Source organism: Puma concolor, chromosome F2 (assembly GCF_028749965.1).
Source record: "Puma concolor isolate L17-30 chromosome F2, mPumCon1.1.hap2, whole genome shotgun sequence".
Classification (NCBI taxonomy): Eukaryota; Metazoa; Chordata; class Mammalia; order Carnivora; family Felidae; genus Puma; species Puma concolor.
The window spans coordinates 67010234-67298591 of record NC_141684.1 but is presented as its reverse complement, the minus strand read 5'-3'; the positions used below and the strand labels follow the sequence as shown (position 1 = coordinate 67298591).

At 41.0% G+C, this 288358-nt stretch overlaps 3 protein-coding genes, 1 long non-coding RNA gene and 1 pseudogene across 6 annotated transcripts; 4 read left to right on the top strand and 1 right to left on the bottom strand.

The window, feature by feature from the left end:
* Window positions 1-50541: 50541 nt before the first annotated feature.
* On the bottom strand, window positions 50542-172461 carry LOC147572072 (uncharacterized). Of its 2 annotated transcripts, none has more exons than XR_015246646.1 (3): window positions 172359-172461; window positions 67157-67397; window positions 50542-51079 (listed from the first exon to the last, which is right to left on the bottom strand). It is a non-coding gene; the product is annotated as an uncharacterized LOC147572072 (long non-coding RNA). The 2 variants fall into 2 exon arrangements; XR_015246647.1 differs by having other exon boundaries at window positions 172365-172453.
* Window positions 109123-132955, top strand: LOC112859340 (ubiquitin-associated protein 1 pseudogene; annotated as a pseudogene).
* On the top strand, window positions 169285-170998 carry RRS1 (regulator of ribosome synthesis 1). The gene has a single exon (XM_025923041.2). The coding sequence runs from the start codon at window positions 169409-169411 to the stop codon at window positions 170504-170506; it is 1098 nt and encodes a 365-aa protein (XP_025778826.1). The 5' UTR covers window positions 169285-169408; the 3' UTR covers window positions 170507-170998.
* Window positions 172462-172551: 90 nt separating the features above from the next.
* ADHFE1 (alcohol dehydrogenase iron containing 1) lies at window positions 172552-204730 on the top strand. Of its 2 annotated transcripts, XM_086695906.1 has the most exons (14): window positions 172552-172652; window positions 179828-179865; window positions 182002-182048; window positions 182860-182913; window positions 183116-183270; window positions 183416-183612; window positions 185214-185291; window positions 186636-186741; window positions 188852-189004; window positions 190948-191046; window positions 192889-192967; window positions 193381-193477; window positions 196083-196240; window positions 203595-204730. In XM_086695906.1, exons 1-14 carry the CDS (start codon window positions 172594-172596, stop codon window positions 203676-203678), a joined length of 1404 nt encoding a protein of 467 aa, XP_086552032.1. In that variant the 5' UTR covers window positions 172552-172593; the 3' UTR covers window positions 203679-204730. The 2 variants fall into 2 exon arrangements, with proteins under 2 accessions (XP_086552032.1, XP_086552033.1); XM_086695907.1 differs by lacking the exon at window positions 182002-182048 and having other exon boundaries at window positions 172582-172652.
* A 27116-nt stretch (window positions 204731-231846) lies between these two features.
* On the top strand, window positions 231847-254965 carry VXN (vexin). Its single transcript, XM_025922751.2, has 6 exons — window positions 231847-232375; window positions 236552-236607; window positions 244581-244731; window positions 248668-248729; window positions 251731-251822; window positions 252534-254965. The coding sequence occupies exons 1-6, from the start codon at window positions 232309-232311 to the stop codon at window positions 252715-252717; spliced, it is 612 nt and encodes a 203-aa protein (XP_025778536.1). The 5' UTR covers window positions 231847-232308; the 3' UTR covers window positions 252718-254965.
* Window positions 254966-288358: the final 33393 nt, after the last annotated feature.

Sequence of the window (288358 nt, the reverse complement as noted above, 5' to 3'; positions counted from 1 at the left end):
ATCACAGACTGTAAATTCTGAAAAGTACCTGTAACTGACTCTAGCTCAACCCAGCCACAGGTCCATTAACAGTCTTGCTGGTACAGGGACCTCATACGAGATGCTCCTATCTGTATTTCCAGAGATCCAGAGAGGGCCCTCTATATGGCTGCACTTTTCTTACAGCCATAGTCTGCCAGTTTGCCAGAAGTTCTGAAGGTCCAAAGTCCCAGCAAGAGACACTCCCATCCATGCACCCAGAGATCCTGAAAGGATCCTATGCAGCTGCTATGTAAAACAGTACAGAGTTTCCTCAAAATTTTTCGATACAGCTACCATATGATCCTACTTCTGGGCACATATCCGAAGCAAATGATATCACTATCTCAAAGAGGAATCTGCATCCTCATACCATGTTCATTGCAGTATTATTTACAACAGCCAGGACATAGAAATGTGTGAATGGTGAATGGATAAAGAAAATATGATACACACACACACACACACACACACATATATAAGATATATATACAAAAATATGATATAATAAATGTTTTATTGTATATATTTATTATATAAGTAATAATAAAACATTTATTTCATATACATATACATATATATATATGTATATATATATAATGGCATACTATTCAGCCATAAAAGAGAAAGAAATCCTGCCATTTGTGACAACATGGATAGACCTTGAAATCATTATGCTAAGTGAAACAGGTCAGACAAAGACAAATGCTATATGATCTCACTTGTGTGTGGACTCTTTTTTTATAAAAGCCAAACTCAGGATCCAACATAGGAGAGAAGTAGGGGGACCCAAAGTTCCCTTGTCCCTCAAGGCCAAAGGACTTTTAACTCCAAGAATCCGGACTGCAAACTGACAGAAACACCTCCAAGGACCCACGGGGACAACCTGACGGGCCATAGGTGCATAAATGGGAACTGGGAAAGATAAAATGGGCCACATAGGTACGGATGGGAGGGATTCCCTTCTGCAGAGAGACAAAGGGAAGAGAAAGAGAGGCTGGGGAAGGGTAGGACTCTATCCAGACGAGAGAAAAACCACAGACTGGGAAGGAGAAAAATACAATCTCTAACTGCAGGGCTTTCTCCAGACTGGGGCCAGCTGCCCTGTTTGCGCACCTGGGAAGGAAGGGAGCCAGTCCCAGTCTCAGTTACTAGTTCGAGGCACAGTCCACAGTGGGAGAAAGCAATCCCCTCCCTGGAGTGCTATGGGAAGAAGGTATATAACCATTCAAAGGAAGAAGACTGCCTGCGCCCACCAGCCAGAGGCCGTATATCGGTGGCTCAGAGCGGCACTTCTCTGGAACTGGGGCGCACAGAGCGGGACCTTTTAAGACATGGGGGCTTAAGTCCCAGCCGAGCGCCAGGGAGGCGTGGGAGTCAGTGGAGTGAGACAAACCACACTTGTGGCACTGTGAGGCAGTTCAGGGAGGCTCTTCCCCAGAACCAGGCTGCACGGAGCAGGACCCTTTAAGATACTGAGGTTTAAATCTCAGCTGAGGAGGGAAGATGGCGGCGTAGGAGGACGCTGGGCTCACCCGCGTCCTGCTGATCACTTAGATTTCACCTACACCTGCCTAAATAACCCAGAAAACCGCCAGAGGATTAGCAGAACGGAGTCACCGGAGCCAAGCGCAGACGAGAGGCCCACGGAAGAGGGTAGGAAGGGCGGCGAGGCGGTGCGCGCTCCACGACTGGCGGGAGGGAGCCGGGGCGGAGGGGCGGCTCGCCGGCCAAGCAGAGCCCCCGAGTCTGGCTTGCAAAAAGCGGAGGGGCCTGACAGACTGTGTTCCGACAGCAAGCGCGACTTAGTGTCTGGGAGGTCCTAAGTTAACAGCTCTGCTCAGAAAGCGGGAAGGCTGGAAGACAAAGGGAGGGAGGGCTGCTGAGCCCCCTGACGACAGAGCTCAGTTTGGTGGGGAACAAAGGCGCTCGCCAGCGCCATCTCCCACACCCATCCCCCAGCCAAAATCCCAAAGAGAACCAGTTCCTGCCAGGGAACTTGCTCGCTCCACGCAAACACCCAACTCTGTGCTTCTGCGGAGCCAAACCTCCGGCAGCGTATCTGACTCCCTCCTGCTGCCACAGGGCCCCTCCTGAAGTGGATCACCTAAGGAGAAGCAAGCTAAGCCTGCCCCTCCTGCCCCTGTGCACCTTGCCTACCCACCCCAGCTAAGACGCCAGATCCCCAGCATCACAAGCCTGGCAGTGTGCAAGTAGCCCAGACAGGCCACCCCACCCCACCCCACAGTGAATCCCGCCCCTAGGAGAGGGGAAGAGAAGGCACACACCAGTCTGACTGTGGCCCCAGCGGTGGGCTGGGGGCAGACATCAGGTCTGACTGCGGCTCCGCCCACCAACTCCAGTTATACACCACAGCATGGGGGAAGTGCCCTGCAGGTCCTCACCACACCAGGGACTATCCAAAATGACCAAGCGGAAGAATTCCCCTCAGAAGAATCTCCAGGAAATAACAACAGCTAATGAGCTGATCAAAAAGGATTTAAATAATATAACAGAAAGTGAATTTAGAATAATAGTCATAAAATTAATCGCTGGGCTTGAAAACAGTATAGCTGACAGCAGAGAATCTCTTGCTACAGAGATCAAGGGACTAAGGAACAGTCACGAGGAGCTGAAAAACGCTTTAAACGAAATGCATAACAAAATGGAAACCACCACGGCTCGGATTGAAGAGGCAGAGGAGAGAATAGGTGAACTAGAAGATAAAGTTATGGAAAAAGAGGAAACTGAGAAAAAGAGAGATAAAAAAATCCAGGAGTATGAGGGGAAAATTAGAGAACTAAGTGATACACTAAAGAGAAATAATATACGCATAATTGGTATCCCAGAGGAGGAAGAGAGAGGGAAAGGTGCTGAAGGGGTACTTGAAGAAATAATAGCTGAGAACTTCCCTGAACTGGGGAAGGAAAAAGGCATTGAAATCCAAGAGGCACAGAGAACTCCCTTCAGACGTATTTTGAATCGATCTTCTGCACGACATATCATAGTGAAACTGGCAAAATACAAGGATAAAGAGAAAATTCTGAAAGCAGCAAGGGGTAAACGTGCCCTCACATATAAAGGGAGACCTATAAGACTCGTGACTGATCTCTCTTTTGAAACTTGGCAGGCCAGAAAGAATTGGCACGAGATTTTCAGTGTGCTAGACAGAAAAAATATGCAGCCGAGAATCCTTTATCCAGCAAGTCTGTCATTTAGAATAGAAGGAGAGATAAAGGTCTTCCCAAACAAACAAAAACTGAAGGAATTTGTCACCACTAAACCAGCCCTACAAGAGATCCTAAGGGGGACCCTGTGAGACAAAGTACCAGAGACATCACTACAAGCATAAAACATACAGACATCACAATGACTCTAAACCCATATCTTTCTATAATAACACTGAATGTAAATGGATTAAATGCGCCAACCAAAAGACATAGGGTATCTGAATGGATAGAAAAACAAGACCCATCTATTTGCTGTCTACAAGAGACTCATTTTAGACCTGAGGACACCTTTAGATTGAGAGTGAGGGGATGGAGAACTATCTATCATGCTACTGGAAGTCAAAAGAAAGCTGGAGTAGCCATACTTATATCAGACAAACTAGACTTTAAATTAAAGGCTGTAACAAGAGATGAAGAAGGGCATTATATAATAATCACAGGGTCTATCCATCAGGAAGAGCTAACAATTATAAATGTCTATGCACCGAACTCAGGAGCCCCCAAATACATAAAACAATTAATCACAAACATAAGCAACCTTATTGATAAGAATGTGGTAATTGCAGGGGACTTTAACACCCCACTTACAGAAATGGATAGATCATCTAGACACACGGTCAATAAAGAAACAAGGGCCCTGAATGAGACATTGGATCAGATGGACTTGACAGATATATTTAGAACTCTGCATCCCAAAGCAACAGAATATACTTTCTTCTCGAGTGCACATGGAACATTCTCCAAGATAGATCATATACTGGGTCACAAAACAGCCCTTCATAAGTTTACAAGAATTGAAATCATACCATGCATACTTTCAGACCACAATGCAATGAAGCTTGAAATCAACCACAGAAAAAAGTCTGGAAAACCTCCAAAAGCATGGAGGTTAAAGAACACCCTACTAATGAATGAGTGGGTCAACCAGGCAATTAGAGAAGAAATTAAAAAATATATGGAAACAAACGAAAATGAAAATACAACAATCCAAACGCTTTGGGACGCAGCGAAGGCAGTCCTGAGAGGAAAATACATTGCAATCCAGGCCTATCTCAAGAAACAAGAAAAATCCCAAATACAAAATCTAACAGCACACCTAAAGGAAATAGAAGCAGAACAGCAAAGGCAGCCTAAACCCAGCAGAAGAAGAGAAATAATAAAGATCAGAGCAGAAATAAACAATATAGAATCTAAAAAAAACTGTAGAGCAGATCAACGAAACCAAGAGTTGGTTTTTTGAAAAAATAAACAAAATTGACAAACCTCTAGCCAGACTTCTCAAAAAGAAAAGGGAGATGACCCAAATAGATAAAATCATGAATGAAAATGGAATTATTACAACCAATCCCTCAGAGATACAAACAATTATCAGGGAATACTATGAAAAATTATATGCCAACAAATTGGACAACCTGGAAGAAATGGACAAATTCCTGAACACCCACACTCTTCCAAAACTCAATCAGGAGGAAATAGAAAGCTGGAACAGACCCATAACCAGAGAAGAAATTGAATCGGTTATCAAAAATCTCCCAACAATGGGCGCCTGGGTGGCGCAGTCGGTTAAGCGTCCGACTTCAGCCAGGTAACGATCTCGCGGTCCGTGAGTTCGAGCCCCGCATCAGGCTCTGGGCTGATGGCTCAGAGCCTGGAGCCTGTTTCCGATTCTGTGTCTCCCTCTCTCTCTGCCCCTCCCCTGTTCATGCTCTGTCTCTCTCTGTCCCAAAAATGGATAAACATTGAAAAAAAAATTAAAAAAAAAAAAAAAATCTCCCAACAAATAAGAGTCCAGGACCAGATGGCTTCCCAGGGGAGTTCTACCAGACGTTTAAAGCAGAGATAATACCTATCCTTCTCAAGCTATTCCAAGAAATAGAAAGGGAAGGAAAACTTCCAGACTCATTCTATGAAGCCAGTATTACTTTGATTCCTAAACCAGACAGAGACCCAGTAAAAAAAGAGAACTACAGGCCAATATCCCTGATGAATATGGATGCAAAAATTCTCAATAAGATACTAGCAAATCGAATTCAACGGCATATAAAAAGAATTATTCACCATGATCAAGTGGGATTCATTCCTGGGATGCAGGGCTGGTTCAACATTCGCAAATCAATCAACGTGATACATCACATTAACAAAAAAAAAGAGAAAAACCATATGATCCTGTCAATCGATGCAGAAAAGGCCTTTGACAAAATCCAGCACCCTTTCTTAATAAAAACTCTTGAGAAAGTCGGGATAGAAGGAACATACTTAAACATCCTCAAAGCCATTTATGAAAAGCCCACAGCTAACATCATCCTCAATGGGGAAAAACTGAGAGCTTTTTCCCTGAGATCAGGAACACGACAGGGATGCCCACTCTCACCGCTGTTGTTTAACATAGTGCTGGAAGTTCTAGCATCAGCAATCAGACAACAACAGGAAATCAAAGGCATCAAAATTGGCAAAGATGAAGTCAAGCTTTCGCCTTTTGCAGATGACATGATATTATACATGGAAAATCCGATAGACTCCACCAAAAGTCTGCTAGAACTGATACATGAATTCAGCAAAGTTGCAGGATACAAAATCAATGTACAGAAATCAGTTGCATTCTTATACACTAACAATGAAGCAACAGAAAGACAAATAAAGAAACTGATCCCATTCACAATTGCACCAAGAAGCATAAAATACCTAGGAATAAAAATCTAACCAAAGATGTAAAGGATCTGTATGCTGAAAACTATAGAAAGCTTATGAAGGTAATTGAAGAAGATTTAAAGAAATGGAAAGACATTCCCTGCTCATGGATTGGAAGAATAAATATTGTCAAAATGTCAATACTACCCAAAGCTATCTACACATTCAATGCAATCCCAATCAAAATTGCACCAGCATTCTTCTCGAAACTAGAACAAGCAATCCTCAAATTCATATGGAACCACAAAAGGCCCCGAATAGCCAAAGTAATTTTGAAGAAGAAGACCAAAGCAGGAGGCATCACAATCCCAGACTTTAGCCTCTACTACAAAGCTGTCATCATCAAGACAGCATGGTATTGGCACAAAAACAGACACATAGACCAATGGAATAGAATAGAAACCCCAGAACTAGACCCACAAACGTATGGCCAACTCATCTTTGACAAAGCAGGAAAGAACATCCAATGGAAAAAAGACAGTCTCTTTAACAAATGGTGCTGGGAGAACTGGACAGCAACATGCAGAAGGTTGAAACTAGACCACTTTCTCACACCATTCACAAAAATAAACTCAAAATGGATAAAGGACCTGAATGTGAGACAGGAAACCATCAAAACCTTAGAGGAGAAAGCAGGAAAAGACCTCTGACCTCAGCCGTAGCAATCTCTTCCTCGACACATCCCCAAAGGCAAGGGAATTAAAAGCAAAAGTGAATTACTGGGACCTTATGAAGATAAAAAGCTTCTGCACAGCAAAGGAAACAACCAACAAAACTAAAAGGCAACCAACGGAATGGGAAAAGATATTTGCAAATGACATATCGGACAAAGGGCTAGTATCCAAAATCTATAAAGAGCTCACCAAACTCCACACCCGAAAAGCAAATAACCCAGTGAAGAAATGGGCAGAAAACATGAATAGACACTTCTCTAAAGAAGACATCCGGATGGCCAACAGGCACATGAAAAGATGTTCAGCGTCGCTCCTTATCAGGGAAATACAAATCAAAACCACACTCAGATATCACCTCACGCCAGTCAGAGTGGCCAAAATGAACAAATCAGGAGACTATAGATGCTGGAGAGGATGTGGAGAAACGGGAACCCTCTTGCACTGTTGGTGGGAATGCAAATTGGTGCAGCCGCTCTGGAAAGCAGTGTGGAGGTTCCTCAGAAAATTAAAAATAGACCTACCCTATGACCCAGCAATAGCACTGCTAGGAATTTATCCAAGGGACACAGGAGTACTGATGCATAGGGGCACTTGTACCCCAATGTTCATAGCAGCACTCTCAACAATAGCCAAATTATGGAAAGAGCCTAAATGTCCATCAACTGATGAATGGATAAAGAAATTGTGGTTTATATACACAATGGAATACTACGTGGCAATGAGAAAAAATGAAATATGGCCTTTTGTAGCAACGTGGATGGAACTGGAGAGTGTGATGCTAAGTGAAATAAGCCATACAGAGAAAGACAGATACCATATGGTTTCACTCTTATGTGGATCCTGAGAAACTTAACAGGAACCCATGGGGGAGGGGAAGAAAAAAAAAAAAAAAAAGAGGTTAGAGTGGGAGAGAGCCAAAGCATAAGAGACTGTTGAGAACTGAGAACAAACTAAGGGTTGATGGGGGGTGGGAGGGAGGAGAGGATGGGTGATGGGTATTGAGGAGGGCACCTTTTGGGATGAGCACTGGGTGTTGTATGGAAACCAATTTGAAAATAAATTTCATATATAAATAAAAAAATTTTAAAAATAAAAAAAATAAAGCATAAAAAAAACTAAAAAATAAAAAAATAAATCTCAGCTGAGCGCCAGGGAGGCATGAGAGTCAGTGGAGCGGGACAAACCGCCTCATCCTTGCCTGTGGCACTGCTAGGACAGCCTGAACAGAGTGGTTTGGGATACCCGGTCTGTGGAGGAGAGACTGGGGTGTCACCATTTTTCTCCGCATCACCAACAAGGTCGGACTTCAGGGAACGGTCAGCAGGTCCAAAGTGGAGGCGAGACCCACCTAAATGAAACCACGCCCCTCGGCGCATATCTACTGGAGCCTGATTGACGCTGACCTCCAGACCAGCACTGCCACCGGTTCCAAGGCACCCAGTGGTTTTGCATTTCTTATTTAATTCTCGGACAATTCTTATTATATGAATTTTTTTCCTTCCTTTTTCTCTTTCTTATTTCTTCCCTCTTCTAGTCTGCTTATTCTGGTTGTTGGTTTGTTTAAGCAGACATATTTAATCTATTCTCTTTATACAGGTTCTACACCTCCTTCTTTATTTTCCTCTACTCTCTCTCTCTCTCTCTCTCTCTCTCTCGATTAACCGTTAGAGGTTCTCTGGTCAATTTTCTTTTCTTTTCTTTTCCCCCAACCCTGTCATTTCTCTTCTTGTATGGGATAAGGCTTCTTCCATCAGCACCACCTGCACCCTATTGTTTACTTATAGCTGGTGTTTCTGGTTTCTTGTTTTTGGTTTGTTTGTATGTATGTTTGTTTGTGTGTTTTCCTTTCCAGGGCTACTTCAAGGAACAAATCAAAGCACACGTGGTGGAGGGTCCAAAATATCACTACCAGTAGGGCTCTAAAGCAACCAAAGTCACAACAACAGAGAAGCAAGTAACACATGCCAAAAAAACACCTCTTTAAGGGCCATGCCTTGTAGTGCTTGCAGGTGCAGGGCACATAACAAGCCTTTAAAACACATAAGAGACAGAAAACTAGCCAAAATGATGAAACAGAAGAATTCTCCTCAAAAGAAATTCCAGGAAAAAATGACAGCTAAAGAATTGATCAAAACACACAAACAATATAACTGAACAAGAATTTAAAATAATAGTCATAAGACTAATTGCCGAGCTTGAAAAAAGGCATAGAAGACAGCAGAGAATCTATTGCTGCAGAGATCAGGGAACTAAAAAATAGTCATGATGAATTAAAAAATGCTGTAAATGAGGTTCAAAATAAACTAGAGGTGGTGACAGTGAGGATTGAAGAGGCAGAGGGGAGAATAAGTGTAACAGAAGATTAAAAAAGATGAAACTGAGAAAAAGAGACCACCTTCTAGACCACGAAGGGAGAATGAGAGAACTAAGTGATTCAATGAAACATAGTATCTGTATCATAGGAGTTCCAGAAGAAGAAGAGAGAGAAAAAGGGGCAGAAGGTGTACTTGAACAAATCACAGCTGAGCACTTCCCCAATCTGGGGAAGGAAACAGACATTGAAATCCAAGAGGCATAGAGAACTCCCTTCAGATGTAACTTGAATAGATCTTCTGCACAACATATCATAGTGAAACTGGTAAAATACAAAGATAAAGAGAGAAATCTGAAAGCAGCTAGGGACAAATGGGCCTTAACCTACAAGGATAGACATAACAGGATCAGAAGACCTATCTACTGAAACTTGGCAGGCCAGAAGGGAGTGGCAGGAAATATTCAATGTGCTGCACAGGAAAAATATGCAGCCAAGGATCTTTTATCCAGCAAGGCTGTCATTCAGAATAGGAAGGGAGATAAAGGTTTTCTCAGACAAACAAAAACTGAAGCAGTTCATCACCACCAAACCAGCCCTACAAAAGATCCTAAGGGGGACTCTGTGAGTGAAATGTTGCAAAGACCACAAAGTAACAGAGACATCACTACAAGCATGAAACCTGCAGATAACACAATGACTCTAAATCTGTATCTTTCAAAAATAACACTGAATGTAAATGGATTAATGTTCCAATCAAAAGACCTAGGGTATCAGAATGGATTAAAAAAAAAAAAAAAAACAAGACCCATCTATTTGCTGTCTGCAAGAGACCCATTTTAGGCCTGAGGACACCTTCAGATTGAAAGTGAGGGGATGGAGAACCATCTATAATGTTACTGGAAGTCAAAAGAAAGCTGGAATAGCCATACTTATATCAGACAAACTAGATTTTAACCTAAAGGCAATAACAAGTGGGGTCTATAACTTGTGGGGTCTATCCATGAAGAAGAGCTAAGAATTGTAAATGTTCATGCACCCAATTCATAGCGCCCAAATATATAAAACAATGAATCACAAACATAAATAATCTTATTGGAAAGAAGGTGGTAATTACAGGGACTTCAATACTCCACTTACAACAGTGGATAGATCATCTAGGCAGAAAATCAATAAAAAAAAACAATGGCCCTGAATGATACACTGGACCATATGGACTCGACAGACATAGATCACATACTGGGTCACAAAACAGCCCTTCATAAGTATAAAAGAATTGAGATCATACCTTGCACACTTTCAGATCACAATACTATGAAACTTGAAATCAACCACAGGAAAAAGTTTGGAAAAACCTCCAAATGCATGGAGGTTAAAGAACATCTTACTAAAGAATGAATGAGTCAACCATGCAATTAAAAAAGAAATCTAAAAATATATGGAAACAAATGAAAATGAAAACATGACAGTTCAAACCCTTGGGATGCAGCAAGGGCTATTGTAAGAGGAAAATACATTGCAATCCAGGCTTATGTCAAGAAACAAGAAAAATACAAATGGCAAAATCTCCTAAGGGAACTAGAATCAGAACAGCAAAGACAGCCCAAACCAGCAAAAGAAGAGAAATAATAAATATCAGAGCAGAAATAAACAATATAGAATCTAAAAAAACAGTAGAGCCGATCAATGAAACCAAGAGCTGGTTTTTTGAAAAAATAAACAAAATTGTTAAACCTCTAGCTGGGCTTCTCAAAAAGAAAAGGGAGAGGACCCAAACAGATAAAATCACAAGTGAAAATGGAATTATTACAACCAATCCCTCAGAAATACAAGCAGTTATCAGGGAATACAATGAAAAATTATATGCCAACAACCTAGACAACATGGAAGAAATAGACAAATTCCGAGACACATACACACTACCAAAACTCAAACAAGAAGAAATAGAAAATTTGAACAGACCCATAACTAGTAGAGAAATTGAATCACTTATCAAAAATCTCCCAACAAATAAGAGTCCTGGGACAGATGGCTTCCCAGGGGAAGTCTACCAGACATTTAAAGCTGAGTTCATACCTATCCCTCTCAAACTGTTCCAAAAAATATAAAGGTAAGGAAAACTTCCAGACTCAGTCTATGAAACCAGCATTACCTTGATTCCCAAACCAGAGACCCAGCAAAAAAGGAGAACTACAGGCCAATATCCCTTATGAATATGGATGCAAAAATTCTCAACAAGCTACTAGCAAATCGAATTCAACAGCATGTAAAAAGAATTATTCACCATAATCAAGTGGGATTCATTCCTGGGCTGCAGGGTCGATTCAATGTTCGCAAATCAATCAATGTGATACATCACATTAATAAAAGAAAAGATAAGAACCATATGATCCTGTCAATCGATACAGAAAAAGCGTTTGACAAAATTCAGCAACGTGTCTTAATAAAAACCCTTGAGAAAGTCGGGATAGAAGGAACATACTTAGACATCATAAAAGCCATTTATAAAAAGCCCACAGCTAATATCATCCTCAGTAGGGAAAAACTGAGAGCTTTTTCCCTGAGATCAGGAATATGACAGGGATATCCACTCTCGCCACTGTTGTTCAACATAGTGTTGAAAGTGCTAGCATCAGCAATCAGACAACAAAAGGAAATCAAAGGCATCAAAATTGGCAAAGATCAAATCAAGCTTTCACTTTTTGCAGATGACATGATACTACACATGGAAAACCCGACAGACTCCACCAAAAGTCTGCTAGAACTGATACGTGAATTCAGCAAAGTCGCAGGATACAAAATTAATATACAGAATCAGTTGCTTTTTCATACACCAATAATGAAGCAACAGAAAGACACATAAAGAAACCGATCCCATTCACAATCTCAGCAAGGATCATAAAATACCTAGGAATAAACCTAACCAAAAATGCAAAAGAGCTGTATGCTGAAAACTATAGAAAGCTTATGAAGGAAATTGAAGAAGATACAAAGAAATGGAAAAACATTCCATGCTCATGGATTGAAAGAATATTGTTAAAATGTCAATACTACCCAAAGCAATCTACACATTCAATGCAATCCCAATCAAAACTGCACCAGCATTCTTCTCGAAGCTAGAACAAGCAATCCTAAAATTTGTATGGAACCACAAAAGACCCTGAATAGCCAAAGTAATATTGAAGGAGAAAACCAAAGCAGGAGACCTCACAATCCCAGACTTTAGCCTCTACTACAAAGCTGTAATCATCAAGACAGTATGGTATTGGCACAAAAACAGACACATAGACCAATGGAATAGAATAGAGACTCCAGAATTGGACCCACAGAAATATGGCCAACTAATCTTTGACAAAGCAGGAAAGAATATCCAGTGGAAAAAAGACAGTCTCTTCAACAAATGGTGCTGGGAGAACTGGATAGCAACATGCAGAAGAATGAAGCTAGACCACTTTATTACACCATTCACAAAAATAAACTCAAAATGGATGAAGGACCTGAATGCGAGGCAGGAAACCATCAAAACCCTAGAGGAGAAAGCAGGAAAAAACCTCTCTGACCTCAGCTGCAGCAATTTCTTACTTGACACATCTCCAAAGGCAAGGGAAACAAAAGCAAAAATGAACTGTTGGGACCTCGTTAAGATAAGAAGCTTCTGCACGGCAAAGGAAACAATCAACAAAACTAAAAGGCAACCAACGGAATGGGAAAAGATAGTTGCAAGTGACATAATGGGTAAAGGGTTAGTATCCAAAATCTATAAAGAACTCACCAAACTCCACACCCGAAAAACAAATAATCCAGTGAAGAAATGGGCAGAAGACATGAATAGACACTGCTCTAAAGAAGACAACCAGATGGCCAACAGACATATGAAAAGATGCTCAACATCACTCCCCATCAGGGAAGTACAAATCAAAACCACACTCAGATACTACCTCACACTGGTCAGAGTGGCTAAAAGGAACAACTCAGGAAACAACAGATGCTGGAGAAGATGTGGAGAAACGGGGACCCTCTTGCACTATTGGTGAGAAGGCAAACTGGTGCAGCTCTTCTGGAAAACAGTGTGGAGGTTCCTCAAAAAATTAAAAATAGATCTACCCTATGACCCAGCAATACTGGGTCCACTACTGTGGACCCTACCAATTCCACTACTAGGAATTTATCCAAAGGATACAGGTGTGCTGATTCATAGGGGCACATGTGGAATCTACCAATTCCACTACTAGGAATTTATCCAAAGGATACAGGTGTGCTGATTCATAGGGGCACATGTGCCCCAATGTTTATAGCAGTGCTTTCAACAATAGCCAAATTATGGAAGAAGCCTAAATGTCCATCAACTGACGAATGGATAAAGAAGATGTGGTTCATATATACAATAGAATACTACTTGGCAATGAGAAGGAATGAGATCATGCCATTTGCAGCAACGTGGATAGAACTGCTAGGTATTATGCTAAGTGAAATAAGTCATTCAGAGAAAGACAGATATCATGTTTTCACTCATATGTGGAACTTAAGAAACTAACAGAAGACCATGGGGGAAGGGAAAGAGAAGAAAATAGTTATAATCAGAGAGGGAGGGAGGGAGAGAGGCAAACCATAAGAGACTCTCAAACACAGAGAACAAACTGAGGGTAGATGGGGGGGAAGGGGGAAAGGGGCAATGGGTATTGAGTAGGGCACTTGTTGAGATGAGCACTGGGTGTTGTATGTAAGCCATGAACCACAGGAATCTACCCCCAAAACCAAGAGCACGCTGTACACACTGTATGTTAGACAATTTGACAATAAAATATATTAAAAATATATATAGAAACAAAAAAGCCAAACTCATAGAAACAGAGAGTAGAATGGTGGTTGCCAAGGACTGCAGTGTAGGAGAATTGGGGAGATGCAGTCAAAGGGTACAAACTTCCAGTTATGAGATGAATATGTTCTGGGGATCTAGCATTCAGCACAGTAACTGTAGTTAATAATATTGTATTATATACTTGAAAGTTGCTATGAAAATGTATCTTAGGGATACCTGGATGATTCAGTCAGTCAAGTGTCCAGCTTTGGGTCAGCACATGATCTCATCGTTCATGAGTTCGAGCCCTACATCAGGCTCTGCAATGACATTGTGGAGCCTCCATTGGATTCTCTCTCAAAAACAAACAATAAACGGAAACGGAAACGGAAACGGGAAGGGAAGGGAAGGGAAGGGAAGGGAAGGGAAGGGAAGGGAAGGGAAGGAAGAAAATGTATCTTAAATGTTCTCACCACATGAAAAATTTGTAATTATATGAGGTCATAGATGTGTTATTTAACCTTATTTGTGGTAATCATTTCACAATATACACATGTATCAAATCATCACATTTGTACATATTAAACTTATACAATGTTATATGTCAATCATATCTCAGTAAATCTAAGGGGAAAAAAACACACTCCAGTAAGTACTGTAAAACAAAAAGGCAAGAAAATAAAAAGGCAAATACTGGAAAGGAAGAAAACTATTTTAGTTCACAGAAGACATGATTGTGTAAATAGAGAATCCTAAGGAAACTACAAAAATTACTAGAATAAGTAAAGTTTGAAGGTCAAAATATAAAATTTATATTTTTATATAGCAGTCACAAATAATTAGAAAATAAAGCAAAAAAGTTATTTACAATAGCATCAGAAACATAAAATAATTAGGAATAAATTTAACAAAGGTTGGGTGAGACCTCATATTAGAACTATAAAATATTGCTGAGAGATATTAAAGAAGTCCTAAATCAATAGAAATAGATGCCATGTACATGGATTAGAAGACTTGATATTGTTAAAATATCAATTCTCCCCAAACTAGTCTATAGATTTAATGCAATCCCCATCAAAATCTGCACCAGCTTTTCTGTAAGATTCAATAACTTGATGCTATGAAAATATAAGTAATGTAGAGTGGTCAATCCAACACTGAAAAAGAAGAACTATGTTAGGGAATTCACACTAGTTGACTTTAATTTCTTATAAAGCTACAATAATCAAGACATGTGGTATTGGTTGCCTCTGGCTTGACTCCAAAGGGACATAAGGGAACTTTTGGGGGCAAAGTAAAAGTTCTATATCTTCACTGAGGTTATAATGTCACAGGCATACAATTTTTCAAGATAAATATTTGCATACTGGCCTGTCCATTCTCGGTACTTGAGATACATCAACAGACAAAAAAAGAAGCAGCATAAGCAGAGGAAATGAAGAAGGAGAAAGAAGAGGAAGAGAAAGATGACAAGAAGGAAAAATGCCTGTTTTCATGATAGGAGTCAGGAGAAAGAGACAGATAATGAGGAAAAAGTATAATAAAGAAATTATATGATATGTTACAAAATGACAGTATTGTGGGAAAGAGAAAAGTCCAGTAGGCTGAAGGAGCTGTGCTGGGAGGATGCAATTTTATACTGAGTGATAAGATCTCAGCAGAGCAAAGACTTGAAAGCATATTCCAACTTCTTAGAGGAAAGAGCGTTCCAGGCCCTCAGTACTAGGAAGTGCAGGGAGGCCAGTCTACCCACAGGGTAGCTTTCTTAGTGCAATTCCAATTGAACAGAACTTTCTCTAAAGATCTAGTGAAAACTCCCTGAGCTGTTCTACCTAAGCTCAGTGCAGAACCTGCTGTCTAATGGCGTATGTTAACCCAGGGAGCAGGGGAAAGAGGAGAGAGAATTGTGGCTTTTTTATACCGGTTATCTCATTCTGTGTATACTTCAATGTTGAGGCGGGAGGTAAACAATCTCATTGCTGAGCTCTGGTCAGTAATCTGGCAGGGAAAGACACTGGTGCACTCTCAAAAATTGTGTTTCTGAGAGGTTAAAAACAAAAAACAGAACAGAACAAAACAAACAAATAAAAACAGTGTTCACTTCCCAATGGCTCTCAGGTCGTAATCATCCCCTGCACTAGGGCAGAGAAAGTGCAACTTAGGACAAATAAGAATGCTCTAAGCCCTTGAGAGCCCTCCAGGAGTAGGCAGGTTGCTTCTGGAAAGAAAAGAGTAGGAAGGACCATAGCCAGGGTGTACAGTTTTGAAGGAAGTGGATATTTACTTATTTCCCAGAATATTAGCACTGTGAGGCCACACAAATGGGAATTCACTCTGGTGTTGTTTTCTAGAAGATAGTCTATTTTTCTTGCTGTGTCTGAAATGGGAACTAGTGTAATAATTACAAACATCAGTTGGTCTAGCCAGTTCAAGCAGCTTTCCTTAATAATATCTTTCTTTTTGTTTGTTTTTTAACCTCAGGTCTTCATAAAGGCAGCCAAGTATTAGTTGGAAAGAACTGAGCCAACACTATGATTCCTAAATAGGCATAAATGCCAAAAACAAAAGAAAGCACAAATTTTGGACACCGATCCTTCCTCTCATTGACACAGCCCAGCTTAAGAGAGACATACCTAGAAATAAGAGCAGTAAGCAGAGCTTGAGACCATTTGCTTAGAGGTACGAAGCAAGGAGGAGGAAATTTAGTTACTATTTTATAGCTCACTCCTGCTACTAATAACATAACTTAGTCTAGTTTCCTAATCTAGACTAGTTTAGATTTGAAACTAATTTGACTAGTTTCCTTAGTCAAATCCCTGTTTAACTGGCCTGTCCTGTCACTGTGGATTCAAGCCACGGCCAGAGCTTAATGAATTCACAGAAATAGAGATGCACCTACTTTGTGGCAATTAATTTCTAGTTCTACTGCTTTAACAAAACATTTGGTGTTTACTTAACAATGCTTATCAAATCAAAAATAATGTGACTTAATGAACATGAAATGTTATCTAATTTTCTTATCGGTAATAACGCTGGTTTCCAGTACCAAACACTTTGGAGCGAAACATTTAACCAGTATGTTTCCCACGTTTTCTCCCCATTGTATTCAATTTTAATTTGTGTGACAAGTTTCACCTCACAAAGTGCTTCCTCCTATTTGATTCTTCCTAAATATACATTGAAGTCTGTTTATTAGTTTTACATTTTTTTAATGTTTATTTATTTTTGAGAGAGAGAGAGCGAGCAGGGGAAGTACAGAGAGAGAGGGAGACACAGAATGCGAAGCAGGCTCCAGGCTCTGAGCTGTCAGCACAGAGCCTGACACGGGGCTCGAACTCACAAACCCTAAGATCATGGCCTGAGCCAAAGTCAGACACTTAACCAACTGAGTCACCCAGGCACCCCCATTGAAGTCTGTTTATATATTAATTTCTGTTAGAACCATAAACATCTCCTCCTTAATGTCTCCTTTCCAAAGGACCAAAAAGGCCTCTTGAGTGGCTATAAATGTCTCTTTATAAACACTTAATTAAAAACTGTGTCACAGCGTCAATCTGGTCTGCACTCTCGTGCCAAAAAGCAGTCTTTCAAGCTGTGCATTTTACTATTAACTTTCCAGTGTAGCTTTAGAATCTCAATCAATTCTTTAAGAAATGCAAATGTTCTTTTCCCTTTGGCTTAGCAGTAGCCACAGGGAAATGCATATGTGTAATTTCTTCCTGGTTATACATGTGCCATAAAGATAATCAAAGCTAGATGCCAAAGAAGATATTCCAGAGCATTTTTCCAACATGCTGTAGGAGGCTATTTAACTTTCAGCCTTCCCCTTGGCCCAGCCAGGTGGATAGTGAAAGTGCCTGCAGTAAAATGCTGCCTGTTCATAGGATTAATCCTAATGCGTTCTCACTTCTGCTGTTGAGCCTCTTGTCTACAGCACCTTCCCCCTTCAACCTACTCTCTTGCTAGGGTGTTCTAAGGTTTCTCCTGGCCTGCCTCGGACAGCCCTCTAGGTTCATCATCTGCATCCCCATAACACCCAACCCCAGTAACATATCTATGCTCTAATCACTAGCAATTCCCAAACACACTGTGGGGTGTTTGCTCCCAGGCCTTTGCACACATTCCCTCTGCCTGCAACTTCTTTGTAGCCCTGGTGCTCTCCCACCCATCCTTCCAAACTCAGTTCATCTCCTCAGCCATCTCCTCTGTGAAGTCTCTCACTTCTCTCCCCCATCCTGAGCAGAGGGGAGAATTGTCTGCTAGTTCTCACAGCACCATGGGACCCTTCTCTATCCTAATATTTATCACATAACAGTTACTTATTAATTTCATTACTGTCTCCCCAGTAGTCTGTGAGCTCCTTTAAAGTGAGGATGTTTTTCATTCTTATATTCCCAGCTGCTAGCACCATGGCTGGCAACTGGCAAGTAATCAAGAAGTCTTTATGGAATGAACAGAAGGGGATACAAATGTGGTAAGTATGGATTTTCCAGCTCTCCCACACACCTGGAAGGTTGTGAATCCCACACTATGGAAATGGATGACCTCTGCTCAAAGTAGGCCTAAACCCCTGACCAAGAAAAGAAACCTAGAAATGATACCATTTCTCGATGCCCTCTCACCAATCCTTATCTCTGCGCCTGATGGGATATGGGCATGAATCATGGAAGCATATATACCATGAAGGGATCTAGAATACACCACTATGGCATAAAAATTATTTTGAGCTGAAAGCATTTGAATTCCTGAAATGCTTTTTCTGGCTAAAAGCAGAACTACTAAAAAAGACTCAAAAGAACTCAGTTGTCATAAATCCTCTCCCCAGAAGCAGCCATGGAAGATTCACTCTCCCACCCAAACAGACATTGTCAAAAAACTGTATCTCCTATTTTCCCAAAAGCCCATTTATCTTTCCAAAAAGTCATTTGTTTTGCCTTAAATGCCCTTTGATCCCCACCCTTTCCCCTATTAAGAAGTCATTTGTTTTCCATAAGTGCGCTTCTTCCTCTTACTTTTCCCTATTAAGATGGTAAATAAGCCCCAAATTCTAATCACCACTTTGAGTCACATTGTTCTGTGAACTCCCATGCATATACTTACATGAGTAATCTGTCACTAATCTGTCTTGCCAGTTTAATTTTGAAGGTCTCCAAACACTGAACCTAAGAGGGTGGAGGCAAACTTTTTCCTCCCCTATACACACACTAATCTATAGGTGTGTATATTGTATTTATACACATATATAGTGTATGTGTATACATACAGGCATGTGTATATATATGTCTATATACACATAGTCACATGGACAACTGCTTGTGCCTACAGAGGGCTTCTATGAAAGATTCGACTTGAAGGAAGAGGTCTATAGCTAAAACAAACAAATAAAAACAAACAAAACACCAATCCATAAAATGAGGCCATTTGCTTTGATGAAATTCCATCTAGTTTTACAAAAATATGAATGGCCTAAAATCAGACCAGCAGGCTGGAAGGTGACCTATAGCTCCCAATGTAGTATAGGAGAAACAAACCCAAAATTAGAGACAAGAGACTAATATCTGAGCCCTGCTCTACTGGATGTGACTGTCTCCCCCGTAAGATTCCCAGGCTGCTTGAGAGCACTGACCCTTTCTGCTTTGTATATCATGGAATTCTCAGACTGGAACATAGTAGCTATTTGATGACTAGCTGTTGAACAAAGAAATGAACAAAGTCTCCTGTGTTTGTCTAAAGAATTCTGGATTCTCAACTTGCTACAGTAACTTTTCTAAGCTGCAGTACTTTAAAGATAATAACAACAATACATATACCAGAGAGTTGTTTTAAAGCTTAAGTAAGATAGTTCATGTAAAATACATTAACATAATCCCTAACACAAAAAAGTGTCCAGTAAGGATTTTTTAATAATTTTTTAAAGTTTATTTTGAGAGAGACAGTACACGAGTTGAGGGAGGGGCAGAGAAAGAGGGCGAGAGAATCCCAAGCAGGTTTCATGCTGTCATGAAATGCAGGGCTCAAACCCATGTACCACAAGATCATGACCTGAGCCAAAATCAAGAGTTGGACACTTAACTGAATGAGCCACCCAGGAGCCCCCATTTTTATAATTAATTTTACTGTTAGTACTCCCTGGGCAGGAAGTTTCTCATAGAAGTACTTTTTTTTCAAGCCCTTAGAGGCAAGGTAGATGAAAGCTGGTTATTCCAGGCAAATTCCTTAACTTCTCTGAGTCTATAGTCATGCCTTCCTTCCAGGGTTGTTGTGGGGATAAGTAAGGTAGCATAGATATTCATATAGGTGACTTTCAATAAAGATCAGCCAACTGTCAATCAACATGCTCTTATTGGTGATGACAATGTTAATGGCTGCGCTTGTGGTACACATTCTACGAGTCTACATAGATCATTCAGTCCTCATAAGGTAAGCTTTATTAGCCCTATTTTATGATGTAGAAACTGATACTTATAAAGGATAAGAAACCTGCTTGACATCACAAAGCTAATAAGCAGAGCAGTAGGATTAAAACTGACATGTACCTTGCCCCACAGCACACAATCTTTTCTGTTTCAGTCCTGCTACTTTTGCAAGCCCTGACCCACAAACACCTGCCTACCCTGTCTGCATTGTCCCCTGGAGGGACATGTATTGGAAAGAACTTTACCCTGCATGTCAGGGCTGAGACCCAGCACACCTCCACCCCTCATGAATCTGTCAGCCACTGAGACTGCCCATGGTAGGCAGGGGCAGGGCTGTCCTTCATGTGGCTTGTAATAGAAGCAAATTTGTCACCCACTCATAAGCAAGTGTAAAGAATTTCCCGTCTGCATTTTAAATTGGCCTCATTTTTGTACCATTTTATTTCTACCCTTTTTCTTTTTTCTCAACTTTTTCTGGTCTGTACTTTATGTATGTTTGTTAGAAATCTTAAAGCATGTTTGGAGTAAGGTAGGAGTATGATATATAAGCCAACAAACATATTCCACAGAGGATTCACTTGAATGCCCCAGGAAAATCTAGAGAGAACACTTCACAACAAAAGCACTGTAATAGGAAACAGAAGCCCTGTATCCTAGCCCAAGTCCCTGCTGAGTGCCAGGTGAGTTACACAGGAAAACTGCACACCTTCACAACAAAGTTACACCAAACTGCCTCACTGAGCCTCAAGAAGTTGTGAATGAGCTTGTGACTGTCCTGGACACAGGTCTCCAGGCAAACCAGAGACAGAGAAGAAACAGAGGTTTAGAAGCCTAACCTTATGGAGCACATAGGTGGCTCGGTTGGTTAAGCATCCAACTCTTGATTTCAGCTTAGCTCATAATCTCATGGAGTGAGATTTTGAGTTTGAGACCCACATCTGGCCCTGTCCTGACAGCATGGAGCCTGCTTGGGATTCTCTCTCTCTCTCTCTCTCTCTCTCTCTCTCTCTCTCTCTCTCCCTCCCTCCCTCTCTACCCCTCCCCACCTCTCATGTGTTCTTACTCTCTCTCTCTCCCATTACAAATAAACTTAAAAGAAGAAGAAGAAGAAGAAGAAGAAGAAGAAGAAGAAGCCGCCGCCACCGCCACCTAACTTTGTACAACAGTACAACTGGGGCAGGAAAATAGAACCAGTGACCACAGGTGGATACAGGCTTGAAAGAAGGTCCAGAGGCTTCTCAGAAGGCCAGTGCCTACCCAAGAGCCACCAGCACCTCCCAAGGCATAAGAGAGGTGCCCCATCCCAAGAAACAACAGGGAGCAAGATTTAGGCATTGTTTCAGAGACACAGAATCTACCTTAAATCTTGCTGCCTTTTCAAGGCAAGTGTCACCAGTGCATGGTGAAACCTAAATTTTATCAGAAACAAACCTAACTTCAGGTCTAGGCAGGTGCTGGTGACATTTTCATTGCACAAGGGAAGGTGGGTATTCTTAAAACATAAATTATATCATATATGTATCCCCTTAGCCTAAAACCCTACAGTGATTTCACTTAAAATATCATTTATCGGGGGCCAACATGGCAGAGAAGTTGGGGGATCCGTACTTGCCTCGTCTCTCAAACAAAGAGGTGCAGAAGCCAAAGGACTTTGAACACCAGAGCCTGGGAGGAAAAGAGACTGAATCTACCAGGAAGAAAATGGGGAAGCTGGAAAAAAGATGGGTGGGTAACTCCAAACTGGGGGAGATAAAAAAAAAAAAAGGCCGCACGGGCACGGAGAGGAGGGACCCCCTTCTGGGGAGAGACAAAGGGAAGAGAAAGAGCGGCTAGGGAAGTGTAGGACCATATCTGGACAGGAGAGAGACCTCGGACTGAGACTGAGAGGGATCCGATCTCTAACTGCGGGGCTTTCTTCCGACGGGGCCGGCTCCTTTTTCGCGCACCTGGGGAGGAGGGGAGCCAGGGGCCTGGGTGTAGTTGTGGGTCAGGGGCTCAGACCACAGTTGGAAAAAGCAGTTCCCTCCCTGGAGGGCTGCGTGAGAGTACAAAGCCTGCCTGCGTCCTCAGTGGCTGGGCCAAGGGCACAGTCTGCAGTAGGAAGAGGCAGCCGTCTCCCTGGAGTGCTGTGGGAAAACACAACCACCAACCCCAGGGGCTCACGCAAGGGTGGCAGCTCTCACTCCGCAGTAGGAGAAGGCGGTCCTCCCTGAAGGGCGGTGGCACAGACAAAGCCAGCCGGGACCACACATCGGCCACACTGAGAGGCGCTTCCCCAGTGCCAGAGCACACGGAGCGGGACTTTGAATCCTAGCCAAGCCTGGGGTCAGGGCACTTGGCGGAGCGAGAAGGACTGCCCTGTCTGCGCCCCTGACACAGGCAGGATGACTCAAACGGAGTCCACCGGGTCGGCTCCATGGAGAAGAGACTGGGGGGGGGGGGGGGGGGTCACCATTCCCCGCCCCTCCCCCCAGCGAAGGCGAGGCCTCAGGGATCACTCCCAGGGCCCACGGCGGAGGTGGGCCCAGATTACACCACACCATGCCCCTTCACACTGGGTAACTGCGCATCCACCAGAGCGGCACAGACCCTGCAGGCAGCTACTCCCGACAAACTCTGCAGCATGGCCTGGACTGACTCTGGATCAGTTCTGGATGTATAGATATATCCTCCCCCCGCCCCCACTTCTCCTCCTTATCTCTTCCCATCCCTAGGCTGGTTACTCTGGTTATTGGTCTGTCTAAACAGACATATTTAATCCATTGTCTTGATAGTGTTCTACACCTCCTTCTTTACCCTCCTTTCTCTCTCTCTAGAATAATCAAGCCATATAGTTTCTCTGTCTGGGTAACTTTATCTTCCTTTCGTTTTCCCTGCCCCCTTTCTTATTATCCTCTCTCTCTCTCTCTCGATTAAGCCTTTCAGTCTCTCGGCCTAATCGATGTTTATTTTTTCTCTCCCCCGCACCCTCATTTCCCTGTATGTGCTCTTCCATCAGCACCACCTCCACCCTCCTCTTTACTTGTAGTTGGTGTTTTGGGTTCTTTGTTTTTAGTCTTTAGTTTTTTGTTTTTGTCTATTGTTTATTGTGTTACTTGTTTGTGTGTTTGTGTGTTTTTGTCTCCTGTTTGTCTGTTTTCCTTTACAGGGCTACTCCAAGGAACAAATGAAAGCACACCTGTTGGAGGGTCCAAAATATCACTATGAGTAGGGTAATAAAAAAACCAAAGCCACAACAACAGAGAGCAAATAACAATCTCCTCCTGAAGGACCTCCTGAAGGTCCAGGCCCTGGAGGGTGTATGACCGTCCTTTAATAGAGCAGTGCTCCCAGGTGCAGAGCACGCAACAAGCTTTTAAAATGCATAAGGCACAGAAAACTAGCCAAAACGACAAAACGGAAGATTTCTCCTCAAAAGAAACTCCAGGAAGTAGCAACAGCTAACGAATGGATCAAAACCGATTTAAGCAATATGACAGAACAATAATTTAGAATAATAGTCATAAAATTAATTGCTGGGCTTGAGAAAAGCATAGACAACAGCAGAGAATCTATTGCTACAGAGATCAAGGGACTAAAAAATAGTCATGATGAATTAAAAAATGCTATAAATGAGGTGCAAAATAAAATGGAGGTGGCCACAGCATAGATTGAAGAGGCAGAGGGGAGAATAGCTGAATTAGAAGAAAAAATTTTGGAAAAAGAGGAAGCTGAGAAAAAGAGATATAAAGAAATCCAGGAGTACAAGGGGAAAATTAGAGAACTAAGCAATGCAATCAAATGGAACAATATCCGTATCATAGGAATTCCAGAAGAAGAGAGAGAAAGGGGCAGAAGGGTACTTGGACAAATCATAGCTGAGAACTTCCCTGATCTGGGGAAGGAAACAGGCATTGAAATCCAAGAGGCACAGAGAACTCCCTTCAGATGTAACTTGAATTGATCTTCTGTACGACATATGATAGTGAAACTGGCAAAATACAAGGATAAAGAGAGAATTCTGAAAGCAGCTAGGGATAAACAGCCCTTAACATACAAAGGTAGACACATAAGGGGTGTAGCAGACCTATCCACTGAAACTTGGCAGGCCAGAAAGGAATGGCAGGAAATCTTCAATGTGATGAATGGAAAAAATATGCAGCCAAGAATCCTTTACCCAGAAAGTCTGTCATTCAGAATAGAAGGAGAGATAAAGGTGTTTCCAAACAAACAAAAACTGAAGGAATTCATCACCACTAAACCAGCCCTACAAGAAATCCTAAGGGGGACTCTGTGAGTGAAATGTTGCAAGGACCACAAAGAACCAGAGACATCGCTACAAGCATGAAACCTACAGGCATCACAATGACTCTAAACCCATATCTTTTAATAATAACACTGAATGTAAAGGGACTAAATGCTCCAACCAAAAGACATAGGGTATCAGAATGGATAAAGAAACAAGACCTATCTATTTGCTGTCTACAAGAGACTCATTTTGGACCTGAGGACACCTTCAGATTGAAAGCGAGGGGATGGAGAACTATCCATCATGCTACTGGAAGTCAAAAGAAAGCTGGAGTAGTCATACTTATATCAGACAAACTAGACTTTGATTTTTTTTTTTTTAATGTTTATTTACTTTTGAGACAGAGAGAGAGAGAGAGAGCATGAACAGGGGAGGGTCAGAGAAAGAGGTAGACAACAGAATCTGAAACAGGCTCCAGGCTCTGAGTTGTCAGCCCAGAGCCCGACGTGGGGCTCGAACCCACAGACCGCGAGATCATGACCTGAGCCAAAGTCGGATGCTTAACCGACTGAGCCACCCAGGCGCCCCTAGACTTTGAATTAAAGGCTGTAACAAGAGATGAAGAAGGGCATTATATAATAATTACAGGGTCTATCCATCAGGAAGAGCTAACAATTATAAATGTCCATGCACCGATTTCAGAAGCCTCCAAATACATAAAACAATTAATCACAAACACAAGCAACCTTATTGATAAGAATGTGGTAACTGCAGGTAACTTTAATACTCAACTTACAGCAATGGACAGATCATCTAGACAGGGAATCAATAAAGAAACAAGGGCCCTGAATGATACATTGGATCAGATGGACTTGAGAGATACAGTTAGAACTTTTCATCCTAAAACAACAGAATATACTTTCTTCTCGAATGCACATGGAACATTCGCCAAGATAGATCACTTACTGGGTCACAAAACAGCCCTTCATAAGTATAAAAGAATTGAGATCATATCATGCACACTTTCAGATCACAATGCTACAATACTTGAAATCAACCACAGGAAAAAGTCTGGAAAACCTCCAAAAGCATGGAGGTTAAAGAATATCCTATTAAAGAATGAATGGGTCAACCAGGCAATTAGAGAAGAAATTAAAAAATATATGGAAACAAATGAAAATGAAAATACAACAATCCAAACCCTGTGGGATGCAGCAAAGGCAGTCCTGAGAAGAAAATACATTGCAATCCAGGCCTATCTCAAGAAACAAGAAAAATCCCAAAATACAAAATCTAATAGCACACCTAAAGGAACTAGAAGCAGAACAGCAAAGACAGCCCAAACCAGCAGAAGAGAAATAATAAGTATCAGAGCAGAAACAAACAATATAGAATCTAAAAAAACAGTAGAGCCGATCAATGAAACCAAGAGCTGGTTTTTTGAAAAAATAAACAAAATTGTTAAACCTTAGCCAGGCTTCTCAAAAAGAAAAGGGAGAGGACCCAAACAGATAAAATCACAAGTGAAAATGGAATTATTACAACCAATCCCTCAGAAATACAAGCAGTTATCAGGGAATACTATGAAAAATTATATGCCAACAAACTAGACAACATGGAAGAAATAGACAAATTCCTAGACACATACACACTACCAAAACTCAAACAAGAAGAAATAGAAAATTTGAACAGACCCATAACTAGTAGAGAAATTGAATCACTTATCAAAAATCTCCCAACAAATAAGAGTCCTGGGATAGACGGCTTCCCAGGGGAAGTCTACCAGACATTTAAAGCAGAGTTCATACCTATCCCTCTCATCTCCTATCCCTAAAAAGGGAAGGAATACTTCCAGACTAATTCTGTGAAGCCAGCATTACCTTGATCCCAAACCAGACAGAGACCCAGCAAAAAAGGAGAACTACAGGCCAATATCCCTTATGAATATGGATGCAAAAATTCTCAACAAGCTACTAGCAAAACAAATTCAACAGCATGTAAAAAGAATTATTCACCATAATCAAGTGGGATTCATTCCTGGGCTGCAGGGTCGATTCAATGTTCGCAAATCAATCAATGTGATACATCACATTAATAAAAGAAAAGATAAGAACCATATGATCCTGTCAATCGATACAGAAAAAGCATTTGACAAAATTCAGCATCCTTTCTTAATAAAAACCCTCGAGAAAGTCGGGATAGAAGGAACATACTTAAACATCCTCAAAGCCATTTATGAAAAGCCCACAGCTAATAGATAGCATCCTCAATAGGGAAAAACTGAAAGCTTTTCCCCTGAGATCAGGAACACAACAGGGATGTCCACTCTCACCGCTGTTGTTTAACATAGTGTTGAAAGTGCTAGCATCAGCAATCAGACAACAAAAGGAAATCAAAGGCATCAAAATTGGCAAAGATCAAATCAAGCTTTCACTTTTTGCAGATGACATGATACTACATATGGAAAACCCGACAGACTCCACCAAAAGTCTGCTAGAACTGATACGTGAATTCAGCAAAGTCGCAGGATACAAAATTAATATACAGAATCAGTTGCTTTTTCATACACCAATAATAAAGCAACAGAAAGACAAAGAAACTGATCCCATTCACAATCTCAGCAAGGATCATAAAATACCTAGGAATAAACCTAACCAAAAATGCAAAAGAGCTGTACGCTGAAAACTATAGAAAACTTATGAAGGAAATTGAAGAAGATACAAAGAAATGGAAAAACATTCCATGCTCATGGATTGGAAGACTAAATATTATTAAAATGTCAATACTACCCAAAGCAATCTACACATTCAATGCAATCCTAATCAAGACTGCACCAGCATTCTTCTCGAAGCTAGAACAAGCAATCCTAAAATTTGTATGGAACCACAAAAGACCCTGAATAGCCAAAGTAATATTGAAGGAGAAAACCAAAGCAGGAAGCCTCACAATCCCAGACTTTAGCCTCTACTACAAAGCTGTAATCATCAAGACAGTATGGTATTGGCACAAAAACAGACACGGACCAATGGAATAGAATAGAATCAAAACCCTAGAGGAGAAAGCAGGAAAAAACCTCTCTGACCTCAGCCGCAGCAATTTCTTACTTGACACATCTCCAAAGGCAAGGGAAACAAAAGCAAAAATGAACTGTTGGGACCTCGTTAAGATAAGAAGCTTCTGCACGGCAAAGGAAACAATCAACAAAACTAAAAGGCAACCAACGGAATGGGAAAAGATAGTTGCAAGTGACATATTGGGTAAAGGGTTAGTATCCAAAATCTATAAAGAACTCACCAAACTCCACACCCGAAAAACAAATAATCCAGTGAAGAAATGGGCAGAAGACATGAATAGACACTGCTCTAAAGAAGACAACCAGATGGCCAACAGACACATGAAAAGATGCTCAATATCACTCCCCATCAGGGAAGTACAAATCAAAACCACACTCAGATACCACCTCACAACGGTCAGAGTGGCTAAAATGAACAACTCAGGAAACAACAGATGCTGGAGAGGATGTGGAGAAATGGGGACCCTCTTACACTGTTGGTGGGAAGGCAAACTGGTGCAGCTGTTCTGGAAAACAGTGTGGAGGTTCCTCAAAAAATTAAAAATAGATCTACCCTATGACCCAGCAATAGCACTACTAGGAATTTACCCAAGGAATACAGGAGTGCTGATGCAGAGGGGCACTTGTACCCCAATGTTTACAGCAGCACTTTCAACAATAGCCAAATTATGGAAGAAGCCTAAATGTCCATCATCTGACAAATGGATAAAGAAGATGTGGTTCATATATACAATGGAGTACTACTTGGCAATGAGAAAGAATGAAATCTGGACATTTGCAGCAACATGGATGAAACTGGAGGGTATTATGCTAAGTGAAATAAGTTCAGGCAGAGAAAGACAGATACCATATGTTTTCACTCATATGTGGATCCTGAGAAACTTAACAGAAGACCAGGGGGGAGGGGAAGGGGGGAAAAAAAAGTTACAGGGAAGGAGGCAAACCATGAGAGACTCTTAAATACTGAGAACAAACTGAGGGTTGGTGGGGGATGGGGGAGAGGGGAAAGTGGGTAATGGGCATTGAGGGCACCTGTTGGAATGAGCACTGGGTGTTGTATGGAAACCAATTTGACAATAAATTATATAAAAAATAAATAAATAAGTGAATAAACCAGGGTGCCTAGGTGGCTTAAAAAAATATATCACTTACCATTTCACTTGAAATAAATTCCCCTGTTTACCAGACCTTACAAGGGTATGGCCCTTTTCTGTCTGAGTGACCTCCCAACCCTCTCCCTTCATCACTGTGCTTCAGCTACCAGAGCCCCCTCATGACCTAAAGGGCTGAGCTCACCCTGCTCTTCCTTAGCCTGAGATGTCCCCTATCTGAGTTCTTTGCAAGGCTGGCTATTAGATCTCAGCTAGGCCAGTATCTCCTCAGTAGTGTCACCCTTAACACCCCAAACCCCAAAGATACATTGTCCATCTCACCACCTGGTTTTATTTCTTTCATGGAAGCATTACCATCTGAACTTATTTTTTTCCTCATTGTTTTCTTGTTTATGTTGCTTCTTCCTGCCAGAATGTGAGCTCCATGAGAGGGGGACCTTGTCCCGTTACCTCATCAAGCTCTTACTGTGTCCCAGTATTGATCTCATACCGCACAACCACACCTTCATGCTATCCTCCCTACACTAGGAGGCCCCATGTCACAGAAGGGACTGGCCTGGCACCACAGTGCCTGTGGATGACATTTCAAGCCAGAACCTCCATATCATAAAGTGTTGCCTCTGTTAATATTTGTGGCAGAAAGGCAAAAGCAAGGAAGGCAGAATAGAGGAGTTGCCTGGATCTTCCCCTATCTGTACAGTTCCCCATGCTTCAAGCCACAAAGACTCTGCCTCCCATCTGTAAAACTCCAGGCCTTCTCTCATCTAGCCAAGCCTCAGTGAGGTAACAGAAGATTTTGGATTCCTGGGAGCCTGGACTATATGTCCTTTCTACTCATTGGAGTATTGTCTGGAGCACTGAGCATGAGGCACAGCATCCGACCTGAGCCAGCCCTCAATAAAATAAATACGTGTTGACTAAGTAAATAAGAGTGAGCACAGCGGAAGGTGAGGGTGAGGGCAATCAAGTTGCTTGAAGTCCCTTACGGCACAGTCCATCAAAGTGCCTTGGAGAGTACTACAGCAGGGCTCAAACTTAAACATGCACCTGAATCACTCTGGAGGACTTCTTAAAAATATTGATTTTCTGGATCTCAGCCTCCAAGATTCTGTACATCCAGGCTAGGGAGTTGATGTACAGCCAGGCTGGGGAATCACAGTATCCAATATTAAGGATTTCTTGATTATTGGAATGCATATGAGGATTTTCTCCTTTATTTGGTCAATGGCCCAGAATTTCTGGATAATGACAAAGCTGTGCCATTCTCCGTGCTGTACGGAACCTTGTGCCCTGTGGTCATCTGGTAGATGTTAGCTGATATTAACAGTAATAAAGCCTCTTTCCCTTAAACCTGCTGAGTATCTTCTACTGAGGAATCTAGTTCTGCCATCTCACTGTGAATGGTTGGCTTACAGGTCTTGAGCTGAATATGATATAATTCACCTAGTTATGAGGCAGGAAAATGAGTATAACCTTCCTGAATGTAGCCAGCAGCTGCTGGGAGAGAGGCCAGGCCCTCAGCTCAGGCTGGGAGAAAGTGAGTTCTTCAAAAAAAGCATATCAAGGGGCGCCTGGGCGGCGCAGTCGGTTAAGCGTCCGACTTCAGCCAGGTCACGATCTCGCGGTCCGTGAGTTCGAGCCCCGCGTCGGGCTCTGGGCTGATGGCTCGGAGCCTGGAGCCTGTTTCTGATCTGTGTCTCCCTCTCTCTCTGCCCCTCCCCCGTTCATGCTCTGTCTCTCTCTGTCCCAAAAATAAATAAACGTTGAAAAAAAAAATTTTTTTTTAAAAAAAGCATATCAAGCGCTGCAAGAGTCACTTGAAAAGGTGACAGAAAAATACCAACGGAAAACCTGTCTTAAGGTAATCTGAAAGTAAGTCTTAAAAGAGGGCCAGTTTGAGAAAATGTAAGGTATCAAATACCAAGCATTGACCTCCCAGCAGAGAGCCCAAAACAATACAGTGGTCCTTCTAGCAGGCAAGATATACCTAATACCACTGATAAGATTAAAAATGTACAGTTGTGAGGTAGTTTTCCTTTAGAGAGGTCAAAGTATTTTTCTATATTGTCTCACATCTGCCCTCCACAATCTGATTGGATGACTATGGCTGTGACTGAGGTAAGGAAACTGAGGCATAGGGAGACTAAGCAAAATGAAGCTGCCTGCACAATCCACCTGGTAAAAGTCAAACCCTACACGAGGGGGTCTCCAGATTTACAGCTCAGGATTCTGTCCACTGACATTAGCCCGTGTCTCAAAATTATAGTGATGAAGGATAGTATAGATCAGTAAGATCAGAAGAATGAGGTATCTGGATTAGGAGGTGTTAGGCTCAGACTGCCAGACTAGCTCAGATCTCTAAGATGCGTTCCCCAAAGACCGCCTTATGACCAAACACATCCACCTCTTAGCCCAGCCCTGGGTCAGCAAGACTGAGTGGCCAGATGAGGTCTGTCTGCTGTGAACCAGGGATCCCAGAGTGGGGCCCCCTCAGGTTGCAACACAGCCCCTCTGACCACAGCAAAGGGTGGGGAGAATCCTCTAGGCCACGCTCAGCCTTGTCTTCCTCTCCACACTTTTCACAGATGACTCTACACCAGGCAAGAGTCTGGACAGGGTCCCCTAAGGGACCACACATACCACACAACCACACAACCACAAGTGCGCTCTGCACAATTTTTTTTAAGTTTATTTATTTATTTTGAGAGAGAAAGAGAGAGTGAGCGAGCAAGCAGGGGAGGGGCAGAGAGACAGAGAAAGAGAGAATCCCAAGTAGGCTCTGCACTGCCAGTGAGGAGCCCGACACAGGGCTGGAACTCACCAACTGTGAGATCATGACCTGAGCTGAAATCAAGAGTCAGACATTTAACCGACTGAGCCATTCAGGTGCCTCCCGGATTTCTCTACTGAGATGTTTCACTGGCTCCTCAAACTTAGCAAGGCCTAGAACAGCACCAATCTTCCCCAGCAGGCAAGTACTCCTCTTCTGTCTTCCCTATTTCAGTGAAGACCAGCAGCATCCACCATGCTTGGTATTCCCTGACCCCTCCATTCTGCGCCACAGACGGCCAGTCACCATCTCCTCAGCAGCACCTCCTCCTGGTCCCTTTTCTCTTACCCACTGCCTTGATTCTGGATTTCATCGCTCCCTGCCAAGGTTGCCACAGCAACCTCCCTCCTTAAGCCCCACAGGCCACAATACATCTCTGCAATGCTGCCATGCTGGCTGTGACAGAGTTCCTTCATAGCTCCCCATCACTTTTGGAATTAACCCAAACTCCTTAGTATGGCATAGGCCAAGATCTTCATGATTTAAGCAATACACCCTCTTCTCCAGCCTTTTTATAGTAGGAAGTGGGAAACTAATTCAAGGAATCAGAGATTATCCAGGTGGAGAAGGCAGGGAAGGGCCCCTTCAGTCTTCTTACACCTCCACTCCTACCATGGCCTTACCCTGTTCCTATGCCCCAGTTGTACCAACAAGCAATATATCATGTCCCTATCTCCTTGCCTGGGCTGGGGCCTCCCTCCCCCTTTTTCTCCACCTGGATAACCCCAAGTCCAGGTATTAGTTTCCTGTTACTGCCATAACAACATACTGCAAATTGGTTGGCTTAGGACAGAAATTTATTATCTCAGGGTTCTGGAGACCAGAAGTCTGAAATCAAGGTGTCAGCAGGGCTGTATTCTCTCTGGAGGAGCTAGGGGAAGGAACAGTTCCAGGACTCTTTCCTAGCTTCTGGTAGCTCCTTGGCTTGTGGCGGCATAATTCAATCTTCCTGTGGCATTACCCCTGTGTGTATGTGTGTGTGTGTCTTTGTGTCTAAATCTTCCCCCTTTTATCAGGATACATACTGGATTAGGGCACATGCTAATGACCTCAATTTAACTTGATTACCTCATAAAGACCCTAACTCCAAATAAGGTCACATTCTAAGGTACTGGGGGTTAGGACTCCCACATATCTTCTGCAGAAGGGACACTATTCAACTCATACCAGTCCTTAAAGCCACAGCTTAGGCATCATTTCCTGGCTGAGCCGGGCTCAGTGCCCCTGCCCCTATGCTTCTCTAGTCCCTGTCATATCATACTGTAAAGTCTACTTGTCTGTGTCCTCCACCCTACCACGACTCTGAGAAAAGGAACCAAGAGCCTCCCCTCTGTAGTTCCAGGTCCTCCTCAGCCCATTGCTGGGTACATCATGGGCATCAAACGTTCGTTGACGACTGAACACAGATGGTGATGGATTGTGCAAGCTGTGCCGCTGGCCCCATTACCTTCCTTCACCACAGGAGTGCAAGGGAACACATGGTCAGCAGGCTTGAGTGACCTCTGTCCAGACTCCAGCCTCAAGGGCAACTAGGTGAGCTGGAAAATTCAGTCCATTTGTCTCATACCACCATGGTCCTGACAGCTGGAAACTTCAGCGAACACAGGGACCCATGGGGTGAAACTTCAGGATCTCCAAACCTTTGCCTTGAACACCATCTTTCAAGCTCTATTCATGAATGGTTGCCAAAAACAAAGAAAGATTTATTTTTCTGGTTGTTTTTCTTACTGACCTTTCTTTGAGCCTTGTGGACCCATTCTTCTAGACGAAGATCCTTCAGGTAGAACAGCAACTGTAGGCTCAGGACTACAATGTGCAGCTCACTTCCCCTCCAGCATATGGAGAAGTCATTGCTTCTTCACATCCATACCCCCTGTACACCAAAGGCTACCTGGAGCTGGCCTCAGTCCCTGCTGTGGCTAGAGCAGCCAAGAGCAGTGCTTGGTGCCAGCTCCTTTGCTTCTGTATGTTGCACTTGGCTTTCTCAAAGCAAGTTTTGAAATTAAAAACCACTATCTTCCACCTCGGTTACAGTAATAGTAGTGAAGATTCATTTGGAAGCATGGGTCACAGCTGTCCTTCAACAACTGCCATGCCTAAGACTGTGCCTGTGTTGACTCTCTCATCTCCAACTAAATGGACTGTGAAACAGGGCTGTTGCCTCTGTGCAGGGCTTCTCTCACCCAAGTGAGTCTAGTTAATGAACATTTGTTTAAATGCACTCTTTTGTTCCCAATGTGCTCTGGTGGGTTTGTGGCAACATAATTCCAATTTTTCTTATATACATCCTTTTGATGTGCTAAGATCCCCTATGGTGATGGCAAAGGATGTGATCAGGTGTAGAGGACCAATGCAACAAAGGTGGAAACACAGTCATTCAGGAAGAATCCTGCCACTTCCATGCTGCAGATTCTTTAATGTTCTCCAGAATAGGGATTCCCCATCCTTAGAGCCTTTGCTTCCCACCACTTGTTGTGATACTAATAATTGCTAGCTTTATATTGTGTATCATATCATTAATAATAATTGTGGTCATTTATTAAGTATCTGTTAAGTACCATTAAGCCTTCGCAACAGCCCTAAATGAAGCAATTAGGCAAGAAAATGAAATAAAATGCATCCAAATTGGAAAGACAGAACTAAAACTGTCTCTGTTTGCAGAATTCATGATATTATATATAGAAAACTCAAAGATCCACCAAAAAATTGTTAAAACTAATACACAAATTCAGTATCATTGCAGGATACAAAATTAACATAAAAATCAATTGCATTTCTATGTATCAACATGAAAATATCTGAAAGAAAAAGAAATAATCCCATTTACAACAGCATCAAAAACAATAAAATACTTAGGAATACATTTAACCAAGAAGGTAAAAGATCTGTTACACTGCAAACTTTAACGTACTGATGAAAGAAGCTGAAGAAGACACAAATAAATGGAAATATATCCAATGTCTGTGGATCAGAACTAATACTGTTAAAATGTCCATACTACCCAAAAACTATCTATAGATTCAATGCACTGTCTATCAAAATTCCAATGGCACTTTTCATAGATACAGAGAAAAAAATTCCAAATTTCATATGGATACACAAAAGACCCTGAATATTCCAAGCAATTTTGAGAAAGGAGAACAAAGTTGGAAGTATTTCACTTGTTGATTTTAAACTATATTACAGGAGGATCCTGGGAAGATGGCGGCGCAGGAGGACGCTGGGCTCACCGCGTGTCCTGCTGATCACTAAGATTCCACCTTCACCTGCCTAAATAACCCAGAAAACCGCCAGAAGACTAGTAGAACGGAGTCTCCGGAGCCAAGCACAGACGAGAGGCCCACGGAAGACGGTAGGAAGGGCGGAGAGGCGGTACGCGCTCCACGGACTGGCGGGAGGGAGCCGGGGCGAAGGGGCGGACCCAGGCCAAGCAGAGCCACCGAGTTTGGCTGGCAAAAGCGGAGGGGCCAGACGGAGTGTGTCCTGACAGCAAGTGGGACTTGACATCTGGAAGGTTATAAGCTAACAGCTCTGCTCTGAGAATGGGAAGGCTGGAGGACAATGGGAGGGAGAGTTGTTGAGACCCGGACAACAGACCTCATCTTGGCAGGGAACAAAGGCGCTCACCAGCGCCATCTCCCTCGCCCATCCCCCAGCCAAAATCCCAAAGGGAACCAGTTCCTGCCAGGGAACTTGCTTGCACCGCGCAAACACCCAAAGCTGTGCTTCTGTGGATCCATCCCTCCGGCGGGTCTGACTCCCTCCCAGTGCCACAGGGCCCCCTCCCGAAACGGATCTCCGAAGGAAAAGCGAGCTGAGCCTGTCCCTCCCGCCCCTATGCACCTTGCCGATCCACCCCAGCTAATATGCCAGATCGCCAGCACCACAAGCCTGGCAGTGTGCAAGTAGCCCAGACGGGCCACGCCACCCCACAGTGAATCCCGCCCCTAGGAGAGGGGAAGAGAAGGCACAAACCAGTCTGACTGTGGCCCTGGCGGTGGGCTGGGGGTAGACATCAGGGCTGACTGCAGCCCCGCCCACCAACGCAGTTATTCAAGACAGCACAGGGGAAGTGCCCCACAGTCCCACACCACTCCAGGGACTATCCAAAATGATAAAACGGAAGAATTCCCCTCAGAAAAACGTCCAGGAAATAACAATAGCTAATGAACTGATCAAAAATGATTTAAACAATCTAACAGAAAGTGAATTTAGAATAATAGTCATAAAATTAATCGCTGGGCTAGAAAACAGTATAAAGGACAGCAGAGAATCTCTTGCTACAGAGATCAAGGGATTAAGGAACAGCCAGGAGGAGCTAAAAAATGCTATCAATGAACTGCAAAATAAAATGGAGACAACTACAGCTTGGATTGAAGAGGCAGAGGAGAGAATAGGTGAACTAGAAGATAAAATTATGGAAAAAGAAGAAGCTGAGAAAAAGAGAGATAAAAAAAATCCAGGAGTATGAGGGGAAAATTAGAGAACTAAGTGATGCACTAAAGAGAAATAACATACGCATAATTGGTATCCCAGAGGAGGAAGAGAGAGGGAAAGGTGCTGAAGGGGTACTTGAAGAAATAATAGCTGAGAACTTCCCGGATCTGGGGAAGGAAAAAGGCATTGAAATCCAAGAGGCACAGAGAACTCCCTTCAGACGTAACTTGAATCGATCTTCTGCACAACATATCATAGTGAAACTGGCAAAATACAAGGAAAGAGAAAATTCTCAAAGCAGCTAGAGATAAACGTGCTCTAACATACAAAGGGAGACCTATAAGACTCGTGACGGATCTCTCTACTGAAAGGAATGGCAGGCCAGAAAGGAATGGCCAGAAAGGAATGGCAGGAGATCTTCAATGTGATGAACAGAAAAAAAATTATGCAGCTGAGAATCCTTTATCCAGCAAGTCTGTCATTTAAAATAGAAGGAGAGATAAAGGTCTTCCCAAACAAACAAAAACTGAAGGAATTCGTTACCACTAAACCAGCCCTACAAAAGATCCTAAGGGGGATCCTGTGAGACAAAGTACCAGAGACATCGCTACAAGCATGAAACCTACGGACATCACAATGACTCTAAACCCATATCTTTCCATAATAACACTGAATGAAAATAGACTAAATGTGCCAACCAAAAGACATAGGATATCAGAATGGATAAAAAAAAACAAGACCCATCTATTTGCTGTCTACAAGAGACTCATTTTAGACCTGAGGACACCTTCAGATTGAGAGTGAGGGGATGGAGAACTATTTATCATGCTGCTGGAAGTCAAAAGAAAGCTGGAGTAGCCATACTTATATCAGACAAACTAGACTTTAAATTAAAGGCTGTAACAAGAGATGAAGGAGGGCATTATATAATAATCACAGGGTCTATCCATCAGGAAGAGCTAACAATTATAAATGTCTATGCGCCAAATACAGGAGTCCCCAAATATATAAAACAATTACTCACAAACATAAGCAACCTTATTGATAAGAATGTGGTAATTGCAGGGGACTTTAACACTCCACTTACAGAAATGGATAGATCATCTAGACACACGGTCAATAAAGAAACAAGCTGAATGATACATTGGATCAGATGGACTTGACAGATATATTTAGAACTCTGCATCCCAAAGAAACAGAATATACTTTTTTCTTGAGTGCACATGGAACATTCTCCAAGATACATCACATACTGGGTCACAAAACAGCCCTTCATAAGTATACAAGAATTGAAATCATACCATGCATACTTTCAGACCACAATGCTATGAAGCTTGAAATCAACCACAGGAAAAAGTCTGGAAAACCTCCAAAAGCATGGAGGTTAAAGAACACCCTACTAAAGAATGAATGGGTCAACCAGGCAATTAGAGAAGAAATTAAAAAATATATGGAAACAAATGAAAATGAAAATACAACAATCCAAATGCTTTGGGATGCAGCGAAGGCAGTCCCAAGAGGAAAATACATTGCAATCCAGGCCTATCTCAAGAAACAAGAAAAATCCCAAATACAAAATCTAACAGCACACCTAAAGGAAATAGAAGCAGAACAGCAAAGACAGCCTAAATCCAGCAGAAGAAGAGAAATAATAAAGATCAGAGCAGAAATAAACAATATAGAATCTAAAAAAACTGTAGAGCAGATCAACGAAACCAAGCGTTGGTTTTTTGAAAAAATAAACAAAATTGATAAACCTTTAGCCAGGCTTCTCAAAAAGAAAAGGGAGATGACCCAAATAGATAAAATCATGAATGAAAATAGAATTATTACAACCAATCCCTCAGAGATACAAGCAATTATCAGGGAATACTATGAAAAATTATATGCCAACAAACTGGACAACCTGGAAGAAATGGACAAATTCCTAAACCCCACACGCTTCCAAAACTGAATCAGGAGGAAATAGAAAGCTTGAACAGACCCATAACCAGAGAAGAAATTGAATCAGTCATCAAAAACCTCCCAACAAATAAGAGTCCAGGACCAGATGGCTTCCCAGGGGAGTTCTACCAGACGTTTAAAGCAGAGATAATACCTATCCTTCTCAAGCTATTCCAAAAAATAGAAAGGGAAGGAAAACTTCCAGACTCATTCTATGAAGCCAGTATTACTTTGATTCCTAAACCAGACAGAGACCCAGTAAAAAAAGAGAACTATAGGCTAATATCCCTGATGAATATGGATGCAAAAATTCTCAATAAGATACTAGCAAATCGAATTCAACAGCATATAAAAAGAATTATTCACCATGATCAAGTGGGATTCATTCCTGGGATGCAGGGCTGGTTCAACATTTGCAAATCAATCAATGTGATACATCACATTAATAAAAGAAAAGATAAGAACGATATGATCCTGTCAATCGATGCAGAAAAGGCCTTTGACAAAATTCAGCAAACTTTCTTAATAAAAACCCTCGAGAAAGTCGGAATAGAAGGAACATACTTAAAGATCATAAAAGCCATTTATGAAAAGTCCACAGCTAACATCATCCTCAACGGGGAAAAACTGAGAGATCAGGAACACGACAGGGATGTCCACTCTCACCGTTGTTGTTTAACATAGTGTCGGAAGTTCTAGCATCAGCAATCAGACAACAAAAGGAAATCAAAGGCATCAAAATTGGCAAAGATGAAGTTAAGCTTTCAGTTTTTGAAGATGACATGATATTATACATGGAAAATCCGAAAGACTCCACCAGAAGTCTCCTAGAACTGATACATGAATTTAGCAAAGTTGCAGGATACAAAATCAATGTACAGAAATCAGTTGCATTCTTATACACTAATAATGAAGCAACAGAAAGACAAATGAAGAAACTGATCCCATTCACAATTGCACCAAGAAGCATAAAATACCTAGGAATAAATCTAACCAAAGATGTAAAAGATCTGTATGCTGAAAACTATAGAAAGCTTATGAAGGAAATTGAAGACGATATAAAGAAATGGAAAAACATTCCGTGCTCATGGATTGGAAGAATAAATATTGTCAAAATATCAATACTACCCAAAGCTATCTACACATTCAATGCAATCCCAATCAAAATCGCACCAGCATTCTTCTCGAAACTAGAACAAGCAATCCTAAAATTCATATGGAACCACAAAAGGCCCCGAATAGCCAAAGTAATTTTGAAGAAGAAGACCAAAGCAGGAGGCATCACAATCCCAGACTTTAGCCTCTACTACAAAGCTGTCATCATCAAGACAGCATGGTATTGGCACAAAAACAGACACATAGACCAATGGAATAGAAGAGAAACCCCAGAACTAGACCCACAAACGTATGGCCAACTCATCTTTGACAAAGCAGGAAAGAACATCCAATGGAAAAAAGACAGTCTCTTTAACAAATGGTGCTGGGAGAACTGGACAGTAACATGCAGAAGATTGAAACTAGACCACTTTCTCACACCATTCACAAAAAAAATGGATAAAGGACCTGAATGTGAGACAGGAAACCATCAAAACCCTAAAGGAGAAAGCAGGAAAAGACCTCTGACCTCAGCCGTAGCAATTTCTTACTTGACACATCCCCAAAGGCAAGGGAATTAAAAGCAAAAATGAACTACTGGGATCTTATGAAGATAAAAAGCTTCTGCACAGCAAAGGAAACAACCAACAAAACTAAAAGGCAACCAACGGAATGGGAAAAGATAATTGCAAATGACATATCAGTCAAAGGGCTAGTATCCAAAATCTATAAAGAGCTCACCAAACTCCACACCCGAAAAACAAATAACCCAGTGAAGAAATGGGCAGAAAACATGAATAGACACTTCTCTAAAGAAGACATCCGGATGGCCAACAGGCACATGAAAAGATGCTCAACGTCGCTCCTCATCAGGGAAATACAAATCAAAATCACACTCAGATATTGCCCCACGCCAGTCAGCGTGGCCAAAATGAACAAATCAGGAGACTATAGATGCTGGAGAGGATGTGGAGAAACGGGAACCCTCTTGCACTGTTGGTGGGAATGCAAATTCGTGCAGCCACTCTGGAAAACAGTGTGGAGGTTCCTCAGAAAATTAAAAATAGACCTACCCTATGACCCAGCAATAGCACTACTAGGAATTTACCCAAGGGATACAGGAGTACTGATGCATAGGGGCACTTGTACCCCAATGGTTACAGCAGCACTCTCAACAATAGCCAAATTATGGAAAGAGCCTAAATGTCCATCAACTGATGAATGGATAAAGAAATTGTGGTTTATATACACAATGGAGTACTACATGGCAATGAGAAAAAATGAAATATGGCCCTTTGTAGCAACGTGGATGGAACTGGAGAGTGTGATGCTAAGTGAAATAAGCCATACAGAGAAAGACAGATACCATATGGTTTCACTCTTATGTGGATCCTGAGAAACTTAACAGAAACCCATGGGGGAGGGGAAGGGAAAAAAAAAAAAAAAGAGGTTAGAGTAGAAGAGAGCCAAAGCATAAAAGACTCCTAAAAACTGAGAACAAACTGAGGGTTGATGGAAGTGGGAGGGGGGGAGGGTGGGTGATGGGTATTGAGGAGGGCACCTTTTGGGATGAGCACTGGGTGTTGTATAGAAACCAATTTGACAATAAACTTCATATATTGAAAAAAACTATATTACAAAGCTATAATAATCAAAACAGTATAGTACTAACATAAAAACAGACATAGATCAATACAACAGAATCAAGACCCTATGCATATAGGGTCAACTAATACTTCACAAAAGAGCCAAGAGTATTCAATGAGGAAAAAATAGTCATTTCAATAAATAGTACTAGCAAAATTGGATATTCACACGCAAAAACATGACACTAGACCTCTACCTTATACTGCTCACAAAAATTAACTTGAAATGGATCAAAGTCTTATATATGAGAAACTAAAACTCCTATAAGAAAACATAGGGAGAAAGCTCCTTGACATTGGTTGGTAACAATTTTTGGGATACAACACCAAAAGCACAAGCAACAAAAACAAAACTAAAATAAGTAGTACTATATCAAACTAAAAATCTTCAGTACAGCAAAAGAAACAATCAACAGAATGAAGAGGCAATCTATGGAATGGGAGAAAATATACGCAAATCATATACTAGATAAGGGGTTAATATCCAAAATATATGAAGAACTCATACAACGCAATAGCAAAATAATAATGATGATGATAATAGTAATAATCTGATTAAGAAATGGGCAGAATCTGAGTAGACATTTTTCCAAAAAAGACATACAAAGTGGCCAATAGTACATGGAAATGTACTCAACATCATTAATCATCAGAGAAATGCAAATAAAATCCCTTGGATTTTAGATGTTAAAAGAATCTTTTTTTTTTTTTTATTTTTTTTTTTAAATTTTTTTTTTTCAACGTTTTATTTATTTTTGGGACAGAGAGAGACAGAGCATGAACGGGGGAGGGGCAGAGAGAGAGGGAGACACAGAATCGGAAACAGGCTCCAGGCTCCGAGCCATCAGCCCAGAGCCTGACGCGGGGCTCGAACTCACGGACCGCGAGATCGTGACCTGGCTGAAGTCGGACGCTTAACCGACTGCGCCACCCAGGCGCCCCTAGATGTTAAAAGAATCTTAAAAATCATCTTGTCCAGCCATCATACTTTAGTTTATTTTATATTTAAAATTTATTATTTTTAATTTTATTTTTTATTTTTTAAGATTTACATCCCAATTAGTTAGCATATAGTGCAACAATGATTTCAGGAGTAGATTCCTTAATGCCCCTTACCCATTTAGCCCATCCCCCCCTCCCACAACCCCTCCAGTAACCCTCAGTTTGTTCTCCATATTTATGAGTCTCTTCTGTTTTGTCCCCCTCCCTGTTTTTATATTATTTTTGTTTCCCTTCCCTTATGTTCATCTGTTTTGTCTCTTAAAGTCCTTATATGAGTGAAGTCATATGATATTTGTCTTTCTCTGACTAATTTCACTTAGCCTAATACCCTCTAGTTCCATCCACATAGTTGCAAATAGCAAGATTTCATTCTGATTGCCAAGTAATACTCCATTGTGTGTGTGTGTCTGTGTGTGTGTGTGTGTGTGTGTGTGTGTGTGTGTGTGTGTGTGTGTACATACCACATCTTCTTTATCCATTCATCCATCCATGGACATTTGGGCTCTTTCCATACTTTGGCTATTGTTGATAGTGCTACTATAAACATGGGGGTGCATGTGTCCCTTCGAAACAGCACACCTGGATCCCTTAGATAAATACCTAGTACTGCAATTGCTGGGTCATAGGGTAGTTCTATTTTTAGTTTTTTGAGGAACCTCCATATTGTTTTCCAGTGTGGCTCCACCAGCTTGCATTCCCACCAACAATGCAAAAGAGATCCTCTTCTCTGCATCCTCACCAATATCTGTTGTTGCCTAAGTTGTTAATGTTAGACATTTTGACAGGTGTGAGGTGGTATCTCATTGTAGTTTTGATTTGTATTTCCCTGATGATGAGTGACGTTGAGCATTTTTTCATGTGTCGGTTGGCCATCTGAATGTCTTCTTTGGAGAAGCGTCTATTCGTGTTTTTTGCCCATTTCTTCACTGGATTATTTGTTTTTTGGGTGTTGAGTTTGATAAGTTCTTTATAGATTTTGGATACTAACTCTTTACCTGATATGTCATTTACAAATATCTTCTCCCATTCTGTCGGTTGCCTTTCAGTTTTGCTGTGCAGAAGATTTTTATTTTGATCAGGTCCCAATAGTTCATTTTTGCTTTTGTTTCCCTTGCTTCCAGAGGCGTGTTGAGTAAGAAGTTGCTGCAGCCAAGATCAAAGAGGTTTTTGCCTGCTTTCTCCTCGAGGATTTTGATGGCTTCCTGTCTTACATTGAGGTCTTTCATCCATTTTGAGTTTATTTTTGTGTTTGGTGTAAGAAAGTGGTCCAGGTTCATTCTGCATGTCGCTGTGCATGTCCTGCCACCACTTGCTGAAGAGACTGTCTTTATTCCATTGGATATTCTTTCCTGCTTTGTCAGAGATTAGTTGGCCATACGTTTGTGGGTCCATTTCTGGGTTCTCTATTCTGTTCCATTGATCTGAGTGTCTGTTCTTGTGCCAGGACCATACTGTCTTGATGATTACAGCTTTATAGTATAGTTTGAAGTCTGCGATTGTGATGCCTCCTGCTTTGGTTTTCTTTTTCAAGATCGCTTTGTCTATTCGGGGTCTTTTCTGGTTCCACACAAATTTTCAAGTTCTGTGAAGAAAGCTGGTGTTATTTTGATAGGGATTACATTGAATATGTAGATTTCTCCGGTTAGTATCGACATTTTAACAGTATTTTTTCTTCCTATCCAGGAGCATGGAATTTTTCCATTTTTTGTGTCTTCTTCAATTTCTTTCATAAGCTTTCTATAGTTTCAGTGTATAGATTTTTCACCTCTTTGGTTAGATTTATTCCTAGGTATTTTATGGTTTTTTTGTGCAACTGTAAATGGGATCGATTCCTTGATTTCTCTTTCTGTCGCTTCATTGTTGGTGTATACGAATACAACCGATTACTGTGCATTGATTTTTATATTCTGCAACTTTGCTGAATTCATGAATCAGTTCCAGCAGTTTGTTGGTGGAATCTTTAGGGTTTTCCATATAGAGTATCATGTCATCTGCGAAGAGTGAAAGTTTGACCTCCTCCTGGCTGATTTGGATGCCTTTTATTTCTTTGTGTTGTCTGATTGCTGAGGCTAGGACTTCCAATACTACGCTGAGTAACAGTGGTGAGAGTGGACATCCCTGTCTTGTTCCTGACCCTAGGGGGAAAGCTCTCAGTTTTTCCCCATTGAGGATGATATTAGCGTTGGGTCGTTCATACATGGCTTTTATGATATTGAGGTATGCTCCTTCTATCTCTACTTTCTTGAGGGTTTTTATCAAGAAAGGATGCTGTATTTTGTCAAATGCTTTCTCTGCATCTATTGAGAGGATCATATGGTTCTTGTCCTTTCTTTTACTGATCTGATCATCACATGGTACACTTTCAACTTACACAATATTGTATGTCAACTATATCTCAATACAACTGGAAAAGAAAAGCCCTCACAGCAACTCTCTGAACCTTTGTCCTCACTCTATTAGAAAAGAAACTGATGGCTTATTTGCCAAATGCACATATGGTCAGTAGGTGGCAGAGCCAGCAGGCCAGCCTGGATGTGTTCAATTCCTGGGCCCATATTCTTGCTAACTCACCTTTTACACCTTCAGGTCTTCAGAACACAGTCAAAAATAAAACTTTGAATGGAACAAAACTTAACTCTGTCCTCTTGGACTTCCAGCACAGAGCACATAAACTGATCTTACTGACATAACTGGAATCTCCCTCAATTGTCTCCTCCACCCCCTGCCACCCCCAGTTGTTGACGCACATGGTGGGATGAGGCAAGGAGACTGTGTGGAAGCAGAGAATGAAGCAGCTCCAAAGAGATGAAAATAACTTCCCTGTACCAAAGTAAACCTCCAGCATATTGGACCCTGTGGGGATACTTGCACTGCCGCAATGGAACAGCTGTCCCCACAGGCTCCTGTCCCCACACTTTTTACAGACTATGCAGAAATGACACAGGTTCCTATATGCCTCACAAGGAATGTAACCCAGCTCCCACCAGGCGAGTAAAGGCAAACTATGTCATGGGATCCTACAGAAGTCAATCCTCCCACCAAGGCAAGATGCCAGTCTGGACAGCAGTCCAGGGTTTGAGTCCCAAAGGTCTGCAGGAACTGGGTACATAAAGAGAGGAAGCTGAGACATGGCCTCAGCTGACCCCAGCGGACAGGACCAAACAGATATTTTTTTTAATTCACTTCTAATTCATGCATGTGGATAAAATAGTTATGGGCCCGGGAACATTTACCACACTGGAATCATAACACTTAATTAAAGCATTGTTGACCCTGCAGGAGAAGCTGGAGGCACTAAAGGAGGAGAAGAGCCTGCATCTCCTTTGCTTAAAGCCTTTCAATGGCTTACATTCTCTTTGGGTGGAAGTCCCAGCATCTTGGCCTGCACAATGTGGCTCCCACCCTAACCTCAAGCCACCCGTGCCCATGCTCCTGAGCTTCCATATATGTCCTAACACATCTTGCTCTCCTGTCTGCAAAGTAGCTGTGCCTGTACCCAGAACATTACCTCCATGCCCGCCTTACCAGCTGACAGCTGCTCGTCATTCACATCTCTACTTACCACCTCCTCCTGGAGACCTCTGAGCTCCCCCCATGTGCAGGTCAGACACTTCTAAGTTCTCTCCTAACACCTCTTCTCCCTACTGAAGCACTCATGCTGATGGAAATTGCTTGTTACCAGACAGAAAGCTCCCTGAGGGTAGGAGCCAGATCACTGTGTCATTACTGTGCATCAAGTGAGCAATATCATACTGAAAACACAAATTAATAAATGAATGTAGCAAATGAATTTAGGGATAAAGCTTGGTTTATTCTCTCTGCCTCTGAGAGGTCTCTTCCATCTGCTCTAAAAATGGATCCCTCTCATCTTGTTGGCAGGTCTGTCCAAGCAGGGAGTGCCAAGACAAGGATCCACTCAAATTCTTTGAGTTTTGACTGTCTCCCACTAAAAATATAATCCATAAACCCAGGCCAAGGTTCCATCCATCAGACACCAAAGGCCAAGCCTGACATCATCAATAACAGGGCTGATCGTGCCGTCAGCACCAGGAAGTGAAGAGTGATGCAGGCCCAGTAGCTCAGGGACACCAGCAGCTGCACCAGCTCTGATGGATTGCCTTGGATGCACAAAGAGCATGTCTAAGAAGCAAAGAGGTCTCCTGTTCAGCAAGATGAGAACTGCATGGATATGAAGCTTAACTTCTCACAGGTTGAGAGAAATTTGTAAACTGCTACTTTGTCATTTAGATGTATATGCATTTTTCATCTGGATTAAAGATACACTACATTTTCTTTACAAACAAAACCATGCTGCCAATTAACAACGACTGCTCAGGAAATGGAAACCCAATGTAGATTCCTTATAATACTAGAGCGGTAGAGTAAGCTGTCTCTTTATTAAGGTTAATCTAATTAGACTGGAGAATATTTTGGCATTTTTCCGCCTTTGGAGTTGTTTGACAATGTGCCAGTGAACCCAACTGTGGCAGCCACCCTTGCACAAACTCTACACGAGAGGACTCACACCCAACATCCTCCCCAACCTTGAAAAGTGGTCCAGAGAGGATACCCTTTAGGCTCTTCACCAAGTTCTCAACAGTCTCCCTTCCCCAGAAAACATCCTCTGCCAAGCTAGGCATTCAGGCATATTTGTACTCTGTGCCCTACCCTCCTGGCTACAGGTGACCTGTGTTGTGCCAAAGCTGGATATTTGGAATTGGGGCTAAGAGTGTCCAGTTTTAATCTGGGCTGGTCCCTTGAGCAGACAACGTCCAAGGGCCTTGAGGACAGCCATTTTCAGCCAATTTCTGAGGAGCAGAGCAAGCCAGTGTGTGGAAAAAAGAAGCTGGAAGCAGCTGTGTAAGTAACAGTGACAAGAGAGGGACCTGCTGGGTTCCCTCACCTAGACCCACACTGCTCCCTTTCTCTAACACTTTCCCTCCTGGTCTAGATTCCTGTCCATTGTAAATGAATTACTGGACACCTTCAGACTCCATGGAGATCTGCTTCTGCCTGACTGATCCTCCTTGACTTGAATGAAAGCTGGATCAGAAGAGCATCAATTTCTTTTTTTAAAATTTTTTTTTTCAAAATTTATTTTTTTTTGCGACAGAGGGAGACAGAGCATGAATGGGGGAGGGGCAGAGAAAGAGGGAGACACAGAATCAGAAACAGGCTCCAGGCTCTGAGCCATCAGCCCAGAGCCCGACGCGGGGCTCGAACTCACGGACCGCGAGATCGTGACCTGGCTGAAGTCGGACGCTTAACCGACTGCGCCACCCAGGCGCCCCAGAAGAGCATCAATTTCAGTACTATACCACATTTACCTCCCCAGATCACGAGTGCACAGACACATTGCTTCCCCAGCACTTGGATATGCTCAACACCTATTTACTGAATGGGTAATGATATCATCTTACTTGAAGGCCTCTCAGTGGAGGCTGCTCATTCACTTGCTTCCCACACACCATGAAGACAGGTGGACATTCTTCCTTTCCTACTTCCTACTGCTGCTTCCGACACCACTCCTCCTCCCTTATAAAAACACAAACCCAAACAAAAAGCCAGCAGCAGCTATTCCTCTCCAAGGTGTGTGACATCACAGTCATCCACCCATCTCAGCTGCATTTCTCAAATGAGTTCTCCCCATCTTACATTGGACCTTCATCGGCCCATGGTATAATTCCAATCATCAGTAATTCTTCCTCAGAGTTACACAGAACCCATTTTGGGGTAACATTTGGGAATGGCTTGGTGAGAAGTGATATCTGGTTCAGGGTGGCTACATGGCTGAGATTTCATATGCTAAGTAAAGAGGAGAATTGAGTCAATTCTGGTCAGTTTGGCTCATGAAAGCAGCTAAACTAGAATGTACCCTAGTAGAGTGCCTTAATTCCTCACTAAAATTGAACTGAGTGGACATTACAGCTTTTGGCACTTCTCTAAGACAATTTATTAGGCACCATGAATAATATCCCAGATTCTTTATATTCTATCAGCACCAAAACATAACATCATTCATTTATTCCCCACTGTACAGAGTCAGGATAAAGAAGATGCCTCAGGAATGACAACAGCTGTTGGTGGGGTGATCCAGTCTCCCTTTATAAGGCCCTCATAACCTGTATATGACTCAATTATCTCTGAGCAATTAAATCCTAATGGGAAGAAGTACTGCAAAGAAAACTGCAATTATACACATGTGTATAACTGAGCCTGCACCTCACTTCAACCCCCTTTTATTTCTTGGTCTCTGTGTAACATAAGAGCTGTGTATGTAGAAAGCAATAGAGTTTCCTCCCACACAGTCACAGAGCAGGTCAGTAGTGTGATTCCCTGCTTGAAGCAGAAGCTGTGGGAGGAAAAGCTGTATTCCCAACATGGCAGGTAAGATACAATTTCACATGTTTTCCAGGGCCCTACCATAACCTCAAGAAAGTAAGGAGTTGAAATTGTTTGGTACTTGAAAATCAGTCTCTTTGGTGTCCAACTACTGCCCACTTCTTTCTAAGCAAGGAGATCATGCAGATGGGTAAGAGAAGACATAGGAGGCCCTGACTGGTAAAAGTGACAATTTACATGGGGCCAAGCAATATCCTTGACCAAATCCAGATACCTCCAGGGAAGCTCCAATGATAGCTGGGTACACAGGTCTACAGAGTCACACCCATCAATCAGCATGTGGGCACATAGAACAGTAGTAATGACCCATTCTAAGATTCTGCCCAGGAGGGTCTGGCCTCTAGGTACTCAGAGCAGAGTAACATGCACCACACACACACACACACACACACACACACCCTGTTCTTGCCTCCTGAACCTGAAGCAGCTCCTGTGTGTGGTGCTATGGTACATAGGAAGAAGTCCTGGATAGTCACGGGTAGATGAGATGGCAGTGATGTTTCACATCCTCTTACTCATTGGTCTTGGTTGTTGCCTAAACCGTAAAGCTCAAAACTTATAATCAAATGACAAAATTATCTAAATCATGTGTATCTTACTTTCCATTTCAATGTATCATATTAATTATATGCCATTGTGTAGCTCTAAAGCATGAGATTGGCCCCCCAAATCTTTAAGGTTCCAATTGAGCATCTTAGGAAATATCAACCAAAACAGATAATATGCTGCATGAGATTCTTTTTCCAATTCAGATCCTCAACAAGACATTCAACCAAGCATGTAAGCATGTCTAAATTTGTCATTCATGGCCATGCTGCAAGCTGACTTCAGATGACTAATTACCGAGCCTTCCTTCATCGACCTTCTCCCGGGATGTCCCCCCACTTCCAAGCTACATCTCTTGGTGCTTCCGTGCCCACTATTCCTGCCAGTCATCTCACTCCATTCCTCCACACTGTGCCAAAGAGAGGTCCTGGCCCCCTCCCCTGACAAAACATCAATTATCACTAAATTACGATGTCTCTGACACCAACCAAACTAGATATTTCAGACCTAAATTTTTTCTAGGAAGCTTGAGGCAAATTTATCAGACAGTTGCCAAAGTTTATGCTTCACTTAGAGGCAGCAACACACAGTCTGATTGAACCATTCCAGAAAGATGGTCTGGTCATTCAAAAACCTGACTGTCAAGGGCTGAATTCAGGCAAGACTGGATTGGGGAAATGACATAGTTGATGGGAGAAAGGAGAAACCTATAGGAGCAGCAAGACTTCCCCCCTCATAGAAAAGAGAGGGGGACCAGAGAGAAGCTTACAGTAGGTATTTGGAAAGTTTAGAGTTCTATTTTAAAGCCTATGTCTTATTCAAAACCATTTGATGAATTAGGGTTTTTTAAAAATTTTTTTAATGTTTATTTATTATTGAGAGACAGAGAGAGGCAGAGCAGGAGCATGGGAGGGGCAGAGAGAGGGGAGACACAGAATCTGAAGCAGGCTCCAGGCTCTGAGGTGTCTGCACAGAGTCCGACCTGGGGCTCAAACTCACAAACCACGAGATCATGACCTGAGCTGAAGTGGGACACTTAATCAACTGAGCCACCCAGGTGCCCCTTGATGAATTAGTTTTTATATAAACTGATATCTTCTTAGCTTTAGATTAAAATAATGTGCACAGCAATATTCACTTTAGCACTGTTTGTAATGAAAAACTGGAAGTCTATATATGAGAGAACATAGTTAAAATAAGGTGACTTCACTCAATGGAATACTGACATAATTAAAACAAGGATTCTGAAAAGAATGTTATACTATGGAAAAGGCTTAAGATGAAATGCTAAGTCAAATGACAAAGGGAACCAAAGAATGCATAATATATGTTATGATTTCACATTTTAAAATATAGTCTGGCAGATAGTTCACCGCAACACATATGGTGGGTATGTTTAGGTAGTGGGAGTATACACTTCTTTCCTTTTTCTATATACCTGTGTTTTCCAAATCTAATGAACATGTAAAATTTTTAATGAACATATTTTATAATAGATACTTATTTTAAAATATAAGTAAGTGACCTCAGAGGATACACTATAAAAATTACATGGAATCAGAAAAAAGTAAGTAAGAAAATCACTATATGAAACTAAGCCGGTCATCCAATGAAAGATGAGGGAAAGCTGAAGTGACTTAGAAGCTACTAGGGCAAGTGCCCTCCGGAAAAAAAAGAAATCATGAGACTTTATGCTGTGGATATGACCCCACATTATTCCTTTCTCTTCTTTGCTTTATTACAGGGAAACAAAGGATCACACAACACTTATCTTCTGAGAACTAGAAGCAGACCATTGGAAGCCTGCCTTCACCTGGTCCATTTTTAATTTTTGACTCCTCTCCTACTTACAAGGGTTTTAGCACACTTTCTGCTCTGAAACTCTTGGGAACTACAGTCAGACCCCAGGCACCATACACATCCTTAAAGAGCTGCAATTCCAGAGAAGGTTTCCAATCCCTAAAAAAGACCACATTCCTGCATACTATCATCTCTCTGGGGACAAATTTCAACTTTATCTTATTCATTACTGCAACCCCAATGCCTAGCATAGTACATGGTACCAAAGGATGCTTCAAGCAATTTGTTGAATGGTTTTTAAATATTTTCTTATAATCAGGATTAGCCCTAGTAGAAACTGAAGTGAGTTTAAATTAGTAAAAATTATATTTTATCATATTTAGGCACCAGGCTTTTTAATTTATGACTATATGTTATTTGGACCAATAACTGTACTCTTTTAATTAGTTTTAAAATTGGCCAAATTAACATGTGGTGTCACCTTTAACACAGTTATTTACACACAAGAGAAAGAAGCCAAAGCCAGACACTACCAGCCACCTAGTGCAACTTATGTGGATCACAGACAAATTGCAAAGGAGGAAATCAACAGCCTCTGGAACATTACCCTGGCAAACCTGAACCCATGGAGTGATGGTGCTTGTTCCACGAGGAGTTGATCCTAACCACTGCCGGAAAGAGTACCTGTGGGACAGCCATTTGGTACCAGCGCTGGGAGGAAAACAGGAGCAGCCATGTTGAAACGTCACAACTGGTGACTGGACCAGGAGAACTGGTGTTGGCAAGAGTCTCCAATGATGCTGTGTCTGATGCACTTTGCAGGTGCCACCTATCAAAAATTGAAAGCCCAATTCAATCAAAGTTGGTTTTGTGCTACACTTCCTATAGTTAGTTTACAACGTGTCTCTGATTCTTATGCTACACAGACAAGAAAATTCAAAGATTACACTGGCTCCTTCATATGCGGTCAAGTTCTTCAGCTCTCAGTCATATTCTCTATGAAGGGCTCTGTGGATTCTTTAGAATGAATATAAAATAATAAAATAATAACAATAATAGTAATAATAATAATAGTTATAATGATAATAATGATAATAGTGCTTTAAATAAGTGAAGTTCTGGCAGGTTTCAAGTGCTTTCCCATTCAGTATCAGAACCTCTTATTAATTTTCACAGTCAGAATTAAGAAACAAACTTAGAAAAACCTTTAAGGAAATGGAATTAGAGTTTAGCAAAGAGCCACACAATAATATCTTTCAAATGTAGGAATGGCTTTCACACAGCGAGAAGCTACTTTTCATTTAACAAAGAACAAGGAGAGCCTGGTTTTAGTTGAAACCTGAGGAATTTAGGTTAGATAATATGTTAACTTTTGTTCTCTGGTATTCTTTCCCAGGAACTGTTTTTTAGGTAGGGTAGATACTCATCTTCCTGAGATGCTTTTAAATTTAACCTGAATGCAAAAGATGTAGCAGATGGTCTTTTAAAGACTCTCCATATTCAAGAAGCTGGACATTTAAGAGCTTCAAAAGGAAATTGTACTTTGTCATTTGATGGCCAATTCAATTCTAACAAACATTTCTGAAACACTTGACACATTATTTTCCTATAGGCAATGACCTAATAGCTTTCTCATCCATTTAAACCTACTGGTTGATTTCCTCTCCGAGTTACTGACTACTGTCTACTTTTCCTTCAACCGTTCTCACCTGTTTCCTCTGACCTTTTCATCCCATCCAAGTCCCTGTGAACTCACACTATGTTCTCTGCAATAAAGCAGGGACTTTCCTCTTAAACCATACAGTCCTCTAAGAAAAGGAGGATTATTAACCAAAAGGTCTTGTTCAAATTCCAACAGGGGAAACTGTATTTTGCCACCATATAATTACCCATCATTTATTTAGAAATACTATTTAATATCCCATTCAAAATAAAACCTGTTGCAGAGAAGGCTGCCTCAGAGGGGGCCTGTCTTTTCTAGCACAGAGGAGATGATGTTTCAGAGATGTATGACTAATACTCCTGGGGCAGGAGCCGAGTACATTGGGATCCTTTGGGAATAAAGGTACCTCCAAAGGATCAAAATGATTTTTATTTTATGCGTGAAGTAGACAATCCCATTAGACAGATTTTTTTCCCTCCAGCATTTTGCAGCATCTTCTGAGATTCAGACTCAAGCCAAGAACTGCTTGGTAATATTGTGTGGATGACGCATTACACGGAGATGACTCTGTGACATCATGCCGTCTTGTTCTCAGTAGAGCAACCTGATGTGCCTGCCCTGTACACCCCAGTTTTGTGAGTCACTGCATGATATATTGTCCAGGAAATGCAAAATGATGCTCTTCTAAAAAACTCACGATTAAAAAATTGAGGCTTCTGGCTAGGGAATGTAGAGTGAAAAAAGTTAACTCTCTGGAGGGGCAAGTTCTCATTTCTGTTTTTCTTTTCATTATTGTTTAAGATCCTATAAGGGATTGTAGTTTATAAATAAGTATTACAGGTGGTTATTTTCTTTGGTGTTTTATTGTTACAGAAATGAAGTTTATTTTCCACCAACCAGAACTTCCCACAATGAACAGCTATGCCACTCTTCATCCTAGGAAGCTTTACCATCAAAAATGAATACTGGAGCACCTGGGTGGCTCAGTCAGTTAAGTGTCTGACCCTTGGTTTCCACTCAGGTCATGATCTCATGGCTTTATGAGTTTGAGCCCTGCATCGGGATTCTCTCTCTCTGTCCCTCCCCTACTCGTGCTGTCTCTGTCTTTCTTAAAATAAATAAACTTAAAAAGAAAGACTTAATATCTATATGTGTATTCTGGATACTGAAGACAATTGACTAAATAAGCATACTCACGCCTGAAGAATTCTGCAATACAAAGCAATCCTTATACACACAAACTTACAGTGAATTTTAGCAATGATAAATTAAAAAGGATAATCTACTAAAGAGAAAATTAAAATTTGGCCTTATCCAAATACTTCCAATCTGAATCAAAAAATCATGTGCTGAACCGCAAACAGAGAGAATTAGAGGTTTAAAAATCTTTTCTCCTTCTGTCTCCACCCTGCAAATTTCAGTAAATAAAATAATTGGTGAACCAAAGATTCAGTGAACAAAAAATGCAGGGAAAAACAGAAACAGCAGAGATTAATCAAGCCAAGATGTTAACAAGGACAGAATCTCTTTCTGGCAAGGCTGACCTTTCCAATCCAGTACATTGTACTCGTCACTCCTGAAGCTTAAGACATCAGGGCAGCCAGACAAATAGCAAGAGCCCAGACCCCCAGGGTTCAAAAGCAATCAGGCAGAGAGCACACATTAAATACCTTCCCTTGCCTCAAAACCACCATTCATCTCCTGTTAGAAATGCACTGTTACTGAGAGGGCAGCATCATTTGGGGCTATGGATGCTACCGGTTTGATTTGGACCAATGTCTGGTTAAATCCCAAGGAAGGATTCAAGAGCCCATGAAGGTGTGGGTTCCATGGAGGAGGGATCACTCCAGGTAGTCACTTCACAGTTAAAGAAACCCCTGGAACTGCTATTGGATTTGGAGGTCAGGCAACCAGGCAGAACCCGAAGGACCCAAAGGACCCAGACGCTCTAATACATCCCCTAGGAATTTTAGTTCTCTCTGTGCCACAGCCCATTTATCTAAGCATGTCTTTTGAAGGAGTCTTTTTTTGGCAGATTTCAGGATTTTTCATATAGACAATTATGTCATCTACATATAGAGATATATCATTTCTTCATTTCCAATATGTATGCCTTTTATTTCCTTTTCTTGCTTTTTGCACTAGCTAGAATTTACAACACTATGCTAAATAAGAGTGGTGAGGGGCGCCTGGGTGGCGCAGTCGGTTAAGCGTCCGACTTCAGCCAGGTCACGATCTCACGGTCTGTGAGTTCGAGCCCCGCGTCGGGCTCTGGGCTGATGGCTCAGAGCCTGGAGCCTGTTTCCGACTCTGTGTCTCCCTCTCTCTCTGCCCCTCCCCCGTTCATGCTCTGTCTCTCTCTGTCCCAAAAATAAATAAGTGTTGAAAAATAAATAAATAAATAAATAAATAAATAAATAAGAGTGGTGAGAGCTCATATCCTTGCCTTTTTCCCACGTTTAGGGGGAAAGCATACAGTCTTTCACTATTAACTTTGATGTTGGCTTTAGGATTTTGTAGATTCATTTTATCAAGCTGAGGAATTCCCCACTAGTACTGTTTTTTCTGAGAGGGCTTTTGTTAATTTAAAAAAAATGTTGATTTGGGGGGCATCTGGGTGGCTCAGTCTGTTAAGCGTCTGAGTCTTGATTTGGGTTCAGGTCGTGGTCCCAGGATTGTGGGATCAAGCCCCACATCAGGCTCCATGCTGATCCTGCTTGGGATTCTCTCTCTCCCTCTGCCCCTCTCCCCTGCTTGCACACTCTAAAATTTAAAAACAAAAAAATTTTATGTTGAGTTTTTTTTTTATTTGCATCTACTGATATGATCATGCGATTTTTCTTCATTAGCTTGTTAATATAGTGGATTACATTATATGATTTTCAAATGTTAAACCAGTCTTGAATAACTAGAATAAGCCCCATTTGGTTGTGGTGCATAACTGTTTTTATGGAATGCCAAATTCTCCTTCCAACATTCTATTAAGACTTTTATGTCTATATTCATAGTGCAAATAGGTCCATAGTTTTCTTTTTCTTTTTTGCACAATCTTTGTCTGATTTTAGTATCAGGTATATTGGCTTCACAAAATAAATTGCAAGTGTTCCCTTCTCTTCTATTTTTGAAAAGATTTGTAGAATTGGCATTAATTCTTTAAACACTTGTTAGTATTCTCTAGTGAAAACTTCTGGATCTGGAGATTTATTTTAGGAGGTTATTAATTATGAATTAAAATTCCTGAATAGTTATAGGGACCTTCATATTGGGCCTTGTCTATTTCATATTGGGTGAGTTGTGGTAGTTTGTATTTTTCAAGGAATTGGTCTATTTCACCTAAATTGTCAAATGTATGTATGTAGACTTGTTATTAGTCCTTTATTATCCTTTTAATTTTTGCAGGACCTTTAGTAATATTTCTTGTTTCAGGGCACCTGGGTGGCTCAGTCAGTTAAGCATACCAACTCTTGATTTTGGCTCAGGTCATGATCTCACAATTCGTGAGATCGAGCCCCACATCTGGCTCTGCGCTGACAGCATGGAGCCTGCTTGGGATTCTCTCTTTCCCTCTCTCTGCCTCTCCCCTGCTCACTCTCTCCCTCTATCTATATCTCTCAAAATAAATAAATACAATAAGTAAAATGTAAAAACTTAAAAAAATATTTTTTGTTTCATTCCTGCTCTTGGTAATTTGCATCTTCTGTTTTTTCTTTATTAATCTTGCTGGACATTTGTCAATTTTAACTTTTTGTTCCATTAGTTTTCTCTTCTTTTGTTTTTAATCTCATTGATTTCTCTATTCTTATCTTTGTTATCCACTCCCTATGCTTGCTTTGGACTTATTTTGCTTTTTTTCTGGGTTCATGAGGTTGAGAACTTATATTGTTGATTTGAGACTTTTCCTCTTTTTTTTTCCTTAGAATCATTGTTAGTATTTTATTTTAATTTTGTTTGTTTTTCATTTTATTTAAATCCAAGTTAGTTAACATATAGTGTAATAATGGTTTCAGGAGCAGAATTTAGTGATTCATCCCTTACATATAGCACCCAGTGCTCATCCCAACAAGTGCCTTCCTTAATGCCTATCATCCATTTAGCCAACATCCCCCCATCCAACACCCCTCCAGCAACCCTTAGTTTGTTCTCTGTATTCAAGAATCTCTTAAGGTTTGCCTCCCTCTCTGTTTGTATCTTATTTTTCCTTCCCTTCCCCTATGTTCATCTCTTTTGTTTCTTAAATTCCACATGAGTGAAATCATTTGGTATCTTTCTCTGACTTATTTCCCTTAGCATAATACACTCTAGTTCCATCCATGTTGTTGCAAATGGCAAGATTTCATTCTTTTTTATCACCAAGTAATATTCCTTCGTGTGTGTGTGTATATATACATATATATGTATACATATATATATGAAGATGTGGTATGCATACATATATATGTATACTTATATACATATAGATACACACACACACACACACATCTTCTTCTTCTTTATCCTTTCATCAGTCAATGGACATTTGGGCTCTTTCCATAATTTGGCTATTGTTGACAGTGCTGCTATAAACATTGGGGTGCATTTGCCCCTTCAAATTAGCATTTTTGTGTCCTTTGGATAAATACCCAGTAGTACAATTGTTGGGTGATAAGGTAGCTCTATTTTTAATTTTTTGAGATGCTTTTCCTCTTTTCTAATGAAAGAAAGCATTAAGTACTATAAATTCCCCTTTAAGTATTGTTTTAGCTATGCCCCACAAATTTTTATTATGTTCTATCTTCATTTTCATCAATTCAATTTCTTTTTACTTCAATATAATCTTTGACCCATGGATTACTTAGAATTGCACTGCTTAATTTCCAAATGCTTGAAAATTTTGCTGTCATTCCTCTGCTAATGATTTCTAGATAATTCCATTGTGTGTACAGAGCACATACTTATGACTTCTATTCTCTTAAATTTGTTGAGGTTTGTTTTATGGCCTAAAATATGTTCTATTTTGGTATATGTTCCATGGACACTTGGAAAGAATGTATATACTGCAGTGGTTGGGCAAAGCTTTCTATAAATGTCAATTAGATTTTCTTGGATGATGATGTTGAATTCTTCTATATTCTTGCTAATTTTTCTATTTAGTTATTCTATCAACATTGATAGAGGAGTCCTGAAATCTCCAACTATAATTGTGGATTTGACAATTTCTCCTTATAGTTCTATCAATTTTTACATCACATATTTTACAGCTCTATTGTCATATAGTGCATACCCTTTTAGGATTACTATCTTTTCTTGGGAGACTGACCTTTTGTAATTATATAACGTTCCTTTCTGATCCATATTTTCTTTTCTTTCTACTTTGTGACATGAGTATAGCCACTCCTGATTTATTTTGGTTAATGTCTGCATAATACATCTTTTTAATTTCAATGTTTCTATTTTATTATATTTGAAATGAGTTTCTTACAGACATCATATAGTTGGGCTGTTTTTTAATATACTCTGTCAATCTCTGACTTATAGTTGGTATATTTAAACCATTGACATTTAATGTAATTATTGATATGTTGTGGCTTAAAGCTGCCATTATATCTTTTGTTTCTCTTTGTTCTTCTTTTTCCATTTGTTTTCTTGACTGTCTTAAACATTTTTTAGTGTTATAGAGTTTTTTAGTGGTTGCTCGAGGTATTACATTATATATAGATAATTTATACCTCTACTGATACCATGGGGGCAGGGAGGTGGTCTCCTTACCACTGAGGAGTGATGAAAGTCCTAACTCTCCACTAGGTCTCCTCTGACAGCACTCCAGCAAAGGGGTTTCCTTGTTAAAATGTGAAGAAGGTCAGAGTCTTTTCCAGTATGGGTTAAGGTAGGGCCACAGTTTTTCTGTGATGTTTGACTAGAGTAGAGCAATTATTATCTAAAACTTTTCTTCTTAAATAAATAATAAGAATTTTCTGTCTTCCTAAACTGTCCCTCTCCTAGTCTTCTGGCTACAGACAGCAAGCTTCTACTGGAGATTTCTTTGTCTGCATTTGGTGTTTCTAGGTTACTGGCTTATCAAGCTCCAAGTATGAGACTTACGAGACAAAAAGAAGACCCAGGGAATTTACCATTATGCTGTCCTTGAGTACTAAGGTTCCTAACCGTTCTGCCTTCTTCCTTCTACCTTTCATAATCTTCTTATGTGCATTTTCTATATACTGTCCAGGGTTTGTATTATATTTAACCAAAGAAATAGGGGAAAGTATGTCTATTCCATCTTCCCAGAAGTGCTAAGTGCTTCTTCCTTAGCTGTTTAATAAAGAACACTTAAAAGAACTGAAGGACTATTGGCATGGATGTTTTGAAAAGACAAAGCACCAGCTAGCCATTACACTGTCATATAAATATATTCATTATCAGATAAATATATTTATTGTTAGATAAACATACACTAGTTATCATAAAGTTTAAATTGAACCTTTATTTATTCTGATTATTATCAGAAAATTTGGTTTATCTTTTTTTTTTTTTTAATTTTTTTTTTCAACGTTTATTTATTTTTGGGACAGAGAGAGACAGAGCATGAACGGGGGAGGGGCAGAGAGAGAGGGAGACACAGAATCGGAAACAGGCTCCAGGCTCCGAGCCATCAGCCCAGAGCCTGACGCGGGGCTCGAACTCACGGATCGCGAGATCGTGACCTGGCTGAAGTCGGACGCTTAACCGACTGCGCCACCCAGGCGCCCCAATTTGGTTTATCTTTAAGACAAAAAGGAGTTTTCTTGTAATGTGAAATGATTCATTTTAATAATTCAAAAGATTGATCAATTGTAATCTTGATAATATAAATGTTCTTATATGAAAGTACTTTTGTATCAGCTTGTTAATAAATCCTTTAATTTGTGGCAGGTTATAGATAAAGTTTTCAGATTACCTTCTGATAAAAATACAAGCATCTAATAGCAGATAGCAAGAAAGCAACCTGTTTTCTAGCTGGATGAAGCCCCAGCCTCTGTCTTCCTCAATGCTCTAACCATACCTTGTATTTTTTTTCCAGTAACATATGAATTCTAGAGGCAAAATTCAGTTAATCTCTCAATCAGCCTCAAGTGACCAGAATCTTCTAAATTGTAGGAACACAATTATTGTATTCAAGTCTCAGGTACCAACCCCATATGTGAGGGGGAAGGCTTCTGATACCCCTTTCATGCAAGAGTGGGAGAGTGTCTCCAAAATTTTTTAATCAATCATTTCATGAAAATACCCATTAGCATCCCCCTACACATCACAGAGAATTCAACCATTGAGAAATAAAGGACAGGGGGAAGAAAGAAGTAGTGGACAAAGCATTTTACAGTTTTTCCAGAAGTGGAGCAGCTGGTAACTACCGTGTGTTATAGAGTCACTTCTTCAAGTCTCTTTGAGTTTCTGAAAGTCATATTAGGGTGGGATAAACACAGCATTCTTTACAAAGGCTGTTTTCAGGCTTTTTAAAAAACTTATATCCTGGTAGAAAATAGGGAAGGATTGTTAAAGCCCACTCATCTGCCTACCACGACCTAGTCCCCTCAAAATATGGTTCTCAAAATGTGGACCCCATACCAGACTTACTACATCAGAATCTCTAGAATTAAGGTCCAGGACTAGCATATTTAACAAACTTGTAGTAGCTTGCGAGATCTCTGCCTTCGTACTTTGTGGAACATAGTTTGAAAATCACTGTGCTATGGTTAGATTAATAGCATAACACAGAGAGAAAATCAGATCTCTATGGGGAATACTAGGTGGAAACAGAAGCACAAAAGTCTCCAGGCATAGTAAACAATTAAAGGGCAGCCACCACAGGCGGTCCTGGGATCCAGAGCATGAGTGTCCGTCTTTAGGATGCCAAAGACTAAGCCCAGGCCAGGGTGATTTCTATTGTGTCTGCTTCACTGAGTCATAAGGCGAATGGTAATACAGTATAGGAAAAGGTAGGGGAAATTCCCTTTTTTATGAAATAAACTTTCTTAAAAAGAGTAATTTATTGAAACATTTTATATCTTACTTAAACATCTTACTATGGAAACATGACATTTAAAGAGAAATCTAGGGGCGCCTGGGTGGCGCAGTCGGTTAAGCGTCCGACTTCAGCCAGGTCACGATCTCGCGGTCCGTGAGTTCGATCCCCGCGTCAGGCTCTGGGCTGATGGCTCGGAGCCTGGAGCCTGTTTCCGATTCTGTGTCTCCCTCTCTCTCTGCCCCTCCCCCGTTCGTGCTCTGTCTCTCTCTGTCCCAAAAATAAATAAACGTTGAAAAATAAATAAATAAATAAAGAGAAATCTATTAGTCAACAAATGCTAATTAATGAAAGGTGCACTTTCTAAAGTTGACACCAATAGTTTAATTGATCAGCATCATCAGCTAGCATCAATCACTGAGGGTACTTGGGTAGCATTCCAATCAGAGAACAGAAGGAAAGGTTTTGGAGGAAGTGTGCTGCACAAAGTCAAATATATGTACAGTAAACAAATACCTATGCTGTCAAAAAGCAAAACAAAACAGTATACCTATAGAGCCCTCATAAGTCAAACCACGGGAAGCAGGCAATGTTAATGTTAACACTGCTTTTACATGAACTGTTTATGCTTTTAACGTTTTCCAGCTTCTCATATTGCTTTTCCTATAGGTAGGGATTTCACAATTTTGTGTGTAAAAGCATAGCAATATTGACTATACTTTCAGTGTCCTAAAAAGAAGCCAGAATGTCCAAGAAGGAATAAATTTTAAAATATTTATTTCCAAAGAATATATAGTGGCATAGGGGAAAGTTCTTTATACAGTGTTAATTTTTTTTAAAAAGCAGAGGTACAGAACTATATTTCAGTATAATGATGAGTTTGATCCAATTTTGCAAACATATGTGTATATATTTTTTATTTATTTTTATTTTTTTATTTTTTGAAATTTATATCCAAGTTAGTTAGCATATAGTGCAATGGTAATTTCAGGAGTAGAATCCAATGATTCATTCTCTACATATAACACCCTGTGTTCATCCCAGCAAGTGCCGTCCTCAGTGCCCCTTGTCCATTTAGCCCATCCCCCCAACCCAAAACCCCTCCATCAACCCTCAGTTGCTCCCTCTCTCTCTAAAAAAACAGTCCCTTATGTTTTGCCCCTTCCCTATTTTTATATTATTTTTGCTTCCCTTCCCTTATGTTCATCTATTCTGTATGTTAAATTCCACATATGAGTGAAGTTATATGATACGTGTCTTTCTCTAACTGAAAAAAAGACTCATGGATGAAATAAATGTGCCAATACATTTATTTCAACTTTGGGTGTTAAGGGTATATTATTTTCTACTTTATATTTTTTTGTTTCAAAATTGTCTATAATAAATGTCTATTCATTCTATTAGAAAAAAAGGTTGTCTTTTTCTAAGTGACCAAGCTTCCATTCTCTTGAAATAATTCTACAATCTTGTCTACTTATTCATGTCCTTTTTAGCAATAAAACCATTCCCAACCACCACATATCCTTAAAGCACAAAGACATTGACCCCAAATTTGAACACAAATCACTGAAGCTCTAAAATTCTAAAATTCTAGATCTCTCCATATTCCATGTATTGGCACATTTATTTCATCCATAAAGAAGATATAGGGGGGCACCTGGGTGGCTCAGTCAGTTAAGCTTCCAACTTCGGCTCAGGTCATGATCTCACAGTTCATGAGTTTGGGCCCCACATGCGGCTCTGTGCTGACAAATCAGAGCCTGGAGCCTACTTCAGATTCTGTGTCTCCCTCTCTCTCTGTTCTGCCCCAGTTCACACTGTGTCTGTCTGTCTGTCTGTCTCTCTCTCTCAAAAATCAATAAAAACATTAAAACAAAAAAGAAGATATAGGATAATAAGTAATTTTACCAGATCCTGGTTTGTCTGCCATTTTACCATTCACATTCTGCTGTACTTACATTAGGCTTTATAAAGGATATGTCAAATACTAACAACTGAGACTTCACCTGTTGGAGAGGCATGGCTTGAGGATATAAATCATATATACCTCCTGTTCCTAATATAAGGAAGAAGATTGGCATATGTCATTGGAGACAACATAACAGACAGCTGCTTCTGTGATGCCACCTTTTGCATTAGTCAAAATATTGCTTAGGAAATACTTGTCAGGATAAGACAAGGTTATATATACCGTTACCCACAGGACTGAGGACAGTCACCAAACATATGTGTACAAGACAAAAAAAATTTGCTACATAAAATCTTCATTCTTGAGTTACTCCAGTGGCATATATAGCAAAGAGAGGGTTTGAGATTCAAGAGGGAAAATAGAAAAGGAATTCAAGGTCCAGAGTTGCTCTATAAGAGAGATTAGTGGGTATGAGTCTCATTGGTACAAGGAGAGGCACATTATGAAACTATAGTTGAACAATTATGGGTCCCAATTATCCCACTTATTACCTTTGTAACCACTGATGAATCACACAACATCTTTGCTCCTCATTTTCCTCATTTGTGAAAGAAGAATTAAAATATTCAAATGGATAAGATGATTAAGAGAATCACAGGAAGAAATATACGCAAATTATTTGGGTCGTAAGTGTTTGGGTTCCCTACACTTACTAAATGTCCATCAACTGACGAATGGATAAAGAAGTTGTGGTTTATATACACAATGGAAGACTACTTGGCAATGAGAAAGAATGAAATATGGTCTTTTGTAGCAACATGGATGGAACTGGAGTGTTATGCTAAATGAAATAAATCATACAGAGAAAGACAGATACCATATGTTTTCACTCTTATGTGGATCCTGAGAAACTTAACAGAAGACCATGGGGGAGGGGAAGGTAAAAAAAAAAAGTTAGAGAGGGAGAGAGCCAAACCATAAGAGACTCTTAAAAACTGAGAATAAACTGAGGGTTGATGGGGGGTGGGAGGTAGGGAAGGGTGGGTGATGGGCATTGAGGAGGGTGCCTGTTGGGATGAGCACTGGGTGGTGTATGGAAACCAATGTGACAATAAATTTAATATTAAAAATAAATAAATAAATGAAAACAATTTGAAAAATAAAAAATATTCAAATGGATAGATGATTAAGAGAATCACATGAAGAAATAACATGCAAATTATTTGGGTCATAAGTGTTTGGGTTCCCTAGCAAGTTCCCATTCATCTGTGGTCATCTGTGAGGAAGAAATTTAGGCATTTGATTGGTGTCAGGGATTGGGTTCCATGAGATAAAGGTCAGAGGTTGCTACCCAAGGCCACACAGTAGCCTCACAGCAAAAAGAGCAAAAGTCAAGCCTGAATCTTTTAACACTATTTTTTTCCCAACTATAGGTCACAACCTATTAGTGGGATGCACATCAATTTACTGTGCTGTGATTAGCAGTTTTTTAAGTGAAATGGAATCGACTACATTAGAGTTCATCTAATGTGATAAGGGTTAGTTTCATGAAACTCTTGGTTTGGTTTTATATATATGTATATGTTAATGTATGTATGTTGGATTGTGATGTGAAAATATATATAACTGAGGGTCAAGGTCAAACAACTTTGAAAAACACTTCTTTAAAAAAGCCAAGTTTCAAAATCTCAGCCCAAAGGTTCACATCACAGTGATTCAGCGTTTGAAGGAATCAGGATGGGAACTGATTAGGAACAGTATGTGGGCAGAATCTCTAGTGATTGCTGGAACAGGTTTGGGGTATCCATACTCCCTATATCTATGAATAGTATGTAGTGAGCCAGGCTGACTTATCACAGGCATAGAAGACCCTAAATACTAGAAAGGTCTGGTTCCCAGTATGCTGGGGGTTAGCAGTTTCCTTCATATTCTCCAGGGAAATCACTGATCCTCTCTACTAGGGTACCTTGGGTTTTGTTCACCTGCTCTGTGGAACTCCTCATCTGGGACTTGTTTTCTTACCTCCCTTCTGCCATACACACCTTTTAGGACTGAGCCTTGTTCTCATTCTTCCCCACCTCACCTCACTCAGAGTTCTGTAGACTCGACAGCACCTTGTTCTATTCCATGACCAGTCCCCACACTGCCCCTCCCCATTACATCTCATCATTCGGCCCAAAATGGAATTGATTTCCCACAACTCAACTCAGAATCAGAACAGATGAAATCTCTCTCCAACATGAAAACCTTTCAATATTTACCACATCTTTAAATTTGATTAGCTTATCTTGTGTGTCTTCACCTAATCACCAGAACAGACCATAGAGATGGAGCATGACCAGAAACCTCCTACCTGGAGCACCAGTCACAGATTACTGCTCCAACAGCAAACAGAAGTCTCTTTGTTTATAGTACCTTCCAGCTTATCTCTGCCCACAAGGATCTCATGCACAATTGTCAAGGGTCCCACTGAGGTTCTGATAGCCAATATCTACCAGTGTCCTATAGAAAATTATCTTGATGCCATTTCAGGCTACCAAAAATGCCAAAAATACTATGAGGAAGTCGTGGAATGGTTTGTTAAAAATCCATTTATAACACACAGAGAGAAAGAAGAGAAAAGTGATCAGGGTAATTTAACACATTTAGATAGGGTACAGATAGGGTAGAAGAGCCTCACTGCTTGAATTCTGGGTTAGCAATGTTCATTTGTCTTCTCTCTCTCTCTCTCTCCCTCTCTCTCCCTCTCTCTCCCTCTCTCTCCCTCTCTCTCCCTCTGTTAATAGAAAGGACTGCCCACATCCACATCCCCACCCCGGCCTAGAAAAGAAGAGATGAAGGGGAAAAGCTTCCCTCACAACTATGCTGGAGAGAGGAGGAGAAAGCCAACAATTAAGTAATTTCAACAGTCTGGAATTACTTTTATATTGCATGTTGTGTACATATCCTCCATTAATTTTCACAATCTTGAATTTCCTTATTTCCATCTGGTATTATTTATCTTATTTTATTCTAGATTCCTTCAGAATTCAGACACACTAAGGTGTTGAGAAACAACTTTCCTCAAGCTTAGTGGCCAGCTTTCATTCATTGTGTGAAAATTAACACACCAGAATCCCCGTTCCTCCCAGAATCACACCATTCCCATAATCTCAGTGGCCTTGGGCTTTTCCTTCTGGGCTTCCCTGCTAATGGGCCTGTTGGGCTGCCTAGGACTAGGCTTCTGGGTCTTCTGGCACCTTAGTGCCATTTACAGTGTTCTATCCCCACTCCTGCTGTCTTAAGATATGCCTTGGCTTCTTCCAGGACAGCCACTTGCTACTGCCAGCAATTTACCAGTAACTAGCAGCAATTAGCAGCAGCCTGAGTTAACATACTTTAGAAGCAACTCAGCAAACTCAGACGGAGAAATCTCAGAATTTTGGAGAATGGCTGACCTTTCCCCATCCTCCAGCTGCAGAGAGAAGCCTTACACCTATCTCCTCAGAATTCTAAAGAGACTGCTAATGTACACTAGATCTTGTAAACTCACAAGGAGCCATTCATTTTTTGGGTCTGCAACATATCTTTCCGGAGCCCCCTCCATGAAACATGGGCTTAGGCCATGCCAGATGGCAAGTGACTAGCTTCATGCTATCCTCAGTGATGAAGGTTCAGAATTCATTCACCTTGAGCTTCTTCCACCAATAAATGGCACCAAAGGATTTCACAGGGGCAATGTTCAGAGGTGGCTCATGAAAAAGAATCGTAATACCCTCATTATTCCATCCAAGACATAGATGGGCTGTGCCCACCATCCAGTACCCAGAAATCAAACTCTGCTGAAAAACAAGACATGGGCATTAGTGTGGAACTGCTCGTCATCTCCTGGAGAAAACCAATCAGCAATCTATCTACGTATTATTAAAAACAAACAATTATTCAGCCTCTCCTATATTCCAGACACAGTGCAGACACTGGTATTCAGACCAAAGAGTTCACAGGTTGGAAGGAGAGAGAATGAGAGATCTAAGTAGACAGTTACTACAGGAAGCACTGGGTTCTGGAGAAGCTTATAAGAGGACATCAGGAAAGGCTTCCTGAGAAGCTGATGCTCAAACCGAGCCTTAAAGAACAAACAGGAGTCAGCAGGGCAGAGACAGCAGAGGGCACATCATGTGCAGATGGTCTGAGATAATGAGAAAACCTGGGACACTTGGGGAGCTGTACTTTTAGTTCAGCCAGTAGGTCAGGGAATGAGATAGGCATGATGTGGCAAGAGGTGAGACTGCAGAAGAAGAGTCAATGGAGGCAAAAGTCTAGAGGTTCTTGGTGAATTCCAAGGTTCTCCCAATCACGATCTCTATTTTCTTAAAAAAGAGTCATGAAAGAATGGAATTCTAGGCATAGAAGAGAAGTGGGATATCAACTAAGGTCACCTATTTTATACACAAGTAAGCTAAGGCCCACAGTGGTCAAATGATAAGAGGCAGCACACTGAGATGATGGGATGATAGCAGTTCACATATGTATAACATCTTACAGTCCACCAAGCTCTTTTACTTATCACATATCAAAGATGGAGGGAAATGTGCACAAGTTAAAAGACCTAAGTTGGGGGCGCCTGGGTGGCTCAGTCGGTTAAGCGTCCGACTTCAGCTCAGGTCACGATCTCGCGGTCCGTGAGTTCGAGCCCCGCATTGGGCTCTGGGCTGATGGCTCAGAGCCTGGAGCCTGCTTCCGATTCTGTGTCTCCCTCTCTCTCGGCCCCTCCCCCGTTCATGCTCTGTCTCTCTCTGTCTCAAAAATAAATAAACGTTAAAAAAAAAATAAAAAAAAAAAGACCTAAGTTGTCAGCATGCCTCAATCACTGCCTGGGACAAGTGATCCTCAGTAAGTCCTTTTATGGCTCTGGATCTCATTTTCACATCTACTGGATGAAGAGGCTGGATCAGTAATGCTTTTTCCAGTTCTAACACCCCACGTTTCTAAAAGCCGGTACCACCACATCTTTACTGCCATATTAGAAAAAAATAACTTCTCCTACAAAGGCTTAGAGTTATAATTTTCTGAAGGTTTCAAGATGGATCTAACCCGTATTTCTAATAATAATCCATTTCCTGCTTAAATCAACTGGTCACAAATAATCTCACATCACCCTTATTAAAAATATCTCCAATTAAACCAAGAAACAAGTTGCCTCCATAAACTCTGGAAATCCATCTGAAACCAAAAGAGCCATTATTGCACTCCACACTGAAAGTGTTTCCTTGCAAACAAAGTGCCCAAAATTATAGCTTTCTTTCTTTTTTAGTTTAAATTTAGGCACTGAAAACCCACAGGGACATTCTATAATAAAGAAATGAATATGTCGCACCTTCTGCCTTTCTCATCATCTATTATTAAAGACATTTGCAGGAGAGCAGGCTCACATTGCTTACGAATCCATCCAGGCCTGCTGCTAATTCTCATTATGAGGTAAGGAGCACAATCTGAGAGGTCCTTCGTCTTTTGGAGAGTGGAACAATGTAGCTGTCAACGCAAAGATTGAAGACGCAGGTGGGCACGACTCAGCTGGAGCAAAAGGATGCAACAGTGACCATGTTTCATGCAATGACCTGAAAATCAAGAGAAGAGAAGAAAAACACAAATGTAATTTGCTAAGTTTCTCGGCAATGGTTTTAAAATTGGAGTTCTGTGCTTCAAGGCACTGTGCTCTAGTGTGGGATCAAACATGGAAAAGCTCAGCCTGTCCTCAAGGAGTTTACAAGGAACAGGAGATGAAAAATGAAAAGTAGAAGGCAGCAAGAGATGGTATCATGAGATCAGAAGGTGAGTTCAGAGAGGAGAGAAATCATATCCTGGCCGATCAGTGAGGCTGCAACCATCTGGGGCAGGGCAGGGCTGTGGCAGGAGGTAAGTGCCACATCTGCCCTCCAGGCTGTCTGAGCCACCCTCCCCTCCTCTCACCCTGCACTCGAACTTCACTTCACAATTTCCTCCATGGCATCATCTGGATTTCCTTCTTTCCTTCCTCTCCTTCTTTCACCTGTTCATTCTGTATCTCCTCCGCTAGAGTGCAAGTTCCATGAAAGCAGAATTTTGCCTCCTTCTCTTCAGTGCCTAGAATAGTGACTGGCATGTAACAGGTACTCAATAAATGGTGGGAAGGTAAGGCAGGCATCCAGGAAATAAGGGGGGGGGGGGGGAAGGTAAGATACAATCCACAACAATGAATCCATGTCCCTGCTCATCTTTACCTCACATCCTATTCACATTTTAAAGTTTGATGTAAATTACTTCCACTGAGAGATCTGCCCCTACTGCCTTTAGCGCACCCAAGTCTTAACTTGGCCCACAATTCTTTTACAGTCCTGTGTCTGGCCATTCCCCACCACACATCCCACCAAACTGCACAATTGTTTGTACACGCCATGTCTTCGCCCTGCTGTTCCCTGCACCTAGAATAGCATCCTTCTTGTACCTTTCTCTGCCAGATAAACTCCTACTCTTTCTTCAAAACACAATGTAGCAAGTTAGCAATATCTAACAAAATGTTAAATATACACTCCTTTTGATCCATCTACCCACTTCAGTAAATGTATGCTTGAGGTTTTCCTGCACAGGGCAAATGTTAGCTCTTCTAGAAAGTTCTTTCTGTACGCTGAGGCCAGGCCACAGGCTCGCCCATGTTTCAATAGCACAAAGAATACCCCTTTCATATATCGTTTATCCCACAAACGTGTAACTATTTGTTTACAAGGTGTTCTCCTCATAGCAAACCTGAGCAGCTCATGAAATTTACACTCATATGGGTAGACAGACAAAAATGTAAGAAAGCAAATAAATACATAAATAGTACTTTCAGATAAAAGCTGAAAAAAGGTGGATAATGTGACCTCCAAATAAGGAATAAGAATCTCCCTTTTTACTTATTGTGCACTTGTTGTGTATCAATGGTTGACACATGTTTAAATCTAAATTCTCTTCTAAATGTCTGTACTATGCACTTTGATATTCTATGGTATGTTGCAGTCACACAGGTCCTGTCTGCTCAAGTGTGCTATCAGATTACAGCAGGCAAAAGCCAAATCCTATACGTCTTTTGCCTACCCCATGTCACCTAGCATAGGTAGAACAGCAGGATTTCAGTTACTATCTGGTTGGTCATAGAAATAAATTAAAGCACAGGTGCTACTGACAAGATCCATGAATAAAGAGATCAAACCCACGAATCCAAAAATGGAAAATGCTCACTGTTAATTTCACTAGAGATCTGTGCCTGGCCCCTGACTAGCTCATTAATAAACAACAAAAAACACTGAGGCTGTGGATCAGTATAACTCTAATATGTAATCTGAATTTACTGTCTATAAAGTGAATTTGTGACGTATAAGAATCTTTATTTTGAAGGAGTACAGAAACCTACAGGAAGTGAATCATGCATAGTCTCTGATTTCTATACCCTCTATTTTCTGTTTTATGGCAGCCTCATAAGGGAATAACTGCTACCATTAGAAGAGGAAGGAAAAGGAAGAGAATCACACACATAATTAGCAAGAATGAACAGGCATGTCACAGATTGGGAAAAATTATCACAAAACATATATATATGGAGGGGCCCCTGGGTGCCTCAGTTGGTTGAGGGTCTGACTCTTGATATCAGCTCAGGACATAGCTCACAGTTTTTGAAATTGAGCCACATGTCAGGCTCCCACTGACATTCCTGCTGAGAGAATCCCTACTTGGGATTCTCTCTCTCTCTCTCTCTCTCTCTCTCTCTCTCTCTCTCTCTCTCTCTCTCCCCCTCCCTCCCTCCCTCCCTCCGCCCCTCTCCCCTGTTCATGCTCTCTCTCAAAATTAATAAACTTAAAAGGACATATATATGGAATATTATTGCACATGTACAAGATGGGAAAAATTTTTAAAAATCTGACATTAAGAAATGTTTTCAAGAATGTGGCCCATTGGAAAAAATAAAAGAATGTGGCTCACTGGGAACTCTCATCCATTGCTGGTAGAAGTGCAAATATATCCAGCTACAGTTGATTCTCATTATCGGGAGTAGTTATGTTCTATAAAGTTGCCACAAACACTGAATTAGCAAATGGTGAACCTACTGCTCCTGGGGGAAGGAAAGGAATAGTTCCCTGCAAGTCTCTAGTCACAATGTTTTTGTCAACCAATCAATACATAAACTTGTTTTATGTGTGTTTCTGTTCAAAGAAACCTTATTTAATATATATTGTTGATTCACCAACATTGAATTCATGGCTAATAGCACTATAACTAATGCCTAAAGGAAACATCTAAAACACATATTTTCTCTGTAAGGCATATTATAGCTTTCTTGTGCTTAGGAATACTAGACAGTACTTCAGCACTGCATACACTTGGGGGCCATTTTAAATGGTGAAATCAATGAAAAGCACAAAAATATGAAAAACTTGGCACTAACAGACATATAAAGGATACTTGTTTATAGTAAGAGGGCTGAAACAAGAAGGCACTGTCACCTTATTTAGCCTCAGCTGGGAGTGTGCACACTGGCAACTCAAAATATTTTACCACCCTGCACCTGTCTGTAATTCACCATGAAAACAGCATGAGTATAGACTTTGGATTTACAGATGAATTCTGTCAAGTAGGAGAAATCATAAATGCAGACTCTGCAAATAAGATAAACTGTACTTTGGAAAAGAGCATTTATAATAATTATTATAAACAATTTAATTATGAGCATGCACTGTAACCCAGCAATTCCCTCCTAGATGTAAACATTATAGAAATCGTGTAAAGGCACCTGGGTGGCTCAGTCAGTTGGGCATCTGAGTTTGATTCAGGTCATGATCTCATAGTTCGTGGGTTCGAGCCCCACATTGGGCTCTGTCTGTGCCGACAGCTCAGAAGCTGGAGCCTGCTTTGGATTCTGTGTCTCCCTCTCTCTCTGTCCCTCCCCTGCTCACTCTCTCTCTCCTCTTAAAGATAAATAAACATTAAATTTTTTTAATAGATTAAAATTAAAAAATAAAAGAAATCCTTGTAAGTGTTCAGCAGAAGATATATACAGATTTATTTGTAATACATCATTCATAATAGACACAAACTGAAAGCAACCTAAATACCCATCCTTAGTAGAATGGGTAAATATATTGTAGAACAGTTACATAACTGCAATACCATACAGCAATTTTTTTTAAACTACAATTGCATGCAACAATACAAATGACTGTCACTAGTGTAGAATGAAAGATAACATGCAAATGTAGTGTAGAATGAAAGAATACTCACTGCATGATCCCATTTTATAAAACACAGAGTTTTTAATACTTCATTTTTTGTTGAAGAATACAAACAGGTGTGTTTCTATAAAGAAAAGCCAAATGGGGCACCTGGGTGGCTTCAGTCGGTTAAGTGTCCACCTCTTCATTCGGCTCAGCTCATGATCTCATGGTTAGTGAGAAGGAGCCCCACACTGAGCTTTTCGCTGAGAGCATGGAGCCTCCTTGGGTTTCTTTCTCTCTCCCTCTCCCCATGTGTTTTCGCTTGCATGTGTGCACTCTCTTTCTCTCTCAAAATAAATTAAAAAAAAAAAACATTTTTGGGGGTGCCTGCGTGGTTCAGTCAGTTAAGTGTCTGACTTCAGCTCAGGTCATGATCTCACAGTTCTGAGTTGGAGCCTGGTGTCAGGCTCTGTGCTGACAGCTTGGAGCCTGGAGCCTGTGTCAGATTCTGTGTCTCTCTCTCTGCCCCTACCCCACTTACACGCACACACGGCGCTGTCTCTCAAAAATAAATAAACATTAAAAAAAATTCTCTCAAAAATAAATAAACATTAAAAATATTTAAAAAAATTTTTAATGTTTATTTATTTTTGAGAGAGAGAAAGAAAGTTAGGGGCAGGGAGGGGTAGAGAGAGACACACACACAGAATCCGAAGCAGGCTCCAGGCTCTGAGCTGTCAGTACAGAGCCTGACATGGGGCTTGAACTCATGAGCCACAAGATCATGACCTGAGCCAAAGGCAGACGCTTAACCGACTGAGCCACCCAGGCACCCCATAACATTAAAAAAATCTTTTAAACACATTTTTAAAAAGGCAAAACTACAATTATTTGAACTATGCACATAGGTTTATATACATTGTCCTGCATATATGGTATACTTTATAATAAAAAGAAAATTTTAATGTTTTTTAGAAGGGTCAGAATGCTCCCCAAGTAAGATCTCTATATGAAATGGGCAAAGGAAGGCAAGCAAGACCTATCTGCAAAGAGGCTTTTTAGCTTTTCCCAATGATTACCACTTTAATAAGAGCATATATCAATTCATTTGCTTTTTCTTAATATTATATTTGAGTTGGAGGGCTTTATTTATCTCACAATTAAATAAGCAAAAGCTGTAATGAATACAATGTATTTACACCCATCCATGAAATGGAAGTAACCAAATGAGATTATATTGGTCAATCCAGTAACTAATACTGAGTTTGTTGGTTTAAACTAGCAGATGGGAATCATGAAGTTAGACAAAACCATATCTGAGCCACAAAAGTTAATGCATAAAATTGTATCTGGGAGAAGTACCTAGAACCTTCTACATAGAAGTGTACTCGTGAGATCTCTAAGCACCTTGGAGAACAAATACAAAAAGTTGAATTGTCTACGCAACATCAAAGCCACAAAGTGTAAAACAAAATAATCGTCACAGTAACCAACTTTTCTATAGGATGTATAACTTCTTTTTTGATCATGACATTCAGCGGATTCACCTTTCATCTATTAATCCAGAGTCCATCACTTGCCCTACACAGATGAGTGACCTTGAATTAATCATGTAACTTCCCAGGTATCTAGTTTTCTCATCTTCAGTACATAGGGTGTGGGCCAGCAATCTCTAAATTGCTTTCCAGTACTAACACTGAAACTTGGAATGGAATGTTTTTATTTTGTTTTTTTTTTTTTAGGGTTTTTTTTAATGTTTATTTTTTAGAGAGAGAGCATGAGCAGGGGACTGGCAGAGATACAGGGAGACACAGAGCCAGAAGCAGGCTCCAGGCTCTGAGCTGTCAGCACACAGCCCGACACAGGGCTTGAACCCAGGAACTAAGAGATCATGATGTGAGCTGAAGTGGGATGCGTAACTGACTGAGCCACCCAGGCGCCCCTCGAGTGAAATGTTTTTAAAGGAGAATCCTTCACCTTAATGCTCAACCTGCGTTGACCTGCATTTAAATGATAAATGACCTGACAACCAAAGAAAATAATATAATCAAAAGGCAATCGGGGGCACCTGGGTGTCAGTGGGTTAAGCTTGTGACTCTTGATTTCAGATCAGGTCTTGATCTCAGGGTTGTCAGTTCAAGCCCTGCACTGGGCTCTGCACTAGGCATGAAGCCTACTTTAAAAAAAAAAAAAAAACAACAATCAGAATTGCAAAGGAATTATCATAATTTTAATCTCCCTTATGTAAATTGACCTAAAATACAGGTTGTTATCAATAAATCCCTCAGCATGTAAAACAAGAACTCAGACCTTAGGGAACAAAAAGCAGGACATGATTAAATTGAAAGAAAACCACACACTTGATAGTACAGTCACTCCACAAAGTTTCTGAAGGGCCCTTATCCAAGCTGTTTCTCACTGCCCCTTGTGACCTTCATAAAGTAATTCATTAGGCTTTGAGAAGTGCAGGTTGACATTTGTAATATGTGTTTCAGGTTATAATATGTTGCTAAATGTGAAAAAATAAAAGCAATGATCTTTAATTCAAATAGATCCATAAGCATATCCAATTGCCTGTTTTGCCTGCTATAACAGCTACAAGATTACGAGATTTTTCACCTTGTACATAAAGCATTAGTAGGTGAGGGGCGCCTGGGTGGCTCAGGTCATGATTTCACAGTTTGTGAGACTGAGCCCTGCGTAGGGATCTGTGCTGGGGGCTCTGTGCTGGCGGCTCAGAGTCTGGAGGCTGCTTCGGGTTTAGTGTCTCCCTGTCTCTCTGCCCCTCCCCGCCCCCTGTGTCTCTCAAAAATGAATAAACATTAAACAAAAAAAAAAGCATTAGTAGGTGATTAGGTCAGGAGCCTCGAACAGCCAAAATGGTTAACTCAATCACTTCCCCATTAGCACAGGTCTATGGGTCCTGGCCTTCAATTTTGCGTCTGGGTGAAGAGCTTATGCTTTTGAACTGCAATCTCTGTCCTCTGCTGCCAGTGCATCCAGCAAGTAAGAAAACTGATTTTTTTAAGGGCTTTTGTGGAGACTGATGTTAAATCTGCTGCAGTTTTAATAACAGTTAAAATTGAAGAGCAACTGATCTTATGAACATTTGGGACTTGTTGAAATCCTCTCTCTCCAAATTTGAAATTCTTCAGCACACTAAGCCCTACTCTGTCCCAGAAGTCAACTACCCTAGAAGAGTCCTGATGGGATTCTTTATTTCATTAAGAGGAAAAAAGATATTCCTAATCTTCCATTTCAAGAATGATGCTCGCTAACATCTGCTGAGTGCTCACAGCGCTAGGCACTGTTAAATGGTTTACATGCACTATTTCTTTTAAAACTTGTAACAAGTCCAAGTAGCTAATACTGTCATGATCCTCACTTTGTGGATAAGGACATGAAGGACTGAGAGATAAGTAATTTGCCCAGGATCACATAGGAAGTACTGGGTCTAGGAATGGAACCCTGGAATCCAGACACAGTGCTGCAATGCATTTCTTTTCAAAAACATCTCTATACATTGTTGTCACATTCTTCCTTCCAGTACTGTATCATAGTAAACACCATTTAGGTGACCTTCACAGCCCCGGTAACCCTCTTCTTCTGAGAACTGCCTACACACACACACACACACACACACACACACACACAGGCAGAATCTTGCCAACACGCACCTACTATGTTACTTCACCTTTTTTATCAGAGCTGATTGAATCATGAGTGGACACCTGACCTAGGTTGGGCCAGTCAGAATCTTTCTCTCAAGACTTCAAACTGAAAGCGCTAGTGTGGAAGCATTAGGAACTGTCAAGTTAATGGCCAAATTCTCTAGTGATCAAGTTGGTGAGGTTCCCAGAGCTGCCTGGCTTAGCCCCTTTCTGTGTCCTTATTCAGTTTTCCTAGAATTCCATGAAGTTTCCTCTCATGAATCTAGGTTGCACAAGAGTGGTAACTAAGACATAGTCATTTTCAACATCTACTATGTGACAGGCACATAGATAGAAACTTAGTGGGTGGAAATAATGAAGCAACAGAAAGAGAAATAAACTGATCCCATTTACAATTGCACCAAGAGCCATAAAATACCTAGGAATAAACCTAACCAAAGATGTAAAAGATCTGTATGCTGAAAACTATAGAAAGCTTATGAAGGAAATTGAAGAAGGAATATGAAGGAATTGAAGAAGAACACAAAGAAATAGAAAAATATTCCATGCTCTGGATTGGAAGACTAAATATTGTTAAAATGTCAGTACTACCCAAAGCAATCTAAAACATTCAATGCAATCCCAATCAAAATTTCACCAGCATTCTTCTCAAAGCTAGAACAAATTATCTTAAAGGTTGTATGGAACCATAAAAGACCCCAAATAACCAAAGTAATACTGAAGAAGAAAACCAAAGCGGGAGGCATCACAATCCCAGACTTAGCCTCTACTACAAAGCTGTAATAATCAAGATAGTATAGTATTGGCACAAAAATAGACACATAGATCAATGGAATAGAATAGGGAACCCGGGATTGGACCCACAAATGTATGGCCAACTACTCTTTGACAAAGCAGGACAAATGGAAAAAAGACAGTCTCTTTGGCAAATGGTGGAGAACTGGACAGCAACATGCAGAAGAATAAAATTGGACCACTTTCATACACAAAAATAAACTCAAAACAGATGAAAGACCTAAATGTGAGACAGGAAACCATCAAATCCCTAGGAGAGAAAACAACAACAACCTCTTTGACCTCAGCCGCAGCAACTTCTTACTCAACATTTGTCTGAAGGCAAGGGAAATAAAAGCAAAAATGAACTATTGGGACCTCATCAACATAAAAAGCATTGGCACAGCAAAGGAAACAATCAACAAAACTAAAAGTCAACCGACAGAACAGGAAAAGATATTTGCAAATGACATATCGGATAAAGGGTTAGTATCCAAAATCTATAAAGAACTCACCAAATTCCACACCCAAAAAACAAATAATCCAGTGAAGAAATGGGCAGAAGACATGAATAGACACTCTTCTAAAGAAGACTTCCAGATGACCAACAGACACATGAAATGATGCTCAACATTACTCATCATCAGGGAAACACAAACCAAAGCCACACTGAGATACCACATCACACCAGTCAGAGAGGCTAAAATGAACAAATCAGGAAACTATAGACGCTGGAGAGGATGTGGAGAAATGGGAACCCTCTTGCACCGTTGGTGGGAAGGCAAACTGGTGCAGCTGCTCTGGAAAACAGTGTGGAAGTTCCTCAAAAAATTAAAAATAGAACTACCCTACGACCCAGCAATAGCACTGCTAGGAATTTATCCAAGGGATACAGGAGTGCTGACACATAGAGGCACATGTACCCCAATGTTTATAGCAGTGCTTTTATGGAAAGAGCCTAAATGTCCATCAACTGATGAATGGATAAAGGACATGTGGTTTATATATACAATGAAATACTACTTGGCAATGAGAAAGAATAAAATCATTCCATTTGCAGCAACGTGGATGGAACTGGAGGGTATTATGCTAAGTGAAATACGTCAGTCAGAGAAAGACAGATACCATATGTTTTCACTCATATGTGGATCCTGAGAAACTTAACAGAAGACCATAGGGGAAGGGAAGGGGAAAAAAAATAGTTACAGAGAGGGAGGGAGCAAACCATAAGAGACTCTTAAATACAGAGAACAAACTGAGGATTAATGGGGGATGGAGAAGAGGGGAAAGTGCGTGATGGGCATTGAGGAGGGCACTTGTTGGGATGAGCACCAGGTGCTGTATATAAGCCAATTTGACAATGAATTATATTAAAAAAAAGAAAAAAGAAACTTAGTGAGTGAGTGAGACATTAAAACTAAGCACACAAATAAATATATAGTTACCAGTTGTAAAAGGTGCCGCAGCAAAAAAGTGTGGGTGCTCTTAAAGAGGGAATTACTTTTGTCATAAATGAGATAATATACGTAAAGCACTTAGCATAGGGCCTGGTTCCTAACGGGCTCTCAGTGTATGTATATTCTTTGGCCAAATTCTCTCTAAATAATAAATAATAGTTCTGGCACAACATCTTCCTGGTTGAGGCCCATATCCTGCCAAACTGTTCTAATTGAGTACTAATTTACTCCCTGTCTCTGGTTTTGGCTGCCAAATTATTATTCCCAAAATACCCTTTTATTATGCTGCCTATTTGTAACCCATGCCAAAGAATTTGGACTCTTTCCTGTAAGCCAGCTGTGAGGTCTCAGATGGGAGAAATGCAGGTAAGCAGTTTTCTTGGTTACCTGCCTCCCTCCCTTACTCCAAGGGAAAATAAAGGTGCTGCTACCATGGGGGTGAGAGGGCACATGAAGAATGAATGATAGGTAGGCCACTAAAGCACTCATAATTTCTATCAAATTAAATAAGCAGTCCAGCAATCCAATCTGCCCAGATAAATTTTGGCCAATGAGGGACAGAGGAGGAAAGGAGACAGTAGCTCTGAGGTAAACCCTTCATTCTTCAGCACTGGAAAGAGTGCTTTGATCACTCGGAGGAAACGTCTCTGGAGATGGTCAGTTCGATAAAAAAGTTCACCCATCTGTTCCATCTTCCTTGCCAGAGCTCCAGTGGATATCTGGGTGTTGGAGACATGGTCTTTGTGGAGCAGGGGGAGATTCAGTCCCCCAGGTGCTACTCTGCCATCTATTCTCTCTTCCTACTCCTCTCCCTTCTTCCCTTTCATCTTATTCCAATGCATGTTGTGACATTTAATGTGGCTACACAAGATAACAATCCAATGCACAGTATTATGCAAAAGGACCTAGCTGATTTACAATGGGAATTATAGCTGTAGGAAATAGGGTTTATTCTGGAAGGAATAATGAAAGCATAAAAACTTTATTTTATGAATCATACTACCCTATGTGGAAAGCAAAGTAAACCTTATGGAAAACTCATTATATTCATAAAACCAAATCCAATCTGCCCCTGAAGGAGAGTGAGTTTGATGGAATACATTGCTTTTTCCAGGGAAACACTACAATACCCATTAAATGGCAACTTTAAAATGACCTAGGACTTAGGAAAATTGCTTACAAACTAGCAATTAAATGTAAACTTCCTTGCCTGCCAGCTTTTTTCTCCCTCCAATTTTAAAATATAAGTTAAAAGAGACCCTTAGAGAAAGTTCAGCAGATAAGGCATAAGTAAAACAACATTTTCTACCTCCACAGTGCCAGCTGACCCAATCAATTTAATTTGTGCTGGGCACCTCTCAACCTGAGTCCAGGAACTTCTACTTTCCTGCTTATCATCACATGAATTCTGGCCAGGACAAAGGGTACTTGTCCATGGAATTATTGGGTTTGGATGCCAACTGTTGGGCCTGCCTGCCTCTCTCCTATCATTGATCCTCGCATTTCTCAGGAGGCCAAACGGAAAGGAGCTAATAAAATTCTCAGAGATGTTTTCTGGTTGATGATAATTTCAAAAGCCATTGTGCAAATTTTTCCCCCATCCTTGAAGTCCTGGGGGCATGAAAGATTAAAGTGGAAACTAACTTTTAGAAAGGATGAATGGTATTCAGAGCAGACTTCCTTCAGAATAAACTACATTTTTTAATCTGAGAGCAGGAACCATTTATTCAACATTTATTGGGCCAGGAACCTGACTTGGAGCTAAGTATTCAAAGGTCAATACCACAGGACTGCCCAGGTGGCTCAGTTGGTTAAGTGTCCGACTTCAGCTCAGGTCATGATCTCATGGTTCTTTGAGTTTGAGCCTCACATTGGACTCTATGCTGACAGCTCAGAGCCTGGAGCCTGCTTGGGATTCTGTGTCTCCCTCTCTCTGCCCCTCCCCTGCTTGCGTGCTTGCTCTCTCTCTCTCTCTCTCTCTTTCAAAAATAAATAAACATTTAAAAAATTACAAAGGTCAGTACTACATAGTATTTGTGCTTAGGGAACTCCTACTCCAGTAGAAAGACAACCATTTTAAGTATTTTCAGGAACAATGCAGGTTTATATAAGACTGAAAAATATATTTGCTATTTTGATGCCTAGTAGCCACCACCCTTCTGATATTAGCATCCAATTTTGCCTCCTCCACTGGAGCCAGTCTGGATGTAATAATTCAGTCATGGTATTATGTCCAAAACCAAACTAAGTCAACTGGACACCAATCTCACTGAAAATTATGTACAAGGTGCTATGGAACAACAAAAAAGGATTCATAACTCAGCCAGGAAAGATCAGGAAAGGCTTCCTGAAGTAAGTGATGCTAGATTGGAGTCATGATGGCCAATCAAGAGTTAGGGAAACAGGGTCAAAAATAATGCACAAAAGAAAAGATACATGGGGAGAAACAAGAACAGCACAATGGAGACAAACATGTATAATTTATTCCAAAAAAATGTTTGAAAATAATACTAATGTTCAGGCCTCACCCTACACCTACTAAATAAAAATCTTTGTAACTGAGACCAGGCACTCGTCTTTTCTAAAAGGCTCCCAGATTAATTGCAGCTAGAGAACCAGCACACCAAACCATAAAAGACAAATACTTGTACCTACACAGTGGACCTTGTATTCTGCTCCCAGACTTCACTTTCCACTTATTTTTCCACCTCTTGGCCCTCTTACATTTTTTTAAACCAACAATACTAAATTTCTTATAGATATTCAAACATGTCATGCCTCCCTGACTATTTACACAGGCTCCTCCTTCCTCCAGCCTCCAGGAGGCTGCCCTTCTCCTGGTTGGATATCCGGCAAGTTGTCATTCTTTATGGCCAGCTCAAAGCCTAACTTCCCTGGAAAGCCTTTCCTGACTCCACCGCAGATGGAGGAGCTTCTTCCTCTGTCTTTCCCCAACACCTATCCTTACCTCCACTGAAGTGACCATCTTACGGTCTTATAACACTTTTCACATCTCCCTCCACATTAGACTCAGAGCAAGGATCTTGTCTTACTTTTGTATCTCTAGCCTAGTACATATGATTGCTACCCAACAAATATATGTGAAAATACAGCAGAGAGGAAGGAATCCACCTACCTCCTTCTTCTGATGGCTACTGGTATACTAGACACCATTTCTTCCACTCAAGTAAAAAGGCTTAAGGTCTTTAGAACTCCTTTTCAGAGCAGTCATGCCAGAAGAACCTTTGTTTAAATACGGAAATAACCAGCAACTCCTATTTCATTTTGATATCTTTGTAGAAATTCAAAGTTGAGGAGGTAGAACAGACTGTCTTGGGCCAGGTAATCTTTTCAATGTTTTATATAGCCACCCGTTGGTCTTTGCCAATTTTGGAAAATACACAAGAATGAAGAAATCAACAGTCTGTCTCTTCACCTAGATCATAGGCCCCTTGAGGACAAAAGCCGTTGTTTATTCACTTTGAATTTGAATTCACAGATCATAACAGAGTGTCTGGTTTAGAAGAGAAACTCAATAAATGTGTAGAAATAAATCTGTCAATAGCCCCTGAGGTTGGGGTCCCAGCTGGATCACTCTGGAACAACAGATGAAGTCTGCGTCTGTGCATAAATCATCCCCTTGCATCATTTCTCCAGTCAAGACTTTAAGGATCCTGGGTTCTTATCCCAGCTCTGCCACTTACTGGCCACGTGACCATGGCTTCTTCACCTTGCTGACCCTCAGTTTCCTAGCTAGGTAGTTCTCACTCAAAGTCTTTTATGCAATTGCAATCAGATAGTGACTGGGCTGGAAACACCTTGAAGGCATCCTCATTCACAAATATGGCAATTAATGCTGGCATTTTAGTGGGATATAATCTGGGCTATCAGCTGGAATACCCTACACGGGGCCTTTGCATGTGACCTGGGCTTCCTCACAATGAAGTGGTCGGGTTTCAAGAACAAGTGACCCAAGAGAGCAAAGTAAGTACATGGCATTTTTATGATCTAGTTTTGGATGTCACATAGTATCATTTCTGCTGTACTCTATTGGTCAAGGCAAATCACAAAGGTCCACCCAATTTCAGGGAGAAGGGATACTACCACCCTGTGAGAACAGCATGTGGGATGGAAAATACTGGGTAGTTATCTTTGAAAATTGCCACCTCCCTAGGATGACTATGCATATAAAATGAAACAGTGATAGAAAGTACTTACTTAGCCCAGTGCCTGGCACATGGTAAGTGCTCAATAAACAACAGCTATAGGTATTTTTGTAGTAGTATTGAAGTGGTCCTTTCACTTTCCACCTGTGCCACAGGAACCACATAGAGTATCACCTGCAGGTGAGCTGTGTAATCACATGGCCACAGAAGGTCACATCACCAATAAGTGACAGAGCCAGGTTTTGAGCCCATCTATGTGGCTCCAGAGTCTGCCCTCTTAATCTCTACATCATCAAATCCCTCTTTTGGAATGGTTGTCTCAAAGATGAATCTAAGAACCTGAGGAAGGAAGGGAGCAGCCATCAGTGAAATGAATAGCCCATTAGGTTGGGAACACCCAGTACTAACTCCACACCTATGGACATTAGAGGGGTAAAGAACCTCAGGCAATTCAGATGGACCATTATCCAGGGCTCAGTTCCTAGAGAAGATGATCCTCTTGATCCCAGCATTGACTATGAACAGCATTTTGTTTTCCATCAAAACCATCCTGGGTCAGGAGAACCTGTTCATGTCACTCTTTCTGTACAAATGAAGCTACAGAAAGGCAATTCAGGCAACCAGCACACCAAGGAGGCAGGGGGAATCTGACCTAAGTGCACAAGGCTGAGGAGAGGTAGAGATGAGCTCTCCTCCCTGGGTGGGGGGGAGTGGTGGGGTTTAAGAGCATGGGCCCTGGAAGCAGCCACTGGGCTCCACTCCTTACCAGTTAGGTGACCTCCCTGAACAAGGGAGCAAGGGACAAGTTTCCTTGTTTATAAAATAGGGGAGTAACAATAAGAGAACCCTTGATAAAAGATTGGTGTGGGGGTTGAAGAAGCCAGGGCTTAAAGGGACACCTGGGTGGCTACATCGGTGAAGCATGTGACTCTTGATCTCAGCTCAGGTCTTGATCTCAGGGTCATGAGTTCAAGCCCCATGTTCACCTCCATGCCAGGTGTGAAACCTACTTAAAAAAAGGAAAAAAAAAAAAAGAGGGAGAGAGAGTGAGAAGATGCCAGGACTTGGAAAACAATGGCTGGGTGCCTGGCACCTAAAAAGTGTTCAAACAGCGTTAGTGATGGTGAGGATTCTAAGATTATGGAGTTCCCAGTGTTCCATCCACTATGCGGATGTGAAAGACTGGAGACCCCTCCCCACCCACAGGAGCCTGATAAGACCTGCTGCCCCACAACTTGCATTTCTCCTTCATAACCTACACTGCATTGTCATTTATTTTTCAGTTCCTGTCTTTCCTCCATAGTCTGTGGTGCCCAACAGAGCACAGAATTCTTTTCTCACCTTTAAATCCCCAGCACAGTGCTTGGTACCTAATAGGTACTCAATAAGTATTTATTGAGCTAATCAAGAAATAAATAGAATAAAAATTTAAATCCCTACTCAAAAAAAAACAAAATAAAATAAAAACAATTTTTTAAAAAAATCTCAGCCCTCTTGTCCAAATGGACAATATATTTTAAGATTTCAGTATGCTCTCCCTCCTCCTTATAGCTGTCATTATCTTCTCTACCTCTTAGGATTTCTTCTTTCCTTCAATAAATATTTATTGAGAACTTATTTTGTCTGGGTTCTGAGAAACAGCAATAAATTTTTAAAAAATAAAAATAAAAACTCTGCTTTCACTGAGCTATTTCTAGTATGGGAAACAGACACTAAAAGCAAAATAATAGATAAATACAATTTCAGACAGCAAGTGCTATGAAGGAAATAGGGTGTTATGATACAAAATTTCTGGGTTGAGCAAACCTACAGAACCAGCAAGAAGAATCTATCTGGAGCTATACTGGCATTAATGGCAAGGACTTTCCTTCCTCCTTGGGCCTAAGACAACCTTCTCTGAAGGAGACAGGATTCTGACACAAGTGGTCAACCCAGGAAGTGCTTTTTGTCTTTACTAGGAATCCTTGCAGCCTGGAGAAGCTTCTTCAACCCACTCAGGCAGCACCAGCAGGGATCTGTTAAAACTACAAGGACACCAATCAGACCAAAAATAGTACAACAAAGGCTCTGAAAATTAGATTTTCATTGAAATCACAGCCTACAAAAGTAGGCCAGGACTTTCATGCTAAACCTAAAAAGGGTGACTACCCACTAAAATAAAATACTAAATAAGATTCAAAGTCTCCTAATGTAATAACCAAGATATCCAGGATTCAAACCATCATACCAAGAAATAAGAAAATCACAACTTGAGAAAAGACAATCAACTGACACCAACACCTAGATGAATCAGATGTTGGAAATATCCGACAAGGATTTTAAAGCAGCCATCCTTAAATATGCCTCAATAAGAATTAAAAATGCTCTTTAAACAAATAAAAAAATTTTAAATCTCAGCAAAAAACTAGAAGTTAAAGGAAAGAACCAAATGGCAATTATAGAACTAATAAATACAATAACCAAACGTTTACAATCTGACTGGATAGATTCAGTAGCAAAGTGGAGATAACAGGACAGAATCAGTGAACTTAGACTAGATTAATAGAAATTACCCATATGAACAGAAAATAGACTAAAAATAAAGCGAAACAAAAACAAACAAAAAATAGTCTCAAGAACTTGGGGGTCAACAACAAAAGATCCAATATATGGAGTCCTAGGAGACAAAAAAGAGAATAGCTAAAAGAGTATTCCAAGGGGCACCTGGGTGGCTCAGTCGGTTAAGTGTCCGACTTCAGATCAGGTCATGATCTCATAGTTTGTGGGTTCAAGCCCCACGTCAGGCTCTGTGCTGACAGCTCAGAGCCTGGAGTGTGCTTCTGTTTTTGTGTCTCCCTCTCTCTCTTTGCTCCTCCCCAACTCATGCTCTGTCTCTCTCTCAAAAATAATAAACATTAAAAAAAAATTTTAAAAAAGGGTATTCCAAGAAATAATGGCTAAAAAATCCCAAATTTGGTAATTAAAGTAAATAAATAAAGCCACATAGTCAAAAAGGTGAGTGAATCCTAAATAAAATAAATGCAAACTGAAGCCAAATTTCTGAAAACTGAAAGCCAAAGAAAAACCAAAAGCAGAGGGAAATTATATTACTTATAGAGGACACCAACTTAAATGGCAGAATATCTCTCAGATTTCTCATCTAAAACCATGGAGGCAAGAAGGAAGGAGAACATACTTCAAGAGCTGAGAAAGAAAAAGAACTGTCAACCATGAATTTTATATCTGGAAAAACTATCCTTCAGGAATAAAAAGGGAAATAAAGACCTTCTCAGATGAAAGAAAACAACAACAACAAAAAATTGTTGCTGGAAGACCTACCCTTAAAGAACAGCTAAAGCAGGTTCTTCAAACAGAAAGGAAATGACAGAAGAAGGAAACTTGTGGCATCAGGAAGGAAGAAGAAACAACATAAAGAGCAGAAATATGGGCAAACAGAATAGATTACCCTTCTTACAAGTTTTCTAAGTTATATTTGGTAATTAAGACAAAAATGATAACACTATCTGATACTCAAGACGATGATATTTAAAAGGGGAAAAGGGAAAGGGACCTAAACAGAAGTGAGGGTTCGACACTTCACTGGGAACTGGTAAATGCTGATACCATTAGATGGTGGTAAGTCACATTTGCATACTGACACACTCAGTGCAACTACTATGAAAATTATATAAAATGATACACAAAAAAAATATACACTGACATGGTTATAATTTTAACAAATCACTGAGCCTGGTTCTAAAAAACACAATGTTTTATACCTAATAACTGATTGTTAATTTATGAAAAACACACTAATGGCAAAATGTGTGTATGTTTGATTCAGACCAGAAATTGTATTATAGTCTATTAAAAATATATAAATTACTAAATGGCCCACTTGATATTTTCCCCCGAGATGTGTTTAAGAGGATTTTCTTTATTTCATACATAACTTTATGATACCAATTTTTTTAGTAACATGGGTGAAATTAACATACACACAACAGACAAGAAAATATTTTCAGGAAAGTACATAAAATAAAATTCAAAAAAAAATCTTTGTCCCTTGATTGGAATAAAATTAACCACTGAGGTTAAGAAAATAAATTTATGCCTCAGGGAGCATTACTTTAGAGAGAAGGGTCAGGAAAAGTCTTTCCTTGAAAGCAATGTTTGAGAAGATCCTAAGATAAATGCATTCCAGGTAGGTGAGTAGCCCATGCAAAGATTCTGAGGCAAAAAGGAGCTTGGTTTGGTTCAAGTCTTCTACCAAGTCTAGATTATTTATGTGTGTACCTTTGTTCATCGTTTTTGTTCCTTAAAACACACATATTCTTTTTGTCATAAGAGTTTTACTAACACTTGCTATAATGAGGCATACCCAATCAATAACAAAATCAACAAAAATGAGAAAGTTACTAAGATACCAGTAAACTCACAGAGATCTCAAAGTAAAAGGGGCCTAGATTTGTCTTGTACCTCTTTTCTGCATCTCTTTGCAAATGACTCCATGAAGGTTCCCATCTTTCTACCTTATCCCTCCCCAAGACACAGGCAAACACACACACACACTCAATTCAACCTCCTGACTCACTTCTAAATCTTGGTGCTTTTAATATGGAAAATAAGTGTTAATTTGCCAACTTTTTAAGTAACGTTAGATTACCTGTTCTCAACCAGGAGAAATTTTGCTCCCCAATGGAACACTTGGCAATGCCTAGGCACACTTATATTGTCATGAGTGGGAGGTAGCCACTACTAGCATCTACCAGGTACAGGCTAAGGATGCTGCTACATATCCTATAATGGATAAGATAGCCCCCTACAGCAAAGAATTATCTAGTCTGACATCACCTGCCTTAGATTAATGACTATAATGTCCATCCTAAGGAAATTCTAAGGACTCTGTCTCCCACCCCACTGTCTTAATCCTGATTTCCACTTGAACAGTCTCCTTGATCTTTTCCTAGAACATCAAAAACACTATGGGTAGTAATTCCCAAAGGATGTTCCATGTGTTATATGACAAAATTGTTCTGTGGTGAAACACCTTTCATAAATGTTTGGCCCAACAGATATATAGGTTCCTTTTATACAGAACTTACCTAAGTAACAATTTAAATCCAGTATTAGTTTCCTAGGGCTACCATTACAAAGTATCAAACAGAAATGTACTGTCTCACAGTTCTGGAAACTACATTTTTCAAGGTCAGGTTTTGCCAAGGTTGGTTCTGAGGGCTGAGAGGGAAGGATCTGATCTGGGCTCCTCTACTTGGCTTACATACAGCTGTTTTCTCCCTGTATCTCCTTACATTGTATTCCCTCTATGTATGTCTATCTCTGTGCCCAAATTTCCCCTTTTTTTCCTAAATAACACCAGTCATTGGATGAGGGTCCACTCTAATAACCTATTTTTAATTAATTTATTAATTCATTAATTCATTTATTATTTACTTTAAAGTTATTTTATTTTTTTTAAAATTTTTTAATGTTTATTTTTGAGGGAGAGAGAGAGACAGAGACAGAGACCGAGTGTGAGTGGGGGAGGGGCAGAGAGAGAGGGAGACACAGAATCCGAAGTAGGTTCCAGGCTCTGAGCTGTCAGCACAGAGACTGATGTGGGGCTCAAACTCATGGACCGTGAGATCATGACCTGAGCTGAAGTCGGATACTTAACCAACCAAGCCACCCAGATGCCCTTAATAACCTCATTTTAATTTCATTACCTCTGTAAAGATCCTATCTCCAAATAAGATCACATTCTGAAGTAATGGGGATTAGGACTCCAACATATCTTTTTGAGGTGCATACAATTCAACCTAAAACACAAGGCTAGTTCAAACTCTGTTCTGGCCAATGGTTTTAGTTTTCTGGCCTAAAATCCTCTCACCAAAGCTATCAGTGAACAGTAAGAGGGACATATTTAATTTAAGGCCTTCTTATGCATGAGTTACTTCATACAGAAACTGTCAAAAGCTAGACAGTAGGAGGGAGAATAGAAGAGAGGCCACATGTTGAATAACTGGGAGCTAATTATGAACATTTGTGCTTTCCAAGGTAAATGAACTGAGCTATCACAAATATGTCAGCATTTGCCTTCAGACTTAGTGTGACAAGAATTTAGGCAAAGGGCAGTTGTTCTTCCCACTGTCAGAAATAATCTTGAAGTCTGTCAAGCCCCAGACACAAAGTTCACATCCGTGGAGAGCCCACCTGTGGTGGCCCCTTCAAACCTATTCTATCCCCTACACCTGCTGCCATTAAATGGCATTGCAAATTGTTGCAATTATGTGAATCCTGACCTGAGAGTCATCAGTACTCATCCACCCGCTTCACAGACATTGTACTCCCCTAGAGAACTGGCTGCATTCCATTACAAAGTTTGGGTCTTGGAACCTATTCAATGGCAGGTGTGGATAGCCAATAAATGAGCCACTGATGTTGGCCTGCTTTGGTGTTCGAGCAGGAGCTCAATGACCCAGGGAGAAGTCATTCCATATCAACTGTCACTGATAATCACATGATGCCAAATGTCTGTGTACTTTTACTACTATTTTTTACTTCACTTAAAAATTTACAATGTCCTTACTCTGTGCCAGGGACACGACAACCCTATGAGGTAGATACAATTTCTATTCCCATTTTATAGATGAGTAAATCAGAAGGCACTGAAGGCATAACTCACCCAAGGTCACAAAGCTAGTAAACAGAAGAACCCGCATTTGAACCTGGCTTCAGAATCCATATTTTAACTATTAGGCTCTGCTGTCTCTACATTGATTTTGTGAGCCAAGGTGGGAGGTTTCCAAAGTTAGATGACAGAATTTGTTCAAACATGAATACTGAGACAGCCCCTGAGTATTATTTCACTCTAAGCTCTAAATATATGGACATTGCTCAGAGCAACCTTGTAAAACAGGTACTATTTCTATTCCCATTTTACAGTCTGATAAGCTGAAAGACAAAAAAAGGTTTAAAAATTTGCCTAAAATTGGGGCGCCTGGGTGGCGCAGTCGGTTAAGCGTCCGACTTCAGCCAGGTCACAATCTCGTGGTCCGTGAGTTCGAGCCCCGCGTCAGGCTCTGGGCTGATGGCTCGGAGCCTGGAGCCTGTTTCCGATGCTGTATCTCCCTCTCTCTCTGCCCCTCCCCCGTTCATGCTCTGTCTCTCTCTGTCCCAAAAATAAATAAACGTTGAAAAAAAAAAAATTTTTTTTTAAAAAAAATTTGCCTAAAATCACTTATAATGTATCTCAAAAATAATGCCAAATGCTGGAGATATAACCTTGAATGACGTAACCATGGTTCCTGCCTTAACTGAACTTATACCACAGATAGGGACACAAACAAGGAAATAGGCAATTGCAACACACTGTGATAAGAGCCAAGGTAAAGTTGTGTGTGCTATGCAAGCACATAGAGGGAGTAATTAGCTTTCCCTTGGGATGCTGAAAAGATTTCCTGAGGACTGATATTTTGGCTTAACCTGAAGATCAAGTTAGACACGCACAGAGGTAGAAAAAAGGGGAAACTGTTCCAAGAGAGAGTAAACCGCACTTGTAAAATCAGGAAGCAAGACAAAGGGCACAGTTCATTCTAGGAGTTAAAAGAAATTTAGTATGGTTTGGTGTGGAGAATGCAAGGAAATAGAGTGGCAAGAAAAGAAGTGGGAAAATAACATTATGTCCTCATTCTTATGCCCTAAGAAAGAGAACCCACTGAGTTTTAGAAGGTAAAGTAGCATGATCAGGTCTACATTCAGAACACAAGGCCATAGAGCACGGATTGGTGGGAAGAAGACCAGAGTCTCAGAGTTCTCTCTCTCCACTCTAGGAATCACTGCAATAATCCCAGCTTAATATTATGTCAGAATTAAGCTTAGTGATTGTGTATATAGGGTGTGTGGTATAATAAAAAATATATTTAGTCTTTGTGTCCAGTTTCTGGCATAGAACCCTTGGAACCTCCTTAGTGACAGGAGTGTCTTTTTGTTATTCACACCAGATTTATGCTTATGAGTGATTTAGGCTAGGACCTATTTAGATAGTCTGAGGATGGGACTGGTCACCAGAAAGACCAAGTGATAAGAGGTTTGAAACTTTCAGCTCCACCCACCAATGCTGGGAAGGAGGAGCTGTAGATTATTCTTGAACAAGATTTGGTAAGCTTCTGGGTTAGTGAACATATGGAGGTGCTGGGGGGTGGCGCCCATAGGAACCCTGATTTGTTTATTATTTATGAGAGAGAGAGCACACACATGCAAGAGAGACAAACAGAGAAGGTGGGCGGAGGGGAGGACAGAGAGAATCCCAAGCAGGCTCTGTGCTGTAAGCTCTGCATTGGGCTCCATGCTTCAGGGCACAGCCTGCTTGGGATTCTGTCTCTGCCCCTCATCCTTTTAAAATAAAGTAAAATAAAATAAAAATAAAAATAAAATAAAAATAAAATAAAATAAAATAAAATAAAATAAAATAAATGTCAGATGCTTAACCAACTGAGCCACCCAGGCTCCACTAGGAACCCTAATTTATAGCCAATCAGCCAGAGGTACAGGTAGCAACCTAGACTTGAGGTTGGCATGTATGGAAAGTATGGAAAAATACTTTCCATGGCAAGTGTGGAAAATCTTGTGAAACAGAGTCCAAAATCTACTTCAGATAATAGTGTCAGAATTAAATTTGTAGGACACCCTGTCAGTATCATTGAGAATTAGAGAACTGCATGGTGTGAAACTCTCACACATCTAGTATCAGAAGTATTGAGAACAGAGGAGAAAAATAGTTTACCCTTACAGGGTGAAAGAGAGAGAAGTGTCCAACGTAACTCTAAGCCACTGATTTACACGATTAGATAAATGGTAGTGCCATTTGCTGGGTAGAGAACACCAGAGTAGAAACAAGTTGAGGGACAGCAGTAATAAGTTCCATTTTGGACATGTTTGGTTTTAAGAGAATGTAGGTCTTCCTAAACGCAAATGAATAAATAGATCTGAAGCTAGAAAGAAATCTGGACATGACATAGAGTATTCTATTCTATTCTATTCTAATTCTATTCTATTCTATTCTATTCTATTCTATTCTATTCTATTCTATTCTATTCTATTCTATTCTATTCTATTTTGAAAGAGACAGCAAGAGTACAAGCAGAGGAGGGACAGACAGAGAGAGAGGGAGAGAGAGAGAATCCCAGGCAGGCTCCATTCTGTCAGCACAGAGCCCGATGCAGAGCTCAAACTCACAAACTGTGACATCATGACCCATACTGAAACCAAAAATCAGATGCTTAACCAACTGAGCCAACGAGGCACCCCAAGATAGAGCTTTGTAAATTACCAGTAAATAGAATGGATACAGAAGCCAAAAGACTAAATGCATTGACTAGGAACAGTGAATCAAAGAAAACAGCAGAGGGTCTCATGTGACATCATCATTTAAGTGCTAGCCTAGAAGAGAAGCCTGCAGAAAAAGCTGAAATGATTCATTAAAGAGGTAAGAAGGAGCTAAGGCACATAGGCATCAGAGAACTCAAAGGAAACTAAAGACAGTCTTTTCACATGATTTTCTGCTGTAGATAAGTCAGTTAAGACAATGACTAGGAAGTATCCATCTGATTATGCCATACTGGAAAAGTAAAATACTTGTTTCTAAGGGTTGTTGAGGAAGACAAAAGAGAGCCATCTGAAGACAAATAAAAAACTCAACAAACAATCATTTCTTGTCCTTCACTATTGTAGGCCTGGCTGGTAGCTGGATGGATAAACCACTCAAGATCTTTGGGGGCCACTTGCAGCAAAAGAACAGCATCTTCAACTCTATTTGGGGGCATTCAGATAATAATACCTAATGCTGAGCTAATTTTCTATCTTCAGGTTCTTTTTTTGTCAGAGATTGCTGAAGAAACCACATTACAACCAGAGACAGAGTTTGATATAATTGTCAAGGAGAAAATCTGACTCAGGTATCCTTATCCTACCCGCTGCCAATGATCTAGTGTTCTACAATTTCCCATTCCATCTCCCAAGACACTATTATCCCTGAAAGCAATAGTTCCCATAGCTGTGTGTGCGGCAGCCATGGTTAAAAATGTTCCCTATGTTCTTCCCTCCAAATTAGACATGTCTTTCCTACTTTTTTCTTCTTTAGGGCCCCATAAGCATGAGATAAACTACCCAGAGGCATTGTAATGCAATGGAATAAAGTTACTGATTTTGGAATCAGAAAACCTAGACTGGATTCCCAGTTTTACCGTTTATCAGAACTGTGTGACATTTTGGTAAGTCATTTTGCCATTAATCTCTCTGGCCTCAGAATGCCTACTTCTCAAAGGTATACATATTTGGGAGGGAAAAAGAAAGTATGTAAAAACTCTTTTTTAAATGTAGTATAGAGTCATGTCAATTTTCCCAACTGTATCTCTTGAAGTTCTTGGAACTACAGTTTGTCTGGTATGGAGTCAGATTTACTTTAGTATCTGGTAAACTGATGGACTTTTTCCATGTAAGTTTCTGTGAGAATGTTATTTTTGAAACTCTGTAAAAAGAAACACCTCATCTCTGGGTGGGCTGAGTTCTCCTGTGTTTAATCAAAGAGGTGTGATGAGCCTCAGAGAAGGAATTTCCTGTTACTCCCTCTTTTAGCAGCCCTGTATAGAAACAGCAAACACCTAGCATTTTTTATGGTGCTTTACCATCTCCAAAGCGTTTTTGCACATAGGATTTGAAATTACCCCAGGATAGCTGGTCCAAACTGTGATATCAGAACAGACTGAAGGCAGAAGCAGATATAAAAAACTCAACTGTTTTCTATTAAGTCAAACATAAGGAATTGGCAAAAAAAAGTAAAACAAGGCGATTCTTCTCTCAAATTTTTTTTTTGTCTTGGGGCACCTGGGTGGCTCAGTTGGTTGAGCGTCCAACTTCAGCTCAGGTCATGATCTCACAGTCCATGGGTTCAAGCCCCACATTGGGCGCCGTGCTGACAGCTCAGAGCCTGGAGCCTGCTTCGGATTCTATGTGTCCCTCTCCCTCTACCCCTCCCCACTCATGCTCTCTGTCTCTAAAAATGAATAAACCTTAAAAAAAAATTTTTTTAATAAAAAAAATGTTTTTGTCTTGGACAACATAGCTAGTTTTCATAAAAATGTGTTAATTATATTAACCTAATGGTTTTTTTTTAATGAATTGATATATAATTGTTTTAATTTCTACTGTGGAAACTATCAATAGATCCAACACACATCAACCAAAACTGGGAGACTCAATCATTTTTAAGAGTGTAATGGGGTCCTGAAACAAAAATATTTGAAGACTGATAACCCTGGCATTATGCCCAGCGAAATGGAATTTTAAATATTTTTTTATTAAAAAAATTGCCATTTGGAAATTGCTAGTTGTTCTTTGGTTTCTGATGGTAGCCACAAGGAGTTGCCTTGAAGCCTTCACATTCCTTGGCCAAGTCACCAAAATGCCCTTGAATTACTAATAGACATTGTGCTGGCAACATGGTCCAAGCCCTCACCCTCACCGTCACCCCATTGAGAGACTAAGCTTAAACACTGCCCAAGATGAGGGGTAGTGAATTTGTGTAAGAAGCCTGAAGGCTTCAGGTGGGAGTCATTAGGAAGGAAATGAGAACCTTACCTCCTTCGCTTCCTGCTTCAAAGTTACCATAATTGTCACCTGTGTTGGGAGGCAGGTAAGCTCAACAATACTCCTCAAGATCGCCCTGAGGTCAGGGCTCAGGTAAAGGGATCTCACCAGGTATTGAAGGCAGCTAACCCCAACTAATCCTATTGATACAAGTACAGATGGAAAAGACCATTTCATTAAAGGAAATTATTGAGAACCTGGGCTGCCTGGGCATGGGGCACCCATGGGTGAGGGAAGAATTCCTTCCCCATCCTGTGCTAGTCAGTTCTGGCCAGTGCAGCAATGGCCATGGCAGCAAGCTCTGTATTTGGCAACTTCAATACTGCCACGCATTCTGTGGCAGAGCCCCTGAATAAGCAGAATGGATGCCCAGGACAGGGCAGTGACACCACCAGTGGGTAGGAGTAGCAGCAGGCTAGAACAGTACTCTTATAGTACTGACCACCCTCCTCCCTGCAAGGCAATACTAACTAAGACTGGGGTGCTTGGGTTGCTCAGTCAGTTAAACATCAGACTCTTGATTTCCTCTCAGGTCATGATCTCAGGGTCTTGAGATAGAGCCCCACTGCAGGCTCCGCACTGAGCATGGAGCCTGCTTAAGATTCTCTCTCTCTCTCTCTCTGCCCCTTCCCTGCTTGCACGCATATGCACACTCTCTCTGAATAAAATACATGTATATTAACTGAGGCTGACCCCCTGGATTAAATTCCTGGTGTTCATGGACTGATCACAGGAGGGCCCACTCCCAGCCTCACCTCACCCAGGATCTCTGGCTAAAAAGGCTGGTGGGGGTTCAAGGGTAGCAGTTGGGGAACCAGTACAGGGTGACATTTTTCGTATTCTAAACTGATGGCATTATACACCCCAGTTTCAATTTCATTCCTGTGGTAGGCATAATAATGACCTCCCAAAGATGTCCTAGTCCCTAGCACCTGTGAATGTGGTACCTTGCATAGCAAAGGTCACTTGCAGATGTGATTAAAGTTAAGGACCTTAAACTCAGGAAATTGTCCTGAGGCCCAGGCAGGCCCAATCTAATTGCACAAATCCTCAAAGCAGAGCATCATTCCTGCTATGGTCAGAGACGGATGGTACAACAGTTGCAGGGAGAGGCTATATGAGGAAGGCTCCACAGGCCATTGCTGGCTTTGAAGACAGAGGAAGGAGGCTACGTGCCAAGGACACTGAAAAAGGTATGGAAACAGATTTTGCCCCTAGGGCCTTCAGAACTGAATGTAGTTCTACCACCACCCTGATTTTAGCCTAGGGCAGGCCCATGTTGGAAATTGTAACCTCCAGAACTATAGATAATCAATTTATGTTGTTTAAGCTATCGAGTTTGTGAAAATTTATCACAGCAGCACTAGAAACAATTACTAATAAGTGCCTTGCTCAAAGAGAATTCCTAAACTCTCATAAGACACTAGCTTCAGAATTGTATGGCAAGAGCTGGAAGGGAACAGCTGAGCACAGAGTGAATGAACACTGCTAGAGAAGCTCACAAGGGAATCCCAAGCAGCAGGAGACCTGGACAGTCCTGTGGTAGGTCACTCCCAGGCCCAGCAGCAAGTGACCTTGATGACTACTTGAAAGACTGGGATTACTGAACTCTGTTGCATACCATCTCAGGATTTAATTTTTTTTTTTTAATTTTTTTTTTTTAACGTTTATTTATTTTTTTGGGACAGAGACAGAGCATGAACGGGGGAGGGGCAGAGAGAGAGGGAGACACAGAATCGGAAACAGGCTCCAGGCTCTGAGCCATCAGCCCAGAGCCCGACGCGGGGCTCGAACTCACGGACCGCGAGATCGTGACCTGGCTGAAGTCGGACGCTTAACCGACTGCGCCACCCAGGCGCCCCAGGATTTAATTTTTTTAATGTTTATTTATTTTTGAGAGAGACAGCAAAGGAGGGGCAGAGAGAGAGGGAGACAAAGGATCTGAAGCAAGTTCTGCGCTGACAGCAGACAGCCTAATGTGGGTGGGGCTCGAACTCACAAACCATGAGATCATGACCTGAGCTGAAGTCGGCTACACTGGATGCTTAGCCAACGAAGCCACCCAGGTGCCCCAAGGACTTAATTTTTATTTATTTATTTTTTTTTTTTTCAACGTTTATTTATTTTTGGGACGAGAGAGACAGAGCATGAACGGGGGAGGGGCAGAGAGAGAGGGAGACACAGAATCGGAAACAGGCTCCAGGCTCTGAGCCATCAGCCCAGGGCCTAACGTGGGGCTCGAACTCACGGACCGTGAGATCGTGACCTGACTGAAGTCGGACGCTTAACCGACTGCGCCACCCAGGCGCCCCCCAAGGACTTAATTTTTAAAGTTACCTGAGGAACTATCTCTAGTCCTTGCATGTCCTCAACTTATGATTCTCCTCCATTAAATGGCACAAGTTCTTTTTGTGACATTATGTGCATTTTATTTGCAAGTGGAGGCCTTGCTGTTGGCTTCCAAGAGTCCCAGAGAAGGTGTTCTCTCTTATTTCTGGGGTAGGGCTTGCTCAGAAGAGGTCAAGGCAGCACGGCATCACTGTTAAGAGCAATCTTTGGAATCAGATGGCTTTGGCGTGAAAATTCATTTACCACTTACCAGCTGTTTGACCTTGTGCACTTTCTTCATTAACCTCTCTATGTCTCAGTTCCCTTAACTGTAAACTGGGGAATAATTATAGTACTTCCTCTTGGAGCCCTCTGTAAAGATTTAATAAAATGATGCAAATAAAGTGCCTGACACGTAAGTGTTTTTATTATGATGTAGCCTGGGTGGGTCCTTCAAGAGACCCAAAGGATACATTTACTCTATTACAAACCAAACAAATGGTCCTTAAGGAAAGATTCATCCACACGACCACACCTCTCCCATCAGTGCAACTGACAGAAGTCACAACTACCAGCCAAATTAAAGTTGGACTATGTCTGTTCCAAAGAGCAGAAAAGTTACTCTAAACAATTCAAATGATAATATTTAATTAACCCTTTTGGGGACTGGCCACGCGCCAAGTGCTGTTCTAAGCGCAGGCATGCGCGTGCACACACACGCACACACACGCACATGCAGTCTTCAAAATAACCCTATACCATAGTACTATAGCTAATCCCATCTTACAATTTTCCCAAAGTTACACAGCTGAGAAATAGTGAGCCCAATCAGTCTGCTCTGAGGACCATGCCTTTAACCACTACATCATAACATAATGTCTTTGAATCAAGCCATAATATGAAATATAAACTGACAAATCCCATGTCAAAAGTACTGATCCTCCTCACAAAGAAATAAGCAAGTATTGATTGGTCACTAATGATCTAAAGGAGCCAATGTTACCAAAGAGTTAAAGGTTTCTTGGTAACTTTTTCAATACCAGGGTTTGGGACAGGCTTAACTGATCTTAACACTTCTGGTTAAACGTTGTGCAATGGTTAAGATTTGAGCAAAATTACTATTATTTTAGGAGAAACAAGAGAAGTACTTTTTGGCTGAGTTATTCTGTTTGGCTCTTGTTAAAGAACAAAAATTCAACTGAGTAAATTTGAAGATCTAATTGGCTCTATTCAATGATTCATGAATCCAACAGCATACTATCTAGAAAATGGAGAGATACACCAAGGAGTTGTATAAAATGGAAGATTTTTATGGGAAGGAGGATGGTATAAGGAAGTTATTAGTAAAAGAAAATAAAGGATTGTTCCAGGCAAGGTCACTTTCCCTTAGGGGGAAAAACAGGGGTCTTATTAGGTAGACGACCTCATCTTCCTTTGAAGGATGGAAAGGTTCATGCAACAGATTACTCATTGCTGCTGACCAGATCTATTTCTGCAGACTGAAACTGCAATTAGGTTAGGTATTAAGCCCTGGTTTGGTGACTTTGCCTAGCATAAGTGACTCCATTTTGAGCCTGTGGTTTTCTTTTTGCACACTGTGCAAAGGAGGTGGTTTGGGGCACCATGGAAAGGAAGTATTAATCCAGATGTAGCCTAGGACTTAACAATGTCCATTCAACCCTTTGTCTTTTGAGCTTCTCTCTAGGCATTCTGCTAACACTTTTTCCTTATTGGGTAAGTTGCTTTTCAAAGGTTGCCCCAGCTAAATTGTTGGCTGATCTCAACCTTAAACTATTATATTTTACCTTGTACATTCCCTAGGTAGATCTCAAGGGGCTACTGAAACACTTAATTACTTCTCATAGTCCCCTGTGAAGTCCCCTCTGAGACCAGAGAAGAGTCATTTAGGGTATAAATTAAAGAAAAAGCCCTAGTAATGGGGAAATTTGAGCCTCCTCCTGCCTAGGGCTGTAATTGCTGCTCCAGTGAACACTTGTTTGACTCTGCCTGGGATTTCCCTTCTCATGTTTCCTCAAGTCCATCTGCTTTTAGGGTATTTGGGTTGAGGCTATAAAATTAAAGTTCTTCATACTTAGTTTTCTTCCTTCTTCCCCGCTCCCCATTCCACCATCTCAACAGAAACAATTCCCAAAAATACTCTTTAAAAAACCTTAACCAGTGTTCTCACATGGCAAAACATATATTGCCAAGGCTTTCACCCCAGCTGAGGCAAGCATATCAGAGCCACTGATATAATTGAGAAGTGACTGGTCTTTTGCATATAAGCCAACCACCTATTTGTTGCCTGTATCACAGATAATATAATTAGAAGCCCAGGTAAGAAAATGTGAGATTATTTTTTAGATGTACATACTCACAGTTTTAAAGATAAAATAATGTGATAGCTATAATTTATGTTTAAATAAGTCTAATCATTTAGTATTTGTCTTCCCTGCTGGATTATAAACTTTACTAGGAAGGAGAATATGTCTACTTTATTCTCTACCGTATCCCTGGCCCATAATAGATGCTCAATAAACATTTCTTGACTGATTAAATGAGAAAATTAATATGAAAGAACCACACAAAGTGCAGCACAAAGAACAGTCTGATCACCCAGAGGCAGTCATCAGCGGACCCCTCTGTGAGTGTTGTTTTTGGGTGAAGGGTTGTCACCAAGAAAAACACTGCCTCCTTCAAAAATGTTGAATAGTATTAATCCTATAAAATCAACAACATTTCAATAGATATTTTAAATGCATTTACAAAACAAATTCCATAAAATGTTTTTCTCATTTTCCACGGATTTTTAGTGAAGAAGAAATTCTAGTACACGTTACAATAAAAGGCAGAGACCCTTTCTCTTCTGTAAAAGCACAGATACATTTTCCAATTCACTTTGCTGCAACCTCCCAAAGGAGACTCAAAGCTTGCCAAACTCAAATATTGTTAGAACTCAAACAATTCCAAAACTCAAAGGAAGGCAAGTTTTTAATCACCTCTGGGATGTTCACTTTCAATAAGATTTTTTAGGGCCAAGAAAGAACAAGCCCAAATATAGCTCTAAAATGTTGAGCTATCTACTTTTATAACTCCGCTGCTGATAGAATTGTTGCTTTGTCAAATCCTGCTGCAGTTTGACCCCTTTCACTGAGAACTTGGTGATTAATAATGCCCTTAATTGCTCTTGCTCCTGCCCTCACAGCTGGTAGGAGAAGTGATGTATATATCACAAAGAAACACTGAACCAAGTTTTAAGGACAGAAAGGAAGTGGGTGTGTAGAGCTGCTGGGCTCTGCCTCCTTCCTGCACTGTGGGAGGCCGGGGAACCTCACCCTCATTAAGGAGAAAGCCTCAGCCCAGGCACACTGAGCAGTCCCACTCCCCATCACAATTGCTGCTCCAGCTCATGACTGACAGGAAAGCCTTCCTAAATCCCCAGGCTTTAATTGGAGCTTTCCCCATCTGCCCCACAGATCTACAGGGTGCGAGTTAATGAACCAATGAACTGTGTTTCCTTCCTCAGGTCCTTTGCTGATAATTAGTTGATGAAAGAGCTCAGGGACTCAAAGTGTCAAAGAGAACCATGGCTTTTCCCCCTTGCAGTGAATCAAGTGCAAGTATTCAACAGGAATTAAGATTACAGGGACAGTGTCCTGACTCAGTGCCTATGATACAATCTAATCAGAAGAGGAAGCATTGGAGAGGGGAGAGAGTGATGACAATGGGCAGTGAATGTGACTTTGATTTAGAAACTTATTTTTATGTCATTTAAGATAACTCAGTAACTCTCCAAAAAGACAGACTGACTCTATATAATTAGGTTCCCCAGACTACTAAAATCCTTTTCTGATAACTTAATTCTTTTGCTTTTAATAAGGACTCTTTAGGAGAACTGGTATGGGTGGGGAGGGCAGAGAGGGACTAGCTAGCCTCAAACAACAGATTGCCTTGAATTTAAAAAGGTTCAGGATCTCAAATCTGAAAGAGTTCTTACCAAGAAAACACCTTAAGATGCACAGGGACTTACTGATTATAAAATGTACTGAAGGGGATCAGAATATGCCACCTCAAAATATGCCACTTTGGCGTAAGGATTATTTTGAGCTGAAGGTAACTGAGAAGCAGTAGACACAGGAGGAGTTCTCTGCACTCCTATTTGACTAAAAGCAGGGCATAAATTTCCCTTTCATAAAAGAAATTCATTTGTAAAGGTATCCCCCTACATATGCCAAGAAGAGAAAAACTTAAGATATAATTAATATGTGGCCATCCTTTTCTTATCTATCCATGTATTTAATAGACTGTTACTCCCCTGCTTAAAATACTCCAGTGGCTTCTCTTTCCACTTAGGATAAATCCAGACTCTTTACTTTAGCTGATAAAGCTCTGAACAATCCAGCTGCTACCAAAATCTCCAAACTTACCACCCACTTACTCTTTTTCAACAAAACTGGACTTCTTTCTGTTGCTTAAATACCTCAGGCTACAGTTGTCAAATTTAGCAAATAAAAATACAGGATGCCTAGTTAAATTTGAATTTCAGGTAAAAATGAATTATTTTTTGTATAAGTGTGACCCATACAATATTTGGGACATACTTATACTAAGATAGTATATACTCATTATTTATCTGAAATTCAAATTTAACTAGGCATCCTGTATTTTATCTGGCAAGGCTCATCCTTGTCCTAATGCCTTTGTACTCGCTGTTGTTCCCTTTCCTGGACTCCCTTACTACCAGATCATTGTCATATGACTGACCTTTCTTTGTCTTTCAAATAACAGAGTAAATACCACCTCCTCAGGAATCATTCTCTGGTCTCCTAATCTGCATGGCTCCCAACACACACATCTTTCCCTAACCCAGTCACTCTATCTCATTGACATTTTTTCCTTCTTGACACATAAACTTTAATAAAGTAGGCACCTTGTCCATCTTGTTCACTCTTACATGCCATTAGCTACAGTGTCTGGCATATAGTAGATGTTCAATAAAACACTTGCTGAATGAATGTCCTCTCAATACACTAGCCTAGATAACACCTGTACATTTGAAAAGACTGCAGGTAGTAAGGAGTGAAAGTCCTTCTACTTCAGAAAATGGGGGGGGGGGGGGGGGGGGGCATTAAAAGTAGCCATATAAACTGAACATATGCTACTTAAACTACAGTCCTAACCAAATTATTTTAAGTTATCAACTTTACCATCAGAAATTAAGAAAAAAAGGAAACAGTAATTCTAGTTTTTAGAAATGACCTAGGAACGCCTGGAGGGCTCAGTCAGCTTGTGATATCTCTCTCTCAAAAATAAATAAACATTAGGGGCGCCTGGGTGGCGCAGTCGGTTGAGCGTCCGACTTCAGCCAGGTCACCATCTCGCGGTCCGTGAGTTCGAGCCCTGCGTCAGGCTCTGGGCTGATGGCTCAGAGCCTGGAGCCTGTTTCCGATTCTGTGTCTCCCTCTCTCTCTCTGCCCCTCCCCCGTTCATGCTCTGTCTCTCTCTGTCCCAAAAATAAATAAAAAACGTTGAAAAAAAAATTTTTTTAATAAATAAATAAACATTAAAATAAAAACAATTACTTAAAAAATGAAATAAATCATTCAAATTATCCCCCCTTAAAAAAATTTTTTTAATGTTTATTATTTTTGAGAGAGAGTGCACAAGTGGGGAAGAGCAGGGACAGAGGGAGATACAGAATCTGAGCAGACTCCAGGCTCTGAGCTGTCAGCACAAGGCCCAGTGCGGGGTTCCAACCCACAAACTAAGAGATCATGACCTCAGCCAAAGTCAGACACTTAACCAACTGAGCCACCCAGGTGCCCCAAATTATCCCCTTTTTCAAAGAAAAGAAAATATAACAAAGCAAGCTTAGAATTTCAAGAAAAATGATCACTAATTAGACATTTAATATTGTTTATTCTAAGTAGCATATTAACTATAATTCAAATTTTTAACATAACAAACTTCTATTTTTGTATAGGCTTTATAGAACACTCAAATTAATATACCCTTATTTCCATGTTTAATAATAGAATTTATGTAATATTTTAAGTCTTACAAAGTATCTCACAACACATTTATGGATTCCTTAAAAGCATGGCTACCATGTTCTCATACTTCAAGCCCACATTACTTGGTCCCATGCTTTAAAGTTAAGTAGTAGTCTTTCATTCTTCTTCAAAACTGTTATAGCAGAGGCTAAAGTTGAGTTGCTCCCCTGGGCATCTCCCCTTGACAGCTGAGAGAGTAATACCTTTTTGGCACAAGGATGATTTCATCCAGGGATGTGGCAATAGTTCCATTTGTTTCCTCATCCTTAATCTTCAGTTCTCTCTCACTGATAATGCTAAACTTCTCCACTACAGTCTGTTAGAAGTGAGCCATGGAGCCGCTGAATTAATTGACTTTGCTCCAAGCATACCGGGCAGTCTAGCAGCGGACAGAAACATGTGACTCCAAAATGGATAATTCAGACCTCAGTCCAAAGTGAAAATGACTGGAAAAGACTACAATCCTGATTTATTCTCAGTCTTTTTTCATCTCCCTATAACACACTTAATACATTTTTATTCTCTTTGTGCCAAGTAGCACATCTACACAGCCGAGAGTACCAATTATTCCAATTTACATGAACTAAAGGACTGGAAGTTTCTTCCTAAAACCTTCAGACAATCATACAGATTACATCTCAGTTCTCAACTTATCCATTCACTACTTTTACATCTTCCTATTTTCACCTGCATAAAGCAAATCAAACTTTACCTTCTTTTTTTCATCTGGCTATCCCCCTCCATAACATGCAGGAGACATCAGTCCTGCCTCCAGTTGGAGAGGCAAAGAGACTCCTGGCAGTTATCCAGCTGAATCACACTTGCTTCAGGAGACCTGAAGACTCTTTCGCTCACTCATCCACTCATTCAATGTATATTTACTAAATGCCTGTGAGGCATTGTGCTAAGTACTGTTAGAAAATAAAGATGATTCAGATCCAGGGCTTATCCTGAAGGCGTTTAGGGTCTACAAGCAGAGATAAAACATGCATATAAATAAACATTATAATGCCAAGAAAGAATGTGAGGCAATCCATAGAGAAAGAAAGACTCCATAGGAGAGGTAAAGACAAAGAGCTGTTGGAAGGCTGACAGAATCTGACAAAGCTTCACAGAGAAGGTGACGTGTGCTGACATGTGCGGATAAGTAGGGTTTAGACCTCAGAGAAGGAGTGAAGGACATTTAAGATCAACCACGAGCCTGAGCAAATACAGCAGTGGGACAGAACACCAGAGCATACAGCATCTCCCAACAGTTCAGTACAGTGCAAAGAATCGTAGATTTGGACTCAAAACCATTGGGTCAAGCCCCAGCTTTGCTGGCTTTTAGTCCTGTCCTTTTAACCCTTCTATAAAGTGGAAAAGATAATTCTTTTTCAAACTTGCATGCCGTTGTGGAAATAAAATAGGATAATAAAGCAGTTAAAGTGCATGATTGTAAATAACTTGTATCCCCTTTTCTTAAGACTTTTCTCCCTGTTTGCTCTGCATTTCTCCCTACAGTTTTCCTCACCTTGCTTTCAATACCCCATCGGCACCCAATAGAAAAATAGTAACAAGAACCTCATTAAATAGTCCCTGCTTCATCCAAGGTTGAATGTAGGTACTACTGTTTCCCCTTTGAAGATGGCTTCAGACTGACACTCCTCCTAAAACTATCCACAGAATTTACCCCTTTGAGACACAGAATTCTTCCAAATTCCAGCATATTGGAGTTGGTATTTTTAGCTCTTCTCCCAGTGCCAGTTTACTGTGTTAGATATGCAGATGAAATGACCTAATCATTGGTCAAAATCAAAGACACCTATACATCCTTAAACTGTTTCCTCTAATCATCATGTCAGCATTTCCTTGAACCCTAGGTTATAAATTATAAGCAATTGTGTTTGCATGATGAAACCCCTTCTAATACAAGCTTATAATCATAAAAGAGGTTAAACATATAAACAATCATGCATATTACAATGTTATATTGTCGATCTTGATAATTTATAATTATCAATAGAGGAGTGTCTTCTCTTGGTCTTGGGTTAAAAAGCTGGGTATGGGAAAAAGGAAATCGCAGAGTAGCGGTTTATGCTTTTCATCTTTGTATTCTCAATGTCTGAAACAGTGTCTGGCATATGCTAGGTACTCAATAAATATTTACTGGACAAATGAATAAGTGAAAACTACATCTCTAATCCTGTCTTTAGTCCCAAATTCCATCACAAACTGCATGTTCCTGTTCCATTAGTACCTTAAATTCAACAGGTTACAAACCAAACTCATTATCTATCCCCTCAAAAAATATCTTCTTTTTATGATTTTCTATTTCTATTATTGGTCCCCCTATTCTTTGAATCACTCAAGTTCAAATCTGCATTGATTTCCTCATCTCATATTCAGTTATCAGTTATCAATTTGTATCAACAGTTTATTTAGGGTATTCCTCACATCAGTTCCCTCTTTTTTTCATTCATCTCCACTGTTGACCACCTAAGACCATGGACCAATTTACCTTCCGAAGACTCTGATTATTTTGTTCCCTGGAATGTAGGGGTAGGTCTCCTGTCAGATAAACTATCTAAACACTTTAACCTGGCATTCTAGATCCCCCATGATCAGATCCAGAATTACTTTTGCATCCCTAACTTGTGTAGGTCTATTACATATACCTTATGTCCCAATTCAACAGAATTACTACTCATCATTCTCTTCAGACCCTACTCCTTTTCTTAAACCTAGAAAATCTTTACGTCTAAGCTTGATGTCCATCTTGAACATTTCCTCATCTATATGACCTCCGTGACCTCCTTGACTACAGTAAGTATCCCCTCCATGAACTCCAGGCACCTAGTTCAAGCCTCTCTTACCACAGTTGGCTTTCATTTAAAGCGTATTTGTCTTCATCATCCTCATTAGCTCATAAATTCACCTACTTGCTCAATATAAGTATGCAATACCTACTACTATGTTCAAGGAACCAAGACAGACTGAAAAGTCAGCAATAAACAAGATAGTCATAGTCTCTGCCTTCATGAAGCTTCCTCTGCAGCAAGAGATACAAGAGTGTTCAAGAAACAGGAAAAAGCCAGAGTGGCTAAAGGGGGAAAGTAGATGAGGCAGACAGGGCCAGGGGCCTTGTAGGCCATCATAAGAAAGGGGATATTCTTTTAAATGTGAAGAAGCCATCAATGGGCTTTATGCAGAGGAAAGGGATAGTTGGATTTGGATTTGTCTCCAAAGGTTTTCACTGGCTACTGTGTAGAGAATGTATTACAGGAAGACCAGATAAGGAGGCTGTTCCCATATCTAGTCAAACAATGAGAGTGAAGATAGAGAAAAGTAGATGAATCTGGGGTACATTCTGGAGATAAAGTCCATAGGACCTGTCAAGGGATTACATGTAAGGAGAAAGAAAAAGAGGCATTAAGGATGACTCCTAGCTTTCTGACCTGAGCACCTGGGCATATTGCATTGACTGATATGGAAAATGTTTGAGGCAGAGCAGGTTTAGGAGGATGACTGGTAGATGAGAGAAGTTTGAACATATTTGAATATTGATGGAAATGATCCAGTGGAGAGGAAGTGATAGAAGATACAAGGCAAAAAAAGAATCAGTCTTCAGGGGCCCAAGGGTCACAAACTCTGGTGTTGGAGGGCTCAGTTTTATTAAGTAAATGAGAACTGAGACCATGGACGCTGGCTAATCAAGATGGAGGAAGACTAGGTTATACATGTGTGAATGAATGAATGAATCTGTTCAATGACTAAAATTCTCTATCCAAATATTTATATCTTTCAGAAGCAACATTAAAAGAAGAAATCCTAGAATACTTTTTGTCATTGTTCTCTATCCAGCCCCTCAAAAAAGAAATCTTCACTGGAAAAAGGAAGGTTACAAAGCAGTATTCATTGTGTAACCTCCTATATGCACATGTGTGTATACACACATATTTTATACATACTGATAATCAAGGGCTGTCATTAAAACATAATAGTATCTTTATAACTGGATTACAAGTATTTTTTCATTGTCTTTACTTTATAAAACTTCTACAATGAACATGTACTATTTTTGTATTAAGAAAAAAACTAATAAATTTATTAGATACATATCTTGGGCTCTCAGACATACCCAAAGTTCTGGATGATTCTTCAAAGGGAAGAAGAGACTAGCAGAGTCAGCAGCATAGTTTTATTCAAGACATTTGGTTTGCCTGTTTGCCTTGTCTCTCCTGCCACAAGGAGCATATACGTCTTTCCCAAGCCAGTCTCTATGGTCCCAACCACCATTCCCACCTGTGGGAGCTGCCACTTGCCTAAGAGAGTTCCTTTACCCATACAGAAAGTCCAGCCAAGGGACCCACCACAATTTCTCAGGCCACTATTTATAATCTTTTTTATTTTGTTCTTTTTTTCAATAAGTACTGAATTCATGTATTTTCAAATTCCAAAGTACAGACAGTATATAATGAAAACTCCTCAAACCCCTGTCCCCACACCCAGCCCCCTCCCCTGGGGGAAACAAATGTTAACAATTTCTTATGTAACCACCTAGAGATCAATTATGGATGGAGCAATAATTTTTAAAACTTAATACATAATGAAGAAAAATTTAGTTTAGAAAATACAAATAACCAAGAGCAACAAATAAGAAGACAATAGAATCATCCCTCTGACACTACTGACTTTTGGATGTATGTCATACCACATTTCCTTATTTTTTTTAATATAATTTATTGTCAAATTGGTTTCCATACAACACCCAGTGCTCATCCCAACAGGTGCCCTCCTCAATGCCCATCGCCCACTTTCCCCTCTCCTCCACCCCCTCATCAACCCTCAGTTTGTTCTCAGTATCCAAGAGTCTTTTATGGTTTGCCTCCCTCCCTCTCTGTAACTATTTTTTCCCCTTCCCCTCCCCCATGGTCTTCTGTTAAGTTTCTCAAGATCCACACATGAGTGAAAACATACGGTATCTGTCTTTCTCTGCCTGACTTATTTCACTTAGCATAATACCCTCCAGTTTCATCCATGTTGCTGCAAATGGCCAGATTTCATTCTTTCTCATTGCCAAGTAGTATTCCATTGTATATATAAACCACATCTTCTTTATCCATTCTTCAGTTGATGGACATTTAGGCTCTTTCCATAATTTGGTGATCATTGAAAGTCCTGCTATAAACATTGGGGTGCAAGTGCCCCTATGCATCAGCACTCCTGTATCCCTTGGGTAAATTCCTAGTAGTGCTATTGCTGGGTCATAGGGTAGTTCTATTTTTAATTTTTTGAGGAACTTCTACACTGTTTTCCAGAGTGGCTGCATCAGTTTGCCTTCCCACCAACAGTGCAAGAGGGTTCCCGTTTCTCCACATCCTCGCCAGCATCTATAGTCTCCTGTTCATTTTAGCCACTCTGACTGTCGTGAGGTGTGTCATACCAGATTTCTATGTGCTTACATTAATACTTATGTATACCTTAAATATTAGAATAAGATAAATAAAATGATAAAAATTTTAGTATCTATAAAAATCAATTATTTCTGCAAATACTCTTTCAAAATTTAGATCATACTATAAACTTTTTAAATAAATATATTGTGAACATATTTCCATAGTAATAGATACTTCCACATATTATCCCCCTTTTTCAGAGAGAGCACACAAACAAGGGAGAGAAGCAGGGGGCGGGGGGAGAGAGAGAGAGACAGAGAGAGAGAGAGAGAGACAGAGAGAGAGAGAGAGAGAGAGAGAGAGAATCTTAAGCAGGCTCTGCACTCAGTGCAGAGCCCAACATAGGGCTTGATCCCACATCCCTAGAATCACACCTAAGCTGAAATCAAAAGTTAGACACTCAACCGGACTGAGCCATCCAGGTGCCCCCCACATATTATCTTAATGGCCAAATAATATCCCATCATTTGAACACATTATTTATACAACCCCCTCTTGCAGGATATTTAGATTGGTTTAATTTTTTTTAATCTTGTGATGAATATTCATGAGTAGGTAGGTGAGTATGTACCTTTGTATGTATCACTGATGATATCTAGAGTGTAAATTCCTATGTAAGAACTGCTAGGTTACTTTAAGCCTTCCAGAAACAATACCTCCAACAGCTGCCCTTGAGAACCGGCACTGCAGCTCTGAAAAGCTGCTGATTCCTGATTAGCTGTGAAAGAAAGCCATTGTCATCTTTCTTTGTCACAATCTCCATACCCAGTACAGTGTTAAGAATATAATTAAAAACTCACTAAATATTTTTTGGATGAATGAATTCACTTTAAAATAGCCTAACATAGGGGCGCCTGGGTGGCGCAGTCGGTTAAGCGTCCGACTTCAGCCAGGTCACGATCTCGCGGTCCGTGAGTTCGAGCCCCGCGTCAGGCTCTGGGCTGATGGCTCAGAGCCTGGAGCCTGTTTCCGATTCTGTGTCTCCCTCTCTCTCTGCCCCTCCCCCATTCATGCTCTGTCTCTCTCTGTCCCAAAAATAAATAAAAAACATTGAAAAAAAAAATAAAATAAAATAGCCTAACATAAAGATGTGGAGAAAGGGGAACCCTCTTACAGTGTTGGTGGGAATGCAAACTGGTGCAGCCACTCAGTATGGAGGTTCCTCAAAAAGTTAAAAATAGAACTACCTGATGATCCAGCATTTGCACTACTAGGTATTTACCCAAATAATACAAAATACTGATTTGAAGGATTACACGCACCCCAATGTTCATGCAGCATTATCAACAATAGCCAAATTATGGAAAGAGCCCAAATGTCCATTGACTGGGGAATGGATAAAGAAGATGTGGTGTACATATATATATATATAATGGAATATTACTCAGCCATCAAAAAGAATGAAATCTTGCCATTTGCAATGACATAGATAGAGCCAGAGAGTATTATGCCAAGCAAAATAAGTTGATCAGAGAAAGACAGATACCATTTGATTTCACTCATATGTGGAATTCAAGAAACAAAACAAATGAACATGGGGGGAAATAAGAGAGGCAAACCAAGAAACAGACTCTTATCTATAGAGAACAAACTGATGGTTACTGGAGGGGAGGTAGGTGGGGGTCATGGGTTAAATAGGTGGTGGGGATTAAAGATTGTTGTGATGAGCACCAGGTGTTGTATGTAAGTGAAGAATCACTAAATTCTACACCTGAAACTAATACTACACTGTATGTTAACTAACTGGAATTTCGATAAAAACTTAAAAAAATAAAATAAAATTGCCTAACACCCACTGCCTGTACAAGCCTCTTCCTGAACCCTTCTTCATCCCTCACACAAGGATGAAGTCAAGCTTTTAAAAAGCTGTAAGCTGAAACACAGAGTAGTAGGAGTGCTTTCTTCACAAAATATTTTAGCTGAAAATGACTAAAACTTATTCATACATAATCCAGTTGCCACTAATTGAAGGCTTACTGTGTGCTCTGCTCTTCTATTCTATTTTATTCTATGAGATAGGTATTTTATTACCCTCAATTTATAGATAGTAGCTACTGATTTTTTTTAAAGTTCACATTAATGGAGTGCCTACTATGTTTCAGGCACTATTCCATGCATTACATACTCATTCATTCAACAAAATATTTTAGTATCTGTTATGTGCCAGGCACTTTGTAAGGCAAAATGAGGAGAAAAGAAGTACAGACAAAATCTCTGGCTTTATGGAACTTACACTGGAAAGGGGAGACAGTCGTGAAGATAAACAAGGAAGATAAACAAGGAAACTGTGACGTAAAATCATGAAAGGTACCTAAATGGAAAAATAAAGCAGGCAATTGGGATATGAAGTTCTCATTAAACCTCACAGCAACTATATCCAATAGAGACTTGTACTATATCCTTTTTTCCAAGAAAAAAGAAAAAAGAAAAAATTGAGAGGACTTCAACATGGTGGCTGCAGAACTGGCAATGGTGATGGCCTAGCCCAGGGTGGACAGAGTTGGAGGTGGTGGTGGTCATTCTCCCTAGGGACCACCAGGAGCTCAGTGGGGACTGAGCCTGGGAGGCCAGCCAGTGCCAGCACCTTTCAGCTTGTGGGATGGCAGCGGCGTTCAGGTTCTAAATGGCTTCTAAGAAGTTGGGCACAGATTTTCATGAGATTTTCAGTTACCTTGATGATGTCCCATTTAAGACAGGAGACAAATTCAAAACACCAGCTAAAGTTGGTCTACCTATTGGCTCCTCCTTGCCTGATTGTTTACACATTGTTGGAGAAGTACAGTATATGACTTCTCCTCGTAAAAGAAAACTATTGAATGGGCTGAAGATATTAAGAAAATCCAAGAAGCCCAGCAGGAAGCAGAGTATACAAGACTGAGGAAATAGTAGCTAAAGTGAATTCTAAGAGTGGCCCAGCGGGTGACAGCAAAACGAGCTTCTCCGAGACATACAGTACAGCCACACTGCCGTCTCCTATCTACCCCCTTCCTTGACAGCTTACAACACAGCATCCTCACCCTGCCTTGGGTCAGCAGCAATATCACGAAACAAAAAGTTGTCAGCCCACCTCACATAAAGACAGATTTCAATCCTGCTGACTTTAAGTGTGAAGAAGACCCTTTGGACAATCTGGAGTTTAAAACTACTGAGAAGGGAAGAGCTGAGAAACATTCTAGTAGGAACCACTGAACCCATTATGGCTCAGTTATTGGACAATAACTTGCCCAGAGGAGGCTCTGGGTCGGTGTTAGAGGATGAGGAAGTCCTGGCATCCCTGGAGCGGGCAACCCTAGATATCAAGCCTCTTCACACATCCAGTGGCTTTATAACCTTAACACAGTTGGGCAACTATGAGATGTCACTATCTTTCAAAGTATCCCTCCCCCCAATTCCTGCAGTAAGCAATATCAAATCCCTGTTCTTCCCCAAACTTGACTCTGATGATAGCAAACAGAAGACAGCCAAGCTGACAAGCACTTTCCATAACACATCCAATCTCCATAATGGCACCTTCTGGAATTCCCTAAAGCCTTGCACCCAAAGTAGTGCCAGTGAGTTCAGTTGGCATTATACTCTTAGGCTTTCAGCTTTCAACACAGACAGTGGCACAGAGGTGCCAACCCTGACTCCCTCAGACCTGATCTCCCGGATGCCTTCCCTCTCTGTCTTGTCTAGGTGCACAGAATGTACAAGGAGGAAGGAGCACACTTACCATTTTCTTTTGAGGGTGGAGGGTAAGGTATGGAGACTGTGCTTGCCTGTCTCTGAGCTGGGGAGAAAGTAGGAAAGATTTGGATATATGAAAGCCTCCAGAACTGCTCTGGCTCCTTCCATATTAAATGTATTTGTATTTTGAGAAGTGTCCTCGCCACCTCGGCCCTTCAGAGAGATTTCCTGGTCCTTCTGGGGTCTGTACATCCTGAACAGAAACCTGGTCCAGCTGTTAAAAGGAGTCAGGGAGAAGGGGTGGGAGGGCCAGACTCAGTGCTGCTTTAGGGCTAGATGTTTCCCTCCCCTGCACTGATGGACTGAGCTCTAACCTAAGTTTAGTGCTAGTGAAAGGTTCTCCCAGGATTTTTTTGTTTTTGTTTTTCTCTCCTTTTAACAAAGTCTCTTAGTGCTACACTGGTCCTGCAACGTCTCTGTGATGCAAAGAATGTCCTTTTGCCCATGGGGTATTGAGTTTGCCTCTCTGCCAGTCAGTTACTATGCTTCCACGCCTCAGTCTTTCTTTTGGCTTGGTTTGGACCACAATCCTCCGCTACTAAGATTTTGGAGCCCTCTGATTTAGGAAACAGTCATTGGTTTAAGAAATCATTGGCCCTTTCTCAGTACATTGAGTGGGGGAGAAACAGGCTGTGATTTCAGTAGTCCAGCACTAACTCCACCTCAGTTCTACTTTGAGAACAGCCTCTCCCTCCAGCTCCCTGCTCTAGGATGATGCAATAAGCAACATCAAGTCATAGAAATTAGTCTCCTTTTTTTTTTTTTTTTTTTTGGTATTATGTTGTACATCATTAAATATCTAAATACAAAGGAAAAAATCTAAATACAAAGGAAAGAGGTTGAGAGAGGTTAAGTAACTTGCACAAATTTTATGGAGCTAACATTGATAAACAGTGGATAACCACTGTTACCCACTGATATCTCTACCAGCACCCCAATCCTAGATTTGAAATGAGTAAATGGTGCTTTCTCAGGATCTTATGTATAGAGCTCTGAAAAGTAGCCTCAAAGCCCCAACACTTACCAACCTAGCTCAACTGCTCTGGAAATTCTATAGCTACACAATAGATGAAGGACAAAGCTGGTACTTGATTTTCCAGTTACAGACAAAAGAGAGACAACTTATAACTCATCCTAAAAATAACCCTGGGAGACAGATATTATCCCAATAGGGACACACCAAGGCTTTACAGATGAGCAAATATAAGTTAAGTTGCTTGTCCAGTGTCATATAACTAACAATGGTTGAGTCAGGATTCCATCCCACATCACTCTGGTTCCTAAACCCAAGGGAGACAATGGCCCAGAGCAGACTACAGCTTAGGACTTCATGATGCCTTCTCAGAGTCATGTCTTCTGAGAGCAGATGCATCAGAAGGGCCCAGGGCCAGCTGCCTGACTCCAGCAAAGGTCTTTGAGAGAAATCAGTAGGTGTATGTTGAAAAAAAGGTACATATGAAATCATTTCTGAAGAAAAAAATGAAAAGACCCTTCACAAGAAACCAGCCTCAAAGAAGCAAGTGTGAAGAGGTTGGCTGAAGGGAGAGGTGGTCTTAATAAGTCTCAAGTACTTTTCCACTCCCTGAACAATTTATTGGGCTCCCCACCCTCACCCGTGTGATTAATAGAGCCTCAAGAGCTGCTCAGTCTCCAGGCCATTTTGCTCTAGGAAGCTTTAATTTGAAAAATGAGACAAGTAGTTTCAGTGCTGTCATCAATAGGAAATTAGGAGATAAAAAGAAATCTATTTAAATGGCTTTTAAATATTCACAAGGAGAGCCACTGGGTCTTGGCCCTGCTCCTCTCCTCTGTGCCCCTTGCTCAGATACCCCACTGCATCAGAATAATGAACACAAACTATGCCACTGTCAGCAGATGCTGAAGACAGTTGCAGTGAATACAGCCAACATTGGCCTGAGCCCTCTAGTCCCTCAGTAACTTAAATCTTTGGGGATGAGATTAGATAAAGAATCTTTGAGCTTTTCTAGAGCAGGATGCAAGACAAGATGACTGGAAAGGTACAGGTACAGGGAAATGACAATCTGACTCAAAAGAAGTCTTTAACATTAGTTCTAAAGAACTGTTTTCCTTTCTTTTTGGCACCCAAGAAAATCAACCGAATTTGAGGCTCAAGCACAGTATTCTAGAGGTCCCTATTGTCTGCAATTTGTGGTCTTTTTTTCCTTTGGAGAAGCAGGGCAGGAAGTAGTTAAGGGCATGAGTTCCCATATCAAACTGGTTTCAAATACTGGCTCTACTGCTTACAAGCTATGTGATTTTGGGCATCATACTTAATTTCTCTGAGCCTCAGAGTTCCCTATGCCTCAAAATGAAGATTATAATAGCACCTACCTCAAAGGACTCTTTTAAGGATTAAATGAAATAATGTATACAAATTCCTTTGTACACAATGAAAATCAGCTGTAATTACTGAAAGAAAAAAAAGAAACTTTTAAGGGAATATAAATTGGTATAACCTCTTCAGATTCAATTTGCTGAATATATCAAAATTTAAAAGGTAGATTTCTGGGGCACCTGGCTGACTTAAATGATAGAACTTGCAACTCCTGATCTTGGGATTGTAAGTTTGAACCCCACGTTGGGCATAGAGCTTACTTTAAAAAAATGTGGATTCCCTTTGAACTAGTGATTCCATTTCTAAGACACTGGAACAAGTATACAGATGTATACACAAAGATGTTTGCAGATATACTATGTAACTGGAAAAACAGCAAAGTAAACATACATCCATAGAGGAATGGTCAAATGAGTTAGAATTCATCTGTACACAGGTACATATTATGCAGTAAGAAGAATAAGATATATATGTTTCAAAAAGGTAACAGATCCACGATATACTATTCTGTGAAAAAAAAAGGATGCAAGGAAGCATATACTGTATGAACCCACTTATATAAAATATTCAGACACATATTTATATTTGCATTTAAAAGACCATAATGATATAAACCAAACACTAGCAGTCAGTAGCTCTGGGGAGCAAGATGGGCTGGGGCCTGAAGAAAGCAGACTTTCACTCTTTATATAGTTCTCCATTAGTTGAATTTGACAAGCAAGTGATATTTTATATTTTTTGAAAGATTAGCAGGCCTCATACTTTTCAGCTTAGCCACTCACAGAATAATGAAGCAAATCAGATACAGACATACTAGCAAATGAAGCATTAAGCATATAATCATTGTGCTTCATTTCAGGCATTTCAACTGAATAAAATTCAATGTAATAAAAAATAGAATTATGAAAATTTTACTTTGGGATGCACAATACACATTTGATCTCAAACTGTTCGACTGAATATATACTTTGTTTTTGACTCATCAATGCAAACTTTGTTTTCTTTTCTTTTCTGATCCGTGAACTCCCTCACAAGCCGATATACCTGCCTGATAGGTATTTCTACCTGGATGTTCCAATGTGCTTAAAACTAACATGTCTAAAACCAAATCTGTCATCTTCCCCAAATATCCTATTTTTCCAAGGATATTCCCATTCTTCCTACCACCTGGGCTTGAAAGTCTAACTCTTATTAAGTAGTCAGTTCCTTGTCTTACTCCATCAGCAGATTGATGGTCAAGTACCTCTTGTTTTTCATCCATGATATCTCTGACATCACTTCCTTCTTTGCCATTCCCCAGGTAAGACCCTAAATGCAGGTCTCCCACCTCAGTGTCACCTTGTATCTTTATCACAACATTTATAACACTGTGCACATCTCCCTGCTGCACCCCCACCAACTGTAATCCCTAATAGGCCATAAACTCCTCAAAAGAAGGATTTGTTTTCTATTTACCTCAGCACCCAGCATCCTACCTAGGGTACACTGGGTGCTAGATTAATATCTTTTCAGTGAACAAATAGATGGAAAGAAGTAATTGGTCTTTATTTCTAGCAGATTCTCCTTTCCCCATCGCCTTATCCCCCACCCATTTTCTTCAGTAGTTCTCCCTAGTTGATAATTCAATAGCATCATCATCATTGGTAATTTGCCACTTCTCAGATGAGAGCATAATCCTTTCAAATTCAGTCATGAATGGAATTTAAAGGGCTTTATTTGATATATTCAGTGCTTTTCTTTTTTTTCATATTCAGTGCTTTTCAAAGAAAATTTGAAAAATTCAAAACTATAGGACCTAAAAAAACTCCAATAGGCCTTAAATTTCCATTTAGACTTTAACAAAACAGTAAAAATGAGAATTTATGAATCATTAGAGGGTTAAAGACCAAATCCTTTAATTATCAATCCTAACATATTATTTTATGAGGGGAATGCACAAGTATTAAGAACAGAATCATGTAATTTACAAATCATTTTTAAATAGCTCTCTATGATGTTCAGCTTATTAGGAATTGTTAATATTCTATTACTCAGAGGTCATTAGCACATTCTGCTAGCAGTATAGATCACATAACATCAAGTGACAAGGAGAGAACATGAAGTATCCCAATTATGATTTCTTTTAAAAAGGGCTGCTGTGACCTTCTCCCCAGAGTGTGAACTATATCTTACAAAGTCTGAAAAATGCTACAACCTTTCTCCATTAAATGGGACACCATTAGGGGAGGGGAAGATTACTTAAATAGAATAATAGCTAACATTTATTATGTGCCAGTCACAGTTCTAAGGGCTTTTCAATAATTCACTAAATCCTCACAAAAACTTTAAGAGAGAGGTAGTTATTATCCCTATTTAACAGATAAGGAAACTAAGTTCCCACTGAGGTTTTAAGTAACATGTCCAAGATTGTATACCTTTTAAAAAGGGAGATGTGTAGCAGACATGGAGCTGTGCCACCCAAACACCCCACCCCCCTTCCCTTCAAGGAAGGACTTCTCCCAGCTCCTGAGAGTGCTATCAGTGACAGCCTCAAGCTGTCAGCTCCTTCAGGATACTCCTCAGCTGCAGACAGTACCTCACTCAAAACCACACCCTTCCCAGGGCAGCCCAAGCCCGATGGCTGAGTACCACTGAGGTATAAAGGTCTGACCTTTTGGGATCTCTGAGGGACAGGTGTAATGGCTCATACACACTCAAGGACTCCCCAACGGGCCAGCGGGTACTGATGCTATGCTGGACCTACGCTATAGTTCCACTCCTCCCTCTACCCAATCCTGCTTCCTCCCTCTCCTGTCCACAAGAGTTGGTAGCAATAAATACTCTGCACACCAAACAGTATCCAGAGACCCCTCCACCCACAACACCAGGATTGGACCAAGTTGTCTGACTCCAAGCTCTTACTCTGGACTCTCTACTGTCTTCCCAGGAAGAACAACAGACAGAAAGAAAGCTGCAAATCACTCTATAGTCTCATCTTAGCTACTTACTTCTGCTTCCACTTACACCAAACATTTGTTAGAACTGTTAAGCATAGAAGCGCCTGGGTTTCCCAGTCAGTTAAGCGTCCAGCTCTTGAATTCAGCTCACAGTTCATGGGATCTCACAGTTCACGGGATCTCACAGTTCATGGGATCAAGCCCTGTTCTCACAGTTCATGGGATGATCTCACAGTTCATGGGATCGAGCCCTGTGTCAGGCTCCATGCTGAAGCATGGAGCCTGCTTGGGACTCTCTCTCTGCCCCTCCTCAGCTTGCACTCTCTCTCAAAATAAATAAATAAACTTTAAAAAAAAAAAAAAAAAGAAGAAAAACTGTTGTTAAGCATAAGTAACATTGTGCCATGCTTTTGCCCAAATTTAGGAAGGAGAAAAAAAATTTAAAACTTTGGCTAATATCTGTAGATACACTAGTGTAGTGTAGATACACTAACATTAGGCCCCAAAATATGGCTTTCTGTACTTTGAATACCCTGAGATATACCTATTCATTATTCATAATTCCATAACTAACTCACCAATCCATATGCTTTTCTCTCCTGTTCATCTTCCATCACTCACTGCTTAAGCGTGGGCTGAATGTAGGCATGCTGACAAATTTGAAGGTTTCCATTCACTCTAAATGGCTGACTGTACACTCAATGTCCTTATTCAAGTAACTCAGAACTTTTAACTTTTCTATGGGAAAATTACAGCACACAAAGGAAAGTAACAATGAATCAGTATCTCTCTTTCCTTCCCTCCATTTCTCCCTCTCACTTGTCCTTCTCCTTCTCTTGGCTTTCTTACAATGTATCAGTGGGGCAACTTAGAAACAAAAGCTAGTAAGAACAGTGCAGACCCAGAAGTTCTGAGAGAGTTTTCTCAGTACACAAGCTCCTAGGTGGCACACAAACACCACCTCCCCCAACTTCTAATGGAACTGTCAGTTCAGCACTGATACATGTTTAAAGTGTACCATATTTACATAGAAAAATAATAAATAAATAAATAAATAAATAAAGTGTAGCATATTGATGAGAATCTTAAAAAGAAACTTATTCTTCAATACACATGAATTTTTTTGGATTCCATATTTCTAATATTTATACTAATAATTCAAATAGGAAAATAAATGCTAGTGGTCCTGGTATCTATTCTTGATGGTTCACCAGGAGAGCACAAATAAGGCACTTATGATTTCTGTTTCCTCACTGACAAGGAGCCCACATGTGGCTTTGCTGTCAGGGAAGAATAATTCTACATCCAGAGAGGTTCTTTGATGAGAAACAGACCAATACTTCATGCCATGACCTCAAGGGTCAAGAATCAAATATTAGCACTACAGATAATATACCACAATACAGAATATGAATAACATATGGGTTCTGATTTTGTCAGAATATTATCATTGGTTTTTAGGAAATGTGCTGGTAAAGGAAAGGGGAATTAGATATTAGAGTACGGAATCATTCCTACATTAAGATGGTCAGTCATGCCAAAACCATGAGGTTAAAACCAACAAACGAAGTGAAAGCAATAATCTCTTCAAGTAGCAGATGACACAAGGACCATTTCCTGGCTCTTCCAAACTCATCATGAGTCTTCAGCTTTTTCTTCCTATGTTTCCTTACCAGGGGAGGGGAATGAAGCCCAGGCTGTGGGAGCAAATGTAAAAAGAACAAGAAGCAAAAAGCATCCCACTCCTGCTCCGTTTTTTTCCCTGGGGGATTCTCTAATTTTTCTAATCCTATCTCTCCTTTACTGCCTTTCCCAGGAACTTCCATTCCCTAGCAGGCTAGGGTTTTTTTTTCAGTATTTCATTGAATACCTCAGGAATTCACTACTAAGGGCAAACATTTTTGACCAATACTGGATTAATTCTCCCAGTCAGGCATCCAGGATCTCCTCTGGCCTCAGCTAGACTCACCATAGAGACCAAGCACTCAGTGCCAGAGCATGCTCCAGAGCATGCCTTCCAAGAAGTACGACACCACCCTCAGACCTTTCAGTAAAAAAAGAAGTCCCTCCACCTCTACAGACAGCTTGCACAGGAAACACCTTCTTTCCCTCAGCACCTTGTAAGGAGGGCAGGCCAGATCAGCACATCAAGCAGACCAGCCCAGTTTGCTTACAGTCACCTATTAGCCAGGGACAGTTTAAGCCCAAATCCTTACACGCCTTGTGTGTTCTTCTATCACACTTAATTTTAGTTGCACTCTGAAGGTAATTTTATCCATTAGTACCCATATACATTCACAAAACAGAAGTCTAAAACTAATTATGACTGGCTCAACAAAAGGGAATGACTCTGGCTCTGTTATAATGAGTAAAAAAGAAAATGCACTAAAATAAAAAAGATGGCCCACATGTATATTTCTAATTCTATCAGTAGAAAAAGGACTAAAGATGTCCAATGAATTTTACATTCCTGTCAGTAGTTTTTGAGCTTTGGGAAGGCAGGGGTAAATAATAATTACAAAGATATAGTAATAATAACAATAGCTAACATATATTAGGCACAAATTAGTCAGGCACTGTTTTGAACTCTTTATATGACATAGTTCATTTAATTCTCACAACAACCCTAAAAGGCAGGCACTATTATTATCCTTATTTTATAGATGAGAAACTAAAATTTTGAGTAATCAAATAAGTAGTATTCCACAGATACAGGATTCAAAATCAGGCTTTCTGATTCAAGTCTGTGCTCTCCTCTCTGCTACAGTGAGTGCATAACCTTGTGAAAGTCCCTCAACCTCCCAGGGCTTCCTTTTCCTCTGAAAAGTGAGGGAGTGGTAGACTTCCCATTAAACCTGGAGGACTGGCATTGATCTCTGCTCCTCCCAAAGCCCATAAAGTAATTCTTTAAAAAAAAAATAAAATAAAATGATATCCGATCAGAAAAAAAAAAAAAAAAAGAATGAGAGAAAACAACAGCAGATGAGAGATTTCAACATATTTTTGGAAGATGGAAATCAGGAGGAAAGCAACTGTCTAAAACTATGTTAAAGAGTGGATGCTGTTCCAACCTTAGAACCCACAGAAAGGGAATATGGCCAGAAATGAGCCATGTGCCTTGCATAGCCCCTGCAAAGTTCAGCACTTAAAAGTAAGAGTTGGGGGAAGAAGATGCCTGGGTGGCTCAGTCAGTTAAGTGTCTGACTTCAGCTCAGGTCTGATCTCACTGTGAGTTTGAGTCCTGCACCAGGCTGTATGCTAACAGTCTGGAGCCCACTTCAGATTTTGTGTCTCCCTCTCTCTCTGACCCTTCCCCACTCACACTCTGTGTGTGTCTCTCTCTCTCTCTCAAAAATAAATAAAGATTAGAAAAAAATATTTTTTAAGTTAAGAGTTGGAGGTATGGTTAAAAACAGGTATATACCTTAAAAACCTGTGCTAATTAGCTGATCTCTAGCTTCCTTCACTAACAGCCCTATCAGTGACAATCCTTCCCCCAAAGAAAACAGGAAGATTATTCTCCAGAGAAACAACCTGAGAAGCTCTAATCTTGGGTATACCTGCCACACTGGTATGACAGAAGAAACACCGTGAGAGGGAAGGAAAATAATGAAAGTCCCCTTCCCCCGCCCCACTCCCAGAATATCTTTAGACAGGTATACATACACACTCATGCATGCACAACACATGCACATACACACACAATCAAGAAAGGAAGATACTGTAGTATTCTGTGAGGGAACTGAAGGTCTCCTCCTGAAATACTTTAATATGCTGCCATTTGGAACTCACTCTTGAAATGAAACTCACCACTTGACAAGCCCCCAACAAGCACCCAGAGCATTTAATCATCATTTCATTGCTTCCCTTTTAAGTAAAAATGAGCAGCCAAAGATTTAAAACACTTAAGGAAAGAAAACTCAAAACAAACAAAAGGGAAAAGAAGACTGGAAAAAAAAACCACACAGCAATAGAGGAAAATGAAACAAACCTTAAAAATCTATATCTTCAAAGAATAAGAGAATCCATCATATTTATAAAGTAAAACTGGGCTGTGAAAAGGAAGCATCAGAAAATAAGAAAGCACCGCTAGAAATTAAAAATTATAACCAGGTGAAAATTTTAACTGAAGTGTTGAAGGAAGAAAATCACTAAGAAAATTAAAACTGGGGCCAAAAGAGAAGTCATTGGAAATAAAAAGTGAAAAAATAAAACTCAGAGGATCAGTTCAGAAACTCTGCAACCAATAGAAGTTCCCCAAAAAGAAAACAATGAGGAGGAGATTATCAAAGAAAGAATACAAGAAAAATTTCCAGAATTAGGCAGAAGTCTACCAGAGAGTACACAGCACAATGCATTTTTCAAAAAAATCCAATCTACAGCTCATCATCATGAAATTTCAGAATATCATGGGTAAAGTTCCTTATAAAATCATATTCAGGGGCGCCTGGGTGGCGCAGTCGGTTAAGCGTCCAACTTCAGCCAGGTCACGATCTCACGGTCCGTGAGTTCGAGCCCCGCGTCGGGCTCTGGGCTGATGGCTCAGAGCCTGGAGCCTGTTTCCGATTCTGTGTCTCCCTCTCTCTCTGCCCCTCCCCCGTTCATGCTCTGTCTCTCTCTGTCCCAAAAATAAATAAACGTTGAAAAAAAAAATTAAAAAAAAAAATCATATTCAAAGAATGGAATCATCAAAACTCATTAAAGTCTCAACAGCAACACTGTATTCTAGAAGGTAAAGTACCTTTAGAGTTCTGAAAGAAAACCAAATCTAACCTAAACTTATATACCCAGCCAAATTATTATACAAATGTAAGGGCAGAATAAAGACATTTTCAAAGAAGCACTCAAAAAATTACTTCTCATGCACCTCTTCTTGGGAAACAACTCAAGTAGGGTCTTCTGCAATTTAAGAGAGCTCCAAGAAAAATGAAGATACCATATCCAACACAAGAAAATGGCAAAGGAAGTCCCAGGCTGACTGTGGTAGATGAGGTCTAGAGAACATCAGTCCTAATCAGAGCAAGAGGACAAATGACTGTGGGAGAGGGACCTTGAGCAGGGATGAAACTAAAATATTGTTTAATATGCTAGAGATTTTGGAAAAACTACTGCTAAGCCAGATACATGGAGTATTGTAAAAAGGGAGAAGGCAGGAATAGACATAGATATATAGAAAACTAAGCAAATGAAAAACAAAAAAACTTAGGTAGTTATCAACTCCAGAGAGAAAAAGATACCATTGTTTAAGAAAGGAAATACAATTGAAGAACACTTCTTAGCTCAACACTTCTTAGCTCCTAATCTTATAATGTAAAACTGATTCTTTAATCAAAATCTATAATATAGGAGCTTAGGGGCACAAAAAAAAATGAGGTGATCATGATATAAGAGAGCTAAGTATTCAACAACTGAAACAAAAGATTAACATCTACACAGGGCAAATCAAGAAACAACATGATAAACATTGTTTAGATAGATGAAAGCAAAGAAAAAAACAGATATAACAAGGTGAAAGATTAAAATGGCTGTTTCTCAGAAGCAGACTAGGAGATTGAGAAGGGAAGAAAAAAGGAGTTTTGTTTTTTTGGGTTTTTTTAATGTTTATTTTTGAGAGAGAGAGAAAGAGCGGAGGAGGGACAGAGAGACAAGGGGACAGAGGATCTGAAGCTCTGCGCTGACAGCAAATGAGTCTGATGCATGGGCTCAAACTCACGAACCGTGAGATCATGGCCTGAGCTGAAGTCAGACACTCAACCGACAGTCACCCAGCCACCCCAAAAGAAAGGGTTTTTCTTAAAAAAATATGGTTTTTAGCACCATTTGATGTTTTAATTATGTATGGATTGCTTTAATAAAAAATTCTAACATTATTCAAATAAATATTATGATATCATCAGAATGGGTTTATTTTATGCTTTGTGGCTAAACACTGCAAAGATGAATTTCTTGCCCATGATACATGTTCTCTGCAGGTGTTAGGGTGGCTTTGTTCACTGTGGTCCCTCAGGAACCCAGACTGATGAGACAGTCATCCTCTTGAATGCTTCTGATTCTCAATCCAAAGGCAAAGAGAGACCCTTGAAGGTCTAGTACCACATATTAAACGTTCCCATTTTAAAGTGGCACAGATCATTTCTACTCATAGTTTACTCACCAGAATCACAAAAAGGCCAGAAATGGCAATCCCACCATGTAATCAGAAAGGAGGAAGAAATGAAAATATTTGATGAATTGTACGAATCTCAGTCATAGCTAGTGAAGGATAGGCAAAGTCAAGGGCTCCCAAGGTTGGCTACACATCTTGATTACCTGAGGAGTACAAATTCCCAGATCCCACCCCATATCTACAAAATAGTAATGTCCACAGTGGAGGCTGGGAATACATAACACCCCTTGCAGGCAGCCTGAAACCTATCCAAAACTGTGTACCTGAGATTCACACCACTAGAATAGCTACCAGGTTCCTTCCAAAGAAAGAATGCTACAACTTGTGTAGGACACAAATTTTGGTGGACCAAAGGTGGATCAAGTTCTTTTATGTATGTGAATTTTATTTTATTAATAAAATGTTTAATGTTTTAGTCCCTATTAAATCCCTCTAAAATATATTTTATGTCTTCACAAATTATATAGAGTAAACCTCTCCTTGTTGATTCTGATTGATCATTTAATCAGCAAAGAATTCCCACCTTCATTCCAGTCCTTTTTTGTCATTATGGTCCTGACTTCAGGAGGCTCAGGACCTAGTATGGCCTAGTATGGCCTAATGAACCATCTCCCTGGAAAGCACAGTCTGTGGCCATGGCCAGTCCCTTGTCTCTCCAATGCATGGCCCTGACTTCCAATCCCCACCCAAGTCTCATACTCTGAGCTCTGCTTGTCATAGAGAGAATTCTGGTGAAATATGCACTTGACAGAGTTTATCAAATATATATAATGACTTCTCCTGGGTGGAGAAAAAAAAGTGCTTGTAAATACTTAAAGCTGAATTAAACTATTTTGATTATACATTACTTAAATATATACAAATACAAAACTAGTTATAAGTATATTATATTCTATCTCCTGTACAACTATAAAAACAAAATAAATTCATGAAATAAAACAGAACAGCTAAGAGATTGGGCACTTAAAATCAGAATGTCTAAGTTCAAACTCTAATTCTACCTGTTATAAATTATATCTTTTGAGTGTTATTTAAATTCTTCAGGCTTTAGTCTCCTCAACTGTAAAATAGGAGCAATAATTCCTATTATATAGGTTGCTTCTGGATTAAATTAAATAATCCATGTAAAGTATTAATGATTAATGTTATTACAAAATCAATAACTTTTATTATGAAATCAGATAAAATGCAAATTGAATGAATATAATGTGACACATGATATTTTGCTGAAACCAAATAACCAACATGAATATGGTACTGAGCCATGACAGGCTGAGTCTCACATACCTATACTACTATCTGTATGATGACTCAGATTACCCATCATATTCTGACTACTGGGAAAACTGCATTTGCCCAGTCCACCAGGACGGCTATGACCTTTTCCTGAGGTGAAATGCATCATTTGTCCATTATCTTCCTCTATTCTATGCCCATCAGTTTATAACAAAGTATTACACAAAGGCGGGCTCTGAGATTACTTATTTGTTTTTGGCAAAAAGATGGTCAATGGCATTAGCCAGAAAATGTGTATTCCTATTTGTTAAATTATCAGCAAAATAAAAATATAATAAAGAACATACCACCGAAACTTACAGGGGCACCCTGACCCATTGTGGGAAGCCAAGAAAAAAACCAATGGTGCTAGATGTCAGAATTTAAATAAAATTAAAGTTAATATAAATGCAAATTCCTACACTTATGTCCAAAAGATAAACCACACAAGTATAACTAGGAAGACATACCCTGATAAGAGCACATATTTTAAGAACCAAGGAATTGTTTGTCAATAGCATGATATGTGTTTGCCAAAGAACTCATAAGATCTTGACTACAATATCAGAAGCAAAGTCTCCAAAATAAAGTGAGTTCTGCTCTGCTCCATGCAAGTGAGATCATACCGAAAGTCATGTATTTGGGACCAGATATGGCCCTTTAATAGGTTCATTGGTAAATCAGAACCGATCTATTGTGGTGACTAATAACATGGAATCCTAAGTTCAAAAGATAGGGATTAGAATGTCAGCTCCAGCACCTCAGGCATGTTGGTTCACCACTCTGGGCTTCAGTTTCCTTACTGGCTAAGTGCTGATACTAGTAATGTGTATCTCATGAGAGTGTTGTGAAAATTAAATCAGAAAATACCCAGTAATATTTACTGTAATCTAAAGGTAAAATGTTGAACACAATGCTTAGCCAAGGTGAGATTCCCAAAAAATAGTTTAAACACTTTTAAATGCAATGAAGGATATAAGACAGTGAATTTTCCTTGATTTCATTTCATATAAAAATTATTAATAAAACCAGGAAGATTTAGCTGGGAGAAGAGTCATCTTGAAAAGAACATGGGGTTGCTATGTTCAAACATTTGAAGGTTGTCACAAAGATGAAGGACCGAGGACCAATAACTCTAAGTTACAAGAGGATAAATGGTTTTAACTCAACATAGGTAGAATGCTCAATAAGCAGTTCAAAAGTTATGCTGTTGCCACGGAAAGTGGTGAATCTTTTAGTGGTGGGAAGTTCCATAACTACTCTGACACTCTTGTGAATCAGTGAAAATCCTCTAATGCCCCCTCCACTCTGTGGAGTCTCTCTCTGAATGTCTCACTGGTTAAGTTTACTTCAAGGCTGCAAAAATCTAAAGACCAAATTCCAGGATCATCGGAGCTTTCAACTTTTGCCCTATATTCCCTATGCCAACTGCCCTTCTCTCCTCTCATAAAACGGAAACAGCCAAAGATGTTTCTCATTTGGGGAAAGATTAAGAGGAAGCTATGAGCACAAAACAAGGTTATCACCTCCTTCAATGTCTAGCCCAAAGACAGCCCAATTTTCTTCCAGGGGAATCTCATTTCTTTTTACATAAGGCTTTAAAAAGTTCTGTCCCACTGGCAGCTAAATAACCCAAAGGGAGTCTTCTCATTTTTGCTGTTTGGGACATATTGTATTTTCATTTGTCCAGAGAATGAAGCAAGTTCAGCAGAGTGAAGTTTTATGGTATCCATTTTTAGTTTAATAAGAGAAAGAATTTTTTAACCATTATTGCTGTTTAGTAATGGGGTGGGGTGTCTTTGGGGATAGCAATGGCCCTGTCAGTGGAAGTATCAGAACTGAAGTTAGGTGGGTGTGGGCAGTTAAACTAGATTATTTTTAAAATCCCTGCCAACCACAAGAATCTATACTTCTATCTATACGATGGTATGGTAATTTCAAATGGAGTGAAGGAAGAAACATCACTTGAGTATATAAATAAATGAACCCAGGTTGAAATGATACACATGTGCACTTACTATAAACACTTTAATTTAGAAAGTAAAATGAAAACATCCATTTAAAATGGTTTTGTTGCTATTTTCTTCACCAAGGTATTGTATTTTGAAGATTATTTAAAAAATTTTTAATGTTTATATATTTTTAAGAGAGAGACAGAGCACGAGCAGGGATGGGCAAAGAGAGAGGGAGACACAGAATCTGAAGAAGGCTCCAGGCTCTGAGCTGTCAACCCAGAGCCCGATGCAGGACTTGAACTAATGAACTGTGGGACCATGACCTGAGCAGAAGTCAGACACTTAATAAATCCCAGACACCCTGGCACCCCTAAAGATTCTTTTTAAGTAATCTCTACACCCAACGTGGGGCTTGAATTCATGACCCTGACATCAAGAGTTGCATGCTCTTTTATGAAGATTTTATGAAATCTTTTAAAGATTTCATTTTTTTTAAGTAATAGAGCAGGATATTTTAATGATAAATGTTTACAGTATATTACAAAGAAACAAGTTTTCTAAGAATATATACATAAATAACAAACAAAAGACTGGGTCTATAAAAGCTTAAGTGAAATCCCAGAACAGCAATTATATAATGTCCTCTGAAAACATGTAACAAGGCTTGACTTTGTGTGAATCACTGCGTTATACACCTGAAAGTAATATAACACTGTATGTTAACTATACTGGAAGTTTAAATTTAAAAAAAGGGGGGGGGGCTTGATTTTGGTTCCTCCTTTCACCTTCAGACCATGAAAGAAATCACCCAGTAACATATGAAATTCAATGCAGTGAGCATAGGTGAACACAAAAATGCATGTAAGAAAGAAGCTACCACCAGATCATCTCAAAGCTATTCCTATAGTTAAAACTGCCTATCTGGGGCACCTAGGTGGCTCAGTTGGTTGAGCATCTGACTCTTGACTTTGGCTCAGGTCACAATCTCAGGTGCCACGGAGTCTGTGTTGAGCTCTGTACTGAGTATGGAGCCTGCTGCAGATGATCTCTCTTCCTCTCTCTCTTCCTCTCTCTCTGCCTCTCTCTCTCTCTCTCAAAAAAAAAAAAAAATAATAATAATGATTAATTCAATTAAAAAGTAAAAACTCTGCCTTTGTGACTCTCATGTAAGAAGCAATGGTGTCCCACTGAACAATTTCATCAGGTACTTTTGTAAAAATGAATACAGAGGCTTTTGACACACTTCCTTCATATTGCTAAGCAATATACCTCCCCCAGAGAATGTTCATTCTCTGCCTTTACAAAGAGCATGGTTGTATCAATACCTGGCATTTCCTCTTTAATAAACAGGGAACTCGTACATGAGCTGAGAAAACATCATTAAACACACTTCCTTTAGTCATTCAGTAATTTAGTTGCCATGGTAATCTTTAGTAAACTTGAAATGTACTTTGGAGGGGTCATTTCCAAAGCTTATTTTTAAAATTCTAGAACTTTTACAAGTTGTAGAGGATAAAGGAGCTGAAAATGCTTTTCTCTTCAATGCCTTACCGTGGACTCAATCGAATAGAGCACAGCTATTCACAATATGACATGCATTACACCTCTGACAATGATCACTTCATCATTTCCTACCTCAAGATCATTCTTATAGACTGTCCATATCTTCCCAACTGAGTGAAAGTATTAACTCAGTTCTCCGTGGCAGCAAAGGGAATTAAATCATGAAATAAGCACTTCCTATAATAGTCTCCAAAGCTTTTCACAATTGAGCAGTGTCATTTTTGGTCTTCCATCAATAATAGGGTGACAAAGTATACTCTGAAGCAGTTTAACAAAGGAACATCAGATAACTCAGGACTTGAACAGATCCAGGCTGCTACCCAAGGAAACACTGTCGGACAGGAGGCTCTGATGATTCACAGCTCTGACCCGCTCTGTTCATCAACCATGTCAGGGCTCAAAAGGTTTCAGGAAACACTGTCTGGAAGACTTTTTTTCTGGCTAATAGCTACATTTGACAACTGACCTTTAATCTTTACTTCACATTATCATCCTATCATTAGCCAAGGATAATACACGAGCATTTTTCAAATATGATTTGATGGACTGAAGGTGTTCTAAAGACTTTTCATCCAAAGAAAGACACTATTATTAGCTTTACCAGACTCTGACTCTACCCTGAATTTTTAAAAAGAACTTAATTAAGTAAAATTAATGGTTCCTCTAGAGTTGAATAAGCAGTCACACACTATTTGTTTCCTTCTTTTCTGTGGGGCTCTGTTGGTCACATTAGAATAGGATAACACTCATGAACTAAAGCAGTGAAGGCTGTGTGGTAGAAAGAGCACTGACCTGGAAAACAAGAGTCTGCTTTGACCTTAAGCAAACCATTTAATATCCCTCATTCTGTTGTCTCATCTATAATATCTGGAGACTGAACTGAATAGGAGAGCACGTGGCTCCTATCAGCATAGCTGGAACACAGAGGAAGAAGTAAAATATGAGGTTTGGCCCTGTAGGAAAGGGCCAGACCATAGCTTGTGGGTCTCCTCAAAGATTCTGATATTTACCTTCAGAGCAGTAGGATATAATCCACTGAAGATTTAAGCAAGGGGGTGATGTGATCAGAGATGTATTTTGGAAAGCTCACTGTGGAGACTGGACTAGAGATCAAATCAGAGACATGGAACCCAGTCAATAAACTACTTCAGTAGACTTGGGATGATCTGTTTATGTTCCTGCCACTGTGGCAGAGGCCACTTTACTACTACCCAAATAAATCTAGCCCTGCCTCAATGCTGAACTACTCTTTTAGACAGAGATCATAATCCTGCCTTCACAAGATTGTTAAAAAGCCAGCACAGCGCTTTATCAAACTGACAGCTGTCACGTTCTCCACTCTTCCCACCTTGGTCCCAGGATATGGTTATGGGATTTTGGAATACTTACTTGCCACCTGGGACCCTTCTAGAGACTCAAAACCTACCACCAAATCCTACTTCCATAGCTCACCCTTTATTTCCTGCTGATAGAGCTCCGCCCTCCTCCCAAAGTCAGGTAAGGCTTGCACACTGTTAGAATGTCCATCAGTTTGGTCTTGAAGCCAGAAGTCCTAAGTTCCAGTCCTCATTTTGATACTTCCTGGTTATGTGAGCTTGGGCAGTTTGCTTACTGCTTGCAGCCTTAGAGTCTTCATCCAAAAAGTAGGGTAATAACTATCTCACAGTGTGGTCAGGATGATCAAATGAGATGACCTATTAAAAGCACTTTGGAAATCATTCTGCATATCCTAGGCCTCCTTGCATTCTCCATTTCCAGTAATCATATGGCAGGCCCTAGACCTTCCAGCCCATTCCACCGTGGATGAGCCCTGGTATGACAGGCTCATTTCTGCTCTTGGGAGCTACAATAAATAAATCACCCCCTTCTTCAAATATATGAAACCATCGTATCATCATATCAGAAGACTGCCCTATCTGAAAACCCTCCTTTGGCCTCACTCCTATTTAGTGTCGGCTCTGAATTACCCCTTTTTTCCAATGTCACTTCCTCTCACTACTAGCTTCAGTTTCTATCAGATTACTCCCCTCCATTCTCTGCTACAATTTTCCAAGTAATGATACTAGTTCAGACTCTTCTAAGAGAATTGAGGGTAGGAAGGTAGGAGGAGACTAGGAAGTCCCATGAAAGTTCCTAGAATGTGTGTGCATGAGGAGGGTGGCTGCTGCTTAAACAAACCTCATTAGTTTCCCAGCTGCCTCTGTGTGTGTATCTTTCCATCAACAGTGATTATGCAAATGTGATATTTGTTTTAATGAGCATGTCAGGTGTGTTTTGCTGTAACATTATGTATGACTGACTGTGGTATTAAAATAACAACTTGATGACTACTGCACAAGAATATGTGAAACTGTGAAATAGAGGTCTGGCAAACTTCTCTCTTCTAACAGGAGCACAATCTCTGCTGGACAGTAGCAGCCTAGATCTTCTAAAAATCAATTCTCACAATGTGAAGAAAATTCATATATTCAGAATCCATACCTAGTCATCCATACTTACCAAACTCCTTTGGAGGCACAAGATTGGCCTGGGGCTCCAGCTGGCCAGTTGACTAATCTTAGGGAGGCAGTCTTCAGACCATAAGTGGCCTTTTTTTGTGAAGCTGTACAGGTTGAGGAAAGGACAGATTTTATTCTGGAAGATGCGAAATGGCAGAGTGGTTTTATAGACAGACCATAACTGAGTATGAATTCTGGGTTCCTACTCTTTCTTGCTGCATAATCTTAGCAGAGTGAGTCTTTGCAGATCTTAATTTTCTTATCTATAAAGTAAAGATACAGGATAATGCCTACTTCGTGGGGTACTATAAGAATGTAATGAGGTGAGGTGCTAGCTGCAAAGCACTTAGCATAGTATACAAGCCCTCAATAAGTTGTTCGTGTTAGTAGAGGCTAGGACTGCCAAAGCATTAATTTTCTGTTTACTAGTCTAGACTCTGTTCACTGTCTTAGATGTTGGTGAAAATACTCCACCCTAGATTTGTAATCCCATATGTTCCTCCCACCTCCAGCTGCAATTCACCCTATCCTGACAGCTTCTCTCCACCTGTATTAAAAAAAGTCAAACCTTCTTCTGAAGGATATATGTAAGTGACCAAAATAATGGGAACTACTGAAAAGAAAGAAAGGGAACTACTGATATCTCTTCTCAAGGACTCTGATAGTTGTCTGGCAGGATCAGGAGAGGAGCTTATTGGCAAGAAGGCTCTCCACTTCAACTCCTGCTTTCATTACACATAGTTGGGCAGGGAGAAAGGTGGCCTACTAGAGGAAGATCCCCCATCCTTCTTGGCACACAAACAGGGACAGTACCAAGAAAACCAATACACCAATACTGAGTAAGTTACAAAGACAACTTGATCAAAATCCATTTTCAGTTCCTTGATTTTACCTTATAGCTTCTAGTTATTGCTCTGGCCCTCCCTATAACAATACTTGTAGATATTTCTTCCAAATCATGTAAGGTTGGTAGTAAAGGACCAAACATCATGAGCTACCATTTGGTCATTTTATCTTTCTACTCCTGACTCTAAAAAAGTGTATGAATGGAAATTCTTAAGCAACAATAAGAACAAAAACAAAACTGATGGAATACCTGCATTCTTATGACAATGATAGCAAGTCTGAAGGTTTTAGGCATTTCCTGTTGTCATAAAGGCAAAAACAAATTTCATTATCTGAAAAGTCTGAACATCAACATGGACAACAACCCCTTATCCAATATACAGCTACAAATATTTTGCCCATTTGATAGGCTACCTTTTCATTTTTTTTTTTATGGTTTCCTTTGTTGTGCAAAAGCTTTTTAGTTTGATGTAGTCCTATTTGTTCATTTTTTTTCTTTTGTTACTTGTGCTTTCGGTATTATGGTCAAAAAATCATTGCAAAGACCAATGTCGAGGAGCTTCTTCCCTATGTTTTCTTCTAGGAGTTATGAAACAGGAAATTAAGGAAATATCTGCACTCCCATGTTTATTACAGCATTATTCACAATAGCCAAGACATGGAAACAACCTAAGTGTCCATCAACAGATGAATGGATAAAGAAGATGTGATATGTATACAAAACAGAACATTATTCAATCATGAAAAAGAGGGAGATCCTGACACTTGCAACAATATGGATAGACCTTTAAGGCATTATGCTAAGTGAGATAAGACATACAGAGAAAGACAAATAGTCCATGATACCACTTAGACCTGTAATCTAAAAAAGCTGAACTCATAAAAACAGAGACCACACGGGTGAGGGCTTGGTGGGGGGAGGGGAAGGGCAGGATTGGGGAGATACTGTTTAAGGATATGAACTTGCAACTAATAACCAAGTCGTGGAGATCTAATGCACAATATAGTGATTCTAGCCAACAACATTGTTGACTTTTTATAAACTTAAAGTTGCTAAAAGACTAGATCTTAATTGTTCTCACCACAAAAAGGAAATGATTATTATGTGACATGATGAAGGTGTTGATTAATGCTACAGTGGTAATAATACTGCAATATATAAATGTACCAATCAACATACTGTAATCTTAAATTTACACAATGTTATATGTCAATGATATCTCAATTTTTTTAAGCAAAAAAAATATTACAAGCAAGGACAACAAGTCTGATATTTAGGCTTATTCTCTTTCCAACATCATCCCAGTCTTTTTTAACTTTGGGGTGAGCACTGGTAGTACTCTATTATCTTCAAGTACCACTTGGATCCTGCACTGCCCCAGGTGCAGGTGTGGGTGTCAGAGGAGGATGCCCCAAGAGCTTCGAGCAGGGCCCGGATGTGAAAGCAGGGGCCAACATGGCAGAGAAGTTGGGGGATCCGTACTTGCCTCGTCTCTCAAACAAAGAGGTGCAGAAGCCAAAGGACTTTGAACACCAGAGCCTGGGAGGAAAAGAGACTGAATCTACCAGGAAGAAAATGGGGAAGCTGGAAAAAAGATGGGTGGGTAACTCCAAACTGGGGGAGATAAAAAAAAAAAAAAGGCCGCACGGGCACGGAGGGGAGGGACCCCCTTCTGGGGAGAGACAAAGGGAAGAGAAAGAGCGGCTAGGGAAGTGTAGGACCATATCTGGACAGGAGAGAGACCTCGGACTGAGACTGAGAGGGATCCGATCTCTAACTGCGGGGCTTTCTTCCGACGGGGCCGGCTCCTTTTTTCGCGCACCTGGGGAGGAGGGGAGCCAGGGGCCTGGGTGTAGTTGTGGGTCAGGGGCTCAGACCACAGTTGGAAAAAGCAGTTCCCTCCCTGGAGGGCTGCGTGAGAGTACAAAGCCTGCCTGCGTCCTCAGTGGCTGGGCCAAGGGCACAGTCTGCAGTAGGAAGAGGCAGCCGTCTCCCTGGAGTGCTGTGGGAAAACACAACCACCAACCCCAGGGGCTCACGCAAGGGTGGCAGCTCTCACTCCGCAGTAGGAGAAGGCGGTCCTCCCTGAAGGGCGGTGGCACAGACAAAGCCAGCCGGGACCACACATCGGCCACACTGAGAGGCGCTTCCCCAGTGCCAGAGCACACGGAGCGGGACTCTGAATCCTAGCCAAGCCTGGGGTCAGGGCACTTGGCGGAGCGAGAAGAACTGCCCTGTCTGCGCCCCTGGCACAGGCAGGATGACTCAAACGGAGTCCACCGGGTCGGCTCCATGGAGAAGAGACTGGGGGGGTCACCATTCCCCGCCCCTCCCCCCAGCGAAGGCGAGGCCTCAGGGATCACTCCCAGGGCCCACAGCGGAGGTGGGCCCAGATTACACCACACCATGCCCCTTCACACTGGGTAACTGCGCATCCACCAGAGCGGCACAGACCCTGCAGGCAGCTACTCCCGACAAACTCTGCAGCATGGCCTGGACTGACTCTGGATCAGTTCTGGATGTATAGATATATCCTCCCCCCGCCCCCACCTCTCCTCCTTATCTCTTCCCATCCCTAGGCTGGTTACTCTGGTTATTGGTCTGTCTAAACAGACATGTTTAATCCATTGTCTTGATAGTGTTCTACACCTCCTTCTTTACCCTCCTTTCTCTCTCTCTAGAATAATCAAGCCATATAGTTTCTCTGTCTGGGTAACTTTATCTTCCTTTCGTTTTCCCTGCCCCCTTTCTTATTATCCTCTCTCTCTCTCTCTCGATTAAGCCTTTCAGTCTCTCGGCCTAATCGATGTTTATTTTTTCTCTCCCCCGCACCCTCATTTCCCTGTATGTGCTCTTCCATCAGCACCACCTCCACCCTCCTCTTTACTTGTAGTTGGTGTTTTGGGTTCTTTGTTTTTAGTCTTTAGTTTTTTGTTTTTGTCTATTGTTTATTGTGTTACTTGTTTGTGTGTTTGCGTGTTTTTGTCTCCTGTTTGTCTGTTTTCCTTTACAGGGCTACTCCAAGGAACAAATGAAAGCACACCTGTTGGAGGGTCCAAAATATCACTATGAGCAGGGTAATAAAAAAACCAAAGCCACAACAACAGAGAGCAAATAACAATCTCCTCCTGAAGGACCTCCTGAAGGTCCAGGCCCTGGAGGGTGTATGACCGTCCTTTAATAGAGCAGTGCTCCCAGGTGCAGAGCACGCAACAAGCTTTTAAAATGCATAAGGCACAGAAAACTAGCCAAAACGACAAAACGGAAGATTTCTCCTCAAAAGAAACTCCAGGAAGTAGCAACAGCTAACGAATGGATCAAAACCGATTTAAGCAATATAACTGAACAATAATTTAGAATAATAGTCATAAAATTAATTGCTGGGCTTGAAAAAAGCATAGACAAGAGCAGAGAATCTATTGCTACAGAGATTGAGGGACCAAGAAATAGTCATGAGGAGCTAAAAAATGCTATAAATGAGGTGCAAAATAAAATGGAGACAGCCACAGCATAGATTGAAGAGGCAGAGGGGAGAATAGCTGAATTAGAAGAAAAAATTTTGGAAAAAGAGGAAGCTGAGAAAAAGAGAGATAAAAAAACCCAGGAGGCTGAGGGGAGAATTAGAGAACTAAGTGATTCAATCAAAGGGAACAATATCCGTAACATAGGAATTCCAGAAGAAGAAGAGAGAAAGAAAGGGGCTGAAGGTGTACTTGAACAAATCATAGCTGAGAACTTCCCTCATCTGGTGAAGGAAATAGGCATTGAAATCCAAGAGCACAGAGAACTCCCTTCAGACGTAACTTGAATCGATCTTCTGTACGACATATCATAGTGAAACTGGAAAAAAATACAAGGATAAAGAGAGAATTCTGAAAGCAGCTAGGGATAAACGGGCCTTAAAATACAAAGGCAGACACATAAGGATAGTAGCAGACCTGTCTACTGAAACTTGGCAGGCCAGAAAGGAATGGCAGGAAATCTTCAATATGATGAGTGGAAAAATATGCAGCCAAGAATCCTTTACCTAGCAAGTCTGTCATTCAGAATAGAAGGAGAAATAAAGGCGTTCCCAAACAAACAAAAACTGAAGGAATTCATCACCACTAAACCAGCCCTACAAGAGATCCTAAGGGGGACTCTGTGAGTGAAAAGTTGCAAGGACCACAAAGAACCAGAGACATCACTACAAGCATGAAACCTACAGACATCACAATGACACTAAACCCATATCTTTCAATAATAACACTGAATGTAAAGGGACTAAATGCTCCAACCAAAATACATACGGTATCAGAATGGATAAAAACACAAGACCCATCTATTTGCTGTCTACAAGAGACTCATTTTAGACCTGAGGACACCTTCGGATTGAAAGTGAGGGGATGGGGGCGCCTGGGTGGCGCAGTCGGTTAAGCGTCCGACTTCAGCCAGGTCACGATCTCGCGGTCCGTGAGTTCGAGCCCCGTGTCGGGCTCTGGGCTGATGGCTCAGAGCCTGGAGCCTGTTTCCGATTCTGTGTCTCCCTCTCTCCCTGCCCCTCCCCCGTTCATGCTCTGTCTCTCTCTGTCCCAAAAATAAATAAACGTTGAAAAAAAAAATTAAAAAAAAAAAAAAAAAAAAGAAAGTGAGGGGATGGAGAACTATCTATCATGCTACTGGAAGTCAAAAGAAAGCTGGAGTAGCCATACTTATATCAGACAAACTAGACTTTAAATTAAAGGCTGTAACAAGAGATGAAGAAGGGCATTATATAATAATCACAGGGTCTATCCATCAGGAAGAGCTAACAATTATAAATGTCTATGCACCAAACTCAGGAGCCCCCAAATACATAAAACAATTAATCACAAACATAAGCAACCTTATTGATAAGAATGTGGTAATTGCATGAGACTTTAATACTCGACTTACAGCAATGGACAAATCATCCAGGCAGAGAATCAATAAAGAAACAAGGGCCCTGAATGATACATTGGATCAGATGGACTTGACAGATATATTTAGAACTCTGCATCCCAAAGCAACAGAATATACTTTCTTCTCAAGTGCACATGGAACATTTTCCAAGATAGATCACATACTGGGTCACAAAACAGCCCTTCATAAGTATACAAGAATTGAGATCATACCATGCACTCTTGCAGATCACAATGCTATGAAACTTGAAATCAACCACAGGAAAAAGTCTGGAAAACCTCTAAAAGCATGGAGGTTAAAGAACATCCTACTAAAGAATGAATGGGGCAACCAGGCAATCAGAGAAGAAGTTAAAAGATATATGGAAACAAATGAAAATGAAAATACAACAATCCAAACCCTGTGGGATGCAGCAAAGGGTCCCCTCAAGACTAGAGGCAGTCTTGAAGGGAAAATACATTGCGATCCAGGCCTATCTCAAGAAACAAGAAAAATCCCAAATACAAAATCTAACAGCACACCTAAAGAAACTAGAATCAGAACAGCAAAGACACCCCAAACCCAGCAGAAGAAGAGAAATAATAAATATCAGAGCAGAAATAAACAATACAGAATCTAAAAAAACAGTAGAGCCAATCAATGAAACCAAGAGCTGTTTTTTTGAAAAAATAAACAAAATTGATAAACCTTTAGCCAGGCTTCTCAAAAAGAAAGGGAGAGGACCCAAATAGATAAAATCACAAACAAAAATGGAATTATTACAACCAACCCCTAAGAAATACAAGCAATTATCAGGGAATACTATGAAAAAATGATATGCCAACAAACTGGACAACCTGGAAGAAATGGACAAATTCCTACTCTCTTCAAGTTCTTCTGGAGAATTTCTACTCAATTCATTCTTATTAAATTGTCAAACTCTTTACATATTTACACAAAATTGTTTACCTTATGAATTAAGGTCCTCTATTTCCTGTACCATCAGCAGATTCTGAGGGTCTCAGAGCTTGATCAGCTAACGTTGGGTGTAAATTTAGTCTATACTCTTCTTAGATTTTATTATGAAATGAATTTGCACATTTCAAATAATGGAGGCTTCTTGGAAATATCTGAAATTTTAAAAATAGCTTGGCTTTAAGATCCACAAAAAATCCAAAAACTTAAAAATAATCAAAGGACTCAGCCTTCTCATTCATGAAAAATGTAACAAGAATTCCTAACGAGATAAACTTTAACTCATTATAACATAGGATTAAATATTTCCAAACCAGGTTGCTCAAAAGATCCAAAAGGCCTAAATAATTAATTGACAGCCAGGAATTGGGTATCATTTCCAAACCCCCAAAATGGGGTTGAGCTGGATGAGCAAAGAAATGACATATCAAGTTAGACATGGCTTGGTGAGGCCCTCCCAAGCAGACGGCACAGTAACACCTCATCCTTCATAGCAGAAATAGCAATTCATCGTCATATGCTATCTTTTTTATTTAAGAATAGCATTTAACAAGCCTATTTTGGAATCTGATTCATTATCATTTTTAGGAAATGTAAAGACCTTAAACCTCCATACTGTGAGTATAGCTAATTAAAGTTCACATCTTTCGCAGAAAGGTGGAACATCAGTTCTAATTTTATATACTAGTGTGATCAAGGGCATAAAGCATCAGTTGAAGGTCAGGACACCCAGGTTCTATTCCTGACCTGGTCACTACTCTTCTGGCTTTCTTAAATGCCTCACTTTTTTCCAACCATAATATATGGGCAGAGTTCATTAGAACTTGGCAGAGTTCATTAGAACAAATTATGTCATCAGTATTTGTTTAAAAATTATTGAGACCATACTGTGTATTAGACACCATCCTATTTGCTAGAAATACAACAGTGAACAAGAAAGGCATGATTCCTAATCTCACAGAGCTTACATTTGTTCCAAATGTTTACTGCTATCCAGTCACTGATATGATACCCTCAAGAATCACTGAGGACATGTGAAGTCAGTAAGTTAACCAGGTCAACAAATATTTGTTGAATATTTACAATGTACAAGTCATTTTTCTATGCAATGAGAAAAAAAAAATGTCCCTCGTTAGATTTTTGCTGCAAAAAGATAGAGGTCATATTTGTCATAGCACTCTGTGTCCCCAGAGTCTACCCCGATGCCTGGTACTCAGCAGGTACTCAATATATAACTGCTGAATGACCAAATGAGTACATTTGCGAGTGGAAAAAAATTATGGGCCCCGCTCTCAAGGGATTGGAATCTAATGGGTAACTTAAAGCATCTGTGTATCAACTACAATAAACCACAGTACGTTATAAAAAGACATAAAGGATACAAACGAATTAAAAGCAGGAACTCAAATCTAGTACAGCAATGTTCATAGCAACAATTTTCACAACAGCATAAAGGTGAAAACAACCCACATGTTCATCAACAGATGAACAGATAAACAAAACATGGAATATCAATACAATGGAATTAAAAAGAAGATAATTCTGACACATGCTACAACACAGATGAGCCTGGAAGCATTAGGCCAACTAAGATAAGCCAGACACAAAAGGACAAATACTGTACAATTCCAATTATATGAATACCCAGAATAGGAAACTTGATAGAGACAGGAAATGAAATAGAGTGGTAGTTACCAGGGGCTCAGCAGGTGGGGGTGGGGGGCTTGGGAGGGAGGGAGAGGATAAAGTTCTGGCAATGGATAGCAGTGATGGTTGCACAACAACGTGAATTTACTCAATGCCACTGACCTGTATGCTTAAGAACAGTTAAAATGGCAAACTTTGTTATATTTTACCACAGCAAAAAATGATGATAATTATAAAAAGACACGAAGGAGTTTCAGAGGCAGTGATAACATCTGCCTGGCCTAACCAAGGATGGGTTTCTTAGAGCTGGTATCATTTCAGGTTGCTCTTCCTCTTAATGCCTACATATCAGAGTCATCACTGTTACCAGTAAGAACCAAGCATTCATTTTCTCAAGGTTCATGAGTTTTATGTGACTTCTTATACAAGAAACTGGTGAGAGTAGTTGCTTCTGGGGAGAGACACTGAAAGTCTGGAGGGTTAAGGATATAATGATCTGGGGTAGGAAATGATGTACTTTTCACTGTACATTCATTCCTTTTTTTAAAAATACTAATATTAAATTTTAAAACAAAGGACTTCTGATACTCTTTACAAACATTCCCTAAATGTGATCCAAAAGATACACCAATTCTTGGGTTTCTATACTCCTTTATTCAAAGGACATAAAAACAGTCAATGTTGCATGTCAGTGGCATAAAGCCTATAACTACAAAAGCACCATTTCAATTTGAAATTCTCACCATCTGTTCAAGGGACATCAGTTTCGTAACTTTTAAATCTCCCTCCTTGTTAATCACCCTCAACACTCAAATACAAAGAACTAGTGATATATCAAGTTATGCATATCAAGTTATGCACACAGTACAATTCTAACTACCAACCCTTCCTACCAGATATGATTTAATCAAGGTCTTGGTTCCAGCTCTTGTATGTGCTGTATTTTAATCTTGAATTCTCTTCAAATAAATTGCAATTTACCCATTTATTACTATGGCAAAGATAGTTGTGGTGACGATGCTCTGGATTGAAAGACTAGTTTTCCTCTTGAACTGTTGGTGGGAATGCAAATTGGTGCAGCCACTCTGGAAAACAGTGTGGAGGTTCCTCAGAAAATTAAAAATAGACCTACCCTATGACCCAGCAATAGCACTGCTAGGAATTTACCCAAGGGATACAGGAGTAGTGATGCATAGGGGGCACTTGTACCCCAATGTTTACAGCAGCACTCTCAACAACAGCCAAATTATGGAAAGAGCCTAAATGTCCATCAACTGATGAACGGATAAAGAAATTGTGGTTTATATACACAATGGAGTACTACGTGGCAATGAGAAAGAATGAAATATGGCCCTTTGTAGCAACATGGATGGAAATGAAGAGTGTGATGCTAAGTGAAATAAGCCATACAGAGAAAGACAGATACCATATGGTTTCACTCTTATGTGGATCCTGAGAAACTTAACAGGAACCCATGGGGGAGGGGAAGAAAAAAAAAAAAAAAAAAGAGGTTAGAGTGGGAGAGAGCCAAAGCATAAGAGACTCTTAAAAATTGAGAACAAACTGAGGGTTGATAGGGGGTGGGGGGGGGAGGGTGGGTGATGGGTATTGAGGAGGGCACCTTTTGGGATGAGCACTGGGTGTTGTATGGAAACCAATTTGACAATAAATTTCATATATTGGAAAAAAAATTAAAAAAATAAATAAAAAGAAAAAAATTAAAAATAAAAAATAAAAAAATAAAAGACTAGTTTCCTTAGACTCCTTTGCAGCTAGGTGTGGCCAGGTGATCAAGTTCTAGCCCATAAGAACTATGTCATTTTCTGGAAGGTTCCTTTGGCCTTTCCTTTTGCCTCCTTCCAGGAAGTGATTTTGAGGACAGAGGCATGTGCTGAGGGTAGTGGAAGAGATGGGACACTCAGTCACTGGTGGAATCCTGAAGCTTCCACCCGGCACCTGGCTCCCTCATGTGGATTTCTTTTATGTGATAAAATAAACCACTGTGTGGTTAAGCCACTATTATTGGAGTTTCTATTATATGCTGTTTACATAGCTTTCTTTCTTTTTCCCCCACAAATGCTTTCTTGTTTGTGTTCACTTTTTTTTTTCCTGTAATTCTTATGCTTTCGTATACTGTAATTCACTCTCTGTTTTTTGGAAGTTTTCACTATCCTGCATACCACAGCTTTTGCGGTCCACTCTGTATTTTGCAGAGGGCGCTACTAGGTATTCTCCTCCATCTCTGACTGCTGTGGCTACTTTATCAGCCCCACTGTGCTGGTCTCCACACAAAATGCTGCACATTCTGCAGTTCTGCTATTGTGCAGTTAGTTCCCACTAGGAATGTAAGCTCCAAGAAGGCAGAACTGTCCTGTCTATTCACAGTGGTGCTCCTCGAACTCAGAGCAGCACTTGACTTTCAGTAACTATTCCATAAACATTTCATTGAGTTTCCTCAGCAAATATTTATTGAGTACCTTTCTAAGAACTGGGACACCTCAATGAACAAAATAGCTAAAAATTGCTTCCTTGTGGCTCTTACATTCCAGTGTGGGAGAAAGAAAAATAATCAATCAATCAATTAAAAAAAAAAAAAAAGCTAATCTAGAATTTTACCAGGGGACAGGTGCTTTGGAAAACCAGAGCAGGACAAAGGGGATTAGGGGACTCATGGTAGAAAAGATGGGCAGGAGGAAAAAGGGATCACAGTTTTAAATAAATAAAGGAGTAAGAGTTGGTCCTTGGAGAAGGCAACATTAAAGCAAAGACTTGAAGGAGGTGAGGAAGGGAGCCATTCAGATATCCCAGGGGAAGATCATTCCAGGCAACTAGTACAATGAGGGAACAGCTAGTACAAAGGCCTGTGGCTTCAAGAAATGATGTGGAACAGAGTGGACCTACAAGAAAGTAAGCAGGAAAGAGAGAGATGTAAGAAAAGATCAGAGAGATCTCAAACTTTGTAGGTCGGTCTCAGTTTTTTGGCTGTTACTCTGGGTGACACAGGAAGCCACTGCAGAGTTCATGATGTGGTTTTAATTTTAGAACACTCTGGCTGCTGGGTTGAGAACAGATTATAAAGGAATCAGAATGGAAGCAACAATAGTAAGGAGACTTGCAATAATTCAGATGAAAGATAGTTAAAAGCTTGAGCCAGGATGTAGCAAGAGGTAGGGATAAAATGATCATACTCTAGATATATTCTGAAGGTAGAAGCAAAAGGATTTGTCAGTCAACTGGATGTGGAGTATAAAAAAAAAGGGGGGGGTGCCTGAGTGGCTCAGTCAGTTAAGTGTCCAACTCTTGATTTCGGCTCAAGTCATAATCTCATGGTTTGTGAGACTGAGCCCCACGCTGGGCTCTGTGCTGGCTGTGTGCTTGGGATTCTCTCTTCCTCTCTCTCTGCACCTCCCTCACTTGCTCTCTCTCTCTCTCTCTCTCAAAATAAATAAAATTTAAAAAAATAATTCTTTGAATAATTCCAAGTATTTTGGCCTCAACAGTTGGAAGACTGATTTTGCCATTAAACAAAATTGGGAAAACTGCATGTGAACCAGGCCTGAAAGGAGGATTTTAGTGTGGCTGAGTGAGGTGGGAGAAGTCTGTTAGACATTTGGGTAGAGGTGTTCCAGCAGACAGCTAGATATATACACCTACAGTTCAAAGAAAAGTTCTCGATTAGGAGTATAAACTTCATCACGTATATATGAAAAATGGGCTCTGAACAATGATAAAACCTATTTTCCCTTCCTGAACGAATACTAACATTTTGCAACTACAAGAATGACTTCCAAAGAGTGTGAACAAGACCTTTAACCAAAAAAACAAATCGAAACCTCTATGCTGTTTCTCATTCTTTCATTTTATTTTTTTTTAATTTTTTTTTTCAACGTTTTTTATTTTTGGGACAGAGAGAGACAGAGCATGAACGGGGGAGGGGCAGAGAGAGAGGGAGACACAGAATCGGAAACAGGCTCCAGGCTCCGAGCCATCAGCCCAGAGCCTGACGCGGGGTTGGAACTCACGGACCGCGAGATCGTGACCTGGCTGAAGTCGGACGCTTAACCGACTGTGCCACCCAGGCGCCCCTCATTCTTTCATTTTAAAGCAATGTGTCTCAAAACGTGGTCTGCAGATCCCCTGAATCAGAATAAAACCAACCTTTGTAACAAACACTCTTAGTGATTCTCACACATATGCAAGTCTGAAAAACACCCACTTTGTGTATGTAACTCAAACACTGTGTGTGTGGCATAGTGTTATCTGGTAGTTTCCACTTTAATGGCAATAAGTGTAGGCTACACATGATGGAAAGAACCTAAAGACAGAGGCACCAGGAATCCCTGATATCCAATTCATTTTGTAATAGCCATAGACTGACTCATGTTGCATGGAATTTATCAATATCCAAGGAAATATATTCATGGGTAATATTCTGAATCATTTCCTGCAACCTTGATTGTTTGCCTTTAAGATCTCTCTTGAGAAAAGCAAAGAAGAGCATGCAAAAGCAAGGAAAGAAAGATATGAAAACAGTGATAAGTACAGACATAGAGAACAACGAGAAATAAGTGTTCAGTCCAGAAAGAAACCGAGACAAAAAAGAAAGCAGCCCGAATTCTAGGGCAAAGGATGGGTTTCTTGACTGGGAAAGATCCAATAAAATGAGAAACAGAGACAAAGAAAGAAACTCAGAGAAACCCTCCAGTTCTGAAACATCACTGGCAGCAAAACATAGATTCACAGAGGAATGCCAAGAGATGGGCAAAGAACAAGAGGGACCACACGAGGTGAGGAACAAGTCTGCAAGGCAAAATAATGAAGAAACTGTAATGTTGGCTAGAGATAGGTACCGGGCTAGGCAGACGGACAGGTTAATGCAAAGATGAGAAAGGTGATTGATAACTGTCCCAATAGAAAGACCTGTGGAGGCACAGAAAATGATAACTCCTGGAACACGCTGTGAAAGCATAAAGGAGTGTGTTAACAGTGGTTGGGAGGGTGTTTTTTAATGTACTTTCAAAATTCATTATTGGCTTAAGTAAAAAGTAAGTCTTTTTGTCTTGAATGTTTGAATTGATATGTATTTTGTTACCATTACCACATTCTAGGTTGCATTCAAGCAACTTAAAGAATGTGTTAAATCCAAAAAAAAAAAAAAAAAGAATGTGTTAAATCCCTATACAGTTACTTAATGAGGAAAATTGTCTCCACTGCAACCACTAAAAACTCCTCAAACAACTCTCCTAATAATGTTGGCTTTGTTGCAGGAGGTGTTAAGTTTTATAAATATTGTAGATTTAAAAAAATGTGGATTTGAATAATAGAGAATATTGCTATACTTTATGTTTTGAAATTTGTGTTAATGTATAAAATATGGATTATACATTGTCTAACTTTCTAGCTCATAGAAATTTGGCTTAAATGCAAATAAAAATAGTGATACATTTGTACATTTACAAAAAAAAAAAAAAGATCTCTCTTGAGGGGCACCTGGGTGGCTCTGTTGGTTAAGCATTCAACTTTGGCTCAGAACGTGATCTCCCTGTCTGAGTTCAAGCCCCACGTTGGGCTCTGTGCTGACAGCTCAGAGCCTGGATCCTGCTTTGCATTCTGTGTCTCCCTCTCTCTTTGCCCCTCCTCTGCTCGTGCGCTGTCTCTCTCTCTCTCTCAAAAATAAACAAACATCAAAAAAAAAAAAAAAGATCTCTCTTGCTCTAAGTTCTAACAACTTTGGTTCATATGAGCATTGTTTCAGGAAAGCTGCTGCTGTTTCTCACCATATCTGATTTTCTGGTGTCAACATTCAACAACTTGTATTCCCATGACAGTTTTTCAGTTCTTTGTAATCTTGATTTTTTTTTTTATTATTTTTTACTTGCTGATAAAGTTTAAGAGTACATGAGACTATATTATAGTCTCAGAAACTGGAAAGGTCCTTTCGAAGTGATTGGTTACTCAGGGAAAAAAACACACGATACACTTGGAAGGCCTACCCAGGTACCCTTTCACAGAAATGCTAGTTCTAGGAGATTGTGCTAACACACTTAAGAGGTTTCTTGAGTAATCATTTTCAGGCCCAGATTAACCTATAGTAACTAAGCAATATTTTCAAAATTTCTAGACCAAGAAAGCCATAAACCAAAGATCACTTCAAATAGATTGTAATAATGTGTGAGCTATGGGCTTCATTCAGGTCCATTGCTGAATGGCCCTGTGGTTACTAGAGTTACCATTCCTAACCTACATCAATTGTTCTCATAGGTTCAAGATCTTGGAGCTACATTTTCAATACACTGTATCAAAAAACAAAAATAAAAACAAAAAAACACTAAGTATGCTATGCTATGGAGAATCTGGTATCAGAGAATCTTTAGAAAGTTCTTAGGCCATTTTTATTTTTATTTTTTTTAATATGAAATTTATTGTCAAATTGGTTTCCATAAAACACCCAGTGCTCATCCCAACAGGTGCCCTCCTCAGTGCCCATCACCCACCCTCCCCTCCCTCCCTCCCTCCCTCCCTCCCTCCCTCCCACCCCCCCATCAACCCTCAGTTTATTCTCAGTTTTTTTTTTAATTTTTTTTTTTCCTCAACGTTTTTTTTGGGGGGGGGGGGGGACAGAGAGAGACAGAGCATGAACGGGGGAGGGGCAGAGAGAGAGGGAGACACGGGGGAGGGGCAGAGAGAGAGGAAGACACAGAATCGGAAACAGGCTCCAGGCTCTGAGCCATCAGCCCAGAGCCTGACGCGGGGCTCGAACTCCCGGACCGCGAGATCGTGACCTGGCTGAAGTCGGACGCTTAACCGACTGCGCCACCCAGGCGCCCCTATTCTCGGTTTTTAAGATTCTCTTATGGTTTGGCTCTCTCCCTAACTTTTTTTTTCCTTCCCCTCCCCCATGGTCTTCTGTTAAGTTTCTCAGGATCCACATAAACATATGGTATCTGTCTTTCTCTGTAGGACTTATTTCACGTAGCATAACACTCTCCAGTTCCATCCACGTTGCTACAAAAGGTCTTAGACCATTTTTAAATTATAAAACCCGTATTTGTGGTATCTCAAGGTTTTATTTTCTAAAATTCTGTGTATCTCTGATTTCAGTTCTACTGGACAAATAGTTTACATTTTAAATTACAGTTGTCACTTTCATTTATCTCAATTCTAAAATGATATCACATTAAATTTTTATAATTTCATTACAGAAAACATTAATAAGTTTGATAGGTTGCACCTAAATGCAGCAAGAGTATACAAAGACTGAAAGTCCAAAACAGAAATTAGAGTTCCTAAGAATGTATGACCATGTGGTATATGAGTCCCAGACTGCAGGCCCAGAGCATCTCCCAAATGGGCTCAGACTTGACCTTTGTACCCAAAGAGAACAGGACCCAGGAAGGGGGAGGGCAAATGTTGCAGAGTCAGAAAGTGCTGATGACTCTCTGGCAGCATCCTAAGCACCTGCTCTTGCCTGGGCCCTGATGCAGGTGAGAGGAGAGCACAGTGGAGGCCCCAGGCCAAAGACAATAGTTAGAGGACAAGGTTCCCTGGGGAAGTCATTCCTCTTCTCTGAACGTAACCAGAAGGGGCAGCAGCATCAAATAAGGAAACACTGACTTTTTCTACTTAAACTTACAAGCTTATCACTCTTAGCAGGCAGAAAGTTTATAAGTTATATCATTTTTTATTTTGCACTGGCTACTACTGAACAGATCAGAAAGGACTTCATAAATATTGAGATAGCCTTTCAAACTTCTATCCTCCACTTTATTTAGATGGTACTTCATTCAGATCTTGTTTCCTCCTGGTAGGTACTGGGTCTTATTTCCAAAATAGTGAGGTACATGACTTTCCTTCTTTCCACAAATGATAAGTAGGAAGCACGTGGCCATGAAGAGTACTGGGACCAGTAAGGGGGTATGTAAGGAACAGAGCAAATACATGCACCATGGTACATTACATTATTTGGGAGTTACTGCCACATTTTTTATATGCCTTCCCATAATGGCATTTTGTTTTTTCTGTTGGATTAACAATCCCTGCAATATAGGCATCTTATTATCTTTCTATGGCACTTGGTATTCTGTTGCATTGGACATTCACCAAGTATTTGTTGATTCATGACTGATGCAAACTAGAAAGTGTAAAAAATAAAGATATCCCACCTATCATGTGTCCATTTTCAAAGCTGCAAGTAGCATGGGATGCTATCATGAATGTTAAATGGAAAAGCTGCGGTGCGCAGTTTACATACACGGCTAATCTGGGAGCTGTAAACAGGAAGAAAAATAGAATGTAACAAAATGTTCTCAACACTTACTTGCTTACAAGAAATTGAAAAATTACGATTTAGAAGGTATCCATAGTGTCTGCTAAATCTATTGTTATTAAATATATTGTCAAGAAATAAATCCGTTCGTTGCATATTATAAGAAAACAGATTTATACAAGATTACAAGAGGAAGGAAAGAAAGGGGAAAGGCTATTTGGTAAAATATACTTTGTTAAAATGTCAGTTGCCATTTCCCCTTTATTTTTATAGCTGTTAAAAGACAACAGAGACAACAAAAACTAGTAGTCACTAAAAATTTCAGACTATATATATTTATACATACAATTACACAATATTGTCTTACTTAGCAATTCTTTTTACAACAGCTATGTGAAATAATTCACAGAACTACCTCAAAGGAATCTCCAACTGCTCTAGTAGAAACTCAGAAAATAATTTAATTTCTCCACAGGACCATTTCCAATAAGTCAATTATGATTAACTAGTTGAATGTGAACTCTAACCTAGCTAACAACATCCTGTGTTTACTGGAAATACTGATGCAATGCTTCAAGCAATGGGAGGCAAGATAGGTAGTTAGACACACACACAGACTCTCTCTCTCTCTCTCTCTTTCTCTGTCTCTTTCTCCAAAAGCCCATCAGAAGCAGAAACAAGACCTGAGATGCAGCAAGACCTTAAATCACCTCACTGCATCAACTCCCTAATGCCTACAGCTCCCAGAGAACAGAAACACTGTCTCTCTCACTCCTGTATCCCCAGTGCTGTCATGGCCCCTGGCACACAAGTTTTCAGTAAATGACCGAAATAATGTAGCACGTTTAACGTGAAAACCCCTTTACAATCTAGCTCCATCTAACCTTCGCAGCCTCACTTTCTTCTCTCCCCTCAAGTGTTTCAGCGTTCAAAATTGTTGTTTTCTCAAACACACAATGCGTTTCACATTTCTGGTCTTTAATGGAGCTACCCTGTTTAAAATATTTCTCACCCATTTCTATTGTCACCTCCTAATTCATGTGTGAAGTTCTTCTGACTGATACATATTAAGTGAATGCATGAACGAACAACCCTCACAAAATACCTTGCCTTTATTTCTGCATCTCACTGGCAGGAATATTCTATGAACACTGTTCCCCCAGTCTCCTTCCTGTCAAGATTCATATTCCACCACTTAATATTAACTAAAATGAGCTATGTGATCCTGAACAAGACTAAGTTTCCTTATGTTTTGTAAAAATGTGGTTGGAAAATAGATTCTGGGATAATTTCAGCCTGGGTGTATGTTTCTAACACTCTCATTGTTATCTCTCCCACTTTTGATAAACTATACCGTGTTCAGGAAACAGAAGGATAAATCAGTACTTACGAAACACTTTGTATCATAAAAAGAGAAGCAGAAAAAGAGACCAGAAAGGTAGGTTTGGGGTGGCCTATAAATACATCCAAGTGTCATGCTTCATTCAGTATCATTTAATAAGCAAAACAGCCAATGGGGGAAGAGGGTGTGTGTATGTGATTATGTGCTAAAGACAGAGGCAATCCTACCTTCAACTGAGATATTTAGCTCCCAAGGAAACTGAGCAGAGCAGCCAGTGTAGGACACATCTTGTTTATAACTCCAGGAGGACCCAGCTACTGCAGAGGAAATTGGCTTTTCTGACCAAGCATGGGGCAATGCTAGGATTGCCTAAGGAAGAACCAGAGCTGGAACCCACTGAATCTCCCCACCATTGAGAACCACACTGCTTAAAGAGACTTCAAATCCTGACCCACACTGGATTCAACTCCTCTCCCTCCACAGCTGATATGAGCAGAGTTTGTGGACCATACCTGAATAGGTGGCTCCTATGGAGGCAGATTTAATGGCAGAAGAAACCTAATAAGAATTTTAATAAAAACATAATGACAACTCTTCCGTACTGTTCTCCAGAGTGGCTGCACCAGTTTGCATTCCCACCAACAGTGTAAGAGAGTTCCCTTTTCTCCACACCCTCGCCAACAACTATTGTTTCCTGTATTGTTAATTTTAGCCATTCTGACTCATGTGAGGTGATATCTCATTGTAGTTTTGATTTGTATTTCCCTGATGATGAGTGATGTTGAGCATCTTTTCGTGTGTCTGTTGGCCATCTGGATGCCTTCTTTGGAAAAATGTCTGCCCATTTTTTAATTGGATTATTTGTTTTTTGGGTGTTGAGTTCTGTAAGTTCTTTATATAATTTGGATACTAACCCTTTATCAGATATGTCATTTGCAAATATCTTCTTCCATTCCATGTCTTTTAGTTTTGGTGACTGTTTCCTTCACTGTACAGAAGATTTTTATTTTGATGAAGACAACTCCTGAGTAGATTTATTTCAAGGAAAGAAACATGTCTGCGCAAGTTAAAAAATAAACATCACTTTTGAATTTAACACCTACAAAAATAATCCAAAAACTAGTACTACTGAAATACAAAGTAGTCATCATGCGTAGTAAGCCAGAAGATCTATGAGATCAAATGGAAAAAATATGACAAAAAGAAAAATACAAATAAAAGGAAATCATTCATGAAAACAAACATGGAAGACAGTTTCAAGAAGCCTGATATGCATTCCAGGGCTCCTGGGTGTCCTAGTTGGTTAAGCATCCGACTTCGGCTCAGGTCATGATCTCACAGCTCTTGAGTTCAAGCCTGTGCTGACAGCTCAGAGCCTGGAGCCTGCTTCACATTCTGTGTCTCCCTCTCTCTCTGCCCCTCCCCCACTCACACTCTCTTTCTCTCAAAAGTAAACATTAAAAAAAGTTTTTTAAGAAAATAAAGGCATTCCAGAAGGAAGAAAAGGAATAAAAGAGAAACTACAATCAAATAAAAAGGAAAAATGAGAGTTTTCCTGAGCTGAAAAAAAACTTGACTTTTCAAATAGCAGGAGCACACCAAGTACCAGACAGGATTAATGAAAAATGACACATGTAGGCACATTCTGGTGACATTTCCTAACTTTAAAGATTTTTTTAAAAATTTATATAAACTTTCAAAGAGAGATCAGGTTACTTAAAAAGGAAAGAGAATCAGAACTGCTATCACAATCTTCATTGATAGTACTAGAGTCCAGAAGAATAAAAAGAAAAGGAATACTGTTTAGAGACTTTTGAAAGAAGTGAATGTAATCCAAGAATTCTATGCCTGGCCAGAATATCATTTATATGGAAGTTGGAGAGAGTTCTCATTGGTGGGTCCCCTCTCCCTGGGGCCTCCCTCAACCTGCCTATGCCTGAGTGAGTAATAAACCTTTGAATTACTTGCTGTTGTGGCTCTGGTGGGGTATGTCTTGACATGAATCCCTTTAAATGAGGGAAGAGAGGGCCTAGCAGTGGGCAGTGCCAAACCATAAGAAGTTGAAGAAAGGCATTTTCAAACATAAAAGGATTCAGAATTTATACCACATAAGTATACTTTTTGAGGAAATCATTAATGACAGAATACCTCAATTTAAAGACAATTAAAACTAAATAATAAATTCATTGTAGGGATCTAAAGTAGAAGAAATAATGGGGTCCATGAACCTAGCAAAATATATAGTTATGTCAAAATACATGGTGGTATTATGTTTGTATAAGAAAGCACACTTCTCAAGAACAAGAATGAAACCAAAAGTCAAAGTGAACAATATCTTCAAAGTGCTGAAAGTAACTGTCAATTGAGACTTGCATATTCAACTAAACTATCTTTTACTAACTAGGGTAAACTAAAGACATTCTCAGATTAAAAAAATATAAGAGTTTGCCATTAGAAAAACTTAATGAAGGAATTTTCTAAAAATGTACTCAGGAAGAAAGAAAATGGACCCAAAAGAAGTTTTAAGAGACAAAAGTAAAAAAATGAGCAAAGATATTGGTAAACATCTAAACAAACTGATAAATTTAAACATATCATCTTTAACTACAATAATCTCTAACTTAGGAGTTAAAAAAAATAAAACTAAGGGATGCCTGGGTGGATCAATTGGTTGAGCGTCTTACTCTTGGTTACAGCTCAGGTCATGATCTCATAGTTCATGGGTTTGAGCTCCATGTTGGGCTCCATACTGGCAGTGCAGAGCCTGCTTGGGATCCTCTCTCCCTCCTCTCTCTTCCCCTCCCCCGCTCACATGTGTTCTCTCTCTGTCTCTCAAAATAAATAAACATATAAATAAATAAATCAAGCAAGCAAGGAAGCAAGCAAGCAAAAATACTGGCCAAGAATAATAAATAATTTGATGGAGAGTGATCAAAGTTCAGTACCTTCTACTATTCAGTCAGGAGTGTTAAGACATTGATTAACCTCACACTTCATTAAGTTACATATAAATGGAAAAAATCCAAATAAAACCTTGAAAAGAAAAACAATGCTTAACTTCTAAATAATTAGAGAAAAAATGGAAAAATAAAAACAAATACACTATCATTCAAAATGAGCAAGAAGGAGATAAGAAAGGAGAAAAATAGGACAAATTTTTAAAAGGCAGACTAAGACAAATGCAAATATATACTAAATTCCATTGAATGTTAATGGCTTAAACTTCCCAGTTAAAAGATGAAGACTTCAGGTGGATTTTAAAATTCCAGCTATATACTACTCACCAGAAACATACCTAAATCATAAAGACATAGAAAAACTGAATATAAAAGGAACAAAAAAATATATTCCAGGAAAATACAGAGCAATAAATGAAATTCAAAGTATCATAAATCAAAATGTTATAAGAAGCAGTGAAAGCATTACTTGAAGGGAAAGATACAGCTTTCAAATACTTACATATTAAAAAATAAAGTGTGAAAACTAAAGAACTTAAGTTGAACTATAGAAGTTTAAAAACAAGGGGTGCCTGGGTGGCTCAGTTGGTTACGTGTCCAACTCCTGGTTCCAGCTCTGGTCATGATCTCACAGTTTGTGGGTTTGAGCCCCATACTGGGCTCTGTGCTGGCAGCATGGAGCCTGCTTGAGATTCTCTCTCTCCCTCTCTCTCTCTGCCCTTCCTCCCCTCATGCTGTCTCTGTCTCTCTCAAAATTAAAAAAAAAAAAAATTAAATTAAAAAAAGAATAGCAAAATAAAATCTAAGTTGAATGAAGATTAATAAAATGGAAAATGAAGATACAGTGGAGAGTATCAATTAAGCTGAAAAGTAGATCTTTGTAAAAACTTATAAAATAGAAAATCCTCTAGTAAGATTGATCAAGAAAAAAAGAGAATAAATAAAATAATATTAGGAGTGAAATGATGGCTGTAACTTTAGACAAAGAGAAGAATTTTTTTAAAGGGACTATTATAAAAATTTTATGCCAATAAATTTGATATGTAAGAATATCCAAATTTCTAGAAATATATATCCTACTAAAACTGTTTTAAGAGGCATCTTGGTGGCTAAGTTCATAGGTGAATTCTACCAAACTTTCAAATAATCAGATGTTCCAATCTTACACAAACTCCACCAGAGATCGGAAAAAGAGGAATACTCCCCAATTTACCCAGTGAAGTTACTATATAATAGTCATATCCAAAGAAAACAAGGATATACAAAGAAGAAAAATTACAGGCCCACCTCACCCATGAACATAGATGTAGAAATGTAAACAAAATGTAAGCAAACCCAAACTAGCAATATAAAAAGACAGTATATCATGAGAAAGCTGGGTTTATCCCAGAATGCAAAATCTATCAAATATATATATATAATTAACCACATTAACAAATTAAAAGAGGAAAAACCATATGAAAGTTTTAATTAACACAGAAAAGTTTTGATACAATTCAACACTAACTCATCAAGAAAGGTACTGTAAACTAGGAGTAGAACTTCCTCACCCTGTACGGGGCATGATTATTTATGGTAAGACATTATGGAAGAATTCCTCTGAAAATCAGGAAGAAGACAAGCATAGCTACAATTATCGATCTACTAAACATTTTACTGAAGGTCCTAACAACAGCAATAAAATAAGAAACAATAAAAAGTTTAAGTTTGTAAAGGAAGAAACAAAAATAATCATTTTCACAGAAGATATTACTTTATACATAATAAATAAAAATAAATTATTAGAATTAATAAAGAATTTAGGAAGGTTGCTGGATATAAAATATTCAAAAATCAACTGTACTTCTACACAACAGCAACTTTCAAACATAGCTTATTAATATCATTTATAATAGAAACCAATAGATATGGTACCTAAAAACAGGTCTGAAAAAAGCTGAATAAGACATTTATGAAGAATTATTGACACATTAAAGAAAGCCTAAGTAAATGGAGAGATGTGTCATGTTACTACATAGAAAGATTCAAAAATGTTGAAATATCATGACTTCTTCCCAAAGTGATGCAGATATTACAATAAAAATTTCAACAATGCTTTTTTATAAAAACCAATTCTAAAATATATATCAGAGAGCAAAACCCAAAATTAGACAAGGCATTGCTAACAAGAACGAAATGGGATTTTTCCTAGTGGTTAGATTTTTTTTTTTTTTTGGAAGTTATACTAATTAAGATAGTATTGCTATTGACACAGGGAGAGACAAAATAAACAACAAAACAGTAGAAAACTAAGAAACACAACTCTGTATACATTATAATGATAAAGACAGAGATGGCACTGTTGGTTATAAGGGGAAAGAATGGACTTTTAATTAAATAGTGCTAGAACAACTGATTATAAGGAAACAATAAAATTGGATTCCTATTTCACACCAAACACAAAAATCACTTATAGACATATTCATGCATAAAAGGCAAAACTTTAAACATTTCAAAGAAAATATAGTACATCTATGACCTCAGAGTAGAGATTTATTATACCAGACACAAAAATCACTAATAAAGCATAAAGAATGATAAATATGACTATACAGTAATGAAGAATGGCCCATAAAGTTCACTATAAACAAAGTTAAAACAGGGGCGCCTGGGTGGCTCAGTTGGTTGAGCATCTGACTTCGGCTCAGGTCATGATCTCACTGTTTGCAGGTTCAAGCCCCGCATCGGGCTCTGTGCTGACAACTCAGAGCCTGGAGCCTGCTTCAGATTCTGTGTGTGTGTATGTGTGTGTGTGTGTGTGTGTGTGTGTGTGTGTGTGTGTCTGTGTGCCTCTTCCCCACTCATGCTGTGTCTCTCTCTGTCTCTCAAAAATAAATAAATGTTAAAAAGAATTAAAAAAAAAGAAAGTTAAAACATAATCCACAAGCTAGACTACACACACACACATACACATATACACACACCTAAACACACAGACACACATATACATTAATAGAAACTTCTTCCAAACAGGGAAAAGAAAAAAATCCATGGAAAAATAGTCAAAGGATACAGAAATACAGATAATAAATATATCATGAGATGTTAATTTCACTACTAATCAGAAAAATGCAAATTAAAAAGTAATACCATTTTTTATCACAATACTAGCAAAAAATAAAAATACTGCTGATATCCAAAGTTGCTGAGTTGATATTTGGCCCATCACATTTCATACTTCAAAATTCTTACAAATACCACACATTATGCCACTGCAAATTTCAAGTGGCAAACACCACACTTCCATTTCCAACAATACTATAGACTAGATAGCTTGAAATCTTCCTGCTACAAAACATTCAAAATGATTGGCTAAAATAGGAAAACATAATCTTAAATTCATAGTGGAAAGGATATGGAAAGGAAAAGATCATCTCAGGGGTCAAAAGCAAATAAAGAACTGGAACCAGAGTAGTTTAAAAAGCAGATGTGATAGCAGCCCTGGGAGGTGAAAATGATGTAGCACTCTTCTCCATAACCTACTAAGGATTTGGTTTTACCGCTCACGAGGAATAAAGTCTCGAGCAACATGAGGTGGGAAGTTAAAACCAAGATGCCCAAAGAAGCCAGGATTTATGAGGAACTTAGAAGAAAGAGTAAACTAGAAAACAAATCTAACTACTAGTACAAGTAAATTATAATAAAGAATCTTTTTTTTAACATTTATTCATTTATGAGAGACATATAGTGTCTCTATATGTGAGACCATGACCTGAGCCAAAGTCGGACGCTTAATCGACTGAGCCACCCAGGCACCCCTATAATAAAGAATCTTATCTGACCTGGCCTGGATCAGCTGTGGGGGAAAAAAAGTGTTACCTAGAACTTTGCTATGGACTCCTTCTCATGTAGGCTTGGGATTTGGATTTATACAACCCAAATGATTAGAAGCCCCCAAACCAAGTTATTAATATAAAAAGGGTTCCAGGCTGATAATGAAGCAAACTCAAAACTTCACTGGGAGGACATACCCTGCATCCAAACCACATAGGATGCCTACAGATAAAGAAAGCCCTGCTGAAAAACACACAATTCAAAACTAACAAACATGTGAAAAACCAATCAGCAGACACAACCAAAGAACTATTACACTGTCAACAACTTCAAATATTAGAACAGATAAAGGACTATAAAATAAATATCCTAAATTATTAAAGAAGCAAAAAACAAACTTGAAGTATGAAAAGAACAAGATACTATGTGAAAAGACTTGAAAACAAAACAATTAGGCTTTCTAACCAAAATCAAAAGTATAACGTGTTCATTAAAAGTCAACAGATAATTTTTAAAAGTTAGTTTAGATACAGCTGAAAGGAGAAGCAGTGAACTGAAAATAAATCTCAGGAATTACCCTAAAGGCAACACACAGAAACAAAGCAACAGACAATAAGAAAGAAGGATTAAAACTTGGAGGACAGAACAAGTTCCAATTTATTTATTTGTAGTTCCAGAAAGGAAAAACAGAAAATGGCAAATGTAATATTCAAAATTATAATGATTAGGAATATTTCACAGCTAATAAAAGACATGAGGGGCGCCTGGGTGGCGCAGTCGGTTAAGCGTCCGACTTCAGCCAGGTCACGATCTTGCGGTCCGTGAGTTCGAGCCCCACGTCGGGCTCTGGGCTGATGGCTCAAAACCTGAAGCCTGTTTCCGATTCTGTGTCTCCCTCTCTCTCTGCCCCTCCCCCGTTCATGCTCTGTCTCTCTCTGTCCCAAAAATAAATAAACGTTGAAAAAAAAAAAAATTAAAAAAAAAAAAATAAAAGACATGAACCCTTTGATTCAGGAAAAAAAAAATCCTAAATGTGATAAATAAATACAAAATCTGAAACTTAGAGACATCATGGGGAAACCGCAGAACCCAAAGACAATGAGAAGACCTTAAATGAAGCCATAGAGAAGAGGGAAGTTATGCAGGTTGGGTTCTCCAGAAGCAGACAGTGAGACAGAGTTTTGGGTACAAAGTGTTTATTAGAGATCAACTCCAGTGGCAGCAAGATTGAGCAGAGGAAAAAGACACACTGTGATGTGGCCTGACAAAGCTTCAGTCAACCCAGCAGAGATTCAGGATCTAGAATTAACCTTCAGAGTGCCCTACATTGGACTGAAATAGTTAGGCCTTTATATCTCTATCTTGTTTGGTCACAGAATGCAGGCTGACCCAGGGAGGATGTGAACTCAGGCAATGCAGCTCTCTTCTGCTAAAGAAGACCCTGAAAGAGCTGACAGGTAGATGCTGTGTGATGTCCCCACAGTTGGAGAGCATGTCTCTCCTTGAATGGGGATCTGGTACATCTCTGTATCTACCCTGGAAGTTATCTACATAGGAATGACAATTCAACAGACAGCATTTATTAACAACAACAACGACAAAAATGCAGAAAACAACCGGATAGTAACTTCAAAAAATGAGGAAAGTAACTGGCAACCTAAATTTTAAACCCAACCAATTCATCATTCAAGAGTAAAAATGAAATAAAGCTATGCCAAAAATAATTAATTAAAAATAAAAGTGCTCAACACTAACTGATCTTCTGAAAGAACTATTAAAAGATGTATATCAGAAAGAAAGAAAATGAACCCACAAGGGAGGGCTAAAATGTAAGAAGAACTAGTAAGCAAAGGAATATATAAACATATGGCTAAATTTAACTGTATGTGTTTTTAAGACGATTAATTTGGAAGGTATAAAAACAAGATGGAATTAAAGCTCAGGAAAATAGTAATGTGCAATGAAAAGGGAGCCATCAGAGTTAAACTATCCTAAGATTCATATATTTGATGTGAGGAATGTAAAGTTGTTTGACCTTAGCATAGTTAAGTCAATTACACTTTTAGCACTTAAAGGGTCACCATAAAGGAATAATAATAGAATGTTGAATATCCAAACCAGCAGGGTGTTAAAATTTAATAAAGAAAATTCCAATCCTTATCAAAATTCCAAAGGAATTTTTCACAGAAATAGAACTTCCCTAAAATTTGTATGGAACCACAAAAGTCCCCAAATAGCCAAAGCAATCTTAAGAAGAACAAAGCTGGAGGCATCACATTTCCTGATCTTGAACTATATTACAAAGCTATGATAATCAAAACAGCATGGTACTGGCATAAAAGCAGATATGTGAGACAGAATCAAGAGACCAGAAACAAACCCATGCATACATGGTCAATTAATTTTATGACAAAGGAGTCAAGAATATACAATGGGGAAAGGGTAGTCTCTTCAACAAATCGTGTTGGAAAACTAGGCAGTGCCACATGCAAAAGAATTAAACTGGACCACTTTTTTTTTGTTTTGTTTTAAAGTTTATCTTTGAGAGAGAGAGTGCGCATACAAGAGAGAGGGAGGGAGACAGAATCCCAAGCACTGTCAGTGCAGAGCCCTATGTAGGGCCCGAATTCACAAAGCGTGAGATCATGACCTAAGCCAAAAGCAAGAGTCAGACGTCTAGCCAACTGAGCCACCCACGCACCTCCACTGCCCCAACTTCCTTACATCATACACAAAAATAACTCAAAATGAATTAAAGACTTGAATGTAAGACCTGAAACCATTAAAATTCCTAGAAGAAAACATAAGCAATAAGCTCCCAGACATCAATCTTGGCAGTGACTTTTTGGATTTGACACCAAAAACAAAGGCGAAAAAAGCAAAAATCAACAAGTGGAACTACATACAACTAAAAAACCTCTACAGAGCAAAAGAAACCATCAATAAAATGAAAATGCAACCTACTGAGCAGGAGTAAATATCTGCAAATCATATATCTAATAAACAGTTAATATCCAAAACATATAAACAACGCATACCACACAACAGCAAAAAAAAACCAAACAAACCCACAACACACACACACACACAAAAAAAAAAAAAACCCACAACTATCCAATTTTAAAAATTGGCAGAAGATATAAATAGGCATTTTTCTAAAGAAGATATACAGATGGCCCAGAGGTACCTAAAAAAGTGCTCATAATCTCTAATCATCAGGGAAATGCAATCAAAACCACACTGAGATATCACTTCATGCCTGTCATAATGACTAGTATCAAAAAAGGCAAGAAATAGTAAGTGCAAGTGAGGACGTGGAGGAAAGGGAACCCTTGTGCACTATTGGCAGGAATGTAAATCGGTGCATCCACTATGGAAAACAGTATGGAAGTTCTCAAAATATTAAAAATAGAACTACCACATGACCCAGCAATTCCACTTTTGGGTGTTTGAAAACAAAAACACTAACTTGATAAGACCCATGCACTCCCATGTTCATTGCTTACAATTACTTACAATAGCCAAGACATGGAAACAACTTGAATGTCCATCAATGGATGAATGAATAAAGAACGTGTGATATATACATATAATGAAACATTATTCAGCCATTAAAAAGAAAGTAGTCTTTCATCTGTGACAATATGAGTAGAACTTGAGGGCATTATACTAAGTGAAATAAGTCAGACAAAGGAAGACAAACACCATATGATCTCAATTATGTGTGGAATCTAACAAACAAACAAAAACCCAAACTCATAAATACAAAGAAAACCTTGGTCGTTTCCAGAGATGGGAGGTGGAGAGTAGGCCAAAGGGGTGTGGGTGATGAAAAGGTATAAACTTCCAGTTATAAAATAAATAAGTCCTGGGAATGTATTGTACAGCATGGCAACTATAGTTAATTATATTGTGTTGTATATTTGAAAGTTTCTAAAAAAGTAAATATTAAAAGTTCTCATCACAAGAAAACAAACGAGGGGTGCCTGGGTGGCTCAGTCAGTTAAGCGTCCGACTTCGGCTCAGGTCATCCCCACATCAGGCTCTGTGCTGACATCTCGGAGCCTGGAGCCTGTTTCGGAATCTGTGTCTCCCTCTCTCTCTGCCCCTCATTCTCTCTCTCTCTCTCTCTCTCTCTCTCTCTCTCTCTCTCTCAAAAATAATAAACGTTAAAAAAATAAAAAAATAAAAAAAAAAACGTAACTATGTATGGTGACAGATACTAACTAGACTTACAGTAGTGATCATTTCACAATATATACAAATACATAATCATCATGTTGTACACCTGAAACTAACATAATATTATATATCAGTTATATCTAAACAAAAAGAAAGAAAGAGATCTCAATCAAGCTAATAAGATACAGAAGCAAAAAAAAAAAATAGATACAAAACATACCAGGTAAATAAAAAGTATATAATAAAACTGAAATAAATACATTAGTAATCACAATGTACTAATTAGTCTAAATGCATTGATTAAAAACTGTCAGATTTGATTTTAAAAAAAAAGCCACCAGGGGTACCTGGGTGGCTCAGTTGGTTGAGCATCAGACTCTTTTTTTTTAATGTTCATTTATTTTTGACAAAGAAAGAGAGACAGAGCATGAGCAGGGGAGGGGCAGAGAGAGACAGAGACACAGAACCAGAAGCAGGCTCCGAGCTGTCCTCACAGAGCCTGACATGGGGCTCAAACTCATGGACCATGAGATCATGACCTGAGTCGAAGTCGGATGCTTAACTGACTGAGCCACCCAGACACCCCAAGTGTCAGACTCTTAATCTCAGCTCAGGTCTTGATCTCAGGGTTGTGAGTTCAAGCCCTGCACTGGGCTCTGTGCATAAAAAAAAAAAAAAAAAAAAAGAGGATTTCAGTCATCAGTTTGGAGCTTCTGGGTGGTTCAGTTGGTTAAGCATCCCACTCTTGATTTTGGCTCAGGTCATGTTCATGAGATTGAGCCCCATGTCGAGCTCTGCGCTAATGATGCAGAGCCTGCTTGGGATTCTCTCTCTCTTTGCCCCTCCTGTGCTTGTGCTCTCTCTCTCTAAATAAATAAAATAAACATTAAAAAAAAAAAAGAAAATACCATTTTAGTTATGTCTACACTGGTCTAAAATCTTCCATGGCTCCTTAATTCTTGATCCTAAAAGTACTCCAAATTGGTACTGCCCTACACATTCATCCAAGCCTATTTCTTACCTGTCCCCAATACAAGTCATCTGTCCTAAGCAAACCAAACTGCTAATGGAATCTCTATCGTGTAGCATTTATATGCTTGGGTTGGGATTAGATTAAAAAGGTTCACATCCTGGTTTACCATTTATTAACCTCATGAACTTGGGTAAGCTACTTAACCCTTATGATCATCAGTCTTATTGATAAAACAAGACACTGTTAATATCTAACTCCTAGTCCTATTGTGAGAATTTATAAAGATAACCAGTGCCTGGTATATTGTACCTGCTCCATAAACACTGACACATGCTTTTATTCATATTGTTACCATCTACTAGAACACCCCTCTTCGTCCTCCCATCTATTCAAACCTTACTCAGGCTCAAAGGCCAACTCCAGTACCTCTTCTTTCAAAAAGCCTTCATCATTACTCTAAGGGAGACTTCATTTATCTCCCTCTTCTACAAAGTACAGTAGTTATTAACCATGTGGAGGAGGGGGAGAGAGTCAAAAATGCCTTAAAGAATCTAATGGGGGGGGGGGAATCTTCTATTCACAAAAAATGCACATACATACACACATACATTTGCATAAAACATCAGGGGATTCGTGTCCTTCGTAAGTTCACCAATGGAACCCCAATTAAGAATCTCTGTATTTGGGTGCCTGGCTGACTCAGTTGGAAGAGCATGCGACTCTTGATCTCAGGGTCATGAGTTCCAGCCTCATGTTGGGTGTTGAGATTACTAAAAAATAAAATAAAATAAACTTAAAAAGAATTTAAAAAGAATTTGTGTCTTCAAGTGTGTTTCACCATCACTCATTCTTTCTACCTGAGACCATCTTAACACAAGAACATGATGCTACATTGAGCTAGATGCAGCATAAAGAAGCTAGTGAAACTCAATTCATAGATAAGGAAACTGACAAAGAAGTGAAGTGACTTACAAAACTACACAAACGTATAGAGTAGCAGAGATGGAGCCAGAATCTGTCTCCTGATTATCCCTCTAGGTTTCTTTGCAAAAGTGGCTTGAATAATTTATACCCAACTCACAGAACTCTAAAACTGAGATATAATGTTAGCCCATTTTTCAGGTGGGTAATGACCCCTTAGATAATTTGTCCCCAGGTAATCAGGCCAGAAATTAGCAAGATTTATTCTCAGAATGATAGTTACTAAACATACCAGCAATATTATTGTATTTTATTCTACTTTCCCTTCCTGATATTGAAATTCTCTCATTAGCTTTATCTGAAGCAACACCAAACCAGGAAACACAAAACTGCCCCAATTTTATTATGTGAGGGCATTAACTTCGAAGCTTTTTAAAAAACTTTTCTACAAGTGCAACATTCAAAGATCTAGATACGGTCTAGATCTTGGACGCAGACAGACACAAATAAAGTCAATTCACAATCTTTCATTCTCAGACCTGACTTTATAAATACAAACATTTTATAAATATATCATCTATCTTCTTCCCTCTGAGACATTTTTCCAGAGCAACTAACAAATAGTAAAATGGATTATACCCTGCTCACTCTCTACCCTATGTTCCAAGTCTCAAAGAAGTTTAATAGTAAGGGAAAAAAGAAAAAGAAAACGTCATAAATAACCTACAGAACACAGTAATCAACCTCTACATTTTTAAAAATTGATTAGTACTCATGTAGTCAGTCTTCTTGTGCATTCAAGGAGTTGTTTCACTATGTGGAGTCATACAACCAGCCTAGGAAATGAGATCAATGACTCAGGAAGAGGAGGAGGTTTTTAAAATGAGGAATATTGGTCAAAAACTTTAATTAGCAACCAGAAAAGAAAGTACTTTATAGAAAAATAATAGTGGAGTGCCTAAAGAACACAAGTTTTTAACAAAAGAAAAATATCTTAGAGATGAATGGTGAAGCCCACCTAGCCAAAACCTTTCATTTTCCAGATGAATAAACTGAAGCCTGAAACCTAAACTGTATCACCTCTAAAATTCATACACTTTCCAGAGAAGGGAACCTGAGAACCCAGCATAAGAAGTCAGCTTGCCCAGAGGCTACTGGGTGGCTCAGTCGGTTAAGTGTCCAACTTCAGCTCAGGTCATGATCTGAGGTTCATGGGTTTGAGCCCCGTGTCAGGCTTTGTGCTGACAACTCAGAGCCTGGAGCCTGCTTCAGATTCCGTGTCTTCCTCTCTCTCTCACTCTCTCTCTCTGCCCCTTCCCCACTCATGCTCGCGCTCTCTCTCTCTCTCTCTCTCTCTCAAAAATAAATATTAAAAAGAAAAATTTTTTAAAGAAGTCAGCTTGCCCAGCTGAAAAGTCATGCTGTCTTGGATAATGAGGCAAGTATAATAAATACTGGAAAATTCCAGGAACATTATTTATACATTCTAAATAATAAGTCCTTCTTAAGCCTTGGAGGAAAGTACACACACCACAAGCAACAGGATCGTCTGCATTACAAGTGGCTCAGGGACCTAGATTAGACTGCAGTGCACTTCCGGATGCTGACAAGGATACAGTGTCACACCTAATTGTCCTTAAGGCTTTTTTCGTTTGCTTTCTTTAGCAAGTAAAAACACCTAGAAAAAGTGTAGGCTACAGAATTTACCCTATATGTGGCCATACTTTTAGTGTTTCTATCCATTGTTTTTATTTTTCATAAATGTATTCTAAAAATAATGGAGTTAACAAAGATTAGAAACAATTCTAGGTTAAGAGGGACCAAGAATTACTGTTTATTTGGCATAACAATAGCTTCACTATGTATTCTTTATATTGCTTATGTGGGAAATTTAGCAGAAAAATTTTATTGGCAGATTAATACATGTTTACACACGGCCGATGATTGCAAGGACAAATTGAAATCTGCATGGCAATGAAGTTGCTTTCCTCAGGAGAAAGAAATTCAGGACTCAGATGCCTAGAGTAAATCTACTCTAAACTTTTACAAAAATCATTCAGACTCTATTAAGGAAAACAGGGACGCCTGGGTGGTTCACTCAGTTAAGCGTCCGACTCTTAATATCAGCTCAGGTGATGATCTCACAGTTCATGAGTTCAAGCTCCGCACTGGTTTCTGCACCGACAGTGCGGAGCCTGCTTGGGATTCTCTCTCTCCTTCTCTCTCTGTTCCTCCCCTGCTTGTGCTCTCTCTCTCTCAAAACAAACTTCAAAAGAAAAAAAAGAAAAGAAAAACACAAAGAGATTCTTTGTTCTTTGCAATTTTACTTTCATAAGTTAAAATATAATAGAAAATGATTTTTTAAATAAATGGATCTAAATTTTCTGTTACTGGATTCTTTGAGTGCAAAGATCCTAAAGTTCTGGAACTTTAGTTTTCTTTTTATATCAATCTTTTATTCTTATATTGAACTTCTTACAAAGATAAAATATAAAGCCTAACACCAATCTCAGAAAACTGCATTTCTTGGAAAACTGCATTTGCCAATTTTTGAAAAACAGAAACCATTGTGTATTTTACAGACAGCAATCAACTTAAGTCAATTCTAAAATGCTACCATCATTTTTCTATCCTAAAATCCAAAGTTCTTTCTAGGCAAATGTACAATGTTTGGTAATTATTCTATCTGCTTCAGTACTAACTACACAAAATCTGAATGCTATGTCTTCTATGTTCATTTGTAAAACAAAACAATGGATTTTTATATAGGTTTCTGACTAAAACTGCACATGAATACGCAGATTTTGTCTATAATGAAGAAATTTTCAAAATTAATTTTTGCCTTCAAGTACTTCCAAATTAAAATTATAAATCAGTAAAAATGAACCATGTGGAAATAACATAAGCATTTCAAGGGCCCTTTTCTGCTATTTTATCAAATTACTAGCACATTGAACTTCCTAGACAAAAACAATCAAAATAACTATGTTCACAGCAGGATTAAAGATTGAATCATCCCTAGCAATTTCCGCTACCAAAAAGGGGCAACTGAGAAACATTTAGAAAGTAAATCTAAGTTAACACACCATCCAAAAAATGGAAAAAAAACGCTTACAAAAATGTTTTACTAAACAAAGTTATGTTTTGAGGAAACATAAAGGTATTACTTTCGTGCCTTCTTGCCCCTGACTGGGGAGAAAAAAAATCTCCTTCTAGGTTCACTTTTATTATTGAAATATTTCTTAGTAGTTGCTACGAAAATGTAATTGTTGATTTTCCTGTCCTGTGCCTCATTTTTGCCATTCTTGAGAAATGTTCTTAAGGCTCTAGAAAGGTAGCTAAGATAGAAAAATAAGAGTGAGGAATAAATATTTAGAAAACAAGCCTAAGGAGCACTATGATGCCATAGAGTAAAGAGCTATTCGGGGCCAGATCATGACCATCCAAGACCAAGAATAATCATTATTTTGATAGGTAGAAAGGGAGTTATGAGAAGCGTGATTTTGCCAGATGGGTGGAAGATAAATCTTCTGGACTGACCTGAAGAATGAAAGCAAGGAACTGGAAGGATGCTCCTAGAATAGCTCCCTGGGTATCGGTCAGAGTCCTGGCAGGAAACAGGTAGCAGTCAAGCCAGGTAATTTAACAAAGATCAACAAAGGGAATATTACAAAGATGTGGGCACGGTTTAAGGAAACTCACAAAGAGTAGTGCTACAACAGCAAGAGCCATACCAACCTCTAGGCCTCCAGCAACCAGGGTAGCAACTAGAGGATCTGAGAGAGGGTAGCTAAATGGAGAGCGCTGCCTGATTGGAGCTATGGCCTTTCAGAAGGAACCAACCAACCACAGCAATCTGCAGAGAGCTAGAGGCATAGATGCCCTCACCTTAACCTCTTTATACCCTGTGATCTTGGATCATTGCCTCCTGCTGGCCACATCTCACTGGAAGCCAGGGACAGAGAGCAGAGTGGAGAGAGGATCTGGAGAAGCAGATGGAAGAGACCCAGTCTAAGGGCAAGGTTGCAGTAGTGAGAATGAGAAGGATACAGTACAGAGTCAAAGTTAACAGAACTTTTAGACTGATTGGATTTGGAGCTGGGAAAAGAAAAGTCAAGGATAACATCATAGTTTCAAGCTTGAGTAACTAGCCTAGAATGATGATAACATCAACTGAGGTGCTTTTACTAACCACTGTATTCCCAATATCCAACACAGTACCTTGGCCATGAAAGGACTTCCATAAACTTTTATTGGGAGAAAAAAATGTGGATGGATGGATGATGGAAGAAACAAATTTTCAGGAAGATGATGTGTAATTTAGTCTTAGATGTATTGAGTTTAGAGTATTGTGAAAGAGCCCACCAAGTGGTTTGAGATTTGATTCTGGAACTCTGAAAAGGAAAGGAATAAAGATGTACCTCTAAGAACCAGCTGCACAAAAGTGGCAGCTGACACAATGAAAGTGGATGAAATGGCATAGAGAGCAAGTATAAAGAGAAAAGCAGAGTCTGATGACCAAACTTGGGATCTGTCTGTATTATGGGACAAAAGAAGGGAAACAAAGAGAAAAGGCAAAGGGGAAAAAACAACAAACGATGTACAGCCATTGGCTGTACTGCTAAAATATATTCCCATATATTTACACATCCTTGGTAGGCTTCCTTTTTCCTGACACTACCAAGTCTCACCTAACATAAAAATGATACGAATGGAGACCAGCACTTACCTACTTGCCTCACTAAGAAATTTTTAAGTCATTTTACTAATTTTGCTCATCTTGAATCTAACAGCCAACATTAATCCTTTTTTGAATTCAAAAAAGTCTATTTAATAGGTTTATTCATTTAAGCAATCATGTATCAAACACCTGTTATGTATCCAGAGTTATCATTGGCAAAGTAAATAATGGGAGACTCAAGTCATTATTATATGTCAACTAACTTCTATTTAAATTTTTAAAAAATTAGAATAAAAAACATTCATCATAAAACAATTAGAGGGGCGCCTGGGTGGCACAGTCGGTTAAGCGGCCGATTTCGGCTCAGGTCATGATCTCGCGGTCCGTGAGTTCGAGCCCCCCCATCGGGCTCTGTGCTGACAGCTCAGAGCCTGGAGCCTGTTTCAGATTCTGTGTCTCCCTCTCTCTCTAACCCTCCCCCGTTCATGCTCTGTCTCTCTCTGTCTCAAAAATAAATAAACGTTAAAAAAAATTTTTTTAATAAATAAATAAAAAATAAAACAATTAGAGTTCAATTAAGAGCTGACACATATGATTCAAACCAAATAGCATTTCATACAGTGAGAATTCATACCATTTAACACCTGTTGACATCTGCTTTTTTTTTTTCCCTAACTCAGAAGATTGACAGAAGAGCTAAAACCTACAAACATGTACTTCCTATTAAAAGCTCAATCATACCACACTGTAAATTTCTCTTAACCTTTTTTCTTCTCCACTGTTCCATATGGTCTCAGTAATCTTTGTATCTGTGTCTGGTATATGGCAATCATTCAAATGTTTGTTGAACGAATGAATGAATCAGAAGCTAAGCCAAGCCCAGAACAGCTTTACCACTGTTCGTAACATTCTCCTATGGCAAATCACAAAACCTTTTAAGGGTCAAGGCAGTTACCTACTACGGCCTTCGACCTAGCCTTAACCCCACAATATGAGTGCTATTAAAAACTTGGTGGTAAGTGTTAAGACAAAGGCAGAAAAACTCCTGAAAATCCTAAAATGCTTTTAGAAAAGAAGAGGGGTGCCTGAGTGGCTCAGTCAGTTAAGCATCTGACTCTTGATCTCAACTAGGTCTTGATCTCAGGGTCGTGAGTTCAAGCCCCACACTGGGCTACACATTGGGCATGAAGCCTACTTGAAGAAGAAGGAGAAGGAGAAGGAGAAGGAGAAGGAGAAGGAGAAGGAGAAGGAGGAGGAGGAGGAGGGGGGGAGGGGGAGGAGGAGGGGGGGAGGGGGAGGAGGAGGGGGGGAGGGGGAGGAGGAGGGGGGAGGGGGAGGAGGAGAAGAAGAAGAAGAAGAAGAAGAAGAAGAAGAAGAAGAAGAAGAAGAAAGAAGATTGTATCACATTGTCTGATGCATGAAATGTGCTCACTAAATGTTTGATGAGTGAATGAACAAAGGAGAGCTGAGGAAAGACAATGAGCTCCAGAAACCAAACTCAGGGGGCAGGTACAATAGATAGGGCTGTGTCTAATGTCCTCTCTAGCTGAGACTCAACCGACTCTGTTTCCTAAGGGCTATGATATCTATGGGTTAATTTTCCAGCATAACCCCCTCTACACTACTCCTAACTTAAAAACAAAAAACAAAAAAACAAAAAAAATAAAACCAGGCACCTGGTTGGCTCACTTGGTAGTGCATGTGACTCTTAATCTCAAGGTTGTAAATTCGAGCTCCACGTAGGGGATAGAGATTACTTTTTAAAAAAATAAATAAAGGGGGCACCTGGGTGGCTCAATTGGTTAAGTGTCCAACTTCGGCTCAAGTTATGATCTTGCGATTCGTGGGTTCAAGCCTTGTGTCAAGCTCTGTGTTGACAGTTCAGAGCCTGGAGCCTGCTTCGGATTCTGTGTCTCCCTCTCTCTCTGCCACTCTCCTGCTCATATTCTATCTGTCTCTCTCTCAAAAATAAACATTAAAATTTAAAAAAAAAAAAAAACCAAGCCAATAAACTGCAAAATCAGCAGTATGCCTCCCAAACTTGATGCACATACTCATAACCCAGAGATCTCCTTAAAAAGAAGGTTCTGAGGGCCTCCTGGGTGGCTCAGTCGGTTAAGTGTCTGACTTCGGCTCAGGTCATGATCTCATGGTTTGTGAGTTCCAGCCCCACATCGGGCTCTGTGCTGACAGCTCGGAGCCTGGAGCCTGCTTCAGATTCTGTGTCTCCCCCTCTCTCTCTCCCTCCCATGCTCATGCTCTGTCTCTCTGTCTCTCAATAATAAGTAAATGTTAAAAAAAAATTAAAAAAAAAATAAATTCATAAAAGAAGGTTCTGAAAGCAAGGGATGTTTTTCCATCCCCATATCTGATCCCTGCTAAAGGTTTAAAACCTAGAAGAAGCCATCAGATATAATCACTTGATTATCTCCCTCTGGTGAAACCTCTCATAAAAGAGACTTACACTATCCATTGTAGAAATCTAAGATACGTAAAACTTAGTGCATTCCAAGGTAAATGCTGCATAATGGGGGCCTTATCTCAAAAGGAGAACTGACATCTCAAAAATATAGGGTGCTCAAAACTTTTACTGTCTGTCCTCTTAGGCATTCTGAACTCAGAATTTCCTGATCTCAATGACAAGGAACATAAATTTTTTGGAGCAAAAAAAACACATCCAAATTATTGGTTAAGATTATCCTACATGTAATGTTGTCAGTTCGTTTTTTTTTTTTGTTTTTTTTGTTTTTTTTTTGTTTTTTCAAGATTTGCCTCAATTAAAGCTTGGAGCTACTTTGTTTTTCTCAAAAAAAAAAAAAAAGGTTCTGAATCATTACATCTCAGTTAAAGCCAGAAACCAATTCTAACAACTTCCTGGTGATGTTATGCTGCTGGTCAACAGACCACACTTTTTATGTATCAAGAGCCTGAAAGACATTGCAGAGAGTATGTATACAATCTTAAAGCTGGAGTTAAGATCCCTCTTGCTCCCACATTTCCTGTTGTATAACCACAGACTCATCTTACAGCTCTGAGCCTTCTTTTGCCATCGGTGAAATATGGTGATTAACTACTGCTAACATTTACTGAGTGCTTACTACGTACCAAGAATTAATGTTCCATATTTATCAATTTATAAATTGAATTGGACTTAGGTTAAACAACCTGTTCAAAGCAGGTACTGTAAAGCTAGATCTGATTCTAGGTAGTTTGAGTCAAGAACCTAGTGTATAATCTCTGTGTAAGGCTTTTTAGCTCCTAGAGCCATTACACAGATAAATAATTGGTATTCAGGGGCGCCTGGTGGTTCAGTCGGTTGAGTGTCCGACTTCCGCTCAGGTCATGATCTCACTATTCGTGATTTCGAGCTCCGCGTCGGGCTCTGTGCTGACAGCTCAGAGCATGGAGCCTGCTTCGGATTCTGTGTCTCCCTCTCTCTCTGCCCCTCCCCTGCTCATGCTCTGTCTCTCTCTCTCAATAATAAATAAACATTTTTTAAAAATTTTTAAATAAATAATAATTGGTATTCACCTAACATTTATTGAGCGCTCATATGTTCCAGACCAAGCTCCCTTGGAAGCATATTAACTCATTTTTTTTTTTTTTTTAAATTTTTTTTTTCAACGTTTATTTATTTTTGGGACAGAGAGAGACAGAGCATGAACGGGCGAGGGGCAGAGAGAGAGGGAGACACAGAATCGGAAACAGGCTCCAGGCTCTGAGCCATCAGCCCAGAGCCCGACGCGGGGCTCGAACTCACAGACCGTGAGATCGTGACCTGGTTGAAGTCGGACGCTTAACCGACTGCGCCACCCAGGCGCCCCGCATATTAACTCATTTAACCTTATAAAAACCCTAAGAGGTAGGTACTATTAGCACCCCATCTTACAGGTGTGGTTTTTTTTTTTTTAATGTTTATTTATTTTTGAGACAATGCGAGAGCCAGAGTGCAAGCAGCGGAGGGGCAGACAGAGGGGAGACACAGAATCTGAGGTGGGCTCCAGGCTCTGAGCTTGTCAGCCTACAGCCCGACCCGGGGCTCGAACTCACGAACCATGAGATCATGACCTGAGCCGAAGTCGGACGCTCAACCGACTGAGCCACTCAGGCGCCCCTTACAGGTTTTTAAATGGGCCCAAATACCCAAAGATCCCACAGCACAGCCAGGACTGGAACTCAGGCAGTCTCACGACTAGAGACTGGAACTCAGGCAGTCTCACGGCAGAGCTCAGTGCTCTTCTACCACAAGCCTGGAGAAGATGCGATTCCAGGGCTCTGGGCTACCAGACACCAGCTCGCCGACGTGGGCGCACCCTCGCGTCCACTTAGGGAGGTCTAATTGCCATCCCCTGCTCGCTTGCAAAGCAAATCAAATCTTCCACAATTAGCTTTATGTGTACCTGTGGGAAGTGTCTTTCTCGGCTCACACCCAGGACCCCCATGAACACGTCAGGGCTCTGGCAAAATATAATTTGTCTAATCCCAGAAAAAACTGAGAAGCTAAACATCCTGAGAACTGATTTACACTGAAATTGTTAACAGTCGCAGCGGGACCCCCTCAAACCGCGACCCCCCAAATTTGCACCGCCCCCTTAACGCCGCTGCATCCTGGGAGCCACAGTCCCAATTAGGCCTGGAATTTGTAGTTTGGACTCCTCGAGCCAACACCGCCTACCTCCGGGCCGCTGGTGAAGGCCCTCCGATAATCCCATCTGCTCTCCAATGCTGCTCTCTGCCGGCCTTTTCTCAGGTTGCCGGGACTGTAAGCCCGTTCCGGGTGCTCCGGAAGCGAAGCTTTCTCTTCCGGAACAAGCGTCTGGGCGACCGCACGTGGTTGCGTTGCCCGGGCTTCTGCCGGCGTTTGCAGAGAAGTATTTGGATTGTCTCCCCGAAACGAGTGAGCCCAGGCGGAGCCATGGAGGGCCAGAACGTGGAGGAGCTGCTGGCAAAGGCTGAGCGGGACGAGGCAGAGAAGCTGCAGCGCATCACAGTGCACAAGGAGCTGGAGCTGGAGTTCGACCTGGGTAACCTGCTGGCCTCGGACCGGAACCCCCCATCGGGGCTGCGGCGCGCGGGACCCTCGCCGGAGGCCGAGCTGCAGGCCCTGGCGCGGGACAACACGCAGCTGCTCATCAACCAGCTGTGGCAGCTGCCCACGGAGCGCGTAGAGGAAGCGCTGGTTGCGCGGCTGCCGGAGCCCACCACTCGCCTGCCGCGCGAGAAGCCGGTGCCCCGGCCACGGCCGCTTACACGCTGGCAGCAGTTCGCGCGCCTGAAGGGCATCCGTCCCAAGAAGAAGACCAATCTGGTGTGGGACGAGGTGAGTGGCCAGTGGCGACGCCGCTGGGGCTACCAGCGCGCTCGCGACGACACCAAGGAGTGGTTGATCGAGGTGCCCGGCGGTGCCGACCCCTTGGAGGACCAGTTCGCCAAGCGGATCCAGGCTAAGAAGGAACGGGTAGCCAAAAATGAGCTGAACCGTCTGCGTAACCTGGCCCGCGCGCACAAGATGCAGCTGCCCAGCACGGCGGGCATGCACCCTACGGGACACCAGAGTAAGGAGGAACTGGGCCGCGCCATGCAGGTGGCCAAGGTTTCCACTGCCTCTGTGGGGCGCTTCCAAGAGCGCTTACCCAAGGAGAAGGCGCCCCGGGGCTCCGGCAAAAAGAGGAAGTTTCAGCCCCTTTTCGGGGATTTTGCAGCCGAGAAAAAGAGCCAGTTGGAGCTGCTGCGTGTGATGAATAGCAAAAAGCCTCAGCTGGACGTGACGAGGGCCACCAATAAACAGATGAGGGAGGAGGACCAGGAGGAGGCGGCCAAGAGGAGGAAAATGAGCCAGAAGGGCAAGAGAAAGGGGGGCCGGCAGGGTGCTGGCGGCCAGAGGAAAGGTGGCCCGCCCAGCCAGGGAGGGAAGAGGAAAGGGGGCTTGGGAGGCAAGGTGAATTCCGGGCCGCCTCGCTTGGGTGGCAAGAGGAAAGGAGGACAACACCGAGGAGGAAAGAGAAGGAAGTAATTTTCATCCTCGGACCCGCCTGTAAACAAAGAACTATACTAAATGTTAAGTTCGGTGGGGGGGGGGGGGGGGGGGGGGGGTATCAAAGAAAGCGGCTTCTGCTGCCTTCGTTGAACTTGAGGTTGAAGGGATAGGCTGACCTCCCCCCAAGACAGATGTAAATGTTGGACTTTACAAATGAATGTTTTTCCCACAACCAAGAATTTGGCTGGAGATTAAAGGATGTATTTAAGGACATAAGAATCAGGGAAAGAATTTGGTGGAAACTGGGAACGAGTTCTATTTTTTAAAACACATCTTTTTTCTTTTTAACTTTGAATATGGTGAGAGGGAGAGGAGAGTTGGCCATATGTCAGACTTGTAATTGATGTCTGCATTATTTTTATGACAAGTGTATCAAAGCAGAGGGGGGAACAGAAAGATTACATTTTCAAAACTGGACTTACAAGTAACTGTTAACCAAGGTTATTTAATAAAAGTGTCTGTGTCTAATGTGGCTTTTGACTTTTTGAGTGTTGGTAGAAATCCTAAGTAAAACCAAGGGGATACCTGGTTCAGATTATTTTCATTTACTTTCTAAAAAACATAAAGCAGTTAATTTATGATGATTTCAGTGAGGCTTATTAGGAAAACTCATACTTCTTTTGGTATCATATAATATTGAAAGTGTAGTAAAACTGATACCTCTTTGTAAAAAGATTTTATTGCTTTTTTATACTGTGAAAACATTGCCTTGCTGTAAATTATAAATTTGGGCTTCACTAAATAATAGTACTAATCCTCATTAATCCAGAAAATACTTAAATCCTCTTCAACATACATGTCCCCAATTTTTCTTTTAACTTCAGTGGGGTCTGTTTTAAGAAGAGAGAAAGAAACCCACCAAATCTATAATTGGTACGCTGTTATCTTTGATTCATTTGTCAAACTGACCTGGTTTGATGAGGAGGTCAAATGTTGATAGCTATTATGGGTCTTTTTCCCTAATCTCAGTAACTTGTCTTTGTAAAAATGAGTATCTTCTTTAAAGGATTCATAGTAGATCTAGATTCCAGGAGGGCCTTTTTGCTGCTGTTACAGCCCTGTGAGCCACTCTTACTGTTTTTTGGTCTGTCAGTTGATAGGAAATTAAAGTTGGGAGTTCATTTTGTCTTTTTTTCCAGGGTTGCCTCATTTTTATAAGTTACCTTTAGAAATTGCTATGGAAAAAAAGCAAATTTCATATTCCAAATTTCATAATACGTAACAAAAATTTCAAAATTCATAATACATTAAATTTCAAATTTCATAATACGTTACTTAAAACACAGATGTCCAATTGTTACTATCTTAGGATACTTTGCCATCAATGATCAACTCTTCCACAGGGACGTGAAGCACTTGGCCCTGCTAAGCCACAGAGTACAGTGAAATCCTGGCAAGTTTGCAACTACTGATGAAATCATTTAATGGTACATTAACTTCACCAAAAGCCAAACTTTTCATAGAGCACTTAACATCTTTTAAGTTCTCAACCGTCCAGGGTGTGTTGTTGTTACTGTTTTGTTTGGGGATTTTTCTGGTTTTTTGTTTTTCGACTTGATTCAGCAGTCAGACACAGCACTGGCCCTGTAAGAGATAACCCTTGGTGGGCTTTTTGCAAGGTACTTATTTACTATTAAAACAGTTTAAATGCAGTGTCTTAATAATTTATTAGGAAAACACTTTAGGAAGGCAAAGTAGCATTTTAAAGGAATCCGTGGAAAAAGAATGCCCTTGTTTCTCTCCCTTACCCTACGTCCCCAACATGTGAAATAAAGGGTTTTAAGTAGAGAGACTTACGGAAGTACCCAAGATCCTACAGAGAAGTTACCTTTACCGCAATTTCAGAGGTGGATGGTGGGACTGCAGCTAAGGCAGCGGAGATTTTGACTCGTGGGAAAACGGTCCTGATCCGAAAAGGGCTAATGCTGTGACAGGAGACTTAGCTGAGGGGATAGGCAAGCTCGGCCGAGTGGGCGGGAACAGTAAGGCGGCGGCCAGGATTGGCCAGTGGAGGGGGTGGAGGGGTAGGAGGAGGGGCTGGCTACTGAGGAGACCCCACGGCCATGGCTGCAGCCACTCGTGCCCGGGTCGCGCACTTGTTGAGGCAACTGCAGCGAGCAGCGTGAGTGCGGGGCGGGAAGGCGGGGGGCCAGAGGATGCCTGCGTGCCCATGCCGGGGGCGAGCCACCCGGGCTCCACGTGTTCTTCCTCGGGTTACTTACAAGAACCTGGGGTAGGGTATACTGCTGCCTGCACCCGCTCCGCGTCAGAGCCGTGCGCCCGGTGGGACAGCATTGTCACAGGGTGCCAAGCAGCCATGCACAGCGCGGTGAGGCAGGTTGTACCCTGCTAGGGCTACGGTAAGGAAACAGGCTCGGAGAGGTCAGTGCCTGATCCCATGTCGTGGCAAACATTGGAGGTCTTGACACAGTGGACAAAAGACACATTCATGTGTCCAACCAACACATTTGTACTGGGTGTATGTTACATGCCAAAAACTATTCCAGGTGCTGGGGGTACAAAGGTGAAAGATTCTGGAGCAGTTTAAAGTCTAGCAGGTAATTGGATGAAGGAACAGGGTTTGTGAAATGGGCCTGTGGGGAACTCAGGGGACAGAGAACGTAGAAGAGAAAGATGGCTGTGTGAAATCACCAGGAGCTTCACTCCCTGGCATGTACAGGCAGTCAAGGTGTCAAATGTTATGACATGTCTGACTCCCCCTCCAGAAATTCCAGGTGTATAGTAGCCACCTGATAAATCCTTGTGGAATGTGCAAATGCAAAAGTCAGCCTGGGAAAAACATGTAAAATTTTGAGCCAATAGGTAGAGGTAAGGGGAAAGGAGAGGGATTAGAGAGGAATTTCAGACAAACTGCAAAGAGCAGCCCCTTTGGCAAGAGATGTACTTCCAGGAGCTAAAAGTAGTTAAAATCTGGACCTAGTTTCATAGAAGGAGATGAGAATGGAGAAGACCCACCCTGAATAAGAATATAGCATTTATCAGGCACTTACCATGTGCCAGGCACTGCCCTACAGGCTTTACATGTACTATTAATAGTAACTGTAATCCTTAGAACAACCCTATGCCAGACTGTATTATTATCCTCATATTACATATTAAAAAAATAAAAGCATGAAGAAAAAGAATTTGTCCAGTTTCACACAGCTGAGCAAATGGCACAGCCATCATTTGAACCCAGATATTCTAGCTTCACAAGTCCTTGTTTTTAGTCCTACGCTAAAGAATTTGAATTATGTCCTATAGATACCGAAAGCTATGGAAGCAATAGTTCTCATTGTGAACCACTAATACTTTGAGATGCCCCATGGGGGGGAAAAGATTCCATGGCCAAATAAATGGGAAACTGTTCTTTGCTGCATAGCGCTTTTGGAGAGTCAGGATAATTAGCACACGAAAGGCTCTGAGAAGTCCTACAGGATATAAAAAAATAGTTTAAACACTTTAAACTAGTGTATTTAAACTCTTTGTTCTAAATCTGTGTTATCATAAAAATCTTTCTAACAAGGAACACCATTCATATCCTTTGGAACCAGTGTCATGTAGAACATGTTTTTGGAATGGTTGTATGACAAAGGAGTGTGGCATGATTAAAATCATGTTCGAGCTTTCTGGTGGCAGTGTACAGTGGAGAGGAAAGACTAGAAGTAGTTGTAATGCTCCAGCTAAAAAGTGATAGCTTCAGGTACCAAAGAGAGGCCGTTGGTACAAGGAGTAGATATGAGAAATATTGAGGAGTCGGTTAAAATCAGCAGGATTTTGGATCTGATTAGTGAGATGGAAGGAGAAGTTGAAGTTTCTGGCTGGGGTGCAGGTACACATTAGGGCCATTTACCAAGATGGGAACTAGAAGAAGCCTAGCTTTAGGAGGGAAATGATAACTTCCCTTAGGATTTCAAACTGAACATCCCTCATAAGTCCAGACAAAGACCTGCAGCAGGTAATTGACTATATAGTTCTGGAGCTGAGGAGCAAGTAGGAACTCACCCATGTGTATAGAGGACTGTACAGAGGATGTGGAAGCAAAGTCCTTGGCAAACTGTAAACCTAGAGGGGTTGAGAATAGGTCCTAGGGAGCAGCATTGTTAAGGCAGAGTAGCAAAATGGGGCTTTTTTTTTTTTTTTTAATAGGGTAAGCATTTAAAATGTGGGAGATTTCAGATAAAAATTTTAGAAAACTAGGAATGGCATCTTTGGGCCCACATTTCATCTGGGGAAAGTCTGCTAAGTCTGAGGTGAAGTGGGGGCCACCTCCTTTGAACAGGGCAAGCCCTCCAGCTTCCTGAGAGGCCCTGGCATGCAGCCCACCACTTACTTCGCACAGCAGCTGCACAGCCAGCCAGCAGCCTCTCATTTACATTATCTGCCATCCTCCTTAGGCGCTTGGGGTTGCAAATGATTTGCACTTCGAATGAAGGAAAAGGAGCCAGCATTAAAGGACAGGAACATAGCCAGACATATAGGAGAAAGCCCAGGAGAGAAGGACTGTACCTCCACTGCTGATTTGCAGTGTTCTCATCCCTGGGGTACAGCAGGAAACAAAACAGCCTAATATCCCTGGTGCTTAAGTGCAGAGGTGGGGCAGGTGGAGTGAACAACAGACTAGTAAAGTTTACAGTATATTACATGTTACTTAAAGAGAAAGTAAAGGAGGATGGGTTAGAGGAAGGGATGCAATTTTAAAGAAGATGGTCAGAGAAGACCTCACTGTACTGGTTTCTTATTGCTGCTATAACAAATTACCGTGAACTTGGTAGCTTAAAACAACACACATTTATTCTGTTACAGTTCTTAAGTCCAAAATCAGTTTTACTGGGCCAGAATCAAGGTGTAAGAGGGCCACAGTCCCTTCAGCTACTCCAGAGGAGAATCCATTATCTTGTTCTTTCCAGCTTCTGGAGATGCACTTCTTGCAACCTTAGTAAATTATAGCTCCTTCCTCCATCTTAACAGCCAGCAATGTAACAACTTGCTTCAGTGGTCACATTGCCTTTATGTCAAATCTCCCTCTGCCTCCCTCTTAGGACGATGCTTCTGATTACACGTAGGGCCCACCCAGATAATCCAGGATAATCTTTCCATCTCAAAATCCTTAATATAATCACATCTGTAGGGTCCCTTTTGCTTTATAATGTTAACAGGTTTCAGGGATTAAGACCTGAATATCTTCCGGGTCTCAGCCAACCACACTCACTGAGAAGGTAACTGTTATGGAAAGATCAGTGGAAGGAAGGAGTGAGCCATGTGGCTCTCTGGGAAGGTACATGGAGGTTGAGAATACCTGACATGGTTTCAGAACATGATGACTGGAGAGGAGTGAGGGGGAGGTAAGGTCAGAGTTGTTGGGGGCCAGATAGAGAAAGCCAAGGAGGAGTACAAGGTTTTTTTGCCCTGATCAATCGGAAGGATGAAGTTACCATTAAACTCGGGTGGGGAAGAGGTTTTAAGGGAAGACCAGGAGCTGAGTCTTAGGCAGGTAAATATGAAATGCCTAATAGACATTCAGGTGGAAATGTCAAGTAGGCAGCTGAATCTGGAATTCAAGCAACATGTCTAAATCAGACAAAGGTGGAAACCGTCAGTATGGAAGGCATTCAAGACCATGAGACAAGGTGAGGTCACTCAGGGAGTGAGTGTGGGAAGAAAAGAGCATTCAGAGTCAATAGCATGAAAAGAAACTAGGCCAGGAGCAGCCTGGAAGCCAAGGGAAGAAAGTATTGTCAGGGAGAAGAGAGTGGACAGGAGGATACCACTGATAGGTTGGGTAAGATGAGGACTGAAATGAGAACTGAGTGATATATTAGTGGGGTGAAAGGCATTAGTGACCTGGTAAGCTTAGACAGTGGAGTCATGGAGCAAAGGCCAATTGGAAGAAGTCCCAGAGAGAATGGGAGAAGAGAAATTGGAGAGAGCATGTATAGTCAGCTAAAATCAAGAAGAGAGGTGGGGGCGACATCAGGAGAGGGAAGAGGGACAAGTGAAGGTTGTTGTGAGTATAAAACAGGAAAAATAATATTTTATGCTGATGAATAAGATCTATTGAGAGGGAAATTTTGATGATGCAGGAGAGAGATGATGCACTGCTATCCTTGAGTAAATGAGGGAGGCTGAGATTCCACAGGAGAGGAACTGACCTTTGCTGAAAGCTTGGCTAGTTTATCCTGGCCAGTGATACCAGGAGGAAGGCCAGAATAATCAGGCCAGAGCCAAAAGGTAGGTAGATGAGAGCCTTGCTCTAACTGTGGTTTCCTCTGCCTCTCAGGAGGAGGAGAGAAGCCCACCAGTGGTTTCAGACTATCCTAAGAAAGTGGGGGAACCCACAATGTATTCTATTCTCCTTACCCCATGTCAGGTTCTGTGTCTTGGTACACAGGAAAAGAGAGAAGAAGCTAAGAGGATTTTAAATGTCTACATTTATTTATTTCTTCATTTACTTGTGCCTTCAGTCAGTATTTCTTCAATCAGTATTACTTTGTGCCTGGTACAATGGTAGCCACTGCAAATAAAGTCATGATCAAGGGAGATCTTATCTTGCAACCACAAAATTTACAATGTAGAGGCAGATGGAAACAGGAGAATGGTGCCAAAAGTACATGTGATAACAGTTCTTCTGGGGAGGGAGGTGTGGTACAGACCACAGAGAGACAGTACCTACCTGGGGCCTCCAGCCCTAGGGAAGACTGACCAGGGGAAGTGACATTTGCACTGACACTAGAAAGGACACTAATTACCCAGAAGAAGAGGGGAAGATATGTTCCAGGAAGAGGAAATAGCAAGCACAAAGTTCAGTTCTGGAGGCAAGAAAGAGAACGTGTGGCCCATTCAAGGAAAAGAAGAAATTTTCTTTTTTTTTTTTTTTTTAATTTTTTTTCAACATTTATTTATTTTTGGGACAGAGAGAGACAGAGCATGAACGGGGGAGGGGCAGAGAGAGAGGGAGACACAGAATCGGAAACAGGCTCCAGGCTCTGAGCCATCAGCCCAGAGCCTGACGCGGGGCTCGAACTCACGGACCGCGAGATCGTGACCTGGCTGAAGTCGGACGCTTAACCGACTGCACCACCCAGGCGCCCCAGAAAAGAACAAATTTTCAAGGAGCTCCAGAGATGGAGCAAGATGAGAGGCCAGGATAGAGAGATTAGCTGGACCAGTGAGGATGCCCAGAGGGCCATGTCTGAAACAGGGCGGTGGGGAGTGGGGTTTGAGTGATGAGGAGAGGGGTCATCAAAGTACGTTTAAACAAGGGAGTGACATCACTGGAAATAAGCCCCTGACCACTGTGTGGCAAAGGTGGAGCCAAGAGAAGCCTGTTAGGAACTCTGTAGTTATCCAGATGAGAGATGACACTGAAACCAGAGATTGGCAGAGGACCCAAGAGAAGTGGATGGATTTGGGTAAAGAAATATTTGAGGCCTTGATGCATGGTTTGCCATAGAGGTGAGGTGTGAGCCCAGTATAGAACCCAACATTTAAGGAATGGGGAGGGTGGAAAAAGAGCTGCAGAAAGAATAATTAGTGGAAGCCCAAGTGAGTAGGGAGTCCTGAAAGCCGAGAAGAGCACTTTGCCCACCTGAGGAGAATGTGGTCCACGGTGTTCATTGCTAGGAGAGCAAGGTGCTGAGGGAGTCTAAGTGAGGGTACAGCAGAAGCTGGAACTTGTTGAGACAGCAGCCAGATTTCAGGGGGCCAAGCAATGTGTGGGAGGCAAGAAAATGGAGCCAACAGATGTATGCCAGAAGGGGAGACCCAGAGGGTGAGCAAGCCAGAGGGGACAAGAGGTTGAGACCTTTAAGCATGAAACTCTTAAATATGATGACAAAGATTGAGTGAGGAGGAAGACCAGGAAATACTGGACAAATGGAGGTCCCAAGAAGGGAAGAAGGGATGGGATTCAAACCATAAGTAAGAAGTAGAAATGATTAATCAAGGTAGCCTCAGAACCTTAAAAACAAAATAAAAAGAAGTGGGAAGGGTATAAGGAAGCATGTGTTCCCACGGTAGTGGGCATTGGAAAGTTTTGAGTCTGGCTGTTTTCTTCCCTTTGCCTCTGCTTCCTTGTCCTTGGAGGGGGTAAAGCAGGGAAAGTTCTCCAAAGTAAAACCCACCTTTGACGGTCAACAAAGTTGGCCTTGCCCACTTTGATTTCCCTGCAGCAGCCTGAGGATTGCTCACCCCACTGGGATGCTCCCGGGACTCTCCACCACACTGGACGTTTTCAGCCGTGTCCAGGAGGTGGCAGGCTTGACTCATGGTAGTGCTCGCACCACGTCCCACGTCAGCTTTGACTTAAGTCTGTCTCAGAGGTCTTGAACACTATTGAGCTCAGCACTTTTCCTTTCTTCCCCATCTTCCCCCTCAGATGTTTTTGCTCCAAATTTTAAGGGGGAACAAGGTAGTTGGGGGGGCATACATTCACGTATCTGTTGGGATCCCACTATGACAAGATCCTCTGGCAAGAAATAGAAACATTAAAAAAAAAAGAAAAAAACACCTTACGCGACACTCAAATGCATAAGCGAACAGGAGGAAGGGGGACTGTCCAGGAAATAGGAGGCAACCAGGATTGGGAAGGGACACGGAGCCAAGGGTAGAGAAGTGGACTGGGAACTGAGATAAGGTGAGGGATTCGGGGAGGAGAGGGTGATGGGCATGAGCACACTTCAGGCTGCTGGGGAGGGGGTGACACAGAGGGAACCAGCACGAGGCGCCCAGGGGCTGGCAGGTCGCTGGGGCTGGGAGGAGGAAGGATGGAAGCAGTAGGTGGTGACCTACTGGTGGCCTGCAGGCAAGTGAGGGCTTCTCATAGGGCGGGGTCCAGAGCCAGTTTCAAGAAAATTAAACACCTTGAAGACAATGGGGAAATACAAGTTCGAGTTCCCCCGGGGTAGGGGGAATGGGAGGGGAGGCACAGTGCGTAGTTAACCTACTCAACTAACTTGAGCAGTCAATTTGATCAAGCACCTAACCTAGTAAAAGAGCTGACACCTCACAGAGCACTGAGACCCCATCTCAAACTTAATTTATCTCCAGAGGGCTTATCTTAGCTCCCTGCAGACATTTATTAAGTACCACTTGAATACTTCTTGAAAGAAGGATCCCGCAACACCGGGAAAATCCTGAGTCAACTTTTTTGTCCATGATGATTTCTGGGTTTTCCTATGTAATGTTTGCCAATAGCTACTGTTTTGACAGCATCTTAAGACTAGAATGTAGTGGGGGGTTACATTAAAGCTTCTTCTCTTGCTTTTCTATTTTCACTTTTTTTTTTCTTTTCCCTAGATGCCAGTGCCCTACTCATTCTCATACTTACTCCCAAGGTAATAATATATTTTGTGTTTTTAAACTGGCCAAAATTTCCAATTTCACCCCCACACTCCACCCTTTGACACTCATATTACATTTAGGCAAAGGATAAATCAAGAAAATCAAGGGATATGAGAGGAAAATTGAAGTGGTTGCCTTTTCACTTGCAGTTGGTAATAATGTAGTTCTAATTATATGATGGTAGCTGAATGCATGCTACTGATTATATGTTTGGCTTAAGTATATATTTAATACTATTTATGCTGTTTTTCTATTTCAAACAGAATTCTTTGCCAAAGCTACAAATAAGATTTGTATAAGCTTTGTGCTTTGTAAAAGCACAGATAAGATTTTAATACTGTCTGAGTCAATCAAACAGAATTAAGATGAAATCTTTGGAAGGTTTTAATTTATCTCAAAAAAGAAAGAGGCTAAAGAACAAAGCAGTTCCTAGAAGGAAAAAACTTGAGTCTATCATTTTTTTAAAACTAACATTCTATTTCTTAATAATTAAAAATAATGACTTAAGTTTTCAGTTCCCACAAATGTCTTAATCCTTACCAACACCATTGTCCACAGAACAGCAGGAAGCTCATTGTAGCTTCAGCGTATCCTCAGAACGTCACATGAATTACTGACACAAAAACTGATTTCACCTCGTAGAAGAAAAGGTCAAATCTAAAGGGCACCGTAAGAATGGAAACGAGGAGGCCTGCCCATACGGGAAACTAAGCAGAACCCACAGAGAAGCCTGTTGGGGAATAGAACAGATAGAGTAACTAACTGAAGGCTTTTTCCTGCCACTGGTGTTGCTCACCATTTAGAATAAAATAAGCCAAGGGACCTCCCAGTCATTAAGGACCTTCTACTAGGTGAAAGCTTGCCCAGCCTTTTAGGTCCTAAGGGACATATGCAGAATTTTGTCTTCAAGCTGGTTTTTTCCAATTATTAGCTGATTTCAACAAAGAATTAGTAGTTTCCTATTTGGAAGAATAAAATTAATAATTTAAAGAAAGATAACCTCGCTGTTTTCTAAGATTTGATTTAGATCTTTTTCTAAACTTCAGTAGCAAGAGTAATAGGTTATTTCTTTAAAGTTGATGAGGATTGGGGCGCCTGGGTGGCGCAGTCGGTTGAGCGTCCGACTTCAGCCAGGTCACGATCTCGCGGTCCGTGAGCCCGAGCCCCGCGTCGGGCTCTGGGCTGATGGCTCAGAGCCTGGAGCCTGTTTCCCATTCTGTGTCTCCCTCTCTCTCTGCCCCTCCCCCGTTCATGCTCTGTCTCTCTCTGTCCCAAAAATAAATAAACGTTGAAAAAAAAAAAAAATTTAAAGTTGATGAGGATCAAAGAAATTTGAATTTTAATTAAGGATACCCTTGCTCTTGGGAAGCCAAAAGTAGACTGTCGTCTAGTGTAGTCTCTTTTCCTTAAAAACAAACAAAAAAAAAAAGGCAGTAAAAATTGTTGTGTAGACTTTTTTTCACTCTTATGCCTACCCAAGAGTGATAAAAATCAGTGGATTAAAACAAGGCTAAGACTCATTAAGTGGAGCCTTCTTGTTCTAACACAACAGGAAATCATTTCTGCCATAACCAAAACCTGATACATTACAAAGAAATATCAGTTTATAAAAATTTTTATTAAATTTCACAAAGAAAACTAAAATTTCCACATGGGTTACTTGAAAAAATGTAAATATCTTACTGTGATAATTTTTTCCATGGAAAAACTTTAAATTCAAACAACTGATCACAGCTGTTATAAGAAGTATAAGCAGGACTCTAATTAATGAATTTACTAATAGTTGTTCTCTAACAGTAACCCAACTCTAGCATCTAGATGGTTTTTCTTTTCTAGAGGGTTTTTACACCTTGTTTCAAAAGTATATTTTAACTTCAATGAAGAAAATATTTTTAATAACTTTATTGTCACACAATCAGCATCAAGTTAGCATTACAGTCTCTTAAAATGCAGGTTTTAATTCCAATTTGATATGAAACCTGAAACAATGAAACCTGAAAATATATTTTAGTTAAGGCTTTTTAAGGGAGATGCTTATGTTCACTGGCAAAATACCAATTTACTATCAAATAAAAACATTTTTGCTTTGTTTTTGAGGCTTACGCTGATGCTGTTTTCTACATTTCTAGCTCTTGGACTTGCACCTTCTGGGAAAACAACAGATTATGCCTTTGAGGTAGATATAATAAGTCCATTCTTTCCTTTAGGAATGACTTGAAAAAATACTCCAGTATTTTGCTAATGCATTATTGTCTCTTTTGAAATCTGCTATTAATTGATGTTCCCTAATCTCATTATTTGATCAGACCCTATTTAGAAAAGTACTTTGTTGGGGTAATGGAATATAAATCTTCTGATAACATGAGTAATGTCTAAAATACGGTCTTTTGTTCAGCCATCAAAATAGGACAAATTCCCAGGGCACCTGGGTGGCTCAGTCAGTTAAGCATCCAGCTCTTGATTTCGGCTCAGGTCATGATCTCTCACTTCCTGAGATCAAGCTCCATGTGGGGTTCTGCGCTGATAGTGTGGAGCCTGTTTGGAATTCTTTATCTCCTCCCTCTGCCCCTCCCCTGCTCGTGCTTGCCCTGTCTAAATAAATAAATAAACAAATAAACAAACGTGAAAAAATTAAAAGAAAAATAGGACAAATTCCCAGTTCTACAAACTCTCTAGCTTATATACATTGTATGTTATATCTTCTTTAGTTTTATAACAATCCCAAAAGAGAACCAAGTAATCTTTTGAAGCAAAAGCAAAGGAGCAATGAATTCTGATGAATTTTTATCACACTACAATTATATAATCACTTGTTTTTATCTCTGTCCCCTCCTAGTTCAGGAGCCATAAGTTAAAATGAAGGCCACCCTAAGAAATATACACTTTATTCTCTACACAATAAGGAACCATTCATTTCATTCATAGTTTTTAGAAATGAAATGGCCAATCCTCTAACACACCCTATACCTGAATCTTTTTTTTTTCAGATGGCCGTTTCAAATATTAGATATGGAGCAGGAGTTACAAAGGAAGTGGGAATGGCAAGTATTTAAGAATTCCTATAGTCTTCCACTATAAATGTTATATATCTTTTAAAACAAGCACAAATTGACAACAATTGAGTCCTCTGTTTTGAAAAATGTACAATGTTAAGTTTACCAGAGAGAGAGAGAGAGAGAGAGAGAGCCTATTACAGTTCTAGGGCAATCAAATCTAACTTATAAATTATTTTTGTTATTGTAGGACCTACAAAATATGGGTGCTAAAAATGTTTGTTTGATGACAGACAAGAACCTCTCCCAGCTCCCTCCTGTACAAATGGTTATGGATTCCCTAGTGAAGAATGGCATAAATTTTAAGATGTATGATAATGTGAGAGTGGAACCAACTGATAGAAGGTATATTTTATTGTTGTTATTTACTTTATGTAGAAGCCAACACACACCACTGTTGCTTAAAGTTTGCCCCAAGTCTTGTTTAATGGCACGGCAACTTATTTCTGAAAAAATATGACATAATGGCTTTTATTTTCCCTTCTCCAAGCTTCATGGAAGCTATTGAGTTTGCCAAAAAGGGAGTTTTTGATGCCTACGTTGCTGTCGGTGGTGGCTCCACCATGGACACCTGTAAAGCTGCTAATCTGTATGCATCTAGCCCTCACTCTGATTTCCTAGACTATGTCAATGCCCCCATTGGGATGGGAAAGCCTGTGTCTGTGCCTCTTAAGCCTCTGATTGCAGGTAAAAATTGTTTGTTTGTTTGTTTGTTTGTCTGGCTGTTTTATTTTGCAGTTGGCAAAAGGCCTTAGGAAAGATACAAGCCAGGGATTTTAGGGTATATGTTTCCAAAGCTTTCTGATTTCATCATTTCAGTGCACTACATTGTTTGGAGAACAGAACAGATATGAATTCATTTATGTTTACAATTCTGATCTTCATTATTGTACAGATAGAGACAATTTGGGTCAGTGTAGGAAAGTTTGCAGATTTATGCTAGGAAGTCACTGTATGGAGGAGGGGGGAAGGTTATCATTTCTATATTATTAGATCCCTCTATTGGCAGGTTTGTCTTTTAAACCCCTCTCTGCTTTGTCCCATTTTGCCAGCCACTGTGGAGTTTAAGGGGAACATTCGCTATTATTTTTCTGGTGTTGACTCAACCCTTTCTTCCACACAATGGCTCTTCAGCTGACCTGGGGCTTTGTCTCTGCCCTGGGACATGTGGCCAGCAAGGCTGCATCACTCTGGGCAACATCTGCTCTGTGGCTGTGCTGGGGACAGGCATGCATGCAAATCCAGATCAGAATAGCTTGTCTGTCCCACACAGACCTTAGGATCTTTTGGTCTTTTCTTTCCTCCCATTTTATGGGTGTTAGCATATTACTGTGTAAAGTCTTATAGTTAAAATGCACTAACTGGTAACTGGAAAATATCTGTCTCAAGTTTTGTCCTTTTTCTTCTCCCTCCTGTCTGCCCCTACTGCGAATGGGCCTTGTGATGGTATAGGAGTAAGTTGAAGGCAGATGAACTGCTTTGACATGAATGAGCAATCAGCAGGGAGCAACATAATTGATGTCTGCAAAATGGAACCCTCTAGTGAAACTGTGTCAGCATCACACAGAGGGGTGATTAGTAAAGTTTAGAAACTTGACAGAACTACAAAACCACGGAGCCCAGCAAAGGCAGAGCATTACTGTGCTTGCTGCCAAGAGGGAATAAAGATGTCTTTTAGAAAAGGCGAATATGAGTTTTCTAACCAGAGATGCTGAGCAGCTTGTGTTTGAATACCCGGCTGCAGCTGCTAAAGTTCTGTTGCTCGAGTTCTCAGAGTTCCTAGCTGTTTATACAGAAACAGACATCACACATACAGGTTAAATATACACACATGTTAATATAGACATGGACACTGTACATACATGTTAGGTGTAGGTACATGTTAGCACAGGCACTGATTTCATACATGTGTGTTAATACAGATATAAGTACCACACATACTCATTAAAGGGGGCAATTCACGTTAGCTATGCCTACATGTTATGCAGACATGGACACAATGCATGTTAAACATGTGTGTGTATTAATGCGGATGGTGCCATCACATCCACATGTTAAACATGCACGTTAATGCTGACAGGCATACTATTATGCATGCATGTAAATGCAGGCACCCTTATACATGTGAAGCATACATGCTTATTAATATAGATACAGACATCAGGTGAGCAACAGACACAGCAAAGCTTCCTTCTCTAACTTTGCTCCTTGCTTCCCAAGGCTGAATTAAGTATCTCCACTGACCTTTATTTAGAAGCATTATTTAAATTGATATTATTTTGTTTGAGTCCCAACCACCTCAGGAACTGGGAGTGAAACTACAGGAGTTGCCATCTTTGACTACGAACACTTGAAAGTAAAAACTGGTAAGAACTTTGCCTGTAACTTTTTTAAAAATTCTCTCTCTTACCTTTCAACCCCACCTCCTTTTCTTTAATCTTAATTTTTAAAAATCAAGGAGTTATAGAGTTAAGGGGAGGGTTATGTGTATACATATACATTTTATTTCTCTCTTATTTTTTATTTTTGAGAGAAAGAGAGCATGAGCAGGGAGGTACAGAGAGAGAGGGGGGCAGACGATCTGAAGTAGGCTTCATGCTGACAGCAGAAGCCTAATGCAGGGCTCAAACTCAGGAACCAGGAGATCATGACCTGAGCCGAAGTCAGACACTCAACCAGCTGAGCCACCCAGGTGCCCCTACACATTTTCTTTCTTTTTCAAAGTACATATAAACTATGAAACAGTCCAATAGACTTCTTTCTGAGAATTACCTACAAAATGATATTGAAATGCCATAATCTTGATTGGCCATTTTTCGGCCGAAGTTAGTAACTGTATGTCAGTGGTAAATGATTATTCCCTTTCTTGGACATCTTTTCTACACTTTAAATCAATTTCATTGAGATACATTTTTTAAATGCATCTTTTTTAAATTATGTATAAAATGCATACATATTAATTGTCAGTTTGATGAATTTTGACAAATAGATACACCCATGTAACCACTACCCCAATCAAAATAACAAAACATTCCCATCACTCCTGAAAGGTCCAGAGGTCCCAGGCCTTTGTAGCACAATAAATTGATATTCAACTGCACATTTACAGTAACTTCTCTTTTTAAAATTAAATTACATTATCCTTTGACATTATTAAAGATAATAGTAGCCAATACTTAAATTCTACCTTACAGTTTTTCTAAGACTTTTAGATACTATTTTCTAATGTGATCCTTACAACAGCTATGAAGGATAGAAGCCCTACATTGTCATGAGCTAATCTAACAAAGAATTCAGACTAAATGACTTGTCCAAAGATACATAGTAAGTTGCAGAATGATGACACAAACCGGTGGTGTGCTAGTAAACCAGCCCTTGGGAATTTAATCAGCAACTAAGCACTGATTTGTAGTACTGGCCAATTTCTTTGGTGTATAATACTCCCACCATAGCCAGTGGCATCATTCAACCCAGAGTTGGGAAGAGATGCACATACTCAACTCTTTCAAACCAGAAGGAGCTTCAGACCCACTGTAAAACCCAGGTTTCTGGCTCCAAATCTCTTTCCACTGGTCTTGCTGCCTCCCTTCATGAGAATGAATCTCATCTCATATTTTTAATTTTTTAAGAATAAATTGTTATCCTAAAGTAATCTAATTTTTTAAAATGGTGTCCATACCTAGAGCCTCTATTGAAAATCCCTGTCTTAGGCATTGCTTCCAGAGCCATCAAACCCACGCTGGGACTGATTGATCCTCTGCACACCCTGCACATGCCTGACCGGGTGGTCGCCAACAGTGGCTTCGATGTGCTTTGGTAGGTACTAGTGCCATCTGGACGGGCTTCTCCAGTTCCTGGGTCTATGGACAGTATGGATAGTGCTTTCTTGCCAAAAGCACTTGCTAAGCATTCATTGGTTAGTGTTCCACAACAACCCCAGCTTTGGTTCTCATTATTCCCTTCCCTACTTGAAAACATGGAACCTATAAAGGTTGGTGACCAGGTGAGCTCCTGGGTGCGCCATAAAGCTGCTGTTCAGGATTGACCATTCCAGCCACAGCTGCAGCCACAGGGACACAGTGAAAGGAGCAGTTGGAGCTGGCATGCAGCATCTCAGACCCACGAAGCCTGCCTCTATGGCTACACGAAGCAGGAAATGCCCAGGGCTGCCACACTGTGGAAGAGGACAGGAAAGGGAGCTAATATTTCCCAAGCTGGACTGTGCTCACCGTGTCAGCACTTTACACACCACCACTTCACCACAGCTCTGTGCTATACGAAAAAGAAACCTGGCTTTGAGATGTTTAGTAACTTCCCAGAGCCATACTGCAGGCTCTCTTGACCTCAGCTGCAATGTGCTGATGGATCCCTGAGCAGTGTTCCTTCCAGCAGCTTCACAGAGACGCACAGACACTTCACGTTCAGCATGTCCCGAGCTGCCTATTTCATCCACTTGCACATGCACATTTTTTTTCACATTCTAACATATCTAAACTCAGAACACATCTTAAAATCTGTGGCATGACAGTATGGTTTTCTTCCTCAGTGGTACTATTTTTTTTAATTGTATATCTTATAATGGATGGCATCTTAAATTTGATGAAATCTGATAACTATCTAAACCCCCCACCCCCACCCTCACAGCCTCTCCTCCCGAGTCCCTTAACTTAGCAGCAGTCCCTTAACTTCTTTCTCATGCCCACACACAGCTGGTATTTCCTACCACTTATTCCGCTTGAATCTCTCTCCTGTCTGCTCCCTCCTCTCGAGTCTCATTACTTCCGCCATGGTTCAGACCTGTCCAGCTCTTGCTTGGACAGTTGCAGTAGTCTCCTCATCAGTCTCCCTGCTTCCACCCTCTAGTCCTTCTATCTGTTCTCCATACTGGCCTTAGCAAGTTTTCAGAATGCAATATAACCATCACACATCTACATGCATGCACACACACATACACATACCTCTACCTGACAGGTCTTTCAGTGGCTTTCCACTTCTACTGCCTGAAGGCCACATTTGGCCCTGGAATGTCCCCAGTGCTCAGCCGTTTATCTGCTTGGAGAATTTATCTTCCAATTCCACTGGAGCATTCTTGCCTTGATGGAACCTTTGGTGACCTTCCCCATTCCTTTCCTGAAGTACCACTGACCACTCCATTCTTTACTCTTCCCCACTGGGTGGCCTAAACATTCTTTCTGAGACACCTCCATTTCACACGCCCATCTCCTTCACTGCACTGTGAGCTTGATGAAGACAGGACCATCTTACTTCTCCATCCCTGCCCCTTGGCACAGTGACTGTCACATCATAGGTATTCAGTTAATATCTCTCAAATAAAATTCACACAAGCAGGAGGTGGCAGAGTTAGGATTCACACCCAGGACTACCCAAGTCCATGGTCTGCTTTTCTCACTGTATTACATTGCCTGCCAAGAAAGTGGAGAGAAGGATTTACAGCTGACCCCAGGATCTGTGTTCTCACCACTGCAGCATACTCTTAATAGGAGGCTTGTGTAACTATGACCCTCCTTGAGTAATATGGTATTTGATCAAATACAAGAGATAAAATGGTAAATATATTTTAAAAGGAAATAATTTTTTAGATTCAGTGCTTTTCCTCATGACTCAAATATTTAAAAATTCAACATCATGAAGATTTATTTGCACCAGAAAAGAGTCATATGTAATCCAGTAATACACACTGGTCAAAAAACACTATAGTGCTATTAATGTAAACTTCACTGTGTCAACTTCTATAATAAGTAATGACTATTGTAGGCCAGAGTCTGATGGAATGCATTGTGATTATCACTACTACATAGCACATCTGTAGCGGAGTCAGTACTGAACAAGAGAGTTTGTAACCTGAATGGAGGGGAAAAATGAAGAAGATACTTTCAATCTGTGTATTTTCAATATTTCTTGTTAGCCATGCCCTGGAGTCCTACACTGCCCTTCCCTACCACATGCGGAGCCCCTGCCCTTCAAATCCCATCACCCGGCCAGCATACCAGGGCAGCAACCCAGTCAGTGACATTTGGGCTGTCCATGCACTACGGATCGTCGCTAAGTATCTGAAGAGGTATGTGGCCCAGAGGAGATGGAAACAAAACAGAAAGGGTGCTTGGTTGGGTCAGTAGAGCATGTGACTTTTGATCTCAGGGTTATAAGTGTGAACCCCATATTGGGTGCAGAGATTAGTTAAAAATAAAATCTTAGAAAAAAAGGACAAAAAACAGAACAGAAAACCACATTCCACCCTCACATAAAATGTAGCATGACAGATCCTGAAATATCCTGAGCAAGTCTGTTCATGAAAAGATCAGTTTAGTGGACATAGAGAAGCACCAGAGACCAGCAAGCTCCGGAAGGATGCAAAAGTCGGGGAGGGAGACACATGAGGATGGATGAAACCTGGATCCTTCAGTCTGAAAAGGCAAAGGCAAGGGGACAAAATATGAGGCCCTGATTTATGAAGGATGCATATAGAAGGATTATTCATCAAAGCCTCAAAACCAAAGCTAAGGTGAAGGGAGATGTCCTTTGAGAGTTGGTTACACCAAGAGCGGTAATGAGACTCGGAGAGGCAGATGTTGGCTGTGCCCATGCAGGCCCTGTCCAAAGGTACACTGAGTCAACCCATTAAGCAAACTCATATGAACTGAGTTTAAGAAATACATGTGTAGAGTTGTCTGTCCCAGGAGATATAAAAAGCCTCCTAAAAGATTTTGAAAGATTTATGAATGATGTATCCATGATTGGCTCCTAAGAAAGCAAAGATATACTTAGAGATGAAAGCTGATCCCTGAAACATTAGGAACTATGCAAAATCAGACTCACTTCTGTACTTATACATAATGGAGGGAAAGAACACAGCAGTTTGGACCTAGATGTGAACATGATGCTTCCTGTGGCCCCTGGTTAGAAGTTGTACTAGAGAGGGAGCTCAAACTGTATTTTGTAGTACAGCAGGGGGAAGGGACATAGAACCATTTCAGGAGACCATCAGAGAGCATGGCAGCATTTCACTGGGTAGATGCAGATCCAGATAATGGTCAGCCAGTGTGTGCGACAGGGACAGAAGGCTTGGCAGAGCATGGTGGAAGGTAAGGGGGTAAAATGGACAGAGGACAAGCTAAAGCCCCATCATCTGCTATTTCATCTTGTTATTCAAGGAATAAGAAACTAACCCGGTTTGGAAAGGGGCCACAGAAGCCTCACCATTCCAAATGAAAGGAGATAAAAGGCTATAGCACTCTACATAACAGAAACCCTTACTCCAGGCAAAATCAGAAAAAGCAAGCAACAGAGGGTTCATTTGGCAGTTTTCAGCTTCCTCCCTGGGGCAGGGTTTCTAAGCAAGTGTGTATGAGAAGGTTGAGCTCCATCTGCAAGGGGCCTTTGAGAATTTGCTTTTCCAAAGTGGCACTGGGGACATCTAGAGCGAGCAAAGCCTCGTCCTACAATAACATCCCACTTCTATAATGATAAATATTAAAATAACGTGTAGTTTCCACAGATACTAAGAGGCCTCCAGAGGGTTCTATTTGGGGTAGTGTCACAAAAAAAAAAAAAAGATGGCTGAGCAGGCTGTAATTAGCCTGCAGGTAGCCCGAGGCAGCAGGGACTCTGAGAAGCGGTCTGAGCCCTATGCATTCTGAGTATATGTTTACTTGAAGTCCATTCACAGCTGCAGTCAAGGTCATTGACAAATGAAGAAGAAGAATGACTCTCAGGGCACTTTTCTAGAGCAGCTCACAGCCCAAGGGTCAGTGCTTTCTTCCCCTGGCACTTTTATCACAGGAGCAGCCTGACAGAGTATTTATTATGCCTTTGCCCAAAACCATTGATGAGAAAATATGTTTCCCTTCAGTTTTCATTTAGAAGACAAGATGTCGTTTGAATAAGTTACCTAATTTTTCTTCCTACTGAGTAGCATTTCTTTTTTCCCCAGATCTTTCCCTAAGGCTGCCCTTTCTTTGTAGGAAATGCCAATGTTGATGTAGATATTTATATCATCCACAGGGCTGTCAGAAATCCTGATGATCTTGAAGCAAGGTCTAATATGCACTTGGCAAGTGCTTTTGCTGGCATTGGCTTTGGAAATGCTGGTGTTCATCTGTGGTGAGCAAATCTGAGACTATATTTATTCACCTAAGCTATTGCTTTTATTTTTAAAATGTTTATAATTTGGGACAGGTGTAAGATCTAAATATGCCATAGAAAGAAGAAATTTAACTTTAGGTACTGGAATGTTTTGTTAATTCAAATGTGATTTGTTGAGTCATAGATTTTTTTTAAGTTTTTCTTTTTAAGTATATTTTACCCCCAATGCGAGGCTCAAACTCATGACCCTGAGATCAAGAGTCACATGCTCTACTGACTGAGCCAGCCAGGTAGCCCCTAAATTTTTTTTTTTTTTTTTGGTAACAGCCTTATGGAAATACAATTCACACTTATGGAAATACAATTATGGAAATACAATTCACACTCAATGGAAATACAATTCACTATAAAATTCACCCATTTAAAATGTATAATTCAGGGACACCTGGATGGCTCAGTAGGTTAAGTGTCTGACTCTTGATTTTGGCTCAGGTCATGATCTCATGGTTCATGACATAGAGCCCTCCCCCACAGAGGCCACTTGGAATTCTCTCTCTCCCTCTCTCTCTGTCCCTCCCTCTCAAAATAAATAAATACACATTTTTTAAAAAGAATATTAAGTAACGAAAGCAATGTTTAAAACTGTATGCACATACGATCATAAATTAAAGATATGCATAAAAAGACCAGAAGATGTACTTTATAAGGGTTATCTTGAAGAAATAGGATTATGGATCATTCTAATTTTTACAAGGAATATATACAACTGTTAAAATAAATCGAGGAAAGTCATTCGGTATCATTAAAAAGTTACTTTTGGAAAATACATGAACTCTTTCACTTCAGGAAAAGACACTACGCAATATTTTTCCAAATACTGTGAAGCCTGAGAAAGGTAAAGTACATTCCTAAGTGCCCAGCAATTCAGAGAACCAACAGCTTCTGATCTGTCTCGTGAAGACTAATAGGCAAGGGATACCTTTTTTGATAAGTACTCATACAGTTCACCAAAATACTTCATCTTTCTATGAAATGTAAATCTTTTGGTGAATAACCCCAAAGTCGTCTAATAACCCACACAAAAAGACTTACAGACCATTTTACTATTATAAAGCATTTCACTTTCAATATTTTAATTATAAATACATTAACTTCTCACAATATATATATTCTGGGTCATCTAGTAAACTATAATACTGTCCTATTTGTTCGCTAAGAATTCAAGAGGATATAAAGAGGTTTTGTTTTTTTCTTTTTTCATTAAAACAAATTTAAAAAAACCCACAAATAAAAACCATGGTGCCTTTTCTTGATAACCTTTCAAACTGCAAAAATCATTTATGATCCAACTATGTTAGTATATAACATTTGAAAGGATATATCAATTATTGATGGGACAGATGACTGGCAGGTCAAGCTTGCATATCTAATGCAGCACATCTTGGCTCCTAAAACTCCCACCCACATCATGAGCTTGGGCAGGAACACGCTGCCAAGGCAGTGCAGAGCAAAATAGAAAACACATGCCCTGAAGCTTATTAAAGAAACTTCAAAGTAAATTCTTCAAGATCATCAAGTTAATAATGTGTTTGGGGATCAACTTCTGCATGAACACTTTTTAGTGGCATACAATTCCATGAGCATTTGAATTTGAACATTTCAGAGGTTTTGTTAATGAATACACAAAATGTCCAATGCATAATCATATATTGTTGTATCAAAGAAAACACAATGTATAACTTTGTGAGATAACTATATGGTCAACAGACTGTGAAGGCTCTCCCATAAAAGTATCTTTGTTTTGTTAACCTGAATTTCTGGTATCCATGTGTCAACATAAGGACTTTCTTTCTTTTCTAGCCATGGAATGTCCTACCCAATTTCAGGCTTAGTGAAGACATACAAAGCAAAAGATTATAATGTGGATCACCCACTGGTGGTAAAAACATAAACTCTTTAATTAAATTTCATATTCCTGGAGCGCCAGGGTGGCTCAGTTGGTTAAACGTCCCAACTTCAGCTCAGGTCATGATCTCACTGTTCGTGAGTTCTGGCCTTGTGCTGGGCTCTGTGCTGACAAGCTCAGAGCCTGGAGCCTGCTTTGGATTCTTTGTTTCCCTCTCTCTCTGTCCTTCCCTGGCTCATACTGTCTCTCTCTGTCTCTCAAAAAATGAATAAATGTTAAAATTTTTTTTAATTTCATATTCCTCGCAGTTGCCATAAATGTATTTGTTAAATATATTTGTCAATTCTTGATTGTTTGGAGTATAGGGTAAAGCAATTTAGTATCTAGAAAATGCATGTTGAAAACCAACGTTGCCCCACTGGTCACCACAGTTTGTTTCTCTGCAGCCTCATGGCCTTTCTGTGGTACTCACCTCCCCAGCAGTGTTCACTTTCACAGCACAGATGTCTCCTGAACGGCACCTGGAAACGGCAGAAATATTGGGTATGAACCATGACGCATAAATCTGTGACCCACATATGTGGAGCATATCATAGGGTTGCTTCTGAAGATAATCCAGAAAGGATAATAATACCTAGAAATTTGCTTTGAAATAGCTTAATAATAAAATGTGAGTAACCTACCTGAAGTCTGTCTAGCACTAAAATTCTGTAATTTTGCTTCTATTAACAATGAAATGGAACCAAATATTGCTTATGTTAAATTTGGAGCAATAATATTTCTATTGTTTTCATCCCCAAGAAAAGTGACTCTTTATATACTGTTAATGTTACAACTGGCTTTTGCTATGTTTAGTAGATAATAAAATGGATCTAAATTGGACGTAACAGCACATTCCCAATTATAAAGAATCTAAACAACCAGAAACTTTATAAAAAGATCCCAAAAGAAGAATCTGTTTTGCTGCTCTGTCGAATAAATAATATCTATAATAAGACACCCACAGTGCTTTTTGAATCTTATAAGAAATAAAATTATATTCAGGATAGCTTTAGTGTTAAGTAAAAATTTTTGGTATTTTTCTAAGATGAGAACTCTTTCAAGTAGACTTTGAGTGTTTGATTAACTTTGCAAGCATTTTATTCCCCTACTTGTGTTTAGGGTAGGAAGGGAAAAGCTAAAAAGAAAACTTCATTATGCTCTTCTAGCTCCAGCCGTTGGAGAGGTTATTTCCAAAAAGGTAGGCATGACCACAGATTCCTTCCACGTGTGCTGCTCCCTCCACTTCTCTTTCACACTCTGACGTTTGTGCTTTCACAGAGTTCCAGGTGTTGTGCTGGGAATGCTAATGAGAGAAGCCAGGCTAGAGAAGCTGTGCAGGGGCTTGATTTCCCAGCATGCGCTGCTGGAAATATGGCGTCGACCTTCCCCATGATCTTGTTTCTTTTCCCTTTCGGACTGGGGTTTATTTTTCAGCCATTTTGGGGACTCAGATGCCTAGACGCCTTGTAAATATGCAGTGTAAGTAGGAGGGAGCCCAAGTAGTCAGCTACACGTCTGGGAAATGGGAAAGTCTTAGAAAACCTAAAGGTAAATAAAATTCCAGGCAACCAACAACACTACTGTGAAAAGCAATTCTTCTGGTAGACAAAGCTCAGGGTGGAAGAACCTACCAATTCTTCCTCCTTGCATAGGAAGTTTTGTTTAATGTTATTCCATACTTAGCCATCAACTATTTTAATTCCTTGTGTCATCTTAGATTCTCTTAGCTTTATACCGATTTATTCTCTTTCCCACCCTCTCTTTTTTTCTAAAACACTTCACAGGAAAACCCAGAGGCTTTGATGGTGTGTTTTATGGCAGCAATCGCAGGAACATAAAAACCTCATAAACCTTGTATCGTGTGTCACCTTTCCACCTAATCCATATTTCAGCTGCCACTGTGTAATACAGACTGGTCTTGTCAGGCAAGGTTTACCTTCCATCCAGCTGCTCTCCCAACTAGCCTTCTATCTGGGTCTATTTATACTTTTTTCCGGATTACTAAAACAGTTCTTGCTGCCATTGAAGAAAAAGGTTAAAACTGATAGTGTGCTTCAGCATGGAGGTAAACTGTACATTCTAGTCTCCTGGTGAACAATACAGAGAAAGTGGACTTAGACTCAACATGAGGCATTTCGGATAATAAATAATGCTACATCTGTTTGGAGAGTGCTTCACTTCCTGGCAGTAAATGTGTTCAGCTAGAATGGAGGGTGGCTGGAGTGCTAAGGGTCTGGACCTCTCACTGCTACCCCTGCCTGAGGGCAGAACCCCTGGCTCATCCAGACTGATGTCTCTATGATTTCATGTATTAACTATGAATCGTGTCTACATTTTTTCCTTACAAATTTCCAACCCTTGGCAACCTTCTCCACTCTTCACCAACATTATTATTATCTACATACTAAACACTGTTTTCTCAGAGTCTTGTTCTTGGTTCTGCCTGACTAGTCCTGTAATATTTATTTAAAGTAACCTGCCCTGGCCCTTAAAATAAAAAGTTTCATAGCAATAGAGAGGAAGTATTTCCTCCCGTGGCCACACATAGTCCATTTTTGTCATTTTCTTCCTTTTGGGCAGTCAGTGTTGGAGCTTTTGCACTTCAATATATCCTTGCCTCAGAAGGTGTTTGCAGAGGGTTTGTCTTCTTTGCCTAAGATGTTGCTGGGAGAAAAGACGTTGAACACATATACCTCTAGATGTCAGCAAATTCCAAGCCTTGATAGTTACATAACCTGTGTTTTCTCCTACGAATGCTCCTGCCTCCTCATCCAAACACCAGCCTTCTTTTTTGGTCTCCTCCCTATGCCTCTTCTCTTGGCTCGGTTCCTCTTCTTCCCACAACACTAGGGGCAAGGAGCCCATTGGAAATGTGAGAGCCAGGTTAGCACACCCCAGACGACTTCCCTGCAAAGGATATTGGGGTCCTGCAGGCTGGCCTGGCCCATCTGTGTTCTGCAGGGTTGATGCTGGGCTGGCCTCCATGTGGAGGCACAGCGGTGCCCTTGTCCTCGGTGGTAGGGAGCCAGCAGTAGGTTATGTATTCAGCTATCGTGTGACTGAATGACACCCTCTCTCTCTACAGTCAGCACTTTGTGTCTTCTAGGAGCTGACACCCGCACTGCCAGGATCCCAGACGCTGGGCCTATTTTGGCAGACACGCTCCGGAAATTCTTATTCGATCTGGATGTTGATGATGGCCTAGCTGCCATTGGTTACTCCAAGGCTGATATCCCTGCGTTAGTGAAAGGAACGCTGCCCCAGGTAAGAGATGCAGTGCGTCCTCATGCCTTTCGGAGAAGCACAAAGCTGCTGGAAAAACATGGTCCACTTGGTGGGGGGGGGGGGGGGGGGGTCTTAGGGGAGAGGAAAACCCAGGTCTCCTCCATACCAGAGAACAGGTCTTCTCTTCTCCTATGGGAGGGGCCAGCCTCCCTTACCTATATATTCTTCCATAAACCTGTGGCTTTTTGGAGCTGTTATGATGTAACTGAAAGGATCTTTTATAAAAAATCAAGGCAAAAACATCCATATTTGTCTTGAAGTGTAGCAGAATTTCCCTTGTTACCATTTCTGCTCTTTTAAAAGTCCTATATAAAACTATGTGAAGCCATTCCAAAAGGGCCACTAATATTGTTTTATATTATAAACAGTTAAAATTCCTACTATTTTGTGAAAAATAGGCATGGCCTTTAAATGGATACCATTACAAAATCACTTTTTAACATATCTGGGAGAGTGTACGTTTTATATACATAACATCTGTATACACATCTGTGTCACTTTGGGTCTTATTTATCTAAATGTTGCTACACAGATTCCCGCTTACCACAAGTAGCAATGCTTTTCCCTCATCCCTCTGGTTAAACAAAGGCCTCACACTAGCTTCTTCCCCACTTGGCAACTGCTTAGAATGTTGAGGATCTCACCACTCACATAAGATGTTATTTGTATGGATTCGGTTAACGGACTCACATGTCCTCAGGAGGTAGGTAGGCGATTGCAATGAACAAAGTAATTTAAAGCAGTAGGGAGTGGCGGGGACTTTCGTGAACTGGAAAGCTCATAATCCATCTCATTGGGTGAGCATCTTTTCAGCTACAATTTATTATCTACAAGCAGAAATTCAGGTCCCAGTGTTCATAGAGCATCCAATTAAAAGTATATATGTATCAGCAATCTGGATGTTTGTATTGCATTCCCTGTATTACCCACTGTACAAACCAAACATGGCCCATGGGCCAGCAGTTTCCTTCATTTACACTCAAATCCAGTAGCCTCAGTTGTATCTGAAAATACAAATGAATGAGAAAAGGAAACATCTCAAAGTGTAACTGAGCTCCTAGGCTAACTCAGAAACACTTAGCTCTAACCAACAAGTCCAATGGACTAAATAGCCAAAGAATATGACCATCACAGTTATTTTATCCAAACTTACTAGACTGTAAGTTCCAGGAGCGCAAGGATGTGTTTTGCTCCTTCATCCTCTACTGCACCTAGCACAGGCTAGTAAACATGTCAAATGTTTGTAAACCTGCAGCCCTCTCTCCTCCTAAGTCTTCTGGGCAGGTGAGCTTAATGGCTGAATGGTAGTAATTTTTTCAGAAGTTTCCTTACACCTAATAGGAGTCAACTAATGACAAGAAGCCTTGAAAGCCTGTCCAGGGATACCAGAGACCAAGTGGTCACCACAGTTTTGACATGGTGCTTGGCTCTTATAGCATGGTTCCAGTGATAGTGTCCATTCTTCAAGACTGGGGGAGGAGGGGATTTCTGAAGAATTCTGTTTGTTCAGGAATGTGTGTTTGTCAACCTCCAGGGATGGTATCCATGCTTTTCAGATGAAACTGTGTGATATTCTTGGCCATTTGATTGCTAGTGGCAACGCATCTTCTTGCCATCAGCACACATTGGCAAGTGTTTACTGTTTAAATTCTACTGTGCTCAGTCTTTTACTTTCAGAAACTGTTCCAGATAGCAATCCAAACTAACATTTGAGACCATCCACTAAAATAGCAAGTTAATTAGGTATCATGTTAAATGCCTCAGTGTACATGTCACACTGGGAAATCACAGATAGCAAAACCTTAATTAGACAAAGCTAATTTCTCAGTTTCACAAAAGATGCAAGACAAATTGAATCCTTTGAATACAAGTCAAAAAGCAGGAGGCCAGGATTTCCTCAAGTTGTATTCATAAAGCAGCCCCAACACGTATCCTGCTTTTTTTTTTTTTAATCATGTTTCTATGATTGGGAGAAACATACATAGTTAATTTTAATAAAGTAGCACTAGTTCCATTTTGGACTCCATGTAATTGAGTCAATGTGTTCTATATATGGAGAGGACAGGAGAGATGCACGGAACTTAGAAGGCATCTTAGAAATCAGCTTGTCTGTTTTGCAGATGAAGAACTACTATGGGTTTTTTGTTTGGTATTTTTTGGCAGCAGTGAACATTTTACAGGAATGCTATAGCAACTTCAGAATTTTACACATGCACAAGCTAATCTTCACTTATTAGTACCTACAGGATTTAAGGTAGTGAGAGGGATATATTGGTTGCTGCAAAGAATATTGCCAGAAAGATTATTTATGTAGTCGACATTTGATAAAGCTTCTTTTATGTTCAGCAAGGAGGGATCAGTTTTCTCTGGAAGGAACAACCAGGCCAGTATTCTTGACCGAACACCACATCCCATACTGATGGCAGCAAACAGCAGCCCTGTGTGCAGAGGCTTCCAACCGCCATACCCAGGCTGCAAGGGGAGCAGGCAAGAATAAATTAATCTTCCAAGTGGGGTTTCTGAAACCTCTGGGAAAAAACATTTACATTTCAAATCCAAACATTTCATTTCTGAGGAGAGCTGTCTACCAAAATGAGCACTTCCACGCCCTGGCAGACAGGCCAGTCAAAATGTTGTTATTTTATGAATGTGCTAAAAGTAGTAGTCAGGATTTATTTCAGTGCCCATGTTAATCAGTTGTCCTTTGGTTTTAAGCATCTATAAATAATAGCGCTGAACACATCTTAATTCTGAGAGTTTGGCTTTTCTGTGGCATAGATGATACATGGGGGGATATATCACAAACATTACATCCTTGCCCCCATTTAACCAATCATGGAGCTTTAGAAATGTGAAGGAGAAACCCCGATCACTTGGCCTGAAATAATTCTGAGAATCCTGAACTATTTCGCCAAAGATGAACAGGATCATCTTAAGGGACTCTGAGATCACCAGATAAGATTCTCTCCTGTTATAAACAGAATACTGTGGCAATAATCGTCGGCCATAGCAAATGCTGAATTTCCGTTCTTGACCCTGCCGCTCACAGGTATGTAGGTCGCCATGAACAGGTCTCTGCCTTGCTCTGGATTCTCAAAATTCCTTAGAATCTCTGAAGATCTGCTGCAGTATAAACTCTTATTTGGTTTCACCCACATTCATCATATTGTCCCCCATCCTTCTCCCATCTGCCCTTCCATCCTTCCTTTTGTCTTTTTTAATGTTTATTTATTTTTGAGACAGAGAGCAAGGGAGGTGCACAGAGAGAGGGAGACACAGAATCAGAAGCAGGCTCCAGGCTCTGAGCAATCAGCACAGAGCCTGATGTGGGGCTCGAACCCACAGACCATGAGATCATGACCTGAGCCAAAGTCTGATGCTTAACCAATTGAGCCATCCAGGCGCCCCTTTCCTTCCTTTCTTTAATTATTTTTTTTAATCATGGTAAAATGTATCTAATATAAAATGTATTAATTTAACCATTTTTAAGTGCATAATTCAGTCCCAACGAGTACATTTAGTGTGGTGCAACCATCACTACTATCCATTTCCAGAAAATAGAAGCTCTGCTCTATTGCTTAATGGTAAACAATAATTCCCCTTCCCCAACCTCTGATGACCTCTATTCTACTTTCTGTCTGTACGGATTTGCCTGTTACAGGTACCTCGTTTCATAAGTGGAATCCTACAATATTTGTTCTTTGGTCTGTATAATGACTTCACTTAGCATAAATCCTTAATGTCAGAATTTCACTCCTTTTTATGGCTGAGTAATATTCCATTGCATGGATATACCACATATTGCTTTTCCATTTATGTTCAGATGGACATTTGGGTTGTTTCTGCCTTTAAGCTATTGTGAATAGTGCTACTATAAACATTGGTTGTATGAATATGTTTTAGTCCCTGCTTTCAATCTATTTGGCTATATACCTAGGAATAAAATTATAGATCATAGGGTACACCTTCTCTGTTTAACTTTTTGAGGAACTGCTAAACTGTTTTCCATAGAGGCTGTACCATTTTGCATTCCCACCAACAATAAGTGAAGTCAGCAATACACAAGGGTTCCAATTTCTCCACATCTTCACCAAGATTTGTTTTTTCCATTTTTTTATAGCTATCCTGATGAATGGGAAGTGGGAACTCATTGTGGTTTTGAATTGCATTTTGCTAATGACTGATTTCATGTGTTTATTGGCTATTTGCATATCTTCATTGAAGAAATATCTATTCAAGTCTTTTGCCTATTTTTGAGTTGGGTTGTTTAGGGTTTTCTGCTGTTGAGTTGTAGCAATTATTTATATATTCTAGATATTACTAGAATATCAGATGTATATCTTATATACATCTTATCAGATGTATAATCTGCAAATATTTTTCTCATTCTGTCTTTTCAACTCTCTTGAGAGTGTCTTTTGATGCATAAAAGTTTCAAATGTGGATGTAGTCCAATTTACCTATTTTTTTTTTATTGCCTGTGCTTTTGGTGTCATAGCCAAGAAAATATTGCCAAATCTAATGTCATGAAATTTTCCCCTATTTTCTTCTAAGAGTTTTAGTATTACATCTTACATGTAAGATGTAAGTCTTTACATTTAGATCTATTTTGAGTTAATTTTTTTAATGTTTATTTATTTATTTTGAGAGAGAGTTTGTATATGAATCCCAAGCAGGCTCCGCACTATCAGCACGGAGCCCAGTGCAGAGCTCAATTTCACAAACTGGGAGATCATGACCTGAGTCAAAATCATGAGTCAGATATCCAATCAACTGAGCCACCAAGGCACCCCTGAGTTAATTTTTTTAATACATCCTTCTTATTTTCATTCTTCCTTTTACCTTACCTTCCTTTTACTTACTGAGGTCCTGTTTTTACATGCATTGAACAGGATATGGTAAGGAGAAAAATAAAGTCTCCTCCCTACCTCGTAGACCTAACATTCTAGTGAGAGAAGACAGACAATGGGCATCTAATCAAATCTATAAATAAGGTATAAATGAAATCATTCCAGTTAATGATTAATGATATGAAGGAAAACCTGGGCAATGAGATAGTGATTTCACATGGGACAGTGTAGAGGGAACTCCAGCGAGGGTGGTCACAGAAGGTTTCTGACTAGAGGTGGAGGCAGCCACGTTGAGATCTAGGAGAAGCACTCCAGGCAGAGGGGAAAGGCCCTAAGACAGCATGAAGATGAGCATTTTTGTGGGACTGAGAGGGGATGGTGGGGCTAAGTGAGATGAACTGATGGGAGAAGAGTCAGAGCTGAGGTGAGCATCAGGGCCTGAACAGGGTGGCACTGGAGGCATAGTCTTGTAATTGCAGTGGGAAGTCATCAGAGAGGATGAAGCAAGCAATGATAGGAGCAATTTATACTGGGGGGGGTGGGGGGGTGGGGGGAATATCACCTGGCTGCTCTGCGGAGAATGACCTGTAGGGGGCGAGAGTAGAACAAAAGTGGAAACAGACTTGTGGAGGGGAGAGTGAGGATGACTTAGACTTGGGTTGTGGTGGAACAGGAGGTGAGAGGTGGTCAGATTTGGGATTTACTTTGGAGGGAGATTGGACAAATTTGCTGATGGAGTGAACCTGTAGAGAAAGGAAAGAAAATCAAGAGGACTCCTAGGCTTTTGCCTGAGTGACTGGGTATCACTTCTGAGATGAAGAAAATGGGAGGCAGGAGGCAGAGTTCTGTCTTGAATATGTGAATATTTGAAATGTCAACATCCCCCCTCCCACCACTGTCATTAATTCATCAGATAACTGTTGGGCACCTATGTGCATGTCACGCACTCTCATAGGCACTGGGCAAGAAGACTGAACACAGCTCTGCCCTCATAGAGCTGCCTCATCTACCAGCTATGCTCCCAAATAGGTGCTTAAAAGAAAATAAACTGAGAGACCCGTGAGAATGGAACCAAAAATATAGCATACATCTTAATTTTTTTTTTAATTTTTTATTTTAGAGAGATAGAGAGCACAGGGGAGAGGGGGAGAGGGAGAGAGAATCTCAAACAGGCTCCACCCTCAATGCAGAGCCTGGCATGGGTTCGATCCCATGACCTTGGGATCATGACCTGAGCCAAAATCAGGAGTTGGACACTCAATCCCTATACCTTAATTTCATTTAGGCCCAGAAATTTGGACACAGGGTGGTCATTATAGTATCTTTTAATCCTCTGTCCCATTGGGATTAAGAAGACACTGATGGGGGTATATATAGCAATAGGATGTGCTGGCTGTCTTTGCTAACTCCATTCAATAACATTGGAGAAATTAAGCAAGTCGCTGAATTCATTTGGGAAGGCAGAAAACCTTAGTTAATATTAAAAAGGAGTCACTTGGGGCGCCTCGGTGGCTCAGTCGGTTGAGCGTCCGACTTCGGCTCAGGTCACGATCGCGTGGTCCGTGAGTTCGAGCCCCGCGTCGGGCTCTGGGCTGATGGCTCAGAGTCTGGAGCCTGCTTCCGATTCTGTGTCTCCCTCTCTCTCTGCCCCTCCCCCGTTCATGCTCTGTCTCTCTCTGTCTCAAAAATAAATAAACGTTAAAAAGGAAAAAAAGGAGTCACTTGTTGCCTGTAGCCTGAGAGTTAAGTCCTAATGAAATCTTTTTTAAATATACGTTAAGTCCAAGTTGCAAAGTATACAGTCTTTGAAGTCAAGGACAACCCAGTTCTATTTTCCTTGGCAGCACATGCTATGCCTGGGACAGTGCTCTCTGCCCAGATGACCTACCTGGCATAGGCTGCTGACCAATGCAGTTTGGTCATTATAGGCGGTGTTCTACCCAAGGTTGATTTGGTTCTGTACTTTGGGCAGGCTATTGCCAGAACGTAAGCATAATGGCTTTTGAAGGCTTTGTGGGAGAGGTGTCATTCGATAAACTTCTGACTTGGGGATCAGTTAGAATAGGGCAAACAAGAAATAGGATTTTTTTAAGTTTATTTCTTTTGAGAGAAACAGAGACAGCGTGAGTGGGAGAGGGGTAGAGAGAGAAGGAGGAGGGAGAGAGGGAGGGAAGGAGGGAGGGGGGAGAGAGAGAGAGAGAGAGAGAGAGAGATTGAGAGAGAATCCCAAGCAGACTCCACACTGTCAGTGTGGAGCCTGATGCAGGGCTTGAACCATGAAACCGTGAGATCACGACCTGAGCCAAAACCAAGGATCAGATGCTTCGCTGACTAAGCCACCCAGGTGCCCCAAAATATGATTTCAAAGATATAACTATTATCAAGTCATTGTTTCTTATGGCCAAGTTAATTTACATAACCTAGTACCTTTTACAAACTGTCTTTTCAAAGCCCTGGGTAACTGCTTTTATTTACTGTTTCAGGAAAGGGTCACCAAGCTTGCACCACGGCCTCAATCAGAAGAGGACCTGTCTGCTCTGTTTGAAGCTTCAATGAAACTGTATTAATTTTCATTCTCACTGAAAGAATTACCACTGGCCATCACAGTCCTGACAACAGAAGCCAAGCTAGCCAGAACTTTGTCTTTTTATTTCCACACATGACATACCTGTTACCAATCTGAATGTGATAAGTTTATCCTGCAGAAGATTCCCTAATGCTCAAAGTCAAACTACTTCTGTAAACAGTGGAAGAATGCCCACTATGTTGGACCTTGGGCTAGACATCAGCATTCATGTTCCTGCCCCAAACCACACGGATTTCAACTGCTCTATTTATAAAATGGGCAAAAGCTCAGTATCTATCAAAAACATAAATGCACATATCCCGTGCCCAGTAATCCCTAGTCTAGAAATTGAGCCTATAGAAATATGAGCACAAGTGTGTTAAGGAAGATGGCAAGGATGTTTCTGGCAGCACTCTAATAAAAAATCTGAAAGAACCTAAATATTCATTAATAGTATACAGATAAATAAATCAGAGTATATTAAGTAATGGAATATTATAGCGCTATCAATAAGAATGAGATAAACATATTGGAAATATGCCCATGATATACTGCTAAGTTGGAAAAAAGCAGAACAATTAAATATTTGCATGGTCTGATTTTTACTTTTTAATTATACATAAGTTTTTGTCTATATATAGGAAGAAGAATGATACACATCAAAATAACAAAAGTTATCACTAGAGAAATAGAATTTGGGGTACAGAAAATTAAGAGAAAATATTCACCCTATATTTTATACTTCCCCTTTTTATTTTATAAACATCTGTATTGTTTGGATTTGTTATAAGCACATATTTTCTCATTTTAAAAGGACCAGAGAAAAGAGAGAAATATCATTTTATTGTTTTAGGTCAGATTCATCTTAATTTATGAAAATACTAGTAACTAATACTTAAAGATTAAAGCAGATCCAAAGAGGTAAAATATGAGAGACTGATCCTGTGGTAAATAAACAAATTGTTCTTTGGAGAAAAACACTAACACCCTACATGGTAATTCCCTCTTTGGAAAAATGTTTTTGGTGCTCAGAATAAATTAATTCAAAAGCAAGCAGTGTTGTAGTTAATAGACTTCAGCCTTGCCAGTAGAATCTAAGTAGCATGATCATTTGCCTCTCTGTCAATCCCAGCCTACAGAAACTTCTACGGCTCATTTCGCCTCACAAAGGTAACCACACTGATGTTTTTTGCCTGCTCAAGTCTTTGGCAGTCTGGATCTCAGTGCCCTTGTGGATATATTTGTGTTTTAAGCTGAATTAAAGTTTTAATCAAATAAGTAATGCTATATATAATTACATCAGGATTTTTTAAAATGGAAAAGAAGTGCATTACTGTGCCATTCAGCCTGACCAGGCCCACTTTATCTGTATAAAAGTCTTTATGTCCTTGAGATCTTTTAAATAACATTGAAATAATGTTTCTAGGGGCGCCTGGGTGGCACAGTCGGTTGAGCGTCCAACTTCAGCCAGGTCACGATCTCGCGGTCCGTGGGTTCGAGCCCCGCGTCGGGCTCTGGGCTGATGGCTCGGAGCCTGGAGCCTGTTTCCAATTCTGTGTCTCCCTCTCTCTCTCTGCCCCTCCCCTGTTCACGCTCTGTCTCTCTCTGTCCCAAAAATAAATAAACGTTGAAAAAAAAAATTAAAAAAAAAATAATAATGTTTCTAGAGTTTTCTCTAATTATAAACATAAAATACATTTGGTACCCAAACTGGTAAACACAAAAGAAAATATTTGTTAATATTGAACCATCCAAAAGATAGCCACTGTTAAAAATTTGGTAGATGTTTTTTATTATATATATTATATGTGTGCATATATTTTTGACTTAGAAATGGCATCATTAAGATATAGTTTTAATTCCTATAGGACATTCAAATTATTTATATCAAGTGCTCTAAAGGCAAGCATAGGACAGTGCCAACAGAATTTGTTATACCTTGCAGACCACATCTATCTAAAATTCCCTCCATTTCAAGAGTATCATGGATTCTGAAAGAAGAAGCTGTGTGAACGAGGCAGAATACAGCTAAATTCTCTGCCAATCTGAGATCCTTCAGGAAACTTTAGTAAAAGTTGTTAATGTCTCAAAATACATTTGGCAGAGAAAAAACATATATGTGTCTCCCCACCAACCCACCCCCCCCCCCCCAAAAAAAAAGTCCAGGTAAGTTCTAGAATTCTTACATTCTACAAAGTGATGTGGTATCATTAGAACAGCATTATGCTAGGGGTCAAAGGCCCTAGGTTCCACTCCAGTCCCTTGGTCTGTCTTGAGTTTTACTTTATTCAACCTAGGCCTCTTCCAGCTTGAATATGCTATGACTAGATTTTATGTATTACCTAATCCTTAATGTGAAATTTTGAGTTTGGGAAATTTAATGTAAAATAGTGTGAGACATAAAAATGAATTCTCTATCTCTTAAACGTTCGCTGCCTTTACTATCAGTAGCCAGATGTCTAAATGTGACTCACCAGAAGTGTTTGGTATTCACAGTGATGATCACTCTGTAGAGGAAGGATTTAAAGGTCAAGCATGAAGAAACAGATTGAGGAAGGCTTCATGTTTTTTATCTTTATACCCATCGTGCTGGTCCTTACACTTTGAGAATATGGAAAAGATGTGTTTCTTGACTTACTGGCTATTAAAAGAGTCTGAGATAAGAAAGTCAGCCCATTTCTGTAAACCAAACACTCTTATGTTTCTGAGACAACAATTAAGTGCATCTTTCTAATTCAAATCCTATTTTGTTATTGATTACCTTTAAAAGACCAAAAGTTGTTAGGGGTTATAGCTCTATTTATTTGGATTCATTTACTTGCTAAGGCAAGAAAAATTAAAAGAATATTATTCAAAAGTTTGTATAATATCACTTTCAGTCAACTATCATATATGGTGGAATTTTCACTTAAAATCTATGCGCTTCCCTATGCTACAGAATACTAATTTGTTTCAAGTACGTCATGTTTATCCTTTTTGTCAAGGGTCACAATAAACAGACTATTCGGTTTGCACTTGTATCCCTTCTCTGTGCACCAGGTCCATGCTGGGCTCAGCATTTTTGCATAGCTGTGGACACAGCTGTGGGGTGTTTTCCAGTGGTCAGTGAAGTAAGTCTGCTCTTGCAAAAGACAGACAAGTACAGTACCAAAATAGAGAGCAAAACTTGCTTTTCTGGCCTTTTAACCCTGAGAAAGATTAATGGCTGTTTGGATTAGAAACTGTACCCTAATGAGGGACTGTTGCCTCCAGGGAGTGGGTATAAGAAAGAGGACTGTTCACCTCCAGGTCAACATTGCACAGGCTGCCTTGTCTCTGATGACCAGCAACCCCAAGCCCAGACAGCTGCCCAGGCCCTCCATCAAACGCCTGACCCTCTGGGAGCTGTTGCAGAGGCCAGCCCACATCCCCGCCATCACTATCACAATGGCCTGCAGGAGGTAGTCTCCAGGGATGAGCCGCATTTTGAACGGGCAGAAATTGGTTCTTGAAGCCCTAGATTGAATTACTGGCAGCTGGGGGTGGGAGGGTCTAGTTTCTCTTGCTATTATTCCACTGTCTTTCCAACCACCGTAACAACTCGGAATAAATGCACACCCCCCACAAATCGCAATAACTGTTTGCAATTTCGTCCCCTGTGAAATCCCTCATGAAGCTCTGTGCGGAACAGTCAACATTAAAGTAACCACGTTTCATTCTTTCTGGCTTTAAATATTGGCTTTTTAATTTGGGTATTTTTAATTGGTTTTCCAATTTATAAAATTGGAAAACTGATTAAAATAATCATGAGCGCAAAAGAAAAAACTACCATCATGCCATTACCCAAACACAGCTGTTATCATTTGATGTATTCCTTTCCATCTTTTTCATTTGGGTAGTGTAATTTTCAGCTCTTTTCCCTTGAGGGATGACATTTTAAGTATTTTCTATGTTGCCACATAATCGTCACAATCACTATTTTTAAAAGTACACAATGTTTTGTTGAATAGAAATTTAATAATTTATCCTTATTATAGGGCATCAAGATTGCTTCCAAATTTTTACTCCTACCAATGACATAGCAATGAATAATGTATATTTGGCTTTTTTCATATTCTAAATTAACTTCTTAGGTTAGTTAATCCCCAAGTTGACTTTTTATATTAGAAAATGGGCATTTTGGGGCTCCTGGGTGGCTCAGTCGGTTGGGCATACAACTTTGACTCAGGTTATGATCTCACGGTTCGTGAGTTCAAGCCCCGCATCAGGCTCTGGGCTGACTGACTTGAAGCCTGGAGCCTGCTTCTCTCTCTCTTCCTCTCTCTCTCTCTCTCTCTCTGCCCCTCCCCTGCTAGCACTCTGTCTCTCTCTCTTAAAAATAAATAGACATTAAAAAAATTAGAATATGGGCATTTTTATGGCTTTTGATTCACACAGTCAAATTATTTATACTCCGCTGTTGTCTTAACTTTGTTTCCCCTCTTCTTCAATCTTCTCTTCAAAATAAGTAGTAGTGCAAACCAGAAAGAAATGAAACAGAGCTCACATGCGCGACCAGTACTGGGCTATTTGTGCAGACCTGCAAGAGTCACCTGTGTTTTTTTTTTTCCTTTCATGTCAGTATATCTTAAACAGTTCACATGAACAGATACAGATTTAAATTCCCAAATAAAATTATGAAACTTACTTTAGTGTTACATTATTGCTTTTTAAGTGAAACTGTAGACCACCAAGTCTGCTTTTGCTACTCACATTTTTTTTCCTTCTAGAACCCTCCATGGGCCCCAAAACCTACAGGTTTGTGTTAGTACATTCATGGTTCCCAGTTTTCCTGGCCAAGAAAAAAGACCCAAGGGAGGATATAAATATCCTTTTCTATAAGGCTGTTCTAGAACCATCCAGGTCTATGAGTGCAAGGACTGCTGCACTGGGAAGAGGCAACACCAACAACCATCTCCACCGAGATCCCTCCCAAGGGTCTAAGTTGCTTCTCTCATCAAAAACCTCTCTAATCTCTGCAATTACGCACATTGGTCCCAGTGGCTTTGGCAACATTTACTGGAGACCCATGTGATTGGTATACCAAGCACTACACATGAGAAAAGAATGTTTGTAAGGCAACATATAAATGGAAAGATGTCCAAAGAGTACTACCAGGCTGGAGTGGCCACCTGAGTAAGAACAGGCTAATTTCCTTTCATTTTTCACATCTCCTTTAACTATTATATACTCAAAACATAGCTTGATACCTTGACAAAACAGTTTTCCAAAGAAGGAAGGAGACCATGGATTTGGGGAGAGGAGGATGGGGGTTCTGCAGGTAGGGGTGATTTGGGGGTGCTAAGGAATGATTATAGGAACATGACATTTAGTAGTATTTTTAAGCCAAATTATTGTCACTTTATAAATACAAATATCAACTCTTATCAAATGCAGCAGCCAATTTACTAGGGCATCTACTACAGCTGGCAATAATAATCAACTAAAGACACTAACAGTTTATTTATTGAGTCAATGTAATGCACCCTCAACCTGTGGCAGGCCCTTTATCAAGCGTTTACCCACCATGAGAGAGGCACTGCTATGTTCTTTTTGCACAAATGAGGAAACTAAGACTTAAGTTATATAAACACACACACACACACACACACACACACCAACTGCCAACTTCACACAGCTAGTAAAGGGTAAGACTATCACTTGATCCCAAGGTCATCCTGACCCTCCATTCCCAGCCACCAAGTTCACTGCCTTCCAAGTGCCTTCTGTTGTCTAAGAGCTTCTTAAATTGTATTTAAATACTGTATACACTTGTGTACAACACAGTGCTTTGAACACAGTAGGGACCCCATAAGTACTTGTGAAATAAAGGATTCTATTTTATTAAAGGGGGAAGAAGGAAAAGGAAGAGAAAAAGAAGATTCTGCAAGCCTTTGACATGTCAGAGAGAAGTTGAGCTGCCCATGCTGGTGGCCACACAGAAGGGCATTAGAGGTAACAAAACCACCTTGGGGGTGAATCCCAGCCCTGCTTGTTACTGAGTAACCTTGGGTAAACACTTAGATTGTCTGAGCACAAACTTTACCTCATAGGGTTGTTATAAACAGCAATAGGAAGTAATATCTGCTACATGTCTAGAACAGTGGCTAGCCCATAGTCCCATTGTCCTGGCTCATAAATGTTAGTTCTCTTCCCTTTCCTGAATGCTAAGCTTGCAGGAAGACTTTTACCCCAGCAGCTGACTATCAGATCACTGCAGCGATGTCAGTTGGGTACTAAGGGCTTACAAACTTCCCTCAGAACAAGAATTACCTGGGACGCTAGTTTTAGGTCAGTCTTTTCCTCCTATCCCTCCAGAAATTCAAATCCTGCCAACCTGGGTTGGAACCAGGGCTCTGTGGTTGCGCTGATTTGGTAAAGGAAAGTTAAACTGCACTTGGGCCTGTTTGGCAGCCTCTTGGCATAGGTGGTGACAGAAACAGAGCAGTGGGGGTCTCAACCTTCAGCATACATCAAAAGCTTCTGGAAGCCTTGGTAAAACATGTGTTGCTGGGCTGGGTCCCCAGAGTCTCTGTTTCAATAGGTCTGGGTGGGGAGTGAGAATCTGCATTTCTAACTAGTTCCCAGGTAATGCTGTTGCTCCAGGAACCACACTTTGAGAGGATTGCAATTTTCTCACATTTCAAACTTAGCTGGCTCAGATTTCAGCTGGAATTAGTTCTACCCAGTGTGTGGCAAGACCATGAAACCCCGAGGAGAGTCAGGACAACGCCCAGAAACTTACCTCAGGACTTCACCAGACTGGGAACCCATGCCTGAGCGCTGTCCTATCTCTTCCCCACCATGACTGGCTTGCCACACAGCTTCTGCCTCTCGTTTCCACTTTATTTTCAAGGCTGAGACCTTTTGGGATGTGCCCATCAAAGCCCGAGCAGAAAGGAGACGCTTGCTTATGACTCTAGACTTGATGGTATTTGCTTCAACCATGATGAGACCATTAAAAAGTATATAAAATACCAGAACACTGAGTTTCATTTCAGTGTAATTATTTTAAAGAATGTAAAACTCCCAGCTACAAGGTTACCAGACTGATAAAACTTCTGTCTTATCTCTGTTTAAAAAAGAAAATAACGCACCTGGGTGGCTCAGTCGTTAAACATCTGACTTCAGTTCCAGGTCATGATCTTACAATTCGTGAGCTCGAGTCCCACATCAGGGGAGACCTGCTTCTCTCTCTCTTCCTCTCCCTCTCTCTGCTCCTCACTCACTTGTGCGAAAGAAAGAAAGAAAGAAAGAAAGAAAGAAAGAAAGAAAGAAAGAAAGAAAGGGAAATATCCTCCTTGTTATATTATTTTAAAAGTTATGTTGGGGGCACCTAGGTGGCTCAGTTAAGTGTCCAACTGGATTTCAGCTCAGCTCATGAATTCACAGTTCGTGAGTTTGAGCCCTGCATCTGACTCTGTGTTAATAGTGTGGAGCCTGCTTGGGATTCTCTTTTTCTCTCTCATTCCCTTTATGTCTCAAAATAAATAAATAAACTTAAAAAAAAAGTTATGTTGTTAACAGTTTCCATTTTAACAGGAAAGGAATGTTGAAAGAGTGAATACATACATAGTAGTGCATGTAATTATTGGTACAGTAGCTCCTTGGATACAAATTAGAATCAAAATGTGCTTCAAGGGCAAAAGTGTCAAAGTGGAGAAAAGAACGACTACTCACATCCAGTTAGAAAAAGACAACCCAGTGGTCCTGCTGCTCACTGAGAGGCACCACAGGGCTCCCGGTTCTGGCTCTTCTTGCTGACATCGAACACTAATTAATTACCACATGCCCCCATTAACCATAACAACCAGTTATTTTACCAGCAAAAGATGGTTTTATTTGGGAATAGCAGGGAATCAGGATCAAGGACAAGCATACTACTGCAAAAACAGAAGCAAGTAGGCAGAACAAAGGAGAAGAGGGAAGTTGGGAGGGCGATTATAAACAAAAAGCCCATTGGAGTAAACTGAAACGTATAGTGGATTTTCATTGGCTGAGTTGTGGCTGTCTCTCGTTGGCTGGGCATCTCTTCCTCCAGCTGGGACAGCAGTGTCCACTGCAAGATCTGCTTCTTCCTGTTGGGTCTGCAATTGACAAGTGGTGGGGCCTAAGAGCACCCCCTGCTGGCATCCAACTCTACCCTAAACAAGATATCCTTTTATTAATTTTCACACCCTTGATGAAAGGTTTCGGATGAGCTCGCCAGAAATGAGCACTGGCCAGGAGGGCTGTCATGCTCCTGAAACACCAAAATCTATAGATTTAATTTTTTTGACTTAAAATTGAGTACAAAAAGATATTCCCTAACTTTATGGAGGGAGAGAGACGGAGAGGCTCTCAAATTTTCATCGACTGCTCCCTATGACAAACAGGAGGGATATTATCTTTGCTAGCTTGGATTCTCAGCCTCCCTTGACTGAATTGTCTCCCCAGAATTCATATGTTAAAGCCCTAATTCCCTCAGCATGAGACTGTATTTGAAGGTAGGGCCCATAAAAAGGTATAAGGTTAAAAGGGGTCATATGTGTGGCCCTTAATCCAATCTGACTGGGTCCTTATAAGAATAGGAAATTTGGACACAAAAGAAACAGCAGAGATGCGTGCACACAGAAGACCATGTGAGGACACAGTGAAAAGGTGGGCCAAGAAGAGAGGCTTCAGGAGAAACCAGACCTATTGACACCTGATCTTGCACTCCCGCCTCCAGAACTGTGAGGAAATAAAATTCTGTTGTTTAAGCCACCCAGTCTGCAGATTTTGTTATGGTAACCCTAGTAACCTAGGGTTTGCTGGCAAATGACAGTCTTGAAGGATTTACATGAGAAAGGGCTAAGAGCCAGTGGCAGAAAAGAAAGTAATTAGTCAAGAGGCAGGAAAGAGAAGGAAAACCTTGATGTGTGGCAAACTGAGTGTAGAGAGTCTTGGGGGAGGTGAGCAGAGAGGGAGAGATTATGGGCAGCTAACAAGCAAGGCACTGGAAGGTAAAGAGGGGAAGGAGAGTGGTTTGGTCTTGTTTTTAAAGTTTGGCTCTGTGTTATGAATGGAACCCCTTTTGGAGTTTCTTGGGAGATGGCAGTAATGATATAGATTGTTTTAAAATTATTTCTGCATGTCAGACTTTTGCTGTGATACTTTTGCTAAATGCAACACCAAGCCAAGACTGATTCAAACTACAGGGAGTTAAGGTTATAATTACACACACACACACACACACACACACACACACACACACACACACAGTTCACAAAGGCTTCATGAAGGAGGTGACTCCTGTGTTGAACCTTGAAGGAAAGTCAGAATTAGATGAGAAGTAGGAAGTCACAGAGACATTCCAAGTAAAATGAACAGCAGGAATGACAGCACAGAGTAAAAATAGGGTGTGCAGAAAATTTTCAACAATTCAGTATTGCTGGAGTGTCACATGCAAGGCAAGAGGTGGTAAGCTGAGGCTGAAGAAGTAAACATGGCTCAAGTCTGGTGCCTTGTTGGAACTTGGAATGTATTCAGAAAGGTGGCAGAAGACCATCAGGGACTGGCTGGTATGCCACAGACAGATCTGTATTACAGATCGGTCACTTGGACAAGAAGTTAGATTAAGTAGTTACTGATAACAATTATAGAATAAAAAAAGATAATTATAAATAATCTAATATTTCTTTCATCTTTCTCTGTACCTTTTTTAAAATTCTTATTTGGAAATAATTGTAGATTCACATGCAACTGAAAGAAGTAAGATCCCATATACTGTCACCCAGTTTCTCCCAATGGTAACACCTTGCATAATTGTAGTATAATATCACAACCAGGAAATTGACCTTGATACACTCCTTGCACCTTACTCAATGTCACCAATTTTACATGAACTCATTTGTGTATGTGCTTAGTTCTATCAAGTGTTATGTGCAGATTCACGTGACTACCATTACAGGCCACATCTGGAACAGTTCCATCACAAGGATGCCCTGTGCCTCCCTTTTGGAGCCATAGCCACTTCTCTCCCTCTCCAATCCCTGGCAACTACTGATCTATTTCCTATTTCCATAATTTTGTATGTTTGAGTCATGAAACCTTTTGAGGTTGGCTTTTTTCCCACTAAGCATAATTCTCTGGAGATTCACCCAGGTTGCAGTGTCTACCAATAGTCCCTTCTTCTTTATTACTAAGTTGTATTCCGTGGTGTGGATGTGCCAGTTTGTTAACCATTCAGCCACTGAAGGACATTTTGATTGATTTCAACTTGGGGCTATTACAAATAAAGCTGCTATGAACAATTGTGCACAGGTTTCTGGATGAACACAAGTTTTCATTTCTCTGGGTTAAATGTCTAAGAGTGCCATATGGTAAGCACTTGTTTAGTTACATAAGAAACTGCCAAACTGTTTCAGGGGGCTGCACCATTTTACATTCCCACCAGAAACGTGTGAGTTTCCCCACATCCTACCAGCATTTGCTGTTACAACTATTTTTTGTTTTAGCCATTTGGGTAGGCATGCCGTGAGCTCTCCTTGCCGTTTTCATTTGCATTTCTCCAGTGGCTAATGATGTTGAACATCTTTTCAAGTGCTGATTTGCCATCTGTATATCCTCTTTGGTAAATGTCTGTTCATGTCTTTTGCCTATTTTCTAATTGGATTGTTTATTTTTTTACTGTTAAGTTTTGAAAATTCTTTATATATTCCAGATACAAGTCTTTGGTCAAATACGAGGTTTGCAAATATTTCCTCCCAGTCTATTGCTTGTCTTTTCATCTTCTTACAGGATGCTTTTTCACAGAGCAAAAAATTTTAATTTGATTAGGTCCAATGTATCATTTTTTCCTTTTATGCATCATGCTTTTGGTGTCATGTCTAAGAACTCTGACTAGCCACAGATCTAGATCTATGATTTTAGCCTAAGTTTTTCCTAAAAGTTGTGGTTTTATATTTAAGTCCATGATCCATTTTGAGTTAATTTTTGTATAAGGTATGAAACTTAGGTTGAGGTTTCCTTTTTTTTTTTAATGTTTATTTACTTTTGAGAGTGTGAGAGAGAGAGAGAGAGAAAGAGAGAGAGAGAGAGAACGAGCGGGGGAGGTACAGAGAGAGAGGGAGACACAGAATCTGAAGCAGGCTCCAGGCTCTGAGCTGTCAGCATAGAGCCCAATGCGGGGCTCGAACCCACAAACCAAACCATGAGATCATGACCTGAGATGAAGTCGGATGCTTTGACTGAGCCACCCAGGCGCCCCGAGGGTTTTCTTTTCATTCCTTATGCATGTTCACTTGCTCCAGCACCATATATTGAAAAGATGATCTTTCCTCCATTGGTTTTTTTTTTTTTTCTGCCTTTGTCAAAAATCAATTGGGCATATGTGTATGGATCTACTTCTGTGTTCTCTATCCTGTTCTATATGTCTATCTCTTCACCAATGCCATAGTTTTGATTACTATAGCTATAGAATAGACCTTAGTATTGGTTAAGAAGATTCCTATTTTATCCTTCCTTCTCAGAATTGCTATAGCTATTGTATAACATGTACCTTTCAATATAAATTTTACAGTAAGCTTGCCTATCCCAACAAAAAATCCTACTGTGCCTTTAATAGGAATTGCATGAAACCTATTGATAATTCAGGGAGACCTGACATCTTTAGTATATTCTTCCAATCCACAAACACAATGTGTTACTCCACTTATTTAGATCAGCATTTCATTTCATCAGCATTTGTAATTTTGAGGACATAGTCCCTAGGCATGTTTTGTTACTTTTATACCTAAGTATTTCATTTCCTTTACATCAATTATAAATGGTGTGTTTTAAAATTTCTGTTTCCACATGTTCATCATTGGTATATATATCTGTGATTGATTTTTGCACATTTATATTATATTCTGCAACACTGCTGAACTCACTAATTAATTCTACAAGTTTGGGGGTTTTATTTGTTTTTTTTTTGTTTTTTTTTTTTTGTTTTTTTTTTGTAGATTCCTTGAGATTTTCTACATAGGCAATCATGTCATCTGCAAATAGGGACAGTTTTATTTCTTCATTGTTAATAAGTATGTCTTTTTTATGCTTCTCTTGCTTGATTGCACTGGCTAGAACTTCCAGTTCTATGTTGAGTAAGAGTGAGAGCAGTGAGAGGAGTGAGAGCAGATATCCTTGCCTTGTTCCTGATCCCAGGGGAAAAGCATCCAGACTTTCACATTACTGTCAGGTTAGCTGTAGAGTTTTGTAGGTGCTCTTTACAAACTGAAAGAATCCGTCATCTTTTAAAAATAATATAATAACATAGTAGCTTTTATTATTCTCTGATGTTTATGCTTAGATAATTTATTGGAGCTGGTTATTTTTGTAATTAATAAAAAAAGAAATCTTTTCTATTCATTATAATCCTGTTAAGGTACCCATGCAGGTATTATAATTTCCATTTTCAAAGAAACCTTTTAAAGATTTCTTTTAAAGAGACTCCAGGGACCAGCAAAACTAAAAGGCAACCGACAAAATGGGAGAAGATATTTGCAAATGACATATCAGATAAAGGGTTAGTATCCAAAATCTATAAAGAGCTTATCAAATTCAACACCCAAAAAACAAATAATCCAGTGAAGAGATGGGCAAAAGACATGAATAGACACTTCTCCAAAGAAGACATCCAGATGGCCAATTGACACATGAAAAAATGCTCAACATCACTCATCATCAGGGAAATACAAATCAAAACCACAATGAGATACCACCTTACACCTGTCAGAATGGCTAACATTAACAACTCAGGCAACAACAGATGTTGGCAAGGATGCAGAGAAAGAGGATCTCTTTTGCATTGTTGGTGGGAATGCAAGCTGGTACAGCCACTCTGGAAAACAGTATGGAGGTTCCTCAAAAAACTAAAAATAGAACTACCCTATGACCCAGCAATTGCACTACTAGGCATTTATCCACGGGATACAGGTGTGTTGTTTCAAAGGGACACATGCACCCCCATGTTTATAGCAGCACTATCAACAATAGCCAAAGTATGGAAAGAGTTCAGATGTCCATCGATGGATGAATGGATAAAGAAGATATGGTGTATTACTCGGCAATCAAAAAGAAGGAAATCTTGCCATTTGCAATTACGTGGATGGAACTGGAGGGTATTATGCTAAGTGAAATTAGCCAGTCAGAGAAAGACAAAAAACATATGACTTCACTCATATGAGGACTTTAAGAGACAAAACAGATGAACGTAAGGGAAGGGAAACAAAAATAATATAAAAACAGGGAGGGGGGACAAAACAGAAGCCACTCATAAATATGGAGAACAAACTGAGGGTTACAGGAGGGGTTGTGGGAGGGGGGATGGGCTAAATGGGTAAGGGGCACTAAGGAATCTACTCCTGAAGTCATTGTTGCACTATATGCTAACTAATTTGGATGTAAATTTTAAAAAATAAAAAATGAAATTAAAAAAATAAAAAATGAAGAGACTGCAGGGGCACCTGGGTGCTTTGGTTGGTTAGGCAACCAACTCTTGATTTCGGCTCTGGTCATGATCTCACGGTTTGTGAGTTGGAGTCCCTTCTCTCATTGGGCTCCACACTGGCAGTGTAGAGTCTGCTTGGGATTCTCTCTCTTCCTCTCTTTCTCTCCCCCCCACACCCACCAAATAAATGAATAAACTTAAAAAAAAATAGGGACTCCAAGGGGTAAAATGTCTTGCCCCAACTTACATGCAAATTAGCAGATTTACACTAAGTCCTAGGGATCTAGTTCAATAATATTGACTATAAACCTAATATTGACAACATGGTTGAACCCTTATGTGCCAGGCACTGTAAGTGCTTTAGGGGTGTTATGTCATTTAATTGCTCAAAACAGCCTGATGAGGTAGATATTACTATTATCCCCATTTTACAGATGATAATATCAAGCCTCAGAGAGCTGTATAATTGACCAAGGTCATACCGCTAGCAAATGGTAGCAAGTAATTTGAACATAGACACAGATCTTGTTCTTAAAAAAAAATTTTTAATGTTTCTTTATTTTTGAAAAAAGAGAGAGAGAGAGAGCATAAACGGGAAAGGGGCAGAGAGAGAAGAAGACACAGAATCCAAAGCAGGCTCCAGGCTCTGAGCGGTCAGCACAGAGCCTGAGGCAGGGCTCTAACTCATGGACCACAAGACCATGACCTGAGTTGAAGTCGGACACTCAACCGACTAAGCCACCCAGGTGCCCCAACACAGATCTTGTTCTTAACAACCACTCAGTGCCAAATCCTGTGCCAGGTTCTGGGGATACAAAGATGGATAGGAGAGAGTCCCCTGCCCCTGAAGGAGCTAATAATCCAGCAGGAGAAACAGATCAGCATATTTGTAGCTTGGTTCCTGAAGAAGCAAGCCACAGCCCCAGTTAGTAAAATATCTCACAAGTGTTAGAGCAGCTCAATAATATTTATTGATTGGATGGCTAAATGAAAGAAAGGAAGGAAAGAAAGAAGGAAGTAGATAGGAGTGAGGGAAGGAGGAAGGAAGCCATATTCCTGGTTTCTTGGACAAATCTAACACTGTTTGACATATCTTATATAGAAGTTTTTAGTAGAAAGTACTTTCTACTTTCCAGAAGTAGAAAGAGTTCCTTAAGCCCAATCATATACCTACCTCAGCCAGCCTGGTCAGTTTGCACAATTGTGCTGGGTAACAGTGACTAAAAACTATCAAATATAAAGAAAGGGACAGCAATATTATGGAATATCAGAACAAAAAAAAAAAAGATGGCAGGAGCTGGTCATCCAGAAAGAAGAGTAAATCCTTCGCACACAGCTTCATGGAATAGAAGGGCTCAGCCACAACGGCTAAGGAACGGCTGAGCCCATGGTAGGCTTTCCTTTCCAAGTAACTTTGACCACAGGGTTTCCAAAACTGCCACCATCTCACAAGATCTCCAACACCAAGTTCACCTCTCCTTCTTCATAGAGACTCATCCACAGGTAAGGTTTCCTGCAGGGCAGAGACTCTAGGAGACACTGCGGAGAACTGTATTCTCACTACAGTGTCCTTTCTTCCTTCCCATTCCCTAATTTTCCCTCTCCTCCTACCCTCTCCCTGTTCTTACTCTGGGCTATGCTATGACCACTAGGAAATACTCATTCCCAAAGAGGAAAAAGAAATAGGAGTTAACATTAACTGAGTGTAGGTTGTACAAGTTCTACTCTAAGCACTTTACATATTTTTCAATGTTGTCATTTCAACAACTTTTCTATTACAACCAACTTATTATACCTTCCTCTTTACCCCAAACACATACACAACCCCCTTGGCTCAGGCCTACCACCTTTCACTTGGATTACAGCAATCACTTTCTTAATGGTTTCCCTGCCTCCATTTCTTAACCCCTGCAATCCATTTCCCACACTACCCCCAGGGTAGTTTTTATAAAACACAAATTGTCTGACCATGTCTTTCCTTTAATTAAAATCCTTCAGTGGCTTCTCATGTCCTTCAAGAGAGGGCACACACTCCATATCAAGCAGGCAAGGCTGCCCCTGCCTCCCTACCCAGACTCCTGTCTCCACATGGACAGACACTTCACTGCCGCATCACCCTCCTCCCTAGGGGTCTCCTCCAAATTCCCATGATATTCTCTGTGTGCCTCTACTTATCACTGTTTCTTGTTGTTCTTAAATACATCTTATTCTTTGTGCAATCATGTATTTCCTTGTCTATCTCCCCCTTTAATCTGTTAACAGAGGGTAAAAGACTTTGTCCTAATCATCTCTAGATCCTTATCACTTAGCATGACAGCAGTAAGTCATGGATAACTTGGCAGAAAACAATGGAAAGGAGAACATGAAACAATTAGCCTGATTTTTTTCCTACTCAGACAATCTGACCTTTCATTGGCCAAAGTCTTGAACTTTTCAAGTAAATAAATGCAAAGACTGCATGTCCCAGACCCTCAGCTACAATGAACAAGCAGTAGAACTGATATCTCTTGCAAAAAGAGATATCTTTTTATATCCTGATATAAAAACAACCTGGCAAAAAGCAAAAAGTATTCTAGGATGTCTTTTAAAGTCCTGGTCCATTGAGAATACTGGGAGGGTAGCCTGGGGGGGTCCACAGAATTTAGGAGCCCCCCTCTTACAGATCAATGCACAGAGAACCCCCTAGCTAGGCCAATGAGGGACAACTTTGTAAAGAACAGACAACTATTTACCCACACAAAAGAAAATCTTCCTACCATTAGTAACACCATTAACATCTTAGCAGCTTTTCCATTATGAATCTGACATTTTCTTTTTCTTCAAAGCCCAATTTGAGTGCTTTTGATTTTTTTAATGAAATAAAGCCATCAACACACAATAAAAGCTATGCACTATTAATAGTTAGAGGTCTCTAGAGTATATTTTATGTTACAGAAAAGATTGAATTTCTAGGCCTTCCCTTTTAAATCTCTTAAAACCTTCAGCTTTAGAATGAGAGACTCAAACTCTTCTCTAGGGTCTTAACTTTTATGGGGCTTATTACTTTTTTATCCCCTCTAAAACTCTAAATCCCTTCAACATAGCTTGGTTCCTTCCATGGCTGAATTGGCAGCAAGCTGATCTTTTTATTGGTGGGTAATGGATTTAGTTTGATTGCTGACACGGGAACAATGAGAGGATAAACAATTCCATTTGTGGCCATGAAATCCCCCATCTGTTGAGTGGTTCATGACTGAAGAGCGCTGGGCAGAGACAGATGAATGAGCCCGCCACGCCCGATGTTAATGACATCCGTCATACAAGCTGAACATGTGGCTTCATAAATCAAGAGCTAATAGCAACTCTGGTTGCTCATGTCATTAACTCGCCAGCCACTTAAATACCTAAGAATGTACCATAAAGTTGAGCATAGAGACCTGATTTGCAATTCTGATCTCACCAAAAAACCAGAGGTAGCAAGGGAAGGCAAAGTCGTTTTTCTAAGTTGAAAGAAAGAAAGAAAGAAAGAAAGAAAGAAAGAAAGAAAGAAAGAAAGAAAACTCTTTCAGATGCAGCATGCTTAAATATTTGCAGATGAGATATATGATACCTCAGATATATTGATATCTGGAATTGGTTTCCAAATACAATAAATGGGGGGAGTGGACAGAGATACAGATGAAAAAAAAAGATGGGCCATGAGTTGATCATTGTAAAAGCTTGGTGATGGGAATCTGGGAGTTCCTTATAATACATTCTTCACTTTTTCATATGCTTAAAATTATTCATGATGAAAAGTTTTGTTTTGTTTTGTTTTTAATTTAAGATATGGAGGGGGGATGCCTGGGTGGCTCTGTCAGTTAAGCATCCAACTTTAGCTCAGGTCATGATCTTGCAGTTCTGGAGTTCTGGCCCGCATCAGGCTCTGCACTGACACTGCAGAGCCTGCTTGGGATTCCCCTCTCTCTGCCTTTCTCCCACTCTCGTTTTCTCTCTTTCAAAATAAATAAATAAATAAAATTTAAAAATAAATAAATAAATAAATAAATAAATAAATAAATAATTGAGGATATGGGAGTTTCCATTATTTAGCATAAACACTTTTACCAAATTCTTTTTCTTTAATTATTTTTGAGAGAGAGAAAGACAGTGAGTGGGAGAGGGCAGAGAGAGAGGAAGACAGAATCCCAAGCAGGTTCCAGCACAGAGCCCAACTCCGGGCTCGAACTCATGAACCATGAGATCATGACCTGAGCCTAAAACAAGAGTCAGACGAAACCAAGAGTCAGACACTTACCCCACTGAGCCACCCAGGCACACCTTGCCAAATTCTCTCTTAAAGAAGAGAAAAAAAAAAAAAAAAAAAAAGCTATACTCACACAACAGCTCAAGCATTTAACATGGCAAGTAAGTCATCATCACCAAAGAGGAAAGCAACACATTTCAGAGGGAGGAGATCAGGCAACACCCGCTATGAGTTTTCAGGAATCCACATCACTTGAAGCTCAAGCTCTACTGCCAGGAGATTACTATGTTTGGGAAGTCTCAACAGTCTTCCCACCTCTCACCCTTTTTATTTTCCACTGCAGTGAGTTACCTATTGTCACCATCACTTCTGCATTTTGTGGCTTTTCATGCATGTTCAGTCTTTAATTTGGGGGCTTTTGTAAAGAAATGGAAAATGAAAGAACAAATGGAAAGGAAAGCAACAAAAGGAAAATGATACTGCCCTCTGCAAAGGACTGTTCAGTTCATTTCTGTTAGGTAAAGCCTCCTAATGTCACCCAGGGTACATTGTCTCAAGTTCAGCTGGATTCCCAGAGGAAGCTCTAGATATGTCTCTATCAACCCTGATATTGTTGGAAGTCTTGAAGAGGAGAAAGAAAGAAAAATCCGGGCCCCTATTAGCCTCCCAACTCCCAAATTATATACAAATAGAGTGTTGCTATACTGAGAACTTACTCTGTGCCCAACACTGCATTGGGCACTGGAGTTAACACAATGAATAGGGCACACAGCTTTTTGGGGACAGGCAGACAAAGAAACAATCCATCACTACTCAGTGTAGTGCTGCAATGGAGTCCAGACCCCTGACCTGCCTCAGGAATCTTCCAGTAAAAGTGATGCTGAAACTGAGAATGTCAAGTGCAAAGCCCAAGAGCCAGGGGAGATTTGGCAGGTCGAGAACCTGTGTTGTCTGATATGGTGACTACTAGTCACACATGGCTATTGAGCTCTTGAAGTGTGACCAGTCCAAGTTGAAACGTGCTGTAATATAGGTGTAAAATACGTACCAAATTTTGAAGACTTAGCATAAAAAAATAATATATGTCATTAGGATTATTATATTGATTATGTAATAAAAAGATAATATCTTGGATCTTTGAGGTTAAATAACATATATTATTGGGGTGCGTGGGTGGCTCAGTTGAGCGTCCAACTCTTGATTTCAGCTCAGGTCATGATCCCAGGGTCATGGGATAGAGCCCCTGCATTGGGCTCTATGCTGAGTGTGGAATCTGCTTAAGATTCTCTCTCTCTCTCTCTCTCTCTCTCTCTCTATAATTTTTTTAACCCATATATTGTTAAAGTTAGTTTCACTTATATCTTTGAACTGTTTAAGTGCGACTACTTTAATGTTTTAAATTACATATGTGGCTAGCATTATATTTCTATGGGACAGTGCTGTTCTAGTGGCTCAGTGTAAAATGGGGGAACATTATGGGTTGAGAGCCACCTTGAAGGAACTGAGAGACTGTACAGTCCTCTGGTATCAGAAAAGGGACAAGAGTCATTTAACATTTCCCTTAAATATCAAACTTCAGTTTCAAAACTTAGGTCCTGATCCATAGTGCATGCTGTGGTTGCCACCCAGATTCTCCTGGACCAACACACTCTTCCCCCAGCTGCTTAGTATTGGTTGCTGACAGCTCACAGCTGACTTTCCACCAGAGCTTGTCCTCCCCTGGGAAGAACTACATTGCCCAAGATCATGCCCTTCCCAAGGCGGCCTCCAACCAGTGCCAGTCAATAGATAGTCAATTAGGAGGCCTGACCAACTAACTTGAACCAGTTTGGGTAACTCTGAAGGCTGCCCAGGTTCAAAGTTCCTTCGTGGGGTTGGCCAAATTCCTTGTTGGGACCACATGGCCGCCCAGCAGCTACCTCTGGCTGACCCCACTTCCTTCACTTCGCCCCCAAGTGTTGATCCTGCAGTTCCTTGTCAGCAAACTTGCTACCTGCAAATTTCATCTCAGAGTCAGCTTCCTGGGAACTGGATCTACAACATGATCTGCCCTCCAAATCTCTTTCTTCTCTTGGTTCCATCTTTAACTTCTCTCTTTCTCTCATACCCACAGCCTATTGGTCAGAAATTCTATTGGCTTTACCTTAAACTATGTCCAGAATGTGACCAGTTCTCACCTCATCTCCCACCACTGCCCTGATCCAAGCCCCTATGGTATTGCAATGGCCTCCCAATGCCTCTCCCTGCTTCTGCCCTTGCTGCCCTTCAGTCTCTCTCAACAGAGTAACCAGAGTGAAGGTCTCAAGCCAGACCATGGCTCAGCTCGGCTCAAAGCTCACCTGTGACCTCTCGTTCCACTCAGTAAAAGCTAAATCCTTGTTATGGTCTGGCATGACTAGGACAATCCCAGTTTATACCTGATTGCCCAGAATAAGTTTAATAAAAATTGCTTTCTCCATCAAAAGTAGCCTAGTTTGGATTATAAACTACATAGTTAGCCTACCTATAAGGCCCTTTATGTAGCTGCCTGGTGGCCTCTTGGGCCTCATCTCCTGTCTCCTTGTCCACTCTACTCCAGTAAGTCCAGAACATTCTGCAAACAGGTAGACAAACCTCTGCCTCAGGATATTTGCACTTGCTGTTGCCTTGCCTAAGTGTTCTTCCTCAGTTATTTGCAGGCTAACTTCCTCGTGCCTCTCAGGCTATTCAAAATCATTTTTTGGGATGAGATCTTCCTTGGCCACCCCTTTTAAATTTTCAAATCAACCCTTTATTTCCTTCTTCCTTACTGTATTTTTTCTCCTTTTTTACCTTTTTATAATTTATACATTTACATTTTACTCATTTATTCTGGTGTCTCAGTCCATTCAGGCTGCTGTAATAAAATACTACAAATGGGTGGCTTATAAACAATAGAAATTTATTTCTCACAGTTCTGGAGTCTGGAAAGGCCAAGATCAATGCACCAGCTGGTTGTGTTCTGATGAACACTATTCCTGGTCCATAGCTGATGCTTTCTCACTGTCCTTATATGCTGGAAGGGGCTAAGGAGCTCTGTGGGGTTTCTTTTATAACACTAATCCCACACATGAGAGCTCCACCCTCATGACCTAAGCACCTCCCAAAGGTCCCACCTCCTTATACCATCACATCGGGCATTAGGATTTTAACATGAATTTTGGCGGCATAAACATTCAGACCATAGCAGCTGGTTATCATCTGTCTCTCTCAATAGGATGTAAGCTCCATGAGTTTACACTTCATCATCCTTAGGGCTTGATGCATTGTAGGTGTTCAATAAATAGCAGTTTGGAAGAATGAATGAATGAAATGTGGATGAACTTCAAAACGTTTATGCTAAATGAAAGAAGCCTGACACAAAGCTCACAAATTGTATGACTTCACTTATATGAAATATCAGAATATATAAATTTGCAGACACAAAATATAGATTAGTCGTTGCTAGAAGCTGGAGGAAGGGGGACTGGGGAATGACTATTTAATGGGTGCGGAGTTTCCTTTTGGGGTGATGAAATGTTTTGCAACTAGGTAGTGGTGATAGTAGGGATGATAGCACAACACTGTGAATATACCAATGTATGTATGCTTTAAATGTATGCTTTAAAATAGTGAATCCCAGGGGTGCCTGGGTGGCTCAGTTGGTTAAGCATCCGACTTCAGCTCAGGTCTTGATCTTGTGGTTAGTGAGTTCAAACCCCACATTGGGCTCATGCTGACAGCTCAGAGCCTGGAGCCTGCTTCAGATTCTGTGTCTCCCTCTCTTTCTGCCCCTCCCCTGCTTACTCACACACACACTCTCTCTCTCTCTCTCTCTCTCAAAAAATAAACATTAAAAAAAAACTTTTTTAAATAGTGAATTTTATGTTATGTGAATTTGACCTCAATAAAAAAAAAAAGCAAAAACTCAAATATGAATGAACAGTTGTGGAATGGTGAGGGAGGTCTGGACATCTCAGGATTTTGCTGTCTTCAGTACTGAATGGGGAGTGAAGAGAGGTGTTGTACCTTCCTCAGGCCACAGGAGGACAGCCTAAGAACCACGGTAAAGCTCATTTTCTTTTCAGGGCAGGGAGAACGTGCCCTGCAGCAAGTGTGGGACCTTCTCATTCATGCCATGTTTCAACAACCATATTAAATGCCTACCAAGTCGAGGGATGATCCACTCTGAATTGTACAGAGCCCTGTGACAGCACCCCAAAGAAGAAATCAAGCTGCAATAACAGGTCATGCAAAATCTCTGCATATCATTTTCAAATGATTTTCTTCCAAATAAATGTGATATGATAGATTTCTCATGATTCCTGAACTTTTTTTCTGGATGAAATTGTTGCAGTGTCTCAGAGCACAAGCTTTGGGGCAGGCTGCCTGGGTTTTGATCCTGGCTCAACATCTGAACAGCTAACAAACCTTAGATCAGTGGTGCTCAACCAGGGGTGAATTTGCCAGCTGCCCCTCCCCCCCCCCAGGGGACATTTGGTATAGTGTCTGGAGACAAGTTTAATTATTACAACTGAAGGAATGCTCTATTGGCAGCTAATGGGTAAAGGCCAGGGATGCTGCTAAAAATCCTGCAATGCACAGGACAGACAGTCCCCACAATAATTACCTGGCTCCAGATTTTGATAATGCCACTGTTGAGAAACCCTGTCTTAGAGCAATCAGTAAGCTATTTGGGGCGTTGGTTTTCTCATCTGCTAAATGGTGATACTAGCACTGGGCCTACTTACGGGTTTGTGGTAATAAGTAAAAAGTGAGCAAAAGGCTCAAGCATAGTGCTTGGCACATAATAAGTGCTATTTTTTTTTTAAAGTATTATTAGGCTAAGCCTATGTCTGATTATCTTGATTACTACAGAACCTAATAAGACTGGGTGAATTTGTCTTCTGCCCCTCCTCCAGCCTTAGCTGCAAGCTTCTAACACAGGAGCATCACTGATCACTAGGAGATGGAGTACGTTCATCACCAGGCCAGAAAACCCACTGCGATAGTTGTGCCTGATTTAGCAAATAAGACTATAGGATGCCCAGTTGCATTTGAATTTTAGTAAAAAACAAATAATTTTTTATGTAAGTATGCCCCATGCGATATATGGGGCATATGTCTTATGCTAGAAAACCATATACTTATACTATACTAGAAAAACTTTTTGTCATTTATCTTAAATTAAAATGGAACTGGGTAACCTGTATTTTATCTGATCACCCTACCCTCCAAGCACCTGCCCTCTGACAAAGAGAGTCTTTTACACACACAAAGAACGTCAATTTGCATAAGTTAAAGATTGAAACCATCTCTCTTTCCCTCAGAGGAACTGAAAGGTGAATGTTACACCCGCTAAAATTACAAATGTACCTCCAATTTTACAAAATGAGCCACTGAAGATTGAACACAGAGGCCCCTCAAGTCTGCACAGAATAGCACTGTGGGGTTGTAAGGAGTCATGACTGACCTGGATTAGGGACACTCTACTGAAAAGTGGTGGTAGGTCCGCCTTGCCAGATTGTGGTAGGACTAACGTATAAAGCGCAAGGTACATAATAGGTGTTCGACAGTGATATCTTCAACATGGTGTCGACACATAATGGGGTTCTTAAATGTGGAGTGAATGGATGAATGCTGTACAGCATGAGCCAGGGACCATAGGCCACCATTCATGTTGAGGGGCTATCACCCCTCTGCCAGCCACTAAATCCACATCCCCTGGGTGCCCTTAACGCCACATACTCCTAAGAACCACTCCAGATCTTTGGAATCAGAAAAAAATGGGAGTGCAGCCCAGGCTATATCAAGTGGCTTAGCAGGTCTGATAGGCAATCAGGGCTAAGAACCACGAGTCCAAAATTGGAGGATGGCTCTGTCAAGAGTGGTTCTCAAACTGGAGAGAAGATCAGAGGCCCTGGAGAGCTTTTTAAAACACAGATTGCTGCATTCTATCTGAGAGTTTCTGCTTTAGCAGGCAGGGTGGGCCTGAGAATTTGCATGCCCCCAGGTGATGCTGCTGCTGCTGCTGTCTGAAGACAATTTGAGAACAACCTCACTCCATCCAAGCCCCAGCTGCACATTATAATCATCAGGGGTGTTTTTAAATACCTACGCCTTGGCCCTGGAGAATCATATTTAAATGGTCTGGTGAGGGACCTGAGCCCCTCATAATTCTAGTGCCTCTGGGCCAGGGAATATGCGCTCTCTTAAGTGAGCTTTCTGCTCTAACTCCAAAGCGTGCCCTGGCACCAACAACAAGGGCTTCCCAGGGCCCCTTAGAAACTCAGTCTCTCGGGCCCCACCCCATCTTAGACCTGTGGAATCAGAATCTGCATTTTAACAAGGCATTAATTCCTATCACATTAAAGTCTGAGAAGCATTGCTTAGGATTCAACCTAAATGAAACTTCTTCTAACAGGACTCCTCCTAGTACCTTTGTGAAGGTAGATCTCCAGAACTTTGAGGTTGGAAAAACACAGAGCTAGCACCACTCAGCCCTTCCCATCAGCCAGATAGGTAGTCAAGCATGCAAAAAATAAAGTCTTCCAGTACACTCATTGCCTGCCCTTGGAGTAAGTGTTGAAGCAAAATTTTTAAATGAAAGTAAGTAGGCGTCCAAGTCCCAGGGGTGTAGAATCCTCATCAGTGACTTCCCAGAATCTGAGAGAAGCGGATTCCAGACCAGGACAGACTGCCTTACTTAGGCTTGGGGGCAGAGAATGCTACCAGTATTATAAGTGCAGTGTGCACTCGCGTTGCGTACAGATTATGGAGTTTATGTCCCAAAACGAGGTCTCAGCCATGCACCCCTTCATGGATTGGAAAGTACCTGGGCTAGGAGCCCCATAACTGTCTAGTATGATCAAGATTCTTAGCTCAGAGCCCAAAAGCCAAACTTGGTGAAAGTGTCAACTCATACAGAATTATTGGAAAGCAATGTGGAAAAATCCCTCAAAACTTCAAATGCCCATATGCTATGACCCACACTCCCACAACTAGATATGTATCCTACCAAAAAAAAAAAAATTAGAAGATATGTATAAAGATATATACATAAGAATGTTCTTTGCAGCATTGTTTCTAATTTTTTTAAATAAGCTATAACATTTATCAAGAAAGGAATGGCTAAATTCTTATAGAGCAGTAGTCTTCTGCACATTTATTTTAAAAATGGAAACTATAGGGGCACCTGGGTGGTTCAGTCGGTTAAGCATCCAACTTCAGCTAACGTCATGATCTCACAGTTCATGAGTTTGAGCCCCACGTTGGGCTCCTTGCCGACAACTCAGAGCTGGAGCCTGCTTTGGATTCTCTCTCTCTCTCTCTCTCTCTCTCTCTCTCTCTCTCTCTCTCAATCTCTGCCCCTCCCTTGTTCATGTTCTGTCTCTCTCTCTCAAAAATAAATAAGCATTTTAAAAAATTTAAAACAAGGGAACTATAGAGGAGCCTGGGTGGCTCAGCTGGTTAAGCGTCGACTTCAGCTCAGGTCATGATCTTGTGGCTCGTGGGTTCAAGCCCTGCGTCAGGCCCCGTGCTGACATCTCGAAGCCTGGAGCCTGCTTCAGATTCTGTGTTCTCTCTCTACCCCTCCCCCGCTTGTGCTCTGTCTCTCTCTGTCTCTCAAAAACAAATAAGTGTAAAAAATAAAAAATAAAAATAAATTAAAAAAACAAGGGAACTATAAATGTTCACACATGAACAGATGCATGCATGCATGTGTGTGTGTAGTACAACAAATCTGGAAATGCACCACCAATCTGTAAGCAATGATTGCTTTTAGGAAGTGAGGCTACAATAGGGGAAGTAGATTTCACTTTTTCTGTATACATGTCTATAATTTTTGAATGTGTTATAAAAAGCATGTATTATTTTTATTGTTTAAAAAACATTTGCAACAGGTAAAAATGATTTCTTCAGAATTGTTTTTCTCTAGGTGTGTTTCCTTACATTAGCTCATTTAGTTCTGTGTTTCAGGCTTATTCATTAGACTTAATACAACATACTCTAATTGACTAAATTTGGGCTTTTTTAGAAAAAAAAATAATCCAGCCTGGATTCCTTGAGATTAAATCCAGGTGACCCTGATTGGCTTCTGGGTACCCTAGAGGGTTCTTAATTTTAATTTAGTATCAGGTCTTTGAAACTACATTTGTGTCTTTTAGCCCCTGCCCTTTACTATTACCTCTTAATAAGCATGTGGTTAGCCAAAACTCCAAATTTCTTTTTAATAAAATAGTGCTAAACCAGGTCACCCCAATTCTGTATAATTTTTTAATATAAAGGTAAATGTTTACATTTAGTTTTATTAAATTCCGTGTATGTTTTATTACCTACAGTCTGTTAACAAAATTTCAGTCTGTTAACATAATTTTGGACCTTACTTTCAATTGCATTATATATTCCTCTAGATATCTGTTATTCAAAAATGTAATCAATGTGGAGATTATAAAATTTATAGACATGTCTTTTAGACAGTACTATTTTTAGCTTAAAGTGACCAAAACCTACTTAAACAAAAAGGACTTTTATCAGGTAGAGACCTAGGTATTTCATTGACCCCAAAGTAGGAATGACACTAGGCCAGAAAGAGAGAGAGAGAGAGAGACACGGCAGGAAATGGAAAACTATCAAATTGGAGCATTTTACTCTCCCTCCCTGATCTCTGTCTCTTCATGCTCTTTCTCAATCTCCCATACCCACCCCTTACTCTCTCAATGCTTTCCTTACCCTCAACCCCCCATCTCTCCCACTGGCTCTCACCCACCTGTGCAGGTAACAACAGACCCACCAAGTGTAGGTCAAGGTGAAAGTACTTGCTTCCTTCCCCCAGAAAAAACTCTTTACCCTGGATTTGCATTGAGGCCTCAGGCCCCTTCCAGACCATGGGCTCCATTTATTTCCACTGGCTTCCCCTCTATGTCATCCCCATTGACCCTGAGAACCACCTAGATATTGATAGTTTATACCTTCCCTCTAGCCCCAGGTTAAGGTCCAATTTCTGTTTCCAGGAAGTAGCAGTCTGGGTTAGGTGTCTACCTGGTCCAATCAAATGTGGTCAAGGGGACAAATTCTGATAGAATAAACATGGCTTCCCAGAGCCATCCTCTGTGGCTGGGTGCAATTTTGAAACAATTGTTATACTGACAACTAACTGATGAGTAAAAGCCCCAAATTTGTCTACTCTAGAAATAGCAGTGGACACCAAGTCCAAATCTAAGAGGGGCTCTGAACCCCCAGATTCAAACTAGGGGGCAAGGCTTTGGAGGTAAAGAATGGAATATAATTTAGTGATTAAGTACATTGACTTTGGAGTCAAATTAGTTATTACATCCTAATTCTGCCATGAACTAGGTATTTTAATCTTGGACAAATTACTCAATCTCTTCAGGCCTCAATTTCCTCACCTATAAAATGGCAAAAATAATAGCTAATCTCATTGGGTGACTGTAGATATTAAGTGAGATTAGGGGCGCCTGGGTGGCTCAGTCGGTTGAGTGACCGACTTCGGCTCAGGTCATGATCTCACAATTTGTGAGTTCGAACCCCATGTCAGCCTCTGTGCTGATGGCTTGGAGCCTGGATCCTGCTTCGGATTTTGTGTCCCCCTCTCTCTCTGCCCCTAACCCACTCGCATTCTGTCTCTGTCTCTCTCAAAAATAAATAAAACATTAAAAAATAATAAGTGAGATTATATATCATGCTTCCTAACTCCTAACAAGCATTTGATAAATATCAACTGTCATTATTTTTTTATTTTAAATTTTTTTTAACATTTATTTATTTTTGAGAGACAGAGAAAGACAGAGCATGAGCAGGGGAGGGGCAGAGAGAGAAGAAGAAGACAGAATCTGAAGCAGGCTGCAGGCTCTGAGCAAGCTGTCAGCACAGAGCCTGATTAGGGGCTCAATCCCACAAATTGTGAGATCACGACCTGAGCGAAGTTGGATGCTCAACTGACTGAGCCACCCAGGTGCCCCTCAACTGTCATTATTAATATCATTACATCATCATTACCAATATGAAGAAGTAAGTCTGTCACCGTGTAATGAAAGGCAGTGGGTTTGACATAATACACATACATCTCAGCCATACCTTGTTTGTGTGTGTGTGTGTGTGTGTGTGTGGAAAATATAAGACAAAATATAGGCTATATATATATTACTCTATATAAATATAGGATAATAAAATATATAGGATAAGATATATTAGCATATTTAGGATAACAAAAACATAATCTTCCTGTAAATCTAATCTTCCTGTAACACCTTGAGTGTCAGGGCACTGCTTGTCACCATGTCTCTGCAAGCACCTGCAAGGTTGTACATGGCTCTCTAGAACTGTCAGCCTTGTCACATACGGGCATGAGGCGAAAAGGCTCTGGAAAAATAGTCCTTTTGTTTAAAATAGAAACATAGAAGGAAGCCAAATTAACACACAAATTACTGAATATCCTGTTATTGGGAAGGGGGGGCAGGGGGGGAACCCCTTCATTTCTAAAATGAAGAGAGTAATTGCTGGTACCAAAATTCATGTTTCCTTTTGGGTGAAATTCTCCAGCCAAGCTTGGCGTTAACCAAGTCGGCAATTTCACTTCATCATTACTTCACAAAAGACTTCCAAAATCACTGCGGCAGACAGGCAAAATAAAAATGTTAAATACATCCTGGCTGGGAGGGGACTGAAGCCTCCACACTCAATCAAAGGTTCACAATAATAGGATTCATAAAAAAAAAAAAAAAAAAAAAAAAAAAGACAGATGGGATTAGAAAATGTTGCAGTGAAGACTCTGGAATGAGATGAGATCACAGCACCAGCCTGTCTTTTGTGGACCTGCACAATGATCCCCGAGCCAGACTGGATTAGGAAACCTCGCGACTAGGGGTTCAGAGAGAGGCTTCCGGTTCCCGGCACTTTGGGGGAGAGAAGGCTGAAACGATGCATCAGATTTACAGCTGCAGTGATGAAAATATAGAAGTTTTCACCACCGTGATCCCTTCCAAGGGTGAGTAAAATTGCCCTTGACTGTTTCCTTAGCGGCACCTTATGCCGGAGGGTAAGGATAATCACGTGCTGTTTTACTATGGTTTTCCTCGGGTCTCTCAGAGGGTTTGATGGGCTCTCTGTTTTGATGGTATTGTTGTTGTTTAAAATAAGGTACATGGATAGACATTAATCATTGAGAAACAATTGATCAAGGGGGTGGGGTGGGAATGAGGGCGGTTAAATACTCCCAGTTTCACTTAATTGAACACTGGCAACCCAATACGCCACCGAATGAAAGTAACAGCAAGCCATTGTTTTAGGAAAGAGAGATGAAAACAAAATTCCCAGGGCAGCCAGAGAGATTCTTTCATGTTCTCCAATGAGCAAGTGGATTTTGAAATGAGAACCAGCTGGCTCAAAAGTATGATTCTGGGCTATGCTGTGAAATGTGAGGGGAAATACTCCCAGCACTGGCCTAAAGTCTAACAAAGTGGTCAAATAGTGCCCTGACCCAGGGCTGGCCTCTAACACAGATCCCAGGGCCATGCTCCCAAACTTCACCTCAAGCTAGCACTGCCAAAAAGTGTGACTCTGTAAGCCCTTGTGCTCCAGGGTGAATGGTGTCAAGTCCCAGGAAGGGCTTTGTGTTCGAGCTCAGAGGACAGCAGGTGTCTGGTTACTGGACAGTTCCCCCGTCCATCCCCTCCAAAGCTCAGCCCTCTCTCCTGCTCCCTCTGTCCCTCCCTGCAGCCCCTGCCTTGCTGGGAGAGCCTGGGACTCTGGCTTAGCCCTGGTTTCATTGTCAGACTTGAATGAAGGGGGCTGGATGTTTGCTGGTGTTGTGACCCCCCTGTTCAAACAATTCTTTTCTTCTTCCCGTGTCAGCCACTGACAGGGCCACTGCTCAGGGGGGGAAGGGAGAGACTCAGCCTGGTCACAAAGAGACAGCCAGCAGAACATAAATAAAGCTTTTGACATCTATTGCCACATACAGAGAGAAAAAAGAGCTAGGAGTCTGCCCACGTGCAGGAGTTGGAACTCTAGAGACTCTGAAAAGTACCTGAAAGTCAAAAGCCTACCCTCTGACCTGGCAGTTGCACTGCTGGATACTTTTATCATGGACGTTCACAGTGACATTGATTCTAGGAGAGCAAAACTGAAAATAAATGTCCTTGAGGAGGAGAGGGGTTAAATGTGGTATCATCATACTATGGAATATTCCACAGTTGTCAACAGGGATGAACTAGATCTATGTGTATACACAGATCTCAAAAGCATAATGTTGAGTGAAAAAAAAAAAGCAGGCTGAAAAATTTTATATGTATGATAACAGTTACTACATCTGGAAATAAAAAACAACACTATACATTATTTATGGATATATATCCAGAGAAAGTATGAAAACATAGGCTGGAAAGATGCAGATAAAATTAGTGATCTTATTAGCCCTGGGGAGGGACGGAAGCAGAATTGGGGGAGAGTAGAAAGGGAATCTAAACTTGCCTAATTTTTTTATTTCTTTTACACGAAAAAACAAATTGGAAGCAAACATGAAAATGTTAAAATGTCAATTTTCTGTAATTTTTTCCCATTTAACAATTTTTAAAGGGAGAAAAAAATCAAAGCCCAACGGCCCTTTTTAATTAAAAACTTATTCAACAATTCAAGAGCAATGTCACACTTCACCTGAATAAATAATTTAAAATATGGCCTCTGATCCCATTTGCTTAGCATAGTGGTCAAGAGACAACTGCCACTTCCGCACTGTGTGACCCTGGTCAGGCTACTTCACCTCTCTGGGTCTGAGTTTCCATTTTTGTAAAAGGGAGAGCTAGAATTTATCTCCCAGGGTTATTATGGAGGGAAAACTGAAATACAGATAAAATATATAATGCATCTAAAACAGCATGTAGTAAGCACCATTAACTATATCACTTACAAAATGATTTCTATTTTCATTCCATATTTAGAGCAATGAATATTCAGTCAAAGATAAATGTTTAATCCTATATTCCTTTCTTGCCATTTTCATTCATGGCCATCTCCGGGTAATAAACCAAATATTCATTAGTATTCATGGACATGTCACTGCTCAGGAAGTTCTCTAGAAAAGGAGTATTTGCAGTTTTACATTGAACCATAAATGGAAGAAGTTCACCTCTTTTATTTGTTTTTATTTTTTGCCTCATCTTGCCTTCTCCAAAGCTATCAAGCAGAGGGCTTTCAGTGAGAGAAGACTGTGCTAGGTCTTCTTAAGTAACTGCTTATAAGAGAGATTGGTAACTCTTCATTATGTCCCCACATTCTTTAACAGCAGAAATAGAAGTTGGCTTAATTTTATCTAACAAGTGTTACAGTCCTCCCTGGTATGCCCTTTTCCAAATGCTATCGTTTAGCATGACTAAAATGACCAAAACAGTTTCTGAGCACAGCTTCAGCAGCATGGGCAGTGTGGCCAATGGTTAAAAGTATAGGGCCTTGTTCCACAATCAGCTGTGCGGCCCCTAACCTTCAGTATCCACACCAATAAAACGTAGTTAATAAAGAATACCTAGCTCACAGAGTTGCTAGAAGAGTGAATGAGATAAGGCAAATTAGCCATCAGCTGGTAAAGCTCAATGCGAGCTATTATTACATTTATGTTATTGTATTATATCCTCCTGTCCAGCACACACATACATACATATATTGGGTTCAGCTTAAAGGCATGGGATCAAGTCTATGACTGAGAATAAGTGTGGATTTTTACTTTCTGGAGAGAAAGAACCTTACTTGAAGGGAAAGATTTCATAGACAAAATTCACAGTAAATACCAAAGATAAAAGCTGTGGTTTTACCAAGAAGTTATACCAGAAGTTATTTCCTGAGCAACACACTAAAATGGGTTTAATTCTAGGGTGAATAATACCACAGCATTCAAAATAATTCTTCTGAGGATAAACAGCAATGGGGAGGCATTCGTGAGGGGAGTCAGGGGACAGTAGGAAGAAATGGAGAAAACTCCAGAAAGAGAAATCCTGAAGGAATGCTAACTTAGAAGTTATCACCTATTATTTCTACCTGCCTTCAGTTTGCAGAGATAGAAGAAAGAAAATCGTAAAAACCACTAATTCCTGAGAACTTTCTCTTTGCTGGGCACTGGACCAAGGGCGTTATAAAAATTAGTTTATTTAATACCTGTCACAGCCCTCTGAGATGGTTGCTATTAATTACCCTGTCTTACAGATGAGGAGAGTAAGGTGTGGAAAGGATGGGTAATTTGCCCAAGCCACGTAACTGGCAAAGGGTCCTGTTCCAATTCATCCTCACGTGAAAGGAATCGGGAACCCTGGCTATAAACCAGCACACCGTACTCCAGGTTTCATGGCTGTAGGTGCTCTGCAGAAAATACCACCAGCCAGCACTCCTCTGATCACTTATCTGGTAGGTGACAAGAAGTCATCTCAGTTCTAGGCAGGGCAGTGACATGGAAGATTTCAGTTCCAAGTATATTATTTTAGCAGCAATGTGGAAAACATGTCTGAGTATCTCCATTTCAACAAAGTACACACCTTTTCCCACCAACTAACATGTTTTAATGGTTGATTTTTTAAGCTTTTTACTGTAGTGATAAAACATACATAATATAAAATTTACCATTTAGCCATTTATAAGTATACAGTTCTGTGGCACAAAGTACATTCACATTGTTGTGCAGCCATCACCACTATCCATTTCCAGAACTCTTCATCATCCCTGTTAAATAACAACCCACATTCCTTTCTTCCCCCAACCCCTTCGTAACCTCTATTCTACTTTCTGTCTCTGAATTTAACTACTCTAGGTATCTCACATAAATGGACTCATACAATATTTGTCCTTTTGTGTCTGGCTTATTTCACTTAGCTTAATGTTTTTAAGGTTCATCCATGTTACAGTATGTATCAGAATTTTACTTCTTTTTAAGGCTGAATAATATTCCACTGTATGTATATACCACATTCTGTTTACCCATTCATCTGTTAGTGGACATTTGGGCTGTTTCCACCTTTTGGCTATTGTGAGTAATGCTGCTATGAATTTTAGTAACACCTAAAATTGTAATCACACCCCATTCTCCCCACTTGCCCCTCCCCACTCTAGGTGCAAACCCTCTCTGAGGCTACATCAGCCTCACCAGTGTTCTCTAAAACTATCCCTTTCTCTCTCTTTGCAGTGTCCAGTCCAGCCAGAAGAAGAGTCAAAAGTTCTCAACACCTCTTGACCAAGAATGTAAGGACAACTTCAGTTTTCATACCTTTTGTTGGTTTTCAGTTCAAAAGCAGCATATAGCTTCTTCATTCCCTCTGCCCTGCTCTCAATAACCATGAAGTTTTTCTCTATCGCATACTGCTGTTCTGTATTTCCTGTCCTCCACTTCACCAAAATGATTGACAAATGTCAACTAGGCAGCAAACAGCCCAGTATTGGACTCCACCACCCCAATTCTGCCATTTTCCCCAGACACATAGAGTAAATCTTACTCTCTTAAAAAATTGTTGTTCTTATTTAAAGAGAGTCCAAGATGTGAGTATAGCATCCCTGACCTAAGTGTTCTTCTATTGTTGGCAATTGGCTATGTTCCATTGTTTCACTATTATAAATAGCAGTGCAATTAATTTGTAGTAAATATTATTCTTTTGGATTAATTCCTTGGTGAATTAACAAGTAAAAGGATAAGAATAGTTTCATTTATCCATCCATCCATCCCATATTTGCATTCCTACTATATGTAAGAGACACTGCTAGATGTGGAGAATAGTGATTTTTTTTAACAAATGGTTTCTGCTTTCAGTTTTGTCACATATTACCAGGAATTCTGAATGGCTGCCAGGCTTCCAGCAATGCTTTTCCATTTGCCTCCAACCTCACTAACATCAACTTTCATTTTTTTGTATTATCTTTTGCTATTCTAACAAGCATATACATTACCTTAAAATTAGTTTACATGTCATTAAAGCCAAATGGTACTGTAAATTTCTCATTTTACTTACAGATTTCTTTATACAAAAATTGTCAATACATCTTTGTACTTTCATTGAAAAGGTTGAACTGCTGATTGTTTCCCCTCAGTTATGCTGGAGTTTCTATTTCTATCACAATTTTTCATAGAACACCATTTTGATCTTCTAAGTATCTCAATTTTTTAAAGCCTCTTCTCCATTAAAAAGAATTTTGGGAGGGGCACCTGGGTGGCTCAGTTGGTTGAGTGTCCAACTTCGGCTCTGGTTATGATCTCACAGTTTGTGAGTTTGAGCCCCACATCGGGCTCACTGCTGTCAGTGCAGAGTCTGCTTCATATCCTCTGACCCCCTCTCTTTCTGCCCCTGCTCATGCTTTCTCTCTCAAAAATGAACATTAAAAAAAAAAAAGAATTTAAGTGTCCTGGGAATGAGACGGGGTTTTAGTCATTGTTTTTTTGTTTTGTTTTTTGTTTTTTTTTTTTTTTAACGTTTATTTATTTTTGGGACAGAGAGAGACAGAGCATGAATGGGGGAGGGGCAGAGAGAGAGAGGGACACACAGAATCGGAAACAGGCTCCAGGCTCCGAGCCATCAGCCCAGAGCCTGACGCGGGGCTTGAACTCACGGACCGCGAGATCGTGACCTGGCTGAAGTCGGACGCTTAACCGACTGCGCCACCCAGGCGCCCCTTAGTCATTGTTTTATAAACATTACTTTTTTAATTCCCAAATATGTGCCCATTATACAATTTCAAATAATATGAACATATAAAGTATAATATCAGAAAATTCTAAAAAGCTGTAGAACAGAACAGTTAGGTATACAGACTTGGAGTCAAACTGCCTGGGCTTAAATTCCAGTCCTATCCATTTCTAGCTAGGTAACCTTGAGCAAGTTGCCCACCATACTGAACTCAATTTGAATGCTAAAGAGCATTCAAATGGGAATAATAGGAGCACACATCTCAAGAACCATTGGAAGGAGCAAATGACTTAATACATGTAAAGTGCTTAGCCCAGAACCTGTGACACATTAAGCATTCAATTAATATTGGCACTTTCTTTTTAAACTTTTTTTTTAATGTTTATTTATTTATTTATTTAGAGAGAAAGGGCATGAGTGGGGAAGGGGCAGAGAGAGAGAGAGGGAGGGAGAGAATTCCAAGCAGTCTCCATGCTGCGAGCACAGAGCCCAACTCAGGGCTTGATCTCAAGAACCTCAAGATCATGACCTGAGCCGAAATCAAGTGTCAGACATTTAACCAACTGAGCTACCCAAGGACCCCAGAGTTGGCACTTTTTAAATGAAAATTTCCCATATACTAGCATATCATTATTGTGCTTCATTGCTCAATAACATACTGTTGTGCAATTTGCTTTTTTCACTAAACAATAAATCTTGAATATCTTTACATGCCAATTAATACATAAAGATTTACCTCTTCCTTATGAAGACTGCATACCATACCATTATATTAATGTACTATATAATTTTCTACCCAAATCAAATCTGAAGTCTTCTAGATTATTTAACCAAATTACCAACAAATGGTAATTTTTCTCTCTACTAAAACAATGCCACAAGCAATATCTTTGAACATATCTTTCATGCTCTTATGCAAATATTTTTGAGGATAAATTCATAGATATGAAAACGCTGGGTCATCACATCAATGCATTGTACTCCTTAAACTTACATAATGTTATATATCAATTATATCCAATTTTAAATAAGAAAATGCTAAAAGGATATGAACATTGAAGAAAATGTATAGTCATTGCCAAATTCTTAGCAACTGTTTTCAAGTACTCTTACCAGAATACCCAAGTCAATACTGTATGTCACAATGTTTTTAATCTTTGACAATCTGATAGGTGAAAATATCTTGTTTTAATTTGCATTTCTTTAATCATTAATATTCTTCACATTTTCAGGGATTTGAATATTTTTTCTCTATAGATTCCTAATTCATGTCTTCTGCCCATTTTTCTGTTGTACGTCTTTCTAAAATGACTTTTAAGAATATTTTATATATTAAGAAAGAAAAGGACTTTTAAAATTTTTTAGTTTTTTTTAATTTTATTTTTGAGAGAGAGAGACAGAGAGACAGAGCCCAAGTGGGGAAGGGGCAGAGAGGGAGACACAGATTCTGAAGCAGGCTCCTGGCTCTGAGCTGTCAGCACAGAGCCTGATGCAGGGCTCAAACTCACAAACCACGAGATCATAACCTGAGCCAAAGTCTGATGCTTAACCAACTGAGCCACCCAGGTGCTCCAAAAAGGGCTTTTAATGGATGGAAAATTTCTTTGTGGTAGGGCAAGAGATTCTTACCTTTTTCCTGGTCCTTGAAAACTTAAGCCCACAGTCTCAAAGAAAAATGCTCCTGACTTTCAAGGAGTAGTGAATGTTACCAAAAATGGAAAGGGAAATCGTTGTCTGCAGGTAATTTAGAATTTAAGAAAAGTTTCACAACACACTTTTCGCTCAAGGGGCATCTGGATTTGAAGGAGACACAAATCATTCAAGAATCAGAGCAGATCTCTTGGGAATTGGGAATCTTTGGTTCTCAACCAAGTTCTTGCTTTGAATTTCTAACCTTAAACAATGTCCCTGTCTGAATCACTCCTAATACCAATACCTACTGGCTTTATAATGATAGAACAGTATTTACAAAAGCTTTTAAAATGGAAACTAAATCATTATGCTTTCCAATAGTTAAGATTTAGAACCTAAATAAAGGAGACAACTCTCAGTAGTGATGATGAAGCCACACAGGCCTAAGATACACAAAAGAACCAAAACATGGGGCACAGTCTCCTGGAATATCCAATTGACTTCAACCGGGCACTGTAGAACCAGGCTCTCAGGTTTCTTGGGAGTGGAAATTTTTGAGAAAGACTGTTATGTTTATGGTTTACGACTTTCCCTCTCCAAAATATTTTTACTCAGAGAAAAAAATGACTCAAGTATATGAATACATATTAAAATTTGCTTTCGATTAAAAAAATAAAATCGGAAGCTAGGGTCTTGTTTTCAACTATGCAATCTTCTGGGTGAGACAACTTAATAAGACCCTCTGGCCTTTGATCTCTTCTCTAAATTTCTCACTTCCCCTAACAGCCTGACTCATCCTTTGCTTGCAAAACTTAGCCTAGCTGTACAGAACATTCAAATTAGAAAAGACAAGAAAGGTTTTAGTCTACCTAAGATGAGGAAAGTGAGTCCTAAAGAAAGAACTGTCGGATTTTTTGTTTCTTCATCCAACTGGCTCTTGGCTTCCCTTTGAGTTCCCAAGAAAAACAGTATTTTGCAACTGCTCAAACCTACCAATGTCTATGACTTTCTTTGTCCTGAAATTCTTATTTGTATCTATTCCCACTCCTTGGGCTACCATGTGGAGTCAGGTTCCTTCCTTTACAAATATCTCTCCTCTCTAAGCCATCCTTAGTGCCACAGCGTCACTAAGGTATGGTCAGTTAGGCCTCCCAGTACAATGGAGCCACTGCCACTGATTGCCAGTCCCAGGATAATGAGCAGCATAAGTACCACCACCAGGAAAGATGGAGAAATAAAATGTGTAAATGTCACATTCTTCCCAGATTTCAACCTTGCCGGGGAGAAATTGGTCTAGAAATCTACAGATTTTTCAAAATGCACTGAGCAATCAATTGTACTTGAAATTTCTTATCTGGATGTAGGCATTTCTACAGGTTTTACAAAAAGCACTCACTTAGAAGTCATGAAATCATGGCTCTCATCCTTGGCTCTGCCCCTTATAGCTCTGTGACTTTGAGGACACATGACCTCTCTTGGCCTCAGCCTCCCTATGTATAAAATTAGGGAGTTGGCTAGAACATTGCTATGGATCCCATCAGCCCTAAATCATGATGATTCTCCATCACTTAGGTCTCACCTATCTTTCCAACGCCCCACCAGCCCCCTAGACTTCAAACAGAAGTGTGAATCAAGGATGTCAGTAGATGGAATCCTGAGGCTTCGGTATTAGCCCATGCCTTCTGTTCTTCCAATCTCTGACCCAAGACCAGCAGGGGATCATCAGCATACTGCACTAGTACATTCCCCTACTTTCAGAAGGCAGTTTGCTAACTAGGAAAGGAAAATCCAGCATTTAACCTGGTCTCCCCCTTCCCTCTCCTCATTCCCCGGTCTTACCCCTGTACTCAGGGTGCTAAAGAACCTGCTCTCAGATCATTTTTTTTCTAAGACCAGCAGCAATAGCAAGTTCAAACTGTGCCCTACAGACCAGAAAATAACCCAGGCTTTCAGAAGGCCACAGCCATCCATTCAGCTGTCCATTCCCTGGTATGGGCCCAACGTACTCCTCTGGAGCCCTCTTAAGAGCTAAACACCTCTCTCTTTCCTTTCCTGCCATTGGCATCCTTTGGGGACTGTAGAAGATACCCAGAAGAGGCACTTGGCCCTAAGTCATGACCTGGGAAGTAACCAGCCTCATCCCCATCCCCAGGAAACCTCCTGCATCCAGCAGAGGGCTGAGCAGCTAATGCCTCTATCCTTCCCAGTTCTCTTCTTCCACCCCACAGTGCAGAGAAGGGACTGCGGAGGTGGTTTCTTGTTCCTGAAAGGGAACATTCCCCTTTCAGAGGAGGAAATGTTGGGTTTCCCCCATGGACTCCTCAGGCTCTCATTACCTGCCTTACTTTCTCCTTGTACAAAGTAGATCTGAAAACATACCAGTTTTCACTCCTCCTCACTTAGAAGAATGCTGACAGAATGAAAATAAAACCAGAAATACCACTGACAGCTGAGAGCCCTGTGTCAGTAATGAGGTTCAGGTCTCTCCTGTTCAACCTGGAGGTTCATGTTCCAGAGGAAGGCCTTTAGGCCAAAGATTACGTGTCCAGGGGAATGGAGCCCTGAACAACCATTAATCCAGAAATTTCCAGTATTCTGGGGCAACATCATGGCTAAGTACAGTGCCAAGGGTAAGGAAGGTAAGGGGAGAGCAGAGGGGACTGTTAGTACAGGGTGGTCAGTGCTGGACACCCACTGCTGTGCTTCACAGTCCCCAGTGAGCTGGTGCAAGGTGGATCCATGCTGCCCCCAGCTCAATGGAAACACCACCTTCTAATCATACTGCAATTTATAAATGTATCAAATCAACACATTGTATACCTTAGGTACAATGGGAGGAAAAAGGAATAAATATTTGAAGTTATCGGGGGGGGGGGGGGGGGAGGGGGGTGTGGAGGGACCACCTTCTGCAGTGCCCAGAGGAGAAAAAGGACTAATCCTACATGCTCCTCAATTATCAGCTTTCTCCAAAGGCACAGAATGAATGAGTCTGGGCCCTAAAATGGGTTTGAGAAGAGTTAATTTCCTAATTCAGATAAGACCAAATTTGGGATATATTAATTTTCTAAGCAAAGGACTATTTGTGGTAAACTGAAGCAAAGAGTGACAGCTTCTCCCATTTTACTCTTTGGGAGATATGAACTGCTCTCTGATTCTGTAGATAAATATGTGGCACAAAGAGACAGCGCAAGCCATGCTAATAGAATCTCTACAAATGACAGGCATTTACCATGCCCCAATACAGCAAGGACACACAAGAATATCGATCTCCTTTTCACATAACCAGAAGGTGTCAAAAGTCAGGTGTGAACTCCAGTCTGCATGACCCCAAATGGAGTTCCCTTCTTCATCACTGACAATCTGAGAGGAGAAAACAAACAAAAAACAAAACAAAGAACTTTGTTTTCAGTTGCATTTAATTATTATTCAACACCTTTTCATGTTTAGCATTTGTATTTCTATGGTCAATTGCCAGCTCATGTTTTTTGCCCCATTTTTTTGTTGTTTTCTTCCTCTTTATTGATTTGTAAGAGTTCTACATACATGGGATAATTCCTCCTCATATGTAACAAATGTTGTATTGAGCCATATTCAATTCTAGTGTTTGTTGTTTTGTTTTGAACATGTATCTTTATCTGTCTGGTATTTACTTTAGTATGAGAAGTGTGAACACAGATTCATTTCCTCCAGTGACCTGACATTTATTCTAACACTATTTATTAAAAATCCAATTTTTCTCCACTAAATTGAATTATAACCCTATTAAAATATTTATAAATTTAGTCTTATTTGCTTCAGCATCCTCCAAAAGCAGCACAGTTGTTCTGTATGGACAACTGAGGGGGATCTATCACAGGTCAGACTACGGGGCTGAGGTGGGTCCACCTAATTCACAGATGCCCCCAGTGCCAGGATCTGGCACAGAACATGGCCTCACAGGATATCTGCTGAAGGAGCAAGAGAATGAGTGTATGCTAACCTCAGAGAAGCCATGGTGTACTACTGGAGATAACTAACCAGCTTCAAAGAAGTGAAGAAATTCAGAATGAATGACCCCAATGTCCTAGATATGTATAATACTATGCAGGGTATGAGCCAAGAACTGCTAAGGTTCCCTTCATCACTCCTGGTATTAAGATAAAATACAGTATTATTTGTCTCAACTTTTTACATTTAAATTATTCCAGTGATTTAAGTATGTTTGTTATAACTTTTAAGGCCCATTTTGGTGGGTCCGGATGAAAGGGGTGTTTCTTTTTAATGTACTTCCCAAGATAACTATTCAGCAGGTGATCATTACTGAAAACACCTTAGCTCCTAGCATTCTGTCTGGCTTTCTGGAGTTTCCACTTAGTGAAGCACACACAGTGGAACTTCATCTCCCAGCTCCACCTGACACAGGCGTTCTGCAAGGAGGGGAAACGCGAGCGGGGGGGCTGTGCCTGCTCCGTCTTGCCAGCAGCTTCTTTCTTTTTAAAACCTCAGAATCAGTTGGGCTCCGAGTCCTCTCCCTAGCTCTTCCCTCTGCTAGAGCATTCAGAAAACTGTCCTCTGTGTGAACAAGGGTGTCTGCCTAGCTCAAAGACTGGAAGACCCTGATTTCCAGAACTGTTCTCATTTCAAATAGCCTGTTCTGTTACCAAACCAGGTGATGGCTCACGCTCCTGACTCTGTGAAGGGCTACTGGTGAGGAACCCCCAGAACCTTCATTTTCCTACACCATGGCACCATTTGGCATGCTGAAATTGAATAAAACAGTTGACTGTTGGAGGCCAGTTTACCCAAGTTCTCTCACTGCTGGTAGCATTCGCTGGAGTAAGGAATACTCCAGTAATTCACTGTTGGCACAAAGTGCATCTGAAGATCGGAGGAGAGGAACAAGCTGACTGTCCTTCCTCCTCCCGGCAGGTGGTGATCGAGTCAGACCTCTACACTCCGAGGCCCCTGGAGCTGCTGCCACATCGCAGCGACCGCCGCGACGGAGAGGGCCGCAGGTCGGGCAGGCTCCACGGTGCTCGGCAGCAGGGACCCCACCTTGCCAAGGCCCCAGCCAGACCCGGTATGTGCGTCCTGGATCGAGTCCCTAGAATCTCCCTGGGGGGCAACGACGCGCTTAGACCAGCAGCCACAGTGTCTGTGGCCTGGCTTGCATTTTGTCCAATAACCTCACGATCCTCCCTGGCGTCCTCCATCACGCCAGGTGAGCGCAGCACCTGTGGTGTGGGGCGTGCGCTTCCCCCGCCCCCGCTTCCCCCGCCCCCGCCGCCGGGGCTGGCTCTTTGTGTTCCTGCTCTGAATGCACCCGTTCTCGGGCCCCACCTACAGCTGCAACACAAAACACCTTCTACCTGAAAAACACTCCTGGCTGTGTGTAATGAGCAAATGCTTTCATCTACCATCTTGCTCCACAGGAAGTCCTGCTGGATTCAAGAGGAGATGAAAATCATTATGTTTTGGGGAGAGAAAACCAGTGTAGACGTGACTCATGAAGAAACAGAAGCTTACATTATTTTACAGGCTGTGTGTGTAAATTATACAATCCTTCATGAACTGCCATCTTAAGATCTCAGAATTGTAAATGTGAATGACTTAGGGCTATTTCAACAATCTCTAAAAAGAATTTAGGGACAAATTTGTTTTGGAAACCGAAAACATTGTTAAGTCTTAACCTTAAGCACTATTTTGAAAAATGGCTTCCACCCCAAGCGGTTAAACGGGATTCTGCATCTAGCCCACTGAAGTCTGTGATGGTATTTCACCTTCAATCGCTGGTTTAAGTTATTTATGTCCACAGCCTAAACTAATTCATAATTTAACTCCAAAAATACACAATAGAAAGTCTGGGATGTCCTTCTCAAGGCTTTTCAGTGTCAGCAATTTTATATAAGAACTGAAATAATACATCATGGAATATGTATCTTTATCCATCCATCTACTCTCTCCATAGATGCTGGACTGGATCTCTAAGATTTCTTTGATCACTAACACCCTGATCCTGTTTTTATTATCCTACATATAATAACACATAAATCAAGCCATATTCTCTAGCTAAGTGATTACATATACACATATGTAGAGTGAAAGCATTAGGAAAACCACAATCTGCCTTGCAAATTAAGAGGAGATAAATTTTTCTCTGTGTCTATATATAGGAGGGTGGGTGGGTGCATGTGTGTGTAGAAAGAGAAAAAGAGAATATCTTCGCTACAAAATCATAAAATGAATTTACAGCCATGCTTCTCGAATTTTAATGTGCAAAAGAATCACCTGGGAATCTTGTTTTCATGCAGATTTCAATTCAGTAGGACTTAGCAGGGCCCCAGATTTCTAAGAAGCTTCCCCATGATGTTGATGACGTTGGTCTGAAGACAATATATTGACTAGCAAGGATTCAGAGATGGTCTAATGGGTGGTTCTTGAAGTGGGGTCTCCAGAGCAGCAGAATCACCTGGGAACTTGCTGTAAATGCATATTTTAGATCCCACCTAAGACTTACTGAATCAAATTCTGGGCTACAACCCAATAATCTCTGATTTAACAAGCCTCCCAAGTGATTCTAAAGCACACTGAAGTTAGAGAACCACTGATCTGCAACCACCCCATGCCCATTTACAGAAAAGGAAACTGAAACCATAGAAACTGTTTGACTCAAAGTCACACTGCTTATTAGCAATAGAACTGAGAGTAAATCTTAGGTCTTCTAATTTCCTAGCTAATGCCTCTATAACCCCCCTCATTTCCACCCCTAGAGAACAATGTCTTCCCAACTGTCTAGTTTTAGGGGCCACTTTCCTTCCTTTTTAAGTAGCCTGTGGAAGCTTAACTGCCCAAGTCAGTCTTTTATTCTGAAAGAAAACAGTAAGTAATGAAATGGAGAGAATCTGCCCAACATGTGACAGTCAGCTCATGCAGGGAATGTGCTAGTCAGGTTTAAAAAAAAAAAAAAAAAGACCGAGCTGGGCATGGATTCAATTCCTTCAGCTCCCCCAATCTGATAGACTCCAGAGGGGGTTGGGGAAGACAGCAGGTTTCTGAGTCAAAGCCAGACCCAGTGCTTTCCACGGGAAAGGCTTGGTATTGGCCTTGGGCAAGGAGTCTCCCAACCTCCCATCAAAAGGATGTGTGTCTCCAGGAATCTCAGATCTGGGGGCATGCTTCTTTTCTGAGCTACAGGAGAAGGTTCCTGGATGACATAGACTTCTCACATGGGAGAAAGATTCTCTGAGGATCTCGGAAATTGCAGGAACTCTGAAGGAAGACGCCTTCACCATGAGGCCCTGAGCAGGTGAACCTCAAGTGCCTGGAATAGGGACACCCACCTCCTGGGCCCAAGAGAATTGGCTGTCTCTGGAATGTCTCTACCAGGATGTCCTCAGGCACCTGAGAATCAACTTGTTTAAATGGAATGCATCCTCCTCCTTCAAACCACTCTTCCTTCCTCAAGTAGGATGTTTTCCTTAACATCCCCTTTGTCCTCCCCATCCCTACTCCACCCCCTATGCCACATACTAAATACTGACAATGTCAATTCCTGGATGTCTCATCTCTCCCTCTTGGTACCTACCTCAGGTTACCTGGACTCAGACCCCTTCATCTCTGGTGCCTAGCACCCCACCGTGGCCCTCAGCCACCAGTCCCTCTCCCTATACAAGGCTACCAAAGGGGTCCTTCTAAAGCAGAAAAATCTGCCTCTGCCATCCTTCTGCTTCAGTGTCCTTCCCATCCCCACTGCCCTGCAGACCATGCCCAAGGCCCCCCAGAACCCCTCCTCTGCTGACCTCTCCAGGGCCACCTCCTGTGACACTCCTGTCCCTGCCTGTCCATACAAGCAGCAACCCTGAGCTGTGGGGTGATTCTGTGACTACTTCCTTATATTCAGTTTCCTGGTCCTTCCCTGACCCTGGATTGCCCTCCCTGTCTCTACCTGGCAAACACCTCCCAGAGTCCCTCAGTCAAGCTTCCCCAGCCCTGCAAGACCCCCAAAGCAGTCTGCCATTCCCTAGATCATCCTCACCCGGCTTCCTCTAATTGTTATCTCCAAAGCCTCCATTTCCTCATCTAGAAAGTGGGGACTATTATGATATCTACCTGACGGGGTTACATGGTAAGGATTAAATGAGACAATGTTTATGTGTTTTACACTCTGCACAGTGCCTGACACAGTAAATACTCAAAAATATGAGCTGCTGTTATGCCAGAGCACTGTACGTTATGATGTAATCTTGGGAGTCTTGTAACTTCATTTTATTGGCATTGAAATGTTTTCTTCCTTGGGTTGGGGAGTGTTTTATCTCTATCCGCTATAGTGTGAAGAATGGGGCTTGTTCTGGAATGTCTGCCCAAGGAGAGAATTATATTGAAAGGCAACTTCCCCCACCTGTTATTGGCTACCTCAGCTTAACAACTTGATTCTCAGAAGCTGCAGACGTCAGGGTAGAGATTATTCAGAAGTAGGTTGGGCCTCAGGAATAAAGGCCTAGCAAGAAGGTTCTCATGTGTCTTCCATAGCCAATGGCTCAGAACTCTGATAAACTCCAACCCTCCCACATTCTGAAGCAGTGCTTCCCAACACAGGCAGGACATCACTGCTCATTTCCACAGAGGGGTGTCCAGGATCAGCAGGCTGAATAGATCCCAGCTGTAAAGACTTAACCCCTGATAACCTCTTGTGATGTTGCACCCTAGGAGGGAAGGACAAGCTAAGGGCACATTCTCTGAGTACCTACTGCACACACAGTATCAAATGCTTCCACACATGTGATCTCATTAGACCTTAGTTTCAGCACCCCCTGGAAGAGTGCCAGGGGTGCAGATTACCCACTCAACAGTTGCCCCACTGCTTGACCCTACTGCCTGATTTTGCTGCTTGGTACGAAGGCTTTTAGAAATTCCCAGCTTGTGATCAGTTAGCTAATGAGATCATCGACACAGAACTAGGGGGGGAAGTAGAACACAGAGTTCCACTGACTAATGCCTCCTCTGTTCATCCTTGCAGTGGGGATTTCAGAACCCAAATCATCAAATCTGTGTGGGAATCGAGCATATGGAAAATCTTTGGTAAGTAAAATAAGCCTGGTTAGTTCTATCTGGTGTGTTTCAAACTTCTTGCCCTGCCCTTGGTTCCAGGCCTGAAGATGGTCAGAAGAGCTTCCCTGAGGGTTCTTTGCTCCCCAAGTCTATCATCTTATAGCACACCACTGGATGTTGCTCTCTTTCTTGCCAGAAATTCAGCTTTTAGGCAAACAGAAGATATTACCTAGTGGACATCTCAAACATGGTGGGGAAAGGCGTGGTTTCTGTGGTAGGCACATGCCAGGTGGAAATGCCTGACAGATTCCCAGGGGCAGCTGCAGGGGTAATGAGATGTAAGGGTCTTGAACATTGTGAAAATACAAAACACCAGCCATCTTAGGTCAGGACAACTCTGGAGGACGTCTGCTCCATGTGAGGTTTTCTGGAAGCAGACTCAGATGTGGGGTATGGGGTATGAGATGTACATTAGGGGTCAATATGTGTGATAGGAGAAGGGAAGTAGGATTGAGCAGAGTCAACTGCTAAACTACCATGCACACCTGATACCTGCTGGTAGGAGCTCCAGGGCAAGTGTTACCCATCCAGATTGTCCTGAGTTGGGCCCAACTGGCCAAGCCTTTGTTTCCTCCTTGCTTTGTTATGGTATGTGGGCTGCCCCATGGAGTGTGGGTCAGGGTCAGCAGGGAGGGCATCCCCTGGGGTGAGAGGCCCTCTGCATCCTAGGCCCACCCAAAGGAGCTGAGAGCCATTTGCTGCCTGCCCCCTAGCAGCTGGGCAGCTTGTCTTTCCCTGAAGGGAGATCAGGTGGTGCATGTCCAGATCTAGCACAGAAGACATCTACATTGTCTTCTGGGCATGAATGTGGGTACTCTGCGTTAGCACAGTAGGAGTGGAATTCTGGCTACAGGTGAGGTCAGCTCAGGCATCCTGGGCTATGTGAGCATCAGCTCTCCAGATTGATAGATCATTCCATGTGAGGACCAGAAAAGATCCTGGAGATTGTGTGGGCCAGCCCCCTCGTCCTTAAGGAACAAAGTGGGCAGTGAGCACTTCATTCCCAGTCTGAGGAGAAAAATCTAATCTAAATACCTCACTTAGGTCATCCCTGTTCTAGGAAAACCCTACAAAGGGTAGGGATGGGACAAGCTGTTTCATCAGGAGCCCCCTGCCCCCACCTAGTACCTAGGAGAAACTGAAGATGGCTGAGCTACTACCACAGAATGCAGACTGTCAGGCTGCAACAGTTCTAACAGCTGCCCACAGCTCAGCCCAGAAAAGACTAAGGTTAAGGGGTAGAGGATGGCTCACAGTCTTGGATTACCTGCCCCCAGACTCTGGGCTACAGTCAGACAGTACCCTTGGCAGAGAGGTAACTGCATTTGAGAGGCCAGAATGAGTTGAGACGGGATAGGGTAGTAATGGGGACACAGTTTCAAAGGAGGAGGGCAATACTAATGCAGAGAACAAGGAGGCAGGGCAGCATGACTGACCCTTTCCTCTGAGCCTGAGACAGTGCTGCTGGGGTCATGCAGCTCTTAGGAGGCCCCTTATCCCAGGGTGGGTGAAAGAGTGATTCAGAGCTTGCACTGCTAAATCTGATTCAATGCTGCCATGCACTGGAGGAGGACTAAGGACAGTGGAAGAGGAGGGATGTATGTATGTATGTTCCCAGGGCTGGGCTGTTGGCCTGATGGGGAGGAGAGCTCCTGAGAGGCCACAAGGTGGCACAGTAACTCTGCCCACACATTTGGCCAGCTCAGGAGAGAAAGGGACTGTGAAATCATGAGGTCCTTGACCTGGAATTTCCCAGCAATTCCAGGAATGTGGTGACCCTGAGCTTTCAATGGGGCTGGGGTGAAGGAACAAAGCATAGTGTATACCCATTGACTGAGCAAACTCTGGAGTTAGCCCTGGTTAGGCCCTCAGCTACTTTTCAATTCAATCCATGTTTCTTGAGCACTCACCACCTTCTTTAGGAGGGCTGCAGTGGGCCACCAAAGGGATTAAGTCCCAGACCCTGACACACACCATGCCACGTTTCTGGGGATGAGGAGACTAGACAAGCACATGACACAAGAAGAGAACGGTAGAAAGATAGAATTGGTAAAAAAAACAAAAAAAAAAACAAAAAAAAAACCAAAACAACAACAACAACAACAACAAAGACAGAATTGGTGAAATGCCAAAACATGTCACATAAGTACTCAGAGCTGCGAGGACACGGGACACAAGGGCAGAGAGAAACCATCTTGGGCCACCAGCCTGAGGAAAGACTTCCTGGAAAAAGTGGCCTTGAAGGACAGGCAGAGATGAGGCTCAATCCAGAGAGCAAGGAAAAGCTAACGGAAGATGCAGAGCTGTGCATGAGCATGAGGACAGACAGGACCAGCCCTTCTGGGACCAGAGCTGTCACAGTACCCACAGGCATCCCAGAAGCTGGAGCCATATAGATGAGGTGGAGCCCAGTTTTGAGGAGCCTGGAAGTGTGGGCTGCAGAGCTGGCCTAGGTCTGGCCTGCAGTGGGGAGGCCCTGCAAATCCAGCGGGGCTGGGATAAGTGGTGAGTCTGGTTGGAAGCAAGGAGGTCCCGGGTGACAGGATCTGAAGGCTGCAGCAGAGGAAATGGAGAGAATGGCACTGATGTAGGCAGTCTTTCAAAGCAAGAATCTGCAGGATTTGACAACAAAGTGGACACAGGCAATGGGAACATGAGGGGGGACAGGTTCTCAGGTAAGAACTCTCTCAAGTTCTCTGGGTCAGTGGTTCTCAAAGTGGGGTTCTGGGACTAGGAGCACCTAGGAACCTGCTACAAATGCAGATTCTCAGGCCCATATCAGACCTGCTGAATCAGAAACTGGGGTATGCCCAGCACTGTATTAACAAGCCCCACAGAGGAGATTTGATGCTTGGCAAAGGAGGACCATTGTCCTAGGTGGTGGATCAATTTAGTCAACTGGCTCCAGTCAGTGCCAGAGTTGGGACCATGGCCACAGCCTCACATTCCCTTCCCCTTCCACACAACCCAGATTCCTCCGGTGGCCCGGATCTCCGTGAAAGCCCCAGCCGCGCTAGAGGCGACAGCCACAGGCTCAGAGAACGGAGCTGTTCTGACAAGAGGGTAAGTGCTGTCTCCCCGCCTGCTGCCTGCAGGGCTCCCCACACAGTCCTGGTCCTGCCACAGAGCAGTAACAGGTGGCCTGGTTTACAGACTCTCAAGATGCTAAAACAAAATCCATGCCAGCTTTAAATTACCTTTTAATGAGGGCAATAATCCTGGGTCTCTGCAGTGTCTTCTCAACTGTTTCCCTAGGATTAAGCTGAAGTGTTTTTGATGGTTTCCACTTCATTAACACCACTCTGTAGACTTAGAGAAGTGTCATTTGGGAGGGTTTTTTGGTTAATTAGATAAATGTAATTACAGGTCATATTCAGAGCCTGCTGGTAGGCACACTGGTCTCAGAAATGCTTCATAAATAAGGTTAAGGGCTCCTGCCCAAAGGTAAAGAGGTACGTAAGAAAAGTTTCTAATCAAGTTTATAACCCCCACGATTTAACTGATCCAGAACCAGCAGCTAGAATAGCAGGAGGGGATAATCCCCCCACCAGGAACTCCCTCACTGCCTTCAGTGTTGCATTAAGATGGCAAGCATATATGCAAAACTCAAGTCAACATGTACATTTATGCCCCTGCCACTATCCTCCATACTGCACATAGCGGAAAAGTGAGTTAGGGAGTGATGAATGGGGTCTACTCCTTGAGGGAAAAAATTAAAAGTCTGGCTCTGTGAAATGACTGTCCTCCTTACCCACCCCTGGCTTTTCTCTTTAGATCCAGACATCTCAAGAAGATGACTGAAGAGTATCCAACCCTTCCCCAGGGGGCAGAAGCCTCCTTACCGCTGACAGGAAGTGCTTCCTGCGGTGTCCCTAGCATCCTCCGGAAAATGTGGACAAGGCACAAGAAGAAGTCTGAATATGTGGGAGCTACTAACAGCGCCTTTGAGGCTGACTAAAGGTGACCCTCCCTAGGTGCCCTGCGTTGGCCAAAGTTCACCGTACAAGGGAAGAAAACTTCCAGATGGGAACTGAGCCACATTCACCTCTGCTAGTAGCTGGTCCAAACACATCACCGCCCCTTACTAACCGATAGCCCCGGCTTAGGATACAGGCAAGGAACTTCCCTCGAAGGCAAAAGAAAAGTGTGCCTTCTTAGAATCGATAAAGCCATTGGTCTGAAAGTGGCTTTGGGAGGTCATGGAGTTTATATACCTATCTTTAAGCAAACCACACCACAATCAAACTTTCTCAACCCATTTTAAAGACCTCCAAGGAAGGAAGCAGGCAATTCCTCAGTCTTCCTTGTGAGTTGTTCTAATGTGTGTGATTTCTGGTATAAATATAAGAGCTTGATGTTTGAGGCACTTGTGAACACAGTGGTTCTTACTATTCCTCTTATCACATTTATTTCATCTTGACAAAGTACAATTTTTAATGACAAAGCACTATATATTTACTTCTACTTCTAATATCCATTTGACAGTATTGTCAAGATTGATATTGATCATTTGGCATGATTGCATGAATTCTCTATTCTTTTACATGCAGTTTTTCTATCGAAAAACATGATTAAAAATTAAATGTTGAATGCTAATGTTTTCTGAAGTGGCATAGTCTAGTGAAATTAATAATACCTTGCATTGGTATAATGATTTTAACTTTTAAAAGTGCTTTCCCATCCAATATCTCTTATCTTCACAAAATCCCTGTTAAAGAAAGCACAATTATTCCCAATCTACAGATGGGGAAGCCAAGGCCTTATGAACTTATGTGACTGGATATAGTTAGTGGTATTAGATACTAGGTCCTTAAGTCCACCAGACTCCTTGCTTTGCTTACTCTAGTAACTGAGGAAGGTTTTGAGGGACAGAAGTATGTCTCTGGGGGCAATGTTTGAAAGGAAAATTTTGATAAAGTTGGAAAAAGGGACTTAAATGAAACACATTATGTAGTAGGTTGAACTAGAAGAAATTGCCATTTCTATAGGTCAAAAATAAATTGATCATTTATTTCATATGGTTCAACCTAATATATAATATTGTGCTTTCCCTCTCTTAATGGAAATGTTATCAATCCCATCTTTAATATCAATAGACTTACAATGATAATGTGATAATGACAGCTCTCATTTGTTAAATGCCTACCATGCACGAGACATGACACTGAGCACTTTACATACATCCTCCCTATCTTTCTAACAACTCTAAGTTAGATGGCCTTATCTACCTACTGGATGACAGTTTAAAGCAGTTACATGATTAGTCTGAAGGTGCCTGACCCATATGGGTGTCAGGCATCAGTGCCTGTGCTTGTATCCCTTTACACAGAATAGTTCAGAACACAGAGAAGGATCATGGTTAGCAAACAATTTTCGTCTCAAATGCTAAACACAGATGATGGGCAGAGGCTGCCTAGAGTGCTGTGTGGGGAGGAGTCTAAGATGAAGGAGTGTGGTGGTCCATTAGAAATGCCTGCCTGTGGAGGGCATTAGTTGCACATGTCCTGAATATCTGTCATCTGTAGCGTCAACTCTACCCCCAAAAGGCTTGTTTTCTAATTCAGAAGCTTCAATTAATCCAACCCATTTAACAAAATCAGACACTCCATGATGAAATTTAAGTCCAAGACTGGGCTGGAAATTGTCAGGTCTTGGTACAATGAAGAATTTGGCTGCGTTACCAGTCTCAGACTCAATGGTTATTCATAGGCTACTGCTCTGTGGCCACATGTTGCCTTTTGCTGAGTTACCTGTTTCCATGTCTCCACGTCAACTGTAAGGAGGCATGGAGGAATAAAAGGCCTGGGCTTCTGGGCTTTCACCTTGCTGATCCCTGCCCTTCAGCCATTGTTTTAGACTCTCAGCACCCAATCCTCACGTTGGAACATGACTTGAATATTTGGGCATTGAGTTCTCTTTCAGTGAGGGCCTAGTCTCAATGGACTAATAGTCTTGCACAGTATAGATAATGGCGGGGGGAGGGGTGGTGATTTATGCTGGACCTATCAGAGTATCTATTCTACTATTTATTTTAACTTATTTAATTTATAGCTGATGTTCTCTATTTGTATGTGGCACCTGGAGATTTCTGTAGGATCTAACTTATAAGGAACTAACTTATTTTTAATTTAAATATTTCATGATTAAGTGTTTGCCTGGCATAAAACATCCTAACTGACCAGTTCAAATAAAAATAAAGTATGCTTTGTTTGTGACCTCAATAAACCACCACAAGAGTATGAAGCTCCCTCATAGACTGAGAAGCTTTCACCAAGGGAAAGAATTATGAATCTGGACCTCACTGCTCCTTTACCTAAATGAAAAGGATTGTGAGAAAGAATCCAGAATGTTCTTTCCATCCTAAGGCAGTGTCTGGTTTTGATATTACAGGCCCTGCCCAACGGTCAACACTAGGGCCATTTCTGACAGGGCTTGGCCTGGCATGACCCATCCTCTCTGGACTCACCCTCCTCCCTGATCTTGAGCCCTCAGTCCCACCACAAAGTCCAGGGGGGGCCAGTGGCCATCCCAGCCTGCTGGTCTCTCTCCCCCCTGAGGCGAGGGAAGGAGAGCCTTTCTCCTCTGTGCCCACCTCACGTTCAGCCTCACTGGAGACTGCCCCGTGACTCACGTTGCAGCCACTTGCAGGACGCTGAGGCCAGCTGCAGACTGCTGTCCAGGATGACGGAGCCCGGAGCCTTCCTGTGCCAGAGGCAACAGGGTTTCCAGGACATTTAGGGTAATAAAATCGCCTCTGTTAGGACCAAGTCCAGTCAAATATTTCAGTTCTTACTTGTGTGCTCTCTGGAAGTCCCCCCACCCCTCCCAATACTTGGGTTGCCTTCAGAGCAGGCAGATGGGCAGTGGGCAGGCAGAGCAGCAGCAGCCAGAGCCCAATTTTAAAAGGAATCATGTGATGTGTTGTCTCTGACTCTAAATTGGCAGAGACCTAGGGACAAGCAAGGAAAAACACATGAAGATAACTCGCCTAAGGATTCTAATTCTTAGGAATTGCATGTAGTTTTTAATATAAGAAATGTCAGCCTCTGTTGAGAGGCTGGTGGTGAATGTATTGCCAGAGTGCAGAGGAAGAAAAACTTCATTTTGCAGACAGGCCATGTGCCTAGAAACAAAGTTTTTTATTTTGGGGGTTTTTTGGTCACTTTGGACCTGGCACAAGACTCACACCTATTAATATCCTTTGTTGGGAGGGAGCATGTAGTTTGGGGAAAGGCCATGTGCTATCAAGGGAGTGGCAGCAGAAGAAACCTGACATGGGACTTGTTCACTGACAGGACCCGTGTCAACCTGGTTCCTAGCCCCTAGTCAGTATCTGTGGGGAAACCAAGTAGATAGACTCATAGCATTTCACATCATTAAGTCCTTCCCACACCCCTGGTGCTCCTAGAGACCTCATAAATCTCGAGTCCTGGGCAGAGCCACTGGAGCACAGGTTGTCATGAGGCTAAACTCTCCTCCCAGGGGGGCAAGCAGCCAGGCCTTTACCTGATACCCTAAGAAGCATATGTGCTTTTCCAGGAAGAATGGGGAGGGGAGGAGGAATCTGGACCCCATCTAGCCCCTGAAATAGCAGGGCTGGGGGGTGGTACCTAGAATTCTGGGCAAGTGCTGATCAGCATTTCAGACTCCATCCACAGAGGAGCAAATTGAGTTTCCTAATCTTTGACCACCTAGGCCCCAGCAATTCTTCAAAGAGAGGCCCTACTCCAACACGAACCAGGTTTTTGCTCGCATCACAATCCAAAGAGCTCAGGATTCTACACAGCTTAGCAATTGCAGGGAGTGGGGGAGGGGGTGGGGGTGGGCATCAGGAGTTAATCAGCAGCCCCTGATGAACAAGACACAGCTATTTCTAAAATCAAATGCCACAGCTAATGCTCCAAATGTGATCACATTCTCTGGGTGACAATCTTCCCATATAGGGCAAGAAGCAAAGCCAACAATGTCTCCCATGTCTGCCCACCTCCACCCCCCTTCATCTTCCCAGCCAGCATCAAAACACACACACACACACACACACACACACACACACACACACACCTTTTCTTTCTGTTGTTTCCCCACAATCTGCTCCTTGACATCTGGGGTTGGAGCCCGTGTGGTGCCCTCTGCCAGCCCAGGGCTCCCATCTCCTCTGTCTCACAAAGAGCCTCCCATCTTGGATACCCCATGCTCTAAACTTACCCAACTGCCAGAAACTCACCAGCTGTGAGAGCTTGAGAAGCTGTTGAACCTCATGGATATCGTTTCCTCAGTCTTTGAAAAGAAAATGTAGTATCTTCCTCCAAATATCCTAGAAAAGACTAAACAAGACAATTGGCATCAATATACAAAGGTGCCCCCAAGCATGGTGGTACAAGTGTGGAAATATCAGAGCGCTTCCCCACTAGCTGGCAATGGCCAATGCCCAGAGCTCCCCAAGGCGCCACACTTGCCCTGGTTGCCCAGCCCCCTCCTGGGATTCTTGCAGACCTTCCCCATGGATCAGCAGCTGAGGTGGTGCCTGGTGCTATGGAGGGGGTGACAAAGGCTTCAACACCCACTCCGTGCTCTAGCCGCCGTTTGTTCTCGCTAGTTGTCTGCTCAGGCTATGCCAGTCGCTAAAAACTTATACTTTCTCTTGGAGACTAATAACCTTAAAAATAAAACTTCTGGTTCTTTAACCAGCAAAAATGCGTTTATTAAGGAATAGCAGAGAACTACAAACTGGGACACGGAAGCTATGCGAACACCACAAGCAAGTTTAGGGAACAAAGGAAAGGACCGCTCTTTTATAGAAGGCGGCTGTTATAAACAGCAAGCCCATTGGAATAAACTGGGAGTTTGAAGTATAGTGGCTTCTCATTGGCTGAGTTATCACTGTCCCTCATTGGCTGGGCTGTTACCGAGGGGAGAAGAAAGCTTTCCTTCTTCCTGCTGTTGTAGTGAAGTGGTATCCACAAGCAAAATCCACCTTTTCCTATTGAATTTGCAATTGAAGAGAAGTGGAAGGGTGTGAGAGCCTCCCCTCCTGAACCTCCTGACTCCATTTTAGTGACGCTTTCTTTAATTCATTTTCACAAGACCGTGGGTTTGAATATGCTTTTCTTGTAAGTTGAGGCATAAACTACATAACTGTAAGGTAAGCTAAGGCCTGGAGCAATAGCCCTTTAAACTGTAGTCAATCATTTATGCCTTAGGAGAGTGAAGGAAGGGAGAAGAGGTTTTCTTAGGAACCTGGAGGTAAGGTGAAAGGAACGGGTAAAGTGCTGAGGAAGGAGTGAGCATCTAGAAAGGGCCCCTCATGGGGGAGCAAATTCAGGCTACTTCCTCTACGTTGTCTATAGTCCTGCTTATCCCCCACCAGCATTTTAAATACCTTGGATCCAAAGTGCAGTGCTCCCCAGAAGCAAACTTCCTCCATCAAGAAGAAAAGAAATGGCCACCACAGGTGGTCCTGCAGTGTCTCATTTGCCAGTGCCCTATATCCTGGACACACCTGGACAGGTAGAGTGGTAGGGATGAACACCAGACTCAAGACAGGAAGCCTGGTTCTTAAGACTCAACTCCACACTGACTTGCAGTGTGCCTGTGTGCATGGGTGTCTTGATCAAGCTGCCTGAGTTTCTTTGAGCCTCCATTGTTGCTCATCTGTGAAACATAGATTAAATTACCTGCCCGGTGGACCTCACAGGCTGATGAAAGACCAGAAGAGAGTTGGTGCATAAAAAGGCTTTATAAATTGTGAATTGCTCTTCTAACATATGGTGTTATGCTAATCCACTCCATTCAGAAAGAAACAGAGCTGGGAGTGAGAAGTGACTCAGGAAGCTCAAGACAGGAATGAGGGCTGAAGAGCTAGTCAGCAACCTAAAATAGAATCATGTTCAGAGCCTGGGGCCAGACTGCGGGACCAGGCCCACCAGCAGCTGGCAGCCAGGAGCTCCAGGCTGGCAGGGGCCCAGGCTACCTGCTCCCTCGACATGGCCTGTGGGGCCAGTGCTTGCAGCCCGGTGGCTGTGCCTTGGCCAGGTCAGTGCAGGCCAACGGCCATCGGCTCACAGGCAGGAAGTGAAGGGCAGTGACAACTCGGGTGACTTCACTGTGAATTCAAACGGCTTTCCCTCTCTAGATGTCCCCTTGCTGCCAAATGCTGCCCTGGCCTCTTGCCCATATTCCCTACCAGCGAAATTAGCCTGCAAATGAAACCTACAAAGTACATTGGCCCAAGGGACCACAGGCCCTGCCCACATGCTCCCGCTCCAGGAAGGAAGCTGGCCCCTGCCCATCCTGCCCCAACCATGTTCCAGCCCTTTTGTTCCAAGGCAGGTAACAGACACCTGTACCCACAGGACTAAAGACTGAAGACCTACTGAGGGATTGGGGTCTGGAGGCAAGCTGGCCTGCTTGGATGTAACTAGGCAGGGATTTGATGTTTCACAAACAAACACTGCTCCAAGGCATTCCTGCTGCTGGCTCAGGCCAAGGAAAGCAAGGTAATAACTCAAGGAACAGTGACCTCATCAGGAAAGCAGGCTCCCCAGTGTCTCACACACACCCCACATCCCCAAACAACCCAGGAGACTGTTTGTCATGAAAAGTCCCAGAGAGGCCTACCCTGTAGAATGAGCAGGTGGCCAGTCTGGAAGCAGGCTGGGAGCAGGGAGGGAGCTTTCTTTTCCTACTGTCTGGAGAAACCACCATTCCAGGGCAGAGGGGTAGGGACTGGAGGCTGGAGCAGGGGGGTCATTTTCCACCTCAGGGTCCTCCCTCTTGCCACAACATAAAGAAACCAAAACAAAGCCAAAGCTATCTGTCATCTGGGTTCTCTAGGGCCCTGGCCAGGCTCTGAGCCATCATCATGCTGCCTTGGGCAAGCTTGGGGAGCGGGTGCTGTTGAGTTCATTCAGCCTGGCCCTGTCTCACTTCCCCCATCTGTTGCTACTTTGTTCTTCCTCAGGATGTGGCAAGAGGTGGAGATTAGGGGAAGAAGTAGGAAGTGGGCAAGAGAAGGAATGCCTGGATGCTCTGGCTGTTTACTCTCTATTCCTCCAGCGGGAGGAGAGGAAGGGCAGAAAGCCATCCTGGCTTCAGAAACTGGAGAAACTCACTTGCAGTTGCCCAGGGCTGTGTGCCAGGGTCTACCTGAAGCCACAGGCTAAACCTACATATCTCCCTAAGCCCTCCAGCGGGGCGTGGTGGACTTCATTACATTAAGATAAATACAGGTGTATTAGTCAGAGCAAACACTTATTGGGTGTTTACCATGTTCCAGGCACTGGGCTAAGTGCTTAAAGTACCTCAGCTCCTGCAGTGCTGCAAACAATGCTATAATATAGTTCTTTCCTTTACTCCCTCCCTTTACAGAGGCTTAGAGAGTTCCCACAGCTGTGGGTGGCAGGCCTGGATATAAACCCAGGCAGCCTGACTCCAGAGCCCACTACATGCACATGTCCAGTCTGTTCAGTGCTCTAAAGGGCCTTTCTAGGGGCGAGTGCCATGTGCCCTGGCTCAGGAGCCTGACACACAAGCACCTGTCAGCTTGCCTTGACGGGGCACCTGCTCAGTGGAGGCAAAATTCACTCAAATATTTCAGTTAAAGCCTGAGGTCTCTTTGAGTGTGTTGTATCAAACAACAATATAAATTATATATGTTATATAAAACATCTAATCTATATAATTTATTTTTTAGATGTAAAGTAAAATATAAATCATGTATATATATATGTATATGTATATATTCATTCTTCCTCTTGCTCTTCCCTTCCTAAATAACTCAGTCCTAATGTAGTTTGGCCCCTTAGAGCAAGCTAGGTATCCATGCAGCGTGAAGGGGCAGAGCCACAGTGACCCAGTGAGAAGGCAGGCTGGATCCTTTCGAGGTAAAAGACACTACTGGGTCAGTTGGAGAAACTCGAGTGGGGTTTGCAGATGGCAGTCATGTATCCATGTGAGTTTCCTGATTGGATGAGTCTTTTGGGTTTTATACGGTAATGTCTTTGTGGGGGGGGGGGGGATGATGCCAGAGACTTACTCTTTTTTTTTTTTTTTTTTAATTTTTTTTTTAACGTTTATTCATTTTTTTGGGACAGAGAGAGACAGAGCATGAACGGGGGAGGGGCAGAGAGAGAGGGAGACAGAATCAGAAACAGGCTCCAGGCTCTGAGCCATCAGCCCAGAGCCCGACGCGGGGCTCGAACTCACGGACCGCGAGATCGTGACCTGGCTGAAGTCGGACGCTTAACCGACTGCGCCACCCAGGCGCCCCGAGACTTACTCTTTTAAAATGTTCTTCTTTACTGTTTTTACCTTTTCGTTTACTTTTTTTCTTCCTTCAGCTAAGACAGCCAAAGAGATGATTTGTTGTACGTGGGTTACATTCAGCCACAAATGAAAATAGAATTAGTCCTGAGAGTCACAGGTTCAAGGTAAAGGACCAAAATGGACTCTTTTAGTATGAGGAAGGTGGATCTCTCAAAGGTGGATGGATGTTCTAGATGCATTGAATCAAGTTCTAGAAAGTGGGCATGCAGTCCAACAATCTGTCCCTCTGGCTTTCCTTATTTCTGCTGGCTTCCATGGGTGCACAAGCTAGCAATTTACTTAGACTTCTGCCCCATCTTTCTTCTTTTTCACTTCAGTCTGCACATTTGCTTCTTCCTCCATTTGGCTCTCATGGCACAGAGGTGTCCAAGAAGATGGTGCTAAGGCCAAGAGAACCCTTTTTCATTTATTTTTAAAACAAACTAGTAATGTATGCATATACTCTCACTGTGAAAGAAACATCAAGCAATACAGAAGTTATTCATTAAAAAATAAAAGTACCATTCCCTCCCTTTCAATTATCAGTGACTTTGTCAGAAGCTACCACTATTATCAAGGTGATATCTTCATAAAATATAAATATATAAGGGAGAGAAAGAATCTTCAAGTCCTAATCACAAGAAAAAAATGGAAACTATGTGAAGTGATGGATGTTAACTAAGCTTATCGTAGTGATCATCTTGCAATGTATGCATATATCAAATCACTGTGTTGTACACCTTAAATTGATACCATGTTATATGTCAATTATATCTCAATAAAACTGAAAAAAGTAAAATAGCCAAGTAAAAATAATAAAAAAATTTTTAATTCTCACTACACACACAAAAAAAAATACTGTTGTGAAACTTTCGTTACATTGGTTGTTAAAGTCAAAAAAGGTTAATAAAATATAGTTTGCTTTTGAAAAAAAATATATAGCCAGTTGACTTTTACATGTTTCAGAGGAAAGCAGTTATTTGCACTGTAATGTAATGTGGTATGTGTGTAATGTGTGTAATGCAATGTAATGTTGGGATTGTTTCAGCATATCTTAAAAATTAACAAGAAAACACACACAAACCAAACATAAGCCTTGAAAGAAAATTTGCTCTTAGGTTGGAGACCCCCAGGGTGTATCTCCATGGTCTTCTGCCATTAGAAGCACTAAAGTAAGGGTATTTGGGGAGTCTGGCCACACCCAAGCCAAGCTATCTAGAAATACCAGGTGCTCTGAGTGTCCCCAGGGAGTGGAGGTTTCCTTCCTGGTGGATCTATGCTCCCTGGGACACTTCACGCCCTCCAGCCTCCACTTGGGAGTTCCAGCAGAAAAGATGACCTAAACAGCAATGCCTCCAGGTTCTCTACTGCCCAGACTTGCACCCCTGCCTCCACCCACCACTCCCGCAGCAAAAATGCCTGCAAGGTCTCATCACACTTTATTGATTGCAACAATCACCCTAAAGAAGTGGTCATTGTACTCTGGGTTTCCTCTCCAAAGGCAGGAACTTTTCTGGAATTAGTTAATATTGATGGAGAAATGTCTTGGGAGGGAGGGAGGTATGAGAAAGTGCCAGGTCTAATGATGATGTCCCCAGCCTGGGACTGTCCAGGCTCCTAGAATGGTGTCCCTATCCAGTTTCTACACCATGAAGATCATGCCTACCTGCTCCTCTGCATTCAGGGCAAAGGGCATGGATATTTTCCACATTTCCAACAATCTGTTTCTGTCGGATAGTCTTTCATTTTAAGGACCAAGAGAAGGGTAGAAACTCCAGCCTTCCTGACCAGAACCACAGCTAATTTTCAGAGGAAGGAAATGCTGCCTGATGTTCCCAGCCTGTTACTCAGCAGGTGAGCTGATTGCGAAAGACAGTTGTCCCAGTGTCCAGGGCAACAGCACAAACAGTGCAGGGGGTGTTCAGGTCAGTACTCCCTCACATAAAATTCCTACCTCATGTGTGCTGAGAGGGGGCAGAGCACAGAATAAAACAGGTACGCTTCTTGACGTGAGAACACTTCTCCAGTCTTGGAACACTTCTAGGCCCCTTACTTTGCCTAGAAATACAGTTAATAAGAAACCGTGGGCCCAATTCCCACCTAAGTCATTTATACAGGACCTTCAGAATGACAGCCCCTCCCTCACATGAAACTTGTATTTGTGACAGGGATTTACGAAGCACATCCTCCTCCACAATTTAATACTGTTTTGAAATGCAACCCCTGCCTTCCTATAAGACAATAAAAAGCAAATTTATCCTAAGGAAACACCAAATTTAATGGTGCCTATATAGGAATTACTGGGCAAGCAAGAGGAAGAGGAAGTTAGGAGATATGAGCTAGCAGAAGTGAGCTCAGGGAATCAGATGTGAGAATGTGGGAGGGCAGGTAGAAAGAAAAGACAAGGAGTTTAAAGAAGCTTAGAATCAGAAAGCAGGATGATTTCAGACAGGAGAAACTGACCATTCAGCAAACTATCCTGGACATGGAGAATACAAAAACGTAAAGATAGTCCTTGCTTGAAAAATGAAACAGTCTAGTGGAAGATACCGACATAAACCAATTCAAAAACCCCATGATCCTAGTCACACTTGAGAATTTAGAGGCCAAGGAAAAATAAAGGAATAAGCATCTGACTGGGGGAGTCAGGGACATTCAAGCTGGGATGAAAGGAAAGGATGATACAAGTTTTGCCAAGAAAGGAAAAGGGCCTGAGGACCTTCCAAAGGTAAGTCAGTTACAAAGAACTTGAAGCAAAGGGCAAAGAAGTCAGTTCAGGGAGACTCCTCTTACTATGAGAGCAGATAGCATCCTGGGCAAGATGTCTGGACTCTTTATTAAGGGCTTTGGAAAATGACACTACAGATCAGTCTAAACTGAAAAAGCATGGTGAGCAGGGGAAGCGAGGGAGAATGGTCTTAATTATACTTTGCATAAAATCTGAGGCTTTCACCTCAGATTACTTGCCGATAAAATAGAGATAATAATATACGTGGTAAGGATACCCACTCCTCTAACGTTTTGTGGGGAGTGATCACTAAATACTCTTTTTTTTTTAAGTAGGAACCCAATAAATACTTGTTGAACTAAAAGTTAACTATATCAGTTTACCTAGAGGAAATCAAGACAATCCATCGCTTTCCTGGAAAATAGAATTCCTAAGAAAGTGGGGTTGGTACTATGCCCTCCAAAGGAGGGAATAAGAGCCTGCCTTGCCAACCACTCCTTTTAACACTCCTGCCTTGCCAACCATGTGAGGGGAGCTACAGTAGAGGCATTGGTGGTGGCCCCACAGACCATGGGTTCCATGGGAACATGAGGCAGATTACCCTGGAACTGCCAAGATCATTCCTGAATGGAGAGGTGGGAGGCTGAGAGGCATGGTGCTTGTAGCTGCAGTGATGGAGGCTCTTGCCCAGAGTGTGCCACTTCATGGCACCCTGGCCCAGGAAAAAAATGTCACCCCATTGCTGGTTGTGCCTCTTAGTAGAAGAAACTCTGGGCAAAAGACATGGAACCAAACTTCAGGGGAATGATGCTGTTATGGGCTGAATTGTGTCCCCCCTAAAAAGTCACAGATTAGAGTCCCAATTCCCAGTACCTCAGAATGTGACCTTATTTGGGGATAGGGTCTTTACAGAGGTAATCAAGTTAAATGAGGCCATTAGGGCGGACCCTTCTTCAATACATGTCCTTGTAAGAAGGGGAATTTGGACACACTTGAAGGGAACAGAGTGCAAAGAGATGTGGAAGGAAGACTACCATCTACAAGCTAAAGAGAGAGGCCTGGAACAGAGACTTCCCTCACATCTCTCAGAAGGAATCAACCCTACAGATACTTTTATTTCAGACTTCTAACCTGCAGACTGTGAGACAATCAATTTCTGTTGCTGAAGCCACCTAGCCTGTGGTACTTTCTACAGCAGGCCTAGCAAACTAACACAGGTGCCAGCCCTGCTCCATTCTCTACTGCGGCCCCCTTCAAGTGGTGCTCAAATTTCAATGATGCACAGATAGATTCCTTTTAAGGGTGGAGAGGGACATTCTCTTGCTCCATACCTATCCCATGGCAATTTAAATTATTTTTTAATTATCTCTAAAGTAGCAAAAATAGTGGTGCCTGGGTGGCTCAGTCAGTTAAGCATCCAACTTCAGCTCAGGTCGTGATCTCACAGTTCATGAGTTCAAGCCCCACATCCAGCTTAGAGCCTAGAGCCTGCTTCAGATTCTGTGTCTCCCTCTCTCTCTGCCCCTCCCCCACTCATGCTCTGTTCTCTCTCTCTCCTCTCAAAAGTGAAAAATAAAATTAATAAATTAATAAATAAATATTAGTAAAAATAGTTACAAACATAAAATCAAGCATACATTTATATTTTCTGCTCTTGTAGAATTAAAAAAATCAAAACAAAATGTTCTCTGCATTAAGATTATCCACTGAAATAAAATCCCAGAATTTAAAAATTCTTGTGGCGATCTTGGGGGTGTCACTTTAAGGAAAACTACCCTGAAGAATTTTTTTTTTTTAATTTTTTTTTTCAACGTTTATTTATTTTTGGGACAGACAGAGACAGAGCATGAACGGGGGAGGGGCAGAGAGAGAGGGAGACACACAGAACCAGAAACAGGCTCCAGGCTCTGAGCCATCAGCCCAGAGCCCGACACGGGGCTCGAACTCACGGACCGTGAGATCGTGACCTGGCTGAAGTCGGACGCTTAACCGACTGCGCCACCCAGGCGCCCCAAGAATTTATATGCTGGGAAGACTCTGTGTCACTATAAAGCAATGCCAGTGGGTGGACATGGATGAAAAGTCCCAGGAATCGTAGAATCAGATGGACAGCTGGATGGATTGTGCACTAAAGCTGGTATATCTCTAAGGAAACAACTTCTCTGTTCCCCTGCAGAGAATCTTCTAGATGTTAAGAAACTGATAGCTTCCTACAGCTCAGGGCCTGTAGTCAAATGTTGAAGCCCTGAGCAAGTAGGAGGCTATGGAGGAGATATTTGGGATGGAAGTAGGCAGGCACCCCATGTGTGCTTGTCCCCTTCCATATTCACTGTGTCTGCTTTGTAGCAGATTCACAGGCTTGGTTTATTAGAATAATTAGATAAATAATTTTTAAAGTGCCCCACGTGTTAGGGGCTGAATTGTGTTCCCCTAAATTCATAAGCTGAAGTTCCAACCCCCAGTACCTCAGAATGTAACCATATTTGGAGATAGGGTTTTTACATAGGTGATAAAGGTTAATTTAGGTCATAAGGGCGGGACCCTCATCCAATAGGACTTATGTCCTTATAAGAAGAGAGAGAGAGAGAGACACCAGGGGTGTACAAGCACAGAAGAAAGGCAATGTGAGGACACAATGAGAAGACAGACACCTGCAAGCCAAGGAGAGAGGCCTCAGGAGAAACGAAACCTGTTGACAACTTGATGTCAAACTTCTGGCCTGCGGAACTGTGAGAAAACAAATTTCTATAGTTTAAGCCACCCAGTCTGTGGTGTTTTGTTATGGCGGCCCCAGCAAATTAATCCCCCTACCCCCAACCCTCGCATGCCACACGGATGATCTCTCCAAGCCAATATCCCCCAGCACACTATTTGTTCATGATATGGGTGGGTGTCCAACCACCCTGCAGAGAGCATCATGCTGGCTGCTTTGGGAGTTGTGGAAATCAGGGTTGGATATTTGTGGAAATGTTTTATCTCCTCTACCGAACTGTAATTCCTGAGAAGCCAGGACTGTGTCTCACTCTGCTATGACCAAGAGCACACAGGGGTCTCCTATTCAGTATGTGCTGGATATATGAATGAAAAACAGAAACATATGAGATCTAACTTCATATTTAGAAACAAAGAATATACACCAAAACATTTATAGAGATGGCCTCTGAAAATGGGATTATGGATGATTTAACTTTTATTACTTTGACATCAGTGTTTTCTTGATCTCCTACAACAAATGTGTATTGTTATAATAACATAAAATAGGGAATGTTTTATTTTGCTTTGTTTGTGGTGTTTGAATATCAGAACTGTTGGTCACTGAGACTCTGACAACAGAATTTAAACTCATTCCCTTGCTGATTGCACCTAGAAGAAAAGAAGGACCCTCGAGAAGACCTGAGCCACAGGGACTTTTCCCTCGGTACCCCTGAGACAAGGGGATTTCACTTAGAATAAAATCCCCAAATTATCTGCCAGCCCTAAGTCCTGCTATGTGAAGAGAAGATCCAATATCCAAGATCGGCTGAGAGGGAGCAGGCAATTTGACACCAGGGCCTGGGTGGTGCCTGCACTGGAGGCCACAGACCAGCTTTCTACACATTCATGTTGGGTGGTCCAGGGAAATGAAGCCTGTGTCCATTCGTGGAGCTTCATAAGGACTTGGTCACCCTGTCTTCTACAGAACGTGTCAAAGTTTTGCACAGACCACAGTTCACTCTTAGGCAAATTCAGCCTGTACTGTGTAACGTAAATAGTCCAGAGACCCTCCAGCCAAAATGATCTCTTACTTTGTCCAACAAGAGGCCCTCAAATCCCCACCACCAGTAGCTGCCCATAGTCAGGCATCATCTACAAAAGGATTCAAGGGTAACAGCTTATTAATCCATTAGCACATAAGTGCTCAGCAAGGAGTCCCAAGGGATTGAGATGAAGGCATTACATGTTGTGATACAAGGAAGAAGTTGAGTAGTAGTATCTATTACAGTTCTTCCCAAACATGAGCAATGCACAGACTCCTTTTAAAGGAAAAAAATCACTTGTATCCCCAGTACTGACTCAATTTAGTGTTATTCTGAGGCAACGTAAATATGTGCAAACATATAATTAGGTAGGAAAATAGACCTTAAAATATGGAAATGTATGTTGAATATGGAAAATGTAAATATTAACAAAATCCAAACTATTCCATACTCTCATGTGACACATTGAACTGTTTTGCTGAAGCTAATTCATGGCACACAACAGGAATGCAGTGCTGGTCACAGCAGCAAAGTTTTGCTAGAGAAACTTGAGTGTGCAGGGCTCCTACCACTTTCTACTTGAATCACCACGAAGCCTCCATTGTACCAGCTGCTGTCCAAACTCTTGGCTCCAACACATCATTTACATATTCCATCTTCCTCCATTCTTTTTCTATTAGACAATTAAAGATATTCTTACCTACTTGACACTGATGCCATTATAACATCATCAACAAAAGCCTGACACTGAGAAGGGATGGTCATAACTTCAGTAACAAGACAATTACCCAGATCACCAAGGAGGTGTTGGATTATCACAAATGAAAGCACATATTTGAAAATTCTCACTGATGCCTCTGTTCGACCTCCAGTTTGAGAAACTTTTATTCATAAGGCACACTACTATCCAGAGAAAATAAATACAGGTGGAGAACAAGGTTGGAGGAAACTTTTTTCAACGTTTTTTATTTATTTTTGGGACAGAGAGAGACAGAGCATGAACGGGGGAGGGGCAGAGAGAGAGGGAGACACAGAATCGGAAACAGGCTCCAGGCTCTGAGCCATCAGCCCAGAGCCCGACGCGGGGCTCGAACTCACGGACCGCGAGATCGTGACCTGGCTGAAGTCGGACGCTTAACCGACTGCGCCACCCAGGCGCCCCATGGAGGAAACTTTTAAAAGAAAGCAGCAAAAGACTATGATTAGGTGCCTAAAAAAGGTTGAAAAAAGAGCAGAAGGAACTGAAATAAATTGGGAGATGTAAATGAAGAGAGAAAAACAAACAGAAGCTACCTGGTTTGATTCTTGAAGATGATCATGATTTTTGGTCTGGTTTTGGCTAGGGCTGCCTCTGGATTTCTCCTAATCATCTCGTTATAAAGTAGTAGTTAGAACATGTGGTTGAGGGGCGCCTGGGTGGCGCAGTCGGTTGAGCGTCCGACTTCAGCCAGGTCACGATCTCGTGGTCCGGGAGTTCGAGCCCGCGTCAGGCTCTGGGCTGATGGCTCGGAGCCTGGAGCCTGTTTCCGATTCTGTGTCTCCCTCTCTCTCTGCCCCTCCCCCGTTCATGCTCTGTCTCTCTCTGTCCCAAAAAATAAATAAACGTTGAAAAAAAAAAAAAAAAAAAGAACATGTGGTTGAATCAGACACCTCTGAGACAAGATTTCAGTTCCATAATTTCCCACATAAACTCAGGAAGTAGCTTGGCTTCTCTAAATCTCGGCTTCTTTCTCCGCAAATAGGGATAATAATTTCACCCTCCTCAAAGGATTGTTTTGAGGATTAAATGAAATAATCCTTGTTTTAAAAAAAAAATCACTAATAGAGCGCCTGCGTGGCTGAGCTCATTGGGCATCCGACTCTTGGTTTCAGCTAGGATCAGGATCTCACAGGGGTTCGAGCCCTACATGGGACTCTGTGCTGACAGCATGGGGCCTTCTTGGGATTCTCTTTCTCCCACTCTCTCTGCCCCTCCCCATTTTGTGCTCTCTCTCTCTCTCAAAAGAAATAAACTGAAAAAAATTTTTTTGATCTTATATTTTAAAGTATTTTTCTTAATAAATACCTATTCATAAAATAAAATGTTATAAAAGACATTGAAGTTACTTATTAAAATTTATGTCAACAAACAACTACTATCAGTCATTATCTAAAAGATCTATCTAGGGGTGCCTGGGTGGCTCAGTCGGTTAAGCGTCTGACTTCAGCTCAGGTCACGATCTCGCGGTCCGTGATTTCGAGCCCCGCTTTGGGCTCTGGGGCCTGGAGCCTGCTTCCCATACTGTGTCTCCCTCTCTCTCTGCCCCTCCCCCGTTCATGCTCTGTCTCTCTCTGTATCAAAAATAAATAAACGTTTGAAAAAATTTTTCATAAAAAATTAAATAAATAAATAAATAAAAGATCTATCTAAACTTGTACCATTTTCCAATGATTGGCTCCTCACCTATCAATTCACTGGACCAGATCTCCTGAAAACCACATTTTAGAATTGTATGAAATTTTTTCTTAAAATTACTTCACTTTGTTAAACACATTTTAAATATTCAGCAGGAGGGAAAGACAAAACTTCTTCTACATGGTTTAGAGAATTGGTAATTGCTGGGTTACTTAAGCAGTTGCAAGTGATTTGATGCAAAGCAACTCATACAGAAAAGAGAGATGCCAAAATTAGCAGAAACTTGATTTCCAAGGAAATAATTTTTGGTTAGAAAAAAATAGTCATTGGAACTAAGTCAAGAGATAGGCTCGTGTGTGTGTGTGTGTGTGTGTGTGTGTGTGTGTGTGTGTGTGTTCTCCTCCAGAAGAGGAAATATGAAGTAGTACTACATCTAAGAAAAGAGAATTTAAGGGCTTCCTTGAGATGAGCAAATTAGTTTTATCAAGAGTAGCATTAAGTGGTTGGAGGAAGCTAACCCCCAAGTGCAGTCATGAAGCAGGAAGGCCATCAATGCTTGTCAAGCAGAGCAACACAAAAACTAAAATCCATGTCACTAGCAAAGAGGTCATAGGCAGCCAATGGCCCAGGACTTACAGGCAATGAGAAAAATCATAGCTGGCTAACCATCTGATTTATCTCCCAAACCTACACACTCTTGAAAGTAAAAGTGAACATAAAAATAAATTAAAATTATATACACTTCGAAATATTTATTTTAATGGACAAATTGAATTTATTATATGAGTGGACCTATATAATAGTTATATTCTGAAGTAAAATTCTTTCTTTAAAATAAACAGCCAATGACCATGTATATTAAAGCAGACTAAGAAAAAAAATGTATTCATATGGATTATCTGAAGACTAAAAATAAAATCATTCTCAGTACATATTTGTGTAATCAGTTACTTAGTCATATCTTTCTCATTGAAAAAATTTGAAGAGTGTATTTTTTATTACATTCTTATAAGTTTTACTTGATGAAGTTGCCTGCAATTTTCTGCAAAGTTGTATTTTATGATTAACAAATTTTAAACTGTGTACATCTTCAATTGATTCCTCTATGAACAACAATATTTTTAGTTGGGAAAATACTCTCTACAGGTGCTCAAATACCTGGTAAACCGAGAACAAATTCTGCTAAATAGAATGATTCACTGTTCTAATTTTCTCTACATTGAAATGTATAATTTCTACATTGAAATGAATAATTCAGACCAAATATTTTCATGGATATTATCATCTTTCCTAAGGTCAAAGTACATTTCTTTCACAAATATTTTAATAAATGTTGCAGAATTATAGGCCTTCTAGCTATCATTCCATTCCACTACAGAATCTAAATTCATCCAATTAAAAGTAGGGGTTTTGTCAAAAGACTGCACAAGTCAAAATTCTCCAAAGCATCAGCACAATTATAGATTTTTTAAATTAAAACTTCTACAACATTTAAGGCTTCAATGTTTAATTGTTAAATTTCTCCTTTGCCTTGTGAGGGTAAATTTCACTATTGTCCTATTTGCAACTTTGTTTTCAATAGCTGCAATTTGTTATAAATTTCCAATTCTGAAGTTTTTTGGTCCTTCATTGAATACTTTGATTAAACATTTAAAACTTATTTTAATCTAAATGCAAAGGACTCATTTACCAAAAAACATTTCTTCTGCTACTAAAGAAGCCACCACATTAATATCAATGGTTTCACTTTTTGAATACATACATGAAACTTGGAATTAAAAGTGACTGAAATTCATCTAGAAGAAATGGAATTTGATCTAATGAAAAGTCATGCTTCACTGAGTGATCCATAAATGCATCTTCTACAGCTATATCATCTTTCTGCCCAGTCTTAAAATTAAAAAAAAAAAAAAAAACTTTTGAAATAGATGCTGATGCATCCTCAGTGGACCTGTGTCTTCTGTTTTTCCTGTGGCCACTATGGCCTTCCATTGTGGACAATAAATGTTGACACTTTGTTCAAGTTACATGTTACATCAGTTACATGTTACAACATGTTACAAGTTACATCAGTTATCTTGAGACACATAAATTGGAGTGTCTAATTTTTCATAAAACATGAACTTATTTTTTAGTTGACTATGGCAGAATGATTTATTGCAAAAGCAAAAAAGCATTCCAAGTGTATGAGATTTCCCATGCTGGTATAACAGATTAACACAAACTTAGTGGCTTAAAACAAGACGAGTTTATTATCTTGCAGTTCCAGAGGTCAGAAGCCCAAACTCAGTCTCACTGGGCTAAAGTCAAAACATCAGTTAAACTGGTTCCTTCCACCTAATTAAAAAATGGGCAGAATACATTAACAGACAAATTTTCCAAAGAAGACGTACAGATGGCTAACAGACACATGAAAAGATGCTCAACATCACTCATCATCAGGGAAATGCAAATCAAAACTACAATGAGATATCACCTCACACCAGTCAGAATGGTTAAGACACAAGAAACAACAAATGTCGGTAAAGATGTAGAGAAAAAGGAACCTCATGGGAATGCACACTGGTGCAGCCACTGTGGAAAACAGTACGGAGGTTCCTCAAAAAATTAAAAATAAAATTGGTGTGCCTGGGTGGCTCAATCGGTTAAGTATCCAACTCTTGATCTCAGTGTAGGTCTTGAACTCAGGGTCATGAGTTCAAGCCCTGTTTTAGGCTCCACACTGAGTGTGAAACCTACTAAAACAAAAAAATTAAAAATAAAACTACCATATGACCCAGTAATTCCACTAATGGGTATTTACTCAAAGAAAGCAAAAACACTAATTCCAAAAGATATATGCATCCCCATATTTATTGCAACATTTTTTTATAATAGCCAATTATGGAAGCAACCCAAGTGTCCATTAATAGATAAATGAATGAAGAAGGTGTGTGTACACACACACACACACACACACACACACACACACACCATGGAATATTACTGAGTCATAAAAAGAATGAAATCTTAATGATATCTTGCCATTTACAACAACACAGATGAATCTAGAGAGTATAATGCTAAGTGAATTAAGTCAGAGAAAGACAAATACCATATGATTTCACTCCTATGTGGAATTTAAGAAACAAAACAAAATGAACAAAGGGGGAAGAAGAGACAAAAAAACATTCCTAACTATAGAAAACAAACTGATAGTTACCAGAGAGGAGGTGGGTGGGGGCATGGGTGAAACAGGTGATGGAGATTAAAGAGTACACTTATGATGAGCCCTGAGTAATGTATAGAATGCTGAATCACAGTAGTATACACCTGAAACCAATATAACACTGTATGTTAACTATACTGGAATTTTAAAAAATTAGTGTTTTTAAAAAATTGGTTCCTTCTGGAAGCTTTGAGGGAGAATCATTTTCCTTGTGTTTTTCTATTTCTGGACTCCACTTGAATTCCTTGGCTCATGATCCCTTCCTCACATCATTCCAATTTCTTTTTTGGTGGTAACATCAGTTACTGACTCTGAGCTCCTGCCTCCCTCATATAAGGATCTTTGAGTACATCAGGCCCACCTGGATAATCCAGAATAACCTTCCCATATCAAGATCCTTATTTAGTCACATCTGCAAAATTCCTTTTGACATGTGAGGTGATATATTTACAGTTCCCAGTGTTTGGGACATCTTCAGGAGAAGGAGGGCATTACTCAGCCTACCACACTAAGCAATGTAAAAACTAAATGCAGATTCACACAGTACAATAAATGACACAGCCAATGTAGCAGGAACTTTCAGATACTCCCTATATGCTCTGAGTGGAACTTCTTAGCCTTTATTTCCTAAACATATCTCAAGTGCACCTATGTTAGCCTGTATTTCCCCATACTTCACACTGGCCACATGGACTGTCAGCCTGGGCACTTGGAGCATACTGCATCCCACAGGCCAAAGCATGGGTCACCGCACAATTGATTCGCACACCAAGTCACCAAGAGTGATCAATAGCTGGTACAGCAGCAGCAACGACCACCACCTGGGGCAAGAGGGCGTTAATTATCCCTAGCTGCTGTTGTCCAAGAACACTTCATCTTCTCAGCAAGCATGCTGCACACTGTCCTTGAAAACAAGCTGCTGGTTATGCTGCGTCTGGAAAACTGGAAGAAAAGTGACCGGTGTGCCTTGCCGTCTTTCAGATTTAACCACGTGTTGAAGGAAGAACTCTGGCTGCTGTGCTGTATCTCACACACTGCTTGCCAAGGCCAGACGCCACGGTAGAGGCTACCAAAACCATCCCTTCTTCTCTTGGAACCAGCAATATTAATACCTCCTTTTTAAAAAGGAAAATCTGGAGGCACCTGGGTGGCTCAAGTTGGTTAAGCGTCCAACTTCGGCTCAGGTCATGGTCTGATGGTTTGTGAGTTCGAGCCCTGCATCGGGCTCTGTGCTGATGGCTCAGAGCCTGGAGCCTGCTTCAGATTCTGTGTCTCCCTCTCTCTCTGCCCCTCCCCTGCTCACATTCTCTCTCTCTGTCTTTGTCTCCGTCAAAAATAAACATATTAAAAATAAATAAGTAAATAAAGTAAAAAGGGAAATCTGAGACAAAGGCTAATCCAGACAGGATGCCAGAAAAAGAGGTATCATAAAGACTGTTCCAAGTAAACCGGGACCTATGATTTTGCTCTAAAAAGTGAAAGAAAATTTAATATTTCCTTTAAATGTTTTCAATGTTTATTTTTGAGACAGTAAGAGCAAGAGCGCGGGAGGGGAGAGAGAGAAAGAATCTGAAGCAGGCTCCAGGCTCTGTCAGCACACAGCCCGACATGCGGCTTGAACCCACAACCATGAGATCATGACCTGAGCTGTAAGTCTAGCGCTTAACCAACCGAGCCACTCAGGTGCCTCTAATAGTTCCTTTAAATTAGGAAAAAAGAAAAGCAAGCCAAGATTTACCTAAGTAGCTACTGGTAATTAATAATCAAGGTTAACGACAACGGAATTTAACCTATATTTACTTTAGATTATGGATCTCTTTATGAGAATAAATTCATACTAGCTTATTTTACAAAGAAGATACACATTTTCAAGGAAAACGTTAAGAGAATGGACTGTAGGATCCTCTATGATTTCTTAGTTATTCACGAACCAATCAAACCAGGGCAGCTATCCAAATACCAATAACTACCCGGAAAACCAGCCAGGCAATCAAAATCTAGTAAGTGATAACAAATAGTAACTCCCCTCAGGCCCAAACTGACCCTCACTGTGTTTTTATCTCATACCTGCTTTTGCATGGAACCCTCATGATTGCACATTCCCTTTCTCCAGACTCTGCCTGCTAGGCTTCCTTGGCCAGCCTCCTCTAGGTTCGCATCTCCTTAGGCTCTCTTCCTTGGTTTCCTGGCTAGTTTCTCCTCCTCCGCCCGCATGCTGTAACTGTAGGTCCCCGGACACTGAGGCCTCAGCCCTTTGCTCCTCCTGCTTTACCATCACCCTCTTGGAGCATTACCTACAATCCATGTAACTAAAGATCCATATCCTTTCTTGATACCAAACTCCAGACCCCCCAGTTCTTACACTTTTTTTTTTCAAGTCTGGCTCCAGATCTCACTATTTTCTTTCTGTGAATTCTGATACATCACACAATCTGAAATATAGATATAGATATAGATATAGATATAGATATAGATATAGATATAGATATAGATATAGATATAGATATAGATATAGATATAGATATAGATATAGATATATATCTCCCATGCTCTTCCCCTGCACATTTCAGCCAGAGTAAAATCTCTTCAAGTAGAGGTAAGGTTTTTCATTCATTCGACAAACATTTATTGAGCATCTACTATATGCACATACTGTTTTAGATACATAAACAGACAAAACAAAGATCTTTGACTTCATGGAGCTAATATTTTAGTGGTGTGGGGTGCAGAGATGCGGGACCACGGAGGAACAATGAACAATAAACTAAGTAAATTGGATATAGCATATTAGTAAGTAGTAAATGCTCAATGGCTGCATGTGGCTCATAACTATCATATGGGACAGTACAGATCTCATGTCTAATTCCCTGGATTTCATTTAATTTAATCTGGGGGGAAATGTCAGAAACAAATCAAGTGGCGATGTTAGCAGTCATTTTCTCAAATGCAAAGCAGCCCACTGCATCCACATTTTTATACCACGATGCAGGTGGTGGGAGTAAGCTGGGGTTGTTGCTTTGTCTGTTGCTCCAGTTATACAAAAAGCAAACAACAGAGTAACTATATTGGCAAATTCAGGTGCACAGGCAGCTCCATCAGGTGTCCCAGGGCTTACACCCTCAGGGTTCAGTCATCAGAAGACCCCTTTTCTCACTATTAAAATAATGCAAGAAAACAAATTGTCTCACAGGCTTTGAAGAGCAATTACAAAGGAGATGTTCCAAAAACATTTGGGAGATGATATCACCAGAATCAACGGACTGCTGGCCAAGGTTTTGGAGAAAATAACCCACATTAGAATGTACAGCTTTCATATGATCGTCATATTACCATCTGATCAGAGGCAGAAGCAGACTATTTGCATACAGATTTTGTGACGCAGCTATTTTGACAGGACAACTATTTGACAAAGCTGCATCAAAACCACCCTATCAACCAACCCCATGGGCACACTTGACACTTGCTCTGTCCCCATCACCATCATTTATGGAGGATTTTTGCTTACTCTATTACTTTCTGACCTGTATTAGTCTTTTATTTCTTTTTAATGAAAAATTATATACAACACGCAACATTTATATTAAAAATGTAGGCAGTTTATATTTATATGTGCTTGTTATGGAATATTTTAAAAAATTTTTTAAGTTTATTTATTTATTTTGAGAGAGACAGAGACAGCACAAGTCGGAGAGAGACAGAGAGGGAGACAGAGAATCCCAAGCGGGCTCCACACTGTCAGCACGGAGCCCAATGTGGGGCTCAAATGAACACATGAAACTGTGAGATCATAACCTGAGCCAAAACCGAGTCAGACACTTAACCGTTTAAGGCACCCAGGTTCCCCTGGAAGGACATTTTTTGAAACACAATGATCCATTACCTCTAGGGCAGGATGTAGGGCACAGGGGACCAAGAATGGGGAGAACATCACTCCTCACAACATACCTTTTTGAACTCTGAGTATTTTTTTACTATATGCATCTCTTACTTATTTTTTTAAAAACCTTTTTCTAAATTTATTTTTTAGCAGCTTTAGTTTCACAGGAAAAAAAAATAGGCAGAAAGTACAGAATTTCCACGTACTCCCTCACCCCTTCACACCCTATTATGAATACTTTGCATCAGTATGGTATATTCCTTCCAACTGATATGCCAGTATTTATAAATTATGAAAGTCTACAGTTTACATTAGGGTTCCCTTGATGTTGTACATGTGGCTACTATAGGCCCGGCACCTGTTCTCACAAATAGGTGCTATGAGGTAGCCCTCCCTGCAATCTCATTTTCTAAATGAGGACACACAGGCTCAGGGAGGTTCAGGAACTTGCCGAAGGTCACACAGACCCTAAGTGTGTCTGTGTGTGGCCTCAATCCTAGACTGGCCCATTACCCACAGCTGTAGTGTATCTGAAAGAACTACACAAGAAGCATGAAACCATTTGTCTTTAAATTTAACAGGAAAAGAAAAAGAAAAAATTTCTTGAAAATGTTTTCAAATGATGGCTACATGACCATGAGCAACAATAACCCCCCTTGAAAGGGGAAATAATTTGGCTACTTGTGGTTAAGAAATATTGCCCCACCCTCAATGTCATACCTACCAAGTCAGTGAGCTCCCTACTTACTGTGCCCTCAGGTTGAGTCACATGAATGTACCAGGGATGGAAAAGAGGGGAAATTCCACTCGACGTCGGAAGTCCTGGTTCAGGAATGAGTGACTCAGATGCCACCGACAGACTCCCTGCCCAACCAATAAGCCTTTTTAAGGAGGCACATGCTTTCAGTGCATGCTTAATGGGATTTAGGTCCCTAGAGCCCCAATTTTTAGCATATGGCTAAATTCTGGGCCCCAAATCTGCAGACAAAATCTTCAGAAAGTTTTCAGTGATTTAGTTTCCCTTGTTGACTTCATGTCTTCAATAGCCATGAGTGAAGTGCCCACAGAAGACTGAAGACACAGAAGAGAAGGCAGGTGGGACAGAGGTAGAGCTCTGGCAATAACATAATGGGATGAACATGACACAGATGAGGAGCAAAGAGACAGGGGCCCCGAGGAGGACTTGCTAGTTTTTTCTGGGGCTTCTGTCTTCAGGGAGATTTCTTTTGATATATACCATAGCTATAATAAAATGAAATCCACCAAATGTACCTTGAGAACAGCACAAAGAAGATATTATGGGGATTCAAAATGAGCAAAGTGGTTTGAGAAACTTAGTTACTATGCACAATTTGAAAATTATGTGTAGATCCCTGCTTCTAGAGGTGTGGGCCACACAGCTGGAGCATAGGTATCACCCGGGAGCTTGTAAGAAATCCAGAATTGCAGACTCTACCCAGGATCTGCATTTTACTAAAACCCTCTCGTGGTGTGGATGTGCAGTCAAGCTTGAGAAGTACTGGTTTCGAGCCCATACAGCTCTAAAGCTTGCTTTAAATATGTTTTTTTTTTTAAGGTAAACAATACGCAGAACTAAACTCTCTGTATTGTGAGATTAGCCTAACCACAACATAATCTTTCAAAATTAGTCCTTCTTTTCCCTTAAGTGCATCTTGTATTTCCAATTCTTCCTTTATTCAATCTGAGAGGGATGCAGGTGTGTGAGGCTCAAAAAAGAAAAGAGAAGGAGAAAAAAATAGATCCTGTCTGGGAGGCAGACAGGGCTGGCAAGCTACCAGCAGATTCAGTTCTAGAAAAGAAAGCCTTTGTGCTTTGAGGTGGTCTGAGGCCATTTGCTCTTAGATCCCTGTCTCACCTGGCCTGGCAGCTGTCCTGCTGTACTGCCACATCAGCACCAATGCGTGCATTTTTATGCTGGTTTCATCTCATATGTGGATCCAGAAACATTTGCAGGGGATACCTATTAAGTACCTGTAAGTACCTAACATGAACTAAATGCTGTCAGGTACATAAAGGAGTGGTCAAAGATGTGTAGAAATAATTCTAAGAATAGGTAGAAAGCAAGTAGTACCTCTCAAAAGAGAGAGAGGGAGAAACTGAAGACGATGAATGTTCAGATAAGGGAGAGAAAATTCCTAGCTCAGGAAATCCTGGAAGGCTTTGTGAAGAAGTCAGCAGACCCATCTGGGCCTTAAATGATGGTTAGGATTTCAAGAGGTAGACATAGAATTAGAGCACTTTAGAAAGAACAGCTAGCCCAGAAGAAGTATGGGGGCGGGAAAATGAAGCGTTTCTCTGAGGAGATGAGAGAAGCCGACTGAGGAGTGTGAGGGAGCAAGCCAAGAAGCAAGGCCAGGAGTTCAGGCATAGTCCCAAATGCCCAAATGTGACAGCAGGAGGTCACTGAAGATTTCTGAGTAGAGCACTGACATGACCATATCTGTGCTTTGGAGTTTTTATACGCCAGGCATTCTTTGCAGGTGAGAGAGTGAGTGCGAAAGGATAACAATTTATGAGACTTCTGCTTCCTGCAATTCCCAGTGGAAGACATAGATATTATCCCCTTCCTTCATAGTCTTCCATCCCCACACTCCCCCCACTTCCTTACGACCATGCAATCAATACCTGCTCAGCATCTCGAAGTTAACAGGGGCTGGAGTGGAGTCCAGCACCCCTCCCCCCACCCCAAGGCCATGCCCGAGGGCTGGGAAGTGGCACGAGCCCTGTTCCCAGGGAGATGGCCACAGAACACAGGTGTGTTATGATGGTAAATATTAAAGGCTCCGATTTATCACAGCCTGGGGTTGTGATGACTACCACTGGGCATGTTCATCATCAGAAATGAGAAGATGATCAGATAAGAAACCCCACTTGACAACAATCTCCTTTCACCTGTACTTGTTTCTGTTTGTTCTGTTTCTGGGTATGTGCTGTTCTGAGAAGAACATCCAGGCCCTTTTCTGGTGAACTTGATTCCCCTGAACCAGCTGTTTCTTCTTTCTCACATCACAGGACTTGGGAACTGGATAGGACTGCAGAACCATTTTGCCAATTCCATCATGTGTTGGAGAGGCTGGGTGACTTACCCAACTGCTATCAGCCAGGCGAGAACAGGACCTTTTAAAAATATACAAAACGTACGGGTGCCTGGGTGGCTCAGTAGGTAGAATGTGCTCTTGGTTTCAGCTCAGGTCATGATCTCACAGTTCGTGGGTTCAAGCCCCACATGGGGCTCCACGTTGCCAGTGTGGAGCCTGCTTGGGATTCTCTCTCTCTCTCTCTCTCTCTCTCTCTCTCTCTCCCTCCTTCTCTCTCTGCCTGTCCCCTGCTTGTGCCACCTCTCTTTCTCTCAAAATAAATAAACTTTTAAAAATGTTTTTAAAAATAAACAAAATGTAAAACCTGGAGGAGGGTCCCTAGCACCCCCCCACACACACACACACTTGGAACGGAAGTGGGGAGGCTTCCCCGTCATCCACGTCCACAAGTCTGTTGGGTGGGTGCCCAGGAGGCCCAGCTCCAGCCTCAGTGTGGGCTGCAGGCCAGTGGGAAGGCTCCTTTACACCAGGTGCCAAGGTCGGCAGACCCTGTGACTGCAGAAGCAGGAGACCTGCCCGCAGGGCCTGGCCTGGATGTCCCCACCCCTGGCCTGACTCCTATTTTCACTCCTCTTAAAAACAGAAATGTAACGGAATTATAAACTATTTAGAAGGGAATTCAACGTTAAGAAAACCCAACTTCTTCTGCTTGGCCTAGACCAAAATACAAAGAGGTTGGTGTGAAATCACTTCCTCAATGGGAACTAAGTGAGACACGCTCAGTGGCTTCCCAGCAGAGGTGAGAAGGAGTTATCCTTCTCTGAGTCCTTGTGGAGAACCACCACACGTGGGGAAATTCCCTGCCGAAGTGTTCAGGGCTTATTGCTGCTCACAGACACCTTCTCCAAGTCACGGCCACAGGTCTCACCATATCAAAATATCCCCTCAGGCCTTAACTGTCTTACACTTTGATTTAAACTTATAAAGGAGAGGGGCACCTGGGTGGCTCAGTCAGTTAAGCCTCCGACTCTTGATCTTGGCTCAGGTCATGATCTTACAGATAGGTTGGTGGGATCCAGCCCTGCATTGGGCTCTGGGCTGTGGAATCCCTCCACGAAGCCTGCTTGGGATTCCCTCTCTCCCTCTTTCTCTGCTTCTCCCCTGTACTCTCTCTCTCTTTCAAAATAGAGAAATAAACTTCAAAGAAATAAACTTATAAAAGAGAAAAGACACAGTGAGATAAAAAGACAACAAACATTGAAAGTTCTTGGCAGATTTTCCTTTGACTTGGGCTTTGTCTAATCACCGGTGCTAAAACACAAGGCTAAGAGCCAGAATTCATTTCCAGAACAGTGCCAGTCAACCGGAGGGCAGAGCCTTGCTTGGCTCCTGATTTTTAGAAACAAGGCAAGATTCCCAGCTTCAAAACAATCTCGTACTAGAAAACACTGAAGCCAGGGGCGCCTGGGTGGCTTAGTCAGTTAAGTGTCAGACTCTTGATTTTGGCTCAGGTCATGATCTTGCAGTTTGTGGGATCGAGCCCCACATTAAGCCCTGCATTGACCCCTCTATCAGGCTTTGCACTGACAGTATGGAGCCTGTTGGGATTCTCTTTCTCTCTCTCTGCTCCCCCACCTGAAAACAAATAAACATTAAAAGAAAAAACAAAAAACACTGAAGTCAGAAAGACTGGGATTCCTGAGAGTAAGATAAAGACAGATCAGAGAATTGTGTCACCCAAGCAACCAGCCTGATGAGGGAGGATGAGGGCTGGACAGTAAGAAAGTCGTCTTTTTCCTAATACTTATGTCAGCTGTGTCTAACTGAAATATAATGCATTCCACGTATGGAATTTTAATTTTTCTGGAAGCCACATTTTAAAAAGCAAAAAGAAACAGAAATTAATTTTAATATTTCCACTTAGCACAATGAATCCAAGATATTATCATTTCAATATCTGGCCAATATAAAAATTATTAGGGATATATTTTCCATTCCATTTTGTACTAAGTCTTCAAAACCTGGTGTGTATTTTACCCTTATCGCACATCTCAATTCAAACCAGCCACATTACAAGTGATGAATAGCAACACGTGGTTAATGGCCACTGTGTTGAACCCCTCAGAGTCAGAGAACTAAAAATAAATGAGAAAGATAAACTAAGGACACCACTATTCTGAAAAGAGGCTGCCTGCCTACTGCAGTCGAGGCAAAGGGGGATGGCTTCTCTGGGAAGATGCCACCACATCGTCGTCTTTATGGAGTTTATTTCATCTTTACCCTGACCCTGTGAACTGGATATTATTCTCTCCTGATTAACAATAAGGAAACAGGGTCAGTAGTCTAAAGGCTGGGCCAAAGTCCCCGGGGAATAAGTGGATATAGGATTCAAGCCCAGGCCTCCTGACTCCTCATGCTGGCCATGCAATGCTCTGGAAGAGCCCCACTTCCAGGAGACAATTCCTGAAACTCCAGGCGACTCTCTGTGACATCCTTCTGTCTATCCCACACAGATTTTACTCTCTTTTTAGAAGACCAATGACACATCAACCCAACAGAGATGGGTGTCTGTGTATATTATCCAGGATGGTTTCTAGAAATGTGGGGTTAGGTGGGAAGGTGGATTCAAGCAAGGCTGGCCATGGACAAACATGTCAGAATTGTTTTTTGGTGTCCCCTCTGGAGCGCCTCCTCCCTTCACCCCTGTGCTGGGCTCTTACCCTGGATTCACTCACTATGGACCTCTCCCTGCTCCTCATGCCCCATAGTACATTTGGGCCAAGTGTCATTACCTGCACACACTGCTCTCTCTGCTTAAATGATGAAGCATGCTCATGTGTTGGACTCAAAGTCACCACAGCAGATATAACAGGGGCCTTTTCTGGAGAGAACACCTAGACCTGAAGAGAGTAAATCAGTGGTGCAGATGTTCAGAAGATAGAGAGGGATCTTCACATCATTTCCTTTTAAGTCTACTGTTCCAGGTCAGTGGTGCTCCAGAAATGAATGCCCCATTCAAACCTAAACAATAGGGCATTTACCATTTCGTCTAAATAGTGCCCAAGCCTCAGACTGGGGTAAGCCCCATTTACTGGAATCAGTTCTGTTGCAGACCTAGAGATAGGATCACCCCAGGTGGTAGGGCCATGAGGCATGTGGCTGCGGATAGAGTAAGGCTCTGTCCACTTATCTCCTACCAATCTACCCCCCCTGCTCCCCACTCCCTCACTCCCACACACACACTCTACAAATCAACACCTGGTCAAGGAGCTGGCCACATCTCCTACCTGTCAGGTGTTGCTCTGCCCATGAACCCTGGCCTAAGACATCAACAGGGGGATTCTCTCTGGGAGGTCCCTGTGTCCCTCCCTCCTCTTCATTACCCTCTCTCTCTGCAGCTCACACAGCCTGGACCCAGTACAAACCCATCCCTCACTGACATCCTTTGCCTTCAAAGAGTTCTCTGAACAATGGCCAGCCGGGCGCTCACCCGAGTGCAAACAGGGCTCTGCTCTCTGCTCCCTGAAAGGCCATATGGAAACTCCCCCTCATTTGTCCGCCACATCTGACAGAGCTAAAGTCTTTTATCTCAGAAGGAAAGAGCTCAGTTCTGAGCAGCAACCACGCCCCTAAGCACACACAAAGTCAAAAAGACATTTGTCCAAAGGGCCTGTCACAGAGGAGAAGTCTTGTGTGTGTGTGTGCTTAAAGAATTTTCTCTTCCCGCCAAAATGTCTGTACCAGCAGCAGCAGCAGGTCTGTGGAGAGCCTGCCATCTGACCTGCTCCGCAGGTCCCTAATTGCGTCCCATCTGGTGTCTGGCACACACAAAGGCCACCGGCCCAGCCCCGCCCCCAGCCTTTCTCTGGGCAGTTTTGTGCATTTGTGCAGCCTGGGCTAGGCCCACCCTGCCAGGCCCGACAGGGCGCACTGCTGGCGTGCGCCAAGGCCCAGGGGCCTCCCAGGCACTCAGACCGGCTGGCAGCTCAGGGGAGGAAGACAAAGGCCGTGCCTGGCGAGGTGGGCCTGTGCTTCAGGGTGGGCACCAGCATGGTTTGTCAGCCCAGGACTGGCAGGTGACGGGGCAGGGGGCGGGGGTTATGGCTCTCAGCCAGAGAAAGAGGATGGACCAGCCCCAGGATGGACCAGCCCCAGGACCCCATTGAGTTGGCAGTATGCATTAAAATGCGCTTGCCTCTGACTCAGCAATTCCTAACTCCTAAGACTGTCCCAGACTGCAATTCAGAAGGGCCCAAAGACAAAGACCTCAAAGGTTCCCAGCACCACCTTTTCACATGATGGCAAAAACTTAGAAACAACTCTAACAATTAAGAATGGGTTGGGTTGCATAAACTGTGGAACGTACACACTATAAAATACCATGTAGTGATGAAAGGTGATGCTGGAGGCCTGTGGATGTTGGCATCCAAGGATATCCACAAAAACATTCTTAAATTTAAAAAGCAAGCTATAAAATAATATATATGATATAATCCTATGTCATTACAAAATATTTTTATGTAAATTGATATATGCATGCATGTATGTGGGTATGTCTGTATGTAGAAAAAAATATATGTACCAGGCTGTTAACTCATTGTTTCTGGATATTGAGTTTATGGCTGATTTTTCTTTCTATTTTTGATCATCTGCATTTTCTGACTTTTACACATTTTCTTTTTTTTTTTTAATTTTTTTTTTTCAACGTTTACTTATTTTTGGGACAGAGAGAGACAGAGCATGAACGGGGGAGGGGCAGAGAGAGAGGGAGACACAGAATCGGAAACAGGCTCCAGGCTCTGAGCCATCAGCCCAGGGCCTGACGCGGGGCTCGAACTCACGGACCGTGAGATCGTGACCTGGCTGAAGTCGGACGCTTAACCGACTGCGCCACCCAGGCGCCCCATTCTATAATTATATAACAAAGAAATTTTAAAATGAATGCTGGAGACCACTCTTTCACTTACTTACAAATATTATTTAAAGCATGGACTAGAGGAAGTCATCTGAAGGAAACTATAGAGAAGGAGTTCCAGGGCAGAGGACTAGGAACACCAATATTTAGAAGTTGGGCATAGGAGGAGGAAGAGACAGGAAAGGAAAACAAGAAGGGGCAGCTAGTAAGAGAGGGGAAAAACCAGAAGGACCCCAGAGGCCGAGTGAAAGAAGTGGCTCTGGCAGAAGAGAGAGGCACTGTCACTCGTCCTAAGCGGTCAGATAATCAGATTAGGACAGCAAACTGGGCAAGCAGAATAAGAGGGAAATTGAGGAAGAGTTTTGCTGTGAAGAAAGACAAAAATGGAAGATGTGGAGACTGTTGTCTGCTGAGGGAGGGCTGTTTTTTAAAGGTGGGAGATATTTCAACACCGCTGTAAGGATGACAAGAATGGCCAAGCAGCGAGGGATGCTGGGAGAGAAGGGAGGGTTGCAAAAGCACAAGCTTGGCTGAGTGAGAGGCGCAGGGTCCAGCTCACCTTCGTCAAGGAGGGAAAAGCAGACAGGTGGGCGCGATGCAGGCAGCTTGGGAGGTGTGGCCGGGGAGAGGTGAGGTATTTCCACCTGTGCTAGACTTTTTTTTTAAGAAACAAATATGGAAACCAATTTGACAATAAATTTCATATTTAAAAAATATATAAATTAAAAATAAATAAATAAAAAGGAGCAAGCTGTGAGTGAAGGGAAGTCTGAGAAGAGAGGTAGGCACGACCTCCTCAAACCCGGGAAGAGTCAGCTGTGCAGGGGTGCGGGGTAGGGTTGTGCTTGAGGCCTCGGCACCCATGCACGGGAGGTCGGTTGGCACTCTTGTGTGTTTGCCTCTAGCCCGGCTCCGGTGTTGTGTGAGTGAGCGGGCTTCCCACGGTGCGGATGGGGATGGCCAGGGCGTCGTGAACGCCGCCTGCACCCGCCAAGCATTCCTTTCTGCTGTGCTTCAGCCGGTTGCTGGCAAAGACTTCTCCACCTTGGCCCAAAGCCTATTTACTGACTTTAAGACTTAATTTCGGGGTCGCAGGCTTCAAAGAGCTGAGGGAGTTGCTATCACTAAGCACACGAACTGTAATTAGGTATCTGAAAATTAAACTAGGAGTTCCTTGAGGGTTTATGGGTTATGCTTACCTTTATTTCCTGAAGTAGTTAGCAGCTCAGTACACAGGTGTTGAAGGGAAGAAAGGAGAAGGGACGGAGCGGGTAGGGAGGAAGGTAAGGAGGAAAAAGTTTCCTCATTTTAGAACTGAGGAAATAAAAACTCAGAAAGGTAGGGGCGCATGGGTGGCTCAGTTGGTTAAGCTTCCAACTTTGCGTCAGGTAGTGATCTCACAGTTGGTGAGGATTTCACGGTTCATGGGTTCAAGCCCTGAGTTGGGCTCTGTGCTGACAGCTCAGAGCCTGGAGTCTGCTTCAGATTCTGAATCTCCCTCTCTCTCTGCCAGCCCCCCGCCCATTCACGTTCTGTCTCTCTCTCTCTCTCTCAGAAAATAAATACTCCTCACCCACTTGCACTCTCTTTCCCTCAAAAATAAATAAATATTAAAAAAAAAAAAAACTAAGAAAGATAAACATAGGTCTTCTGTTTCCAAACTCTGCCTATAAAACCCACCAAGAGTAACATATTAACATCGGTCATGTTATCAGACACATGACTCAAGCTAGAGGAACCTTGCATAGGATTTGCTTATGCTTATTTTCCCGGTGTAATTATTAATGGAGTCATCAGAGGTCGTGGAATTCAGATGAGGGCTGGTTGCTTGAGTGAAACCTTTCAGAACAGTCTGCAAACTGAAAATTCAAAACTTTTTCATGGTTATCATGTGGATCAGTGTCAGATTCTCACTTTTGACCATCCCTCCACAACCCCAGTGTATTACACACGGGTGTGAACTGAGCTATACCTTTCTAAAAATATTTTGCTCCTATTTTTTAATTTTGTTACGATTTTACTGATTACACATGTCAAACGAAATTGAATTTTTACAGCTTTTTTGAGGTGCAATTTACATACCATAAAATTTACTCATTTTACTCGCTCAATTCAGTAATTTTTAGTAAACTCACAGTTGTGAAACCAAATAAAATAATTGGACTAATTTTATTTATAGGTGGGAAATCAAGTATATCTTGAGCTTTCTATTAACATGAATTATTTAATGCACACAACTCCAAATATACACTCTGGAACTTTCTCTCCTTCAGTTTTATAATAATTTATATCTGTGTCAGGAAATGACTTCATCTCAACTCTTAAGATAATAAACGAGAATTAAAAAACAGCAATCATATTCTTTTTTTTTTTTTTTTTAATTTTTTTTTCAACATTTATTTATTTTTGGGACAGAGAGAGACAGAGCATGAACGGGGGAGGGGCAGAGAGAGAGGGAAACACAGAATCGGAAACAGGCTCCAGGCTCTGAGCCATCAGCCCAGAGCCCGACGCGGGGCTCGAACTCACGGAACGCGAGATCGTGACCTGGCTGAAGTCGGACGCTTAACCGACTGCGCCACCCAGGCGCCCCAACAGCAATCATATTCTTGAGCATGATAGTACTTTAGTATTTTTCCCCAGGACACACTCCACCTTATGTTTTCATGAAAATATCACAAATGAGGAGATCTCTCTCTCTCTCTTTATAATGCTGGGGGAAAAAACAAGAGGTGACAACTGATAATTAATTACACAGCCCAGCGTAGTTCTGCCTCTAAGGTTCCTCTGCTCTGGCTCACCCAACCATTCTACCTTCTCGGCCACCTACTCTCACTGTGGTTTTTACTAAATAGATATCCTGACTTGTCATTTAAGACATTTTCTCTGGATTATCAGAGAAGAAAATCCATGCAGCTGTTGAGAGAGCAATGGTCCTTGTTTTCCCACCGGCCAGTTGTTCTTTCCCACACCTCACGTTCTGTATGAGGATTTGGGGTTGGAAACCATTGACCAACTTCTTCATCACAGACTCTAGAAAGATACCATCAGGACACACATTTATCTCACATTTAATATTATAGAAGCAACTACCCTGCCAACTACTATGAGTACAGTTTCTGATATCAATGTGCCAGGAAAATAACAAGAAGACCTAAATCCTAACTTCTCCTCAAGCTTGATGTCCTAGTTCATTGACCACAGAACACATCCAAGAACATCGACAATACAAGGAAGTGTCTGGAAGAGAGTAAAAGTCAGAAATCTTTCTGGAACCCTCCAGTAGAAAGCTCTGGAGATGGAGTTTTTTATCTAGGAGTCCCAGGAGTGGGTCCCAAACATTTAAATTTAAGATTTCAAAAACATTGGGAGCTTAG

What these genes read in the sequence shown, in the direction of transcription:
- RRS1 (XM_025923041.2), top strand. Translation starts at nt 169,409, where the DNA reads ATGGAGGGCCAGAACGTGGAGGAGCTGCTGGCAAAGGCTGAGCGGGAC.
- ADHFE1 (XM_086695906.1), top strand. Translation starts at nt 172,594, where the DNA reads ATGGCTGCAGCCACTCGTGCCCGGGTCGCGCACTTGTTGAGGCAACTG. An exon ending in CAACAGATTATGCCTTTGAG is followed by an intron (nt 182,049 to 182,859) that starts GTAGATATAATA and finishes TTTTTTTTTCAG; the next exon opens with ATGGCCGTTTCAAATATTAG. An exon ending in GTGGAACCAACTGATAGAAG is followed by an intron (nt 183,271 to 183,415) that starts GTATATTTTATT and finishes CCCTTCTCCAAG; the next exon opens with CTTCATGGAAGCTATTGAGT.
- VXN (XM_025922751.2), top strand. Translation starts at nt 232,309, where the DNA reads ATGCATCAGATTTACAGCTGCAGTGATGAAAATATAGAAGTTTTCACC. An exon ending in CACCGTGATCCCTTCCAAGG is followed by an intron (nt 232,376 to 236,551) that starts GTGAGTAAAATT and finishes CTCTCTTTGCAG; the next exon opens with TGTCCAGTCCAGCCAGAAGA. An exon ending in GGAGCTGTTCTGACAAGAGG is followed by an intron (nt 251,823 to 252,533) that starts GTAAGTGCTGTC and finishes TTTTCTCTTTAG; the next exon opens with ATCCAGACATCTCAAGAAGA.